At 43.2% G+C, this 281,390-nt stretch overlaps 6 protein-coding genes across 7 annotated transcripts; 1 reads left to right on the top strand and 5 right to left on the bottom strand.

Annotated features, from left to right (window-relative positions):
* Positions 1–105,471: 105,471 nt before the first annotated feature.
* On the top strand, positions 105,472–167,958 carry AGPAT5 (1-acylglycerol-3-phosphate O-acyltransferase 5). Of its 2 annotated transcripts, XM_068532195.1 has the most exons (8): positions 105,472–106,054; positions 123,864–123,933; positions 129,127–129,242; positions 132,438–132,527; positions 142,313–142,403; positions 156,122–156,283; positions 162,901–163,024; positions 165,418–167,958. In XM_068532195.1, exons 1-8 carry the CDS (start codon positions 105,836–105,838, stop codon positions 165,641–165,643), a joined length of 1,098 nt encoding a protein of 365 aa, XP_068388296.1. In that variant the 5' UTR covers positions 105,472–105,835; the 3' UTR covers positions 165,644–167,958. The 2 variants fall into 2 exon arrangements, with proteins under 2 accessions (XP_068388296.1, XP_068388297.1); XM_068532196.1 differs by lacking the exon at positions 132,438–132,527.
* Positions 137,981–139,169, bottom strand: LOC137756086 (protein SEC13 homolog). Its single transcript, XM_068532359.1, is given in 2 exon segments — positions 137,981–139,039; positions 139,071–139,169. Coding segments are annotated over 2 exon segments (1,158 nt in total).
* A 41,937-nt stretch (positions 167,959–209,895) lies between the features above and the next one.
* On the bottom strand, positions 209,896–231,663 carry XKR5 (XK related 5). The gene is made up of 7 exons (XM_068532278.1): positions 231,606–231,663; positions 229,349–229,532; positions 222,526–222,710; positions 221,524–221,733; positions 219,815–219,984; positions 215,094–215,205; positions 209,896–211,025 (listed from the first exon to the last, which is right to left on the bottom strand). Exons 1-7 carry the CDS (start codon positions 231,661–231,663, stop codon positions 209,896–209,898), a joined length of 2,049 nt encoding a protein of 682 aa, XP_068388379.1.
* Positions 231,664–236,422: 4,759 nt separating this feature from the next.
* LOC137756105 (zinc finger protein 705A-like) lies at positions 236,423–240,257 on the bottom strand. The gene is made up of 5 exons (XM_068532366.1): positions 240,246–240,257; positions 239,015–239,141; positions 238,201–238,296; positions 237,591–237,673; positions 236,423–237,133 (listed from the first exon to the last, which is right to left on the bottom strand). The coding sequence occupies exons 1-5, from the start codon at positions 240,255–240,257 to the stop codon at positions 236,423–236,425; spliced, it is 1,029 nt and encodes a 342-aa protein (XP_068388467.1).
* Positions 240,258–247,718: 7,461 nt separating this feature from the next.
* On the bottom strand, positions 247,719–258,450 carry LOC137756104 (putative protein FAM90A26). The gene is made up of 6 exons (XM_068532365.1): positions 258,357–258,450; positions 257,367–257,444; positions 250,196–250,365; positions 249,570–249,769; positions 248,990–249,131; positions 247,719–248,426 (listed from the first exon to the last, which is right to left on the bottom strand). Exons 1-6 carry the CDS (start codon positions 258,448–258,450, stop codon positions 247,719–247,721), a joined length of 1,392 nt encoding a protein of 463 aa, XP_068388466.1.
* Positions 258,451–258,848: 398 nt separating this feature from the next.
* LOC137756103 (zinc finger protein 705A-like) lies at positions 258,849–263,307 on the bottom strand. Its single transcript, XM_068532364.1, has 5 exons — positions 263,296–263,307; positions 261,526–261,652; positions 260,709–260,804; positions 260,102–260,181; positions 258,849–259,643 (listed from the first exon to the last, which is right to left on the bottom strand). The coding sequence occupies exons 1-5, from the start codon at positions 263,305–263,307 to the stop codon at positions 258,849–258,851; spliced, it is 1,110 nt and encodes a 369-aa protein (XP_068388465.1).
* Between the last annotated feature and the right edge of the window lie 18,083 nt (positions 263,308–281,390).

Genomic DNA, 281,390 nt, shown 5'->3' with positions numbered 1-281,390 from the left:
TCAGTAGTGTTTCTGTACACTAACAACAAATTATCTGAAAAAGAAATCAAGAGGGCTTCCCTGGTGGCGCAGTGGTTAAGAATCCACCTGCCAATGCAGGGGACAGGGTTCAAGGCCTGGTCTGGGAAGATCCCACATGCCACGGAGCAACTAAGACCGTGCACCACAACTACTGAGGCTGCGTGCCACAACTACAGAAGCCTACACACCTAGAGCCCGTGCTCCACAACGAGAGAAGCCACCACAATGATAAGCACACGCACCGCAACAAAGAGCAGCGCCCGCTGGCCGCAACTAGAGAAAGCCCGCCCACAGCAATGAAGACTCAACGCAGCCAAAAATAAATAAATTAATTTTTAAAAAAAGAAATCAAGAAAACGATCCCATTTACAATGGCATCAAAACAATAAAATTCTTAGGAATAAACTTAACCAAAAAGTTGAAAGATCTCTACTCTGAAAACTACAAGCCATTGATGTTTAAAAATTAAAGACAAATAAGTGGACAGGTGTCCTGTGTTCCTGGATTGGAAGAATTAGTAATATTAAAATGTCAATATCACCAAAAGCCATCTATATATTCAGTGCAATCCCTATCAAACTTCCAATGTCTTTTTTTTTTTTTTTTTTTACAGAAGTAGAAAAACAATCCTGAAGGCTGTATGAAACCACAAAAGATGCCAAATAACCAAAGCAGTCTTGTTAAAGAACAGCAAAGCAGGAGGCATCACACTTCCCAATTTCAAGCTATACTATAGAACAGTATGGTACTGGTATAAAAACAAATAGATCAATGAAACAGAATCAGGAGCCCAGAAATAAATCGAAGCATATATGGTCAACTGATATTTGACAAAGGAACCAAGAATACTCAATGGAGAAAAGACAGTCTCCAATAAATGGTCCTGGGATAATTGGATATTCACATGTAAAACAATGAAATTTGACCTCTATCTTAACACCACTCAAAAATTAACTCTAAATGGGTTAAAGACTTGAATGTAAGACTTGAAACCACGAAACTCCTAGAAGAAAACATAGGGGAAAAAGAGCTCCTTGATATGAGTCTTGGCAATGATTTCTTGGATATGACACCTAAAGCACAAGCAACGAAATAAAAAATTAACAAGTGGGACTACATCAAACTAAAAAGCTTCTGCACAGGAAAACAATCAACAAAGTGAAAAGACAGTCTATGGAATGGGAAAAGTTGCTTACAAACCATATATTTAAGATAATATCAAAAATATATAATGAATTCATATGACTCAAAGCAAAAAGATGAATAATCCAATTTAAAAATGGGCTGATGATCTGAATATACATTTTTACAAAGACAACATATAACTGACCAACAGGTACAATGAAAAGGTGCTCAACATCACTAGTCATTAGGGAAATGAAAATCAAAACCACAATGAGATATCGCCTCACACCTGTTAGAATGGTTGTCATAAAAAGATAAGAGATAATAGATGTATTGATAGATGAGGATGTGGAGAAAAGAGAACCCTTGTGCATTGTTGGTGGGATTGTAAACTGGTACAACCACTATGGATAACTGCATAGAGGATCCTCAAAAAATTAAAAATAAAATTGCCATATGACCCAGTAATCCCATTTCTGGGTATACATCCAAAGAAAATGAAATCATTATCTCAAAGAGGTATCTCACCCCATGTTCACTGCGAAGATATGGAAACAACCTAAGTGTCCACTGATGAATGAATAAAGAACATGTGATACATATATATATACAATGGAATATTATTCAACTGTGAAAAACTAGGATATCCTTTCATTTGTGACAGTATGGATGGAAATTGAGCATTATGCTTTGTGAAATAAGTCAGACAGAGGAAGATGGATACTGTATGATCTCACTTATATGTGGAATCAGAAAGAAAAAAAAAAAACTCAAAGCAAAAGACCTAGTTTGCGGTTTCTAGAGGTTGGGGGCGGGGGCATGGGAAGATTGGAGGAAGGTGGTCAAAAGGTAGAAACTTCCAGTTATAAGAGAAATAGGACTACAAATATAATGTACAACACGCTGACTACAGCTCACACTGCTGTATGATACATATGAAAGTTAAGAGAGTAAATCACAAGGAAATTTTCTTTTTTGCTTTCTCTCTTTACTGTATCTATATGTGATGATGGATGCTACCTAAACTTATTGCAGTAATCATTTCACAATACATGTAAGTAAACCATTATGCTGTAAATCTTAAATTTACAGTGAGGTATGTCAAGTATATCTCAAAATAACTGGAAAAGATTACAATAAAGAAATGAAATCATCTATTCATCAAAAGATCACTGAGAACGCTGTTAAAATAAGTGACTCTCTGAAAGCTTAATCAAGGAGGAAAAAAGAAAGTAATAAAAATAATACTAGACTTGAAAAGGGAAACACTCACACACACATATACACAACTCTAATTTTTCAAATTTGAAGTATTTTGAAAACGTTTATGAAATTGATAATAAACAACTGATAGAAAACCAGAGAAAGTTGATCTAATATTATATTAGAAATGAGTAGACATAATTCAGCAAAAATAGGCTGACACCAAAAATCAAAAGTATAATAACAGTAGAGAATAGAATATAAGCATGTGCCACGCAAACCTCTGTCTGTAAGAAAAAATAAAAGATAGCCACTGGAGAAGGTGTGGAGCAAAGGGAACCCTCCTCCACTGTTGGTGGGAATGTAAGGTGGTGCAGCCACTGTGGAAAACAGTGTGAAGGTTCCTCAGAAAACTAAAAATAGAATTACCATATGATATAGCAATCCCACTCCTGGGCATATACCTGGACAAAACTATAATTCAGAAAGATGCATGCAACCCTATATTCATAGCAGCACTATTTACAATAGCCAAGACATGGAAGCAGCCTAAATGTCCATCGACAGATGAATGGATAAAGAAGATGTGGTACATATATACAATGGAATAGTACTCAGCCATAAAAATAATGAAATAATGCCATTTACAGCAATGTGGATGCAACTAGAGATTATCATACTAAGGGAAGTACGTCAGAAAGAGAAAGACAAGTACCATATATCACTTATATGTGGAATCTAGAATATGGCACAGATGAACCTATCTACGAAACAGAAACAGAATCACAGACATAGAGAACAGACTTGTGGTTGCCGGAGTGGGGGGAGGAGAGGGAGGGATGGAGTGGGAGTTTGGGATTAGCAGATGCAACTAGTATATATAGGATGGATAAACAACAAGATCCTACTGTAAAGCACAGGGAACTATATCCAATCTCCTGGGATAAACCATCATGGAAAAGAATATTAAAAAAAAGAATGTATATATGTGTAAAACTGAGTCACTTTGCTGTACAGCAGAGATAGGCACAATACTGTAAATATACTTCAATTAAAAAAAAAAGATAGCCAATATAGGTTAATCTCAGACATATATTTTATTTGCCTACAATTTGGGGGTGGGGGGGAAACCTTTTCAGCAAGGAAAGACTGCACAGGTAAGGAGCAAAATAGGACAGTCTCAGTCATCAAACATTTCTTATTAATTGCTGGTGGGAATGCAAACCGGTACAGCCACTTTGAAAGACAATTTGGCCATTTCTTATAAAACTGAATATACTCTTACGACATAAACCAGCAGTTACGCTCCTCAGTGTTGACCCAAAGGAACTGAAAATTATGTCCACATAAAAACCTGCATGCAGATGTTTATAGCAGCTTTATTCATATTTGCCAAAATATGGAAACAACCAAAATGTCCTTCAGTAGGTGAATGACTAAACTACAGTAAATGCAGACAATGGAATATTATTCAGCGCTAAAAAGAAATGAGCTATCAAGCTACATTCTGTATGATCCCAATAGAGTGGACCCTTGCACAACGTGGGTTTGAACTCTGAGGATCCACTTATACACGGAAATTTCCTTTTTTTCGCTAAATACGGATGACAGTACTACACAATCCGCGGTTGCTTGAATCTGCAGATGTGGAACGGCAGACATGGAGAGCTGACTGATGTTATACGTGAATTTTTGACTGCAGGGATGGTCACTGCCCCCAAGCCCCACATCGTCCAAGGGTCAGGTGTATATCACCTTCTAGAAAAAGGCAAAACTATGGAGATAGTAAAAAGATCAGTGATTGCCAAAATATAAAAAAAAATTTTTTAAAGATTAGTGGTTGCCAGGAGTTGGGGAGAGGAAGGGTGAATAAGTGGGGTACAGAGAATTGTTAGAGCAGAGAAAATACTCTATGACACCATGTTGATGAATACATTTCACTAGACATTTGTTTAAACCCACAGAATGTATTGAGTTGGCCAAAAAGTTCGTTCTGGTTTCTCCATAACATCTTATGGAAAAACCTGACCAAACTTTTTGGACAACCCAGTACAACACCAAGAGTGAACCCTAATGTAAACGATGGACTTGTGTGATTATGACCTGTCAATATAGGTTCATCGGTTGTAACAAATGTACCATCTGATGCGGGATGTTGATAACGGGGAGGCTGTGTACTTCAGGGGACACATGGTAAATCTCTGTACCTTTCAGTCTTATGGTGAACCTCAAAGTCCTCTAGAAAGAAAACAAAAACAGTAAATGTTTTACTTCAAGATAGCAATGTAGAAGGACCCCGAACGCATTTCCTGCCACCAGACACATCAAATCTGCTGCTACCTACGGGACAATTTCATGTGAGAGAAACCCCGAAACTACATAAGTGACTCCTACCCACCAGGTGAATGAGAGGGGAAAAACACATCCAATCGGTAGGACAGGCTGAGACACAGTCTCACCATAAACCCCACTCTCTGTGCAGCGGCCCACAGTCAGGAGGAAACTCACAACCCTTCTCCCTGACGAGTGAAAGGTTTGCACCCCACATCCGGAACCGCAGCTTTTAACACCTGCCCCTGAGAGAGAAAACCGCCAAACATCAAGCTTTAAAAGCCAGTGGGGCTTGTGTCCCCAAGACCCCCAAGGCTATAGAGGTCTGAGAAACACTTCTTGAAAGGCTCATACACAAAGACTCAGACCCCGGCGAGCAGAGCAGAGCAGAGGCAGCCGACTGAAAAGCATCCAGTCTTCCTGTGCAAGAGGCCTATTTGCTTTCAGGACGCTTATGGCCTGCAGGGCAGACCTCCAGTTTAACTCACATCCAAGAGTCTGACTGAAATACTCTCCAAAGAGTATTGGGGGCTGGGGGGCACCAACTTCCTGACCCCCCCTGACCTCCCTCTGCCTCACTCCAGGTTGCTGGTACCTTCCAGAATGGAGCGTGTGCACTGCATACTCCCGGTGCCCCAGCCCAGGGGTCGCCCCCTGATCGCCTGCTTCCGGTGGCCAGCAGGGCAACATTCACAGGTCCCCCAGGGCTGTAACAATGGAGAAACCACTCTTAACCGGCTACACCCAGGGTACAACAGAGTGGCAGCTGACTGAAAAATGGAGTCTTTCTGCAAAAGAGGCCTGTTAGCTTATCTTCAAAGCTGGGGCTGGAGGGGTAGGCCTCTAATTAAAATCACATTTTAGAGCAGGCTGTAATCCTCTCTTCAGAGGCCCTGAATGGCAGGCACTACATCTGCGCTCTCCCTCTGCTTTATTCAAGGTCATTGGTACCTCCCAAAAAAGAGTTCTTGCATTCATCTAGCACCCTGGGTTTTATGTCTGGTGCCTCGGTTTTTGTGGCCACCCAGTGAGATGCCCCTTGATCACATGGCTCTGGTAGCCAGTGGGGTTATATTCGCTGGTCCCATAGGACTGTAACAAATGGAGAAATGGTTCTAAACCAACCATCATCCCCAGGGCACAGTGCAGGGACAAGCAGACAGAAACATACTAGGCGTTCTGTGAAAGAGGACTATTAGCTTATCTTTATAGCTGTGGCTTGAGGGCCAGGATCCTAATTAAACACACATCCAGGGCCCTACCATAATTCTCTCCAGAGACCCAGAGAGGCAACAGCTGATTTCTCCTGGAATGGAACTTGTGTGTACATCTGGTGGCCCATTTATTGTGGCTGCTGCCCAGAGGACACATCCCTTGATGGCCTGGATCTGGCTGCCAGTGGGGCTGGCATTCACAAGTTCAACAAGACAGTAGCAAAGAAACAGATCTTATCTGTCACCCCAGGGTTCAGTGCAAAGGGAGCAGATAGAGATGCCCGTATCCCAGTCTTCCCTTTGAAAGAGGTATATATACACATACTTTAAAAGCTGCTTCCTAAGGGTCTGACTTCCAATCACCAAGAATCTTGGTGCTGACTGAGATCCTCCCCTTTGGGATACTGACAGGTCTTAACACACCCTCAACTCCTGGGAGCCACTAATAATAAAGTAGGCTGCTTGAGCAATCACAAAGGTTTGAGTTACAACCAAGAGCTAAGGCAGGGTTGAATGATAAGATTCATCTCCTACAAAAGGATGCTCCTTCAAGAATGAGGGAGGTGGCTGAAAACTTCTCTGAACTGGGGAAGGAAACAGACATCCAGATGCAGGAAGCCTAGAGAGTTCCAAATAAGATGAACCTAAAGAGATGCCCACCAAGACACATTTTAATTAAATAGTCAAAAGTTAAAGACAAAGAGAGAATCTTAAAAGCAACTAAGAGAAAAACAACTTGTTACATACAAGGGAACCCCCATAAGACTATGAGCAGATTTCTCAGCAGAAACTTTGAAGACCAGAAGGAATAGGCATGATATTCAAAGTGCTAAAAGAAAAAATTGCCAACCCAAAATACTCTACCTAGCAAAGTCATTCTTTGGAAACGAAGGAGGGATAAAGAGTTTTCCAGACAAGCAAAAGCGAACAGACTTCATCACCACTAGACTGGGCTTACAAGAAAAGTTAAAGGGGCTTCTTTAAGCTGAAATGAGAGGTGCTAATTACTAACAGGAAAACGTATGAAAATATAAATCTCACTGGTAAAGGTAAAAATGTAGTAAAATTCAGAAGATCCAATGTTGTAAAAGTGGTGGGTTAATGACCTATAAAGCTAGTATGAAGATTAAAGGACAAAAGTAGTAGCTCTATTATAACTACAATTTGTCAAGGGATACACAATATAAAAAGATGCAAATTGTGATATCAAAAACATAAAAAGTGGTGGGGAGGAGTAAAAATGTAGAGCATTAGAATGCTTTCAAACAACTTGATATCAGCTTAAAATATAGTTATAAACATAAGTTATTTTATGTAAGCCTCATGGTAACCAAAAAAACATACAGTAGATATATACATACATACATCCTCAAATCACAAAAGGAGAGAGCAAGAGAAGGATCTACAAAAGACCCATGTGACAATTAACAAGATGGCAGTAAGTACATACCTATCTATAATCATTCTAAATGTAAACAGACTAAATTCTCCAATCAAAAAACGTAGAGTGGCTGAATGAATAAAAAACCAAGACCCATCTTTATACTGCCTACAAGAGACTCATTTTAATTGTAAGGATGGACAAACACACACACACACACAGAAAGTGAAGGGATGGAAAATGATATTCCATGCAAGTGGAAACCAAAGAAATCTGGGGTAGCTGTACTTGTATCAGACAAAATAGATTTGATTTTAAATTTTTATTTATTTATTTATTTATTTATTTATTTTTGGCTGTGTTGGGTCTTCGTTGCTGCACACGGGCTTCCTCTAGTTGCAGAGAGCGGGGGCTACTCTTCACGGCAATGCGCGGGCTTCTCATTCGGTGGCTTCTCTTGTTGCAGAGCATGGGCTCTAGGCTCACGGGCTTCAGTAGTTGTGGCACGTGGGCTCTAGAGCACAGGCTCAGTAGTTGTGGCACACGGGCTTAGTTGCTCCCCAGCACGTGGGACCTTCCTGGACCAGGGATAGAACCCGTGTCCCCTGCATTGGCAGGCAGATTCCTAACCACTGTGCCACCAGGGAAGTCCCCAAAATAGACTTTATAACAAAGACTATCTGTTGTAAAATGAGTATTTATTATATAATGATAAAGTAGCCAATCCAGCAAGAGGATATAACATTGCAAATATTCATGCATCTAATATAGGAGCACCTAAATATACAGAGAAAATATTAACAGACATGAAGGTAAAACTGACAGCAATACAATGATAGTGGTGAACTTTAATACCCCACTTTCATCAATAGATAGATCATCCAGACAGAAAATCATTAAGAAAACTCTGGCCTTAAACATATTAGACCAGATGGACTTAACACACATATATAGAAAAATCCATCCAAAAGCAACAGAAACATATTTTTCTTAAGTGTACCCAGAAAATTCTCCACGGTGGATCACATGTTATGGTAAAAAAGAAGTCTTAAGAAAACCGAAATCATATCAAGCATCTTTTCCAACCTCTAAGGCAGAAACTAGAAATCAATTATAAGAAGAAAACTGGAAAATTCACATATATATGGAGATTAAAAAACTGCTAGTGAGGGTTTTCCTGGTGGCGCAGCGGTTGAGAGTCTGCCTGCCAGTGCAGGGGACACAGGTTCGAGCCCTGGTCTGGGAGGATCCCACATGCTGTGGAGCAACTGGGCCCGTGGGCCACAACTGCAGAGCCTGTGCATCTGGAGCCTGTGCTCCCAACAGGAGAGGCCGCGATAGTGAGAGGCCCACGCACCGCGATGAGGAGTGGCCCCCGCTTGCCGCAACTAGAGAAAGCCCTCGCACAGAAACAAAGACCCAACACAGCCAAAAATAAATAAATAAATAAATAAATAAAAGCACACTTTCTAAATTACAACAGAAGGACTCACATTCAAAAAAAAAAAAACTGCTAGTGAGTAACCAATGGATTAAACAAGAAATCAGAGAGAAATCAAAAAGTAATTCGAGACAAATGAAAATGGAAAAACAACATACCAACACTCATTGTATGCAGCAATAGCAGTTCTAAAAGTTCATAGTAATAAATGCCTACATTAAGAAACAAGAAAGATCTCAAATAAAACAGTTTTTTACCACAAGGAACTAGAAAAAGGAGGACAAACAGCCCAATGTTAGAAGGAAGAAAATAGTATCGATCCGAGCAGAAATAAATGAAATAGAGATGTAAAAGACAATAGAAAGGATCAGTGCAACTAACAGCTGGTTTTCTGTAAAGATTTAAAAAAAATAGACATTTAGCTATACTAAGAAAAAAAAAGAACTCAAATAAATAAAAGCTTAAATGAAAGAGGAGACATCACAACTGACGCCGCAAAATACAAAGGATAAGAGACTACTCTGAACAATTATATGCTAACAGATTAGACAACCTAAAAGAAAAGATAAATTCCTAGAAACATACAGTCTACCAAGACTGAATTAGGAATAAACAGATAACAGTCTGATTACTAGTAAGGAGACTGAATCAATAATTTAAAACCTCCCAACAAACAAAAGTTCAGAACCAGAAGGCTTCACTGGGGGATTCTATCAAATATTTTAAGAATTAATAGCAATCCTTCTCAAAACTCTTTCAAAAATGACAAGAGGAAGGAACAATTCCAAATTCATTTTACAGGCCGGCATTATTCTGATAACAAAAGTAGACAAGGACAATACAAGAAAATTACAGACCAATATCCCTGATGAACACAGATGCAAAAATCCTCAACAAAATAATAGCAAACTGAATTCAACAATACATTTAAAAGATCATATACCATGACCAAGTGGTATTTATTCCAGGGATGCAAGAATTGTTCAACAATCCATAAAATCAATGTGATGCACAACATTAACAAAATAAAGGATAAAAACCATGTGATTATATCAATAGATGTAGAAAAAGCATTTGAAAAATTCAACATTCATTCATATTAAAAATTCTCAACAAAATGGGTATAGAGACAAGTTACCTCAACAAAATAAATGCCATATATGACAAGCCTACAGCTGACATTATATTCAATGGTGAAAAATTGAAAGCATTTTCTCTACAATCAGGAACAACACAATGATGTCCACTCTCACCACTTCAACATGGTATTAGAAATCTTTGCCAGAGCAAATAGGCAAGAAAAGGATATAAAAGGCATCTAAATGGGACAGGAAGCAGTAAAACTGTCACTATTTGCAGATGACATATTATATGGAGAAAACCTTAAAGGCTTCATCAAATAACCATTAGAACTAATAAACAAATTTCAGTAAAGTTGCAGGATATAAAATCAATGTACAAAAATCAGTTGCATTTCTATACACTAATAGTGAACTATCAGAAAGAGAATTTAGGACAACAATCCCATTTACAATTGCATCAAAAAGAATAATATATATATATAATTTAACCAAGTCACAAATAAATGGAAAGATATTCCATGCTCATGTGTTAGGAGAATATTGTTAAAATGTCCATACTACCTGAAAGAAATCTACAGATTCAATACATTCCCAATCAAAATTTCAATGCCATTTACACAGAAGTAAAACAAACAATTCTAAAATTTGTATGAAACCACAAAAGACCGCAAATAGCCAAAGCAATCTTGAGAAAGAACAAAGGTGGAGGCTTCATGCTCCCTGACTTCAACTATATTACAAAGCTATAGTAATCAAAACAGTATGATATTGTCATAAAAACAGACACATATATCTACAGAACAGAGAGCCCAGAAATAAACCTTCATGTACATGGTCAATTAATTTACAACAAAGAAGCCAAGAATATACAATGGGGAAAGGACAGTATTTTCAATAAATGGTGTTGGAAAAACTGGACAGCCACACACAAAAGAATAAAACTGGACCACTACCTTACAACACACAGAAAAATGGATTAAAGACTTGAATGTAAGGCCTGAACCTATAAAGCTCCTAGAAGAAAACATAGGTCGTAGCTCCTTGACATTGGTCTTGGTGATGATTTTTTGGATAAGACACCAAAAGCAAAGGCAAGAAAAACAAACAAACAAAAAGCCCAAGTGAAACTACATCAAACTAAATAATTTCTGCACAGCAAAGGAAACCATCAGCAAAATGAAAAGGCAAAATTCTGAAAAAGAGAAAATATTTGCAAATTATATGTCTGATAATGGGTTAATATCCAAAACCACAAAGAAGTCATATAACTCAACAACAACAAAAAAAAGTTAAAGTTAAAAAAATCTAATTAAAAAATGGGCAGAGCATCTGAATAGACATTTTTCTAAAGAAGACATACAATTAGCCAACTGGTACATGAAAAGGTGCTCAACATCACTAAACAACAGGGAAATGGAAAATCAAAACCACAATGAGATCACCTCACATCTGTTAGAATGGCTATTATAAAAAAGACAAGAGATAACAACTTACTAGAAAGGATGTGGAGAAAGCAGAAGACTTGTGCACTGTTTGTGGGAATGTAAGTTGGTGCAGCCACTATGGAAAAAAGTATGGAGGTTCCTCAAAAAATTTAAAATATAACTATCATATGATCCAGCAATTCTACTTCTTGGTATTTACCTGAAGTAAATAAAAACACTCCCTCAAAAAGATACCTGCAACTCTGTGTTCACTGCAGCATTATTTACAATAATGAAGACGTGGAAACAACCCAAGTATCCATTGATGGATAAAGAAAATGTGATAATGTGATCCACACCCATACCCACACCCACACTGGAATATTATTCAGCCATAAAACAGGAATTCCTGACATTTGTGACAACATAGATCGACTTTTAGTGCCTGATTCTAAGGGAAATAAGTCAGATAGAGAAAGCCAAAAAACTGTATTATCTTGCTTATACATGGATTCTACAATAAACAAACAAATTTAGAGATACAGAACAGTTTGGTGATTGCCAGACGTGGGGGTGGGTAGTGGACAACATGGTTGAAGGTGGTCAAAAGGTACAAATTCCAGCTGTAAAATAACTAAGTACTGGGGATGTAATATACAGCATAGTGACTACAGTTAATGTCAATGTATTGCATACTGGAAAGTTGCTAAGAGAATAAATCTTGAAAGTTCTCATGATAAGAAAAAATTATGTAACTACATGTGGTGATGGATGTTAACTAGAGCTGTAGTGATCATTTCACAATTATACATACATCAAATCAGTATTGCACAGCTGAAACTAATATATCCTATGTCAATTATATCTCAATAAAAAGGAGAAAAATAATAAAGTAAAAACTTTTTCTAGTACCCCTCCCCTTCAAAACAAAAAACTACACAAGGACAATACTCTGAAGGAATATTTTGTTCAATCATATAATACAGTACAAGACATACCCATATACACACATGACGATCAACCCAAGAACTGCAAGATGAATACATTAACAAATTAAAGGAGGAAATAATGTGTGATTGTCTCTAAATAAATAGGAAAAAAATTTAAGTCAACACATAGTAATGATAAAAATTCTTAGTAGCAGTGTTATCTTCTGATAAGGGGTATTTTCTGACACCTATACCAAATACAGTTAATGGTGAAATTAGACATATTCTTTTAAAAGTCAGGAACAAGATAAGGATGCTTATTCTCATCCCTGCTATTCAACACTTACTGGAGGTTCCAGCCAAATGACAAAACAAGAGAAATAAAAAGTCTAATGATGATGAAGAAAAAATCAAAACTGTCCTAACTTGCAAAAGCTAGAGTTATCTAAATAGAAAAGCCAGGACTTCTCAAGCAAATTATTAGAGTTCAGAAACATTTTGGATACAAAAATCAATGTAAAAAATAATGTATTTCTATATACTAGCAACTTTTAAAAAGATAATATGTGAAACAGCACCAAAAAGTATGAGGTACTTTAAAAACATATCTCATAAACTTTGCGTAGAACATTTATTGAGGAAATTATAAAACTTATTGGAATACCTTAAGAAGATCTAAATAAATGAAGATATCATGAGATAGATTAAGGACAGAAAAAGGGATACAATGTATATGTATAGGAAGACAATATTGTAAAGATGTCAATTTCCCCCCAAATAATCTATAAAGTCAATTCTGTTGTATGTGCATATGTATGTGTTCTGACAAGCTGATTCTCAAAGCCCCCAAATAGTAATATTTAAAACTCTCCTGAATAGAAGAATATATGATGAGGCTTGTTCCACCAGATAAGATGACTCAAAATACAGCAACAGTAATTAAGACAGTGTGGTAAACATAGATGTAAGGGCAGATACACAGATCAACAGAAAAGAATAGAGAACCAAGAAATGGACCCACACATGTGTAGAAACTTAGTATATAACAAAGATGGTTTGACAAGTTAGTAGGGACATTATGGAAAATTGTGTTATTCATATGGGGAGAAAGTCTTACTACTTCACACCATACACCAAAAAAAAAAAAATCAATGCCAGGTGGACTGATAGTTCAAAGTCTAAAGCTTTAAGAATAAAATATGAGATAATTCAAAAAAACACATGCACCCCAGTGTTCATTGCAGCACTACTTACAATAGCCAGGTCATAGAAGCAAACTAAATGCCCATTGACAAGACGAATGGATAAAGTAGCCATGGCACATATATACAATGGAATATTACTCAGCCATAAAAAGGAACGAAATTGGGTCATTTGCAGAGACGAGGATGGATCTAGAGACTGTCATACAGAGTGAAGTAAGTCAGAAAGAGAAAAACAAATATCGTATGTTAACGCATATATGTGGAACCTAGAAAAATGGTACAGATGAACCAGTTTGCAGGGCAGAAGTTGAGACACAGATGTAGAGAACAATTGTATGGACACCAAGGGGGGAAAGCGGCGGGGGGGTGGGGATGGTGGTGTGATGAATTGGGCGATTGGGATTGACACGTATACACTAATATGTATAAAATGGATAACTAATAAGAACCTGCTGTATAAAAAATAAAATAAAATTCAAAAAAAAGAATAAAATATGAGAAAAACTTTATGTGGGAAGGATTTCTTAAAACACAAAGACACCACAATCCATAAAGCGAAAACATGAAGTAACTTGTATTATATAAATTTCAATGAATAAATATTAAAAGTTAAGACATCTGTATAAACAATAACACCAAAAACAAAGTTAAAATACCAATCACATAGGCAAAACACCTTATAAACATATTGAATGTGGGAAGGCTTTCCCCCAATGTTCACGTAGGAAAGAACATGAGAGAATTCATAATGCAGAAAAAAACATAGAACATATATAAATACTGGAAGGCCTTTTTCATACTTCAAACCTTATGCAGTATCAGATAATTCTTATTGGAGAACAAAATGCATCTCCTAAGCTTCCCCCCACCCACTTAAAGCCTCAAAGTTTACCTCCTCTGTGATATAATCAGACACTCAAGGTGTAGCAACATCATTTTTCATGGCTCAAAAGCTAATGAGAAGGAGTGAATTCAAAAGGGGGTAAACTCCCCAGCACGAAAAGTAAATTTGAATATACAGATATCCAAGAAGCAGAGGGAATGTGAAACAATTTGTCTATCCTGAACACATTGCTTTAACTGTCCTGTTTGTAGTCAGTGCGATCCTTGGAAGGCCAGGTAGCAAACTCCACTGATACATTTCAACTCTGTCCTCATGATCAACATATTCCTAATGGGATGCCCCTCTCCCCACACGCCTGAGAGAATAAGGGAGGTAGGGAGGTGGGGAGGTGGGGAGGTGGGGAGGTGGGGAGGTGAGGAGGGAGAGAGAAAATATTCACTTCTCTCACCCCTGAGCTTGGTAACAGGGGTGTTTGTTGTAGGGACTGGGGTGTGGGGCATCTAGGGAAAGACTGGCTGGGGAGAAGTGCTAGAGACGGAGGGTCTGGATGACTGGATGGGAAGGCTTAGGGGAAGAGCAAATAGCACAACAAAAGCCCGTCTCCAGGCACACTCCTGATCTGGCCGGAGATACCTCATCTAAACCTGCTCTGAGAATTGAACCATCTTCTGTGCCCTCTCTTTTGGACAAGAGCAATCTGCTACTTACTACAGGGAAATAGCTTGTCAGCCATCTGTTCACTCTGTTAATGAGAAGTGGAGGCCTGGCATCATGGCTTGGCAGCCTCTGTGATCAGGCTGGGGAGGGAGGGTGTCTGGGGAAAGCAGTGTACTAGGCAAAGGGAAGCCTTATGGTATGGAACACGGAGTGCTTTCCTTTACCCAAGTGCAGCCAAGACAAGCACCCAACAACGGAGATCCCTGAGATTAGGGTTAGTTACAGGCCTATTTGTCTGCCAGACTAATTCTTTATGTGGCCTGCCCTGTATCCCACCTGCTCACGATCAAAAGATTCATTCACTCAACAAATGTTTACTAAGCCCCTACTGCGTGCAAGGCTCTGGGGAAAAACAGAGTGAACAAGACAACTACTGTCTCTGCCCTCATAAAGGAAACATTTCTACAGGAAAGGCAGGTTAAAATATGTAAGTTTAAGTGAGTAAGAAAAGGAACAGGAATGGAGATAGAGAACTGTGGAGAGGGGAACTACTTCAGATAGTGCGGTCAGGAAAGGCTTCTAAGATGACAACATTTAAGCTCAGAAATAAAGAAAGAGCTAGCCATTCAAAGAGTGACAGGAAAAGCTTTCTAGACGGAGGAAATAAGACACACAAAGATGCCAAGGTAAGAAGGGGCTGGTTGTATCTGAACAACAAGAGAAGGGGAGTGTATCTGGAGCAAGACAAGTAAGGAAGAGGCTGGTATGTGATGGGGTTGGAGACAAGCAAGGGACAGACTAGGTATGATGTGTAAGTCATGGAAAGAGTGTTCTACTTCATGCTAAAGCTAATGGAAAACCAGTGAGCGTTTTAAACAGAAGAATGATATCCAATTTATCTTTCCTGATGGCTTTTGCAGCTCGTGTAGAGAATGCATTGGAAGGAGACAAGAACAGAACTAGGGACCAGTTAGGAGACTTTGGCAGTAATCCAGACAAGAGGTGACCATGACAGTAAAGATTTTGAGAATGGATTTTTGATATGTTTTTGAGACAGACATAATAGGACTTGCTAAAAGATGGATTCAATGTGGGGGGTGAGGGAAAGAGAAGAATCAAGAGTGACTCCTAGGTTCTTGCTGAGTGACTAGGTAGATGATGCCATTTAATGGCTTTATGAATGAAGAGGTAAAGGAAACAGTTTGGAGCATCGATATGTCAGTTTTTGTTATGTTATACTGCTGTAACAAACAACCCACAAATTTTAACAATGGCTTACAGTGCTTTACTATAATGATTTATCTTAACAGTTTATTTTTTGTTCCCGCTATATATCCAAAACTATAAGACAGGGCTTCCCTAGTGGCGCAGTGGTTAAGAATCCGCCTGCTAAGGCAGGGGACACGGGTTCGAGCCCTGCTCCAGGAAGATCCCACATGCCGCGGAGCAACTAAGCCCGTGCGCCACAACTACTGAGCCTCTGCTCTAGAGCCCACGAGCCACAACTACTGAGCCTGTGCCCCTACAGCCCGTGCTCCACAACAAGAGAAGCCACTGCAATGAGAAGCCCACGCACCGCAACGAAGAGTAGCCCCCGCTCACTGCAACGCAGCCAAAAATAAAATAAATAAATAGATAAATTCATAAAAAAAAATTATTAAAAAAAAAAAAAAACAAACTATAAGACAGATACAGCTCTGCTGTATATGTTTTGCTAGGACCCAGGCTAAAGGAACAGTTCCCATCTGGACAGAGAAACAGCACAAGAAAGCTAGAAATACGTGATAGCTCTTAGAGCTTCTACTCTGATACCCCATTGTTCCCATTTCACCAGCTGAAGCAAGTCTCATGGTGTTCTCTTCCCATACCCATGGGGGTGGACTTCAACGACCTGTGACACGACACTAGCTTAGTCGGAGTCAGCATCAGACTCCACAGGCTTAGGGACTAGTGCTCCACAGGGCTGCCCTTTCTTCAGTCACCAGCCACACATCGGGGGGAGGGGTCCCAGGTCACCTGTGCTTCCCAATCACCTGGCCACAAATATGGGTGGTTCCCACAACTCCATGTTTGATCATTTGCTGGAATGCCTCACAGAATTCAGAAAATTGCTTTACTTACAATTACAGTTCTCTTATAAAGGATACAAATCAGGACCAGCCAAATGAAGAGACACATAGGATGAGGTCTGGGAGGGAACACACAGCTTCGATGCCCTCTTCCCATGAAATCAAGGCATGTGACCCTCCTGACACATTAATGTGTTCATCGACCAGGAACCTTCAACATGCTTCAGTGTGCAGAGTACTTATTGGGGTGTTATTACATAGGCATGATTGATTAAATCACTGGCCACATGACTGAACTCAAAGTCCCAATCTTCTAATCACATGGTTGGTCATTCTGGTGACCAGCCCCCATCCAGAAGTTATCTAGGGGCCCACCATGAGATAGCTCATTAGCATAACAAACATACTCCTATTGTTTCTAAGAGTTTTTAATGCTCTCTGCCAGGAACTAGGGACAAAGACCAGATATGTGTTTTATTATACCACACATGATAAGCCTATGCATGCTATATATGTAAACATATAAGTAACTTGGTAACAGGTGGGGATATCTTATCTTCTTTCAAGGAGAAGAAGTAGATAATTGAAAACAATAATACAAACCATCTATATGAGGGTTCTCCAGAGAAACACAAGCAATAGAATATACATAGATATATGTATTTTTCAGAATGGGGAACACCTTTCTAATTATTCCACCAAGGTATCAACTATAAAAGGACATTTGTTTTCAAAAGTCTGCAGGAAAAAAAAAACAAAAAACAACCAAGATCAAAAGAAAAGCAACTGGGGAAAATATAACTCAAATCACAAATGGTAAATAGTCCTTAATATACACAGAGCTTCTACAAATCAATAAGGAAAGAATAATCAAAGGATTTGGACAGGGCTTCCCTGGTGGCGCAGTGGTTGAGAGTCTGCCTGCCAATGCGGGGGACACAGGTTCGAGCCCTGGTCTGGGAAGATCCCACGTGCCACGGAGCAACTGGGCCCGTGAGCCACAATCACTGAGCCTGCGCGTCTGGAGCTTGTGCTCCGCAACAAGAGAGGCCGCGACAGTGAGAGGCCTGCGCACCGCGATGAAGAGTGGCCCCCGCTTGCCGCAACTGGAGAAAGCCCTCGCACAGAAACGAAGATCCGACACAGCCATAAATAAATAAATTAATTAATTAATTTTAAAAAAAAATTTAAAAAAAAAAAGGATTTGGACAGATAATACATTGGAAAGAAAAATCAAATGGCTCTTTCACTTATGAAAGTATGCTCAACCTCCATCATGATACAAAAAAAAAAATGCAAAGGAGAACCAGGAGTTCCTATTTTCTCTTATCAGATTTATGAAGATCCAAAAGTTTGATAACTCTCTTGATAATACATTAGTGAAGATGTAGAAAATAGGCAATCTATATTTTACTATTGAGAATGTAAATTTTACAACTTTGGTAGAAGGCAATTTTATAACACCTTTATAATTATAAATGTATATACCTTTCACCCAGCAAATCCCATTTCTATTAATTTATCATACAGATAGACTAAAAAAGGACACATTCAGGTTTTGTGGGGCCTGAGGTGTATACACTTCTCAGTGCCATCTCTAGGGAAAAGGAATCAAAATTATAAAAATAAAATGAGGTACACAGAGAGCCCATCACAGCCTCACTTGGGCAGGGAACAAAGCAAGCAGTCCTATTCAGATGTTCTTAGCTAGCAGCACACTTGCCCACCCTTGACCTCACCCCAAAAATACCTTAGATCAGGCCCCCACACCCAAGGACATTACCAGCAGGCATGTCCAGCTCAAACTGAGCTGAATGGTGAAGAACTGCCTCTGTCAAAGCAAATCTGCCAAGTCTGAAAGGGAAAGACCACCTGCTTAACTGTGGAGATACCACTGTAAGAAGTAAAAGATCATTAGAAGTCGGGTAGATATTGACACCATCAAAGGAAACAAAGCTCTAGTAACTGACAAAAGAATGAAGATTTATGAACTCTCAGACAAAGGATTCAGAACAATTTTCTTAAAGAAGTTTAGTGAACCACAGGAACACAAAGACAACTGAACAAAATTGGGAAAATAATGCATGAACAAAATGAGAACTTCACCAAAGAAAGAGAAAACATTCTTAAAAACCAGAAATCCTAGAGCTAAAAAATATACAATAACAGAACTGAAGAATTTAACAGAGAGCTTGAAAAGCAGAATCAACCATGGAGAAGAAAGAATCAGTGGCGTGAAAGATAGGACATTTGAAATTATCCAGAGGAGCAAAAAGGAAGAATGAAAAACAGTGAAGAAAGCCTTTGGAATTTATGGTACACAATGAAAAGAAACAATATTTGTGTTATGGAAATTCTAGAAGAGAAAGTGTCAATAAGAATATTTAAAGCAATAATGGCTGAAAACTTCCCAAACTTGGGGAGAGAAATAGACATCCAGGTCCAAGAGGCCCAAAGGACTCCAAATAGGTTGAACCTGAAAGGGGTACACTGAGAAACATTATAATTAACTTGTGAAAAGTCAAAGACAGAGAAAAACTGAAAAGGCATCAAGAAAAAAGAGAGAAGTTACATAAAAGGAAACCCCATAAGACTATCAGAGAATTTCTCAACAGAAACTTTTAAGGCCAGAAGAGAATGGGATGATGTATTCAAAATGTTCAAAGAAAAAAACCTGTCAACCAAGAGTACTATGCCCAGCAAAGCTTCCCTTTAACAATGAAGGAGAAATAAATATTTTCCTAAGCAAACAAAAGCTGAAGAATTCAACACCATTAGACCTGCTTTACAAAAAATACTAAAGGGGGTTCTTTAAGCAGATGTAAAAGGATGCTAAATAACATAATAAAGAAAGCAGTGTAAACCATTCTGGTAATTGTAAATATATAGTAAAAATTAAATTCTGCTATATGGTAATGGTGGTGCATAACACACTTACAGCTCTAGTTTAAAAGTTAAAAAAATAAAGGAAGTAAAAATAACCACAACTACAATAATCTGTTATTACTTACACAATAAAAATTGTAGTATCAATAACCCAAAATGTGAGGAGAAGGAGAACTAAAAGTATAAACGTAGGAATCTAGAGAAGTTCAGTTGTTATTTGTTTAAAATAGGGTGTTATAATTTTAAGATATTTTATGTAAGCTTCATGGTAACCACAAGGGAAACCCTTGGTAATTACACAAAAGAACATGATAAGCCAAAGTATACCAATACCATAACACACTTTATCACAGAAAAAGACAGCAGAATAAGAAACAAGGAACAATCTATGAAACAACCAGAAAGCAAAATGGCAATAGTTAAGTCCCTACTTATTAATAATTACTTTAAACATAAACAGATAAAATTCTTTTATCAAAAGACAGAAAAGCAAATCCAACAATATCCTGCCTACTCATGTTAGTCTTAAAGACACACATAAACCAAGAGGGAAGGGATGGAAAAAGATTTCAAGCAAATGGTAACCAGAAATAAGCAGGGTAACTATATTTATATCTCGGACAAATAGTATTTAAACTAAAAATGTTAAAAAGAGACAAAGAATGTCATTATGTAATGATAAAGAGGTCAATACATCAAGAAGATGTAGTAATTGTAAATATTTATGCAGCCACCATTGAAGCACCTAAACACATAAAGCAAAACTAACAGAGCTGACAGGAGAAATAAACAGCAATACAATAATTGTTGGAAATTTAGTACCCTACTCTCAACAATGAGTAAGATCATCCAGGCAGAGAATCAATAAGAAAGCAGTGGATATGAACAACATTATAAACCGCATGAACCTGAGAGACATATATACAGAACATTCTATCCAACAACAGCAGAATACACATTCTTCTCAAGTGTGCATGAAACATCTTCTAGGATAGACTATGTGTCAAGTCATAAAACAAGTCTTAGCAAATTCAAGAAGACTGAAATCATATCAAATATCTTTTCTGATAATGGTGTGAAACTAGAAATCAATAATAAGAGAAAAACTGAAAAATTCACAAGCACAGGAAAATTAAACAGCACTCTCCAGAACGACCAATGGATCAAAGAAGAAATTAAATGAGAAATTAAAAAGTATCTTGAGACAGTTGGAAACTTACCAAAACTTATGGGATGCAGTGAAATCAGTTCTCAGAGGGAAGTTCATAGCAATAAACACCTATGTTAAGAAGTAAAAAGATCCCAAATAAACAACCTAACTTTATGCCTTAAGGAACTAGAAAAAGAACAAACTGAGACCAAAGTTAGCAGAACAAAGGAAATAATAAAGATTAGGCCAAAAAAAATAAAATCAAGAATAGGAAAATGATAGAAAAGATTAACCAAAAAGACAAACAAAATTGACAAATTTTAGCTAGACTAACCGAGGGAAAAAGAGAGGATCAAAATCAACAAAATTATAAATTAAAAAAAGACACTACAACTGATACCACAGAAATGCAGAGGATCATAAAAAGGTACTATAAACAACTACATGCCAACAAACTGGACAACCTATAAAAAAAATTGAGAAATTCTTAGAAACATACAAACTACCAAGACTGATTTAGGAAGAAATAGGAAGTCTGAATCTATTACTACAAAGGTGATTGAATCAGTAATCAAACTCTCAATGCAGAAAAGCCCAGGACAGATGGCTTTACTGGTAAAATTTACCAACATTTAAAAAAGAATTAATGCCAATACTTTTCAAACTCTTCCAAAAATCAAAGACAAGAGAACACTCCCAAACTCATTTTACAAGTTCAATATCACCCTGACACCAAAGCCAGAAAAGGATACTACCAGAAAACTACAGGCCAATATCCCTGATGAATATAGATGCAAAAATTCTCAATAAAATACTAGCAAACTGAATTCAGCAGCATATTAAAAGGATCATCCACCATGATCAAATGGGATTTCTGCCTGGGATACAAGCATGGTCCGACAAACACAAATCAATCAGTGTGATACATCACATTAATAGAATTTTAAAAATCATACGGTCATCTTAATAGATGCAGAAAAAGCATTTGAGAAAATTCAACATCTGTCCATGGTAAAAACTCAACTAATTAGGTATAGAAGGAATGTCCCCAACATAATAGTAGCCTATATGATAAGCCCATAGCATATATCATACTCAATGGTAAAAGGTTGGTAAAGTTGAAAGATCAAGAACAAGACAAGAGTGCCCACTCTCACCACTCCTACTCGACATAGTACTGAAAGTCCTTGCCAGAGCAATCAGACAAAAAAGAAATAAAAGCATCACAATCGGAAAGAAAGAAGTAATACTTTCTCTATCTATTGTTGGCATGATTTTATTTGTAGGAAAATTCTAAAGAGACCACCAAAAAACTGTTACATCTAATCAACAAATTCAGTAAAATCACAGGAAACAAAATTAACTACAAAAGTCAATATCATTTCTATACACTAACAAAAATTACCTGAGAAAGAAAGAAAACAATCCCATTTACAAGAGCATAAAAAACAATACTCAGCAATAAACTTTAAAAAGGAGGTAAAAGATCTCTGAAAATTGTGAGACACTGATGAAAGAAATAGAAAAAGTCATGAATAAATGGAAAGATAATGTTGTGTTAGTAAATTGAAAAATTATTAAAATGTCAATACTATCTCATGGTAACAAAACAAAGGAACTACAATGAAAAAACACCGGTTGGCTAAATGGATAAAAAAGAAGACCCATCAATATGCTGCCTATAAGCGATTTACTTCAGATATTAAGGATACACACAGACTGAAAGTAAAGGGATAGAAAAAGACATTTCATGAAGATGGAAATCAAGAGAAAGCTGGAATAGCTATAATTACTTCAGACAAAATAGACTTTAAGACAGACTAATAGGGGACAGAGTTGTTCATTATATAATTATTTAAGTGGCCAATCCAACAAGAGGGTATAACATTTGTGAATATTTTAGCACCCAACATCGGTTCACTGAATTATATAAAGCAAATTTTACAAGACCTAAAGGGAGAAACAGATTGCAGTACAATAGGAGGAGACTTCAATACACCACTTTCATCAATGGACAGATCATTCAGACAGAAAAATCAATGAAAAGCACTGGCCTTAAATGACACATTATTCCAGATGGACTTAACAAACATACACATAGAACATTCCATCCAAAAGCAACACGGTACACATTTTCTCAAATGCACATAGAACACTCTCCAGGATAGAACAAATGTTAGGCCACAAAACAAGTCTTAATAAATTTAAGAACTGATATCATATCAAGCATCTTTTCTGATCACGAGAGTATAAAAGTGAGATCAACTACAAAAAGAAAACTGAAAAATTCACAAATATGTAGAGATTAAATGACATGCTACTCAACAACCACTGGGTCAAAGAAGAAATCAAAAGAGAAATTTTAAAAACCCACTGAGACAAAAGAAAATGAAAAAAATAACAAAATTTTTGGGATGCTACAAAAGCAGTCCTAAGAGGGAAGCTCATAGTGATAAACACCAACATTAAGAAACAAGATCTCAAATAAACAACCACAAGAACTAGAAAAAGAAGAGCAAACTAAGCCCAAAGTTAGAAGGAAGGAAATAAAGATCAGAGCAGAAATGAATGAAATTGAGACAAAAAGACAATAGAAATGGTTAATGAAACTAAAAGCTGGTTATTTGAAAAGATAAACAAAATTGACAAACCTTTACCAAAAATCAACAAGAAAAAGAGAGGGCTCAAATAAAATCATAAATGAAAGAGAACACATTACAAATGATACCACAGAAATAGAAAGATTGTAAAAGACATGCCAGCAAACTGGACAACCCAGATGAATTGGATGAATTTCCAGAAACATACAACCTACCAAGACTGAATCATGAAGAAACAGAAAATCTGAACAGACCTATTACTAGTAAGGAGATTGGACCAGTAATCAACAACCTCCCAACAAATCACTGGACCAGATGTTTTTATTGGACCAGATGTTCTCACTGGTGAATTCCACAAAAAATTTAAAAAGTAATTAATTCTCAAACTCTTCCAAGTAATAGAAAATGAGGGAACACTTCCAAACTCATTTTACAGGATCAGCATTGCTCTGATACCACAAAAAAAAGAAAATTACAGGTCAATATCCCTGATAAACACAGATGCAAAATTCCTCGACAAAATATAACCAAACCAAATTTTAAAAATACATTTAAATATCATACACCATGATCAAGTGGGATTTATTCCAGGGAAGCAAGTATAGTTCAACATCTGCAAATCAATAAGTAATACACCACATTACAAAATGAAGGATAAAATCATATGATCATCTCAATAGATGCAGAAAAAACATTTGACACAATTCAAGATCCATTCATGACAAAAACTCTCAACAAAGTGGGTATAGAGGGAAGGTACCTCTGCAAAATAAAGGCATATATGACAAGCCTATAGCTAACATCATACTCAACAGTGAAAAGCTGAAAGCTCTTCTGCTAAGATCAGGAATGAGAAAGAATACCCAGCCTCATCACTTTTATTCAACATAATAATGGAAGTCCTTGCCCAAGCAATAAGCCCAGAAAAAGAAATAACAGGTATCCAGTTGGAAAGGAAGAAGTAAAATTTTCACTTTTTGCAGATGATATTATATATAGAAAAACCTAAAAACTCCACCAAAAAACTGTTGGAACTAATAAATGACTTCAGTAAAGCTTCAGGATACAAAATTAAGATTCATAAATCTGTTGTGTTTCTATACACTATTAGCAAACTAGCAGAAAGAGAAAATAAGAAAACAATCCCATCTATGGTTGCATCAAAAAAATAAAATACCTAGGAATAAATTTAACCAAGGAGGTGAAAGACCTGTATACTGCAAGCAATGAGACACTGATGAAAGAAACTGAAGACACAAATAAATGAAAAGATATTCCATGCTCACAGATTGGAAGAATATTGTTAAAATGTCCATACTATCCAAAGCAATCTACAGATTCAATGTAATCCCTATCAAAATTTTAATGGTATTTTTCATAGAAATAGAACAAACAATCATAACATTTATACGGAACTGTAAAAGACCCTGAACAGCCAAAGCAATCTTGAGAAAGAAGAACAAAGCTGGAGTCATCACGTTCCCTGATTTCAAACTATATTACAGTGCAATAGTAATCAGAACAATATGGTATTGGCATAAAAACAGACACATAGATCAATGGAACAGAATAGGGAGCCCAGAAATAAGCCCACACCCATATGGTCAATTAATTTATGACAAATGATCCAAGAATGTACAATGGAGAAAGGACAATCTTTTCAATAAATAGTGCTGGGAAAACTGGACAGCAGTTTTCATTAAAGAATGAAACTGGACCACTATCTTACCCCATAAACAAAAATTAACTTAAAATGGATTAAAGATTGTAAGACCTGAAACTATAAAACTCCTGGAAAAAACCATAGGGGCTATGTTCCTTGACATCAGTCTCAGCAATGATTGTTTGCATTTGATGCCAAAAGCAAGTTCAACAAAAGCAAAAATAAACAAGTGAGACTACATCAAAATAAAAGCTCTTCACAGCAAAAGAAACGAAGAACAGGGGCTTCCCTGGTGGCACAGTGGTTAAGAAGCTGCCTGCCAATGAAGGGGACTTGGGTTCGAGCCCTGGTCCAGTAAGATACCACATGCCTCGGAGCAACTAAGCCCGTGCGCCACAACTGCTGAGCCTGCGCTCTAGAGCCCGCGAGCCACAACAACTGAGCCCGCATGCCACAACTACTGAAGCCTGTGTGCCACAACTACTGAGCCCACATGCCTAGAGCCCATGCTCCGCAAGAAGAGACGCCACCGCAATGAGAAGCTTGCGCACCGCAAGGAAGAGTAGCCCCTGCTCACCGCCACTAGAGAAAGCCTGCACACAGCAAGACCCAGCACAGCCTAACATAAATTTATTTTAAAAAAAAGAAACGATGAACAAAATGAATATGCAATGTCCCAAATGGGAGAAAGTATTTACAAATCATTTATCTATTATGGGTTTAATATCTGAAATATATAAGAAACTCATACAATTCAATAGCAAATAAACAGTCCAACTTAAAAATGGGCAGAGAATCAGAATAAACATTTTTCAACAAAAGCATACAGACTACCAAGTCCATGAAAAGATGCATCATTAATCATCAGGGAAATGCAAATCAAAACCTCATACCTGTCAGAATGGTTATTATCAAAAGACAAGAAATAACAAGAGTTGGTGGGAATGTATATTGGTGCAGCCACTATGGAAAACAATATAGAGATTTCTCAAAATATTAAAGGCAGAACTACCATCTGATCCAGGAATTCTACTTCTGGGTATTTATCCAAAGGAAATGAAAACACTAACTTGAAAAGATATATGCATCCCCATGTTTACTGCAGTGTGATATACAAAATTCAAGATGTGGAAGCAACCTTAAGTGTTCATCATTTAAGGGATGGATAAAGAAAATGTGGTATACGTATACAGTGGAGAATTATTCAGCCTTAAAACAGAAGGAAATTCTGCCACATGAGAACATGCATGAACCTGGAGGACATTATGCTGAATGAAATAAGTTAGAGAAAGACAAGTACCATATGATCTTACATGTGGAATGTAAAACAAAACAAAATTAAAAAACTGAATTCAAAGATATAGAGAATATATAAAGCAGAAACTAACACACCATTGTAAAGCAATTATACTCTAATAAAGATGTTAAAAAAAAAAAAAAGATATAGAGAATGGATTGGATTTGTGCTTGCCAGAAATGGGGGCTGGGAGGAGTGAAATGGGTCAAAAAGTATAAACTGACAACTATTAAAAAAAAAAAAAAAAAAGTCCTAGGCATATAATGTACAGCATGGTGACCATAGTTAACAATGCTGTATTACCCATTTGAAAGTTGCTAAGAAAGATCTTAAAATTTCTCATCACAAGAAAAAAACTAATTATTTGTGGTGATGGATATTAATGAGATTTATTGTGGTGATCATTTCACAATATGTACAAATATTGAATCACACTGTACACTTGAAACTAACATGTGATATGTCAATTCTATCTTAATTTTAAAAAATAGCCTGGGCAAGTGGAGGTAGCCAAGGAGCACAGTGGGGTCAGAGGATGGAAAATTACTAAGAGGAAACATCAGTGATAAGGGGGATTCTGAGTAAACCAACCTAACAGGATTCTTGCTGGAAGCAGACCAAGCGGTTAACCTTCACCTGTGAGATGAGGAACCTGACCAGGTATCAAGAGTGGAGGTTCTCATTAAATGGACTTAGCAGGGCTATTGCTGAAGCTGGATTTGACGAAGGCGGGCCTAGGAGAAGGTTCAGGAGATGGACTGAAGTTGAACCAAGCAAAGAAACTTTGTCATTTCCTGTCTGGATACCTCAGAGCCCAGGATGAAGGTCAGTGTGGGAGCAGATGCAGCCGAGTTTGCATTATTCAGGGAGCCACATCTTTCCCAACACACTGTCAAACCTCCAGGTGATAGGAATTCCCAGCACACATTAAGAAACGCTTGGGGGGCTTCCCTGGTGGCGCAGTGGTTGAGAGTCTGCCTGCCAGTGCAGGGGACGCGGGTTCGAGCCCTGGTCTGGGGGGATGCCACATGCCGCGGAGCAACTGGACCCGTGAGCCACAACTAGAGAAAGCCCTCGCACGGAAACGAAGACCCAACACAGCCAAAAGTAATAAATAAATAAATATTAAAAAAAAAAAAAAAAAAGAAACGCTTGGCAAACAGGCCTCACTCCAAACAACTGAAACGATGAAGAGGGTCAACAACGTCTTTGCTTACAACTCTTGCGTGTGTTTAGCAATTAGTTAATTTACTTGACCATACTGTAAGAAGGAAATGTATCTATTTTAAAGTGACCTGTGCATATATAATCAAATTTTATGTTCCCTGTTGTCAATTTTGTTTCATCTTTTACTTTAAAACTATAAAGTCTATTTTCTGTGCCTGGAGAACAGTGTCTACTTTTACCCCTGTCATATTTGTACTGTTAACTGAGACAAAAATTTAAATTATTGAACTGAAGCTAAACAAGCCCATGCAGCTAAACTAGTATTTTGTTTGGTATGCGTTCCCAGTTTAGGCGTTGATGTTTTCCCAAAGCCTTGGGACCTTCCAAATCCTAAGCTCCACCTAGAACTCGGAGACACTGGCCCCCATCATTCCGTTATTAATCTGGTTTCAATTTTTCAATTGCTCGGATTCACAGCTAATCTATGGGAACAAATGGTTTTCCCTCTTTACTATTTCGGAGAGAAGATTTACTGAAAGAGTTTAATATCCCTAACAGCAAGCCAGCTGATGAAATCCCAGCCAAACCTATGGAGAGAGGAATTGTCAGGAGGAGCCCTTCCTGGGGATCGCCCAGCTGTCTGTCCATCCGTCTGTCTGTCAACATGAGCACAGGAATGGGGCACATTAGTAGCTGTTCTATCAGCTCGCAGCCGCCACAGGGGCCCAGACAGAGCAGGAGAGGAAGCGACTGCCAGACCCAAAGCTTGGCATGAAGAGCCAGCTGTCAGCCAGATAATGTGCTCCGCCAGCTACGTGAAACCCAATCACTAAGTTTTGGGGGAATTGGTCAGAGAGAGAAAGACTCTTTGTCCTGAGTGTGTGGAGCTGCTGAGGGCGGAGGGCAGGAGAAGGGCTGTGACTCATGATGCCACAAGGTTTGTTCCCAAAACAGATCTGGGGACATTATGTCAGGGATGGGGCCAAGGGCACCGTAGGAGGTAGAAGGCTCAAGACAGACCTCACTGCAGAGGGGTGACGAAAGACTGTCACCTTGTCTTCGCGGCCACAGAGCCCAGAAAAGATGATGGGGGCAGCCCGCCAAGGAGGTTGGAGACAGAGGAATTTGGTCATTTTCAACTCATTGGAATTTTGCTTTTCTTGAGCAATTCCCACCCCACCCCCCCTTTTGGACTTATTGGATTCAGGGGCCACCTTGTAATAGCCTCTGAGACCAAATTAGACTTGGACGGATAACATATCCAAGTTCCAGGGCTTAAGGGTTCACTTCCTGCACTAAAGGAGTGAAGAAATTGGGGAAAATGACCCCTCTAATCCTCAGTTGTTGTTTTCATTTTTTGGTTTTTTAAAATTTTTGGTTGCGTTGGGTCTTTGTTGCTGCACGCGGGCTTTCTCTAGTTGCGGTGAGTGGGGGCTACTCTTTGTTGTGGTGCGTGGGCTTCTCATTGTGATGGCTTCTCTTGCTGCGGAGCACAGGCTCTAGGCACGTGGGCTTCAGTAGTTGTGGCACGAGGGCTCAGTAGTTGTGGCTCTTGGGCTCCAGAGCACAGGCTCAGTAGTTGTGGCGCACGGGCTTAGTTGCTCCGCAGCATGTGGGATCTTCCCGGACCAGGGCTTGAACCCGTGTCCCCTGCATTGGCAGGTGGATTCTTAACCACTGCGCCACCAGGGAAGTCCGTGATCCTCAGCTTTGATGGACCCACCACCAGAGGCAAAGCGATCATAGTTTTAAGACGTGGGAATCTTTTCCACATTGTTGCTTGGGCAAGAATTCTGTGGCTTCTTGCAGGCTGTGTCCACCTGCTCTTCCCCACGTGGCGGCCACAGTGTTTGCTGTCCTAATTCTACCATTTACCTTCTAGCACACATCTAAGCTTTGCTCACACCCAACACAAAGAGCCCAGATCCACAAGATATTGTTTGAGCATCCATTCCACCGCAGGTACAGATATATACCTGGCTCCGGGGACCAGAATAAGTGACAGAGCAGTTGCCCTCAGAGTTGACAGCCTTGGAGGGAGGGAGTTGGGTCAGAAAGCAAATTGCAGTGCAGTGTGATAAGCTCACCAAAGGCTGGGGAAAGAGACAATGCTGAGAAAGGGGTGATTCATCCTAAACCCTTCTCTTTCCCTCTAGGAAATGCTTCTGGGAGAAACTGACATCTGAGATAGGTTTTTAAAGGAAGCTGAGGTGTCCACCGATGGGAAAACACAGCAAGGAAGAGGTTGTGGAGGTGTCGGGAAGCCTGCTGGGTCACAGGGGCTCTGGAGCTTTGAGTGGGAGGGGAGATGGAGGATGTGCCATAGACAGACGAGCCCGGGCCAGATGTGAGCATCTGCTAGTCGTGAGAGGCTCCTGTAGTTCTCCAGGCAAGAAATGCTGGGGTGCTGGACTAAATGCTTGTGGAGACGCAAAGGAGGAGATGGACTTGAGGGCTATTTAAGAAATGGAATGAACAGAACTTGCAGACTGAGTAGCCATGCAGAGTAAGAAGACACAGCTGAGCAAGGATGAGTCTCCGGGTTCAGGGATACAGTGTTAGAACGATCAGGAAGATCTATAATTTAAGAGGAATCATGTCCGTAAGCTAACGGGACAAAATGTATCGGAGTGCTTTAGCCATGAAGGGAGTATGCCGCCCAGTGGATATAAAGAGGTCCAGTTCTCACTGCTGAAGACATTGGTCAGAAAGATGGGGGTGGGGAGATTAACGCACAACTCTGTTTCAGAACTCTATCTTAAGCTTGTTAGATATTCCAAGAGTAGTTGCCGGGCTTCTAGATCTAGCTATTTGTGCGATCCAAAAAAGTAAAGAAGTGACTTCCATTTTCAGCAAGATAATGAACATTATAATGGACATCTAAAAAGGCAGAATGAAATATAGAGAATTTCCTTTTGAATAATGGATAAACTCACAAACTCTAGGGCTGGAAATAAAGGGGAGAGGCAGGTCATCACTGAAACTGGGAAGACCCTACTGATCTAGAACCGTGTGTGTGTGTGTGTGTGTGTGTGTGTGTGTGTGTGTGTGTGTGTGTGTGTCTGTGTGTGTGTGTGTGTGTCTGTGTGTGTGTGTGTGTCTGTGTAGGGGGGCAAGGGGAAATTGGAATGGAGAGCACACCTGATAAAGTGGGGGCTCAGGAAGGGTTACACTCCTGGAAATGAACTCATCAGGGGCAATCACTTCTTTCCCAAGGCAAACAAGAAGGAGGTTTGTCTTTATCAGCAACATCCTTAGGCATCTGGAAGAAGTAACACATACCTTCCAGGAAGAGTGTTCCTTAACCTGGGCTTCTGATAATACTCACAGATAAAGTGACTGCAAATATGAATGCACAGACACTTGCAAATAAACCATCATGATCGTCTTTAGGAAAAGCAAATAGGACCAGACTGACCAAGACTTCAGAGACTGAATCAGACATAGTTTATAAAATAAGAATGTTTAACATGTTAAAAGAAGTAGGAGGACAAAAAAGAGAAAGGAGCAAGAAATGTCACAAAATGATAAGACAGAGTTGAAAAAGAACCAAACAGAACTTAGCGAAATTTAAAAAAAGATAAACAGTGTTTAAATCGTTTTGAACCTCCACATAAAAATGATGTCCTGGATAGAAAAAACAAACCAAGGTATTCTCATGAACTCCAATACACAAGCATGTGGAGACAAAGCACCCTCAGCCACAAGATCTGTGTGGGTACCAATGTCTATATAGGAGGAAAAAAGGAGGAGGTTATGGGTCAGTGGCTGATGACCTAAGAACAGACAATACCTAAATAGCTAAGTTATTATCAGAACACACAGCAGGGCCAATTTGAGAACAGCACCTGGGTTTTGCCCAATTCAATAGCATGTGAGTACAAGGGGCCTACAGTAAGAAGGGCTGAAGGGTCCTGGAGCAGTCTACACCCTGTGAATTCTCAAAACTGACCCACCTGAGTGCGCTTCTAGGCTAGGGTCCTACACTGAGGAGAAATTGCTGGGGGTGGAACCAAAATTGATTAAGACAGGCACGACAGAGACAAAAGAAAGAGAGGGTCAAGATCAGGGATCCACAGATTCTTCCGTAGAGGACTAGATAGTAAAAATTTTAGGCTTTGAGGACCAGACAGTCTCTGTTACAACTACTCAGCCCTGCAGTTATAGTGCCAAAGTAGCCACACATGATATGAATGGATGTGGCTGTGTCCCAATAAAACTTTATTTACAGACACTGAAATATAAACTTCATATAATGTTCATATGTCCAAAATATCCTTTTGTTTTTGTTTTATTGCCTTTGATGTTTCAACCATTTATAAGTGTAAAAAACACTCTTAACTCACAGGACGTACAAAAATTGGCGGTGGGCAAGATTTACTTTTCCAAGCCCTGGTATCAATCAAAATAGGGTAGAGGAAAAGACACAAGGAAGTTCAGATGCTCCACATCACTAGTCATCATGAAATGCAAATCAAATGTACGATGAGATACCACCTCACACCTGATAGGATGGCCTTTGCCAAAAAGACAAAAGATAAAAAATGTGGCAAAGATGTGCAGAAAAGGGAACCCTTATACACCTTATTGGTGGGAATGTGGAATATAAAATGGTGGAGCCACTACGAAAAACAGTATGGAGGTTCCTCAAAAAATTAAAAATTGACCTACCGTATGATCCAGCTATCCCACTCCTGAGTGTATATATTTGAAGGAGTGGAATCAGTATGTCAAAAAGATACCTGCACCACCATGTTCATTGCAACATTATTCACAATAGCCAAGATATGGAAACAACCTCAGTGTCAGTCAACGAATGAATGGATAAAGAAGATGTAGTATACACATACAATGGAATATTATTCAGCCAGGAGAAAGAAGGAAATCCTACCATTTGTGACAACATGGATGGGCTTGAAGGTATTATGCTAAGTGAAATAAGTCAGAGAAAGAAATACTGTAAGATGTCCACTTATATGTGGAATCTAAAAAATCAAACTTGTAAAAGTAAATAGTAGAATAATGGTTACCAAGAGAGAGGAGCTGGAAGAATTAGGGAGATGTTATGGGTCCAACTTTGCAACAAGTAGATAAATAAATTCCAGAGATCTAAGGCACAGCATAGTGATTACAGTCAACAATACTGTATTATATAATTCAAAGTCATAAAAAACTAGATCTGAATTGTTCTCACCACAAAAAAAGAAATGATAATTATGTGAAATGATAGAGGTGTTAGCTAACACACAGTGATAATTATATTGCGATATATAAGTGTACCAAATCAACACGTGTATATCTTAAATTTACACAATGTTGTATGTCATTTATATCTCAAAAATAAATACATTTAAAAGAAAAAAAGAAGCTCAGAAAGCAAGCCACCTCATTTTTGAAGACTACCAAACAACAGCAGTAGACGGTTCAGTTAGAAAAGCCACCTTAAGCCATGCTTCATCCTAAAAGTTCAAACTAATTTCACAAAGAAATAAGATATAGCCAACAGAAAACTATCAAGGTGAAATCCCATACAAAATTATTATAGGAAAAAAGAGAAGGAGGAGTAATCCTGCACAGACAATAAAAGCATGAACAAAGACATGACCACAAAATAGATCAAGAACTATTATGACTTTAAGAAAATTATGTAAGACATAAAATAACACATAAGTGAGAATTAGAAAAACTCAACAATGAGGCAACAGAATTCAGGAACGATTTAAAAATAAAGGAAATTAATTTCAGAAGCAAAGGCTAAACTAAAAGGAACACAATAATAAATACAAAAAAGAAATGAAGAAATATTTTTTAAAATGTCAGAGAAAGTGACAAATATTAAAGACAGGCAAAGGAGATTGCACAGAGGAGCTCTTGAAGAAAAAACCAAATCAAACAAAAAAATCTGAATTAGTACTAAAAACTACAAAACTACAGTTCAAGAACCTTTCTTGAATTAAAAAAAAAAAAAAAAAAGATCTGAAGCTCTGTATTGAAAAAGTACACAACATACCTGAGAATACTGACCCAAAATGGTAAAACTACAAAAGTTTAAAGAAAAAGGAAAAGATCTGTTGGACAGCCAAAAAAAAAAAAAGAGCATAGTGACTATTAAGAAAAAAGTAGATTATCAAACTTTTTGACAGCACTGCTTTAGGAAAAGAAAATGAAATAACATATTTAAGATACTCAAGAAAGAAATGTATAAGAATTTTATATCCAGCAAACTGACTTAAGTATAAAAGGCACCAACTGTTACCAACATGCCAGAACTCAGAAAATATATTCATGAGTCTTTCCTGAATAATCTATTAGAGATCAAGGTTCAGACAACCAAAATGACTAAAGAGATATTGAATTAAGTACTGGTGAGGTGTACATATATAATACACACATGCACACATACATCACACACACACAAAAATGAAGCTTAAGAGAGAGACAGTATAATATCTACAAGCTCTGACAATGTAGCTATAGTACAACCATTTCAAAAACGGTAGAGGGAGAAAAAAAATGGAGGGAGAATGGGAGAACACATGCCAAAAAAACCAAAATGTAGTGTTTTTAGGAATCATATTGGTGGTAGCATTGGTATTATTATTCTGAGACTTCTGTGTATATAATATGGCATAAAACCAATGAGTTTTTATGGGATATTCTAAGTCTATCATCTTCTGTGTCTTTGAGAACTAGGTTCTCAGGTATGAAAGAAAGAAGATACAGATGTAATTGAGAAGAGACTGAGTAGAACTGGACTCATGGGATATTTTACTTTTAATATATGCATATATTTCTTAGCTCTGTTCACTAAACATCCCTTAGGGACAAAACCGTGGCCTGGAAATATCATTTCACTTTAAGAAATCAAACCTTCTTGGAGAAATGGCTTATTTCATGTCTATAAAAGGAAAAGTGTGAGTGTGGGACATCTTGTCATACAAAACTGCAAGGAAGACGTCCAAGACTGTTAAGGTGATCTCAAAAGGACCTAGAAGCCAACTAGAAGAGGCTCCCACTGGATGAAGTGAGACACTTTGAGTTTTAATAAGAATAATTGCAATGGATTAAAGCCCTTCAAAGATGTTTAAATCCATGGGTTCTTAATGCTCTGAAAAATGACAGGAATGAAAAAGAACAAATTTATTTTCTTGAAAACTGATCTTGAAGCAATCACACATTTATTCTATCACTTCTTTATAAACTGTACCACTTGGTAAACAAAGAATTATGAGGGAAAGTGTATCTTTATAAACGTATTCCAAATAATAAATGAAAAAGTACTGATAGACTTAGAAACTGCCCTTTGCAAACCCCTATGAATGGAAGTAGATGTTAAGCATCAGTATCACTGACTGCTAAGGTCACAAAATAGACAACCAGGCATTATATTCTTCCAACTGGCTTAACGAAGGCATTGAGCCTGAATGATCCAGTCAGTGGTTTCAGCTGCCAGTTATCAGGAAATGCAGAGGACAGAGGAACATGCTGAACTGCACCATAAGTCTGCAACCACCAAAGTCCACATGGTGGGAAACGGTATAGGTCAAATTAATTGGGTTCTTCAAAAGAAACTGGACAAACTGCAAGGGAGTAAAAGGAGGTAAAGGAGGAACATATGGATATTTAAAAGACTTAAAAGAGATGGTGAAAAAAATTAAATGGCCAAGGGTAAGAAAAAAATATTTAAAGGAAGTGTAGTTTTCAAATTAAACACAACTCATGAGAGAATTAGCAAACTGGAAAATACTGTCCAAAGAAATTGCTCAGAATGCCTCACACCTTCTTTATCCACTGATGGGCACAAGTTATTTCCATATCTCGGTTATTGCAAACAATGCTGCAATGAATGTGAGGGTGCATATGTCTTTTCAAATTAGCATTTCCTTTTGGGGGGGATAAATACCCGGAAGTGGGATTGCTGGATCATATGGTAGTTCTATTTTTAATTTTTTGAGGAACCTCCATACTGTCTTCCATAGTGGCAGCACCAATTTACATTCTTATCAACAGCCTCACCAACACTAGTTATTTCTTGTCTTTTTCGAAAACCTACCATTCTGACAGGTGTGAGGTGATATCTCATGGTGGTTTTGATTTGCATTTCCCTGATCATTAGTGATGTTGAGCATCTTTACATGTACCTGTTGGCCATGAGAATGTATCACAGAAGGACATGTAGAGCATATAAAAGAGAAGTTAAGAAAAAATGAGAAACTCCAACATATGTCAATTTCAAGTGTCAGAACAAAATGTTAAAGTGATGAGAGAACAAAGATATTTAAAGAATATTTAACATATTACTTAAAAAAATAATGGCCAATCCGGCCAGGTGTCAGGCTTGAGCCTCTGAAGTGGGAGAGCCGAGTTCAGGACCCTGGTCCACCGGAGACCTCCTGGCCCCTCATAATATCAAGCAGCGAGAGCTCTCCCAGAGATCTCCATCTCAATGCTAAGACCCAGCTCCACTCAACGACCAGCAAGCTCCAGTGCTGGACACCCCATGCCAAACAACTAGCAAGACAGGAACACAACCCCACCCATTAGCAGAGAGGCTGCCTAAAATAATAACTTCACAGACACCCCAAAACACACCACCGGACACGGTCCTGCCCACCAGAAAGACAAGATCCAGCCTCATCCATCAGAACACAGGCACCAGTCCCCTCCACCAGGAAACCTACCCAACCCACTGAACCAACCTTACCCACTGGGGACAGATGCCAAAAACAACGGGAATTATGAACCTGCAGCCTGCAAAAAGGAGACCCCAAACACAGTAAGTTAAGCAAAATGAGAAGAAAAAGAAACACATAGCAGATGAAGGAGCAAGGTTAAAAACCCACCAGACCAAACAAATGAAGAGGAAATAGGCAGTCTACCTGAAAAAGAATTCAGAGAAATGATAGTAAAGATGATCCAGAATCTTGGAAATAGAATGGAGAAAATACAAGAAAAGTTTAACAAGGACCTAGAAGAACTAAAGAGCAAACAAACAGTGAAGAAAAACACAATAAATGAAATTAAAAATTCTCTAGAAGGGGCTTCCCTGGTGGCGCAGTGGTTGAAAATCTTCCTGCCAATGCAGGGGACACGGGTTCGAGCCCTGGTCTGGGAAGATCCCACATGCCGCGGAGCAACTAGGCCCGTGAGCCACAATTACTGAGCCTGCGCGTCTGGAGCCTGTGCTCTGCAACAAGAGAGGCCGCGATAGTGAGAGGCCCGCACACTGCAATGAAGAGCGGCCCCCGCTTGCCGCAACTGGAGAAAGCCCTCGCACAGAAACAAAGACCCAACACAGCCATAAATAAATTTAAAAAAAAAATTCTCTAGAAGGAATCAATAGCAGAACAACTGAGGCAGAAGAACGGATAAGTGACCTGCAAGATAAAATAGTGGAAATAACTACTGCAGAGCAGAATAAAGAAAAAAGAATGAAAAGAATTGAGGACAGTCTCAGAGACCTCTGGGACAACATTAAATGCACCAACATTCCAATTATAGGGGTCCCAAAAGAAGAAGAGAGAAAGAAAGGGACTGAGAAAATATTTGAAGAGATTATAGTTGAAAACTTCCCTAATATGGGAAAGGAAATAGTCAATCAAGTCCAGGAAGCACAGAGTCCCATACAGGATAAATCCAAGGAGAAACACGCCAAGACACATATTAATCAAACTATCATAAGTTAAATACAAAGAAAAAATATTAAAAACAGCAAGTGAAAAACAACAAATAACATACAAGGGAATCCCCATAAGGTTAACAGCTGATCTTCCAGCAGAAACTCTGCAAGCCAGAAGGGAGTGGCAGGACATATTAAAAGTGATGAAAGGGAAAAACCTACAACCAAGATTACTCTACCCATCAAGGATCTCATTCATATTCGATGGAAAAATTAAAACCTTTACAGACAAGGAAAAGCTAAGAGAATTCAACACCACCAAACCAGCTTTACAACAAATGCTAGAGGAACTTCTCTAGGCAGGAAACACAAGAGAAGGAAAAGACCTAGAATAACAAACCCAAAACAATTAAGAAAATGGTAACAGGAACATACATATCAATAATTACCTTAAATGCAAATGCATTAAGTGCTCCCACCAAAAGACACAGACTGTCTGAATAGATACAAAAACAAGACCCGTATATATGCTGCCTACAAGAGACCCACTTCAGATCTAGGGACACGTACAGACTGAAAGTGAGGGGATGGAAAAAGATAATTCCATGCAAATGGAAATCAAAAGAAAGCTGGAGTAGCAATTCTCATATCAGACAGAATAGATTTTGAAATAAAGACTATTACAAGAGACAAAGAAGGACACTACATAACGATCAAGGGAACAATCCAAGAAGAAGATATAACAATTGTGAATATGTATGCACCCAACATAGGAGCACCTCAACATATAGGCAAATGCTAACAGCCATAAAAGGGGACATCGACAGTAACACACGATAGTAGGGGACTTTAACACCCCACTTTCACCAATGGACAGATCATCCAAAATGAAAATAATAAGGAAACACAAGCTTTAAATGACACATTAAACAAGATGGATTTAAATGATATTTATAGGACATTCCATCCAAAAACAACAGTATACAATTTCTTCTCAAGTGCTCATGGAACAATCTCCAGGATAGATCATATCTTGGGTCACAAATCAAGCCCTGGTAAATGTAAGAAAATTGAAATCGTATCAAATATCTTTTCCAACCACAATGCTATGAGACTAGATATCAATATCAATATTATGGGGGAAAAAACTGTAAAAAAATACAAACACATGGAGGCTAAAAAATACGCTACTAAATAACCAAGAGATCACTGAAGAAATCAAAGAGGAAATCAAAAAATACCTAGAAACAAATGACAATGAAAACACGACAACCCAAAACCTATGGAATGCAGCAAAAGCAGTTCTAAGGGGGAAGTTTATAGCAATACAAACCCACCTCAAGAAACAAGAAAAATCTCAAATAAACAACCTAACCTTACACCTAAAGCAATTAGAGAAAGAAAAACCAAAAAAAAAAAAAACCCCCAAAGTTAGCAGAAGAAAAGAAATCATAAAGATCTGATCAGCAATAAACGAAAAAGAAATGAAGGAAACAATTGCAAAGACCAATAAAACAAAAAGCTGGTTCTTTGAGAAGATAAACAAAATTGATAAACCATTAGCCAGACTCATCACGAAAAAAAGAGAAAAGACTCAAATCAATAGAATTAGAAATGAAAAAGGAGAAGTAACAACTGACACTGCAGAAATACAAAGGATCATGAGAGATTATTATAAGTAACTATATGCCAATAAAATGGAAAACCTGGAAGAAATGGACAAATTCTTAGAAAAGCACAACCTTCTGAGACTGAACCAGGAAGAAATAGAAAATATAAACAGACCAATCACAAGCACTGAAATTGAAACTCTGATTAAAAATCTTCCAACAAACAAAAGCCCAGGACCAGATGGCTTCACAGGCGAATTCTATCAAACATTTAGAGAAGAGCTAACACCTATCCTTCTCAAACTCTTCCAAAATATAGCAGAGAGGAACACTCCCAAACTCATTCTACAAGGCCACCATCACCCTGATACCAAAACCAAACAAAGATGTCACAAAAAAGAAAACTACAGGCCAATATCACTGATGAACAAAGATGCAAAAATCCTCAACAAAATACTAGCAAACAGAATCCAAAAGCCCATTAAAAGGATCATACACCATGATCAAGTGGGGTTTATCCCAGGAATGCAAGGCTTCTTCAATATACGCAAATCAATCAATGTGATAAACCATATTAACAAACTGAAGGAGAAAAACCATATGATCATCTCAATAGATGCAGAGAAAGCTTTTGACAAAATTCAACACCCAGTTATGAAAAAAACCCTCCAGAAAGTAGGCATGGAGGGAACTTACCTCTACATAATAAAGGCCATATATGACAAACCCACAGCCAACATCATTCTCAATGGTGAAAAACTGAAACTATTTCCTCTAAGATCAGGAAGAAGACAAGGTTGCCCACTCTCACCACTATTATTCAACATAGTTTTGGAAGTTTTAGCCACAGCAAGCAGAGAAGAAAAAGAAATAAAAGGAATCCAAATTGGAAAAGAAGAAATAAAACGGTCACTGTTTGCAGATGACATGATACTATACATAGAGAATCCTAAAGATGCTACCAGAAAACTACTAGAGCTAATCAATGAATTTGGTAATGCAGCAGAATACAAAATTAATGCACAGAAATCTCTTGCATACCTATATACTAATGATGAAAAATCTGAAAGAGAAATTAAGGAAACACTCCCATTTACCATTGCAACAAAAAGAATACAATACCTAGGAATAAACCTATCTAAGGAGACAAAAGACCTGTATGTAGAAAACTATAAGACACTGATGAAAGAAATTAAAGATGATACAAACAGATGGAGAGATATACCATGTTCTTGGATTGGAAGAATCAACACTGTGAAAATGACTATAGTACCCAAAGCAATCTACAGATTCAGTGCAATCCCTATCAAACTACCAATGGCATTTTTCATAGAACTAGAACAAAAAATTTCACAATTTGTATGGAAACACAAAAGACCCCGAATAGCCAAAGCAATCTTGAGAAAGAAAAATAGAGCTGGAGGAATCAGGCTCCCTGACTTCAGACTATACTACAAAGCTACAGTAATCAAGACAGTATGGTACTGGCACAAAAACAGAAATATAGATCAATGGAACAGGATAGAAAGCCCAGACATAAACCCACGCACCTATGGTCACCTTATCTTTGATAAAGGATGCAAGAATATACAATTGAGAAAAGACAGCCTCTTCAATAAGTGGTGCTGGGAAAACTGGACAGCTACATGTAAAACAATGAAATTAGAACACTTCCTAACACCATACACAAAAATAAACTCAAAATGGATTAAAGACCTAAATGTAAGGCCAGACACTATCAAACTCTTAGAGGAAAACATATGCAGATCACTCTATGACATAAATCACAGCAAGATCCTTTTTGACCCACCTCCTAGAGAAAGGGAAATAAAAACAAAAATAAACAAATGGGACCTAATGAAACTTAAAAGCTTTTGCACAGCAAAGGAAACCTTAAACAAGATGAAAAGACAACCCTCAGAATGGGAGAAAATATTTGCAAACGAAGCTACTGACAAAGGATTAATCTCCAAAATATACAAGCAGCTCATGCAGCTCAATATCAAAAACACAAACAACCCAATCCAAAAATGGACAGAAGACCTAAAGAGACATTTCTCCACAGAAGATATACAGCTTGCCAACAAACATATGAAAGGATGCTCAACATCACTAATCATTAGAGAAATGCAAATCAAAACTATAATGAGGTATCACCTCACGCCAGTTAGAATGGCCATCATCAAAAAGTCTACAAATAATAAATGCTGGAGAGGTGTGGAGGCAAGGGAACCCTCTTGCACTGTTGGTGGGAATGTAAATTGATACAGCCACTATGGAGAACGTATGGAGGTTCCTTAAAAAACTAAAAATAGAACTACCATATGACCCAGCAATCCCACTACTGGGCATATACTCTGAGGAAACCATAATTGAAAAAGAGTCATGTACCACAATGTTCATTGCAGCACTATTTACAATAGCCAGGACGTGGAAGCAACCTAAGTGTCCATGAACAGATGAATGGATAAAGAAGATGTGGCACATATATACAATGGAATATTACTGAGCCATAAAAAGGAACGAAATTGAGTTACTTGTAGTGAGGTGGATGGACCTCGAGTCAGTCATACAGAGTGAACTAAGTCAGAAAGAGAAAAACAAATACCCTATGCTAACACATATATATGGAATCTAAAAAAAAAAAAAAAAAACGGTTCTGAAGAACCTAGGGGCAGGACAGGAATAAAGATGCAGACGTAGAGAATGGACTTGAGGACATGTAGAGAATGGACTTGAGGGGGAAGGGTAAGCTGGGACGAAGTGAGAGAGTGGCATGGAGGTGTAGATACTACCAAATGTAAAATAGACAGCTAGTGGGAAGCAGCCGCATAGCACAGGGAGATCAGCTCGGTGCTTTGTGAGCACCTAGAGGGGTAGGATAGGGAGGGTGGGAGGGAGACGCAAGAGGGAGGGGATATGGGGATATATGTATACGTATAGCTGATTCACTTTGTGATACAGCAGAAACTAACACACCATTGTAAAGCAATTATACTCCAATAAGGATGTTAAAAATATAAATATATAACGGCCAAGAAGTTTCCAGAATTGAGGAAGCACCAAAATATACAAAGCAAAATAAATTCACGCATAGATATCTCTTAGTGATGCTATATACCATCAAAGACAGAGACAAGATTACAAAATCAACCAGATTATCTACCAAAGAATATCAATTAGGCTGACAACAGTTTTTTTTAATAGCAACAATGGAAGCCAGAGGAAGTAGAATATCTTCAATGTGCTAGAAAATCATTATAGATCTAAAGACACTCTCAGAAATTGAGAACATTTACCCCCAAAAAAAACTCAGGGAAGGAACATCCAAAGGGTGTACTTCAGGAAGAACAAGACAATCCCAGGAAGAAAGTCTAAAATGAAAGATTTGGTAAGTAAACAAAACAGTCAACATATGGGTAAACTTAAACACACATTAAGTTAATGACCATAGTAACCTAGTCAGCAAGGTTAAAACTGGAGAAATATGAGAACATTCAAAACATGGTATCCCCATAGCATGTAAGGTGGAAGCAGTAGTCAGTGGAACCAAAGCATCTTCAAATCCTTGTACTACTCAGGAGGATGGTAAAATAGACATTAACTTTGGACTGTTAAGTATGTATAAAACGTTTCAAAGGTGACCACTAAAAGAATAGAAATATGCATCTATCTTCTAGAGATGTGAAGAGAAATAAATGAAATGCAAAAGCAGATGAAAAGCTAAAGCTGACAACTGCTTTGAGCAGAGAGAATTTAGAGTTAGTAAATCAACAAGCCTCAAGATTTTTCATGGGGGCTTAGGATAGTATTAGACTATTCAGAAAAAGCAAGTGGCTGCCTTTTTGATAGGCTAGGGTAAAAAGGAAATGAAAGCAACGATTCCTTATGCTTTCCTACCGGGAACTATAATTTATAACATTTGATACCTCCCCTATTAAAATATTTTAGGTTAATTTTTAAATCTGCACCCAATTTAAAAGCTCCAGCAGGGAAAATGGACTTTAGATGGTTACCTCCTTCTCTCCCTTCAGTCTTCTCAGACGAGCAGCTGTATCTCCCTCCCCCCGATACCAACTGCCCCCTCACTACCTGAGCAGCACCTGTGTAAGGACCTGATGGTGCCCCTGTGCTGGGGAACAGGGGTGCTGGTGTGGCCCAGCTCTGGCATTCACTTCAGATACTGCAGGGAGACTGCTCAGATCTTTTAACAGCCAAAAAAAAAAAAAAAAAGGATACTTTGTGATTGGACTTGAATGGAGATGATGCCAGAAAAGCATCCCTTCTTTCAGCTGGTAGCATGGGGCAACCCTTCAGCTCTCACAATGAAAACTTTCCTCAACCGTTTTCTCTCCATCCAGCCAGTGATTCCTTTGTAACTGTTTTTAAAAGTTAAACCAAATCATCTGTTGTTTTATTCAGTTTTACATTGTAATTTTGGCAGACAATTTGTTTTTTAACTCCTGGACCAGTGGGTTTTACCACAAGGTTCTTATTTCATCAGTTCTAGAGAAAAACCACAAAACATGGTTGTAACTCTTCAAGTCTTACTGACCAGCTGGATGCTATCCTTATTGACAGACAGTACCTCCAGACACCTTCTTGAAGTAAAAGTGACTCAGAAGAAATCACTTGAATTTGCATCTTACTAGTTACAAAACGCCAGCAGTCCCCAAATTACAGTGTGTTATGAGTTTGTGAGTCAGGTGTTTGGAATTCTACAGAAACAGTCTCAGCTGGTACTTGCTTCCTGGTCTTACCGTTATATAACTATTATCCATCGCATCATTGAGATATTGTATATTTACAATAGGAAATAATGCGCGGAGCATTTATTTTTCTTAACCATATTACAATACAGACATAGTTCACAGGACCTGGTCAGCTAACCCAGTCTTCAGCTCTGTCTCCTCCATTCTTTTTTTCTTCTGTTTTTGGCCAGGCAATTTGGATTTTGTCCTCAACTGACCACTGGTCCAAGGAAAGGGTGTGGGAATTGTAGGACCTACTCCAGAAGGGATGAGCACTGTTCATGGCGCAGGGAAGGTCTGTGGTCTCCCCCAGAGGAAGGGGCACTTACCTCTGGAGCTCTCCCCCAGCCTTCAAAAGGAGTGGAGGAGGAAGAGAGCAAGGGGAGCCCCCGTGGCCTGCTGGGCGGTCAGCCAGTGGGCAGACAAAGACTGCCGTAGGGGGCCAGAGCCCTCCCTTCCTGGGGCAGGAAGGAGGAATGTCAGTTCCCACAGGGCAATTCCTAGACCCTCCAAGGACATAAAGATTGGGAGCCCCCAAACACTTGACTCAGCCCCGTCACTCCGGCCCCCTGTCCGGTGTTCAGAGTCCGCTCACAGTATTCAGTGTCAGCGGAAACTCTTCCTATGTCAGGCGGACTCCGGTTTGGGGCACCCCTGGGATGACACCCCTTGTGGGGATTAAGACTTGGCGGGGGGGTGGGGGGGACTAAGAAACAGGCCCCCGAGGCTGTGGGAAGAGGAGAGGGCAGAAGAAACGCGTGTGGGGAGGAATGAGAACTTCTGCAGCCAAGTGAAGAGGAGGAAAGCATTCCAGAGTTGGGGTATTCCTGGTGTTCGGGGGGCCACAGGCAGGCCGTGGACGGGGCGGCCATGGTCCGCCGGGGAGAGGTGTGGGCCTCGGGACCCAGGTAGGATCTCCCCAGGACGGACGCCTTCACAGGGTTTTCAGGCTGGAGTGTGGGTAGCCCAGAGTTCCTTAGCGCCCCCTTCTACATCCTCCCCAGAGGTAAAATGAGGCTCACGCGGCATCTGAATTGTGCCTGGGCCGAGGGTTCCAAGGAGCAGTGCAGCTGTGATGGGGAATGGGTGGGAATGCCAGCGAAATTCTGCCAACTTCCACCGCAGCAAAGACGACGGGACCACCTCAGCCAGGACCTCCCCTCCCACGGCTGGGGGGCTGAGGCCACCAGGGGGCTCCCAGGAGGGTACCGGTGACGCAGGCCTGGGAAGAGAAGCGGGGAGGCTGCTGGTCCGGAGCTTGTGCGAGTCCCCAGGCCTGGGCAACTACGGTCATATGGGAGCCACCAGGCAACTTGGCTTTGAGACCCTCAACTACTCAGTTGCCTCCTCAGAAATGGGCTTTAGGACTTCCGGGGGTGCCCCCGGCGCGGTGGGGAAGCCAGGGAAGGAAAAGGCGTTCCCTGCTCACAGGGAGACCCAGAAAAGTAGTGAGAGGTCTGTTAGCCCTAGACTCACAGAGTTGGGAGGGGATCTGAAGGTCTTAGCTGGGGCCTCTGTGCTACTCTCTGCGTATTTATTTGTGCATGGGGTCCAAGCCTTGAGCGCATCTGTTCAGCTATGTTCATCCCACCTGCCAATGCTCATCAAGTCTAAAATAGTGGTGAGGGGCTCCACATCAGCTCAGAGACATTCGTTGCCTTTTTTTCCGAAGCTCAAATGGATGAAAGGTTATGATGTAAAGCATGTGTGTTTTTCATACACCGTGTCCTTGGTCCTGCATCCTGGCTTCCTAGCAGTGCTCGTCAGAGAGACAGGGAAGCCCTCGGTGCCTGGTGCACCAGAAGGCACCGTACAGATGAAACGGGGAGGAGGGGGATTGAAGACCCAAGGGGAGACTTAGTTCTCCTCTTTCCTCGTCTTCTCCCTCTATGGGAAGAAAGGCAAGCTTTGGATCGAGAAGACTGGAACAATCTAGGGAGGGGAAAATGGGCTGCATGGAGACGGTCGGCTTGCAGCACTTACTGAACCTAGTGATGCCACCTGCAAAGAGGTACCTGATCAAAACTGCAAAATCGGAGGCCTTTTCGGGCCGGCCCCGGTTCCCTTTGTGAGACCCCTCCCGCCGCCACCCCTGGGCAGCTCTGTGAGGACTAAAGTCACCCCCCTACTCTGGTCAGCCTGCCATGGCCAGATTTCTATTCCCTAATCAGATCTTGCATTCCTTGACCATCTCCATCACTCGCCTGAGTAAAGTAATTCACAGCAAGGTTGAAGAGCCAACTGCTTTTTCAGAGATGGAGGACACAGATGAAAGGGACCCACGTCATAGAAGGAATGTCTGTCCTTGTGGGTGAAACCACCTCCTGAGGCCCACTCCTCAGTGGCAGAAGGGAGATTCAAATCCCACCAGTCTGATTCCAAAAGCCACATTCTTTCCAAACAAATTTCCAAAAACCGACTATGTGCGAGAACCCTTTCCTTAGGGATGAAGGGGTCCTTCCTGAACCAGTTACTTCAGGTTCATGGTGCTTTGCCTCCTGTTTCCACTCCTGCCCATGAAATAAACACATGGGATCTGTATTGCGGCCACAGGGGACTCCCAAGCACCCCAGGGAAATCTCCGTAACAGAGGAATTGCTGGAGGAGGGAACATGGGTTGGCTCAAGAAAAGCACAATCGCAGATCACAAGAGTGCCAGCCCTAAGTGGTTGCTTCAGCAAGGCTGGTGTGCGAGTTCCTTCTTGCAGCGCCTACTTGAGATGCCTTATCAGCAGGCACCAGTTAAACCATGGTAACTAATAGCGCTTCTGAAGGAAAAGGGAAAACGGGAGACTTTCAATCAATTCGATACATTCAGTTGTTATCCCGTGAATGTTCTCAAACCAAACTACTAATTTTGAGATGATTTAGAACTAGTCAGATAATGCTACCTCTGCCAGACAAGATAAATTATCCGTCGAGGATTAAAAACAACAAAAACAAATAAGTTTATATGACTGCATACTTCTCATGAAATGGATGAGATTCTCAAACTCACGAGTATAGGCAAAAAAAAAAAAAAAAAAAAAAAATCAGACAAGAAAAGTTAAAATCACGTAAAGAAGTAAAGATCCCATCTACATTGAATTATGTTAATATAGTAAAACTAAGCTGTAGAGATTTGGTGAAGGAAGTTGAGTTTCCAATCTCACGTTCACAATTGTAACTCCACAGCCCGCTAAGAAATATGCCCCATTATTTACTGCTTTCAAAGTTAATAAATCTTCAGCTAACAGTGATATTCAGAGACACGAATGTCATAGTTCTCTGAGTTCCCCGGTTAAAGTGGTTAACCAGAAACCCTTTTTGAGTTCAATCCTTCCTTTTGAAAATCTTTCACGTTTTTTCCTCTGTTTTCTTGTCCTAATAAGTACAGTGTACTCACCAGAGAATCTTTCTTCCAGAACCTCAGAATTATTGTACCATGCTGTGTTTGTGGGAAGTCTAAGAGACTGGGCTCAATTTGTAACCACCCTGGAAAACAGCCTGTTGCTTTTTTGATAAGTGTCTGGTAGGAATTCATTGAGTTGTGAGTAAACTCTTCCAAGTGACACAAGTAGGAAGTAAAGCCAAGGGATCTAGTTGAAGTTTCACTGAGTTCTGTCTCAACGAACAAAGGTCTCCTCCAGTTTCCCAGGCTGAGCAAACACACACACAACACCTATTTGAGATGGAGTTTTCAAAAAGTAGATAGAATCCTTGCATCTGAGGCAGTCATAAACTAGGATAAATATTGATAGTTAAGTCTATCACATAGAGTTGTATTTAAAGTACAGTGAAGATAGGAATTAAGTGGATGCAGGAGGAGGGAGAGTGATAGGGCAGATGGCACTTGAATTAGCCTTGGAATATGTGAATGTGATTTCTGGACAGAGGGAGGATGGTGGAGAGGCCATTCCAGAAGAAGGAAACAGCATTGATAAAGGCATATAGATGGAACTACATGGCGTTTACAGGAAATAGTAATGCATCCATCTACATAGACTAGATTGTAGGGTTCAAGATGCAGAAAAGATGATTATGATGCCAGAAACAGAGACTAGATGGAACGAGTGAGTGACAACTTGGGTGTTTCATGCTAAGCGTGTAATTTAGTAAGCACTGGAAAGTCGCCAGAAGTTTTAAAGCAGCAAAACAATGGTGTGATCAAATTTGTGTTTGGGGCAGGTCATCCTGACAGGAGAGTGTTGGGTGGCTTGGGTGGGGCTGGCCTGGAGGTGAAAACCTGAGAGGTTATTGCTGTGGAAAAATTAGGAGCATCTGAGCTGCGGCAGCGACAGAGAGAACAGAGAGAAAGGGTGAGATTAGTGAGTCGTCTTGAAGGAGGATTGATCGATAGGACCTGTTGATTGCCTGATTTAGATAATCGGGATTCTCAGTGGATAGAGGGATAATTTAGTCCCATAAACTAGGGAGGATACACGGATAAAGAGGCTTAGAGGAAAGAACATGAATTTGAATACTAGGTAAATCTGAGGAGCCTGTAGGATTTCTGGATTAAAACCTCTAAGGACCAGTTGGATGGATCCTTACATGATTGAATCCCCCAAAGAGCATCTTAATATCCATGCAAAGTTTCATGACTAGGCAACCCTCGACAGCACAAATACTTGACATTAAACACATAGTCTGCAAACAGACACTGAAGGACCACAAAACCCATTCACCAAGACCAACCAAGAAGTCTGAAGATGGATGCTGTGCTGTGTTTGTTATTTGGTGCTCAATTTCCCCACCATCCCACGGTGCCATTGGACCTCTAAGTTCGCCCCAGCAGGACCTCATGAAATAACTACCACTCCTGACTCCAAATGATCGCCCAGGGGAGGCTTAAACTTGGGACTCAAACTCAGCAAGGAATCCTTTCTGAGTCTAAGAAAAATATGGTAGACAAGTGATCATGTTCTGTTTAGTGGACATCCTCTCTCTATCCTCTGCTGACCACGTGCAGTTCCCCAAGCGATTCAAGGCCTACGGCTGCATAGCCTCCAACCACATTCCTTTGTATGACACACGCCTGAATACAGGAAGATTCCGTGTGCTGTGCAAACCACCCCTCTGTATGAGCTAAGACTTTGACTCCAACTCTAAGCCAGGTTCCCGCCATCACTACCAATGACATGTAGCTGTACTGGGTTGCTTGTTGACTCCAAACAAACAAACAAAAAACTGCTTTCTTATCTGAGCACACAGAAGAGTTTTGTCACAAATAAGCGCCGTGCATAATCAAATTTCCCATATAAAATTAGGGTAGTTTCATGATTGCTTCGGTGGTATTGTTAAATTACTTTGATCTGAGGTACAGTGTACATCGTGATTCCATCAAAATCTCTGCCAAAGCAGCCAACAGGGTAGAGTACATGAAACATCTATCCAGCATGAACCAAGATTTGTTGGGAGATTAAACAGGAATGAGGCCAAGGGCAGAAGATTGAGAGCTGAATCATTTGTTGTCTTGTCATAATGCTAAGGTAGTGAATTTCAGCTCTGGCTGTGGCTTGGAGTTACCTGAGATTATTTCCCATCCTCACCCCCCAAAAATACTGTGCCTGGGCTCCAGTCCCAGAGATTCAGAAGCAACCCCCCTCCACCACGTGCACTTTTAAATGATTCCTTCTTGCGGTGTCTTTTATTCATGGTACCAGAAAACTGATGACCTTCCAGAAGAAACTGAAAATGACCATGAATGTGCATTCCCTCAGCCGACATGCGATACCCAGAGTGTGTCAGGATTGGAGGGACTGGGGAATAAGGCCTGGATGACACGGGGTGTGCGTGTTTCTGAGAGACACTTGGACTCCTCGGGATTTCCCTGGGCGTTTCTGAAGCTGCGACTGGGATCAAGCCTTGTGAGCGCCCCCGTCCTCCCCCCGTCAAAATAACATTACCCAGTCTACTCAAAGACACTCGTCAGCCTGCAACAGGAGAGGCGGGAGGTACACCCCCAACCCTAGGGGACAGGGGACAAGGGAGCTGCTATAGTAGGTTAGGGGGAGGGTGCGACAGTGCCCAGAGGTTGGCCATCATCAGGAGGGGTCTGTTGGTCCCCAGGTCTCTCTTTCCCGAAAGTTCTGTCACAGTAAATGAAGAATGAGGACCCAGGGACCTTGGCCGGCAACGCTCGTGGCTGGGAACTGTGACCCCCAGGCCATCACCAGTGAGCACAGCCAGGATCCAGGTGGAAAGGGACGCGGCTCTCGGACCTCAGCTCGCAGGACCCCAGACCCCCCCCTCATGGCCCCAGGCCTGCCCCACCACACCCCTCTGACTCCACCCATTGGTCACCTGGACGCCGCCCCACTGTGACCGAGAATCATCGTGACCAGCCCTGCAGAAGGCCAGCCTGCTCGTGCCGACAGGAAGAGGCCGAGTCAAGCAGATGTGAGTGGCCAAGATTCGAGGACAAGGCACATTGTCACAGGCACGGCCCCATCTCCTGAGGATCTGCTCTGCGACGCCTCTGGGTGAGATGCTTTACGTGCATCTCGCATCCAAATACGGAAACGAGACTTAGGTTCAACGCATAGGAAGGTAAGATCCTTGGCCCTTCAGGGGCCCTGCGGCTTCTGGGTGAGATCTCCCATTGGTTCATTAACCCACTTGGACCCTCTTACAGTACTTTGATTTGGGGGTGGGCTTGTAGATTTTCCTGCACAACGGGTGGAAGGTGTAAGTCGGATGATCCACTGGTCCTCGGAGTTTAGTCCAGTCAAGAGGGGGAGAGAATGAAGCCTTTTAGAGGCAGAGCGACTTCAGAGATTATCTGGCCCAAACCTTCGTTTCAAACGAGAGGAAACAGACTTAGAGAGGTGAAATGATTGTACATCATTTCAAGGGTGAGGACCCCAGGGCCCTGACTTGTCCCCCAGTTTCCCTCTGGTGAATGCAGCATATGTGGTTTCCAGGGAAATCAGTCAAGTCCTCAACAGCAGATAATGAGGTCGCTGAGGCTGGGGTCCCAGAGGTGGACACAGAGGAGCCGCAGTGGCCGCAGGAAACAGATAGAAAGGACAGTGGCGCCAGAGGTGGCATAAGGCAGCATGGGGTTAAGCGACAAGTGGACGGCTTAGCAACTACCGCTTTGGGAACTGAAAAGGTGAGATCACGACGTAGGTGGATGAGAAAGAAGTTATTGGGTAAGTTTATCCTCCAGATGAAAAGGCATGGACGCGTCAGGGTCCCAGGGAGGTGTTGACCTTGCGCTTAGGTGATACCAGGATGCGTTGCCTGGGCAACAGGATGGACTTTGATAAAAAGTGGCCACAGGAGATGAAATGCTTCCGTGCATTTTGGAAGCCTGATTTTTCTGTCTAAAGTGGTTGACACGAAAGCATATTGGGTTCTACAAAAGTTCTGCTTACAGGTTTGAATTAGGGATGATTAATAAATTCCCAGCTGGGTTGGATTTCGTGTGAGGCGTATGCAAAGAAAGTTGAGGCAGGAACACGACCTTGTTGTTTACCCACCGCTGTATTAATTCGTTCTAAATAAGCTCTAAGATTTGTATCCACGGCCAAAGGTCACATGATTGAGACGAAGTTTTCCTTTCGGTTGGAAGTTCATTCTTAGCACCCGAACACCTTGGCAAGGCCTCCCCCTCAGGCTCCCGACCACTGCCCTGGGCCACCCTCTCATGAGCTCTGGACATTGCACTGCAATAACCTCCTAACTTGTCTTTTTCCTCCAGAAGAACATATTAGGAAAACCACCATCAAGCTCCTAAGGGTCAAGAGAATATACAGTTCATGTTGTGTATGTGCAGATCCTGTGTCACATATTCGAGGCCAGAGTTTGCTGTTACGGTCTGGTGGAATTTCCAGAAACTGGTATTCCTCAGAGGAGTGTTTCAAGTCTGCTGTTTGAAGCTTGGTAATTTTACCTGGCCTTCTTTTTTATTCAGATTAATCAACCAGTGTTGGGAATTCCTTCATAAGCCCACTCTCCTGCCTCCTTTACATCAGATAAGCCCACATACTACAGACAGAATCCAACTTGCACTAAACTAGAAAACACACGAAAAGCAAGTAAGAATCACTTACTCAGGAAAAACATCGCTCTTTTCGATTTAAACAGGTTTTTTTCTCCTTAGTCAAGATATATTTATTATCATTTCCAGAATTACTCTTGTAAGTATCTGGTTATCGTAACCACAGAAAGACAGCTGATTAGTTTCAACTGCTGGATAAAAGCATGCAGCATTTTCAAGATTTCTGGTTTCACCCTTTTAACCCAAAGAATAACTATAAATAGATGGTAGAGTCTGGGATTTCCACAGCTAAGTGCTGCTATAAATAGTTTTAAACATTTTCCCACTTCATGTTTTCTAAAAGAACATTCTTCGCTTCCTTTCTTGGATAACCTCTGGGAATAAAGTGAAATCACATTCAGAATTTTATTGAGGGAGTTTAACGAAACTCTTAATGAACCTATTAGCAATTCTAGACATTCCTCAGAGATTGAAAGAACTGAAAATAAAATGATTCTACAAATTAATCAAATAGTCCTGAGGACCGTATTTTTAAAATAAGCTTTTAAATCGTCATCTCTTCTCTCTCAATACTGGGAATTTTCTTTGTAAAAACATTAAGCCAAGACCTGGACCCCTTCACTTACAGTTGCGATTTAACTTAAGTGAAATTTATTCTCATTTTCTTGAGAACTTAGCTAGATTGGGAACTGTGGAGGCTACAAAATGAAAAGAATTTCTTTTTCTTGCAACTTTCTTTACACATAAACATCCAGAAAGAAAGATGTGAGTTCACTTCAGCTGTTCAGGCATCCAGACTATTTATCTTCTTGCTTCAAGAATATTCATAAGACACCCTATAGAGAACACACACAGATTTTAAATTCTCTGAAAAATCTCTGCCATTAAACGCTTTCCCATGGTGCATGTCCGTAGCAGTCAGGGCAAAGCCAGAGCAGCACAGAAGTGCCTCTCCTGAGAGGGATGCCTGCATTCTAGCAGCCTCTGCTGGTGGTTATTTTTGACAGTGGAGAAAGCAAAATTAGCCAGTCTCCTAAATGGCAGGAAAATTAACAAAGAAAGGACAGCGATGAACACAGGTAATGTTAGTAAATCTTATGTTCCTGTTTTATATTTTGGTTAAAAAGAAAAGAGGGGGGGGGGGCAGAAATGAGATGCTATAAAATTGTTTTAGAGATTTACAAAAATTAAGACAATTTTTACTTTTAGATTTACAAAAAATATTGAGCAAGAAGTAGAGAGTTCCCATATATCCCCTCACACACCGCCCATTTCCCCCTATTGCTAACATCTTACATTAGTGTTGTACATTTGCTACAAGTGATGAACCCATATGAACATTAACTAAAGGCCATAGTTTATATTACAGTTCACTTTTTGTGTTGTACATTCTATGGGTTTTAACAAACGTATAATGACATGTATCCGTCATTTTAGTATCATACAGAAAAATAGTTTTACTGTCCTAAAAATTCTCTGTGCTCTCTGTATTCATCCCTTCCTCGCTCCAACCCTGGGCAAGTACTGATTTTTTACTCTCTCCGTAGTTTCGCCTTTTCCAGAATGTCATATAGTTGGAATCATACAGTATGTAACCTTTTTCAGATTAGTTTCTTTTACTTTGTAATATGCATTTAAGGTTCTTCTATGTCTCTTTGGGGATTGATAGCTCATTTCTTTTTATAACTGATTAATATTCCATTGCCTGGATGTAGCCTAGTTTATTTATCCTCTTACTAACCGAAGTACATTTTGGTAGCTTCCAAGTTTTGGCAATTATGAAATAAAAACATGCATGTGCAGGTTTTTGTGGGGACATACGTTTTCAGCTCCTTTGGGTAAATATCAAGGAGCATAACTGCTGGATCACATGGTAAGAGTATGTTTAGTGTAGTAAGAAACTGCCCGCTGTCTTCCCAAGTGACTACCATTTTGCATTCCCACCATCAATGAATGAGAGTTCCTGTTACCCCACATTCTCACCAGCATTTGGTGTTGTCAGCGTTCCAGATTTTGGCCACTCTAATAGGTGTGTAGTGGTATCTCCTTGTTTTAACTTGCATTTCTCTGATGACATGTGATGTGCTGCATCTTTTCTTATGCTTATTTGTCATCTGTATATCTTCTTCGGCAAGGTGTCTGTTAAGGTCTTTGGTCCATTTTTTTTAAACTGGGTTATTTGTTTTCTTACTTCTGAGATTTAAGAGTTCTTTGAATATTTTGGATAACAGTTCTTTACCTGATGTGTCTTTTGCAAATATTTTCTCTTAGTCTGTGGCTGGCTGGTCTTCGAATTTTCTTGATATTGTCTTTCACAGAGCAGAAATTTTAAATTTCAATGAAGGGCAGTTTATCAATCATGTCTTTCATGGATCGTGTCTTTGGCGTTCTATCTAAAAAGGCATCACCATACCCAAGGTCATGTAGGTTTCCTCCTGTTATCTTCTAGAAGTTTTCAGCGTTTTACATTTTTACATTTAGGTCTGTGATCCGTATTGAGTTAATTTTTGTGAAAGGTGTAATTTCTGGGTCTGGGTTTATTTTATTGCAAGTGGATGTCCAGTTGTTCCAGCACCATTTTCCCCCAGTTTTATTGGGATTTAATTGACAAATAACACTGTATAAGTTTAAGGTGTTCAATGTAGTGGTTTTATATATGTATCTAATCAGCACCATTTGTTGAAAAGACAATCTTTTCTCCATTGTTTTGTCTTTGCTTGTTTGCAAAGATCAGTTCCCTTCTGTTATAGGTTGAATTGTGTCCCCCCCGCAAAAGATACGTTTAAATACTCACCTTAAATACCTATAAGTGTGATCTTATTTGGAAATAGGGTCTTTGCAGATTATCAAGTTAAGATGAAGTCATTAGGTTGGGTCCTAATTCAATATGGCTGATGTCCTTATGTCTTAGTACATTTGAGCTGCTATAATAAAAACACCATAGACTGGATGGCTTAAACAACAGAAATTTATCACAGATCTGGAGGGTGTGTAGTCCAAGATCAAAATGCTGGCGGATATGGTGCCCGGTCAGAGCCTGCTTCCTGGTTCATAGACAACTGTCTTCTTGCTGTGTCGCACTTGGCAGCAGGGGTCAGCGTGCTGTCTGGGGTCTCGTCTTTAAGGGCGTAATTCCATTCATGAGGGCTCTGCCATCATGATTGAGTCACCTCCCTAAGGCCCCCACCTCCAAATACCATCACGTTGGGCATCAGAATTTCAACATATGAATTTTGGAGGGACACAAATATTCAGTCTGTAGCATCTCACATAAAGGTGAAATTTGAACACAGACAGACATATACAGGGGAAGAAAACATAGACACACACAGGTAAAAGACAGCCACGTGAATGGACAGATTTATCTACAAGCCAAAGAACAAGGGTTGCCAGCAAACAGCAGAAGCTAGAAGAGGCAAGAAAGGATCCTTCCGTAGAATGGTTAAGACTAGCCTCCCGAAGCATGAAGTAACAATTTCTGTTGCTTTAAGCCACAGTTTTTGGTACTTTGTGCGGCAGTGTTAGAAAACTAATACACTGTCTATTCCTAGTTTGCTGGAATCTTTTGCTTCTGTTTTTTAAATCAGAAACTTCACCAATGCTTTTTCTGCATATATTGATATTACTATATGGTTTTTATTTTTTCTGTATGATGAATTACATTGATTTTTAATTTTTTTCCGAATGTTTTTCTTAATCTATTGAGATTACCATTTGGGTTTTCTTTTTTATTCTGTTAGTAGGGTGAGTTATATTGACTTTTGAATGTTGAACTAGTCTTGGGTTCCTAGAATGAACCTCACTTGGTTGTGATATATTATCCTTTTGACATATTGCCAGATTTGATCTGCTAATATTTTTCTGAGAACTTCATGACTCTGTTCCTGAAGGATATTGGTCTCCAGTTTTCTTCTCTTGTTTTCTCCTTGTATGACTTTTTTTTTTTTTTTTTTTTTTTTTTTACCGGCCACACCATGCGTGGCATGTGGGATCCTAGTTCCCCAACCAGGGATCACACCCTCCCTCCCTGCATTGGAAGCGTGGAGTTTTAACCACTGAACCACCAGGGAAGTCCCTCTTTATATGACTTTTGCATCAGAATAATACCTTGTAAGATATGCTGGGAAGTTAGCTTTCCTCTTCTGTATTCTGGAAGAGATTGGTAAAATTCACCAGTAAATCAGGGCATTTAGGCTTGGCGTTCTCCCCAAATGGGGATTTTTTTTTTTTTAAAGCTATATATCCAGTTTAATAAATATAGAACTAACCAGTTTCTACTTCTTCTAGAACAAGATTTGGTAGCTTGTGCCTTTCAAATAATTGGTCTGTTTAATCTAAATTGTTGAATTTATGAGACTAGAGTTCTTCATAGTGTTCCCTTGTCCTTTTAATGTTTATGGAATCAGTACTGGGATCCCATCTTTCATTCCTGTTAGTGGTAATCTGTGTATTCTCTCATGTTTTTCTTGGTCAGCCTAGTTGGTAGTTCATTAATTTTACTGATCTTTTCAAAGAACTAGTTTGGGGTCAAATTTCTCTAATGTCTGTTTTGAATTTCATTTATTGTTATTATTTCTTCCTGCTTTGAGTTTACTTTTTTGTTGTGTTTTTTTTTTTTATAGTCCACAAATATGCCATATTGCATTTCATTTTTATTCCGTTCAAACTTTATAATTACCCTAGAAAATTCCTCTTTGCCCCATTGGCTATTTAGAAGTACACTGTTTAATTTACAAATATTTGGGAATTTTTCAGTTATTGATTTCCAATTTAATTCCATTAGGGTCAGAGAAAACAACTGGAATAATTTCCATTTATGCTTTTAAATTTTTTAAGGTATGTTTTATGGTCCAGAATATGGTTTATCTTGGTAAATGTTTCCTATGCACTTGAAAAGAATATGTATCCTACTGTTTGGGGTGAAGTATTTTATAATTATCAATTTTATCAAAGTGATTGGTAATGTTTTTCTGGTCTTCTACATCCTTATTGATTTTTGGTCTATTTGTTCTATCAGTTACCAAGAGAGAGGTCTTGAGATCTCTAAGTATAATTGCAGACTTATCTCTTTTAAATTCTCTCATATTTAAAAACATTTTTAATTGCTTAATGTGGTAAAAATACATATCATAAAGTTTACCATTTTAACCACTTATAGGTGTACAACTTAGTGGCTTTAAATATGTTCACAATGTTATCCAGCCATCACCACCATCCATTTCCAGAACTCTTTCATCATGGCAAACAGAAACTCTTTACCCGCTAAACACTAACTCCCCAGGTCCCCCTCCCCATAGTCCCTGGTAACCTCTGTTCTACTTTCTGTCTCTAGGAAACTGCTTACTCTGGGTACTTCATATTAATGGAATCATACAATATTTGTCATTTTATGTCTGGTTTATTTCACCTAACATAATGTTTTCAAGGTTTATCTATGTTGTAGCATATATCAAAATTTCATTCCTTTTTAAGAATGAATAATATGCTAGTATATATATATGTGTGTGTGTGTGTGTGTGTGTGTGTGTGTGTGTATATATATATATATATATATGCTACATTAAAAAAAAAAAAGTCTCTTCATATGTTGATGGATGTTTGGGTTGCTTCCACCTTTTGGCTATTGCGAATAATGCTGCTGTGAACATTGGTGTGCAAGTATTTGAGTCCCTGCTTTCAATTATTTTGAATATATACCCAGAAGTAGAATTGCTGGATCATATGGTAATTCTGTTCAACCTTTTGAGGAATCAAACATTTTCCCACAGTGGCTGCACATTTTACATTCTTATTGGCAGATACTTGTTCATTTTTTTCTTTTCTTTAAAAATAGCCATCCTATTGTGTGTGAACTGGTATCTCACTGTGGTTTTGATTTGCATTTTCCTAATGACTTGTGATGTTGAATACCATTTCGTGTGCTTTTTAGCCATTTATATACTTTCTTTGGAGAAATGTCTATTTAAGTATTTTGCCCATTTCTGAATTGTGTTGATTTTTGCTGTTGAATTGCAGGGGTTCTTTATATATTCTAACTTTTTTTTTTTTTTTTTTTTTTTTATCAAATACATGATTTGAAAATATTTTCTCCCACTCTATGTCTACCTTTTCACTTTCCTGATAGTGTCCTTTGATGAATAAAAGCTTTCAATTTTGATAAATTCCAATTAATGTATTTTTTCCTATTGCCAGTAGATTTGGGGAGGGATTTTATTGAACCTGTAGGTAACGTTGGGCAGTTTGTCACGTTAGCAACGTTAAATCTTCCAAGCTATGAACAGGCGCCCTCTCTCCATTTACTTACGTCTTTAATTTCTTGCAGAAAGTTTTGTAGTTTGCAGTGTACAAGTCTTTTGTCTCCTTCGTTAAATTTATCCTTAAACATTTTACTCTTTCTGATCCTATCATAAATGATTTTGTCTCTTAATCTCCTTTTTTGGATTGTCTAGTGCGTAAAAATTAAAACCCATTTTTGTGTGTTCATTTTTTATCCTGCAACTTTGAGTTGTTTATTAGCTCTAGCAGGGTTTTTTGGGTTGTTTTTGTAACCGTGTAATTCTATCAGAATTTGCTCCATATATTTCGATGCCCTGTAGTCGGGGACGTTCGCATTTAAGACCGTTATGTCTTCTTAATGAACTGACCCCTTTTTCATTATGTATTTTGTTTGGGCCACTTCAGCTTTCTTTGGATTAGTGTTCGGATATTACTTTTCCCCTAGTTTTACTTTTAAGCTATCACCATATATAAAGTGGGTCTCTTGTAATAATGGAGTCTTGTTTTTATCTAATATGAAAACCTCTGCCGTTTACCGGATGCATGTAGACTTGTCACATTTAATGTTATTGATGTGTTTGAATTTAGGCTGATCATTTTGTTTTCTGTTCTTCCTGGCTTTTGTCGTTGTTCCTATCCTTCCCCTTTCCTGCACGTTTTGAATGTATTATTTGAATGTATTTATTACTATTCCATTTAAATTTAAATTTATCTTTTTTTTGGAAAAACAAAAAAAAAACTCCTATGGCATACTTTTTTTTCTGGTAGCTCTATTACAACATACATACTTTATAGTCCAGTTACAGTTAATTTCTCTTTTTAAGCAAGACATAGATGCCTCACAAGCGTATCAGTCCCTTTAGCCTCATCCCTTTTATATCACTGTCATATGTATCACAACTACGTACATTGGCAGCCTCACCAAGCAACGTTATAGTGTTTGCTTTCCATCACACACATTTTAAGCAGCTTAAAGAAAAAAATACTTTATCCAGATATTTATAATTTCTCTTGCTATTCCTTCATTCCTTAAGTTTCAAGTTTCCCTTAGCCAGGAGAATTTCCTTTAGCATTTCTTTTAGAGCAGAAGTGCTGGCGCCAAATTCTCCTAGCTTTTTTCATTTGAAAATGTATTTTGTATTTCCAAAGGACATTTTTGGTACATATAGAATTCTGGGTTGATAGCTTTTTTTTTTTTTTTTTTTTCTTTCAGCACTTTAAAGATGTTTGACACTCTTCATGCCACCGGGGTTTCAGATGAGAAATCTTCCATCATGTGTAATTTTTGTCTATATGTAATGTGTTTTTATCTACTGCTTTCATAGTTTTTAATTTTTTCTTCTTCTCTCTCCCTGTGTCTCTCCTCTCTGTCTGTCTCTCCTCCTTTTAGTCTTCTTTTCCCCTTCCTCTTCTCCCTTATCTGCTTTCCACTCTATCCTTCTTCCTTTTGCAGTTTGATTATGATGTGTCTTGGCATGGTTTTCTTCAACTTCTTCCCGATTGAGGTTCACTGAGGTTTATGTTTTCCCTCAAATTTGGTAAGTTAAGCATGCCAATTATTTTCTAAATATCTTTTCTGCACCAATCTTTTTCTTCTCCTTCTGAGACTCCAATGATATAAATGTTAGCTATTATTTCCATATTGTCCCACAGGTCCCTAAGGCTCTGTTAATTTTGTTTTAAATCTTTGTTTGCTGTATACTTCAGATTGGATTATTTCAATTAATTATTTTCTAGTGTGTCTCTTTCTGACGTGTCCATTCTATTGAGCCCATCCAGTAAATTAAAAAAAAAAAATTGTATTACATTGTATTTTTCAGTCCTAAAATATTCATCTTGTTCTTTTTTTTTTTTTTTAACTTTTTTTTGGGTTTATTTTATTTATTTTATTTATTTATTCATGGCTGTGCTGGGTCCTCGTTTCTGGGCGAGGGCTTTCTCTCGTTGCGGCAAGTGGGGGCCACTCTTCATCGTGGCGCGCGGGCCTCTCACTGTCGCGGCCTCTCTTGTTGCGGAGCACAGGCTCCAGACGCGTAGGCTCAGCAGTTGTGGCTCACGGGCCCAGCTGCTCCACGGCATGTGGGAATCTTCCCAGACCAGGGCTCGAACCCGTGTCCCCTGCATTGGCAGGCAGATTCTCAACCACTGCACCACCAGGGAAGCCCCCTCATCTTGTTCTTTTTAAAAATAGTTTTTCTCTCTCTGTTGAGAACTTATTTGTACCTTTTGTTTATCTCAAGCATGGTTATAATAGCCGCTTAAAGACATTGTCCACGGATTCCAACATCTGAGTCATCTCACTGTTGGCATTTGATTGCCTTTTCCCTTGAGAAATGGTCATACTTTCCTTATGTTTTTGTATGAAGTAGTTCTGCCTTATATCTTAGACATTAAGTATTTGTGATACGAGACTTGGGTCCTGTTTGAGCACTTTGTGAATGCTCATTTTGTGTTGTCTGTTTTAGCAGGCCATCAGCCTGGTTAGGTTGAGACTGCAAGTCCTTTCTTTTCGCCTTCAGTGGGCAGTGTTTTCTATCTCGGTTCAGTTTTCCAAGCCTTTCTATTCTTCACTGGGTCTGTTCCGTGCATTCACAGCTCTGGATGAGCATGGGGCTTGTGCAGATTCCTACACAGACTTGGGGGATGACCTTCTCAAACTCACTTCTCTCTTGGATTTCCCTGACAAAGTCTGACTCTCCAGGGCTTCTTTCCCCAGTTCCTCTGACCATAAAGATAGTTTTCCCTTGGGATTTTAGGTGCCTCTGAAAAGTGAGTTAGCTTTATGGCTGAGCCAAGAGAGAAAAAAGGCAAAAAAAAAGAAAAGAAAAGAAAACAGCTTTCCCATCCCCACTGCCCTCTTCAGCTCACAGGGTCCCCCCTTTTCTTAGTTCTCTGGCCAGAAAAAATAGGATTTCTCTTGGAGGTTTTGCTGTCTGGACCTGCTGTGTAGTTCTTCAACTCAGACTGCTCAGGTGAAAGTCAGGAGATAAAAGAAAAAAACTCCTGGACACTCACTGGTACTGGTCACATTTTTCAAATTCTTACTCCCCCCTCAATCTGCCTGCTGTTGTTTACTTTTCAGTCCTCAGGTAGTTGCTATTTGTATCCTTTTTAGAGATGTTAGCTACAATCAACTAGAGAGCTAAGGAGTAACAAACGTTTGTTAAATGAAAAAAGTAAGTCTCATCTATCTCTCTTACTGGGCTCTCAGCTCCAGGAAGCACGGACTGTGTCTCTTTCTCCAATGTGATGTGATGTGCCTGATCCAGTGTGGTACATGGTGAGATCAAAATAGGTTTTGAATTAAATAATATTGGGCAAAGAAGAATGAGGAAGAAAATATTGAAATGATTAAGAAAAAAGAAGTTAACCAAGAATATGTATAGGGTGACTAAATATGAGATAATGATACAAGAATGATGGATCTTTTGCTGAAGACAGGAGATTAATGATAAAAACTCTGTAGACACACCAGGGTTTTGAAAGATATAAGTAGAGGAATTTTGCTGTTGTAATATTAAATAATAAATAAAGCTCTTGGCAGAGAAGGCAAACCTGAAAGTAATATACTGTTCGGTAAACAACAGAAATTGGCATGGATTTCCAAAAAAGAATAAAACAATCATTTAAAAATCTGGGCTTTAGGTTTTGATAAGAGAAACAGTAATAGCGTGAGGTATAGAAAATAAAGGAAGAGAGGAAGCCTACTGTCCAACTCTGAACAATGCCTAATGAAAGGTCTGAAAGCCAGAGACAATGGGAGATGTCCTTTCTAACTGTTCTATGAGGTATCAGTGCTCGTCCAAATGTAGCCTCAGAAAGACACTCAGATGGCAGATAACAAAATGGTCACAGGTCAAGGCAAGTGACCCATACCGAGGGTCATCAGTACAGAAGAAGTAACATTACGTACGTAGGGTGGCTGCTGACATCCCTTGGCAGGTGACAAGGGGAATTATCACGGGGACTCTTCAGTGGAACGGAAGAGTGACTGATGTTTAGCCGCACAGAGCTGTAGGCCGTTCAAATGGTCTCTCTCCAGGGGTAGTGTTTCCTTTACAAAAATGAAAGGGAGCAGGGGGGAAAGGAACATTTCCAAAATACGTATCTTTCAACAGAAAAAGAACAATGTGTTTAAATCCCGTAAATTATTAGAAGAGTACCGATTCAAGAAATGGTATGGTTGAATCTTTTTTTTTTTTTTTTTTATAAATTTATTTATTTTTATTTCTTTATTTTTGGCTGTGTTGGGTCTTCGTTTCTGTGCGAGGGCTTTCTCTAGTTGCGGCAAGTGGGGGCCACTCTTCGTCGCGGTGCGCGGGCCTCTCACTGTCGTGGCCTCTCTTGTTGCAGAGCACACACTCCAGACGCGCAGGCTCAGTAGTTGTGGCTCACGGGCCCAGTTGCCCCACGGCATGTGAGATCTTCCCAGACCAGGGCTCGAACCCGTGTCCCCTGCATTGGCAGGCAGATTCTCAACCACTGCGCCACCAGGGAAGCCCTATGGTTGAATCTTAACAGTCTTATTTCTTTCGGAAATTTTGAAGCTATTTATAGGAAAAAACTTTTAAAAATAATTTAAATGATTTTCAATATTTGTTTTAAAGCATGAAAGGCCTTAAACACTGAATATAACAATATGGTCACCATTTCTAGCCAATGTGGTAATTATTATTGGATTACAGACATACAGGAAAAGAGGTGAGTGGGGGAGGTGAGGAGGGAGAAACGGCACTAGCAACACCAGTGATAAACTGTGAACGATGTCCAGTAACTTATGAGGAAAGCTGGGGAGAAACCTTCCATGCTCTAGTGATCTCTGACGAACGGAACGACCTTTAAATTTATACTTTATTGTTTGCAAGTTAATAATAACTTGTAAACAAGTCTACGTGTGATTTTTGTCCTACTGGATGAACTATAATAAAATTGAAGTTAAGCTGCAGAGAAAGAAATCAGAGTGCTCACTCTAAAGTCCATTTTAGGGACTTCCCTGGTGGCACAGTGGTTAAGAATCGACCTGCCAATGCAGGGGACACGGGCTCGATCTATGGTCCAAGAAGATCCCACATGCCTCGGAGCAACTAAGCCCATGCACCACAACTACTGAGCCTGCGCTCTAGAGCCTGTAAGCCACAGCTACTGAGCCCACGTGCTGCAACTACTGAAGCCTGCAAGCCTAGAGTCTGTGCTCCGCAACAAGAGAAGCCACCGCGATGAGAAGCCCACGCACGTCAAAGAAGAGTAGCTCCCGCTCGCCGCAACTAGAGAAAGCCCGCACACAGCAATGAAGACCTAAAGCAGCCAAAATAAGTAAATAAATAAATAAAAATTTAAAAAAAAAAAAAAGACAAAAGCTCTGATAGGGTGTGTCGCTCTCAAGAAGAAAAAAATAAAGCAAAGTCCATTTTATCTGCTGAGATGAACAGAAGCATATGAAGCCAAATTTAAATCTGCGTGAAGAATATTCTTGATTGAGCATGTACATAAACACATAAGCCAAATGCAAATAAAGTATAAGAGTGGGGAGGAGTGGGAAGCCCAGGTTATGTAGTGTAGCTTAGTCTCAGCATATACTAGCTGTGTGATCTGGGCAGGCTCAGGATTTCTTAGGCTCAATTTCCTCACCATTAAGATAAGAGACACTTCCCTGGTGGTCCAGTGGGTAAGTCTCCATGCTCCCAATGCAGGGGGCCCGGGTTCAACCCCTGGTCGGGGAACTAGATCCCACATGCGTGCCACAGCTAAGACCTGGCACAGCCTAAATAAATAAATAAATAAATAAATATTAAAAAAAAAAAAAAAAAAAAGATAACAGACTAGCTCAACATTTCAGCAGTACTTCCTGGCTCCTCTTATTGTAAATTTTGGATGACTGGGATGTTTCTCCTTCTAACATACAAAATAGGAGGATGCATATTCCTGACATGCAGATGACATTGTTTATACCACTGGCCCTGCAACCTAACTACCATTAGAAACAGAGACAGAGGTCAATTATCCTAAAACAAAACTTGTCATTTTTAGTAGGTACCTCCCAACTTGTAACTGGTTTTTAGGTAATAATAATTATTATTATTAGGTAAAAATAATTATTAGGTAAAAAAAATTATATTAGGTAAAAATAATAAGGCAACTTAATCTGTTATCCACGGATAAGGAACTAGCTCATTCCAGAAAGTATAATAAGTTGCTTTCTTCAAAGCTAAACATTTAAAAATAATTATGAGACTATGTAACTAAAAGCTAATAGAGAAAAATTGGGAAAATTTGGGTAATTAAAAAAGATGCAAAAAAGGGCAGGCAAATGCAATGTGGTACTCTGGATTGGATTGTGGAACAGGAAAAGGACATTACTGGAAAAACTGGTGAAATTCAAATAAAGCAAAAAGAGAAAAACAACCTGTTATATACAAAGAAATCCCCATAATCATATTTTTAAGCAGAAACTCTGCAGAACGGGAAAAAATAGCACAATAGATTCAAAGTGCTGAAAAGAAAAAAAACTCCCAAACCAAGAATACTCTATCCAGCAAAGTTATCATTTAGAATTAAAGGTGAGATAGAGTTTTCTTGACAAAAGTTAAAAGAGTCATCACCACTAAACTGCCCTTACAAGAAATGTGAAAGGGAATTCTTTAGGGGAAAAAGTAATGGCACTAATTAGTAGCAAGAAAACATATGAAAGTATAACTCTCACTGGTAAAGGTAAATATATAGTAAATGTAGTGAATTAATCACCTGTGAAGCAAGTATAAAGATAAAGGCAAAACTTGTAAAGATAACTATAACTACAATAATTAGTTAGGGGATACACAAGATAAAAAGATGTAAAATGTGAATTAGAAACATAAAACGTGGGAGAGGAAGAGTAAAAATGTAGAACTTAAGAGTGCATTCAAACTTGTTATCAGCTAAAAAACAGACTTATAAATATAGGTTATTATATGGAAGCCTGATGGTCATCACAAAGCAAAAACCTATAGTAGATATACAAAAGATAATGGGAAAGGAATATAAGAATACCAATAAAGAAAGTCTTCAAACCACAAAAGAATAGAGCGAGAAAGAAGGAACAGAGTGCAACTACAAAAACACCCAGAAAACAATAAAATAGCAATAAGCATGTACCTATCAATACTTACTTTAAATGTAAATGGACAAAATGCTCCAATCAAAAGAAAGAGTGGTTGAATGGATTAAAAAACAAAACAAACAAACAAATTAAAAAAACAAGACCCATCTGTATGTTGCTAACGAGACTCACTTTCAGATCAGAGCAAAAATAGAGTCTAAAAAACAATAGAAAAGATAGATGAAACTAAGAGCTGGTTCTTTGAAAAGATAATAGACAAACCTTTAAGCCAGACTCATCAAGAAAAAAGAAAAAGCATAAAGGAATGAAATCAGAAATAAAAGAAATTACAACAAGTAACACAGAAATACAGAGGATCATAAGAGATTACTGTGAACAACTACTGTATATGCCAACAAATTAGACAACCTAGAATAAATGGATAAATTCCTATGGTATACAACCTACAAAGATTAAATCATGAAATGAGATAGAAAATCTGAACAGACCAATTACTAATAAGGAGATTGAATCAGTAATCAAAAACTTCCCAACAGTCAAAAGTTCAAAACCAGATGGCTTTAACGGTGAATTCTGCCAAATACTCAAAGAATATCAATCTTTCTCAAACTCTTCCCAAAAAATAGAAGAAGCGGGAACTCTCCCAAACTCATTTTATAGAGCGAGCATTACCCTGATGCCAAAACCAGACAAGGACGACACAAGAAAAGAAAATTACAGGCCAATGACCCTGGTGAACATAGATGTAAAAATCCTGAACTGAATATTACCAAACTGGATTCAACAATACATTAAGATCATACACATTATCAAGTGGGATTTATTCCAGAGTTGCAAGGATGGTGTAATATCCACAAACAAGTCAATGTGATACACCACATTAACAAAATGAAGGGAAAAGAAAAACATATGATCATCTTAATAGATGCAGAAAAAGCGTTTGAAAAAATACAAAGTCAGTTCATGATAAAAATCCTCAGGAAAGTGAATGTAGAGGAAACATACCTTAACATAACAAAATCCATGTATGACAAGCTTAGAGCTAATAGCATACTCAATGGTGAAAAACATTTTACAGCTTTTCCTGTAAGATCAGGAACAAGACAGGAATACCCATTCCCGCCACTTTTATTCAACACTGTATTGGAAGTCCCAGCAACAGCAATTAGGTAAGGAAAAAGTGAAAGAAATCCAAATTGGAAAGGAGAAACTAAACTTCGTTATTTGCAGATGACGTATTATATATAGAAAATCCAAAGACTCCATCAAAAAACTATTAGAACTAAAAAATTCAGTAAAGTTGTGGGTTACAAAATACACAAAAATTTGTTGTTTTTTCCATACACTAATAACGAATATCAGAAATGGAAATTAAGAAAAAAACCCATTTACAGTTGCATCAAAAGAATAAAATACTTAGAAATAAATTTAACCAAGGAGGTGAATGATCTGTATATTGAAAACAAGACATTAAATAAATGGAAGATGACACAGATAAATGGAGACTTCCACGTCCATGGAATGGAAGAATCAATATTGTTAGAATGTCCATACTCCCCAAAGCGATCTACAGATTCAATGCAGTTCCTATCAAAATTCCAATGCCATTTTTGCAGAAATAGAACAATCCTAAAATTTGTATGGAACCATAAAAGACCCTGAATAGCCAAGCAATCTTGAGAAAGAAGAAGAAAATTGGAGCCATCATGCTCCCAAACTATATTACAAGGCTGTAGTAGTTAAAAGAGTAGGTATTGACATAAAACTGACACATAGATCAACAGAGAGCCCAGAAATCAACTCACACATATGTGGTCAATTAATTTATGACAAAGGAGCCAGGAATACACACAGGGAAAGAACAGTCTCTTGAGTAAAATGATGTTGAGAAAACTGGTCAGCCACATGCAAAAGAATGAACTTTAACCACTATCTTACATTAGACACAAAAATGAACTCAAAATTGATAAAAGACTGAATGTAAGACCTAAAACCATAAAACTCCTAGAAGAAAACATGGATGATACGCTCCTTGCCATAGATCTTGGTTACGATTTTTCAAATCTGGCAACAAAAGCAAAAGCAACAAAAGCAAGTAAACAACTGAGACTACATTTTTCAATTTAAAAAGCTTCTGCACAGCAATGAAAACCATTAACAAAGTGAAATGGCAACCTACTTAATGGGATAAAATATTTGCAAATCATATATCTGACTAGGGGCTAAGATACAAAATATATAAAGAACAGATAGAACTTAATAGCAAAAAACAGACAATGATTTAAAAATGAGCAGAGGATCTGAATAGACACTTTTCCAAAGAAGATATAAAGATGGCCAACAGGTACATGAAAAGATGCTCAGTATCACTAATTATCAAGGAAATACAAATCAAAACCACAATGAGATATCATCTCTCACCTATCAGAATGCCCATTATGAAAAAGACAAAAATAACAAGTGTTGGTGAGGGTGTGGAGGAAAGGGAGCCCTTGCGCCCTACTGGTGGGCATGTATATTGGTGCAGCCACTATGGAAAACAGTATGGAAGGGCCTCAAAAAATTAAAATTAAAACTACCATATGATCCAGCCACTTACTTCTGGATATTTATCCAAAGAAAATGAAAATACTAACTCAAAAATATATATGGACCCCCATGTTTATTGCAGCATTATTTACAATAGCCAGATATGGAAACAAAGTGTCCATCAACAGATAGATGGATAAAAGAGATGTGGTATACACACGCACAATGGAATATTGTTCAGCCATAACAAAGAATGAAATCTTGCCATTTGCAACAATATGGACAGACCTCGAGGGCATTATGCTAAGTGATATAGACTCAGAGAAAGGCAAATACAGAAAGAGCTCTCTCACATGTGAAGTCTTAAGATTAAAAAAAAAAAAGCTCATAGATACCGAAAACAGATTGGTAGTTGCTAGAGGTGGGGATGGGAGAAATGTTTTCTTTTTTTTTTTAGTTTAAATAAGTAGAAAAAATAACTTTAAAAAGCTAATCTATAATGTTAGAAGTTAGGATAGTAGTTATTGGGTGCAGGCAGTGAATAAAAGGGGTTGGGTGCTGCGAATTCTGCCTTGTTATCTGGGTATTGATTACATGGAATCGGTTTGTAAAAACTTTCCAGCTGTATGTTTATGATACGTGTACTTTTCTGTATGCATATTATAACTCAATTAAAAAAAACTTTAATGCTGAAAAACTAGCAAGATCTTTTGGGTGGTGCCCCTAGAAAGGGAGTGCTAGCTCCACACTCAGTCCCCCATACCTGGTTTCATGCATTGCTTCCTTATGGGTGCCCCTGAGTTGTATCCTTTGTATTAAGCTTATCCTCTAGCCCAGCTAGAGATACAGTCAGTTCAAGACGTCGCAGTCTAGGCTACCTCCCCTGCCAGGGCAGCACGGATGCTCAGATACAATGACGGGGCCATGAGGGACCCCCTCAGGGCTGGGGGTGTGGAGCCAACGTGAAGCACAGTGACAAAGAAAAATATTCTCTTTCTCAAAAGCACAGTTTAAATGCTCTTTGCTGGCAAAGGCAATACTCTTCCTAGAACCTTCTCCCCAGTTCTGGTGCCACTGCAAAGGGAAGTTAAAGAGCTTCAAAATCACCTAGTAGAGGTTTGATGATCCACATGCTTAATAGAAAAAAAAAGAAAAAGAAAAAGAAGAAGAAGAAGAAGAAGAAGACTGGTTATGGAGTTGGGAGACAAACCTGTCTGCATCTACAGCCTCATGGTGGTGACCGTGAGGCACCACTTTCAGGTACAAACTTGGACCTGAATGGCATCACCCAGTATCCAAGGAAACATTTTTGGTTCAAGATGGCAATGTAGGGGGATTCTGAACCCCACTCCTCCCACAAACACACTGAACCTACAGCTACATATGGAACAATTTTTTCTGTAAAAGAAAACCCCTAAAAAGTAGCTGAGTGATGACTACACATTAAGCAAACGAAAAGAAAACCACAATGAAACTAGTAGGAGAGGGTGACACAGTGTTACCACAAACCCGCCACCAGGCCGGGCCACCCCAGCTGGGAGGGAACGCACAGCCCTGAGCTTCTCCTTGTGGGACAGAGGGTTTCATCCTCCCATCAGGCATTCCAACTTCTAAGACCTGCTCCCGAGAAATAAGCCCCCGAATACCCGGCTTTGAAAACCAAAGGGGCTCCTGTGCCTGGGACCCACAGGCTACAGCCATCTGAGAAACGGCTAATCACACCCAGACTTCATGTGAAAGAGGCTCACTGCCTAGTCTTAAAGCACCGCCCGAGTGGCAGGCTCCCAACTTAACATGTCCCTAGAGGCCTGCAGGGATACTCACCGGGGACAGAGGCTGCTAGCGGCCACCTACCCCTGCCATCTTTTTTTTCCCCCCCAAACCCAGGCCTTCTTCCCGCACCTGATGTTCCCCTCTGCCAAGCTCCAGCATGCTCCTTTTTTTTTTTTTTTTTTTTTTTTTTTTTTTTTTTTTTAGCTCCAGGCCTTTGTTTGTGCTTTCCCCGCACGGCAGCACGCATCAAGCTCCCCCTCTACCTTGCCCGAGGCGTCAGGCATGATCTGCTCCCTCTCCCTGTGCAGCGCTCCAGAGCACAGGTATGTCCCCAGGGGCGGGGGGGAACCGTCACCCACATCCGTGGCCCTGACTTTCATGTCTGGTGCTACAGCTTCTGTGACTGCCACTAAGGAGAAGCGCCTCGACTGCCTGGCTGGGGAGGTCAGGGGGCCTCACGTTCCTGGCACCCAGTGGCCTGCGACAATCAGGGAGACAGTCCTTGGCAGACTGCCCGCCCCCAAGGGCACGGCACAGGCGGCAGACTGAAACACACCCCTCGTCCTTCTGAGAAAGAGGCCTGTTTGTTTGCCTAGGAGCTTTGGCTGGGGGCAGGATTCTGGGGCCTATGGAGTTGCTCTTGGGAAATGGGGCCAGCGATGCAATCTTCATGCTCTCCCTCCGCCTCACTCCAACTTGCCGGATCTCCCTGAAAGGAGCACGATTTTTGTAGCTACCACCAGGGGACACCCTGTACATCACCTGGCCCCTGTGGCCAAGGGGCTCGTGCCTGCAGGTCCCACAGGGCGTAACTGATGGAGAAAGAGTTCTTAAACAGCTACCAGACTCAGGGCACAGCAAGAGGAAACAGACCCAGGAGTTCAATCTTTCTGTGAAAGGGACCAATTAGTTTACCATCGTAGCTGCAGCCTGAGGTGCTGGCTGCTAATTAAACACACATCTAAGGCTGACTGTGACCCTTTCAAGAGACCTCGGGCGGTGGCACTGTCTTCTCACTCTCTCTCTACCATGCTCCAGCGCACCAGTATCTCTCAAAGGGGAGCTGTTACAGGTTTCTGGTGCCCCAGTTTCTGCAGCTGCCCCCCAGGGGATGTCCCTCGAGCGCCTGGTCCTGGCGGCCACGGAGGTTTGCTCCCGGCTCCCGGGAGACTGTAACAGTTGGAGAGACAGTTTTGGGCAGGTGACCACCCTGAGGGCAATGCACAGACCGCAGCAGACTGAAACACACTCCCAAGCTTTCTGTGAAAGAGGCTAATCTGCTTATTCTGGAGCTTCGGACTGAAGGGCAGGCTTTAGCTTTAACACACATGCAGGGCCCTATGAGGAGCTCTCAGGGAACATAGGTTGGTGGACGTCACCTCCGAGCTCTTCCTCTGCTTTGCTACAGCCCACCGCTATGTCCTAGAATGGAGCTTATACGCACCTCTGGAGCCCTGATTTTTGCGACTGCTGCCCAAGGGACACCTCCAGATCACTTAAGTCTGATGACCAACAGCACAAACACTTGCAGTCCCACAGGGCTGTGGATATTTGCCCACTTGAAAAGCTGCTGCCTGTGGGTCTGGCTTCCAATCAGCCTGAATCTAAGTGCTGACTGCGATCTTCCCCTCTGGGACATGGACAGGTCTTCGCACACCCTCAACAAGTGGGAGCTATTACAAATAGAAGAGACCACTTCAGCAATAAATAAGGTTTGAGAGACAACCAAGAGGTAGAACATGGTTGAACAAGAGGGTTCCTCTCCTACGTTGAGGACACTCCTTCAAAACCGGGAGAGGATTAAAAGAGGGCTTCCCTGGTGGCACAGTGGTTGAGAACCTGCCTGCCAATGCAGGGGACACGGGTTCGAGCCCTGGTCTGGGAAGATCCCACATGCCGCGGAGCGACTAGGCCCGTGAGCCACAACTACTGAGCCTGCACGTCTGGAGCCTGTGCTCCGCAACAGGAGAGGCCGCGACAGTGAGAGGCCCACGCACCGCGATGAAGAGTGGCCCCCGCTCGCCACAACTAGAGGAAGCCCTCACAGCAACGAAGACCCAACACAGCCAAAATAAATAAATAAATAAATAGCGTTCCCATTAAAAAAAAAAAACAAAACCAGGAGAGGCGTCGTTCATCTAATGCACAGAAACAAACACAGAGTGTCAAGCAAAGTGAAGAAAGAGAAGAGTGTGTTCCAAACAAAAGAACATAAAACCATGAAGGAAAAAAAAACACATAATGAAATGGAGATAAGTAATTTTCTTGATAAAGAGTTCAATGTCCTGGTCATAAAGGTGCTCAGTAAACTTGGGAGAAGACTGGATGAATAGAGTGAGAACTTCGACAGAGAGAAAATATAAGAATGTACCAAACAGAAGTCACAGAGATGTAAAATACAATAACTGAACTGAAAAAATGCCTTAGAGGGGTTTAACAGCAAACTAGATGAAGCAGAAAAAACAATCAGTCAACTTGAAGACAAGGCAGTGGAGCTCACCCAATCAGAGCAGGAAGAAGAATGAAAAAGAGTGAAGATACAGGACAGCACCAAGCTTACTAACATTCCTATTACAGGGGTCCCAGGAGAAGAAGAGAGGAAAAGGGGCAGAAATCTTTTTTGAAAAAATAATGGCTGAAAACTTGTCTAACCTGGGGAAGGGAATAGACATCCATAACCAGTAAGTCTAGAGAGTGGCAAGGGAGAGGAACCTGAGGAGACCCACACAAAGACACATCGTAATTAAAATGTCACAAGTTAAAGACAAAGAGAGAATATTAAAAGTAGTAAGAGAAGAAAAACTTGTTATGCACAAGGAAGTGCCCATAGGACTGTAAGCAGATTTTTCAACAGAAACTTTGACTATATTCACTCCCTTATGGCCTGCAAAGTGCTGAAAGAAAAAAACTTCCAACCAAGAATAGTCTCTCCAGCAAAGGAATCACACGTAATTGAAGGTGAGATAAAGGGTTTTCCACACAAGCAAAAGTTAAGAGTTGAACATCACTGCATTGGCCTTACAAGAAACGTTAAAGGACTTCTTTAAGCTAAAAAGAAAGGGCATTAAAGAGTAACAAGAAAACACATGAATGTATAAATCTCACTGGTAATTCTAAGTACATAAAGAGGTAGTGGGTTAATCACTTGTAAGGCTAGTCCAAAGATTAAAAGACAAAAGCAGAAAAATAATTTGTTAATGGGGTACACAAGATAAAAACGTAAAACGTGACATCAAAAACAAAATGGGGGGTTATAAGTATAGAAGTATAGAATACATTTAAACGTATGTTGTTATTAACTTAAAATAGGCTCTTATAAATATAAGTTGTTATGCGTAAGCCTCATTATAACCACAAGCAAAAACCTATAGTAGATACACAAAAGATAATAAGTATCAATGCATACCACTAAAGAAGGTCATCAAACCACAAAGGATGAGAGCAAAAGCAAGGAATTACAAAACAGCTAGGAAAGAATCAAAATGCTGATAAAGTACCTATCAATAATTACTTTAAATGTAAATGGAGTAAATTCTTAGAAGAGTAGCTAAATGGTTAAAAAACAAGACCCATCTATATGCTGCCATCAAGAGATTACTTTAGTTTTAAGTGTATACACAGAGAGAGAGAGAGAGAGAGTGAAGGGATGGGGAAAGGTATTTCATGCAAAGAGAGAAACCAAAAAGAGAGCTGAGTAGCTTTACATATATCAGACAAAATAGACATTAAAACAGACAGTAATAAGAGACAAAGAAGAGCACTGCATAATGATAAAGGGATCAACCCAGCAAGGGGATATAACATTTGTAAATATTTAGGCAGTCAACAAAGGAGCACCTAAATATATAAAGCAAATATTAACAGAAATAAGGAGAGAAATAGCAATACAATAATAGTCAGGAACTTTAATATTCCACATACGTTAATGGATAGATTTTCCAGACAGAAAATCAATAAGAAAACACTGGCCTTAAATGCTATGTTAGACCAGACACTTAAACAAAAATATACAGAACATTTCATCCAAAATCAACAGAATACACATTCTTCAAGTGCACATAGAACATTCCCCAGAATAGATCACATGTTCAGCCACAATACAAGTCTTAACAAATTTAAGTAGACTGAAATCATATCAACTATTTTTCTGACCACAACAGTATAAAACTAGAAATTACAATAAGAAAATTGGAAAATTCACAAATATGTGGAGATTACACGTTATAAACAACCAATGGGTCAATGGAGAAACAAAGGAGAAGTTAAAACCTACCTTGAGACAAATGAAAATGGATATAAATCATATTAAAACTGATGGGATGATGCTAAAGCAGTTTTAAGAGGAAGCTTATAGCAGTAAATGCTTATATCTAAAAACAAGAAATCTCAAATAAATAACCTAGCTTTACAACTCAATGATCTAGAAGAAGAATAACAAAGAAAGCCCAAAATTAGAGAAGGGAGGAAATAAAGATAAGAGCATAAATAAATTTTAAAAAGACAATAGAAAAGATCAATGAAACTAAGAACTTATTCTTTGAAAAGATAAACAAAATTGACAAATCTTTAGCAAGATTCACCAAGAGAAGGGACTCAAAATCAGACATGAAAGAGGAAATGTTATAACTAATACCAAAGAAATAGAAAGGATTGTAAGAGGCTACTATGAACCAATATGCCAATAAATTAGACTACCTAGAATAAATGCATAAATTCCTAGAAACATGAAGAATTTACGTGAATTTGGAGAAAATATAAAATTATGAATTATGAAGAATAGAAAATCTGAACAGACCAATTACAAGTTAGGAGATTCAATCAGTAATGAAAAAACTCCCAAAAAACAAAAGTCAAGGCCCAAACGGCTTCACTGGTGAAGTCTAACATTTAAAGAAGAATTAACGCCAATCCTTCTCAGTCTCTTCTGAAATATTTAAGAGGAGGGAATGCTTCCAAACTCATTTTATGAGGCCAGCATTGCCTTGATACCAAAACCAGATGAGACACCACTAGGAAAGAAAATTACAGGCCAATATTCCTGACAAACGTAGACGCAAAAATCAACAAAATATTATCAAACTGAATTAACATTAAAAGGATCATACACAATGATCAAGTGGGATTTCTTCCAGGGATTCAAGATGGTTCAACATCTACAAAAATCAATGTGAGATGCCACATATGACAAAGCCACTGTATCATACTGAACAATGAAAAGCTGAAAGCTTTCCCTCGAAGATCAGGAACAAGTCGGGATGTCCACCCTTACACATAGTTGGAAGTCCTAGCAAGAAAAAATAGGTAAGAAAAGGAAATAAAGTCATTCAGATTGGAAAGAAGGAAAATTGTCACTAATTGCAGGTGACCTGATGTTGTGTATGTAAAACTCTAAAGACTCCACCAAATAACTGTTAGAATAAACAAATTCAGTACAACTGCAGAATACAAAATCAATACACATATGTGTTGCATTTCAATACACTGATAACGAACTATCAGAAAAGAAAACAATTCCATTTATAATTGCATCAAATAAAATGCCTAGGAATAAATTTAACCAAGGCGGTGAAAGACCTGTACACTGATAAATAAGATATTAACGAAAGAAACTGAAGACACGAATCAATGGAAAGATATTTCTTACTCAGGGATTGGAAGAATGTTGTTAGAATATCCATACTACTCAGAACGATAAACAGATATAATGCTATCCCTATCAAAATTACAAAGGCATTTCACAGAAATGAAACAAAAAATTCTAAAATTTGTATAGAACCACAAAAGACCCCAAACAGCCAAAGCAATCTTGAGAAAGGAGAACAAAGACAGAGGAATCACACTTCCTGGTTCCAAACTATATTACAAAGCTAGAGTCATTGTATTGGCATAAAAATAGACACATAGATCAATGGAACAGAATACAGAGTCCAGAAATAAACCCATGCATCTGTGGTCAATTAATTTAAGACAAAGGAGCCAAGAATATACAATGGGGAAAGGACAGCCTGTTCAATAAATAGTAATGGGAAAACTGGACAGCCACATGCAAAAGAATGAAACTCGACAGTAATTTAAACAAACTTTAAACACAAAAATTAACTCAAGGACTTCCCTGGTGGCACAGTGGTTAAGAATCCTCCTGCCAATGCAGGGGACACGGGTTCGAGCCCTGGTCCGGGAAGGTCCCACATGCCGCGGAGCAACTAAGCCCGTGCACCACAACTACTGAGCCTGCGCTCTAGAGCCCGCGAGCCACAACTACTGAAGCCCGTGTGCCACAACTACTGAAGCCCTCACGCCTAGAGCCCATGCTCCACAACAAGAGAAGCCACCAGAATGTAAGCCTGCGCACCGCAATGAAGAGTAGTCCCTGCTCGCTGCAACTAGAGAAGCCCGCGCGCAACAACAAAGATCCAACGCAGCCAAAAATAAATGAATAAATAAATAATAATAAAAAAAAGAAGATTAACTCAAAATGGATTAATGACTTGAATGTAAGACTTGAAACCATAAAACTTGTAGAAGAAAACATAGGGGATAAGTTTCTTGACGTCAGTCTTGCTAATAATTTTTTTTTAATTGACACCAAAAGCAAAGGAAACAAAAGCAAAAATAAACAAGAGGGACCACCTCAAACTAAAAAGCTTCTTCACAGCAAAAGAAGACAAAGAAAACAAACATAAACAAAAAGAATAGGCACTCCAAAGAACTGGAGAAAATATTTTCCAATTATATAGCTAATAAGATTAATATCTAAGGTTAATATCCAAGGTATATTAAGAACTCATACAACTCAATAGCAAATAAACACCCTATTACTATCTATTTTTTAATATATTAAAAAAATGGGCAGAGCCTCATTTTTCTTAAAGATGTACTGACGGCCAAAAAGTAAATGAAAAGATTTTAAACATCATAATCATCAGGGAAATACAAATCAAAACCACCATAAGATATCATCTGACATCTGTTAGAATGTCCATCATCCAAAAGACAGGAGATAACAAGTGTCGACGAGGATGTGGAGAAAGGGGAGCCCTTGTGCGCTGTTAGTGGGAAGGTAAGTTGGTGCAGCCACTGTGGAGAACAGCATGAAAGATCCTCAAAAAATTGAACTACCATATGATCCAGCAACTCTGGGTATTTATCTGAAGAAAACATCACTAACTGGAAAAGATATATGCACCCCGACATTCATTGTAGCGTTATTTATAACAGCAAAGATATGGAAACAATCTAAGTGTCCACTGACGGATGAATGAATAAAAAAAAGTCATATATATATATATACATACATATACACACACACACACACACACACACACACACACAATGGAGTGTTATTCAGCCATAAAAAAGAATGAAATCTTGCCATTTGCAACAATACAGATGGACTTTGAGGGCATTATGCGCTAAGTGAAAAAAATCAGGCAAATACCATATGATCTCACTGACTGTGGGCAAAAACACTGAACTCAGAGAGACAGAAAATAGATTGGTGGTTGCCAGAGGTGGACGTGAGGCTGGGGGTTGGGAGAAATGGGTGAAGGTGGTCAAAAGGTACAAGCTTACAGTTATAAACAAGTCATAGGGATGCAATATACAGCAAGGTGACTATTGTTAATAATAACGTATATCTGAAAGTTGCTGACAGTGGCTCTTTTTTTTTTTTTTTTAAATTTATTTATTTATTTTTGGCTGTGTTGGGTCTTCGTTTCTGTGCAAGAGCTTTCTCTAGTTGTGGCAAGTGGGGGACCACTCTTCATCGCGGTGCGCGGGCCTCTCACTATCGCGGCCTCTCTTGTTGCGGAGCACAGGCTCCAGACGCGCAGACTCAGTAATTGTGGCTCATGGGCCTAGTCACTCCGCGGCATGTGGGATCTTCCCAGACCAGGGCTCGAACCCGTGTCCCCTGCATTAGCAGGCAGATTCTCAACCACTGCGCCACCAGGGAAGCCCTGACAGTGGCTCTTAAAAGTTCTCATCAAAAAAAAAAAAAAAATTGTAACTGTATGGTGACAGGTGTTAACTAGACTTATCGTGGTGATCATTTTGCAATATATACAAATAGCAAATCATTATATTGTACACCTGAAACTAGTGTAAGGTTTTATGACAATTACACCTGAATGAAAAATAAAAGGGTGACTCCAGATTTCCTCTGTGGTGTGTCTCCAGGATGACTCTGGGACCAATGAATCTAGTGCCTTTTATATGTATCCCATCTTTTATTCCCTACTATTGCTTTTTTCAGGTAACCGTTTGTGCACTGGTGACTACGTTTTGTTGTTGTTGTTAAAGATTGTTTTTCCCTTGAAAAAAATGCATTCTTCATTCTAATTACATTCACAGCGTGTGCATATCCTCCCACCTCCAGCCCACACAGGTCTGAAGACATTCTCCACAGGCACGTAAAGTCCTACTTTAAACATTTGTTAGGAAGTCAGAGCAATAAGTAGAATAACAGTCTCTGTGATTGATTTTAAGCAGACTGATTTAATTTTGAGCTTTATTAACCTATAATGAACCCTTTATTAACCTATAATCTAAACCATGAACTTTGCTGATGTCCATCTTATAATTGAGCTCCATTCTCCCCTGCGGGGGGGTAAATGTTTGCTTTATGTTGTGTTTTTCTGGTGATTTTACGGTATGTGGCAGAAAATCAATTTCCACCAGTGTACTTTGGGGCAAAGGTATCTATCTACGTTGGGGGAGGGGAGGGAGACAAGGAATGATCCTTCAGTCGTGCCTTACTTTGAGCCAAGTCCAAATGCAAAAGGTTTTAAAAGGAATGTCAGTCAGATGACTCTCCAGATAGTAAATAATCTATAAATAATGACAAATGGGAGAATGAAAGGAAAAACCTTTCTGTGTAATCTGAGCCATCCACTGCAGAAGAATATATCATGCCTTAATATTAAATATTTTAATTTGTCAGTGAATTCAAAGTATAGAAAACATCTTCTATCCAGAAAGTGATAACTGATTTGTATATGTCACAGGAAACATTGTCACTTAGACTGACAGTCACCCAAGCCCAGGTACAGACCAGGGAATCAGAGAATCTCATTATCTTTGTCCTGATATAACATTAACCCATGGCTGTTAGGCACACATATTTTAAAACAATGCCATTACGTATTAAGTGGTAACTGAAAGTTAAAATTATAGATGCTCATTTTTCTAACTGTGATTTAGAGATACTTGCTGTGTGTGTGTGTGTGTGTGTGTGTGTGTGTGTGTGTGTGTTCTTTTTTGTTGGAATTAATTGAGCCTTTTATCCATGCTATAAAGCCCAATTTATTTCTAGAATCAAGGATTCCAAATAAATGGGAAGTTTTTCTTCTAAAAGAAATAGCAAGGTGGTAGACTAAACATTCCAATTAAAAGGGAATTGTCAGAGGGAATTTTTTTTTTAAAGGCTCAACTATGTACTATTTATAAGAGACATATATACTCTAAATATAAGGACAGGTTGAAATGAAAAGGTAAGAAAATCAGCAAACATGAAGCAAAAGAAAACTGCTGGGTCTTCACGAATATCAGGTAAAGTATCAATATTTCTAGAGCTAGAGAGATGTCCCAGTAATTAGAGGAGTAAGTTCAATGGGAAGATGAAACAGTTTGACTTCAACTAATACTATAGCTTTAAGAGATAGAAAGCAAAAAGTAATAGAATAAAAAAGAAATAGATACATCAGCAACCATAATTGGAGATTTTAAGACACATCTCTTAGTAAATCATGCATTGAGGAAACAAAAGAATCAGTACGGATATAGAATATTTGACCCGATACCCTAGTTAACCTAATCGACGTATACAGAACATGATACCCAACAGCCACAGAAAATACATCATTTTTGCCATTACTTGGAACATTTATCTAAATAGATTACATGTTGCACCACAAAGCAAATCACAACAAATTCAAAAGATCACTATCATACAGAATAATTTACATGACAGTAATTAAGTGGGAAATCAACAAAAGAAAATAGCTAGAAATTTTCTGAATGTATGGAAATTAAGTAATGCGATTCTAAATTATCCTTGGGGATGAGTGACGTCACTAAGATGGCAGAGCAGGAGACCCCCGTCTACCGTCCTCCCACAGCGAACTACAATTAGACGCTCTCCGCAAATGAACATCGCTCGGGGAGAGCTCAGGGATCACTTAAGAAGCTTCATCAATACAGTGGGGCAAAAACCCTGAGAATAACGGCACAAAAAGGGTAAGAAGAACAGTTTCATTAGCCTGCATCATCCCACCCCTCGGGCTGTCACTGCTCAGTGCCACGAGGGAGCTGAGCGGCTGGAAAGACTTCCCCTCTCTGGGAAAGGGAGAGCTGGGTCAGGGACCAGCTTCCCCGCCTTTCAGGGCCCCTCATGAAGGACCTGCTCCAGTGTCGCCACCCAGAGACTGGCATAGCTGAGACGTCTAGAGATGGCTAGGAACAGGGAAGAAGGGCAGGGCTGTCCATTACCAGCCGTGTGGTGTAAGTGATGGAGTCCCCAATGCAATGCTCTGCAGAAAACCCAGTAGCTTTCACCGCGGAGCAGGCCAGGGGCCAGCATAAGTGCAGTGGACCCTCTGCAGAGTCCGCTGCTGGGGGCCTCACAGCAGTGCACATGTGTAGACTCCAGCTGCCTGAGCTGACGCAGCTCGCGCCACGGGGGGCACCCTGGGTGCGAGGATCCAAGCCAGCGGGCAGCCCCGGCCTCTGGCGGAGGGCATGCTTAACAGCAGTCCAGTCCCCTGGGGCTGCCTCACAGCGGTGCCCGCACCCGCGGCTCAGCCCTGTAACCGCACGAGTGCACACCAGCAGCCCAGGCTCCCACAGCTGCTAGGGCGCCCAGACTCAGCCCGCACCACCACCGGCACACGAACAGAGCGAGGCCCTGCAGTCGCCCGTTCGTAAGGAGCCGCCCTGACGCCTGGCACAGATACCCACAGCTAGCCCTGCAGCTGCTCAAGTGAACACCGGCACGGCCGGGGTCCCAGCAGCTGCCTGTGCACCCGAATCCAGCCCCAGTGACGATCCTCTCACTGGCCTACCCTGCCACGTGTGCCCACAGTGAAGTCTTGCGTCTTTGTGCCTGCGTGCAGCAAGCCCCGATCCCCGCCACCAATTCTCACCGTCACGCACACACCTACACCCAGCTCCTCCAGCTGTGTGAGCGCACACTCACAGCCCCGGCCCCTGCAACTGCTTTCGCATCCGCAGCTGGCCCCAGGCCTCGCCGCCGGACCTGGCCCTCACCACAGCCTGTGCGCCAGCAGCCCTTGCCATGACAAGTCACCTGCGACCCGTCCCCACAGCCGAGCACGTGCACGCTGCTGACTCTGGCCACCGGTGCTGCCTGCCCTGAACCCACACCACTGATCTGGAGGCGTCACTGAAAACCCCAATTGAAGGCATGGACCCTGGTGGCCTGAGCCAACGCGACACCATGCCCACCCCCCAACTCAGCGCTGTCGCGTGCCCTCACGCTTGGTGCCCTGCACCGCTAGACACAGGGCCACAGTATGCTAAAGCACGTCCCCACCCGCAGAAGACGGTCTTTCCTTCCTAAACTCAGCCCATAACGTCTGGAAGAGGTGACTGCTTCTTCAAATGCGCAGGTACCCATGGAGGGTTACAGGGCTCATAGGAGTCACGGAAACACACCACCAAAGAAACACAATAAACTACCAGTGACTGACCGCCCCCCCCCCCCGCCCCAAATGGAGTTGCACAAATTGCCTGATAAAGAGTTCAGAACAATTGATCTAATGAAGCTCAGAGAGCTACAGATAACACAGATAAACAATCTGAATTTTAAAAATACAAGACCAAAATAAGTTTGACAAAGCTAGGGAGAAAAACGACACAAATTTTGGAGACGGAGAAGGCTCATATTAGAAGGGTAAGAGGAGCAGCTACATTCGGACCAGGACGCCCCTCCTCCAGGCCGTTGCAGCCCTGCCCTGAGAGGGCATCCCTGGGCCTACAGGTTCCCCAGTGGGAAAAAGAAAGCCCAAGGTGGACACCCAGCGTTGTGACTTGCTTCCCCGGAAGCCCATTCATGCCCCCCTCTCAAGGGGAGTCCTGTGGGGCTCGGTGACTGCAGGTCGGACTGTGGCAGAAGGAGATGGGGCTTTACGGCAACCGGCTCTCAGATCTTGACAGAAGGAGTACCTACTCACTGCGCCCAAGCAGTCGTGCGTCCCAGCAGCTCCGCACATCTACAGAGCCCAAGTGGTGGCTCAGTCTGACCAGGGGACTTGAGTCCTGCCTGGTTTAGGACCCCAAATGGCTAGCCTTGCCAGCCTTGGAGCCTGTTCTGCTGACTTTCCCAGGTAGGGAAACTTAATTCATAGCCCCATCTACTGCGAAGTATACACTCCCTGTCCCACACGACCAGGAAGCCTGGTTGGAGCTCCTGAGAAGCTGCGTAACCCAGCGTACTCAAGCTGAGAGCCCCGCCAGCAGCAAAGCCAGGACGGTGGCCCCGTCTGGCAAGGGAACTCAACGCACACTTCTGCCTGATTTGAGACTTTAAACGATGAGCATTGCCAGCCCTGAAGCACATTCATTGCCACTGCCATCCTGGGGCCTGTTCTGCCGGCCCGCCCCAGGCAGGAAAGCTCATTCATAGCCCAACTTACTGCTTGCTGCCGTCCCCAGACCTGCCTGATGAGGAAACCTAACCAGTGCACCCAGGAAGCTGAGCAGCCCCTCCTTCAGCCCCACTTAAAGTGGCAAATGAGCAGAGAGACCAGCCAGCAGCTCTTGTCTGTCTGCAAAGTCGGTAGCCCCAGCCGGCCAGGCAACTCAGTGTGCAGGTCTGCCGGATCTGAGGCCCCAAACAATGAGCCATGCTGGCCTTGGGGCCCATTCTACCACCCTCCCCCAGACGGTGAGGCTAATTCGTACCCACCCAACTGGGAAGCCTGACCAGAGAATCCAGACAACTGCAGGCCAAATGTTAATACGTGTCGTGTAAAATTATTCAGTCAGAAGAGCAAAAAGGAAAAAAGAGTGAAGAAAGCCTGTGGAACCCTCTGGATACCACACACACACTAGATACATATAGTGCCAGAGTGCTGAACTGCAAGAGCCAAAGTAAACAAATAATTCCTTGATGAAGAAAAGCGTTTGCTACATCAAATGTGAAGGCAAAGGCACATTTCATCAAACATTTTGAAAAATCATGGTATTATGGCATCACAAAAAGAAAATAATTCTACAGCAACTGAACTCAAAGGCACAGAACGTTGAGATCTAACAGATAAAGATTCAAAATAGCTATCATAAAGAAATGCAACAAGCTACAAGAAACGCAGAAATGCAATTCAATGAACTCAAAAATAAATGTACAGAAGGAGTTCTTTACCAAAGACATTAAAACTATAAAAATAAACCAACAAATTCTGGAGCCGAAGAAATCAATGAATGAGAAGAAGAATTCATTAGAGAGCATATGTAATAGGGCAGATCAGATGGAAAAAAGAATAAGAGACTTGGAGGATGTGAATTTAGAAATGATTCAGTTGAAAGAGAAAAGAGAACGAAGGTTTTTTTTTAAAGTGAAGAAACCGTATGAGAGTGATGGGATTCAATCAGAAAAGCAAATCTAAGAATAATTGATGTACCAGAAGGAGAAGAGGGCAGAGAGTTTATTTAAAGAAATAATAGCTGAGAACTTCCCAAACCTGGGGAAGGAACTGGACATTCAAATCCACAAAGCCAGTAGAACACCTTATTATCTCCATGTAAAAAGATCATCCGGACAGTTCCAGTTCAAGATGGTGACGTAAGAGGATTCTGAACTCACTCCCTCTCACAAACACAAAATCTATGGCTACATATTGAACAACTTCCTCTGAAAAAGCCTAACACCTGGCTGAGTGACTCCTACACACTGGACAAATGAGACAGCCCACCCTGAAGCAGGTGAGAGGGGCTGGGACACAATCTCGCCATAAAGCCCCACCTCCAGAACCGAAACCCACGGTCAGGAGGGAACTCAGCAATCCCTGAGGAGTGAAGGGTTTAAACCTCACATCAGCACTCCAACTTTTAAGACCTGCCCCTGAGAGGCAAGCCCCCAAAACATCTAGCTTTCAAAACCAATGGGGCTTGTGTCCCCAACAAGGCTATAGACAACCCGAGAAACAGCTCTTAAAGGGCATACACACCTGGACTCATGTGCCCTAGGGCCCAGCGTGGAAGCGGCTGATCGAGGGGTGGCCCAGACTTTGTGTTGGGGAGACCCATCTGCTTGTCTTGGAGCATCAGCCCAGAGCCGGCTTCTGATCTGACATACCCTTGGGGGCTGCCTGGTGACAGAGGACTCGGGCACCATCTCTGGCTCTCCCTCTGCCTTGCTATAGCTGTGGGTGCCATTGTCTTCTTTCCTGGGGGCACCATCTCTACACTCTTTCTTGGACTTGCTCCAGCCAGTGGGCAACATCTTCACAATCACCCTCCATCATGCACTAGCTGGTGGAGGCCTTTTTTCTTCTTTTCATTTTTATTTCCCAGCAGATGCCATCTTGTTGCTCACCCTCTGCCTTGCTCCACACCCAGTGGGTACCATCTTTGCACTCTTGCTCTGTTGCACTCCAGAGCACCAGTTACTCCCAGAGGGGACCTTTTACATGAATCTGGTGGGCTGGTTTTACGCCTGGTGCCTAGTTTTTGCAGCTGCCACCATGGGACATCTCTATTTTGCCTGGCTCTGATTTGTCAATGGGGCTTACACTCAGGGGTCCCACAGAACCGTAACCAACAGAGAAAGGATTCTTTAAAGGCTACCACTTCTGTGGCATGGCAGGAGTGAAGAGACCCAGGAGCTCAGTCTTTCTGTGAAAGATCATTAGCTTATCATCATAGATGCATTACTTAAATTAATTAAACACACATCTAACTATAATCCTTCCCAGAGACCAGGTGCTATCTTCACACTCTCTCTGCTGTGCTACAGAATACCAATAGCTCCTAAAGAGAAGCATTTACACTGATATGGTGCCCTGGCTTTTACATGTGGTGCCTCAGTCTTTGCAGCTGCTACCCGAGGATGCCCCGGCATCTGTTGGCACTGGTGGCCAGGGAGCCTTGTGATCCTGGGTCCCATGGGACTGTAACAACCTGAAAGATAGTTCTTGGCATGCTACCACCACCAGGGCACTGTATAAAAACAAGACTGAAACACATCCTTGGTCTCTCTTTAAAAGAGGCCTATTTGCTTATCTTGGAGCTTCTGAATATGGGGCAGGCTTCCAGATTAGCACACATCTAGGGGACTGCAGATGTGCTTTCAGGGGATGTAGACCAGTGCATGCCATCTGTGCAGTCTCTCTCACTACAGCTCATTGGTACCCCCAGACCAGAGCCCTGACTTTTGTGACTGCTGCCCAGGGGACACCTCTAGTTCATCCGGCACTGGTGGCCAGAGTTGTGGTCCCATAGTACTGTATATATTGCATATTTAAAGAACTGCTGCCAGAGGGTCTGGCTTACAATCAGCCTGAATCTAGGTCCTGACTGAGATCCTGGGACACTGACAGGTCTTGGCATAACCTCAAATAAAAATAAAATAGAGCGAACCATTAGAAATAAAAGAATGTTGGACACTCCAAAGGTTTGAGAGACAACCAAGTGTGAGGGTAGTGTTGAACGATAAGGTATATATATCATCTATATGAAGCCACTCCTGCAAGACTGGGAAAGGGAGCTGTTTTATCTAATGCACAGAAACAAGAACAGAGAATCAAGAAAAAAATGAAGAAACACAGGGTGCGTTCCAAGCAAAAGAACATAATAAAATCTCACTAAAAAAAAAAAAAAAAACTTAATGAAATGGAGAGAAGTAATTTACCTGATAAAGAGTTGAAAGTAATGGTCACAGAGGTGCTCACCAAACTCAGGAGAAGAATGGATGAACACCGTGAGAACTTCAGCAAAGAGAGAGAAAATATAAGAAAGTACCAAATAGATGTCAAAGAGCTGAAGAACACAATAACTGCACTGAAAAATACACTAGAGGGGTTTAACAGCAAACTACATGAGGCAGAAAAAATGATCAGTGAACTCAAAGAGCAGTGCAACTCAGAGCAGCAAAAAGAAGAATGAAAAAAAGTGAAGATGGCTTAGAGGACTTTTGAGACAACATCAAGTGGATCAACATTAGCATTGCAGGGATCCCACAAGGAGAAGAGAAAGGGCAGAAAACTTATTCGAAAATATAGTTGGTGAAAACTTTCCTAACCTGGAAAAGGAAACATGCATCCAGATCCAGGAAGCCCATGGAATTCAAATAAGATAAACCCAAAGAGACCCACACCAAGACACATTAAAATTAAAATACCAAAGTGAAAGACAAAGAGAGAACCAAGAAAACAACAGCTTGTTATGTACAAGAGAACGCCCCATAGGACTATCAGCAGGTTTTATAAAATAAACTCTGCAGGCCAGAAGGGAGTGACACAGTATGCTCAACCTGCCAAAAGGGAAAAACACAAAGAAAGAATGCTCTGTCTGAAGTTATTCAGAACTGAAGGAGACAGCAAGTTTTCCAGTCAAGCAAAAGCTAAAGGAGTTCACCACCACTAGGACCAGCCTTAGAAGTTAAAGGGACTTCAAGTTGAATGGAAAGGGTGCTAATTAGTAACAGGAAAACATATGAAATTATAAATCTCACTGGTAAAGGTAAGTATAGTAAATGTCAGAATAATCTAATGTAGTAAAGGTGAGAAATTAATGATTTATAAAGCTAGTATGAAGATTAGAAGACAAAAGTAGTAAAAATAACTATAACTACAATAATTTGTTATTGGATAAATAGGATAAAAAGACAAACTGTGACATTAAACAAAAGGGGGGAGCCAAGATATGGAAACCATCTGAAGTGTCCATCAGCAGATGAATGGATAAAGAAGATGTGATATATATATTTATGTATATACAATGGGATATTACTCAGCCATAAAAAGCCATTTGCAACAACATGGCTGGATCTCGATGGTATTATGTTAAGTGAAATAAGTCAGAGAAAGACAAATACTGTATGATTTCACTTACAAGTGGAATCTAGAAAAACAAGTAAACAAACATAACAAAACAGAAACAGACTCATAGATACATAGAACAAACAGGCGGCTGCCAGAGGGGAGATGAATGAAATAAGTGAGGGAGATTAGAGATACAAAATAAACGAGTCGTGGGGGTGTAATAGGATACAGTCAATGATAATGTAATATGTCTGTGTGGTGACAGATGGTAACTAGATTTATTGTGGTGATCATTTTGTAATGTACAGAGATACCAAATCACTGTTGTGCACCAGAAAACAAATCATACAATCATTTTAATAGATGCAGAAAATCATTTGACAAAATTCAACATACGTTTATAATAACACAAGTCTCAACAAGTGGGTATTGAGGGAATGAACCTCGACATAATAAAACCATACATGACAGCCCATAGCTAACACCATACTCAATGGAAAGCTGAAAGCTTTTCCCCTAAGATCAGGAACACAGCAATTATGCTCACCCCTAGCACTCCTGCTCATCATGGTACCGAAAGTCGTACCCAGAGTAATGAGGTAAAAAATAAAGAATAATGAAAGGCATAAGAATTGGAAAGAAATAATTTAAGCTTTCTGTATTTGATAAAATAATTTTATATACATATGCATATATATATTCATATTCCTAAAGTCTCCAAATCAAAAGCAGAATGAGACATCACCTTCGACCTGCTGAATGACTATATTTTTTGTTTTCATTTTTGGCTTCACCACACGGCGTGCAGGATCTCAGTTTCCCAACCAGGAATCCAACCTGCGCCCCCTCAGTGGAAGCGCAGAGTCCTAACCACTGGACCGCCAGGGAACTTCCATGAGTGACTATCTTTAAAAAGGTAAAACATAAGAAACGCTAGTAAGGATGTGGAGAAAAGGGAACCCTCGTGCACTGTTTTGGGGGATGTAAATTGGTACAGCCACTAGGGAAGACAATATGGAGTTTCCTTGAAAAATTAAACATAGGTGGATTCTGGTTCAAGATGGTCACATAGGAGACTCCTGAACTCACTTCCTCCCGGGGACACACTGAATCTACAGCTACAGATGGAAAGAATTTCCTCTGAAAGAAGTCCAGAAATCCCCTGGCACAGTGACATCTATTTGGGAGGAACTCACAACTCCCAGCTCCTCTCTGAAGAGTGAAGGGCTCTGAGAGGGACGGAGTAAAGGGACAAAGTAGGTGATTAAATACTTAATCCCATGAGGGGATCCTAAGTAGAGAGGGAACTCTGGGAGACCCCTGTAAGTTAATGATCACTCAAGAAAGCAGGCCTGCTTAACAACAAAACTAACAACAAAACTGTAAATCACGGCAATGACACCTGCCCCCTGCTGGTTGAGGTCACTCTATGCACACTAAAAATACAAATACAGGGGAAAGGTGACGTTATACTGAGACCTGAGATGACGTACCATATTTTAGTATATGTTACCACCTTTTTGCTTATTTCCATAGCACCATGACAGTCCCGGTTGGGCCATATAGGGTCAAAAACTCCCCCACCCAACGTGCAGAAGGAGTTAATGATGGAAGACTCAAAGAACAAGGAAGAAGGTGGGCTCTTTCCCCTCCCCACTTTTCCTTTGATTATAAAACTGTAGCCCACTAAGTTCTCAGGATGGTAGGTTCCAGTGCCCGCTTGTATCTCTCACAAGCATCCTATACTAATAAATCACTTCTTTTGCCTGTCAATTTGCCTCTCGGTGAATTCTTTCTGCACTGAGACAGAAGAACCTGGGCTTCATTAAGTCCTGAGTTGAGTTCTGCGGTTTCAGACCAGGTGAGTGGTTTTAATTAAAAGACAGTGGTTTTGAGTCCCCTCCTAAGTCAGGGATGGTGGGTTCAAGACCCAATCCGAGGTGCGGCTGGGTTCAAGTCCCATCCAAGGAGGAGTGTGGGTTCAGTCTGAACTCAAAATTTAGCACCCCAGCTTTTAAATTTCCACCCAAGGGACAAGTCCCCAAATACCTAGCTCTGAAGGCCAACGGGGCTTGCATCCACGAGACCCACAATGTATAGGAAACCAATGGGCTCGCAGGACTCAGTGGTGATCCCCCCAAATCTCAGCACAGAGGCCGCAGACTGGCACGTCCATCTCACGGTCTTTCCATGATCTAGGCCTATTTATGTACCTTAAAAGCCGCAGTCTGATGGTCCAGCTTCTATTTAACACACATGTAAGGGCTGACTGGGACCTTCTCTGCAGACCAGCAAGGCTGACGGCACCACCTTGCCACTCTCCTTCTCCTGAATCCAGGTCACCAGTGTCTCCCTGAAAGGAGCTTTTGCACATGTCTGATGCCCTGGCTTTTGCAGCTGCCACCCTGCGGTCACGCCCCCTGGCTGTGGTGGCCAAGAGAGCTTATATTCCCACAGTCCCACAGGACTGTAACAAATGACAAAGCAGTTCTTAACTGGGTATTCCCCAGGGCTCAGTCCAGAGGGAGGAGACGGAAAGGCCCACTTCCCGGTCTTTCCCTTAAAGAGGTCTATCTGCATTCTTTAAAAGCTGCTGCTTGAGGGTCTGGCTTCTCCTTTGGGACACTTACTGTTCTTCGAAAACCCTCAACTACTGGGAGCCAGAAACAAGAAACAAACAACCCCCTCTCCCCTCGTGCCCGCAAACACAAAGAAGAAAGCTTGGTCACTCACACAGGTATGAAGGAATCAAGAGGCAGGGTTGGGAGGAAGGATAAGTTTCATTTCTTACACAAGACCACTCCCTCAAGACTGAGACAGGTGGCTGTTTATCTAACGCACAGAAACTAAAACAGATGGTCGAGAAGGATGAAGAAACGGGACTATGTTCCAAACAAAAAGATAAAACTCCAGCACAGGCCTTAGTGAAACAGATAAGTCATTTACCTGGTAAGCAGTTCAAAATTATTGTCCTCACCGAGGTCAGGAGGGAAAAAAATGCATGAACAAAGTGAGAATTTCAACAAAGAGATAGAAAATACAAGTACCAAACAGAAATCACAGAAGTGAAGCATTCAATAACTGAACTGAAAAATTCCACAGAGGGGTTTAATAGCAGAATAGATGAAGCAAAGGAAGGATCAGCAAACTCCAAGAGAGGGCAGTAGAATTTGTCCAAAGAGCAAAAACAAAAAAAAAAGAAAAACAATGAAGACAGCTTAGTCTTACAGGACTTCAGCAAGGGCACCCACATTTGCATTGCAGGGATACCAGAAGAGAAGAGAGAAAGGGATAGAAAGATTATTCTGAGAAATAATGGCTGAAAACTTCTCTAAACTGGGAAAAGAAACAGACATCTACATCCAGGAATTCTAGAGTTCCAAAGAAGATGAATCCAAAGAGACTCATACTGAGACACATTATAATTAAAATGTCAAAAGTTAAAGACAAGGAGAAAAATCTTAAAAGCAGGAAAACAACTTGTTACATATAAGGGGACCTCCATAAGACCATCAGCAGATTTTTCAGAGGAAACTTTGCAGGCCAGAAGTGAGTAGCATGATGCATTTAAAGTGCTGAAAGAAAAATATTGCCAATCAAGAATACTCCACCTGGCAACACTGTCCTTCAGAAATGGAGAGATAAAGTGTTTTCCAGAACAGCAAAAGTTGAAGGAGTTCATTACCATTAGACCTACCTTACAAGAAATGTTAAATGGATTTTATTTCTTCAAGCTGCAATTAAAGGTGCCAATTACTACGAAAGAATAAATCTCACAGGTAAAGGTAAAGGTATGGTTAAATTCAGAATACTCTAATGTTTTAATGGTAGTGGGTAAATTACTCAAAGTGAGGATAAAAGCTAAAGGACAAAAATGTCTTAAAAATAACTATAAACAACTTGTTAAGGGATACACAATATAATAAGATGTAAATTGTGATATCAAAAAGAAAATGGATTAGAGTAAAAATGTAGAGCTTTTGTATGCATTCAAACTTAGGTTGTTAGCTGAAAATATACTATTATAGATACACGATATTTTATATAAGCCTCATGGTAACCACAAAACAAAAATCCGTAATAGATACACAAAAGCTGAACAGAAAGGAATCTAAGCATACCACTACAGAAAATCATCAAATCACAAAGAGAGCAAGAGAAGAAAGGAACAAAGGAATTATAGAACAGCCAGAAAACAATGAACAAAATGGTATTGTGTATGTCCACCAGAGGGCAAGTATAAGACTGTTCAACTGTATTCATGACAGTTCAAATCTGGACTCAATACAAATGCCCATCCACACAATAGGTAAATAAATTGCAGTCTATGCATATAATAAATCACTACACCGCAATTAAAAAGAAAGAACTACTGATCCATAGAATGAGAATGTCCCCACCAGGAGAGCAATAACATCTGTGTGAAGGGTACTCGCTCTGGCCTCTCTCCATCTAATAGTTCTGAGGATGCAGAGAACGGTTCTCCCCTAGATGTGTGACACCAGCTCTCAGGAACCAAAAGACCTCTGATTTAGCCCAAACTTTTATAAAGTCTCTCACTAAAAAGGTTCTTCTAGCTTCTGAGAGAATTCTAACTTTGAGGACTCAACCTCCTCCAAGGTGCCAGGTGGGAAACAGATGTCAAATCATCCCCCTCCACTGACCTTAATCTTTCACAGTCACCCACTGGGGGCCATGGACTCCAGCTTCCAAACAACATCCTCTTTCTCTCAGTTAGGATTAGCTTTAGCTATAATTCTCATACACACTCACACTCAGCAATGGCCCTAGAAGCTCCAAGATCCCAGCTCTTTCCATCTTACTCCTCTGCCACATGGCCCAAAGTAGCTCTTCAAGCTCCAGCCATCACTTTTTCATTCCACCACCCAGAAGAGATAAGTGGGAGAGAAGGGAAACACCCCTTTTTTTCTAAGGCCATTTCCCAGCGGTCTCACAACAACTATGCTTATGTCTCATTGACCAAAATGTAGTCAACGTGGCCACACTTGGCTACAAGTGGAAGTTAGGAAAGGCAGTCATCTAGCTGCATGGCAATCTTCCCAGATTGACTCTGGATTCTTTCTACAAAGAAGAGAACTGATATCAGGGATCTCTGCTACTACCTCTAACCCAAAAATAATGTTTCCAAGCCTATCAGTAGATGCCAGCAATTGTTACTGCAGCTGCTTGTGTGTGTGTGTGTGTGTGTGTGTGTGTGTTTCCTCTTCTGGGGTGTGGGAGAAGAAAAATGGTTGTCTACCTTATCGATGTGTAAATCACAGTTCAGCTGGCTCAGATGCCTACTTACAGTAACTCCCCTACATACAAACGAGTTCCGTTCTGAGAGGGTGTTCATAAGTCCAATTTGTTTATAAGTCCAACAAAGTTAACCTAGGTACCCAACTAACACAATTGGCTATATAATACGGTACTGTGGTAGGTTTATAATACTTTTCACACAAATAATACATACATAAAAAACAAACAAAAAATAAAGAAAACACTTTTAATCTAACAGCACAGTACCTTGAAAAGTACAGTAGTACAGTACAACAGCTGATATACAGGGGCTAGCACGCACGTTTGCATCTTTGAAAGTTTGCAGCTTGAAGGTTCCTCTGTAGGGGACTTACTGTATACCTGGATTTGGCAAGACCATTAAAGAACCTTCTACTCAGTCACCATCCTGTGCTGTGCATGGTGACCACAAACTGTGTATGTCAAGGGCAATTGTTGCTGTGTTACTTATTACATATTTATTATTGTCATTCTGTAGTGTTAAATGTAAAGATGACTTGTACTTCTCTGTACTCTTGGCTCCAAAAGCTGAGAGCCTACTTCAGGATAAAGCTGTCGTCTCATCACGAAGAGGTCTGCAGGGCACCAACCTCATCTTGCTGTCAGGTACCCACCTCTCCTCAGTGTTCTCATTTTATTACTTGTTCTGTTCTACAGGCATCACTGTAAGTTGCCGCAGAGTTTATTTGTAACAGACCGAAATGCACACACAACAAATGAAAACAAGTTATCACCATATGTCAAGTTTAAATATTTCACTAACAGACAAAATTAGAAAAGTCACGACTGCAGCGTCCCGCCAAAAGCATGAGTCATATCTGAAACGGGGTCCAGGAGAAACAGGTGGCCGGACGTTAGTGTCTGCAGAAGGGTTGCTGCTAGCAGGGCAGCTGGAAGGTGGCCGTAAGTCAGGCCAGCGCTTGGGTGTGGAGCCAGCGACTTACATGGTGCTTGGTACAGCTGCAGAGCAAGCGGGGCCAGACTGCGAAAGGCCTAGGAGCCCGTGAAGAGTGTGATTTTCACCTTAGAAAAGAGGAGTCACTGAAGGCTTTCCAGAGGGGAAAAGTGAGATCAGACTGTTTTAGCGAGGTGGCCCTGGCAGCAACGTGGGAAGGATTTGAAGCAGGGCAGCAGCACAGCGGTCCCGACGAGAGGAGGTCAAGGGCTCAGCAAAGTCCCTGCTACCAGCAGACAGGAGAAGTCAAAAGGCATCTCTTAAAAAAGGAACTGGAATAAAGGAAGCCCGCCAGCCAACTGGATAACATATAGGGTAGGGTGTGCACGGACGAAGCTGAGGGAAGATGGAAGGGTGACGTCAAGTCTTTTAGCAGCAAACTGAGAGGATTCAGGGGAAAGAGTGGGGTGGTGGTGTTGGAGATACTTTCTGCTAAGAACATTTAAAATTCTTGTAGAATTTTTAGGCTCGGATGTCAAGAAAGCAGATTTTTTTTTTTAATTTATTTTTGGTCGCGTTGGGTCTTCGTTGCTGCGTGTGGGCTTTCTCTAGTTGCGGCGAGCGGGGGCTTCTCTTCGTTGCGGTGTGCGGCCTTCTCATAGCGGTGGCTTCTCTCGTTGCGGAGCATGGGCTCTAGGCACGTGGGCTCAGTAGTTGTGGCACAAAGGCTTCAGTAGTTGTGGCTCGCAGGCTGTAGAGCACAGGCTCAGTAGTTGTGGCACACGGGCTTAGTTGCTCCACAGCATGTGGGATCTTCCCGGACCAGGGCTCGAACCCATGTCTCCTGCACTGGCAGGCGGATTCTTAACCACTGGGCTACCAGGGAAGTCCAAGAAAGCAGATTTTTAAAAAAATGTTTGTAGCTCGGGAGAAGTAATCTGTGGATTTGGGGGCCATTAGCAAAGAGTGGATGAGCCAAACCCATAGATGGAAACTCAAGGACGTCTGGGGAGCTAGAGTGGTGGAGTGCGGAGAGGCATTTTCAGTAGGCAAAGGCTGATCACAGGCTTAAAACGGTTGGGTGAAGGACTGAGCATCTGACACAGGGACGATGGTCTGGGCGGAGGCCACAAAGAGGAGGAAGAGATGGCTTCAAAAGCACCTCCTCGGGTAAGAGAAGCACCAATGGGTATTTCGACAAATTGCAATAACTTAGGGTAAGTTCTGTAATAGAGGCACCTTCAAGGGAGTGTTGAAGGTCAAGGGGCGTTTACTACAGTCTGGGGGCTCTTTCAGCAGAAAGAAAACTTGAGCTAGGTCCGGATGGGTAAATTAGAGAGGAAGAACATTCCAGCAGAAACAATGGTGCTTACAAAAATGCTAAGATACCAAACAGCATGGCTGTTTTAAACCATGAAAGGGGTCTGTGGGAACGCAGCTTAGTTTAGAAGGCGGCAAGCAATGGTAAACATTGGCAGAAAGGCAGGTGGGGACCAGACTGGGAAGAGCTTTACAGGTGTCCTTAAGAGCACGTACCCCAAAGAGATGTAAGAAGTCTTAGCAGGATTGTTCCTAAACAACGAACGCAAACCTACTCAGAGTGGATTAGGTAAAAGTGAATTTATCATGAAGAATCAAGGAAATTGCATGAAGCCAGGTGCTGGAAGTCAGATGGAAATCACAGGAGAGACAGTGGGCAGCTTGCCTTCCTTCTCTCCCCTTCTTTCAGGGCACATGAGCTGCGTGCAACCTGCACTCATATCTCTGCACGTTCATTTGTTCTTCTCCCAAAGCATCAACATGTGTGTTTGGGGTTTCCACGGCACCAATTATGACTGCAATTCCTCGTGACTTCTATGCTCTAGTGTTTAGTCTTGTCTGGCTCATAATCTGTACCTGATGGTCTGTGGCTTCATTACCTAGGATCCAACACTGGAGGCCAGAGAGAGGGCTTCCCTTGTACAAACCTGATTTTATAGATCTGTCTCACTTACTCGTGCCTCTGGGGAGCACTGCCAAAGAAGGGGGCATGGAGTAGGAAAGCACCCCCCATGTTTCTACATAGCGGCAGTGTGCTGGGGGTATTCAGTAAATCCTAGAGAAAAAACATGGCACATCTTCCTGGAGTGCAGATTTCCTCTTTAATTCATCAACTTTTTATTAATTATTTCTATAGCCTGATCAATGCCTAGCGAATAAAGTAAAAACACAAGGTCCTACCTCTCCAGGAGCCTACCTTATTACAGCAAGGGGAGACAGATAATACATACTGTGTCACATAGAAATAAATGCAATATAATATCAAGCGGAGTAAGAAAGATTATATTAGGATCAGATTTGGCTGCAAATAACAAAAACCTAAAACAAGCTTAAACAAGTTAAAAGGTTTTTGTTGTTTTGTTTTTTTTGCTTTCAGGAAGTCTGGAGGTAATAAGTCCAATGCTGGTATGATGTTCCATAGTGTCAGGAATTCAAGTTATTTTCATGTGATTGTTGTGCCACGTGTGCCTGTCAACATGGCTGACGCTCCAGCCATTACATCCGATTTTACCCAGTAAGAAAGAAGAGTACACAACGCATCTTATACACCACTTCCTTTTACATTTCATTGGCTAGTCAAACCATCTAGGTGGAAGAAAAGCTGGGAAACAGTCTTTATTTTAGGCAGCCATGTACCTAGGTAAAAATTAGGGATCTACTTATTATAAAATGGGAGGTGGATATTGCGGAAAAACTCACAATGTCTGTTGCAAGGTAAACAAGTAATAACAAAAGGGCACACATGGTTAAGAGACAGTTTCTTTGATGACATTCAACCGAGACTGGCAAAGGGAGGACAAGCATGTCCATATACGGGGAGGAAAATTCCAGGTTCTGGGAAGGCCTGTCCTGCTCGATGCACAGTTAGAACAGCAAGAGGTCAGGATGGCTGACTCTTTAGAATGACCAGAGTAACTCATGGATCAACTGAAACCCGTTCCTTACTGCAGTAAAGAATGTCACCCAGATGGGAGAGGAGAGGGCATTTGTGGGTCTGGGGGGTCTGGGTTTGAGGAGGGCTCAGTGCTGACGGCCACTGCACAGCTGAAGCTGGGAGTCTGAGGCACAGCTGTGGTGCACACAGTGGGGAGGGTCTTCCTGGTGAGGCCTGGGGTCGGGGAAGCATCACAGGCAGGACTTAATTTGGATCTGACTCCGAGACGGGAGTGCAGTTGACCCTTGAACAACACAGGTTTGAACTGCAAGGGTCCACTTGTTCTTGGGCTTTTTTCAATGGTAAACACTACAGTAGTGGAGGAACCACCTTTACGTTATACCCGGATTTTTGATGGTGTGGAGCCCCAGAGCCCCTAGCCCCAAGTGGTTTAAGGTCAACTACCTCGAGCAGAGAATTAACAGAAAGATGGCCTTGGCTGCTGGTTTTGTTCGCTCAGGTTGCTCTAACAAAGCTCCACAGACCGAGGGCTTGAACAACAGAAACTGTCCCTCAGTTCTGGGGGAGAGAAATCCAAAAGCAAGATGTTGGCAGGGTTGGTTCCCCCCGAGGGCTCTGAGGAAGGATCTGCCCCAGGCCTCTCTCCTTGGCTTGGAGACGGCCGTCTCCTGTGTTCCTTCCCATCATCTCCCCTTTGTGTGTCTGTGTCCCAAGTTCCCCTTCTTGCAAGGACGCCAGTCATGCTGGATTAAAGCCCACCCTCAGGACCTCACTTTACCCCACCCACCACTTTTAAGAACTTATCTCCAAATACAGTCACATCCCGAGGTGGGGGGCGGCTAGGACTTCACCACATGGATTTTGAAGGGGACAAAGTTCACCCACAACAGCTTCTGTGCAGAAGATACAGTGACTGGGAAGGGGGAGGCGGTTCGAGGGTGGAAATAGGGAGGCTACGACATTCGCACAGGTGAGACGTGACAGCACCTGGACGAGGTGGAGAGAGGGGGTGGGTTCTGGGTGACTGTGACGGTCAAACTAATAGTTTACTGAGGGATTGGATGTGGGGTGGGGTAGAGCAGAGTCAAGAATGCCTGAGGATTTTAGCCACCGGTAGATTAGAACTGCTGCTTACTGAGCTCCTTCCTTCCTGCCTCAGGACCTTTGCACTTGTCTCCTCAGCCTGAAATGCTCTCATCTTCCTTTTGCTCGCTCTCATCTTCCTTTTGCTCATCATTCCAGCTTTAACTTAAATGTCCCCTCCGTACAGAGGCATTTCCTGACCTTATGATTTAAAGGAGGTACTTCACAACTCTCTCTCACACCTCCCTATTTTAACTCACTGCTTGCCCTTGTAACTGGATCCATCTCTCACTACTGACATTGAGCCAGGGACCTTATCTGCCTATATGACCAGGTCCTAGACCAGGGCCTGGTACATAACAAGCACTCAGTAACTGACTGAATGAGTGAGCAAATGAATGAATGACCCAGTGCCAATGGGTGTAGCTGGTGAGGAGCAGGGAAACAGAATAACCTCTAGGTTTCCAGCCTGGAGGACTGAGTAGATGAGAGATGAAACCCACCTCAACCTGGTTTTAATAGAGGCTTCTTTGTTCGTTAACTAGAAGGCTGAGAGATGGGCTGTTGAATCAGATCAGCTGTGAAACACACCCTAAGGATTTCAAAGCCTTCATGTCCTATTTCTTAGCTCTGCCTTCAGGTTGAAGCCAACTTCCTGGCTGTAGAGTTCCAAGTTTCACCCCAATATTAATTCATCAGCCCAAAGAGAGGAAGGAACATTTCTGGTAATATCTTCGGCAGAATCAACAAGCTTCATTTCCAGAACCCACAATAACCTCCACTTGAGTCTCAGAAGCCCTAAGGGGGTTAGTTCATCCCTAAACACTTTTTTTGTGGAAACAGAAGTAGGGCTACTTTGATTGTCCTAGAGGAGTGGTTCAGGAACCCGTTACCTGTTTTTTACCTTGTTTTTTTAAACCCAGGTTATACTTACTGCTATTTACTATACTGGAAATTAAAGTGAAAAGTTTAAAATATTTAGTAAGTCCTTTTAGAGAACAGTAAAGTCCATTGTATGTTAATATTTATGGAAAAAACTTCGAAACAAAGAATTTAGAAGAGTGGCATTGTTTTACATTTTTTGTTAAATCTCTTTAATGTCTGGCTTAATTGAATACAGCTGGATTCTCTGCATTCAATCTGCTGCCATGATTTTTTGGTTGAGGCATCTGAAGAAAATCCAGCCTCAATCAGATATGTGATTAGAGAAGGGAAAGAGTTTAATAGCCTTCAGACAATGTGAATATTATTTTGTATTATACTAAAACTCAGGAACTGGTAATTTCTTAAAGGTTGTTAGCAATGTGGAATTTGACATATCAAATTTTTGTACCCTGTTACATTAAAATCCATTGGTCTGTCTTGCACTTTGAAATAACCATTTACCCACACATGATTTTTAGAGTCCAAGAACTGATTTATAAAATATTGGTTCACTGAGTTATGCAGATATTCTAAATGTTGACATACAATACTGAAAGCACAATAATTAATATCACCACAGAACTAAAGAAGTCCAATTATTGAGAACATGTCAAGTTCATGAGAGCAAATCTAGGTTTTCCAAAATTCTAATGTTCATTGAAAAGCTCGAGTTTATCATCAGCAATACTATCAGTTGTTTTTCCTTGAAGTGACAGAGCCGGTTTGTTCATTTTTGATAAAATATCTGCCAGAATAACCATAGCTTATCTGTTATTCAAGTAAAATTATGTTCTATGAAAAAACTAGTTGAGCTCACAAATCAGTGTTTTTCCTCTAGAGAACTACTGTACATTAATCAGGGTGCAAACATGCTTCACGCATACTTACCTTTTACTCACACATGTTAAAAGGATGTGTACTCGGGGCTTCCTTGGTGGCACAGTGGTTGAGAATCTGCCTGCTAATGCAGGGGACATGGGTTCGAGCCCTGGTCTGGGAAGATCCCACATGCCGCGGAGCAACTAGGCCCGTGAGCCACAACTACTGAGCCTGCGCGTCTGGAGCCTGTGCTCCGCAACGAGAGGCCGCGATAGTGAGAGGCCCGCGCACCGCGATGAAGAGTGGCCCCCGCTCGCCGCAACTAGAGAAAGCCCTCGCACAGAAACGAAGACCCAACACAGCCAAAAATAAATAAATAAAAAATAAAAATAAAGGAATTCCTTTAAAAAAAAAAAAAAAAAAAGGATGTGTACTCAAGGGTCAGGATTTAATAGATTTATGTTTATCGCTTTGTCAAGGGTATTCTTAAGTGAAATGAGTGGTTTTTCACCGAGAGTCCATGGCAATGAACGCATGGCCACCATGCACTTTGGTATCACTGCCTTGATGCCAAGGTGCCAGCGGGTTTACCCACCAACATTACTCCAAATTCAATGCAAATAATGTTGCAGTGTCATTGTGAATATACTTTTGACTTTGGACCACCTGAAAAGGTCTTCAGGAGCTTCAAGGGTTCAATGTCCAGACTTCAAAATGAAAACAAGAAAACCCACAAGAAACCACTGCCTTACGTGTATCATGGCCTCTCCTGAGGCAGTGGATGGAATCAACTTTCCCCAAAGCACATGAGTTCTGTTGGGGAGCGGTGGATATCTGATCCAAATGGAAATCTTAGGGCTCTCAAGAGGGGAACAGGGCAGGGCATGCACAAACATCCACTGACAGAAGCACGAGAAAATAACTAGAAAGTTATGTTTATTACAACCATAACCTCTAGGTGTTTATTACAACCATAACCTCTAGGTGAGTAAGTCGGATTTGAGACAGCAGTTAAGTGAGAACTTCATTTCATTCAATATTCAAAACAGTGTTTAAATCTTTTAGAACAAGAATGCCTTCTCGTTTTCGTTTTACAGATAAAAATAAATGAAAGCTCCAATGGAGGCTGAACAAATAGAGGCAGTACTGGGCTACATTCTAAGTCGTTAGTGAAGAGAAAGTATTCTTGTTCCCGAGTGTTCCATTCGTTCACACCGAGACAAGCTTCCCTTTGCTTCTACGTTCAGATAGCACCCTTCTGTTCCCACTTAACCGTAGTCAGTTTACAGTACAGCTGATCATGTTACAGCTTTCTTTAATTACATTCCACACCTGAGTTCAGGTAGGATCAATTTGGGTGTTCCAAGGCCCTCAGACACGCTAAGACCTCACAGCATTCAGGGTGAACGTTCGTGGTTATTCAGAGAGACACAAGTTTATTCAATTCTGCTGTCAGATTGCTCCGTGGAGACGCCAAGATCACACGAGACTCAATACTTTGTCTCAGTATCATGCCAAGTAAAATCTCCTCCACGTGAAATTTATAAAACGATTACCCTGCATTTTTTCTAGTATGTTTTTTACTTTTTGAAAAATTTTTTATTTATTTTTGGCTGTGTTGGGCCTTCGTTGCTGTGTGCGTGGGCTTTCTCTAGTTGCAGCGAGCGGGGGCTACTCTTTGTTGCCGTGCGCGGGCTTCTCATTGCGGTGGCTTCTCTTGTTGCGGAGCACGGGCTCTAGGCGCACGGGCTCAGTAGTTGTGGTTTGCAGACTCTAGAGCACAGGCTCAGTAGTTGTGGCACACGGGCTTAGTTGCTCCGCGGCATGTGGGAGCTTCCCGGACCAGGGCTCGAACCCGTGTCTCCTGCATTGGCAGGCGGATTCTTAACCACTGCGCCACGGGGGAAGCCTGTTTTTCACTTTTTAGATGAATTTTTCTGTTTAAACCCTCCCGTCTGGCCTTTATTTGGGTGTAGGTTGTCGAGTTTGTTTATATAACATTTTCCCCAAATGTACAGAGGTACTAGCATTTTTTGACTAATTCATTCTTTTCCCTCAGATTTTAAATGCCACTTTCATGAGACAATACAGAACACACAAACACAGCAGCACCTGTGTCTCTAGACTCTTCCTTTTGCCCCGCTGAGCCGTCCGCTTCCTCACTAGCAAGACACTGTTACTGTATTGTTACACTATGTGTCGGTACCCGCAGGAAAGATCCCTCCCTCCGTGCACCCGCTTCCTATCGTTGCTATCAAAAATCACCACCTACTTAGAAACTTAAATAAAACCAACGTATCTTACGGTTCTGAGGTCAGAAGCTCAAAGCAGGTGTCACTGGAGTCGGCACGGTACCGAGCAGGGCTGTGTCCTCCTGGGGCTCCGGGGACAGTCCGCACCCGCGTCCCTTCCAGGCTCCGGAGCCTGCCTTCCCTCCCCGGCCCCCTTCTCCATCTTGGAAGCCAGCGAGGGCGGCCGAGCCCCGCTCCCAACACACCGCTCTGAGCTCCTAACTGCCCCCTCCCACTTTTAAGGCCCCTCGTGACTACATTGCGCCCACCTGGATGACCCAGGATTAGCTCCGTAAGGTCATGCGATTGGCAATCCTAAATGCATCCGTGCCCTAAAGTCTCCTTTGCCAAGCAAATCAACGTATTCCCGGGTTCCAGAAATCACACGGATGTCTTCGGATGGCCATCACTCCGACTGCCATGCTCAGTCGTCCGCCTCTTCAAAAATTTTTGAGTTGTTTCCCTACATGAATTTTACGATGCGTTTGTCAAGTTCCCACTATATTCTTCTCCTTCGCACCTCCCCCTCTTCACGAAATAAACCTAGTTTTACTGAAAATGTACTAAAGTCATAGGGTGAGGTTGAATATCATGCATCCTGACAACGAATGATAAAAACCAAGTTTACATTTATCATGCTAGAAAGGCAATTACTTTTCTGTAGAGAAAATGCAAAATGGTTTTCACAATCAGAAGAAAGGTATATTTATCACTGATCTGTGATAGTTACATAATAAAAGTTATTTTTCTGAATATTTTATTTTTGTGGTATGTCAGCTTGTAAAAATTTATATACTTAAAAATTATTTCTCTCATTCTAAATAAATATCCATGTTCAAATCCAATTTTGTATTTGTAAACTTGTGTTCTTTTCCTTAAAGTGCTCTCCGCTGCACGGGCTGAGGAAGTTCTATGCCCCATAGAACCTGTTTCCACCCCTCATAGATGAAACCAAATTCCACCGGGTTACTCAAGCCTGAAGCTGGGGACGCATTCTTCACCCTCCCTCCCCCTCCTTATCACCAAGGTCAAGTAACTCCGGTGGATCCCACCTTCTAGTTATCTCCTGCAAAAGTCATCTCTTATTTTTCTCCTTTATTTTTATTTGCCTCTGTAATAAATTAATCCCACTGCTCCACCCCAGACCGCAAGGGTCATGACCTCAGGGCCTTTATCTGTTCTCTCTCTTTACCTCTGACACCCAGCATGAAGTGGGATGTGGAACACTGGATACATATTTGTTGAATCAATATTTCTTTGTAAAAACTTGAAACAATACAGGAAGTCCAGCTGAACTTCATTTAATCTTACTTCCCCTCCGCTGAGAAAACCACTGTCATCAGTTTTTAGACATTTGAATCCAGAAATATATGGTTTCATTTTTTACAGAAATGGGGTAATAGTGCATGTATTATCCAGCAACTTGGTTTTTTCACCTAACGTGCAGATCATTTGGGTACATTTGGGTCTACTTGTTTTTTTTCTAACTGCTGCATAACATTTCATGTGTCATCTTTGTGTATTCATGTAACCACTCTGCTACTGACTGTTCATTTAAGTAGATTTCTTGATTCAGAAGTATCTGTCCATTTGATGTGCCTGAGAAGATTCGTGGAGTACAGACCCGCCTTGCATTTCACAAGCGTCCTGCCCACTTGCTCCCCAGCCCCCAATCTTACCACACTGTTCTGCAGTGAGGTGGGAAAGGTGTAATAACTTTAGGACACCAAAGGATAATTCGCCAATTTCTTTCAATTAAGGTACCATTAAGACAAGCATTTCCAATCAAACTTTACCTTTATTTACAATAATCAGATTTTGTGATATACATTGATTAAATTGTATATTGCTAACAACAGTCATAGCTCAATCCAGAAGAAATTTTAACTCTTGGGACCCTGATGACATAGTCTGATCAATAAAAGACTTGGAAGCATAAAATATATTCCATTAAGATAAAATTATGTGGCAGAAGTGGAATGAAAATGTTTTCAAGGAGACCAAGGATCAATGTAAAATTCTAATTGGTAAAAATCTTTTTTAAATGGAGAATGGTGGTATTAAATCACTACGGTATTTATAACCCATGGGGTCCACTTAAAAGATTTCTGTAATTTTATTTTAACTATTTTTTAATTCTGTAATTAATTTTATTTTAAAATTTCATTTACAACTCATCAGAACTTATTTCTTTTTTAACTAATTAAACTTATGATAAAAATAATTTTAGGGCTTCCCTGGTGGCGCAGTGGTTGAGAATCTGCCTGCCAATGCAGGGGACACGGGTTCGAGCCCTGGTCTGGGAGGATCCCACATGCCGCGGAGCAACTGGGCCCGTGAGCCACAATTACTGAGCCTGCGCATCTGGAGCCTGCGCTCCGCAACAAGAGAGGCCGCGACAGTGAGAGGCCCGCGCACCGCGATGAAGAGTGGCCCCCACTTGCCGCAACTAGAGAAAGCCCTCGCGCGGAAACGAAGACCCAACACAGCCATAAATAAATAAATAAATAAATAAAATTTACAAATAATAATAATAATTTTAGATATTAACTTACAAATGTGAGGGAAATACACAGCATACTTCTAGGGGGGCATCTGGATAAAAAAAGAGAAGAGCGCCTCATTACCATGCTGCACACAGGCCTCTGCAGCCTTGAGAACCTGTGGGCTCTCGGCTTCAGTCCTTCCGACTCGCTGTTCTCACTTGGAAGGCTCTCGTCTTCCTTCCCTTCTCTAGCTCTCACCTAACTCCACCCTCAAACTTCATCTCAAATCTCTCTCTACCTGAGAAGACTTCTATGTGCCCCGACTAAATGAGATCTCCTCGGTATACGTCCCCATGGTATCCCGAATATCCCCCTTTGCGTAAAGCTCACTCCAGACCTAAGTCCCTGCTAAATGCAATCAGTCTTCTCACTGTTATATCCCAGAGCCACTGTATGCAAGCTGGGTTAGACGCGCTCTTTACAAGGAACCGTTTCAGTAGAGAGGTGGAAAAGGAAGTCAGACTGCAAGGGGTTAAAAAATGTACACCGTAAGGAAGCAGAGGCAGAGGGTGTGGGCTGAGTACAGCTTAAGAGAGGGGAAGGCAGAAGGGAGGGTAAATCTGTGACCAGCAGGGACAGAGGAGGCTGAAGAGCACAGGGGGTAACCGAGTGTGTCGGGCTGGGTTTGGATATAAACAGGGGACAAGAGAGGCTCACGTTCTCAGTGTCCCCATGTCAGAACCGGGCACAAAACTTTACAACCGGGTGACTAACAGTAATATGGGGGTAATTCACAGGAAGTAACATACTTACACATATCACAACATTTACTGACTGCATGTGTACAGACTGTAACATTAACACTGAACCAGCTTTATCTCTTCATACATTTTCCTAATTGTAGGGATGTCTGGTCTCAGTTATTTAAAGGAAGCGTAAGCAGCATCGGCTGTGCACAGTATCCGTACCCATGACTTCTTCCCTCCGGAATGAGTCTAGTTCTCACAGGGCATTACTTTCCACAGGAAGAGGGGAAACCGCGTTGAAAATCCTTTTAGTGTTCAATGCTTCCTGTTGGCAATATACCTGTCCAAATAATTGTTCCTTGAGCAATCTCTATTCACCTGGATTTGTCCCTCAAGGTCACCGTTTACCAATCACGTTACATGATGTCAATCATGTAGAGATAGTCAAATCGAGTAGCCACCGTCCTGGCCCTGATTAGAATTTTCCGCTAAAATGCCTTCCTGCATAAAGCTACACCACAGGCTTGCGTTCAGGCAAAAAAAAAAAAGAATTTTTTTTTTTTTTTTCACTTAAAGCATTCGGCAGTCTTCTGAAGTGCAACTATCCCTGGAAAGGATTACACACTAAACCACACTCACTGTAGCCAAAGGGCAGTAGAAGGATTCAGAAGGCCTCAGAGTCTGTTTTTACATCAATAAAACGGCTGCCCTGATTTCCTAGATGTTTGTGAAGGTCATAGAAGTAGGTTAGTACTTTATCCCACATGTGCACTCAAGTACCTTCAAGAACTACTCAAAAACTGACGCTCATCCTAAACTACCAGAAAGAAGTTAAAGAGCCAGGCCTGGGGAAGTGAAGCAGGAGTGAATTTGATAAGGCCTGATAAACTAAAACAGTGTGTCAAGAACCTTGTAAAAAGGCTGTCCGGCTGTGCGTAAACTTGTAGTGATGGGAAGGCAGGGGCCTGACTCGGAAACATGCTGGTGGGCGAGTGAAGGGCAGGAGAGGGGGTCCTGTGCACCCGGCTGGGAGAAGAGGAGGAAGCCGGGAAGGCGGAGGGGGTGAGAGCCACCTTGAAGAGGAAGGTGAGCCCGGCCCGATAACCCAGGGCTAAGGCCCTGACAGCGCTTATCGCGCTGCTGTCACTGCGGGCCTTCCCACAGCAGGCCTGACAAGTCCCTGTTGCCTGCAGGAGTCCTCTTAGCCGCCCGAAGCCACGGTCTGCAGCACCTGCGAGGTACCGCGGGTCACCGGTGCGCCCCACGGAAGGGGACATCTCGGCTTAAGGGCGCATCCCGGGGTCCAGGGGCCCTCAGGTGTGCAAGCAGGAGGTGGGGCGTTCCCTCAAGCCAATCTGCGCCCAGAGCTGGACCGAGGGGCACAAGGCCGCCCGTGCCCCTCCTCGGCCGACACCCACCTTCAACCAGCTCCGCCCGGAAGTCGCCGCTTCCCTGGGCGGGGTTGGGGGGTGGGGGGGTGGCGCGCAAGCTTTGGAGCATGCGCAGTAGCCAGAGCGGACAGTCCACGCGTCCGGGCGGCAGTTGCGTGTCAACTGTCAGCAGCACTCGACCAATCGGGAGACGAGTTCTTGCCGCTGAGCCCCGCCCCCGGAGGGGGACTATGGTAACGGGCGGCCAATCAGGAGTCGTGTTGTTGGCGCGGATCCCCGCCCCCGGCAGGGGCATAGGGTGACGGGCGAGGGTCATGGGGTGTGAGTGAGCCTGAGCTCTCGAGCCCCTGAGGGCCGCGGCTTCCCCTTGCCCCGCGGCTGGGAGCAGCGCGCCGGGCCCCTCACTCGCCAGCCAGCCCACCGTCCAGCGGCGGCGCGGCCCATGCGGCTGGGGGCGGAGGCCGGATCCGGCGCGGGCTGGGCGTCTCAGGGGCGGCCGGCGGCCCGGCTAGGTGAGGGGGCGGCGGCGGGGCCCGGCCCAGCCCGGTGATTGGCCGCCGACTGAGGGCCGCCGGGCGGCCGGCGGCGGCGGGGCGGGGAAGAGCCGGCGGAGCCTTCCGCGTGCGGAGCCGGGAAGATGCTGCTGTCCCTGGTGCTCCACATGTACTCGATGTGCTGCGTGCTGCCGGCCGCCGTGCTCCTGGGCACGGCTCCCACCTACGTGCTGGCCTGGGGGGCCTGGCGGCTGCTCTCCGCCTTCCTGCCCTCGCGCTTCTACCAGGCGGTGGACGACCGGCTCTACTGCATCTATCAGAGCATGGTGCTCTTCTTCTTCGAGAACTACACCGGCGTGCAGGTGAGGCCCCGCCCGCCCTCCGGGCCCGCCCGCCGCACCTGCCGCCCCTCCCTGCGTCTGGGGTCCCGGGGGGTCGCAGGCGCATCTCCCAGCTGCCACCCACCCAGCGTCCGTCCAGCTAGTGTAGGCTCGCTCCGCCCTGGCGGGCAGATCCGGCCCCGGGAACACGTGCCATTACGCCGTCCTCCCACCGTGGGGGCAGTTTCACGTTCTCGCTTAGGGTTTGGCCAGGTGCTTCCTTGCGGGTACTCCAGGATTACTAGGTAGCTGCGGTAGCGCTGCTCTGCGGCCCCAAGTGGGATCCACCGCCCGGCCTCCCCCTCTCTTGCAACTGTCTGTCTTGGTGCTGGGAGAGGTAGGTGCAGATGAACGTTTAAATAGGGCAAGCAGTTGACAGCTTCTGGCGCTTGGTCTAAGAAGATGGTAATGGTGGAACTCAACAGTGCGCTTTTAAAAGTCGGAGACCTTCTCTTGAAACAGATTGATGTTACTGTTTGGGCGAGAAGTACAACTTTGTTTTGCATTCTTCCCCAGTACAAGTGAAAGCTGGGCAAGGAAATTAATCCGTTTGTTACTGTAGAAGCCTTACCGGAGATAAAATTCTTGCCAACTTTGACTAGGCTTATATGTGTGGCTAATCTTTTGTCTGCTTACTTTCTGTTATTTTCTTTCTCTGTAGAGATTGGATTTGTAGATTAAATTTGTAAAACAAACAAAAGTAGAAGGCCCTTTTAACTCCATTTAATGATTTGAAGTCTCTTACACAGAAATAACAGTTGTGTTTTCCTTCTGTTCCCCAATTTGAAAAAAAAAAAAAAAGAGAGAGAGCTTAATTCTTGGTTTTCCTTATATTCAGTTAGTCCTCGTCTTTTCTTTTCTAGGTGGGGGTGGGTTGGAGTGAATGGGATGGCATCATTTTGTCTTCTTGTCTTTTTTTTTTTTTCCCCCTAGAGCAGCTGCTTTCACCCTTTTGTCCACCAGCTACTATTTTGAATTTGTAGTTGCATTGCTGTTGATTCCTGATGACTCTATGAGTTTGCCCCAGTTGGAGGTTTGGGGGAAGAGAACTAGAAGCCAGGGACTGTGTTTAAATCAATATCTATAAGTGTTTCCTAGGAAAGAAAGAAAGATCGCTTTTCCAGATACTGGTTTCCTGATCATTGACTTTTACAATGGGCCACATTTAAAATTTTCACGAATTCAGACCAGTCATTTCCCCACTCTGTTCTTACCTCACCACGTTTGTCTAAATGTATGGTTTTATCATGGTGAGTATTTAATTTCACATCATATGACAACTGGCCTGGGCTAGGATACAGGATCAGAATATACGACAGTCATTTACCTCTTAGAAAAATAATTCTACCTATGGCAGGTTTTAGATTTTTCGTTAAAAGCATGTAATATGTCCCATGCAATGTAACATATACCATTGAAGTTATTTGTGTTTAGGCAAGTTTCTTATTTTTAAAAAATGACTGTAAAATTTCACAGGATTTCTCAAATTGTATATCTTACCTTATATCTGTTCAGTATAGACCTCCAATTTGTTGTTTGAGTTCTCAGCACATGGTTTTTAAAAAGTCTAATCTGATGATGACCAGCGGACACTCAGTTCTAGGATTCCTAACAAACTTCATCAAGGGACCTGCGTGAAATGAAATTTTGAATTATGTTTGAGGACCATCAGACATCCTTTTATAAATACATGAAGCACCAGTATCCAGTGATAATCTTCTAAATGTCAGAATTCATTTTTCTTTGTTTATTAAAAAAATTTTTTTTGTTGCTCTTTCCCGTCCTTCTACTGGAATACACCAAAAACTGATCATTGATATTTGCAGGCCAAAATATCCAGTGATATTTATTTCTAGGCATATGCAACATGCCTCCTCATTAACACCCTCCAAATATTTTAGTCACCATTTTCTTCCTGCTTAAATCAGTACTTTAAAATATATTTTACACTAATGGCTCTGTCTGCTAATCCCCACTTCCCCAAATGCTAACATGATACATTATAACAATCAAAAGTAAAATTTGATATAAAATAAATTTAGTTTTTCAGCTGACCTGCTTCAAGTATAAATTAGTTCAAATAGGGGCTTTCCTGGTGGCGCAGTGGTTGAGAGTCTGCCTGCCGGTGCAGGGAACACGGGTTCGGGCCCTGGTCTGGGAGGATCCCACATGCCGCGGAGCGGCTGGGCCCGTGAGCCACAACTACTGAGCCTGCGCGTCTGGAGCCCGTGCTCCGCAACAAGAGAGGCCGCGACGGTGAGAGGCCCGCGCACCGCGATGAAGAGTGGCCCCCGCTTGCCGCAGCTAGAGAAAGCCCTCGCACAGAAACGAGGGCCCAACACAGCCATAAATAAATAAATAAATAATTTTAAAAAAAATTAGTTCATATAACACTGGGAGAATAACGTTTATATAATGTGTTCAGTTAGAATACCCTTAACTTCTCTAATAATTCATACGTTTACTTGAAAGATTGTTTCAATTTCCTCAGAAACCCTCAAGGCCTTCATGTCTAGAGGCCATTTATAACTAGTTCTTTCTTTTGGTAGCACTGTGTCCTCAAAAATAGTCCTAAACTCTTAATGAGTTAAATTCGTATTCTGTATCTTGTTGTAAAAGCAGCTGAACTATTGTGTTTGAATGAAACATGTTTATTTAGAATCAGAGAAGGGACCTTACAAGTCCAACACCTTTTTTTCAAGTCTGGATTCTTTCTGCATTTCTGCTAAAATGTTGCCCAGATTCTTCTCAAATATCAGTAGATCTAGATAGAATATAAATTGTTGCTTGTATCCTTAATTTTTTTTTCTCTGCTTATTTATCATTCATGTTGAAACCGTTAAAGACCTTCCTACAGTTTAACTGGGAGTAACAGAGCCAGGAAGATCTGGATGTGCTTCTGGGTTTACTTAAGTAGAATGACACGAACCTTTAAGAGGAAATTAAACATTTCTCAATCAAATATGATTCCAGTCTAACACAATTTAAGTCTGGCCAGGGGACAGACTTATAAGAAAATCTTAGAGAAATGTAATTAGAACCTTGTTTTTATACTTTCTATAAATGTAAATCCTGGGCTGTGAGCAAGACAGTTATTTTAGGTTGCATTTGTATAAGATTTTTTAAAAATACCTTATTTTTCTGTTATGAGTCACAGGTGCAATAAAATATTCAAACACTGCAAAAATATTTTGAGAAAGTTAAAAGTTCCCCTTACCTACACACACCTCGCCTAGGCCTGCAACAGTTTGGTGTGTAACTTTGGATTTCTGCCAAGAACTTTTATATAAATGTATGAATTGTGGGAAGACTCCTTCTCCATTAAATTAACTTCTTGGGTGGGTTTTATAGTAGCACTAAATATACCATAACCTATGGGGACACCTCTGTGCCATTGTTACGGAAAGCAAAAGAAAATATGACTCTCTATACCCAGTTTACTTTCCCTCTTTCGTAAATTTGTCTAATTTTGTAGAACTGAAGACACTGAGAGTGGGTTCTTCTTCAATGGAATTATAAGTTAATTTTTCCTTTAATATTGTCTCATGTTTTTTAAACAGAGGTTAGTATTAGTAGTTAGACAATCCAAAACTAAGTAGTAACGTCTCAGAGCCCGCCCTTTATTCATTCATCTGGTATTGGAGTGTGCCCTGAATGCCAGATCCTGTGCTGGACTGTATGGGATGGAATGAAGAAAAACACAGACAAGGTCCTGCCCTCGTGGATCTCACATTCCAGTGGGACACAAAAAATAAGAAGAAAGTTAAAAGGCACTGTACTCTGTGACTTTGTTAACCTAGTGGGTAGAGGTTGGGGGTTTGGGGAAACGTCCCTGAACAAGTGACATATGCGTTGAGCTCTGAAAAGGGCCAGTTTGGGAAGTATTGTAGTAATCTAGCTGAGAGATGATGGTCAGAGTTGTGGAAAGAGTGGGCATGGAGAGAATGGAAAGAATCCCAGAAGTATTTTAAGGTGGCTGATGGAGCTTTGTAATAGGATACGGAGTGGAAAGGAGAGGATGGAGTTAGCAACACACCTAGCATTTAGTGAGCGCTGACCGTGTGCCAGGTACTGTTGTCTTATGTGAGTCATTTCATCCTTACCAGATAGGCGCTGTTTTTCCCACTTTACAGATTAGAGAACTAAGGCACACGGAGTTCACGCTTGCAATGGTCAAGCCAGGATTTAGTCCAACGCAGTCTAGCTTCAGGGTCCGTTTTCCAAAGATGCTTTGCTAGGTGGTGTGGTTATATTTGTTGAGAGGACAGCCCCGCTCTCAAGGTGTGCCTTCTAGGAGAAACACTGGCAAACAGAGTAGAGGATAATACTGCAAGTGGAGTTTTTGTGTTTACTAGCTTTGTGATACAAAGGGAATGTGACTGCTGGTTATTCAAGAAGGCCGTATCAATTGTTATGAACCACTGTGAGCTTCTACTTCAAGCAGGAGTAGCATGGTGTGTTAAGGGAAAAGAGGTTCTCAGCTGAGAACTGAATGAAGATGGGAAGACCCCTAAGCATGGCATTCAAGGCTGTCTGAATTCTGCCCTGGCCGGCTTTTGCATTCATTGGTTTCACTGTCGCCCAGCTACTGCTTCCTCACCAGTCCCTCCCCTAAATTACCAGTGCATTCTCAAGAATGTGCTTTTGGACTGCTCTTCTCTGTATACTTCCTTCCAGCTCGGGCAACTTTTCCTCATCTGTCATGATCTCACCCCATCTCCATGTCAGGATCACTTGTATGTAATATTAACATAGCGTTAGCATATTTTAATGTAGATATTATCCCCTTTACAAGACTGTAGCCCCATGGAGGTGGCAATAAAGGGGAGAGTGACTTGACTTGATTGTTCCCTTTTAACGAAAGGGCAGAGCACTCTGCAGGGAATAGTCATCTGTGTTTCTGTGGAAATGTGGATGAGAATCTCACTTTTAAGGCGTGGGGGCTCTTGGATGGCCCTCTAGTTGACAAGTTTTGATCTAACAGGGTCAACAGGTGGAGTGAGTCAGTTTGCTTTCTTTACTTAATAGACAGGGGAGAAAACATGCACTCTACCCACAGAAGTAAGACTGAGAAAAGGTCAAAGACCTTATAAAAGAGGGGATTCTGGAACAGCTAGCAATGCAGAGAAGCCTTTGTTTACTTGTCAGTAAAAACCTGTACTTTTGGCAATGTTTAAAGATAAGCAATTCTGTAAGGTTTACTTTGTTTCCTCTGCTTCTTTGCATGGAGTAGCAGTGAGAACCCCAAGTAAGCAGGTGTTGCGTGGGGTTTAGAGGGCTGTGTGTGTGTGTGAGTGTAGGTGATAGTCGGAAGCAGAAAGAAGCGAGGCGGGTGGTACCTGGAAAGGGGAGTTACGTTAAGTGCTAACCACATGCGAGGCGCGAGCATTTCCATTGATAAATTAGTCTCTACTCTCAGCACACAATTTAGCAGTTAGAAAGAGGTCAGTTTTTTTTTTTTTTTAAATATTTATTTATTTGGTTGTGCCAGGTCTTAGTTGCGGCAGGTGGGCTCCTTTAGTTGTGGCTCGTGGGCTCCTTTAGTTGCGGCTCACGGGCTCCTTAGTTGTGGCACATGGGCTCCTTAGTTGCGGCATGCATGTGGGATCTAGTTCCCTAGCCAGGGATCGAACTCGGGCCCCCTGCATTGGGAGCGCTGAGTCTTAACCATTGCGCCACCAGGGAAGTACCCTTTTTTTTTTTTTTAAACTGAAGGTATAATGAGATGTGACAAAATGACAAAATGAGCAAAGAGCTGAGGAAATACAGGAGTACTACAACTGGATGCAAGTGGTTGCTTAACTGAGGGGAGGTGTGTGAATATAAGGAAATCATTCTTCCACGTTAGATGCGATGCAATGAATGCCAGCTCTTCGTGTGCTTACATGTTGCTTTGCTCTCATTCTTACTTTGTATTTCTGTAGGAAAGTATTTTACGTCAGTTTTTAATTTTTTCTCGAGTTTCTTATCTCCTTGTGGTTAATGTTCAAAGTGAAAGAATTATATAAGCTTCTAATATATGGGAAGCCTCATTTGACATTTTTTATTTGGAATTTTTGCAGATAATAATTTTGTTGTAGTCAAAAGATTTTTGGATCTTGGGTGAGAAACCTGGGTCTAATTCCTAGTTCTTTGCTATTCTCTGTCAGCTTGAATAAATCAACTTTTCAACTCAGCATTCTCATTCTTAAATGGAATACTTATTGTCATGTTATTTTGTGAAGACTAAATGAGATAATATGTGAAACTGCTGAGCTCAGTGACTGGTACATCATAGATGCTCAGGAAAAACACACCCAGTAAATGAGGACAATACAGAGAGACAGATACGATGAATGTATAAAAGGAGGTTTGTGATTTGTAAGGTTCCATTTAAATGTTGCATAATAATTATTTTTGTGTACTGATTATTAGACAAATGACTATGTTTATATTTTAACATTGTTTCGGAGGGGTGTCATACTTTTCCTATTCAGAGAAAGGTTTCAAATTGGGCAGAAAAAGACCATAGTTTTGTGTGTATTACGGTAGAAGTCTTGTACTTGATCTTGAAATGATATATTTCATTGGCACAGAAATACATTTAAAAATCATTTCAAATAATTATAAACGTCATAGAGTGTAAATTATGTCTGCAGACTTATTTATGCTGCAGTTCTTTATGGCTGCATTTGTACATAATCAGAGACCTTTTTTTAAGGAAGAGAAATTAGATAGGTGTTTCTCCTATCCATTCATCATTTAACACGATTTTGAGTAAACAATCTGACTTTGTTGGATAATAATAATAATAAGAGCAACAGCTAACATTTTGGGGGACAGTTCCTATGATCCAGGAGTTGTGGCAGGTAGCTTACCTGGTCTCGTTTATCTCACCACACCTGTGGTGAGTAGTTACCATTATTACATTCACTCTACAGGTAAGGAAAAATAGGCATGGGGAGGTGAGGTACTTCTGCTGCAGTTCACATAGTTGGTAAGGGGATGGGCTAGTGCTCAGGTCCGAGGCTCAGTTTAAACCCAGTGTTTCTGCCCGGGCCCTTAGTGACTGGTGTGCTGTGCATAGAGGAGATAGAGCTGTCTGTAGCTGGGCCCGCAGATCAAACTGACAAGGCCAGATCCGCAGGAGAAGAGGCACACAGATTTACCGGGCGTTGATACTTTACACGTAGTTTAATATTTTACACGCTAGGGTTTTTACCGGCCCCTCTCAGAAAAGAAGGGCAAAGAGGCAGTTAGAGTCAGCCCAAGGCAGTAACCTGTGGAGGCACAGCTAGGTGCAGGAAAGGTGGGTTTGGGCTCCTAGGGTTGGTAAATTGTGGGAAGGTCCCTAGGAAATGTATGGTAGATAAGGACTGTTAAGTAAGGTTTGCTGACTCATCTCGGTGCTGTCTCTGATCTTCCTGGTCCTCTAGGAAGGAACAGCTTTACGAGTGTTTTTAATGTCACCTTTACAAAGGGAAGTTTAGGCCTCCTTTAGGCGGAAAAGGGGAGGGCAGAGAGCTGCGTGTGCTGCTTCTCAGTTGCCCTCAGCTCAAAATAATCCTCATGTCAAAGTGGCATGTTTTGGGGCGGCATGTTCTGATCCCCTTCTGCAGCATCATCTGTATCTAAGGACAGTGAAAGAAGTTTTTTTAAAAAATGACATTTCAGTGTGCATGTGGAAAGGAAATGAATTTTACTGAGATAAATGAAGATTTTTTTTTTTTTTCTTGAAGAGGAAGAATGCTGTACTTTATGTCCCCATGGCGGTGTTGGTTAGATAGTCCACTGTGTTAGACATGTGATTACTTTAGATTACCACCTCTTTTCAGGATACAAAAGAGGGAGTCTTCAAGTAGTTTATCAAATCATGGGAGCAAATTAAAAACAAGGTGAAGATGAGATCCAGGTGAGAGGACAGTGTCTACATCTAAATCCAAGTCTTCTGAAAGGTGCTTTGTGCAAGATAAACAAGCTTGTTTGACTAAAGCCGAATTGTAACTAGTGTGTCAGTCGCAATGAAGATAATCATTCAAAGAGCATTTTTACTGAATTAATAAAATGAAAGAGAGAACATTGTTATTTTTCTCTAGAGGGACTTTACATGAGTGTTTTAAAAATGGAGGAACCCCAACTTGAACAATTATGATGACTTAAAATTACTTAGAGAATGAGGAAGAACCAAAAAGGCATGTTTTTCACATGCCTTGTTCGAAGGAACAAATTACCTGCCGAAAAGTGATTGTAATTTGAAATACATGTACTAGAAGATTCACAGAATGATGCCTTTAAAAAGTCACTGGTGCATTTAAAGTATTTGTTTATTCCCCACCTCTTTACTGTTGAAAATGAGGTATAGCTTTATCCACTTGTGAAAAATAAACGTGCAGCTTACTGATGCAGTGAACATCTGTTGAAAAGCATCTGAGTGCTGGGCTCTGGGTAGAACAAGGATGAAGTCCTTGCCCTGGAGGAGCCTGTGGGCCTTGAGGGGGATGTGATGTGAGTTGCAAATAAGAATGCACAGCGTGACCGGGTTCGTTGTAATGCAAAAGGGGGAGAGATTAATTCTGGGGTCTGGGTTAGAAGGCAGGAGGGCTTTGTGAGGAGGTGAATAAGCGGAAAAGCTGATCTAAGACGACTGCAGTGAGAGGGCGCAGGTGGCTTTTAGGTAATCATAGTCATTTAATAATTTATTTGTAGGGGCATTTTATAAGTTATTATGAAATTTTTGAATTTGGAAAACACTACAGTTATCTTATTAATTCTATACTTGTTAGTAAGATAGTAGTAACTGTCTTATTAAGTATTTTGAGAATCTGTACCCTTAAATGAAAACTTTTACTTGCCCTCCATGTTAGTAAATTTAAAAGCAAATAACCTTTTCACTTCAATGAACAGAAGAAATTTGATAATTTTAAGTTGGAGTGAAATGCTTTTTCTTTGAAGCCTAGGAAATAAATTAAGTGAAGGGCCTTAAAAACTGCATATATGTGGTACATAAACATTGTAATCATGCATTCCTTTCTTTGGATAATCAACATTTATTTGAAGTACTTAATAATTTGCGTCTATTGCAATAAGATTTGCAGTTCATCATTTCACTTACTTTGCTTTTAGAGCTTTTAAATTTTTAAATATGAAGGGCTATTCTTTGTAACTTTTTATTTCTGTTGAAATCCAAATAAGTGATAATGAAAAATTAAAAAGAAAACAACTTAAGAGGCAATCAATCCAAATATCTCCTTTGAGATCCTAAATTATGTTATGTCAGAGGCTTACCATCTTCTTTTGCATCTTAATTGGAAATAGCTTTTATTTCAGTGAGATGCATACTGAAAAATAAACTTTAAAAGTATGAACTATGTATTTATTGTTTTCCCTTCAATGGCTAGGAATTAAGATTTTGTTCCTTTCACATTTCCCCCATCTGTTTTGCCCACCAGAATTCGTTACTTATCTTACTTTCTCTAGATAACCACTGAAGATCTATTCTTAAACACTGGGCATGTTTAACTTTGTTACTGAGATAAGCTAAATATAGAATATGTCGATTGTTTGGAAGCCATTTAGGGATGGGGAAAATTAGTGAGTCTTACAGGGATTGCAGAGATGGCTCTCCTGCAAAGCTTTTCAGTTCATGTTTGTGTCTATAAACAAAGTGGAAAACTGTGGCATTTTAAGGCCAGCGTGGTATATAGTATATGGACTAAGCCCAAGTAGTGGGGGTCTGGCATCTTAAACTGGTGGTGCCGTTAACTGATCATGGGTCACTGAACAAGGCAACTTGGTTGTTCTGTGCCTGAGCCTGCTAAAGGGTGAAATCAGAGAGCTGGACTAGACAGTGGCCAAACGTTGTTCTGGTGGCAATGTGTGTACTGATTATATTCACTGTTGGGAATTGTTTGTCATGACATTAGATGACTGTGCTTATTTTTGTGGTTTCCTTTTCACCCTCACCATGCTTGTTTTATTTTAAAGTGGGATATATTGGGTTTTATAGGAGATAAAGTTTTCAGCGCTATGTTTTCTGTACGATTGACGCTGTAAATCCTGTGAAACATGCCCATTATTTAAATTTTTTAAAAATAGATCTTTATTGGAATATAATTGCTTCACAGTACTGTGTTAGTTTCTGTTGCACAACAAAGCGAATCAGCCATATGCATACACACGTCCCCATATCCCCTCCCTCTTGAGCCTCCCTCCCATCCTCCCTTTCCCACCCGTCTAGGTCATCGCAAAGCACCAAGCTGACTTCCCTGTGCTATGCTGCTGCTTCCCACCAGCCAACTATTTTACATTCGGTAGTGTATATATGTCGATGCTACTCTCGCTTCCCCCCAGCTTTGCCCTCCCACCCCATGTCCTCAAGTCCATTTTCTATGTCTGCCTCTTTATTCCTGCCCTGCAACTAGGTTCATCAATACCATCTTTTTTTAGATTCCATATATATGTGTTAGCATATGGTATTTGTTTTTCTTTTTCTGACTTACTTCACTCTGTATGATAGATTCTGGGTCCATCCACCTCACTACAAATAACTCAATTTCGTTTCTTTTTATGGCTGAGTAATATTCCGTTGTATATATGTGCCACATCTTCTTTATCCATTCATCTGTCGATGGACACTTAGGTTGGTTCCATGTCCTGGCTATTGTAAATAGTGCTGCAGTGAACATTGTGGTACATGACTTTTTCAATTATGGTTTTCTCAGGGTATATGCCCAGTAGTGGGATTGCTGGGTCATATGGTAGTTGTATTTTTAGTTTTTTAAGGAACCTCCATACTGTTCTCCATAGTGGCTGTATCAATTTACATTCCCACCAACAGTGCAAGAGGGTTCCCTTTTCACCACACCCTTTCCAGCATTTATTGTTTCTAGATTTTTTGACAATGGCCATTCTGACTGGTGTGAGGTGATACCTCATTGTAGTTTTGATTTGCATTTCTCCAGTAATTAGTGATGTTGAGCATCTTTTCACATGCCTCTTGGCCATCTGTATGTCTTCCTTGGTGAAATGTCTATTTAGGTCTTCCGCCCATTTTTTAACTGTATTGTTTGTTTTTTTGATATTGAGCTCCATGAGCTGTTTGTATATTTTGGAGATTAATCCTTTGTTGTTTCGTTTGCAAATGTTTTCTCCTCCCATTCTGAAGGTTGTCTTTTTGTCTTGTTTATGGTTTCCTTTGCTGTGCAAGAGCTTTTAAGTTTAATTAAGTCCCATTTGTTTATTTTTGTTTTTATTTCCTACTCTAGGAGGTGGGTCAAAGAAGATCTTGCTGTGGTTTATGTCACAGAGTGTTTTCCTCTAAAAGTTTTATAGTGTCTGGTCTTACATTTAAGTCTTTAATCCATTTGGGGTTTATGTTTGTGTATGGTGTTAGGTAGTGTTCTAATTTCATTCTTTCACATGTAGCTGTCCAGTTTTCCCAGCACCACTTATTGAAGAGGCTGTCTTTTCTCCACTGTATGTTCTTGCCTCCTTTGTCGTAAATTAGGTGCCCATATGCACGTGGGTTTATCTCTGGCCATTCTATCCTGTACCACTGATCTATATTTCTGTTTTTGTGCTAGTACTGTACTGTCTTGATTGCTGTAGCTTTCTGTTATAGTTTGAAGTTGGGGAGCCTGATTCCTCCAGCTCCCTTTTTCTTTCTCAAAATTGCTTTGGCTATTCGGGGTCTTTTGTGTTTCCATACGAATTGTTAAATTTTTTGTTCTAATTCTGTGAAGAATGCCATTGGTAGTTTGATAGGGATTGCATTGAACCTGTAGATTGCTTTGGGTAGTAGAGTCATTTTCACAATATTGATTCTTCCAATCCAAGAGCATGATAAATTTTTCCATCTGTTTATGTCATCTTTGATTTCTTTCTTCAGTGTTTTATAGTTTTCTGAGTACAAGTCTTTCGCCTCCTTAGGCAGGTTTATTCCTAGGTATTTTATTCTTTTTGTTACAGTGGTAAATGGGAGTGTTTCCTTAATTTCTCCTTCTGATTTTTCGTTGTTGGTGTATAGGAATGCTAGAGATTTCTGTGCATTAATTTTGTATCCTGCAGCCTTACCAAATTCATTGATTAGTTCTAGTAGTTTTCTGGTGGCATCTTTAGGATTTTCTATGTATAGTATCATGTCATAGGCAAACAGTACAGTTTTACTTCTTTTCCAATTTGTATTCCTTTTATTTATTTTTCTCCTCTGATTGCTGTGGCTAGGACTTCCAAAACTATGCTGAATAAGAGTGGTGAGAGTGGACATCCTTGTCTTGTTCCTGATCTTAGTGGAAATGCTTTCAGTTTTTAACCATTGAGTATGATACTTGCTGTGGGTTTGTCATACATGGCCTTTATTATGTTGAGGTAGGTTCCCTCTATGCCCATTTTCTGGAGAGTTTGTTTCACAAATGGGTGTTGAATTTTGTCAGAAGTTTTTTCTGCATGTATTGAGATGATCGTGTGGTTTTTATTCCTTAATTTGTTAGTGTGGTGTATCACATTGATTGATTTGCGTATATTGAAGAATCCTTGCATCCCTGGGATAAATCCCACTTGATCATGGTGTATGAGCCTTACAGTGTGCTGTTGGATTCTGTTTGCTAGTATTTTGTTCAGGATTTTTGCATCTATGTTCATCAGTGATATTGGTCTATAATTTTCTTTTTTTGTGATATCTTTTTCTGGTTTTGGTAGCAGGGTAATGGTGGCTTCATAAAATGAATTTGGGAGTGTTTCTCCCTTTGCAGTTTTTTGGAAGAGTTTGAGAAGGATGGATGTTAGCTCTTCTCTAAATGTTTGATAGAATTCACCTGTGAAGCCATCTGGTCCTGGACTTCTGTTTGTTGGAAGATTTTTAATTACGGTTTCAATTTCATTACTTGTGATAGGTCTGTTTACATTTTCTAATTCTTCCTGGTTCAGTCTTGGAAAGTTGTACCTTTCCAAGAATTTGTCCATTTCTTCGTGGTTGTCCATTTTATTGGCATACAGTTGTTTGTAGTAGTCTCTTATAATCCTTTGTATTTCTGCAGTGTCAGGTGTGATTTCTCTGTTTTCATTTCTAATTTGATTGATTTGCGTCCTCTCCCTTTTTTTCTTGATGAGTCTGGCTTTATCTTCTCAAAGAACCAGCTTTTAGTTTTATTGATCTTTGCTATTGTTTTCTTCATTTCTATTTCATTTATTTCTGCTCTGATCTTTATGATTTCTTTCCTTCTACTGACTTTGGGTTTTCTTTGTTCTTCTTTTTCTAGTTGTTTTAAGTGTAGGGTTAGATTGTTTCTTTGAGACTTTTCTTGTTTCTTGAGGTGAGATTGTATTGCTATGAACTTCCCTCTTAGAACTGCTTTTGCTGTGTCCCATCGGTTTTGGGTTGTCGTGGTTTCGTTGTCATTTGTTTCTATGTATTTTTTAATTTCTTTTTTGATTTCTTCAGTGATCTCTTGGTTATTTAGTAGTGCACTGTTTAGCCTCCATGTATTTTTGTTTTTTACAGTTTTTTTCCTGTAATTGATTTCCAGTCTCATAGCATTGTGGTCAGAAAAGATGCTTGATATGATTTCAATTTTCTTAACTTTTCCAAGGCTTGATTTGTGACCCAGGATGTGATCTATCTTAGAGAATGTTCCATGTGCACTTGAGAAGAAAGTGTATTCTGCAACTTTTGGGTGGAATGTTCTATAAATATCAATTAGATCTATATGGTCTATTGTGTCTTTTAAAGCTTGTGTTTCTTTATTTATTTTCTGTTTGGATGATCTGTCCATTGGTGTAAGTGGGGTGTTAAAGTCCCCTACTATTATTGTGTTACTGTCAATTTCTTCTTTCATGGTTGTTAGCATTTGCCTTATGTATTGAGGTGCTCCTATGTTGGGTGCATAAACATTTATAATTGTTATATCTTCTTCTTGGGTTGATCCTTTGATCATTATATAGTGTCCCTCCTTATCTCTTGTAACAGTCTTTATTTTAAAGTCTGTTTTATCTGATACGACTATTGCTATTCCAGTTTTCTTTTGATATCCATTTGCATGGAATATCTTTTTCCATCCCCTCACTTTCAGTCTGTATGTGTCCCTAGGTCTGAAGTGGGTCTCTTGTACACAGCATATAGATAGGTCTTGTTTTTGTAACCATTCAGCCAGTCTGTGTCTTTTGGTTGGGGCATTTAGTCCATTTACATTCAAGGTTATTATCAATATGTGTGCTCCTGTTACCATTTTCTTAGTTGTTTTGGGTTTGTTTTTGTGAGTCTTTTTCTTCTCTTGTGTTTCCACTTAGAGAAGTTTCTTTAGCATTTCTTGTAAAGCTGGTTTGGTGATGCTGAATTCTCTTAGCTTTTGCTTGTCTGAAAAGCTTTTGACTCCTCCATCGAATCTGAATGAGATCCTTGCTGGGTAGAGTAATCTTGGTTGTAGGTTTTTCTCTTTCATCACTTTAAGTATATCCTGCCACTCCCTTCTGGCCTGCAGAGTTTCCACTGAAAAATCAGCTGATAACCTTATGGGGATTCCTTTGTATGTTATTTTTTGCCTTTCCCTTGCTGCTTTTAATATTTTTTCTTTGAATTTAATTTTTGTTACTTTGATTAATATGTGTCTTGGTGTGTTTTTCCTAGGGTTTATCCTGTATGGGACTCTCTGTGCTTCCTGGACTTGGGTGACTATTTCCTTTCCCACGTTAGGGACGTTTTCAACTATAATGTCTTCAAATATTTTCTCATCCTTTTTCTCTTCTTCTTCTGGGACCCCTATAATCCGAATGTTGGCACATTTAGTGTTGTCCCAGAGGTCTCTGAGATAGTCTTCAATTCTTTTCATTCTTTTTTCTTTCTTCTGCTCCTCGGCAGTTATTTCCACCATTTTGTCTTCCAGCTCACTTATTCGTCTTCTGTTTCAGTTATTCTGTTATTGATTCTTTCTAGTGTATTTTTCATTTCAGTTATTGTGTTCTTCATATCTGTTTGTTTGTTCTTTAGTTTTTCTAGATCTTTGTTAAACATTTCTTGTATTTTCTCAATCCATGCCTCCATTCTGTTTCGGAGATTCTGGATCATCTTTACTATCTTTTCTCATCTTTACTATCATTACAATTCTTTTTCAGGTAGATTGCCTATTTCCTCTTCATTTATTTGGCCTTGTAGGTTTTTACCTTGCTCCTTCATCTGTGACATATTTTTTTGCCATCTCTTTTTTTTTTTTTTTTTTTTAAGGAGTGGGGCTGTGTTCCTGTCTTACTGGTTGTTTGGCCTGAGGTTTCCAACACTGGGGTTTGTAGGCTGTTGGGTAGGGCTGGGTCTTGGTGCTGAGATGAGGACCTCCGTGAGACCTCACTCTGATGAATATTCCCTGGGGTCTGAGGTTCTCTGTTAGTCCAGTGGTTCAGACTCGGAGCTCCCACTGCAGGAGCTTCGGCCCGACAAGGGGCTCGTGAACCAAGATCCTGTAAGGCATCTGAGGCAGCAAAAAAAAACAAAAAACAAAAAAAACAATAGTAAAGTAAAAAATAAAATTAGACTAGGAAACTAACAGATATGTTAGGAAGAATATAAAAATAAAAATATAGATGAATCAACAACCGGAAGGTACATTAGTACCACAATAGTAAAAAAGAGGAGGAGGGAAAAGAAAGAAAGGGGGCGGGGGGAGGCCTTGGCTGTGGAGGGCGGGGCCTAAGCAGGGGCAAGGTTTGGGTGGTGGGTGGGTCAATGCTCAGGACCCACAGGGCTGGAAAAGGCCCTGGGGGCTGTGGGCAGTGGGGCTTAAGCTCAAGGAACAAAGGGGCCCGGGTGTGCCCCCCACCCCTGGTCTCAGAGGGCAGGGGACCTCACCTGGGAGCCCAGCAGGCTTCCTGGGCTCCAGTGGGCAGGGCAAACGCCCTTCTCTCCTCTGCTGCTCCTCCAGTCTGGGAGGGCCCCTTCCGCCTGCCTCTCCTGATCTGCCCAGCCTCCCTCCTATGCCCCCAAGGACCTACGCAGCCTGGAGGGGGCTTTGGAGGGCAGGGGATCGGCCTGGGAGCTCACCCATTATTTAAATGTTTAGTTTATTTTTCAAAATTATAAAATTATACATATTTAAGGTGTTCAATGTGATGTTTTGATATATGTATGCATTATGAAATGATTACCACAATGAAACTAAAAAAAAAATGCCTTTTAATAGCTTGTATGCCATCTGCCTTCAAAGGCTGTAGTCTCTAAATGAAGCTCAGAGCAAGAAAAGGGAAGGAGAGTCTCCTAGTGGTTCAAGTACTGTCTTCAGCCTGGGGACAGGCAGGTCTCCAAAGAGTGGTATTCAGATTGAATCAGTTAAACCACAGCCTTTCATTGTGAATGTCTCATCCACGGAAGTCAAGCCAGAAGTACTCTGTCGTGTAGCTGCAGTACTTTAAACCCAGTGCGTCCCACCCAATGGTCTCAAAGCAGTTCTGGCTCGTTGGTAGGAAAGGGGATTGCTCACAAACCAGGACTCCACTTTTTAACCCTGCATAGATCAAGTTATTGATTTCGCTCTTTTGTTTTGGCACTGATAAGCTTTCTTAATAAAAAATTATTGAGCAGAAATTTAAACTCATGTTACCTGCGTAGCGCTGTATAGTTTTCTGAGGAAGAGATAAGAAATCTCAGTCTGAGTCCCTGGTCTCCAGAACTTCGTCATCTAGCTCCATTTATCTACAGAGGGGTTGGCTTAATGTCTTTTTCTTTGTTCTGTTGTTAAGATGTAAATGAGTAGTGGCGTGATCAGAAGATAATCTCTGTGGCTATCTAAAAAGATAGATCTGTAGCTAATTCATAATCTTGAATAATCTGTGATGATAAGATACAGAAACAAAAACGCCCTGAATAAAAAAATACCACTGTTAGGAGTCATTTCCTTTGAAGTCTTTAAAAATATACTTCCAATTTCTTTAAATAATTTATTATGAAATATTTGAGACATAGAGAACTACAGAAAGACTCATACAAGGAGCACCTGTGTACCCACCACCCAGCTAAAGAAAGGAAACATGACAGCTGGAGTTGAAGCCTACTGTGTACCCCACCCTGTCGTGCAGCTTCCCCTTCCTAGAAGTCACTGATCCTGAGCTCCCTGTGCTCCGTATAGAGATGTAAAGAGTCCTAATCATGGGACCAAGTTTCCCCATTACTTACAGAATAAAGTGCTCATCTTTAGCTTGGTATTCAGAAGACTTTGTACATATTCTGGTTCAGATCTCCCTCCGGTCCGCCTGCACCAGCTCACCGACTCTAGATGCAGCCTGGGTTTGCCGGCACCCTGCCAGGTGCACCCTTACTGGCCTCAGACGCTGCCGCTTCCATTCCTTTGTTCCTCTCTTCATGAACATTCCTTCCTTCACCTTCTCTGCTGAAATCGCACCTGATGAATGCTACTACTGCCTGCAGTTGACAGTTCTTTAAAATAGACTGTATTTTCATAGTATTTGCATTATGTCTCATCACAGTTACTGTATGCACGCCTGTCTCTTCCACTACACTGTAGGCTCTTTGAAGGACGCTGTACCTTATGAACCGTGTTTCAGATGTTGTGAGCAGTCAGTAAAAACTCAGGAGGATACTGATCATTGCTTTACTTTATGACCATTAACCTGCCCTGCGCTCAGCTGCTTTGTAGGCGTGTGCTGTTCATGGTCTCTGAGGCTCCTAAGAGAAGTCTAATAGTTGTTAATCATGGATGGGACTATTCATGACATCGTGTATTTGTCAATTTTTTGACGTTGTCATATTTTGTATGTTACAGTAGTACATGTTTTAAAATAGCAAAGTAATGTTTCTCTTTATTTTATCTTTTAGATATTGCTATATGGAGATTTGCCAAAAAACAAAGAAAATATAATATATTTAGCAAATCATCAAAGCACAGGTTTGTATTTCATTTGCATGAAACAGGTTTCTCTACGCACAGTAGGGAAGTAATTCAAAGCAATGTGATATTTTTAAATGGATTTGTTGTTGTTGGTAAAACATGAATTTTCAATGCAGATATTATATGTGACCTCGTATTTTTGTGATTTTAGTTTTTTGGAAAATCAGACATGTGAAGGCTATGAATTTTCCTTTTCCCTCTGCTGGGTGTATATAAGCTATTTTCTTTCCTTTTTTTCTCTTTCTTTGAATATCTCTTTAAATAGTCTATGTATTCTTCCTTTTTAAGTTTTGTTTTTGGAAGTGGAATTTGTGGATCATACTGTATAAACATTTTATATTTTTGATTGTTAAGCTGCAGAAAGGTTGTACTGATTTGTGAGTATTCATTTCCTTAAACACAGTATTAATTTCTAATGTCTGCAGTGCCTTTTGCATCTTCAAACGTTTGGGTTTAATTATAACTTGCTCTTCTATCAGAGGAATGACAGAGGACTCTGGTCTCCAATACAGCGCAGTATATACTTTAAATTAGCTCAAGGTACTTTAAAAAAAAACTTTTTATATTGAAATAATTGTAGATTCACAAGGATTTACAAAAATAGTATGTAGAGTCCATTGACCCTTTCACCAAGTTTGTCCCAATGACGGCATCTTGTACAGTAACCAAACTAAGAAATTAACAGGGGTTAAGGTACTTTTTAGTTCTCCAAATAATTCAGTCCAAGAAACATCCCACTTCATATTTTTTCAAAGCTGTAACTGCTTTTGATGCACGCTTCCTAAATTCTATTTATTACTTTAAAAAATGTAGTACCCAGAAGTTCAAAGCTAAAAACAAGCTGACGAATGGTAACACCTGATTGGGAAATCAGTAATGCCTGTGGCTGTCCTTTATCTTCCTCCTGTCAGCTGTGTTTCTTCAGGGTTACTTTTATTACTAGGTATACCTTCTGGAAGGTAAAGAAGTTGAGGTGCATCTTTCTCAACTTATCTTGTTACTGATTACACTCAGTTTTCTAGGTCAGGAGCTGATGCTCTGAAGGGGGAATGGGAATTTGATGTATCTGTATTTCCCTGACTTTATTACCAGGACTGCTAAGACTATTTGATTTAATTACCTTTGACTTTAGCAAAGCAACCAGCCCTGTGGTCAGGGTCTACTTCTAACTCTGGCCTATAAAGCAGCCTGACTTCCTCCTTTATTTTGACTGTTTCTCCAGTCACATCGGGCTTTTTACTGCTAACACAGTCTTGCTCTCCCTGTTCTGCTGCTGATGGCATATGTCTACCAGGGTTCCAATATCCAAATAAAAAGGATTTGTGGGTCTAGGGCAGGGAGTGGCTCATGATAGCCCAATTTCCTTTATATTGAGCCCCTGGTTAATTGCATTTAGAGTTTTCTTTCTGTTTAAAGAAATCTCTCTTAAAATTCCTTGTTCAGGTTCCATGCCAACTTTCCTTTTCCCGGTTTCAATGGAAATCGTGTTCTGCTAACAGAGCTTTGGTACTAGCACATACCTGTGGAATAAGTACTCCCTGAACATTCCTGGAGGCGGGAGTAGTAGTAATAAAAATGATAATACAAAAATTATAGCCACTGCTGTCATTTGTCTGCTTACTATGTGTTGGCCTTTATATCCATTACTGCAGACTGAGGACTTCTGGGAAAACATTTGGAAGGACACAGATTTTTCACAATTGTTCTGTGTTTGGACCTGGAAGGGTAAAATGGGAAGCGTGAGCTCCTTAGGCAGCCCACGGCTGCCGTGCAAACGTTACATGTCTCATCACAGAGAACCAGTCTGCATTCCCGTCCTCTCACCTGACCTCTGAGTGCCTGGACTTTTAGTACCGGCCCCATACCAGTCCGTCGTTCGGAGTTGAGAAGGTTACTTTTTGAATGCTTTAAAAAATCCATAATTTGGGAACATAACTAGTGATTTTAAATTACTTTAGAATTATAGGCTTCAGTTAGAATGTGATAGAAGATACGTAGCCTTTTCCCCGAAAAATGGGCACGTAAAACTTTGCCTAGAGTTTGAAGTTCCAGAGGCCCCTAAAGCTTATCCAGGGACATGGCTCGTTGGCCTGTTATGTCTAGGTACCCCTTTTAAAATCCTTTTGAGGTATTAAAAACCACAACCGAGTAATCTGAAAATGTCAGTAGCAGAAAGAACATGTCAAGGACTGCTGTTCAGCTTAGGCTTCCTTGCTCACCCTCTACAAGGCCTGCCAGAGTACAAGAGTCTTTTCTTGGCCTGGCATGCCAAAGAATTGGCATTTTAATTCGTCCCTCTGGTCCCCTGTTTTCACTTGATGTGCCCTTGCTGTCTCTGCATTCTTAGTCTCTGTTAACTTATTTCTCTCCAGAGTCAGCAAGGCTGCAGTGACCACTATTCCTTCCTCTCGGCCTTCTTTAACTCTCTGCTTTGGACACTCTGTACCTTTTTAATCTCATGAAGTGTTCCCTTTTCTTGGTTTAGGTGACATTTGTCTTGACTAACAACATGTATGGTGAGGCCTGGGCTGTGGAGTCAGACCCCGGTTCGTAGGCTATTCTGCAATAGGCTGTGTGACTGTGGGCAAATGACTTAGCCTCTCTGAGCCTTATTGGTCAGGTGTGAGTCATGTCTACTGGTCAAGGCTTTTAGGCAATTTCCATAGGCTAGCTCATAATCTCCCAGAGAGCCCGGCTCATACGAGCAGCGAACAGTAGGGCTGATGATGATGACAGCTCATCCTGAGGGCACGCCGGATCCGTGTCAGGCGAGGGCTCACGTGCAGGGTCTCCTTCAGGCCACACTATGCCCTTCGGAGTTGGGAGCTGTTGTTACCTGATAACACAGATGAAAAAGCTGTCATCTTCTCTTGCTGCCTCTCCTCACTGCCCTCCCCTCCTCTCTTCCCAGTTAATGGGAACAACGGCTTGGGCCGGATCACCATGGAAGAATTCTTACACAGCTGCATTTCTTGATCTCATGCCAGAACACAAAATGTGAATAGTTATTATAAAGGTAATACATTAGCATCTTAGGCGTCAGTAACTCAGCTGTAGTCTAGTGTCTCCTATCTGAAACCTAGTTGAGAATTTAAAAAAGTAAAAAAGATAATTGAGTAGCAAAAATTGATGACACAAAGCTTGTGTCTTTTGACTACTAAATTAGTTCTTAAAACTTTTCCTCTAAATATTTCAGAAGTCTAAGGGTATAGCCAGGACAGTTCGCTACAACATGACATACTTTGTAAATTTTACACTTTCTCTTAAAAGTTATTGGAAGATGTGTCCTAGGCCACCATATAACCTTGTGTGTTTTAATATAAAACTGCATTTTCAAATTCTTCCACATTTTAAAAAATGATTGTTCCAGGAAAAGATACCAAATCTTGTTTTTAGCCTTGTATCCCAAATATGTTCCAGAACATACTGTAGCCTGGAAACCGTACGCTAAGTTCTCAGAATTTATTCTGAGTCTGTTTACTTTTACATTAGGTATAGTTATAACACTAGCTTGATTATTTAGTTTCCAAGACGTGGTTAGAAAGAAATGTGTTTATCAGTGACTGTTTAATTGATCTGAATTACAGGGAAGGGGATAGGGAGAGGGCTTCTATAAGGAGGTACATACTTTAGAGAAAAGTGATAATTGATAGTTCCATAGAGTAGGTGTTGCTAACTGATAGATACCACTGCTGGGGATCATTTACTACAGGGGAAAATCTTTGCATCACTCTATTTAAAGGAGCCATAATAGGAATTATAGATGTAATCATTGTACCTCTTAAATCATCAAGAAAGAGTTAATTATGAAAGATAAAAAAGATTAAAGAGAAAGATTTATAATTATTGACAAAACATTTTTCCAAAAGGATAATTTTTAACGTTTAAATTGGCTAATATACTTCTTTAGGATATTCTGTCCAGTGTGGTGCATTGTCTAAAGAATTTCACACAGCTAAGAGTTAATCTTCCTGTAATCCTGTGGAAAACTGTCCCTTTTGGTTGAAATTTTATTGTAACTCCGTTATTTTCTTGGTTTTTATTTCCTACCGGGTTTTTATTTAAAACAAAAAAATGTTTCCTCTCGAATTTGCTCCTTTTGTTTTCATTTCCCTGGCCCTGAATACACTTGTGATCCTATGACTGAATCCTTTCACAGATTCTTATTAATTTTTTTTCAAGTGTCCCATCTTCCAATTCATCTGTAGATACTAGAAAAGTCTCCCTCACATTTCATTTTTATCATTTTCATTCTTATGAAGAAATAGGGTAGTTTGCAGCCATTTATTTTGAAATCCAGATCTCTCTGGTCCTCCAGACCCGTTACCATTTGCTGCCTTAACTTCATTTTATTTCCTCTTGATCTCTTTAAATCATCTCTTCTGTTTGCCATCTTCTGTACCGTTTGCTGGTCTCCGGTTCTTTGCTTTGGCAGGAAGGCTAGTCCCAAGGAAGGGCTACTTCTGTTCGGAATTTGCTCTGCTTGAAAGATCAATTAACAACCTATTTCCTCCTATAGGTTTTTTGAGTTTTTTCTTGGCACCTCACTCGTGCCTTCTTATTTTTGTTTTTTTGAACTTTTAGTCACAACATATCTATGGAATTAGAGTTATTAGCAGCCTGGCTACGTGTCCTTTGATTATGTAAAGAACACATATGTGCCCAGCATAGTTGTAAGCTTTGGGAGATCTTTGTTTTGAATTCCATTATAACCTAGTATTGTGTCCTGAAAGTCATTGGTCAAGATAAAATGTCCTCGCCTCTTGTTGAACATATTGGTATATACAGAATATTTACTTGCACACGACAGTTTCATTTAGCCATTTTTTTGCTTATAGTTTCATGTTTTCTAGACGTCAAGAATGAGAGAAGCCTATTTTATTTTGTTCATGCTGCTTTTGGATTACTCTGATGGTTTGTGACTTTTGCATTTTATCCCTGAGACGAGAAGCTTTTCAAGACCGTAAAAACAAAAAAACAAAAACCAACAAAAACAAATCTAAAAAACTCCACAGAATTTATATTTTGCAAATGTCTGGGGTTGTTTTAAAGTAATTTAAAAATTCTAACCCTAATATTTTCAAAGCATATCCTCATACGGTCTTGTGAAGAGGCATTTTGTGTTTCTGTGGAGGGGATGCTGGAGTTCACCCAGGGTCACTTATGCACTAATTGATTCTGTCTTTGCAGTTGACTGGATTGTTGCTGATATTTTGGCCATCAGGCAGAACGCTCTCGGACACGTGCGCTATGTGCTGAAAGATGGGCTCAAATGGCTTCCATTGTATGGGTGTTACTTTTTTCAGGTAACTTTCCCATGCTTCTTTCTTTATATATATGTAGCTTATGAAAATTTTAGATTTTAAAATTTAACATACATTTAATATGAATGCATGAGGTTTTTCGGTTTATTTTTATGGGTTTAATAGTTTAAATTAATATGATTTTGTCTGACATTTTTAATGGTGTGTATTTATATATATATATATATATATATATATATATATATATATATATATATATATATATATATATATCTGATTTCCCAGATTGTTAGATTAAATAGAAAAAAATGCAAATGTACAAAAACCAAACAAATAGAAAAATTTAAAGACCTAGAACTTGATGGACACTTACTTTAAGAACCTAAAAAGTAATTATCTGTAGGATATAAAAAAACAGTGAGCTATATATGCAAAGTGCCTAGCATGAGTGTCAGGTACATAATAAATATTCAATATATGTTATTTTATGCAAATCCTTTAAAATTACATAATAACCATCAGGTCATGGAACTATATAACAGGCTCTTTGATATTCAGAAGGGGATTACTAGCATTTTTCTATGCCTTTTCTGAATAAATTATTTGATATGTAATTTTCTAAATATTAAGAATGAAATTTGTATGGAAGACAGACTTGTTAATAAGACTCTAATAATCGATTAAAGAAGAAAAGCTAAAGTTACGGTGAGCTCTGAAAATATATGAATCTGAAAGTCATCCACTGGACACAAGACAGTGGTGCCACCAATCCGTGCTGCCCCAAGTCCCGTGATCAGTGTCCCTGTGGTGTTGGAGGTTAGTGTACTTACCGCCCGTCTCCTTTCCTCTTTTCCTGAGTCTTTTAAAGGAAAATAAAATTCATATATATTTTGACGAAAAGTATTTTAAACTGCTGGGTGCATGTATAAACGGGAATAGATTAATAAGTAGTGGACTTTATGCCACGAAGTAAAATTTTCTTTTAAAAGGATTTGTTTTTTACAGTTTGTATGAAACAGAAATAATGCTATTCAAAAATAGTTATTTACAAGCAAAATACGAGGAAACAGACTCTCCAGTTTTATATTTCTTATAATTATTGTATTTATAAAATATTAAGTATTTTATATGTGTAGAAAAATGCATATTAACATATAGACATTCAGAAAACTAAATATTTCCAAACTGCCAGCTTGTGAACATTATAAGGTGTAGATTAACTGTAGAATTCAGAACAGAGATCTCTTTGCTCCCTCATCCCAACCAAAAGCAGGTGTTTTGGGAACCTTACTGTTGGGTTAAATTAAAAAATAAATAAATAAAAAGGGCAGTAGCAAGCTTTTGCTCATTTAAGCCCTGTGAGTATACCTAGAGGTATGTATGACAGCTGTGATTGACCTCCACTCAGTACTCTCTTTCCTCCACTCTGCTTTCGTTTCTGGCTATCTTTATTATAGCACTTATCAATTCTCTTTATATCACCCATGTATACATATTTTGCTTCCTCACTAATCAGGGAGTTCCTAAGGAAAGATACCTGGTCTTCACTTCTGTAGCTTCCATATACCTGGGAAAGAACTCAGATGTTTTGTAATTAAAATAGACTTTAAGGGACTTCCCTGGTGGTGCAGTGGTTGGGAATCCGCCTGCCAGTGTAGGGGACATGGGTTCGATCTCTGGTCTGGGAAGATCCCACATGCCATGGAGCAACTAAGCCCATGTGACACAACTACTGAGCCCGCGTGCCACAGCTACTGAAGCCTGTGCGCCTAGAGCCCGTGCTCCGCAACAAGAGAAGCCACCGCAGTGAGAAGCCCGCACACCGCAACGAAGAGTAGCCCCCGCTCACCGCAACTAGAGAAAGCCCGCGTGCAGCAATGAAGACCCAACACAGCCAAAAATAAATAAATAAATTTATATATTAAAAAAAAGAACAAAAGATGCTCCTAGTTCTCTAAAAAAAAAAAAAAAATAGACTTTAATAAGCAAATTAAATGACTGGGAGGAAATAGTATGTGAAGAATAGACATCACGTCATTGAAAGCTTGGGGAAGTTTCACACTGCAATATGTGCATTCTTTGGCTTTAATTCTAAAGAGTTAGTGAAGAATGAATTCTGTAGAGCACTTTGAGTTTCTTCTCTGTACTCAGGCAAGCCAGTTCATATGTGGAAGGAACGGAACCATGACCAGAATCTAAGACCACCCTTCCTCTCCTCTTTATCCTGTCCCCTCCTTGCTTCTCTTTATTTCCTTTTACTCATATTCTTGAATAAGACAAAGTCAAATTCATCCAGTCGGTTAATTTTACAGATGCGTTCAAATTAGTATAAAGGAGTACAAAAAAATAGCTGACCTGATGCAAAGTTTCAATGAAGTGCACTTATGAGGTTTAATTAAGGCTACCTTAATTTTTATGAAGGTGCCTGTATTAGCCTGCTAGGGCTCTCATAATAAAGTATCACACTGTGTGGCTTAAACAACAGGAATTTATTTGCTCACAGTTCTGGAGGCTGGAAGTCCAAGATCAAGGTGTCAGCGGGCTTGGTTTCTCCTGAGGCCTCTTTCTTTGGCTTGTAGACAGCTGCCTTCTCCCTGTGTCTCTCCTTTGCATGCACTTGTCTGTGTCCTAATCTCTCCTTATAAGGCGCCATTCCTGTTGGATCAGGGCCCACTCTTATGACCTCATTTAGTTTCCTAAAAGCCCCATCTCCAAATACAGTCACATTGGGGGTTAGGGCTTCAACATAAGAATCTGGCGGGGAGACCAGAATTCAGTCAATGACAGTACGACATAAATAATGTAGCAGGGTCAGTTTCTAAAATTTCAGAAGATAGTGTTTGTTGAAAGGAGAATTTTTAGTTACTCCATAATAAGTCAGTGGAGAAATTGAGAGCTAAGATCCATCTGATTGAATGTTTGATTTTAAAAGATGTATTTTTAAGAAAGAAAGCATTTTTAACTGCCAACAGAACTAAATATTCATGTATTTTCCAGTAAAATGTCGCACACAGTTTTATTTGAATTGTATTGAAAGCGTAGGAGAATTTTCAGCTAGTGTTCTCTAGATGCTAACATATGAATGTATTAAATATAATTTAATTCCTAAAATGTAATTTTATTCTTCACTCTTTGGGAATAAAGTTAACCCTTTTGATGACTGGCCATTGGATATTTTAATGGTAAATACTTTTTTCCCCTCTTTTTTTTCCTTTTTTTTCTTTTTTTATGTGGCAGCATGGAGGGATCTATGTAAAGAGAAGTGCCAAATTCAATGAAAAGGAAATGAGAAAAAAGCTGCAGAGCTACATCAATGCAGGAACTCCAGTAAGATTGCACTCATTTTCATTATTTTTCTTATCAACTCTCATTTTTTAATTTAAACATTAGCGTTTAAGAATTGTTTTGAAAATATAGTATCCCGGGTGTAATAAATAATTCGGAGTTTTTGAGGCAACAAAAACCCTCTAAATATAGGTAAGCAGTTATTTTTGGCCACCAGAAAGATTGCGGCAGGCAATTCGATCCTTTGCTGGTAGTTGTCAGTATTGACCTTAAAAAGGAGTAACAAGAACATTTGTTGTCTTCAGTCTATAAATAGAAAACAGAACTGCGCTTGTAACCTTACGCTTCAGCCACTTCAGAGCTCCTCTAACGCCGCTTCTTCAGAGTCACATGGAGTTTTAGAACAGCTGTTTTCTGTCAGTATAAATTTGGATTTCTTGTATCTGTTGAGTTATTTGAAAAGTCAGAAAAAGTATGAATATCTACAAATGAAGAATCATTGAGTGTAAATATTATTTACAAAACCTTGCTCGTCCCAGAAGAAATCTCAATATTCTCTTTGAAGAATGCTGATTGCTGCCCTATGGCTTTCCCCCGGCCCTCTCCGAGGACAGAGCAACATGATTGCAGTGACTCCCTGAGCTTTATTCCCCAGTGCATGGCATGGTTTTCTGTCCTGGTGCTCAGAAACTTAGCTCACAGTTACCAGTTCTCTTCTTTTCTTCTTTCATTCCCTCTCTCCTCCTCCTCCCCGCCCAGTTGCCCTCTCTCTCCACCTTCCGCTTCTTCTCTTCTTGCTCACGGTGCCTTCTTTCCTTGTGTGCTTGGTGATCTTTGTCTGCTCTTGACTGTATCTGGAAAATTATTTGCAGAAATCAGCTCAAGCGTAAGATGAAAGTGCCTCCCCCCCAGAGAACATTGGCATTTGCTTCAGCTGGGCCCCTTGAGGCTCCTCTCGTCTGGGCCCACCCAAACCAAATTCTGAGCTTGAGGCCAACTGGACCACCCAGGCGACGCAACCAAGGTGGCAAGTCCACGTGAGGCCTGGATTGCCTGCTTTACTTTTACACCAGGAGTGAAGCCTTCGGTGCTCTCTCCACTTCGGGGTCGCTCTCACTGTTTGCAGCAGAAGGTCTGTGGCCTTCCGTTTCAATTCCCCTCACCTTTTTAATCTCTTAGCACGAAAGTTCTTTTCTGGCTTACTTCTGCTTTACTGTGTTTGCTTTAATTTTGGTCTTACCATCTTGTCAGCTCTTGGATACTTTTAAGATGATGTTATCTCCAGCTTTTTAAGTTGTTTTCAGTAGGAAAGTCAGTTCAGATAACCTAATCTTGGGCTACCGGAGAACTTTTCTGTTTTTCTAGTGTTTTGATGTTCATGCAGTGGTGCTGAATGGCAGGCTCGTGAGGCAGTGCTGTGAGCCGCTGTCACTTCAGGCCACTATAGGTCTGAGGCCGGTTTCTTAGCATCTGGATGAATGTCCATTTTTTAAGATCAAAGGCTATGAAACAGATACATAATCTCAGACTCTTCATTATGCTCTTTTGTTTCTGAAAGTTAATCACATAATTGACAGGGTGGAATATATTTATCAAGTCAACTTCCATATGGCTTAATTTTCCTCACAGAAATCTATGGTTAATCATTAAATCAGCTCTTATTGTTCACTACTAGTATTATTTGAGAGACTGCAGAATTTTGTTTCCAAAAATATGTCTGAAATATAAATTACTAAGAAATACATCTTCTCCATAAATATTGCTGAGACAATATTTTTACAAGGTACTTATCAGTTGGTGGTGCAAATGAAACATTTATGATAAAAATAACTACTTCATCTATAGAAGTCACTTAGTCAGCATTGGAGCCATGCGGTTTACAGCACAAATATGGAATCTTGTGCTTTGTTTCTTCCCAAATTTAACTCAAGTTCCTTTTCGAATGTGAGGCAACCTAGTGCATAAGATATTGGCTTTGAAATCAGATTTGAGTTTGAATTCCAGATCTGCCATTTAAACTTTGTTACTTTGTACATCACTTAACTTCTCTAAACTTTAGTTTCCTTGTATGGTAAATTTGTTAATAATTACTTAGTTTGGTAGATAGGATTAAATAACATGTTTGAAAATTATGCTTATTGTATTTTCCTATTGCTGCTGTAACAAAGTACCACAAACTTACCGGCTTAAAATAACACAAATATTGGATATAACAGCGAAAGCACAGGTAACAGCAAGATAAACAAATGGGACTACATCAAACTAAAACGTTTCTGCACAGCAAAGGAAATAATCAACAAAATGAAAAAGCAGCCTATGGAATGGGAGAGAATACTTGCAAACCACATATTCTATCCAATAAGGTGTTAATTCCCAAAATATTTGAGGAACTCATGCAACTCACTAGCAAAAAAACAAATAACTCAATTGAAAATGGGCAAGGGACTTGAAAAGACATTTCTCCAGAGAAGACATACAAATGGCCGACAGCTGCATGAAAGGTGCTCAGCGTCACGTATCATCAGGAAAATGCCAGTCACAACCACAGTGAGTTATCACCTCACACCTGTTAGGATGGCTATTATCAAAAAGTCAGAAGATGAAAGTGTTTGTAAGGATATAGAAAAGTTAGCCAATGTTGGTGGGAATATAAGAATTCCATAGTGGTACAGCCATTATGGAAAACAGAATGGAGGTACCTCAAAAGATTAAAAAAAGAACTACCATATGATCCAGCAATTCCACCCCTGGGTATATATCCAAAAAAATAAAATTACTATCTTGAGGAGACATCTGCATTCCCATGTTCATTCACAGCAGCCAAGATATGGAAACAACCTAAGTGTCCGTTGACAGATGAATAGATAAAGAAAATGTGGTGTACACAGACACACACACACACACAAAATGGAATTTCTTCAGCCTTAATAAAGAAGGAAATCCTGTCCTTTGCAACAACATGGATGAACCTCAAGGGCATTATGCTAAGTGAAATAAGCTTGACACAGAAAGACAAACACTGCATGGTCTCACTTACATGTGGAATCTAAAAAAGCTGAACTCACAGAACCAGAGGGTAGAATGGTAGTTCCCAGGGCTGGGAGTCGGGGGAAATGGGGAGATATTGGTCAAAGGGTACAAACCTTCAGTTACAAGATGAATAAATTCTGGAGATGTAACGTACAGTATGGTGACTATACTTAGTAGTAACATATTACGTACTTGAAATTTGCTAAAAGAGTAGATTTTAAGTGTTCCTACCATAAAAAAATATGGTAACTATGTGAGGTGATGGACATATAAATTAATTTGATTGTGGTAATCGTTTCACAGTGTGCATGTATAGTAAGACATCATGTTGTACACCTTAAATATATACAATTTTTATTTGTCAGTCATACCTCAATAAAGCCAGAAAAAAATAATAACACTAATTTATTATCTAAATCATTCTGGAGGCCGGCAGTTCAAAATGGGTCTCACTGGACTAAAATCAAGGTGTCAGTGCACTGAGGTCCTTAGGGAGATTCTGAGGGAGAATCCATTTTCTTGCCTTTTCCAGTTTCTGGAGATTGCCTGCCTTCCTAGCTCACGACTTCTTTCTGTCTGCAAAGCCAGCAGTGGCCGGTCTGGTCTCTTTCATGCTGGCCATGTCTTTGGTTCTGACTCTTCTGCCTCCCTCTTTCCTGGTCTTGTAATCACGTGATTGCATTGCCCCCCCCCCCCCCGACGTTCTACGATCAGCCCTTACCCTGAGGTCCAGTGGCTAGTAGTCTTAAATCCCCCTTTGCCATAACCTGCCCTATTCACAGGTTCTGAGCATTAGGAGCTGGACATTTGGGGGAGGGGCCATTATTCTGCCTGCCACACTCGTGTGCATCTGTGTGATTTTATCACTGTTTTCTGATCATACATAGAGCACTTCCATAATTAAATAATACACTCTTTGAGGAAAGAGATAGATACTTTGTATCCTCCACATTTTTGTATTCTTTCCTCTGTAAATGTACAATGGAATTTTTAATGGGTTGAATGTTTCTGATTATAAATGTAGAAAACTTTGTAAAGAAGTTATGCTGTGCTAGACTGGTTTAATTTGGGAGACAGAAGGCAGAGAAGAACCATCTTATTTATATTCTGTGCATCAGTAGGAAATAGCTTTTTATTTAAAGAGAAAGCAAGTAATTAAATGATGTCTAGCTAATCAAAACTTATTACGTTCTGAGATGTTATTTCTGTATAAATGTGCCTGCTTTGGAACTCTTTAGTAAACTAGTAGAATTTTTAAAAACCAGAGGGGAAGGAAACAGTATGTTTTAAGAGCCTGCCACACAGGGCTTGATATTTTCACATATTTCCTTTAATCCTCACAGCAACCCTGAGCCTTCATTTGGGAGTGAGAAACTGAGATTCACTTAAAAAGTAAATTAACTTTTCCAAAGCATGGAGAAAAGGCTGCTTTTAGTAGAAAATCATTGGTTCCATAGTTGGTTACAATTTGAATATATTTTAAACTCTTAAATAGCTCTTTTCTTTTCGAATAGACTGTTAATGTGAAATAGCCTGCTAATTTTCCATTAGAGGCTAAAGTACGTGTGTTTAAAGTGGTATATCACATCTTGAATATAGAGTTTTCTTATGTGGAAGGGCATCACTAAAGAAAAACAGACTCTCTGGTTCCTTCCAAACGAAAATTTAGCAGAATAAAAGAGTTATATGAACAGTAGCAAAAATCTTGTACATAATTTGATTGGTTTGTGACAGTTTGTCAGTTTTTTCCTGTCCTCCTCATGGCTTCCCTGTCCTTGAGCAGGGATTTCACTTATATTTTCCCTAATTGAGAAGCAGGTCCAGAAATGTCAGACCCTGTGGTCATCCTTCTCTTGCCCTACCTAGTGCTCTGCTTTTAGTCCCTCCACTTCCTCTGCTGCCACCCTCTCTGTTTCCAGGGGAACTAAAGAAGGAAGCAGGCTTTTGGTCAGCAGTTTGAAAGCCGTAGCAAGGAGGTTATCAGATGAGAACACCTCTCCGTTGTGCTGGGCTCTCATTCCTGAGAGAAGCAGAACTGCTTTGTCTCATGGCTTTTGGAGGTAGTTATTGCGAAGGCAACACACAAAGCTGGTGGCAGGGAAGGCCAGTCCCCTAGGTCAGGGTGATGAGCTGCTCAGGTCGTGTTCTTCTTCCCACCAGATGCACCATCGCAGATTTCTAAAGCAGATCTGTTTTCACTGTAACAGCAAATTGCAACGTTATTTTGCACCAGGCACTGTACTGAGTAGATTATATGACTTCCCACCTTTTTTTTTTTTTAAGAAGCAATATGAGTTTAATTACTCTGGAAACAATCACCCCCCAAATGATGCCTGAACCTAAAAGGTACATAAAAATGACCAAAAATATCTTAAAATAATAGAGCTGAAGGTTAATTGTCATTTTTCCCTCAGAGCAAGTGTGTGTTCAGCTGGACAGTAAATTACAAACTATATTAAACCACGTTAAGGCAGATGATAAATCTGGTTGCATTTGTTAACGACTCCCGGGAAAGTGATCTCGTGGGAGTTGGGTTTTCTTCCTCCCAGCTGTTGGGTCTGGTGGCCCGGGAAGGGGCAGTCCTGGAGGCAGCAGGTGGAGACCGGGCCCTGCCTGTCTTGCCACTGCTCGTTCTGCTGACCCTCAGTGACGGAAGTGGACACCAGACCCTGGCCCTTGTCGACATCACTGACGCACACCCACTGCCCGTCGACCGACTCCTTCCACAGGGTCACCTTATTGTCTCCACCTGAGGCGGCCAGGATGTTGGCTGTGATGGACCAGCTCACATGCCATACGACATCATTGAACTTGTGCAGCAGTTTGGGGGACCACGCATTGCCCGAGGCACCGTCACAGGTCCAGATGAACACTGGACCATCCTGGGAGCAGCTGGCGATGGTGCTGGCGGGCAGGCCGATGGAGAGGCCCGGGCCGCGTCTCAAAGCCAGTCACTGCGCTTCCAACTTCTGCCCTTCCTCCCGCTGGCCGTCCTCCTCCTCCTCCCACAGTTTGATGAGGTTGTCACAGCCAGCTAATGCAAACTTCTCGGTGTAGTTGGGCTTCTGCCCAGATGGCTGGTCTGTGAGGCTTCCAGGTCCGACAGCAGGGGCCCAGCTGACGGCATTGCAGCCAATAGTGTGAGCACTGTTGGTCTTCCTCACTTCCCACTGGCCCAACCTGGTGTAAGTCAGCAGAGAAATGGCCCCATCCCAGCTCCCACAGGCTAGGATCAGGCCATAGTCACGGGGGGCCCAGCACACGGAGTTTACTGTGTGCTCATGCGTCTTCTCCCAGGTGCCATTTTCCTCTTTCCAGATAATGACTTTCCGGTCGTAGGAGCAGGATGCCAGGACATTGCCGTACGTCGGGTGGGCCCAGGCCACTGGCCACACAGGACCCTCGTGACCCCTGAGGTCAGCGATGAGGGTCTGCCCTCCGTTGAGCACGTCGCAGATCTTGACGGACCTGTCTGCTGAGCAGCTTGCCGGGCGGGTGCCGCCGTAGTCCACCTGGGCGTCATGCTGCAAAGGGAGGGCTGCTCGGGAAGCCAGCAGGAATCCTGTCCTCATGGGAAGTGTCCACAGTGGTAACTACTGACGCCGTGGTCACGGCAGCTCCAGGCCTTGGACATGGCAGGTCCCGGCGGCGCATCGACTTATCACCTTCTATCGTTGTAATATCCCAGTGAGGCGTAGGTACCACTGTCACTTCATTTTATAGATGAGGAAACTTACGGTGCAGAGAGGAGGAGGTCATCCAGGGTCTCGGGGCCTATAAGAGGAGAGTCCGGGATTGAAGTCAGTTATTCATACTGCTTTGTGCTTTCTCTAGTGACAGTCTTTGTAAATACAGTTTCCTATAGAAGACCACCTACTTTGTGGCGTAATGGCCATAAAATAACTTTATTTATTGTTTAGCCAGTGACCTTAATAATTTAATAATAATTAATTGTGTGACTGTCATATTTTACCTTTTTAATGTAACTTTTATTCTGTGTAATGATCAGTTTCTTTTAAAGTTTGGAACCCATTCACTGACTTGTGGAAGACAGTAATGGGCTTTGGCCTGTTTATTTGTTTATTGAGATGTGATTCACAGACTGTAACATTCACCATCCTATAGCATATAATTCAGTGGTTTTCCATGTGTTCGCCAAGTTGTGCGGCCATCAGCATTATGTAATTCCAGAACATCTTCATCACCCCCAGAAGGAACCCTGGCCTCCCAGCAGTCACTCCCTGCTTGCTCCTCTTCCCATCCTGCGCCTAGGAAATCTGTAAAATTCGTGCGGTCTAATTTTGTTTCATGCTATTCTTCCACTTCCACATATAGTTACATTGGCTTTTTCTTAGTCCCGCAGTGCCCCAGCTCTTCCCCACCTGAGAGTCTGCACACAGTGCGTCTTCTATCTGGCGGCTCCCTCTCTCTTTTTTACTGAAGTACTGTTGGTGAGGTGTGACTGATGTGCAGTAGGCTGCAGACGGTTACTGTGTAGAATTTGATGAGTTTTGGTGTCTGTGTACAAACCATTGCCACAATCAAGATACTGCACATATCCACAAGCTCCAAAAGTGTCCTTGTGCCTCTTTGTGCCTGTTCCGTCTCAAGGCAGTCACTGAGTTGCTTTCTGTCACTATGGATTAGTTGGTACTTTTTAGAATTTTATATAAATGGAATCATACAGTTTGTACTCTTTGGGAGTGAGTTTGGCTTCTTCCACTTAGCATAATCATTTTGAGATTCCTCCAATCAAACTGGTGAGGGTGGGCGTCCTTGCCTTGTTCCTCGTCTGCTGGGGAAAGCACCTGTTCTTTTATCATTCTTTAGACCTTAAACCCATCATCCATTCTGGTTTCCCTCGTGTCATTTTCTTTCATAACACTTTGTTCTTTTTCTTCGTAGTCACATAGTATGTAATTATATATTTTTATTTGTTTAGTGTACTTTTTTGTCACTTGTCTCCAAAGACCATATTGTTTTGTTACTCTGTATATAGCACCTCGCACATAATAGGTGTACAAGAAATATTTCTTGAATGAACCCTGAATGAATAGTTCTTTCTTACTTTCTTGCTAACCATCAGTGTTTTTTAAGTAAAACATCTGAGAGACAGAAAATAATACCACATGAGTTATTAACCATTCCAATCATGAATTGTTTTATTTAGAAATGATTGAGTGAAAAGCTCATAACCTTCAGTAATTGCTTTTATGGCTTTGAATACAAACTTACTAATTTAAGATGTTTTCTCGTGAGAATGAATTTGTGGTTTTTGGAACTAATTTTAGTATTTTTCTTCTGGTTTTTCCTTCTGGCTCCTGGAACATAATAAGGAATTCTTAATTTAAAAAGTTTTTTTACCCAGTTTTCTACATTTTTTGACCACTCTGAAAAGATAACCAAACACAACCTATTAATTTCTAAGTTAGGCAAAGATAGTAGGTTCTAAAAATTATATATATGGATGGATAAAAAGCTTCTGCATTTGCATGGAAGCTGAAAACGCAAAATTGCAGAGCCATCATTATACCAGCTTTTCAGGTGAAACTTTGGAAGAGAATGATCATATGTTTATCTAATGAAAAAATTCAGATTTTCACATAGGTTCATTTAGATCTGTGTGAAAATCATAGATCATTCAGATAAAAGAACACTTCTGTGCTGGACATCTAGGTAGATGGCCTTACCTGGGATCTGGTAAGGATGGATAAAATGAGCATACTTTTCTCTCATGAGCTCCTTAAGTTTAGACTAATTGATGACTTAGTAAACATCCAGCTTGATTTATAACTTCATTTATAATTACATTGTTTTAATTAATGAGGCCACTTGTAAATTGAGTCATTTAAAATGCATTAAGGGAGTTCTATAAAATAAGAATACTGTGTGAATCTTTTGAAATACGAACAGCTATTACCTTTTATATTGTGGAAATTTATATATTTATGTATGGTTTCCCTCAAATGAGATGTACTTAGGGACCCTGATGTCTAAAATTTACACGTTTTCTTTTTATTTATTTATTTATTTAATTTATTTTGGCTGCTCTGGGTCTTCGTTGCCACGTGTGGGCTTTTCTCTAGTTGCGGCGAGCGGGGGCTACTCTTTGTTGCGGTGCGCAGGCTTCTCATTGCGGTGGCTTCTCTTGTTGCAGAGCACGGGCTCTAGGCGCGTGGGCTTCAGTAGTTGTAGCGCACGGGCTCAGTAGTTGTGGCTCGTGGGCTTTAGAGTGCAGGCTCAGTAGTTGTTGCTCGTGGGCTCTAGAGCGCAGGCTCAGTAGTTGTGGCGCACGGGCTTAGTTGCTCCGCAGCACATGGGATCTTCCCGGACCAGGGCTTGAACCCATGTCCCGTGCATTGGCAGGCGGATTCTTAACCACTGCGCCACCAGGGAAGCCCTAAAATGTACACCTTTTCAAAAGTCATTTTGCAGAATCTTAGGGGGAAAAAAACCTCTTTCATTGATGAATTGAGGCTTTGTATGAGTCATTTATGGCCAGTTTTTAAATTAGTGAATATTTGCATGTAATTAGAAATGTTGGATTCTTAATGACTGACCTACAAATGAATGTAGGACTGCATTTCACATATAGTCTATGTTATATTAAGACTTAACTGAATTTGTGCATTTTGGTTGTTCTGCTTGAAATGAAGGTCATAGGTAATTGAATATACTTTTTTTTTTCCCCACCATGGGAAATACTCTTAGGATTAATAGGGTTAGCATTGATAAGTTAGCAGCAACAATAAAAACACTCACATAAAACAAACCAAATTTTCTTTATGGCTTCACAGATGTATCTTGTGATTTTTCCAGAGGGAACAAGGTATAATCCAGAACTAACAAAAGTCATTTCAGCTAGTCAAACATTTGCTGCTCAAGAAGGTAAGTAAAAAATTACCTATATTTGAAAATAAAATTTTTAAAGATAATGACCTTTTAAATTTTTGTTCCTAGAGAAGATATTTATGTTTTACAACAGATGAAATGAATGAATGTTTTTATTCCGTGAATGAATGTCTGTATTATTTCTTAGGAAATGAAGTTTCTTCTCATTAATTCATATGTATGTTATTACATATGTCTGAGAGATTAAATTCAAGTGCTTCCCACAGTACATATTTTGGTACTGTGGATTTAGGCACAGTCTATCTGGGCACATGATTACTTAGATGGAACCTTCTTCTGCAGTATGGGTTCTGTGTGGCGGACAGAGTTTCTGTTTTGTAGGTTGGCAGACCTAGATCAGAATCCGAATTCTGACATTTATTAGCGGTATGGCTGCAGCTGCCTGATGTTACTGAGCGTCAGTTTGCTCATCTCTTAAAAAAGATCTGTGGATTCTGCATCGATGGATTCAATCAACCACAGATGGAAAATATTTTTAAAAAATTTGTTTCAGGGAGTTCCAAAAAGCAAAACTTGAAATTGCCATGCTGGCAACTATTTACATAGCATTTACATTGCCCTTACAACTATTTACATGGCATTTGTGTTGTATAGTTATTATAAGAAATCTAGAGTTGATTTAAAGCATACGGGAGGATATGCGTAGGTTATATGCAAATACTAGGCCATTTTATATAAGGGACTTGAGCATCTGTGGATTTTGGTATTCAAGGGGTAGAGTTGGGATTGGGGGTAGTCTTAGAAGCAATCCCCTGTGGGTACCAAGGGGTATGCCTAAGTCTGTGTAAGAATTAAAGTAGAAGATATGTGAAGTTCCTACTGGAGAATATTACACACAGTTAGTTCACAGTACTTAAAAGCTCTTAATGTCCCCAATAATGAGAATGTTCTTAACATCCATATTTTAGAAAATTGGATAACTGATACACCAATAAGCTATACAATTTAACCACATTGGCTGTGTTCTCAAAGGTGTCTCTAAAGATTGACTGTAGATTAGCATGTGATCTGCCTACTTTGATCAGCAGCGCTACCTGAGCAGATGCCTTGTTGCGGCGCTCTGCCAGGGCCTCTGAGGTTACGAGAGCCTGCTGCAAGGGTGGTACTGTTCTGTGTCTGCTCTGACCCATGTGGTAGTGAGCATTCGAAATGTGGCTGGTGCCTCAGAGGAAATGCATGTTTAATTCTAGCTGGTTTGAGTCAACGCATCATGATCTGAGACGGAATTCTCCCCCTGGACTTCCATCTGGCTAGTCTCCATTTTCCTCCTACCCTTCTGGTGCTTCCCGCTTCGTCTCCTTTCTAGCCGCCTCTTCTGCTTCATTCTTTCCTGTTTCATATGTTATTTCTGGTGTCTGACTTCGGTCTTTTTCATTTATTTCACTTTCTATGTTTTTCATGGTGGCCTTCATCTAAATCCAGAGCTGTCGCCACCATTTATTTCACTGCTGATGACTCACAAAAAGCTTTCTCCCATCCACACCTCTCTGCCTGACTCAAAACCTGTATTCACAGTTGCCCAGCAGAGAGCTTCACCTGACTGACTCAAAGGCATGTCCCAAACTTGGTGTGTCAAATACAGTATTTACCTTTCCACTCATACGCTATATCAGCTGGGCCTCTCTCTTCAGGGTTCCTTCAGCTTTTCTTTACAATATACAAATATCCCTCTTGAACTAGTATTTAGTCTTAGATGAACATTACCACTAGCTTTGGGCTGCATTCCCAAGCATATATTAATTCATATAACCTTAGACAGGTTACTTTATTTCTTTTGGTCTATTGCCGTATTTGTAAATCAGGAATCATAATATCTCCTTCATAGGGCTCTTGTGAGATTCAGTGATATAATGTTTATAGAAAGCCTGGTATGTAGTATGTATTTACTAAGTCATTACTGCTAACTTACAAAGTGGAGGAGAGGTACCACCACAGGTAAATCTATTAATAATGACAAAAACTGATAGCCGATCCTGAGGGATAAAACAGAAGGGCTAATAAAATTGGACATAAGAACTCAAATCATTACCATTTGGAGCTATTATGTAAAAGGCAAGCAAGGCTTATGTCTTGTAACCACATTCCTTTAAGAAATATTTATTACAAAGCAGGTATGAGTCCTTATCCAAAAGTGGATAGATAAGAACACACGTATATGATGTACAAAGAGATAAGATGTGAGAAGTACAGATAACGCTCTGTGGGAGTTGAAGGAAAAGAGAACTAGTGACAGGCAGGGTGTCTGGGTGACTGCCAAGAGGAGGTGACGTTGGAAATGTAGAATTAGGGCCGACACGTATGGGGAAGGGAGGGAATTTTAGGTTTAAGAAATAACAATAGCAAAGACATGGAGTTACGAGCAAAGAATTTGATGTCTTCAAGCAAAAGATGAGTGAAGGAGAGCTGTGTGAGTTCAGTGCGTCAAGTTGGCGTGAGTATCAGTCACGGAAGGCGGCGAATTTTAGGCTTAGTGGTCTGGACGTCACTGCAGAGTTGAATGGAAGTCATTGAACAGTATTCTTTTTAATTAGTTCATTATGTTTTATTTAAGAAGTCACAGTCTTAATTCCATTTTTCTAAAAGCATGTCCTATAACTGAGCCCACAAGATATTTGGGGGAAAAAAAGGGTTTCATGTCCAAAGGGGTTTAGAGAGTGCTGCACTTTATATCCTTTCCTTAGGGAGTTATGGTTCACATTCGTGTATTAGTCTCAGGAAAGTACTATTGTAAAAATGTCTTATTTTGTTTAAGGAACTGTTTTCTAGATTTGTATAAGAAAACGGTGATCTAAAATGGTGACACAAAATTTGGGGTTTTCATGAAGTAAATTTTTAGGGTTTCAGAAAATTGCGGCTCTCCTGAATTATTCCTTCTCTAATGATTCTAGATTGCTGAGCCCTGACTTTAACAAAATATATATTTTACTCTTTGAAGCTTAAAATAGTTTATAGATGAATTAGTTTGAGACTCTTCATAAAAACTTGAGTTATGAAGGCCATAAACTATATAAATTTTCAGTTACACTTGTGTGTCACCTCTTATATCCACTTTAATTCGGTTTAGGAATTACAATTTTATGTTAGATGAGATGAAAGGGAAACAATAAACTTAATATTGGGGAATTTTTTTCCTGTTACTTTTCATGTGTCTTGTAAAATCTGGTGCATTTTGTTGTCATTAAATAATCAACTACATCTTGGAACACGTGTTTTTAATGAGTTGAACAGAGAGCTGAACTCTGGAGAAGTTGACCCAGAGTGCTTTAAGTCCTCACAGACTGTGCTGATTTCATTTTTGATTTCTAATATGTAACACATTCTGCTAAGGTGGTACAACTAGCTATAATGTCTTCTAGGAGTTTATAATTTAATAGGAGAGATAAAACATGATTGTATTTGTTATCTGTTGAGGTGTAACATATTATTCCATACCTTAATGGCTTAAAATGACAAACATTTATTATCTCACGGTCTCTGTGGGTCAGATGTGTTTAGCTGGTGGCTTCGTGCTCAGGGTCGGTCTGAGGCTGCAGTCAAGGTGTCCGCCGGGGCCGTGGTCACATCCTGGCTCCCCTGGGGAGGAACTGCCCCCGCGCTCATCACACGGCTGTCCACGGGCCTCGGGTCCTCTGTGGCTGTTGGCTGCAGAGTCCGCTTCTTGACACTTGAGCCTCTTCACAGAGCTCCTCACAACCAGGACGGCTTGCTCCCCTGGAGCGATGGATCAGGGAGGGGCGGGGACAGGAAGAGGGAGAGGTAGTGACCGTGCGAGCCTAGGGGAGGGTGAGCGAGACAAGCAGGGTCTTCTCAGAACCTAACCTCAGAAGTGCCACCCCGTCGCTCTTGCTATGTTCTCTTCGTTAGAACAGTTCACCAGGTCCAGCCCACACCCCAGGGGAGACTGTACAGGGGTGTGACTACAAGGAGGGCGTGTTAGAGGCTGCCGACCTCAGTGATGCCCAAGTAGGAGTTTTACGTAAGTAGTGGCATCACGCTAGACTGTGATGAGACGCGGATGAGCAGAGTAGCCTCGAGGTTAGCTCAGTTCCAGGTGCGGGTTCGGCAAGGCTTCCTGGGAGCGGAAGCACTGGGCGCTGTGAAGGGTCTCGCTGGAAGAGGCGTTGGTCGTGGGGAGGCTGCCTTTCAGTAGGAAAGGGTGGGCGAGCCCAGGAGCGCTGCGAGCTCTCTGCTGTCTCAAGCACAGTCAGTGTGTGGGGCGTGGGGCAGGGTGAGAGCCTGGGGGGCTTCCCGCTACTGGCAGGACGGCCTGAGCACGGCTCAGCAGGAGCAGTTGAGGTCTTCACAGTAGCGATCAGATGTCCAGAAACTAGTACGCCGTTTTCAACACCTTTGCCTCTTACAACCCTTCTGTAGTGTGTGATGGACGAATTCATTAACTTTAAATATATTAAGCAAGTCAGAATTAGCCCTGGACGTTTTACTGTATCTTGTCACTGGTCAGATCACTAGTTATTGTTGAGGTATAATAAGTTTGCATGATGGAATGAGTATAATCCTAGGTTATTGTCTGGGTGAAGAATAGCATAGAATTATTGTGTGTTTTGGCTTTGAAGGACTAATGATTTCTTTTGTACAATTCACGTGTGTGTGTGTGTGTGTGTGTGTGTGTGTGTGTGTGTGTATTCCTATTTAAATATTGGTGTACTTTTTTCAGTTGGGTAAGACAAATGGTTATTTGCAAATAGATTTATTTACTGTGTTACGTTTATTCAGATTTGTCGTTTCAGTCCAGGTTTTAGGGCCTGTGTTAGTCGCCTCAGGCTGCTGTAACAAGCCACCATAGACTGAGTGGCTTAAACAGCAGACATTTATTTTCTCCCAGTTCTGGAGGCTGGATGTCCAAGATCAAGGTGCCGGGAGGGTTGGTTTCTCTTGAGGCCTCTCTTCCTGGCTTGTAGGCAGCCACCTTCTTGCTGTGTCCTCACATGACCTTTCCTCTGTGTGCTCGCTCACAGAGCGAGGTCTCAGGCATCTCTTCCTCTTTTTATAAGGACATCAGCCCTGTTGGACTAGAGCCCCACCTTTATAACCTCTGAATTACCTCCCTAAAGATCCTTTGGGGTTAGGGCTTCAGAATGAATTAGTGGGGCAGGGGTGGGGTGGGGACAGGGACAGACACGTCAGTCCATAACAGGGCCTTAAATTATTTTTCTGTATGTAATTACATTTAATACTAATATTTCTTAATTTATCATTTTAAAAACAATGTAAGATGACTGCCTTAAAGAATACATTATATAAATATTATTACCTTATAAATTTAATAGCTTATATATAGCTACTAAAAGTTACCTATTTTTTAAAATCCACACTAATTTTGTAATGCTAAAACAAGTTCTTTTAAGTAATTCTTAAAATAGCATAATAATGATACATACTGTAGCTTTTTAAATCTAATAGTACCCTAGTCACCAATAACTGACCATTATTGGTCTGTCATTTTTCTATGAGTTGTAGATCTTTCTCAAAGTTACCAAAAGGGGAAAAAAATGAATAATTTGTCTCATGGATATAATTTTTAACTGCTAGGTATTCTTTCTTTAAATTCTATAACAGGGAAAACTTGCTCTCTATTAGAAATAGATTTTCTTGTAACTATAAAGGTAATTATTTCCCACCACACATAAAGGAAATTGATTTGTGAACAGTATAGGTAGAAAAAGTGTTTCCTGTTTTCTTTCCTCTTAGGTCACAACTAAATGACATTGCTTGAAAATAAAAACAAATGAACTTGTTTTTCCAGCTGTTAAGCTAATTTTTCTTCAGGAAAATTGAAACTTAGTAGGACTTGTTAGTCTGTGATATGTTTTGCTTCAAAACATTATTAATTTTGCTCCTAAAGTACACCTTGATTTGAATCTGACTTAATAAACAAATAGAAAAACAAACCAAAACGAACCTTTTTAATTTAGATTTTTAAAATTTGATACTTGTTTACATGTTTAAGCCATTATACCATATACCATTGACAGGGGTGATGGCTGGTTTAAGAGGGAGGAGTGGTGGGTGTGGGTGTGTCTGTTTGTCTGTCTTATAAACCCTAAATATTTCAAGCCCCTGGATAACACTATTTCCTAGAAGTATATGTTGCTTCAAAAAAATATTAGCCACAAAATATGTTCATTTATTATTAGAGTTGTTATTTCAGGTATGTCTGTGTTAGAGCGTCATGAATTCTTAATATTGTCCGCTTCAAAGGTTGTCAGATTAATGATCTCTAAATTCCATTCTTACTTGAAACTAAATGTTAGTCATTCCTTTAAAAAAGACTTACTCATATTTCCAAATAAATTAGTCGAGATTTTGTTTAACTACAGCCTCTCCAGGACAAAAATTAAGATTTCGAGAAGTCTGAAATATCGGTAGAGTCTTCAAGAAACTACTAAGCAACGTATATGTTGAAGGCTGCTCAATTCTGGGAATTGAGCAATTCCCTCAATTTCCTACATTTAGGGAAAAGAGAATTGTTTTTTCAGAAATGCTAACATAGAACTTGTCATTTCAGAAAACTATGGTAAAACATTTAGTAAGGAAAGCTTCAACATAATATGTAAATATAATAGAATTATATGATATAATAGTATTATAGAAATGTAAATAAAATAGTATAAATATAATAGTACTATACAGTAGAATAGTACTAAATAAATATAAAGAAAATAACATGGCAGGTAAAAATGATCTTTTTGTGTTTCTAAATTGTTTATTTTGTTAAGTAACCAATTAGATTATTTTAATTTCAATCCAACAACCTATCACACAGTGACCTCTTCCTCTTCTGACTTCCCGAGGAAGTTCATTTTCGGCCCGTTGTTGAGCAGTTATTGCTGTTTTGTGTCGTCATGCGTCTGTTAATCTTTGCAGCGATTTGTGGAATGCTCTTGTTCCTAGAAAGGCCACAAAGTAAATCTCATGGATCTCAATTACTATTGAGTCAGAGATCATAGATGGTTCGGGATATACAAACAGAAAAGAATTATATTGGAAAACCACACTCGAACCTTATATTCCCAGTCTGGAATGTTTTGTTCTTGTGTGCTAGTCGTTTTTGAAAAAGAGCAGGAATGAAAGAAGGGAGTTGAGAAGGCTTTCGAATTATAGTGATAGTCACCATCCTGCTTTACCGTCTAAATCGCAGCTGTCGTTATTTCACTTCTCGATCCTTTGGCCTCTTGCTTCCTTTTTCTGTAGCATGGCTCCCGCTGGCACCCGCTCAGGTCGCAGTCTCAGGGGAACGGCGGCAGCGGGGAGCAGTGCTTGTAGATCTGGGAAGAACTCGGGGTCGGGGGGAGACCAGGTCACCTGTCACAACATTCCTGTGGGGCTTTGGACATCGCAAACGTTCAGGGATTTTGAGAGCTTTGGTTTGCCTCTTTGAGGTCATTTCCATACCATTTACTTAAAAATTTTTACCAGAATAAATATTGCTGTTTACTCCTCCTGCCTTTTCACAGTCCTTTCAGCTGCCCTTTTGCGAATTCTTGATCCACTCAAGCCTGGTCCGAACTCTCAGTCAGCAGTTCTCAAATTGTCCGGAAACTGGCGTGAAATCCAGAGTCTCAGGATCCACCCCAGACCCACTGCCTCAGAAGCTCTGGGGCTGAGGCTCAGCCTTGCAGATGACCCTGAGACATCCCAAAGTTTTAGAACCACTGGTCCAAGTAAGATGAGTTTTGTGCTCAACAGGCTAGTTGGGTCAGATTCTGGTGGTTTAACCAGAACATGTGGATCTAATATTTATTGGTAAACTTTCATTTTATACTTGTTTCATTAAGAAAAAGAAAAAAATAATAGCAGTTACTTACCCATTATAGGGAACAGACATGGGGAATAGGGAAGGGGCTTTCCATCTGGGTCCTGTAAACATTCAGGTACTGCTTTCCTAATTTAAACCTTTCTCAGTTATGGTGAGGTGTTTCATGTGAACTCATTTTCCTTAGAAGCGTTTTAGATATTTTGCTAGGAAAATTGGCTTCCAGTGGTTGCTAGGAAATTTGGCATCTTATGTATCTTAATCTTCCCCCTGCAGCTATTAAAGTGAGCTCATAGTGGTTTTTACCACAGCAGCCAGCAGGATGATAGACATAAACTTTTAGAACTCTAGTAGTAGAAGACAGAAATTTTAGTGACACACCTATAATGGCAAAACAGATACCTAGAATTTTCATGTTATTGAGCAAGTTATATTATTGATCAAGATCTTTGTAGTTTTAAAACTCTTTAGGATTTGTGGAATTCAGCTTTCATCCTTTGAATAACACTGCCTATTGTATAGGTTTAAGGGTCCTTTCAAAACATAAAAGGAAAAGGATTTTTTTTGGTAGACTTCACTCAGTAAAAGTTATTATTATATCTGGAACATCATATAAACAAATTTAAATGGCAAGCTAATAATATTTGTAATATATGGCATATTAATAAAGTTAGTATAGAAACAGATCTTGCTAATTAGTAAGAAAAAGACAAATGAAAAAATGGGGAAAAGGACATGAATAGGAAATTTAAGAGATATGAATGATCCACATCAGTGAACAAATGTCCTTCCTCCCTAATAATCAAAGTAATACAAATTAAATGAGCATTGTGAAACCAGCTTTTGAAGGCCAACCTGGCAGACATTAAAAAAGAAAGTTACTGCCCAGTATTGGCCCAGGTTTGGTGGAAAAGACACACTTATCCTTCTACTGGGCGCTAAGATGACGTATTTGTTTCCCGTGGTGCTGTAACGAATTGCCACAGACTTGGTGTCTTAAAACAATACAGATGTGTCCTCTTACAGTTCAGGAGGCTGGGAGTCTGAAATGGGTCTCATGGGCTGAAATCAGTGTGGGCATAACTGTAGTTCTATTCGTAGGCTCTCAGTGAAAGTCCGTTTGCTTGTACAGGATCCGGTGATGGTTTAATGCTCTGTGTTTATAGTCTTGAAATTGCACTGGGTCCTGCAGATTATGTAGCTGGCTCTGCCTCTGCCTCTTCCTTGCTGTTCCTTCCTCTGAACCTTTTTCTTTTTTGGCTTAATTCTGACCTGTCTTTCCTTGGCCCTGCTGTAACTCTCAAGGCCTTCGGGAGCTCTCCGGTGCCTCCTGGCCCTGCACTCTGCTCCCCTGCCTTGTATTCCCATCCCCTGGCCTTCCGACAGTTCTTAGCGGTCAGTAACCCGGCTTTTTCTACCTTCTCAGCAACTGGGAACGTGATAAAAATCCATGCTGATTGCCGTCTGCAACCAATCCACACCGTCAAATCTCAGCTGAGCCAATCACGCTGTGTTTGGCGATTCTTTATTTTTCTCTTTTTGACTATCTGTTCTATTTTTCAGATTTCCCCCCTCACATCTCAGGGTTTCTCTGCCTTGAAGAAGTTATGTTTCTCTGACAAGATTGTATCATGCAGTCATATTTATCTCTGTTTCAAAATCTTAATGTTGCTGCTTCAGCAGTTTCCTTTTGCTCACATTACCGCCACACCGTTCCCCCAGCTCACAAGCACAGCGTGTTTCTCACATGGATGGATCGTGTGTGTGTGTGTGTGTGTGAGCGTGTGCACATATACCCCACCTAAGGCTTTGCTGTTGTCTCTCTCCTTTTCTTTGGCGCTAAAGAAGTGTGGGCCCCATGCATGCTCACATTTACTCCATCCAGCCTCCAGAAGCTAATCCCAGTGAGCTCTGACTTAACAAAGTGTCACGTCACTTTGGTCACTTGTCGTATTTGTTAATGTGCACGTAATATACAAAGTCATTATTTATGATCGCCTTTTCATCTCTCCCTTTAGTATTCTCGGTCTCTGCCGTTACTTCAATTGTCATGTCTATTCAGATGATTCCCAAATGTTCACTTCTGCCATTTTATAGACCATATTTTCAACTACTTCTAGAGGGTTCTCTCCAACTTCAGCTTCAGCACCCCAACTTGACTCAGGTTTTCCTTGTTTAGCTGCCTCCTGCTCCGCCACTTGTGCTCTTTCTGCATGATGGGTATCCGCACACACGCTGACACACGCACACCCTCCCCCGGCTCTTCCTCCTGCCCATCTCTTCCTATTGATGGCACAGCCTGGTCCATGTTTTCTAGGGCAGAAGCCTGGTTACTTTTTACTCCTTTTTTTTTTAAACTGCCACATTTAATTTTTGCTGAATCGATGTATATTTGGTTTTTAGAACATCACTTGACTACGTTTTCTCTTTTCAGTTGCACTACTTCAGTCCTAATTCAGGACCTCATTGCCTATGGCCTGATGTCCTAAACTATTTCTGAAACCTAAACTGTTTTTCTTAGCACCTAGATAGTATTTCTCCTTTGGCCTAAAATCCAGGGAGTCCCACAGACCAACCTAAGTACATCCGCCCACCGTTCCAAAGCCTTCAGCAGTGTTGCCCAGTGTACTTTTCAGTCTTAACTCCTTACTGGCTCTGGACATGTGCTCCACAGACCTTCCAGATCCTGCCTCTCTTCCCTCCTTCATCCGCTGGGCTTTCCCCCACTTTGTACCCTACTAGCCTCCATCCTGGCCTCACTCCAACGTGCTGTTTTTCCTGAAGCCTTTACCAGTAACTTAGAGTGACAGTATCTTTAAGTGTGAGTAGTATTTTTATATTCTGAGGATATTTTTAATCTCTTTGAAGACATTCTACCATGTACTATAGCTATTTATTTTATTGTCTCATTAACCTCTAACCTACATGTTTATAGTTTTAGAGTAGTATCTTGTTAATAATTACTGAATAAGAAAGTACTGAACAAGACATTATAAAGTCTTGTGAGCTGTGTGACTTTGAGCAAATGATTTTATCTCTCTGAACCTTGGTTACTTAATTTGTGGGAGTAAAGTGAGATGATAATACATATGTGTGTGTGTGTGTGTCTGTATATATATATATTATATATCTATAAAATGTAGAATCTCCTGCATGGATCGATAAAGATTTTCTGTCCAATGAGTATCATTTATTTATGTTTCCAATATATAATACTAACAACAAAATTTCAGTTATACCAAGCATCACTATAATGGCCCTCAGGGAGAAGCTTGGTCAAAAGGTAAGGTAGAGTATCGTTAGTACCAACTAGAAGTTCAGGAGATCTGGAGATGGAAACAAGGCACAGCAGATACTAAAATAGACTAGATATTGACCGGAAAGAATTAATTTAATTAGCTACCATTTTCCTGTTTAGGGCTCAGGGGTTTTCTTTTCCATAGAGGCAGAGGCAGATCTCAGTATGGTGGGCCCAAGCTCGAGCAGTTAATTATAAATGCCTGTTATTTGGCTCTCTCCATATTGAAATTCTAATTGGTATCTATAGTGTTATTATGAAATTGGTTTTATTTTTTTATTTTTTATTTTTTATTTATTTATTTATTTATTTTTGGCCGCGTTGGGTCTTCGTTGCTATGCGTGGGTTTTCTCTAGCTGCGGCGAGTGGGGGCTCCTCTTCTTTGTGGTGCGCGGGCTTCTCACCGCGGTGGCTTCTCTTGCTGCGGAGCGTGGGCTTCAGTAGTTGTGGCACGTGGGCTCAGTAGTTGTGGCTCGCGGGCTGTAGAGCGCAGGCTCAGTAGTTGTGGCGCACGGGCTTAGTTGCTCTGCGGCATGTGGGATCTTCCCGGACCAGGGCTTGAACCCGTGTCCCCTGCATTGCCAGGCGGATTCTTAACCACTGGGCCACCAGGGAAGTCCCTATGAAATTGGTTTTATAATAATGACCCAAGGTTTGCAGATAGTGGAGCGGCCCCTAGTACATTCCTTAGTGAGAAGACTTTGCCTTCACTTTGTCTACATAATAGTGATAGGTATTTCTTATTCATCTGCCACAAAGTTGATTTTTCCAAACCTTCACTATAACTCATTTTTAGGGAAGTATTACTTTTCTGTCTTCTTATCTTCTTACTGACTTAACTTAGATTCTAATAATTGTTCTTACTGAATACCACAGAGTGATTCTGTAGAACTATGGACGTAATAAAACTGGGTGAGTTCCAATAGCAAAGAAGGAAGTATTAACTAATTTAATTGACAAACCAGTGTTTCCCAGCCTGGTATACTATTCAGATTTTTGTTATAAGTTTGTGAATAAATTAAACTGTTTCTGCCCTAGGGACTCAAGTCAGACATGTGGTTGTGGGAATCTTTGTCTTTCCCACACCACTCTGCATTTTAAAAATTCTTCTGCAGGAAGATCCCAACATACTATAGCTGTTCTTTCTTATGCAGCTAATTTTCCCTGGAGAGAAGCCATAGAAAATCCAAATCAAGTTTTTTTCTAGTCTATTTTCATGTCACTTCTTCAGAGAGCTACACTCTTCTGTTAAATTGTCAATAAATATTCTAATCCAGGAAAAGGGGGACAGTAGGAAATAGGAAGGGGAAAGGAACAAATTCTTAGCACTAGCAGGTACACTAATGAATGTGTGATTAATTGTTCTACATAAATTGCAATATTTTCTCACTTAAAGAAGCTTTTAGAAGTATAGGTGTGGTATAACTGATTCACTTTGCTGTACCCCTGAAACTAATACAACATTGTGAATCAACTATACTCCAATAAAAATTTTTAAAAATAGAAGTATATGTGTGCGGTATATATATAAATAATATACTCAAGAGAATTGAAATCGTATGTTCATACCAAGACTTGTTCATGTGCAGCATTCGTATGCAGTTTATATGAATGTTCATAGCTGCATTGTTCACAATAGCCAGAGGGTGAAGACAACCCACACGTCTGTCAGCTTAGTCAGTGGATTTACAAAATGTGGCATATCCATACAATGGAACGTTATTCAGCCATAAAAAGTAATGGAGTACTGACACAAACGTCCACATGCTGTGATTTCATTTGCGTGAAATGTCCGTAATCGGGAAATCCACGGAGACTGAAAGTAGATTTGTGGTAGTGGGGTGGGTGTGTGCCGAGGAGGGTAGTGTGCGGTGTCTGCCGGGGCTGAAAGGTGTCTTTGGAGTCGGGGAAATGGTCTGGGATTTGATAGTGGCGAGGGTTGTATAGCTCTTTGAATAAACTAAAAACCATTGAATTGTATACTTTACAATGGTGAATTTTAGGGTATGTGGATTAGAGTTCAGATTTTTAAAACAGTTTACCGAGGAACTAGATTCTTCGATTACCCTAAAAGTATCAGGCCAGTATTTCATGTTATATAGACCACATCAGTTCTTAGTTCAAATATTGTACACAGTGGGGGTCATTTAGGTAATCGCACTGCATCCCTATTTGAGTAGAAATAGAACTGAAAGAATCAGGGACTTGGAGTCAGAAATTAGGGAATTGTTCCTGAATCTTGAGTAACCATGGGCAAGGTGCTACCACCTTTATTCTTTTGCCAGAAATGAGGATCATATGTTTACTCTTGTCAGAGATTTCCAAATCAAAGGGTTTCTGAGAGACCATAAGCTTCTTGAGGGCAGGTTTTCCAACAGCTTCCCACCGGGTCTTATACATGTAGATGTTTAATAAATGTGTATTAAATGAATGTTGATTTAAATTGAGAAAGTCATGTGAGAGTGCTGTCTAAACTTTCTTAATGTCCTATAGGTATGAGATTTAACCGAAAGTATATACTGGTCTATTAGTGGAAATTTAAAAACAATTTAGATGTTATATTCTATTTCCAAGGTGTTTTGTAACTAATGTATGGCCACACTGAATCAACTTCTTTTCTAGGCCTTCCAGTATTGAAACATGTGCTGACACCAAGAATAAAGGCAACTCATGTTGCTTTTGATTCTATGAAGAATTACTTGGATGCAATTTATGATGTCACAGTGGCCTTTGAGGGGACCGTGGACGATAAAGGGCAGCGGAAGGAAGCGCCGTCCATGGCTGGTGAGTTGGTTTTGAGCGAGTTATATGTTTACCCAGGTAGAGTTTATTTTTTTAAAAAGGTAGGTGTATTCTACTACATTACATTGATATGGTTTCCAAGTATATATACTTGTATTTCTCACATATTTTTTATTAATCTGTAACAGTTGAAATTTCATTAGTCCTGCTAAGTTTGGTGCTTCTTGGCTGTCCTGTTAGTCCTTGAACTTGCCCAATATCGTTAACTCAGCCTCCTTGCGCCCAAGGTTTACACAAAGAAATGGAAAAGTTACATAAATCTAAGGAAGGAGTGAGGCAGGAGAGCGCTGGCCTAGCCACACTGAGGTGTGCACTGGTGCTCAGTTTCCATCTTTGTACGTGTTTTCCATATAATATTGGTGAAATCTAGTATCACTGACAGTTACGTGTGACTTTTTCTTTTTTTCAGCCACGTGCTAGGTGTTAGGGACCTTTGAGCTATTGTTTATGTCAGAATAACTAGAAAAAACCAGAATTTTAAGCGAGCAGCATGTTGTAGTTAGACAAACCCACAGACGCTCGTGATCACTGGCGACGTTTGCACGTGGCGTGGGCACAGAAAGCGTGCGGAGCTGCCGTCCCCTCCTCAGGGTGTCAGTTGCCGGGGCCTCATGCTTTGCCATGGCAGCCGCCGGCCGTGGGACTAGCTCGCTTGTCAGGGTGCTTCTCTCCGTAGCAGCTCTTGAAGGCGGCCGTTCAGAACGTGTTCAGGGCCACAGAGGGTAGCTCCCAGAGGTTGGGAGAGAGGACAGAGGGCTGAGGCAGGAGGGGACTAAAAGGTGGTACAATTGACGGTGGCGGGAGGAGCTCAGACCTGGGGCAGCTGCACCTAAGGCAAGACCGACCGACTGCTCTCGTGACCGCCTTCAACTCCGAGTAAAGCAGGAAGCTCACGCTTTTTAAATTTTATTTTAAGTGTAATTCTTTGGCATGTATTATACATCATACAGTTTAAAAATCAAAAGTACATAAAGTATACAGTTGAAACGGCCTGTTTCCACCCCGTCCCCTTCCACCTGGTCTCCCCCTTCCCCTCCGCAGGGGTAACCACTTTTCTTCCTTACTTGTGTATCGTGTGTACAAGTTTACTGTCCATCCCTCTTACAGAAAAGGCAACATATAGTACTTTTTTATCTTTTTTAACCATGGAAGGAGTCATTCACCCATTCTACATTTCAGGACAGTGCATTTAGTTATTCAGCAGTATTGCCATACGTTTATCAAACGTTGTTCAAAAAGTAAGATTAAACACATTTTTATTGTTTATGAAAACCAGATCTAATTCCCATAATAACCTTTTAAAAATGCTGCTTTATCATGTCACCGTCCAGTCCTAGGAACTCGTGGGCTGGGCCGCGCCCACGGGATCAGTGCTGATGTCCCGGGACTCAGCATCCTGGTCCCCAAGCTCCTCCTCCACGTCGTTTCCTCCTACTCTGTGCTGCTCGCTGGGTGGGACCGGTTTCCTCACGGTTACTGAAACCCTCCTGCACCTGCATGCGGGTTCTGACCGAGGGCCGTGTGTAGGCCAGGCCACCTTCCCCTCCGTTGCTCTCATCCAAGTCTGCAACCTTGTCCCCGTGAAGGCTTCCCTCGCTCCTCTGCTTGCTGGCTCACAAAGCTTCCTCTTGCTTTCCACTCCCGTGGCACGAAGTGCACCTAAGGTTAGCACTTGGCATGTGGTTACTCTGTCCCCTCCCAGGTAGATCAGAAGTGCCTTTGGAGGCAAACCATTTTAGGCTGCGTCTCCCGGGCTCCAGACCCAGCGCCTCCTCCCGTTGCTCCACTTGTTCTGCACCGTAGCCGATGGGGCTTTGTGCATTCATGACGAGTGTCTCTGTTTTTGAAAAGGCTGGCTTTCCTGGCTGTCACACTCAGAAGCCATGTGGAAAACAAAATGTGTCATTTCAATAAATTAAGAGTAAATGTTTCCGCAAGGAACGCTACAGCAGAGTAAAACCAAAAGACAAGTGGAGGGTCGCAGAGAAAAAGGCTGATTTCCTTAATGTACAAAGTGTTCCTATAAATTGATATGATCAGTAACTCAGTAGAAAAATGGGTAAAGGGTAAGAACAGACAGTTCACAGAAAAAAATTGTTCAGCCTCATTCATAATAAGAAAAATTCAAATTAAAACGTACAGTGAGATACCATTTTTTTACTATCAGACTGGCAAAAATCCCCATTAACAAGTTAGATAACAGGCCCTGTGGGTGAGATTAAAGTATCTCAGAGACTTTCATACTTTGCTGATAGGCGTGCAATACAGTACAACCTCTGTAGAAGTTGTCCAGACAATGTCTACCAAATTTACAAAAGCATTTACATTCCCACTGCTGAGACATTATTCTACAAATACACCTGTGCACGTAAGAGATGACATCTGTTGTGTGTTGATTTTGAGTTGAGACCTGTAGCTTGAAAAACTCTCATTATTACATGAATTGATTGATACGCTGCTCTACTTAGTCTAGTATAAATTAAGATTCACTTTAAACTTAAATTATGATGTAAGTCGGGTTAGGTATAAAATTCCATAACTTGGAATATTGTAGGTACCTTGTGGCTGAATTTAATAAGTATTAAATGTTATCTCCATACACAGTGGGCTGTTATTTAATATTCATATTATATAGCCCAATTAAAAAATTTTTTCCCATAAAGTTGCTAGATTGTTCATAGATATGCCATAGACCAGTGTTTCTCAAAGCCCTGTAGGAGGACCGCGGTTCCATCAGAGTTACCTGGGTGGCCTCAGCTGCACTGCAGACTGCCAACGGGCTCGCCGCAGCGGGGTGAAGCTGCGTGCTGGTGACCCTGCAGGGTTTCTCGCGGTGGCCAGCGTCTAGTAGCGTGGGTCTCATGAGGCCTCGTGTCGGAGAGGGCGGTGGCAGGTAGTGAACCGTGAACCGTATCCTTCCCATTTCGTGGTCTGTTTCATTAGAATGTGGGTATGGCTCAGAGCCATCTGGGCGTCCTCTTGTGGTTCATCTGGTCTTTTCAGCAGAGTCTGAGCGCTTTCATGGACAGCGTCCATTGGGCAGAGGTGAGGCAGGGCAGTTTGATTGTAATTGATTTATAAATCCTGTTTTTAAAATGGGTGGTATACCAGAAGAAATTGTGAGCTAAAGGACAACAATTGATCTTCTGTTTAAGCGTTTTATATGGTTCTAGGTAACTTTTGTGTCTTAATATTTTCTTATACGAAAAGAAAACATATTCGGAGGGAAAATTACGGGTAACTCTGAAGAAGGGAAAAAACTCTACAAACTCACCTGTCCAGATGCAGCCCCAGATAACAGTTCAGATGTTTCCCTCAGAGTCTTCTTTTCTATAATGTCTGTATGTTGGCGTGTGTATGTGCCTTTATGTATTTTTTTAAATGAGCTTTTATATATGTATATATATCTTCATATCCTGCTTTTTTTTTCCCCCTTAATAGTGTGTCATGAACATCTTTACATGTCAGTATATACACTTACGTAATTTTTTTATAAGGCTACGTAGTGTTCATTGGTGTGAATATACAACAATGTATCTATCCAGTTTGTGTTGGATTTAGGTCATATTGTTTTTTTGTTTTTGTTTTCAGAGGGAAGGGGGCAGGTTGTAAGGCGGACAGCAAGCTGTATGGGCACCACCCGAGGGCCTGGTGTGCAGAGGCACACAGCTCAGCCTGCAGACGTCCTGGGCCCCGCTGTCTGGGCTCTGCCTTTCTCGCCAGGCTCCCCAGGCACAGAGCACTCGGGACTCCGTCTCTCCAGAGACTAGACCTGTGACATGTGTGGATACTTGGAAGACTTTCTGTTTGGCCCTAGCGCATCAATATACTCTAGGGACCTGCTGGAAAAGCTACAGTTAGAAAACAATTACACCTTAATTTCTCCAGAGACTAGACCTTGTGACATGTGTGGATACTTGGAAGACTTTCTGTTTGGCCCTAGCGCATCAATATACTCTAGGGACCTGCTGGAAAAGCTACAGTTAGAAAACAATTACACCTTAATTTCTCCAGAGACTAGACCTTGTGACATGTGTGGATACTTGGAAGACTTTCTGTTTGGCCCTAGCGCATCAATATACTCTAGGGACCTGCTGGAAAAGCTACAGTTAGAAAACAATTACACCTTAATTTCTCCAGAGACTAGACCTTGTGACATGTGTGGATACTTGGAAGACTTTCTGTTTGGCCCTAGCGCATCAATATACTCTAGGGACCTGCTGGAAAAGCTATAGTTAGAAAACAATTGCACCTTAATTTGAGTACTTTTCCCTACGTTCCCTAAATATCATGGATAATTTTTGCTCATGCCCTATGAAATATGCCCCAACTAAAAGGGTTTTTACTAATATAGACACAAAAGCTTTACTGACTATTGAGGAAAGTATTTGTTACTCATTTCTTATCTTTGGTGGGAGAACCTCCTGGATGCGCTGAGAGTTGATCTGGTGCTTGTATGGTCTGTGTCTGGATGCCTGACCACAGGGACCGGGCCAACCTGTTTCCACTACTGACGACGCTGGGCCTCGGTTCGTTCATCCCCACGAGGAGGCAACAGTCCTTGCCTACAGAGGTGCACGAAGGCACAAAAGCGTGGTGTAAATACCACAGTACCGTGTACATTTTAGGTGGGAAAACCTAAAAGCACCCATGCGAACTTCAGGGCCCTTTTCTCACGCCAGCATCTTACTAGAGGCCTTGCTGACACGTCCCAAGCACTTGACTTCGCAAGCATTCGTTTCTGACACTGGAAGTGCAGTCGGTTTCGTTTCCTTGCAGACTCTGTACGTCTGTGCACGGGACTTGGAATATCAAGGATAAACGCAGTGTCAGTTGGATGACCACTTAATTAGCAGAAGTGTTGAGGGGCAGGCGTAGGTAATTAAGTGAAGGTAGGAAAGTTGGTGTCGGCATCTGCGTTTTTATGTATCAGAAATAGAAATAAGAGGGTGAGGTGAGAAGTCACGTGCAGCCAACAGATTCTGGTCAGTCACCTGCAGCACACGCGTGTGCAGGGTCCTGTCCTGCGTGCTCCCAACACCCTCATGTTGCAAAGGGGAATCAGAGGAGGTGGCTTTCCATGGTCGGCTACGTCTTGTTTCCCTTCGTAGTAACGTAGCTCATGACACCCTCTCAGGCAGGGGCTGCTGCTGTCACCTCCCTCGTACGGACGTGGAAACAGGCACGGAGAGGCTGAGAGATATGCGCAGGGCTGGTGAGGGATCAGAACCCAGGCCGCCTGGCTCACTGGCGGTGCCCTTTGCCCATGCCCAGTTCTGCTCCTGAAAGCACTTCTTAAGCCGGTCTTTGATTTAAAGGGAAATGGAACTTGCGGAAAATTAAGAGAAAAATATTGAAAAAGTAAAATCTTCCCTGTGGCAGTGTTTTTGCACATTTATCATCAAAGCCAATTCACTCCTAAAAGTGTAGAAAAAATGAGAGAATTTTTGATGACCTGAATGCAGCATGTTACTCAGAGCAGTTGTAGCGAGCACTTAGCAGAAAGAGGTGTGTGTGGTCCAGAGGCGGAACCTTCTTTAAGGGTTAGCTTGAAGTCTTCCTCAAGCTCTGCAGCACACTAGTGACCGCTTCTCAGAACGCGTCTTTGGACACATTTCGGCTTGAGATAAAAGGCCTCGGCCTCCTACTTGCGTACCCACCCAGGGAACATAGCCTTCTCTTAAATCTCGTAGCAATATTTCCTTGTTCTCCAGGAATTTAAGTATGTTAATATGCTCATGTCTCCACAGAAAGCCACCTGCAGAAAAGGGTATTTCCGGACTCAAAGTTCTGTCTTATCTTGGAATAAATCCTGACCTTATCCCTTGTGCCACGTGGGCTGAAAAAAGGACCGTCTGCTTTTTTCAAATTAGCATGTTTTGGGAGCTGTAGTTATTGAAGGGCTCATAGCTATTCCACGGAAAGAAATTTGGTTCCCGAACCGAGTAGAATATGTTAAAATACAGCAAGGATCAGGAAAGCGGGGAGTACCAGTGAGTAGAAACCACTGGCAAGTCACAGAGGGGCGGGGAGGACTGTGGAGTCGTGGAGGGAGGGCCCGGGCCGGCTCGGCGCTAGGACTGAGGGGCTCAGTGCGCCTGTGCACCCGGTGCTGCCAGCAACACCCCTCCGTGTCCTGCGGGGCTCATGGCCCGGTGGGGGCGGCAGGGGCGTGTGGCGAGCACTAGACTTGGGGCCGGAGGCGGTGGCCCCGCGAAGGGGGTCGCTGGGTCTGATGGTGCTGGGTATCCGGGGACCCCTTCAGAGGGGGGTCCGTGCTTCTAGTAGAGGCCGGCCTCCTGACCCTGGGCTGCCTGTCGAATCTATTACAGGTGGTTGTATGAAAAGTCACATTTGGTTGATTTAACTCGTGACCTAGGTAACTGTGGAAGACTTGGAAATCATACGACTTCAACTTGAAACCCAAAACCACCAGTTTATAATCTTTGTTTTCTTCTTCTTTTCTTTTTTTTTTTTTGGCTAAAGAAAGAATCTGTTCTTCTTCATTATTTTTAAACTTTTTTAAAGCTCATTTTCATCGTTTTATGTAACTGTGAATTCTAAAATAATAAAAGTGAAATATTTTTGTGTCTTGTTAGAATTTCTCTGCAAAGAATGTCCAAAAATTCATATTCACATCGATCGTATAGACAAAAAAGATGTCCCAGAAGAACAAGTATACATGAAAAGATGGCTTCATGAACGTTTTGAAATAAAAGATAAGTGAGTAACGACAGTTCTAGCCCTTCAGAGACAGTGGCTCAACACAGTCACTATAGTAAACAGCGTGAGACGAATGTAAACAGTTGTATTATCTTAAGAATGCCTTTTATAAACTCAAGTCAGATCTCATTCCGTGCCTCCTCTGTCCGTGTTTTAAACTTGACTGTTAAAGTCACTGTGAACGATCTTGTTATGGGGGCTGTCCTTTGTTATTTACTGCATTTCAGTAATTCGTGTATAAAGATATAAAATTTTTTAAAGAAGAGAGAGACACACAGAAAGCTTTGCACTGTTGAGATACCCCAGGCCCGCCCTCCCGGGTCCAGGGGAGTGTGTGCGCGCTGAGGACAGGCCGTCAGGCCGGCGGTGCGGAGAGAATCGGGCTGTGGGTGGAGGACGGTGTCTCACGAGTACGTGGAACTGACCCCGGTGTATTTGCTGGAAGAAGAAGGGGCAGTTGACATTTTCACGAGGAAAGTGTTCTTTTGCTATTAGCATCTTGGGGCCTAAACCGTTTCTGGGGTTGGCCTTGTGTTTCTCCCACCAATAACATGACTTGGGAGCTAGTGCGGTGTTGGCCCCTGGCTGAGAGTTGCTGTGAGTAAGTTCCAGGCGGGCCTCTGGATGCCTCTGGGGCAGGCGGAGCTCGAGGTCAGGTGAGGGTGAGCCTGTTAGTCTCCCTGCGATTCACACAAATTTCTAAAGGTGGAAATTTTAGAATTTTCTTCTCTTTTCAGGAAGATAAAAACTGGGTCTTAGGTTTAGATGTAATACTTAGAAACTGAATTTCCGTGGATGAAAATTTCAGGATATATTATTTATTTACTATTCGTTTTGTTTTCAGTGGAAATTTTATCCTTTTTGTTTTTTGAAAGATGTGTTTTAAACATCTATACTTTTTTTCCTCTTTCTGAAAAAAATGGATCTATGAGTTATAGGATGCACCATTTAAATTTATTAGGACCACATTGAAAAGTATGGTTTTTTTAAAGGCTTTAGCAAATACTTCCAGGGCTTCCCTGGTGGCACAGTGGTTAAGAATCCGCCTGCCAATGCAGGGGACGCGGGTTCGAGCCCTGGTCTGGGAAGATCCCACGTGCCGCGGAGCAGCTAAGCCCATGCGCCACGACTACTGAGCCTGCGCTCTAGAGCCCGCGCGCCACAACTACTGAGCCCGCGTGCCACAGCTACCGAAGCCCGCGCGCATAGAGCCCGTGCTCCCCAACAAGAGAAGCCACCGCAATGAGAAGCCCGCGCACCGCAACGAAGAGTAGCCCCCGCTCGCTGCAACTAGAGAAAGCCCATGCGCAGCTACAAAGACCCAATGCAGCCGCAAGAAAAAAATACTTCCAAAATTCTGTTTATGTTCAGAAATTGTACCTGTGTTTTAGTCCCTAAAATGCTTCTTCTCAGGAAACTGCCACTGTTTCTCCTCTCCTTGTTGTATGGCAGTAAAACACTTCCTAATTAACCCTCCTAGATTAACAAGTGAAAGCTATTAAAAGTGTATTATGTTGAAAATGAAACTATATGAAGTTTATAAACACATTTCTGTATTTCATTGACTCTCAATTGTGCATGACAATGTGTTAAACCAATTATTCAGCACCACGCACTTTGGATATGGAAGAAATTTTAAAAGTAAGATTTATGTGTTTTGACATGAAAATCTGTTATCAGAAAAAAACCCTGAATAATATGATTAATATCCTATGTATTTTGTGTTATAGGTGTTTATATGTATATTTAGAATGAGTCTGGACGTTTTAAAACAGTGATTTTCTCTAGGGAATGTGAGTTGTAAGGCAACAGAAAGACTTTTCCCTTTTTGTACTTTGTGTTTCAGATTTTTATGTTGAGTATATTCTGCTATTATAACTTTACATTTTTAAAATAAGGAAACTGCATTAACTATGCTATTTTTCCTTCTTTTACTGCTTTTGTAATTCCATGCGAATAGGGGCTTTGGGGGGTAACTCTCCATTTATAAGAACTGCTGATCTTTTCTCTGACTTCTGGTAGAACAGGACCTGCGAGGAGGAGGAGTGTTTGGAGGGGTAAAGATTGGGAAAGGCAGAGAAAAAGCCCACGTGTGTGTCAGGTCCCTGTAAAGTTTTACAGATCTAAAGTTTAAAAAACAAAAACATCCCCATAAAATTACTTGAAACCATCTGTTTATAAATATTACATAAATTCATATACATTAATCATAGAGCATATTAAAGATATTTTTAATGTCTAGGAACTCCAATTAAACCAACTCTCTGGGTGTTTCCTATAAGGACCTATAACTTCTCCAGCATATAATAGGCAGCCAATAAATATTTGTTGAATTAAAATATTGAAATGGCTAAACCTGAAAGTTAACACTTTTTTTTTCATTCTGGCTATAGATTGCTTATAGAATTCTATGATTCACTGGATCCAGAAAGAAGAAACAAATTTCCCGGAGAAAGTGTTAATTCTAAACTAAGTCTCAAGAAGACCTTACCATCATTCTTGATCTTAAGTGGTTTGACTGCTGGTATGCTTATGACCGAGGCTGGAAGGAAACTATATGTAAAAACGTGGATTTATGGAACCTTAATTGGCTGCTTGTGGGTTAGTATTAAAGCGTAAACGCGTAGCTGTCTCCAGGCGGTGGGATGTGCTACGTTGTTTATTACTGGCGGCTGCACATTACACCCGATTGTTCCTGAATTTAATGAGAAGCGTAAATAAAGCCTTGTTGATTGAACATTGGATGAAATAGAATTTCTGACTAAAGCCAATGTGCAGTTGGTCTTGGGCAAACATACATGGTTTTACAACTTTAGTCCAGAAGCTGCTGGAAAGGGAAAAGATAAACAGAGTTTATGTTATAGTTGGCATTTCCTATGAACTAATGTCAACTTCAGAAGACTGTTAGGATTATATATTTTGTTACTGTTTTGTAATTCCGATAGCTGCATTCATGAACATTAATTTGCAGTATATTTCACTGTATTTGTTATCTTCAATTTTTTACAACTTGACTGGTCCAAACTCTTATCACTGAAATATTTAGTATCTTGCAGCTTTGTAATATTTTGCCTTGTGTTTAATTTCTCCAAGTCGATGAAAGAAATTGTAGTTAAGTATGGAGAAGGACACGAGGAGAGGCTGAGGAATGCTGGTGAGGGGAGCTCTGGTTAGCGTGGACTTCTATTGTATTGTGTTGTTAGCTGATTTCACTTTATATTGGCAAAGTGAGTAGCATCTCTGATATTTACTGAAATAGCTTCATTTGCACACCCTGTACTCTATACAAAAGAATAATGTATAAAAAATACGAGAATTAAGTTTAAGTTAAAATTGTGATCCTGATTCATTGTAGCAGAACTTTAAATTGCTCAGCTTTTTGAAGATTTAAGCTAAGCTCCTAGCACTTCATGACATTTGTGCCATAAGTACTTGAAAACCTTAAGATTTCCTGTTATTTTTTATATCGAAATAATCAGTGTGAACCTTTGTTGGACCTGAGTCCATAGATATTGGAGATGGTGGGAGCTCTCAAACACCTGACTAGGTTTATTAGCATGTGCCTTTAGCCTGTTACTCTTGGGTTTAGCAAAATATTTAATCCCCAAATCATTTTTTTTATGTCATCATGGTCGGTTTCCACTGTCTTCGAGTTCTTTTCCTTTGGATCACCGGCAGGGCTACTGCTCTGGGCTGGCACAGGGGCTCACGGGAAAGCACTGTGTCGCCAGCCAGCGTTTGTCCTGATGCAGAGTTGAACCATTTAAGCTCTCGTGAGCCAGCCCACCATCCACAGCAAAGGCATTTTGTATTCGTCTTAGGTCAAGAAATCACCTTCCTCAAGCCAGTGAAGTACAGACTTAATCCATCAGGGCGGAGTAAATTTGTTTCGTTCCCATTGGTATTAATGGGGCCACACAATTCATCTGTATCACCTGAAAAGAAGAGCTTTGTTTCAGGAACCAAATCACATAATTTTCAGTCATGGAACAATTAATCCCCTAGAAGAGGACCTTTTTTAAAGTGTGATCTGCTCTACTTTTAATGTTACAATTCAAGCTTGATTGCCTACTGGTCATTTAAGATACCAGTTCTGCTTCTGAGTAATGGATTTTTATCACCATTTAAATCATGATAAACAAAATGGAAACACAAATTAAGGGAAATTTGGTCTGATTTTCCAGAACCAGAGTAAGCCATTTCAAGTAACCCCTCTGAAGAGTTGGGTGGTATGAATTGGTTTGTGTATGTTAGTGTGTGTATATGTATTGATACACACATTCCCACAGGATACACTTGGCCTCATTATGAATGGGGGTGCAGGTAAAACGTCTGTTCTCATGCCAAATTGCAATTTTCTCTTACCCTGTGAAGTGCAATTTAGATCAATCCCATGTCTTCGTTAAATACTCTTTTTAACAGTCCTAAACTTAGAAACTATTTCTAATTAGATCACAATAAATGTAAGTTGTGTAACTTACTTTGAATGTCATGGATATGTTCTCAATTTAAATTTTAAGAAGCAATACCATTGGAATCATGTTGATTATAACTGATTTGGAGAAGGCCAAGTGAACTGCATAAGATCACTTGAACAGCATGTTTCTTGTAACTATCCTTATATTCTTCTCACAAAAGGTCTATAAAGTATTTGTTTAAAATTTTTTTGTATCAAAATATTTGGAAAATTAGAAGCTTCTTTTTAACATGTATTGATATGATTTGAATTATGAAATCAAGAGCCCTATATACCTGTAAATCTTTTCACATAATATCATTTAAGCTTTTGTTTGTGTTACTGTTGATTTACAGCTTAGTTAGTACTTGGTTTATCTTTAAAAGAATGCAATCAATGTGCATGCTTTTATGTTTTTCGCAGAAGGGTGTGTTTGGATGAAAGTAAAAGAAAAAATAAAACCTTTCAGTGTCTCTAATGTCTGTGCTATTTTGTGACCCAAAAATTCATCAGCAGTCTCTTATTCCATAAAATAGGCTTCATGGCTGGCCTTGTGTTCTGAATATATAAAACTATAATAATTTTTCTTAAGTATTGGGCAAGTTTTTTTTAATACATTAAAATCTTCAAAATTGTGAAGCAGTATATTAATTTGGTTAACTCATCCATATACTTTGTAAGATGTATGGCAAATATTAATTGCTTAACAATTCTGTAATAATTAGGATACCTCACTGAAACATGTCAGATGCCTAAAATTAGCCAGGTTGGTGAGTCGAGTGTGAATCTGACTAATCCTTACATCACACGTACCAGTGATTTCTTTCATATGTATCATTTCTGTGTGATTTTTTTTTTCACTTAGAGTGGTACAGTTCTCCTTTTTATCCAGATTATGTAAACTTTATCGTTTCCTTAGTAATATTATGTGGTTTATACTTAACGTTCACTGAATAGGTCCATGTCAATAAAATGATCTGAATAAATTGACCATTAAAACAAAGAAATAATATATGAAATTTGCCCATCAAGTGTAGGCACAAAGTAACTGCCAGATATACGTCAGACTCCCATTTGAGAAGATAGATAGAGAAATGTCTGTCATGGGATTTCGTGTGTACAATTGCAAATTTATATAGTAAAGTTAAACTGTAACCCTAATCATATTTGTTCTTGAAGTGTCAGATGAGGAAGAGGTTTCCTTGGCCCCTATTCCAGATGTCATCTTTGCTTATAAGTAGGTTTTCTTTTTTGGGTAGGGGCGTGTTTTTATTATGAATTACACATATTTTTAGATTAAAGATTGGCTAACTTGGAATATTATGTTACCATTTAGTATAACTGGCATTATAAACACACTAACTTAACCTAACACCTAAGCATTAGAATGAAAATCGATACTTGGCCAAACTGATATTTGGAAATATTCAGATATTTAATGTTATATAGGTAAAATCTGCATTGACGGAATCTAAAACTTTTCATTCAGATATTTTGGAGTGCCATGTTTGCAGTCACTAATTTATGTCAGTTTAGAGTAGTTATGATTTGACATTATCCCTGAGATTTCATTGACACCTTTTCCAATTTGTGGATGATAAAGTAAGTCCATTACTTCTACCAACTGGGGGGTCATTTTTGACCTCATTCATGCCTGAGGTCAAAGAGACAGATTCCTGGTTTTTATCCTGAGGAGAAAGAAAAAAAAAAAAAAAAGCTGTTTTTCAGAAGGCCACTCTAAATAGAAAGCTCAGTACCTTCTACTGTGTGGGAGAAAATCTGATGTGGGCGGCAAACTCTCAATAAATGTTTACTGATGGGGACGAGACAGGTCAGTCAGTCATCCAAATTAGTGACAATTCATGATCTTATATGTGACTATGTAAGAAAGACATGTTCTACAATTTTATTTTTATAAGTCTTTACATCTGAAAAAAAAAGAGGAAGAAGATGCTATTGATGTTCTCCGTGTGTCCAGCAGGAGAGAATATTTACTAACAGTCTTGTCTCCTTATGGTATGTTCAGAATAAATTCTGACTTATATTCTTGCACTTATTGGTGTTTCCTTATTTCAACAAAAAGGAAAATATAAATCTCAAAAGTTATTCGGTGATACATGGGATGGTAAAGGATATATTTGGTTACAGTTACTTCATATATATGTGATATGTAGGTATGTTTTATTGACAACTGTAGCGATAGAATATATTGTTTTAAAAGCCCATTTTGCTTTTATACTTGCCAAGACTTGTTGAGTGCTTACTATGTGTTGGGCACTGTGCTTACCCACAGGCATGATCTCCTCTAATCCTCATAATAGATCCCGTGCAGTGGGGATCTGTTGGCCTTTGAGAGTAACAAGTCTGTAGGCGGACTGCCAGGTTTTGGGTCCTGGTTTTACCACTTGATATCTGACCTTGGGCAAGTTGAAGTTTAAAGTTTCTGTGACCCAATTTTTTTCATCTGTAAAACAGCGATACTAATCGTGTTTACCTCAAAGAGTTGCTGAGGACTCAGTAAGTCAGTGCATCTGAAGCACGGTATGTAGTGCATGGAATGTAGCCGGTGCTAAGTAAGTCTTGTTCTTGGAAGACTCCTCTGCTCCCAGTTTTACAGATGAGGAAATTGAGGCTCAGAGTTTGAATAAAATAATACAAAGTCACGTAACTAATACTTCAGGCAGAAAAAAGTACTCCCATTCTTTTCTGCTTAAAGAAGATGTAATACAGTATTTCAAGCTACTTAAGTGCCTTTAAAGGTGGATGATCTTAACTCTGATCATAGTTGTTTAAACATTACAGGTTTTGTTTTAAATCTGGATCAGATAATCCAGAGATCACAAAAGGAAAGAGTCTCCGTATTTTCACAGGAAGCCTCATGGTCTCTCCAGACTGACTCCACGTCGGTCCTGAGGGCCGAGGAGGTGCCCGTCAGGTTGGGAGCACAGCATCCTTCCCACGTTGGTACAGGTGAGGTGTAACAGCCGGTTCAGAGGGCTTTCCTTACAGTGGCACACAGGGGCGTAACGTTTGAAATTATCCCACCTAAGGCCCCTTACTAAGGGAAGTCACAAACTGTACAATCATCTGTGCTTTATCACTACACGTTTATAATCTTAGAAAAATTACCTTCCCTGTTCGAGCCCTCCTTTATCTATAAAATGAAGAGAATACTTACCTACCTCACAGAGTTTAGTAAGAGTCAAATGAGATACTAGTTGTAAAAATGCATTCTTACAGAGACTTCCCTGGCAGTTCAGTGGTTAAGACTCTGTGCTTCCACTACAGGGAGCCCGGGTTCAATCCCTGGTCAGGGAACTAAGATCCCGCATGCTGCACGGCGTGGCCAAAAAAAATACATTCTTACATAAAGTTCATGAGTGAGGGATTATTATAATTCTTCCTAAATTATTTCAGCTTTACTTTATCATGTGTGAATAAATAATTATTTTCTGATGCATATAGGAATATTTATCATTAAACATTTTTGAGCCATTCAGGATCGTATTTATGTTGTGTTCTGTCCATGCATCCTTGAGTTACTTCCCATCTGCGTCACAGGACAATTAGCCGGTTTTTATTTGTTCACGACTGTCTTCATTCTTTTCTCTCTCTTGCACCCATCTTTTATGAGGTCTTTGGAAGTTCGTTTCAGGGAAGGTGGCAGAGAAAGTTGTGTTTTTCCCACTCACCACCCCATCCCAGTGTCTTATCACTGCTCAGAATGGGAAATACCAGTAAGCGCATTTGGAGATCATTTCTTGCTGTATAATGGAAACCAGGATGAAGAAAGAAAGAACCCAACTTAGAAGGAAGAGCACTTTCAAATTGAGGACCCGCTGAAGAGAACTAGAAGTAAAGGAGCATTTCCCTGTCGAGCTGCTGTGTATGGGGTGTGAGGAGCTGACGGAGAACCTTCTGGAACCCTGGAAGGTGTCTGAAAAATATCTACGGGACTTTGTCCTGTGCCTGCTTTGGCTGATTTGATTTTATCCTTGGTGGTGGTGGTGGTGGTTACAGTTTGACCTTCCAGCTGAAAGGCGATCTCAAGAGCTAGCAGTACAGTTAACTGTCACTTAAAGATGTCGGGGGTGTGATTGTTGTTCCCCAGATTTTCTACAGCTGCAGCCAGCATTGCACATTCACCTCACAAAAAATCACGGAGCACCTGCGAGGGCTGAGCTGACACAGCTGTTTCCAAAGGAGCCTACGTAGGGTGCAAGGGGAGATGGTGAAGAATCCAGCAAAGCCAAAGACATCTTAGGAAGTAGGTGATACTGGGCATGGCCACCCTGCCACGTCCCTCGTCGGGTTTTCGCAGAGCACGATGACGCCCCGAGGACCTGCGTGGATGACAGCTGTTGGTGACGCCATCCATTGCTGGCATGTTCTTCCGAGAGGCAACTCACCTGGAACCAGGAAGAGTGAAAGCAGTTGCTGCTCTGACCTCGGGGATCTTGAGGATGCTGGCACCTCGGGGGGGGGGGGGGTCACAGCACCCAACACTGTCAGTTACACACTTCGCGTCTCTTCAGAGAGTGGCTTTGTGTAGCTCTTTAGCATCCATTCTGTCTCTTAATGCTTTTTGTTTGGGGGGAGATTTGGGGAGGAGGGGGGCGTAGTGAGTGGAGAGGCGGGCGTAAGAGCATGGATTCCGGAGCCAGGCCACTGGGGTTCGAATCCTCCTGTTTCTCACCAGCTGGGCGACCTTGGTCCGCTTCCTAGTCTCTGTGCCTCCGTTTCCTTAATTATAAAATGGCAATGATGAGAATGGTCCCTACCGCATAGGGTGGTTGTGAGCATTAATGAATAATTAATGATGAATGAAGTTCCTGGATGATAAAGTACGCCTGTCACGTTCTAAGCGCTCGATGTTAGCTGTTGTTATTACTAGTGTTCTGAAAATTCAGAGCCACGAGGATGGCAGGCACCCTTCTGCCCAGGAATCCCAGTATGAAATTGGTAGCTAAACTACGTACAAGTCTGGTGTACCTGTGCCTTTTATTGTAAACTACCTCGAATACTTTGTCCATATATATGTCCATAACTGGCTCTGCCTTATACTAGAACTAATCGCATTCTTGTTTCAGGTTTTTGGTGTGTTGGTCTAATTTGGCATGTGACAGACACAAACTTCACATTGTGAAATGAAATAAAGGATATTGAAAAGGTCAACCCAAAAATGTATCCCTCTCTTCTTGTGCACTAATGTCTTTATTTTTTTTTTTTTTAATATTTATTTATTTATTTTTGGCTGTGTTGGGTCTTCGTCGCTGCGCGCAGGCTTTCTCTAGTTGCGGCGAGCGGGGGCCACTCCTTGCTGCAGTGCACGGGCCTCTCATGGCGGTGGCCTCTCTTGTTGCAGAGCACAGGCTCCAGTCGCACGGGCCTAAGTAGTTGCGGCCCGTGGGCTCAGTAGTTGTGGCCCACGGGCTTTGCCGCTTCACGGCATCTGGGATCTTCCCGGACCAGGGCTGGAACCCGTGTCCCCTGCATTGGCAGGCGGACTCCTAACCACTGTGCCACCAGAGAAGTCCTTTTTTTTTTTTTTTTTGGTCTCTGTATTCCTTCCCCATTCTCTTTCTAGAAGTTGAGATAAATAAAGGATTTCAGATCAGAAATAAATCCAATACAGAGCATCCCTCCATGTGTCCTTTTCTCGGGTACCTCCTGGCTCTGAGGTTGTCTTTGACATGCTCTTCTTCCTGCACTCACTCTGGTTACCTGCTGGTCCTCTAACTTTATCAATTGTGGCACTTTTTTCCTGATATATTTTATTACTGACTGCCGGCCTCACTGTAACATGCGTATGTGTCTGGCGTTGGTTTCTATTGGACAGACTGGTCTACAAGATGACAGAGGCCGGGGCTTGTGGGTCCTGAGACCCCACCCCAGTTCCCAGCACGTTAGGTACCCAGCAAGGTTTGCTAAACTCACTCAATAGGTACACATCCGAGGCTCGACAGTTTACAGTTAATCATCGTGACATCAGATTGAATATCAACTGAAGGTTTTTTAAAGCAATTGTGTCTTAATTTTATAGTCTGAAGTCAACAAATTCTTTTCTAAAAGTAAATGGTATAACCAACATTCACTAAGTGATAGGGAAGTTACTATTTGGAAGGATCATCCAGGAATTGACGTTCAAGACAGTAAAGCACAACCAAGAAACAATCTGAGGCAAATAGGACAATATTGAAATGTGTTCATTCTGGATTGGGCCTAGAGTGGATGCTACATCAAACCATTTTCTGTGTGGGGAGAGGGGGATTTTTTTTTTTTTATCTTTAAGTTTTTCCAAATTAAAAAATGTTAAATTTTATCAATACTAGGCACATAGGTTCTTTTGTTTAGCAATATTATCTGAACATGATTCCATATGGTATCATGATGACTAGTTAAATGTCAACACTTTTTCATCATTACCAATCAGTAAAGTCTTAAAATCTGCAGTAATTGAAAAATCCTCTATCTGGTGTATCTAAATGAATGTAATCAGTTAATGTTATGTGGTACGGTGTTTCCAAATAGTTATTGGAAATAGGTGTGTGCTGTTGCGTCGGCTTCTAATGAAGAGCTAAAGTCTTGTCACTTCTGTCTGCTCCTTTCATTCTTCCCAGAGGGAATTACTTGGGATGAATTGTGTTGAAAGGCAGTGTGTTTATAATGGCCTCAGAAGACACATTAAAAATGCTGACAGCAAAAGAATGAGACTTTTTAAGAAGGTTGCAGTTAATTTCCAGAAGTGTATAGGAAACAAGATAATTCCCCCTGAGTTCTTCTTCTTCTTCTAACAAGAAGAACAATCTTGTAATCTCGTGAATAATGTCCCACTGTAGGTTAAGGCTAATAGTTACAATATAAGATCAGTTTCTAAATAGCTCAAGGCAGTGATAACAATAGAGAAGCTTGAGTTGGAAAAACCAAGGAGAGAGAGAGTCAAGCACCCTGGCTCACTTTACAGAAATGACTGTGACGACCAAGGAAGCCTGGGGACTGGACTCAGATCTCACAGGCAGAGGGGCGAGTGGCGATGCCAACCAGAGCCAGTCTGAACTGTAATCATCCATGTTGGTGGAACTTTATTAGCAGTAGAGTATGTTCAAAAGAATATATAGGGTGTAGAAACCTGAGTTCATATTAATGAGATGTATGTGTGTATATACGTGCACATGTATAAAAATATATGATTTACAATTAATGATAAGGATTCTCAGGCAATACTGAATTACCTCTCTTCACATCTTTAATGTTGAATCCAGAATCTTGGGGACCTTCTCTGAAGAGTCCTTTCACGCTTTTTGAGCTGGTGACCTCCTATTCTATTCAATGGCATAATAAACTCTTTAACCAACCTCTGCCCTGAAGCCTCCTAGTTAATTTGGAGACGGCTGACTTTTTTTTACATCTTTATTGGAGTATAATTGCTTTACAATGTTGTGTTAGTTTCTGCTGTACAACAAAGCAAATCAGCCATATGCATACACATGTCCCCATATCCCCTCCCTCTTGCGTCTCCCTCCCACCCTCCCTATCCCACCCCTCTAGGTGGTCACAAAGCACCGAGCTGATCTCCCTGTGCTATGCGGTTGCTTCTCACTAGCTATCTATTTTACACATGGTAGTGTATATATGTCCATGCCACTCTCTCACTTCGTCGCAGAGACGGCTGACTTTGATACATGACTTCTCCTTGTGTTCTCTAATATCCATCCATGCCCTGTTACTGTCTCCCTTACCTCGTAGAAATCTTTCTTTACTAAAAACATACTACATTTATCTGTATAGTCATGCCATGTGTATCTGTCTTCGCTAAACTAGGGCAAAAATGTTTAATCAATAAAGGGTTTCACAGCTGACAAAATTCGGAAATTATCAGCCATACCCATGTTCAAATAAAAGCTCCATTCATAATAATTAGAATAGCTCCGTTATTATTTACTATCTGATAGACAACGTGCTAACTGCTTTTCTTACATTCTACTTAAATTCTCACAATAACCTTGGGAAGTAGATAGGGGTCCCTAAAATGTCCTATTCATAAGAATGAGTATTTATTACCTTTGAAAAATCTCATCCAGAAGCAGAGCTGGGTCCTAAGAGATGTGTGACATTTGCTCTTATGTCCATAGAGGATGAAACAGGTCTGCAGAGACAAGGCCAGCTGGAAAAACATCTCCCCTGCCTCTGGGAGGGCAGGGGTTTACAGGGTAAAAGAAGTCACCAATAATTTCTTTTGAAACCGTAAACATGTAAGAAAAGAAATGGACTAGTTCATAGACAGTATTGCACGATACCTTAGATTTTCAGGATACAAGTTACTTTGAAGCCTACTTCCAGATACCCTGAGGGTAGTGGTGGGTTCCTCTAGGTTCATGGACTTTGGGGTAAAAGGCGGGCATCGAGTCAAGTGGATACAGGGTGAGCGGGAACCCCGCCCTCGGGCCATTGTATTCCGGCCCCTCCTCCATGACTGTTCGACCCCCGCCTTGGTGGCCACTTGCCGGCAGGAGCCTCGGGGGAGGCGTTTGCCTCGTCCTCATTCACGCCGACGCCGGGGCAGGAATGGCGGCGGCCCCGTGCCTTGGTCGGATGTGTTTGCAGCCCCCCGGGCGACACCTGGGCTCCTGTTAGGTTAGGGGTGATCTCCTGCGGCCAGTGGGTAGACTCGGCCGACAAGGCTTCGGGGACCCCGCGGGGCCGCCTCCGAGCCGGGCAGACGGAGTGGAGGGGCCTCTCAGGTGAGGAGCCGGAGGCCACGTGGGTGAGACCCTTCCCCGGCTCACCTCCTCCGGGCGCCCTGCCTGTCCTGCGCCACGTGCGCCACGGGGACGGGGACGAGGGCAAGAGGCCTCAGCCTGGCCTGGGTGAGTGGGGGGTGCCGCGATCGGGTCTCCCCGGATGCCGCCGCGGCCGAGGGACAGCCATTCCGGGGCAGTGGTCCCCCTGGACCCAGGTGGCAGGGTGAGGGGCACAGCGAGGGCGTCCCGGCACGAGCCCCCGCTGTGGCCCTGCTCAGGCCTGGGCCGGGGGGACACTCGGGCTCCGTCTGCCGGCCCCGGGCTGCCCTGGCCGGCAGCCGCTCAGCCCGAGGGTCCTGGACGCCAGGGTGGCAGCAGGGCCGGCCCGCGGTGGAGGGCGGTGGAGGGCGGCGCCGGCGTGCGGCGGGTGAGGTCCTGTGCTCCCGGCGGGAGGACTCCGCTCCCAGGCGCAGTGTCGCCCGAGGCCACCCCAAGAGCGCCGGGGAACGTTCGGGCGCGGAGCCCAAAGCCTGGCCCTTCCCGTGCTCGGCCCTCGGTCCCCTGCTTTGCGCCGAGCGACTAGAGGGGTGGCCGGGCCCGGGCGGCGGGAACACCCCGGGGCGCCTCGCTCCGCAGGGAGCTGGCAGGACCCCCGGGACCCTGGCCTCCGTCTCCAGGCGGCGTTTCCAGGCCGATCTGGGCCTTCGTGTTAACCCTGGGGAGAGAGCAAGGGGGTAGACGGTGCATTCTGCTGAATTCTCCGCGTCCCCCCGAGGGGGGACCTCAGGCAAGACTCCTGCCAATTTGCGGCTGAGCAGGTGTTAGGCAGGTTCCTGAATAACAGGAGGGACAGGGTGATGGCCGCTCACCAGACGTCAGTCCCACCTGAAGGGACAGTGACGCCTCTGGAGAACGGGCTGGCGGCCGTCGGCCGCGACAGCTGGGCAGTGAGGGTCACACTCGGTCCTCCCGGTTCCCGCTGGGCCACCTCTGGCCCACGGGTGCCATCACCACACAGCCCGGGGGTGACACGTGACCAGCCCTGGAAATGACCCGAGACCTGTGAGGTGTCAGCTGTTTCTCATTTCCAGTGGGTACTTAGGCCTGGCAGAGCAGACGGGTCTTGAGCTAACCTCGAGGAATTACAGCAAAAACCACTCGCGTCTGTCGTATCTCGAGTGCCAACCGCACGTCTGGTGTTTGACATGTTTCACCCTCACCGTTTTATAAAGCAGGCATCACTGTTCCCACTTTACAGATGAGAAATCTAAGTCTCAGAGGCTGTAGAACTGGTCATAGATGAGAAGCCCTAGGAGGCAGAGAGATGGAGAGGGAAGGTTGTTTCCGGCAAGAAGAGCACGTGAGGTCGGGCCCAGGCCTGCCGGTGGGACAGCATGTGTAGCGGTGACACCACATGGGGCTGCGGGGACGGAGAGGGTGTACGGCTCAGGCCTGGGACACAGCGGCGCCATGCTGGGGGCTTAACGTGCACTATCCCACTCATTCCTTACAAAACCCCAATGACACAGAAGTTTGTCCTGTTTTCACAGCTGAGGCAAGTGAAGCTCACACAGATTAAACAACTTGTGCAGAGTTCCTGAAAGAGTCAGGGGCTGAGCCAGGTCCAAATCGGTGTGTCTGACCCCAACACCAGGGCTTTCCCCACCCCCGAAGCCTCTGATGAATCTCCACTGTGAGGCCTCCAGAACCATCAGCAGCTGGAAATGAGGAGAAGCAGCTCTGGTGCCCCTGGCCTTTGCTCGGCTTGGCCCGGCACCCGTGGCTCTGGGCTGTTTCCTTTGTCCATGGGAAAGTCGGTGGCTTGAAATCATTCGCAAGGTCACTTTCATCTAGAAAAGTCATCCCAGCCAATGCCTAATTGAGAAGCTCTTTGGCTGTGGGCTGCACTCTGCCCATAGAGCGAGCCTGGGCAGGTGACCTCGGTCATAGCCCACGTGCTATTGTGGAGCAGTTTTGTTGTTTTGGTTTTTGGTTTTATTTATTTATTTTGGCTGCGTTGGGTCTTCGTTGCTGCGCACGGGCTTTCTCTAGTTGCGGCGAGTGGGGGCTGCTCTTCGTTGCGCTGCATGGGCTTCTCACTGCGGTGACTTCTCTTGTTGTGGAGCACAGGCTCTAGGTGTGCGGGCTTCAGTAGTTGCAGCACGTGGGCTCAGTAGTTGTGGCTCGCGGGCTCTAGAGCGCAGGCTCGGTAGTTGTGGCGCACGGGCCTAATTGCTCCGCGGCATGTGGGATCCTCCCAGACCAGGGCTCGAACCCGTGTCCCCTGCATTGGCAGGCGGATTCTTAATCACTGAGCCACCAGGGAAGTCCCTGTAGAGCAGTTCTGATTGTCCTCCTCCCCTTTCTCCAGGATGGACCTGCCCGGCAGGACTGAAATCAACCTTGACGAGGGTCTGATTCTTCCTGATGTCAGACATCCTGCTTTCTTATTGTCCTTCCTGTTTACAAAGCATCTCCCTTCAGGGGAGCTGTGGCTTGGACCACCATGACCTCATTGTACCAACTCAACCAGAAACGCAGAGAGGACAGGCTGTGACGTGCACATTCTCCTTCAGGGTTTCTCAGCTTTTCTGTGCTTTGGTTCGCTTTCTTCGGACAAGCTCCTGCTGTGCGTAGGGGTGTGTGTTGGGGGGCGGGGGGAGGTTTGCATGTACAGAGAGGAAAGCAAGTGAGGACAATGAGGTGACCCCAGGGCCGAAGAATCGACTTGGGTGGAGGTGAGTAGATCCACATGCACTCCCGCTGGGCATCTGCCTGCCGGGTGGTGCCATGCCGTGTGGGTGCTCGAGGTGAAACCTGGGGAGAAGCAGCTGTTTGGACACTGGCTAGGCATTTCCCCAAGAAGGGGCGTCTGCAGAGGCCCAGAGGCGCTCCTGACTCTCCCCTCCCGTGGGCTCGACCCTGCCCAAATTCCCAGCCCCACCCAGCTCTCAAAACGCCTGGGGTGTCTAGTCTGTGCAAATCCACTGTTGACCTGTCAGCCCTCTTTTCTGGGGCCTATCGGCATCCAGTGGAAGCAAAGCGACCTGCAGGGTGAGTGAGCGAATATGTGTCAGTCCCCTCTGCCATCACAGATGTGCCGGCTGTCCGTGTGTCTGTGCTTGATTGTGGAATCATGGGGGTTGTTATGGGCTGAACTGTGTCCCCCCGGATTTGTATGTTTAAGCCTAACCCCCAGGACCTCAGAATGTGACTGTAGTTGGAGATAAGGTCTTAAAAGCGGTGATTACGGTAGAGTGAAGTCATTAGGGAGGAGCCCTAATCCCAGAGGACTGACGTTCTTATAAGAAGAGGGATGCGTGTGCACAGAGGAGAGGCCAGGGGAAGACACAGCCAGGAGACAGCCGTCTGGAAGCCGAGGACTCAGGAGAAACCATCCCTGCCAACACCTTGATCTTGGACGTGCAGGCTCCAGAGCTGTGAGGAAGTACATTTCTGTTGTTTAAGTCATCCAGACTGTGGTACTTTGTTATGGCAGCCGAGCAAACAAACACAGAGATCAACAAGACATCATCGCTGGGCTCAGAGACTCCCTGTCCAGCAGAAGACACTGACACCTAAGAAACACCTGGTCCATCAGAAATGCAATGGGCTCCCCTCTGCCGCTCCACTCCCAGCTCCACTGCTGCTGGGGTGGGAATACTCTCTCAGGTGGGTCAAGAATACACAGAAACTGTCTAGACAGAAGTGAACTGAGATGCCCTTGAGGCTTTTACGTCTCCCTTCCATCCTAAAATTGCTGAGATCTATAAACTTCTTATTGTTGACATTCTAAAAGCAACTCAACAACTCTCAGTCTTGAGATCTCTTAAGGTCCATTATAGGGGAACCGTCACTCTGGAGATTCTCCAAGGACTGACTTCTGTGCTGGTCTCTGAGGGACACCCACAGGAGCTGAGGCAAATGCTTTTTGGAGGAGTGATTTATTGGATGGATTTGTTCATTGTTTCACTCTTTGAACAATTGAGAGAGATTGATACTACTTACACCCTTGGATGGGATCCCCTGTCCCCTGGTCTGTAATGTCCTTGGCAGACTCCTACACGTCTCTCAAAACCCAACTCGGGGGTTTGTCTCCCCCAAGTTGAGCTGACTAGTCCCTTCTTAAAACTATCCCTCCTTGTTAAACCTGATGACCAGGTCGCTCTGGACTGAATGTTTGTGTCCCCCCAAAATTCATATGTTAAACCCCTACCCCCCGAAATGTGATGGTATTTGGAGGTGGGGCCTTTGGGAGGTAATTAGGTTAGAGGAGGTCAAGAGAGTGGGCTCTCAAAACGGAATTAGTGCCTTTAAAGGAAGAGACCGGAGCAGGCGCTCTCTCTACCATGTGAGGATACAGCGAGAAGGCGGCCGTCTGTGAAGCAGGAAGCAGGCCCTCACCAGACACCTGATCTCAGACTTCCATCCTCCAGAACCGAGAGAAACAAACGTGCGTTGTTTAGGCTCCCCCAAGTCTGCATTTTGTTACAGCAGCCCAGGCTGGCTGAGATGGTCTACGGGGACCCCTGGGGGGAAGCAGTTTTCCTCTCCGCATGGGACACAGGCCAGGCGTTGGAAGGATTTCCATTAACACGAAGTGAATTAATGAGTCCCCAGGACTAGGGATCCCGCCCGCGAGCCTGGAGCAACCTAGGAGGTGACGTTATATAAACTTAGGGCCTCATTGTTTGTGTTCATTTTGCTTCCGAGGCAGAAGCAAACAAACTGGTGATGTTTTAGGAGGCGAGGAAAAGCCTCGATCCCCTCCGTGATAAGCAGACCGCTCTCAAGGGTGATCAAGGTGAACTTCGGGGAAGCTGGGAATGTTGCTTCTTCAGACCTCTGCCCAGGCCTTCCTGTTCCTCCTGGGAGGGCAGCAGCCCGCGGGCGCTGACGGCGCCGGATGCAGGAGTCACAGCTGCCCGGGCCAGTTCCCCTGCCGCCTGCCGCCCCCTAGGGCCCCACTCAAAAAGTCACGGCCCGGAAAGGCAGTTTCCACAGGACGGGCCACAAAGGTGGCAGCTTTCTGCTCATCAGGGGATGAACCTGCCCGAGGTGCTAAGGGATTCACAACCAGCCTGGTGAACACAGGGGGCCGGAGCCTGTCCCCTGGACGCAGAGGCACCGACAGCTCGGGTTTCCTGCGGGGGGTGGAGCGGCCAGAAGGACCAGGCTGATGGGAAAACAAAACCAACCGCCTGCTTCCCACCGGAGCCCCGGGAGAACCCGACTGCGGTGGAGACAGGGAGTCAGGGAGGCCCGTGGGCGGCCCCGCGCCTTCCTGGCGGTGGGGGGCCCCCGTTTCATGTAAGATTTTCACCTTTGGGGGCCTGAGACGATGCTTCCCATGGAGAGCATCCCAGCCTCTGTGACCCAGGAATTATTTTGGCTCCATACTCTTTCCCAGACGGGCTTCCAGATGCAGCACATTTGCCTTTGGCTCTTTTTTCCTGGATGCTTTCGAAATTCTCTCCTGGATTTCACCCCCCTGCCCGTTTCTCTCCTCTAACCTGCTTTCCCCGCCAGGGTGGGAGCTGGCCCGCAGCTCCCGGCGGGCGAGGGGCAGAGCCCGGGGTGGGGCGCCATCTAGTGGCGAGCGGAGAGACGACTGTTCGGCCCCTCGAGGCGGCAGCTCTGCCTGAATCCAAGTCGTTAAGTAAATACGAAGATGCAGAGAACAAAACAACAGCAGTGACAACAAGAGGCCATCCTGTGAACACGGAGCGACCCTGTAGCTGCCCCAGGTCTTGGGTTCTCTCCTGGGCCCTCGCTTGCCCCAAGGGTGACTTGGTCCTTTTGCCGTCTCCCTCCTGCCTCCCAGTTGCTGGGAGGACAGAACTGACCTTCTGGCAGGACAGCTTCCCAGCCCTTAGCAGTCACCCCTGCCTCGCGGTGTGGGGAGAGATGGGGTGGGTCCCGGGAGGTCTGGTCCTTAAGCTCCCAGGCCCATCCTCCAGAGATGGGGTCCGCAGGTCTGGGAGGAGCCCAGAAATTCACTCTGTTCACCACCTGTTGGGCGATTCTGACACAGGGGGCCTTTGGATGTAGGAATGCGGCCTGTGGAGGAGGGGAAATGGTTCATATGATAAACGCCGAGGACAGAAGGTCCCTTGTGTACTGTTGACCTCATACTTTGGGCCGGAACCTCCCACGTTCACAGTCTCGCACACCAGTAACGCGGGGCCCGCTCTTCAGTTAGGATACAACCCTGCCTCTGGGTGGCTGGGGGCTTCCTTCTCCCAGGAGGACACCTGCTATTGCTGGTAAGTGGTGGAGGCCCGGCCAACACGTGCTGGGGAGACTGGTTTTCCCTCTGTGCAGAATACCTATAAGTAGAGATGTCTGCTTTCTCTTTGGACACCAGAGGAAAGATATTCACTGCAAGCATAGAGCAAGGGGACAGTTTCCAAGAGCTGCAGAGAGGGGAATCACAGAGAGCCTGGCCTCAGAGGCCTGCGGTGCTCGGGGATTTCAGAGGCCAGGAGACACAGAGGAAACACCCCTCGGTAATTCCCCTTCCACAGACTAGTGGAAAATCGTGCCCCTAAATGCACACGGCAAGGTCTGAAGAAGGTCTTGGGAAGAAATGCATTGTGGAATGTTATTAAAATGCTTAGGGCCCCATGTCTAATCTGCAACAGCTCCTAATTCTTGGGGTTACTATTGAAATGCTTTCCTTTCCAGACTGAACGAAGCTGGCATAGACAGGAGGGTCATGGAGTGCGGGCTTTTGCTCCCATGTCTGGTGTCCGGTGGTCATATAAGCCTGGGCCCCCTGCCCTTACTGAGTGGCTCCAGGGAAGAGTCTCTCTGAGGCCTGGTTTCCTCATTTGCAACTGCAGAAGGTAACAGTTCCTTCCCTGTTGGATTGTTGAGAGAATCAGATGAAACGGTGCATCAGGGCTGGCATATAAGTGCTTGATAAATGTTTGCAATTATGACCTGAAGACAGTATAACATTCAAAGAAGTTCATGGAAATCAATGTAAATTTTAAGCTGGTGTGTTTTTCGGTGACTGGGAAGCTATCATCTTTAGGCTAAAGAAAAGAACCGTGTTGTTTTGCTTTTTTGGCTTGGTTTTTCATGAAAAAAAAGTAGAGAAAGCTCTCCCCAAACTTAAATGAGCCAATGAACTGAAGGAAATTTACAACTGCAGGAGCCATTAAATTTCAAGGCCTCCCTGGGGGCCGGGGAGAAGCCATTGCTCCATTGCCCCAGCTCATGGAATCATTCGAGAATGCCCTTCCCGGGACTGGACATTTCCTAGTTCATTTCCCTGGAGTCCGACCGCCAGAAGGCACTGACCCCGTTGCAAACACGGAAGTCCACCTGATAAAACGAGAGTTTTCCCCAAGCCGCAGTCATCTGCCTCAAGTTGGGAAGTGTCCTTAACGTTATTGCTACGGGGGCTGCTGCCCAGGGTATGAACAGGAATGGCCTTCGCACAGGCCGCTCGTTGAAAGAGGGCTGGATTCAGAGAATCCAGTCTTAAATCCTAACGGTTACTTACAAACCGTATGATCTTGAGAAATTCTTCTTTTTCAGCTCCTGGGTATTCATCGGTAAAGGAGGTGATTAAACTATCTAACAGAATAAAACCGAGGAAAGTGGCATTTTGTTATACAATGCTCGATGCATAGATATTAGTTGAATATGAGTATGTGGTAGGGGAAGGGTTGACGTGTTGGTGAGGGTCAATTAAGAGAGTCATGGAAACCGTAAGAGCAAAAGCTTGTAGAACATTCGTAACTAGATGTCAAAGGCATATAGTCATTTATCCAGTAAGACAGGTCAGCACCAGGCAACATGGTCCGTATGGGCTCAGGAGAAGTAAGTCTGTTTCCTGGAGACGTCCGGAAAAGTCTCTGAAACATTAGACGTATGTTATACATGAAAAATATGTAAGTCCTAATTGTATTTCACGTACATAATGATAAACGCACGTGCAGCAGGAGGGTGAAGTGAAGACACACAGGAGACACACACAATCCTCCACGTGAAGCCAGAGGATTAGAGACTGGCGCCCACAAGCCAAGGAACGCCAGAGCTCACCAGCGAACCCCCAGGAGGGGTTTCAGAGGGGGCGTGGCCCTGCTGACACCTTGAGTTTGGATGTCCAGCCTCCAGAGCAGAGAGACACTACATTTCTCTTGTTTAAGCCCCCAGTCTGTGGTTCTCGGTTATGGGAGCCCTAGGAAATGCATACAGGTTTGGGGTGGGAGGTTTAACTGATTTAATGAGGAATTTTAATTCAGAATAAAATTAGGTGGAGAAGTTGAGATTCTCTTACGTCTGATCAACCATTCTTATGCGTAGCAAAGTTGTTGGACCAAAGAAAAACCTACTGCCAAACGCAGTTAACCCTACTTTCAGGTGACGTTTCCAAACACAGATAAACGTGCAAGCTGGCTGGGCAGACCAATATCTATGAAGGGACAGGATTCGAACATACATAGTTTTCTAGATGAAGTAAAACTAATAAATTAGAAAATTATTGTTTGCTTTCAAAATACTAGCCAGCCCACAAAAGATATAAAGGATGCCTTTAAATATAAGTTTGCTAAAGAATCAAGATTACCTTGTTACAAATAGTATTTTATCTATATACAATATTTGAGTTGCATGTCTAGTATATTTTTTTAACATCTTTATTGGAGTATAATTGCTTTACAATGGTGTTAGTTTCTGCTGTATGACAAAGTGAATCAGCTATACATATACATATATCCCCATATCTCCTCCCTCTTACGTCTCCCTCCCACCCTCCCTATCCCACCCCTCTAGGTGGTCACGAAGCACCGAGCTGATCTCCCTGTGCTATGTGGCTGCTTCCCACTAGCTATCGATTTTACACTAGCTATCGAATTAATTATAAATAAATAAATAAATAAAATTGTTACAATTGCGCTCATTAAATCCTCACCAAAAAATTGTAAAAAAAAAAAAAAAAAAACTCATTTCTTTAGCGCTCCCTGCAAGTGGTATAGGTTATCTCATTCAATTATCTTAGTAGTTGTTACTCTTTCCCCCATCGTTTTTATTTTATTACTTTATTGTTAAATAACTTTATTGACATGTCATTTACATATAAAAATTGTGTATATTTAAGGTGTACAACTTGATGTTTTGACATATGTATGAATTTTGAAAACATTCAAAATTGGCTAAATAATTTATCCATCACCTCTGCATAGTTACCGTGTGTGTGTGTGTGTGTGTGTGTGTGTGCGTGCGTGTGTGTGCGTGTGTGGTGAGATGACGTAAGAGCTATCCTAACCATTGTCACCATGCCAGAGCATCTCAAGAGCTCCTTCCTCCTGCATAACTGAAACTTTATACCCTTCGGCCAGCACCTCATTTCCCCCTCCCTCCATTGTTTTAAGTAAATGACATCAGAGAAGCTGTGAGAGATTAAAGACCTTGCACAGAATCACAATGTTACTAACTCTTGGAGCTGCCAAAGCCCTTTGCATTTTAGTGTAAAGGGAGGGTAACAGGTGAAGCAATTTCCCAGTTTCTACCCCAACTCACATCCAACCATATACCTAAAAGCATTTGTCCAGAGAGGGTAGTAGAAAGGACTCAGAAACCAGTGCTGCACAGACCTCAGGCAGTGGTGTGCCGAGCTGGCTAGCATCTAGTGTATACCCTTAATAAAGCTTCCAGTGTCCCCCTCTTTGCTCCGTTTCCCGGGGCGGGGAGGAATGGCTCTGTAGGGAGGAAGGGGGTTGGGAGGGGAGGGACCACAGGGCATACACACGCCCGGAGGAGGCGTGGTACCCAGAGCCAGGTAGAGGGTGGTGTGCGGTGAGCTGGGGCTGGTACCACTTTGAACTTTGCACGGCCTCCCGCCTGTGGTACCTGCTCTGGGAACGTGAGGAGGCCTTCCCCAAAGACCAGTAGCCATGTACCTTTCTTTCCTTACTTACTTTAAAGAAATTATGGTAAGACGTACATAACATAAAATTCACTCTTTTAACCATTTCTAAGGGTACAGTCCGGTGGCATCGGTTATATTCACACTGTTGTGCGACCATCACCACCACCATCCCTCTCCAGAGCTTTTTCACCTTCCCGAACAGAAGCTCTGTCCCCATGAAACGCGAACTCCCCTCCCCCTCCCCCAGCCCCCAGCCCCCGCCACTCTGCCTCCCGTCCCTGTGCATCGGATTCCTCTAGGGGCCTCTCATAAGCGGAATCATGCAGTATTTGTCCTTTTGTATCTGGTGTATTTCATTTAGCTTAATGCCCTCGAGGTTCACCCGTGCTGTAGCGTGGCTGAGAATCTTCTTCCTTTTTAAGCCTCATTAATATTGCAGTGTATGGACAGACCATATTCGTTCATCTGCCCATCGTTTGGTGGGCACTTGAGTTGTTTCCACCTCTTGGCTGTTGCGTATCTTTAAGACCTCACTCACCCCAGGACCAAGTGCTCTAGGGTGTGTCATCCTTTTCACAAATCATCACGTATAGTTACTAGTCAACTTGCCATTTATAAACAATGCTTTTTCCTTAGAAATGACTTTAGCGCGTGAAACTAGAAACAGAGGAAAAGCAAGAGAATGATAAACCCAGCATTTGTGAGTGAAGTCCTGTCTTGGGGGGGCAGTGGGATGGGTGTTCGTGGGTGGTGATGACCTAGTTCTCGGGTGAAGCACTGGCCTTACCACGATCACTATTAGGTACACACCCTTGTTTTCTCTATCAAACACAAAAGCAGTAATATAGGAAAAATTTCTCCAGCCTAGTAATTTTCCACATTGGCTCTGAGGTGAGATGTAAATGGTACAAATTACTGGCGGACTTGGCTGAAGTTCACCTAGTTTTGCTGCGGGAAGGGACCACCCCGAGCTCAGTGGCAGGTGGCAGGGAGGTCTGTGGGGTCTCTTCCCTCCCAGCTGTCTCTCCCCTGGGGACCGTTGAGCCTCCAGGACCCCTGTGGCCAGGTTCAGGTTCAGCCGTAGGCTGGGGTCCTCCGGAGGGTCAGCTCCAGTCTCTGTTGGCTCCAGAGGGTGGCCTCTGGGGTCACCAGTGCCCACCTCGTGAGCGCCCGCATGGCCCCGGCATCCCTCAGTCCCATCCCTCTCACCCCGTGTTCTTGGCCTCAGGAGAGAAGCGGGACCGCCACAGCCCTGGGCAGTGCTGGGACGAGCACGTGGTCTCCAGCCCTGTCTTCCCCTGCAGCCCATGTGCCGGCCAGTGGGCAGGTGTGATGCTGGCAGGAAGTTTTCTCCTTGAGGACACCCCTTACTCCTGCTTCCAGCTCCTTGTACAGCGATGCCTTCTACTCACTACATCTTTCCCATATCCGTGGGCTGTCAGCACCTGCCCTGCCCTCTCAGTCCCAGCGTAGTGAAATTCTGCAGATCTAGTCACTCCGTCTTCCTTCAAAAATCAGTCCCTCCTTAGATTGGGATTGACACATACACACTACTATATATAAAATAGATAACTAATAAGGACCTGCTGTAGAGCACAGGGAACTCTACTCAATACTCTGTAATGACCTCTATGGGAAAAGAGTCTAAAAAAGAGGGGATATATGTATATGTATAACTGATTCACTTTGCTGTATACCTGAAACTAACACAACATTGTAAATCAACTCTACTCCAATAAATTTAAAAAAATAAAAGTTCAAAAAAAATCAGTCCCTCGTTGTTGGTTATGTAGCACAGGGAACTCTGCTCAATATTCTGTAATAACCTAAATGGCAAAAGAATCTGAAAAAGAATAGATACATGTATATGTATAACTGAATCACTTTGCTATACACCTGAAACTAGCACAACATTGTTAATCACCTCTGTCCCAATATAAAATAGAAGTTTTTAAAAAAAATCAGTCCCTCCTCTTCAGTCACCGTTGGGCTGTGCTTTGGACTATCTCCGCCACGCACACTCACACACACACACACACACACTAACATGTACACACACAGACACACTCCCAGTCACTCTCACACCCCACGGGGCATGCACTATCCATTATCTCACTTCTTCACACACTCTTCTCTCCCTGTTTCAGAGTCAACACAGGTCCCTCACCAGCCGAGAAAACTGTGATTTGCCAATCCCACTAGAATTCTTCTCGTCAAACAGATTTTTAAAACCACAATTCAGTCTGATGCCTTAACTCCTTTATTCTCACAGATGCTGTCATCATTAGGATGAAATAGTTATTCTTTTTTTTTTTTTTTTTTTTTAATTTACTTATTTATTTATTTATTTTTGGCTGTGTTGGGTCTTCGTTTCTGTGCGAGGGCTTTCTCTAGTTGTGGTGAGCGGGGGCCACTCTTCATCGCGGTGCGCGGGCCTCTCACTATCGTGGCCTCTCTTGTTGGACGCACAGGCTCCAGACGCGCAGGCTCAGCAGTTGTGGCTCACGGGCCCAGTTGCTCCGCGGCATGTGGGATCTTCCCAGACCAGGGCTCGAACCCGTGTCCGCTGCATTGGCAGGCAGACTCTCAACCACTGCACCACCAGGGAAGCCCGAAATAGTTATTCTTAGTGACTAAGTGGTGATGCCCAGGGTCATAAGAGGTTATCGGACAGCTTATCATTAGCCTGGGAAAAGACTACAATTCAAAATACAAGGTGCGGTTTGTGCTGAATACCTATGGCTGTTGCATCATCGTAAAGTCAAAAACTTTTAAGTAGAGTTGGGGACCATCTGTGTACATATCTATAGATAGAAAGATAGATAAGTTTTTTTCTCCATTCATCCACTGACGGACCCTTAGGTTGTTTCCATGTCTTGAATGTTGCAATGAACTTGGGGGTGCATGTATCTTTTCAAGGTAGTGTTTTCCTTTCCTTGGGATAAATACCCAGAAGTGGGATTGCTGGTACATATGGTGTTGTATTTAGTTTTTTGAGGGAACTCCATACCGTTCTCCATAGTGACTGCACCAATTTACATTCCCACCAACAGCGTACAAGGTTCGCTTTTCTCCACAACCTCACCAATGCTTGTTATCCCTTGTCTCTTTGATGATGGCCATTCTGACAGGTGTGAGGTGATATCATTGTGTATTTGATTTGCATTTCCCTGATGATTAGTGATGTTGAGCACCTTTTTTATACCTGTTGGATATCTGTATGTCTTCATTGGAAAAATGTCTATTCAGGTCCTCTGCCCATTTTAAAAATCAGATTGTCTGGTTTTTTTGCTATTGAGTTGTATGAGTTCCCTCTCAAACATTTTAAGGGTACAGTTCAGTGGCATTAAATACATTCACGTTGTTCTACATCAATTATCACTATCCATCTCCAGCCTTTCTTCTCCTTTTAAATACACTTTATATTTTAGAGCAGCTTTAGATTCACAGCGAAATTGAGGGGAAGGTACAGGGGGTTTCCATACACCCCCTGCCCCTGGGCTCAGCGAGTTCCGAGTGGTTGCTTCCTCACTTCTCCTGCCGTAAAGTTTTTTTTTTTTTTTAACATCTTTATTGGAGTATAATTGCTTTACAATGGTGTGTTAGTTTCTGCTTTATAACAAAGTGAATCAGCTATACATATACATATATCTCCATATGTCCTCCCTCTTGCGTCTCCCTCCCACCCTCCCTATCCCACCCCTCTAGGTGGTCACAAAGCACCAAGCTGATCTCCCTGTGCTATGCAGCTGCTTCCCACTAGCTATCTATTTTACATTTGGTAGTGTATGAATGTCCATGCCACTCTCTCACTTCGTCCCAGCTTACCCTTCCCCCTCCCCGTGTCCTCAAGTCCATTCTCTATGTCTGCGTCTTTATTCCTGTCCTGCCCCTGGGTTCATCAGAACCATTTGTTTCTTTTATTCCATATGTATGTGTTAGCATATGGTATTTGTTTTTCTCTTTCTGACTTACTTCACTCTATGACAGACTCTAGGTCCATCCACCTCACTACAAATAACTCAATTTCGTTCCTTTTTATGGCTGAGTAATATTCCATTGTATATATGTGTCACATCTTCTTTATCCATTCATCTGTCAATGGACACTTAGGTTGCTTCCATGTCCTGGCTATTGTAAATAGTGCTGCAATGAACATTGTGGTAGATGACTCTTTTTGAATGATGGTTTTCTCAGGGTATATGCCCAGTAGTGGGATTGCTGGGTCATGTGGTAGTTCTATTTTTAGTTTTTTAAGGAACATCTATACACTTCTCCATAGTGGCTGTATCAATTTACATTACCACCAGCAGTGCAACAGGATTCCCTTTTCTCCACACCCTCTCCAGCATTTCTTGTTTGTAGATTTTTTGGTGATGGCCATTCTGACCAGTGTGAGGTATCTCATTGTAGTTTTGATTTGCATTTCTCTAATGATTAGTGATGTTGAACATCCTTTCATGTGTTTGTTGGCCATCTGTATATCTTTTTTGGAGAAATATCTCTTTAGGTCTTCTGCCCATTTTTGGATTGGGTTGTTTGTTTTTTTGATATTGAGCTGCATGAGCTGCTTGTATATTTTGGAGATTAATCCTTTGTCAGTTGCTTCATTTGCAAATATTTTCTCCCATTCTGAGGGTTGTCTTTTCGTTTTGTTTATGGTTTCCTTTGCTGTGCAAAAGCTTTTAAGTTTCATTAGGTCCCATTTGTTTATTTTTGTTTTTATTTCCCTTTCTCTAGGAGGTGGGTCAAAAAGGATCTTGCTGTGATTTATGTCATGGAGTGTTCTGCCTATGTTTTCCTCTAAGAGTTTTATAGCGTCTGGCCTTACATTTAGGTCTTTAATACACTTTGAGTTTATTTTTGTGTATGGTGTTAGGAAGTGTTCTAATTTCATTCTTTTACATGTAGCGGTTCAGTTTTCCCAGCACCACTTATTGAAGAGGCTGTCTTTTCACCATTGTATACTCTTACCTCCTTTATCAAATATAAGGTGACCATATGTGCATGGGTTTATCTCTGGGATTTTTATCCTGTTCCATTGATCTATATTTCTGTTTTTGTGCCAGTACCATACTGTCTTGATTACTGTAGCTTTGTTGTATACTCTGAAGTCAGGGAGCCTGATTCCTCCAGCTCTGTTTTTCTTTCTCAAGATTGCTTTGGCTATTTGGGGTCTTTTGTGTTTCCATACAAATTGTGAAATTTTTTGTTCTAGTTCTGTGAAAAATGCCATTGGTAGTTTGATAGGGATTGCATTGAATCTGTAGCTTGCTTTGGGTAGTATAGTCATTTTCACAATGTTGATTCTTCCAATCCAAAAACATGGTATATCTCTCCATCTGTTTGTATCATCTTTAATTTCTTTCATCAGTGTCTTATAGTTTTCTGCATACAGGTCTTTTGCCTCCTTAGGTAGGTTTATTCCTAGGTATTGTATTCTTTTTGTTGCAGTGGTAAATGGGAGTGTTTCCTTAATTTCTCTTTCAGATTTTTTATCATAAGTGTATAGGAATGCAAGAGATTTCTGTGCATTAATTTTGTATCCTGCTACTCTACCAAATTCACTGATTAGCTCTAGTAGTTTTCTGGTAGCATCTTTAGGATTCTCTATGTATAGTATCATGACATCTGCAAACAGTGACTGTTTTATTTCTTTTCCGATTTGGATTCCTTTTATTTCTTTTTCTTCTCTGATTGCTGTAGCAAAACCTTCCAAAACTATGTTAAATAATAGTGGTGAGAGTGGGCAACCTTGTCTTGTTCCTGATCTTAGAGGAAATGGTTTCAGTTTTTCACCATTGAGAATGGTGTTGGCTGTGGGTTTGTCATATATGGCCTTTATTATGTTGAGGTAGTTTCCCTCTATGCCTACTTTAGGATTCTGCAGTATACCTGGATCAATCAATGTGATACACCATATTAACAAATTGAAGGATAAAAACCATACGATAATCTCAGTAGATGCAGAAAAAGGTTTTGACAAAATTCAACACCCATTTATGATAAAAACTGCTGTAAGGTTTTAATGCAGGCAACATGATGGCCCCTCCAGCGGATGCCATTCTTCCTAGAAGCTGCCATGGTCCCAGCTCATGCAGGGCTGTGCTCCAGCAGACACCCAGACCCCCACCAGCAGGAATTTTTGGTTAGGTTTTGTGAGGGAAATTCAAAGGCCTGTCTGTGTGGTTCTCTGGCAAAGATCCCAGGCCCCAGGGAGGCCTTTTAAACTGGGGGCCTGGCGGGAAATGAAGCACTGAAAGCAATTACCTACTGGCAGAGAGTGAGACCAGTTGATTAGAGAACCAAACATACAAATCCATTTACACCTGGTCTTGATGCTGACCAGGTGGGGCTGCAGCAGTCAGGGCCGTTGGGGCGGGCATCACTGTGGAAGCTGTGTTTTGCAGCAAGCGTCTGGCTGGGGTGAAGGACAAGCTAAAACCCAGCCAGACAGGGCAGACTTTTCCTGCCGTGTAGGATGGGGCGACAGGAGCTGGTGGCGGTGAGGGCGGGGGACATGGAACCGAGTTAAGGGCTGACAATCCAGAGAGACGAAGAAACTAACATCGGGGAGGTTTACTGCTACAGTATTTCAATTTAGTTTCTCTCTTTCTTCCTTTTTTTGGTAATTAGTATGTATTGCGAGCCTCACATGCCAAACACCATGGTAGGCCCGTTCCCTGTGTGACCTCAGAACGGCTTACAACCTCCCTGCAAAACAGGCGCTAGCGTTCAGCCCACTTCCTGGAGGAGCAGACTGAGGCAGGAGGCAGGAACCCTGGCCGAGGTCACGGCAGGCCTGCTAGACGCAGAGCCAAGCACTGCGCTTTGCATTTGCCTGCCCCTGTGGAGGTCCAGGTCGTGCTGCTCAATGATGCACTTATTTTCCACCCTGAGTTTATAGATGTTGTGTACATTTTCAGATAAAAATAGACTCTTTCTGGGAGATGGCCAAAGCATGATGAGAAAGTATCTTGAAAATTGCCAAGTGTTACAAAGAAGGTATTTTAAACAACCTCATTATACATTTCTGCACAAAGTGTTATTGTTTCTATTATTAGGGTGCAGTGGACAAGTCCTAGAATTCTTCTTTCTTTTTTTTTTCAGCAGGACTGTCTTGGGGGTATGTGGGGAGGGAAAGAAAAAAAAAAAAACATTTCCCTGACTAGCTCTCTAAACAGAGGATGTCTAAGTCTTATGCAGCAGGTATGGTGGTACTGCATCCAGCATATCTTCTACGGGACAAACGTACGGTGGTGCTTTAACTCAGGACTTGAGACAGATGCGAAAAGAATTTTGTTGAGGATGTAAATCTGCCCTCTGGAAAGAGAACTATATTCTGTTTAAAGGAAATTATGAAAATATTCACATTTAACAAACTGATCGTTGGATAGTAAATTATTTTAAAATGTCTTTTGCCTCAACCCTTTTCCCCACTGTCCAAGGAACACGAGCTCTGTCTGTTTACACTGTCTTCATCATTATTGCAGAAACGCAATGAGATGGGAGAGACTCCCCACTTCAAGAGCAGAGCCTGGAGAAGTAAATGCAGAGAACTGGTTCCCTGTGTTGAATCACAGGAGGAGAGGAGCACTGGCGTCAGGATGAAGTGTAGGGCTGGAAGGGCTGGCTAAGGGGGAGCTTGGGGGTAGGGAAGAGTTAAGTGTCCAGACGGCAGCATCCGTGGACCAGTGGGGAAGGGGTGGGCAGGGGAGGGGACCAGCCCAAGCAGGAGCCTTCGGAGAGGCAGGGAGAGAACCAGGTGAGCTGTGGAGTGGGAAGTCTGCTGGGCTGAAATGTGCGAGGTACCGGGATGGGGAGCTGAGTGGGAGTGGAGAGCACTCTGAACGGAAAAGGGGAGGTCGGGGTCCTGATCCTGAGTCAACCTTAACTCCTGCGACTCTGGGCCGGTAATGTCACCTCTGTTGTCTTTCAGCCTTGAAAGGAGAGGGTCAGGTTCGATGGTCCCTGAGACGTCTTCGAGACCAAATGCATTCTCTGTGTCAACTGGAGGCCATGCATCGGGTTAGGTTAGGGTTAGGGTTGGGGTTGGGGTTGGGTTAGGTTTAGGGTTGGGGTTGGGGTTGGGGTTGGGGTTGGGTTGGGGTTGGGGTTGGGGTTGGGGTTGGGTTGGGGTTGGGGTTGGGGTTGGGTTGGGGTTGGGTTGGGGTTGGGGTTGGGGTTGGGTTGGGGTTGGGGTTGGGGTTGGGTTAGGGTTGGGGTTGGGTTAGGTTTAGGGTTGGGGTTGGGGTTGGGGTTGGGGTTGGGTTGGGGTTGGGGTTGGGGTTGGGGTTGGGTTGGGGTTGGGTTGGGGTTGGGTTTGGGTTTGGGTTGGGGTTGGGTTAGGGTTGGGGTTGGGGTTGGGGTTGGGGTTGGGGTTGGGTTTGGGGTTGGGGTTGGGGTTGGGTTAGGGTTAGGGTTGGGGTTGGGGTTGGGGTTGGGGTTGGGGTTGGGGTTGGGTTGGGGTTGGGGTTGGGGTTGGGTTGGGGTTGGGGTTGGGGTTGGGGTTGGGGTTGTGGTTGGGTTAGGTTTAGGGTTGGGGTTGGGGTTGGGGTTGGGTTGGGGTTGGGGTTGGGGTTGGGTTGGGGTTGGGTTGGGGTTGGGTTGGGGTTGGGTTTGGGTTGGGGTTGGGGTTGGGTTAGGGTTGGGGTTGGGGTTGGGGTTGGGGTTGGGGTTGGGGTTGGGTTGGGGTTGGGGTTGGGTTAGGGTTAGGGTTGGGGTTGGGGTTGGGGTTGGGGTTGGGTTTGGGGTTGGGGTTGGGTTGGGGTTGGGGTTGGGGTTGGGGTTGGGGTTGGGGTTGGTGTTGGGTTAGGGTTGGGGTTGGGGTTGGGGTTGGGGTTGGGGTTGGGTTAGGGTTAGGGTTGGGGTTGTGTTAGGGTTAGGTTTGGGGTTGGGGTTACGGTTAGGGTTAAGGTTAGCCTCAGGGAGAGCCCAAGAACGGGGGCAGCCTCAGGGGCTGAGCTGGACTTGAGAGACACAGCAGGGAAGGGAGAGAGGGTGGTCTGAGGAGGCGGCAGGGCTGGGGAAGCGTTAGAAGCAATATTTCTTTGTGTGGACACTCAGGTGTGTTTCGAGTCTTATCAGAAGCATCTAGAGAGAGAGGTGGTGAGGATAACTCGTGGAGGGAGGTCGGGGGAAGCAGGACAGGAGATAGAAGAGAGGGTGCGTGAAACTCCCCATCCTTTTCCAGGGGAAAACATGGGAAGTTAAGAGGGCTCCCCTCGATGGGGTCCATCTTCCCAGCTCGGTTAGATTGAAGCACAGAGGAAGGTGTCAGTGTCAGTGCCGGGGGTGACATCGCAGGGCAGAAGGGGAGGTGGATCCAGCATCTCCAAAGAAGAAGCACAAAGAGCCCCTCTCAGAGTGAAGAGGGGGGATTTATAGTGAAGCTGGTTGCCTGCTTTGTGGGTTTTCTCCCAGAGCCTAGATAACAGCTATCAGTGTTGGAGGGTGAGTGAAAGTTGCCATCAAATCTCTCAAACTTCTGGGCCACGGTCTGGCCTGTGGGGACCAGGGGGAGGTGGGGAGGGGCTCGGGTCCCTCAGCAGCTGCACACGCATCCTCTGGAGAGGGGAGCCCAGGGGGCTCTACAGCTGCTGATGAGGGCCTTCTCTCCTCCGGCTCTGGAGATCCTCCTCACTCCAGACTCACCGTGCCGAAGAGGACCAGCTCCTTGCTCCTTCACTGCACAGACAAAGACATCGAAAAGTCATCTATTCAATAAATGCATGTTGAGTACTTAAGGTATTAGAACCAGCCAGGGTCCTAAGGCCTGGGGTGCAGTGCGGGGCGAGGCCACCCCAGGCCCACGTCTGATGGGAGAGATCAGAGGCCACGGGCATCACTTGTGCAGGGAAACAGCTCACAGGAAGGAGAACCTCCAGCGGACCTTCTTCACTGCCCGCGCCCCCCGGCCCTGCACTGAGAGCTTGTTACCGTCCCTTGTGGGGCAGGGACGGAGTCCAGGAGGCCAGCGGGTTCTCCCTCGCTCGTCGGCTGGGCTCTGGCCAGGCTCTGCTCTCACTCCAGACGAAGCTGTTTTCCGTCGGGTGGGGCTCCCGAGTGTCCAGGTGCGGCGGCTTTGACCTGCATCCTGCTTTCAGCCCAGCCTTGTAGGTGAGGCGGACAGGCAGGTGGTGGTCACCGCTGTTGGAACAGACACGCCACCGAGGGTGTCAACACCTTCCCTTGAAGAAAGGGGACCATTGCTCAGCCCCAGTGCCTTTGCTTCGGGCGGTGAGCCTTTCCAAATGTTGGGGAACTCTCTGGAGGAGGAAAGAAAGGAAGACACCAGGCACCCTCATCACCATAACCCCTGACAGGGCAGTTGGTTAAAAGCAGGAGACAGTGGACAGGGGGTCACCTTCCCGCCCAGACTGGAGCAGGGCCTTGGGGACCGGCCGCAGCGAGAGCACCAGTGGGAACCGGTTTGGAATCTCAACTGTGATGCCCGAGACCCCTTTGTCTGGGCAGGAGCTGCGCCATCCAAGCTGGGAGCGGGGACATGGGGTAGGCTGGAGCCCCGGCCAGGGCCACTTGGACTTATCATGTTTTCCTCTAACCCCGCTGTGGTCCCCACCCCCCGAGGCCTCTAATCTGGAGGCTGTGCTCTCTGGAGCAGCTCCCAGGAGACCGAGCTTTCTCCCAGGGCTGGAAGACCTTCCTCTGTGTGTGATGCTGGAAACATCCCAGCTGAGGCGGGAGGAGTCCCCCCCAGGGCCTGTTTGTCCTTCCTTGCAGACCCGTGGAGAGTGTGGTCCCTCGATACCTGCCACCCGGGCCCTCAGGCCTCTGAGGAAGGAGGGAGGAGAGACCATCTGCAGTGCTGGCTGAGAACAAAGTGTTTCCTGTGCACTTTGCTGGGCATGTTCTGTGAGACTGGTTTGTATTCAGTGGGTATTTTCCTTGGCTCGTCTCCAAAACACAGCTTGCCTGGAGGTGGAAGAAACCAATTTGTTAACAATTCTCAGAAAAAAAGAGGCCAGGGCGGATAGCGGAGGAATCCAGAGGCAAAATCCCAGGGCAAAGACCACAGCCAGACGAGTGAGAGGCCCTGGTCCAGGCCCGGCTTTTGCCTCCTATCCAGCCATGGGCCCTCATGCCCTGCAAGGCCTCCTCCACCAGGAAGGCTTCCTGCCGGTCTCCATCTTGTGACCAACACTCTTTGCCCTGCAGGATGCGTCCTCCACAGCAATGAGCCGGATTGCTCATTTTGATTTGCTTTTATGCTTGTTAAGATGGTGCAACCCTGCTTCAAGGTGCCTGCTCTCAGGCCGCTGGGGTCAGCGTTCCCTGAGTCCAGGGCATCTTTGATCATTTGTTTTGTTTTTCTTAATAGTCTTTATTTTTTGAGAGCAGTTTTAAGTTCACAGCAAAATTGAGTGTAAGGTGCAGAGATTCCGCATAGATCCCCTGACCCCTCTACACACAGCCTTTCTCACCAATCACATCCTGAACCAGGTGCTACACTTGTTTCAATCAATGAACCTCCGCTGACAGATAGATCATCATCACCCAGAGTCCGTAGTTTACATTAGGCTTCACTCTCGGGGTTGTACATCCTATAGGTTTGGACAAATAGGTAACGATGCGTATCCACCACCATAGCATCCTACAGAGTATTTTCATTACCCTAAAAACCCTCTATGTTTCACCCCTTCATCCTTTCCAACCCCCAACCTGTGAGGACCACTGATCTTTACCATCTCTATAGTTTGGCCTTTTCCAGAATGTCATAGAGGTGGAATCATACAGTATGAACCCTTTTCAGATTGGCTTCTTTCATTTTGTCCTATGCATTTAAGGTTCCCCATGCCTTTTCGTGGCTTGACAGCTCATTTCTTTTTATCACTAAATAATATCCCATTGTCTGGATGGACCACGGTTTATTTATCCATTCACATACTGAGAGACATCTTGGTTGCTTCCAAGTTTTGGCAACTATGAATAAAGCTGATAGAAACGTCTATGTGCAGATTGTTGTGTGGACCTAAGTTTTCAACTCCTTTGGGTAGATACCAAGGAGTGTGATTGCTGGATCACGCGGTAAGAGTGTGTTTAATTTGTAAGAAAGTGCCAAAGTGGCCGCACCATGTTGCACTCCCACCAGCAATGAACGAGAGTTCCAGCTGCTTTGCATCCCCGTCAGCGTTTGGTGATGTCAGTGTCTGCATCTGGCCATCCTCACAGGCGTGCAGGGTGTCTCGCTGCTGTTTTAACTTGCACTTCCCATATGATGTGCAAAGCACCTTCTTTCATGTGCTTATTTGCCATCAGAGCATCGTTTCTCCCACACAATGACAGCATCGTACTGGGCAGTCATTGGGATCTGAGCACTGGCCTTGGTCTCACGTTCCTTCTTCCTGAAAGTAGGAAGAGAGCTTACTGAGGGCAGAGTCTACGTCTCCTAGGTCGGAGCTTGATCCCGAAGAGTCTGGGCACCTCAGGGCGAGTAAGAGCATGTCTGCTTGTGTGGTCACGGAGAAGCTACTTCACCCACCTGAGCCTGGGAGAAGCTTAGGACCTTCTTTTTTTCCCTTTTTTTTTTGTTGCGTTGGGTCTTCGTTGCTGCGCGTGGGCTTTCTCTAGTTGCAGTGAGCGGGGGCTACTCTTCGTTGCGGTGCGCGGGCTTCTCATTGCGGTGGCTTCTCCTGTTGCGGAGCACGGGCTCTAGGTGCACGGGCTCAGTAGTTGTGGCTTGCAGGTTCTAGAACGCAGGCTCAGTAGTTGTGGCGCACGGGCTTAGTTGCTCTGCGGCATGTGGGATCTTCCCAGGCCAGGGCTCGAACCCGTGACACCTGCATTGGCAGGCGGATTCTTAACCACTGTGCCACCAGGGAAACCCCTAGGACCTTCTTTAGAGGGTTGTTTCCAGTGGTAAACCTGCTGATGTATATAGCATAGCTCAGAGCCTGGCACATGGGCGACCCTAGGAAAGATTAGTGGACGGTGATGAGGATTGTTCAGTTTGCATTTTGGAGGAATGACCAGATTCCATTAGTCCAAATAATAGCTGAGCTGGGACCAGGCAGCTGAAATCATTTCCCAGGAAATCTGAAGCCAGCAACCAGGGCGCCTTCTTGTGTTGTTTCATTATGAATATTTTGTTCTAAAATGGGTGCCTAGGAGTTTGGGGGTGATGAGTAGATAGAAAAGGTTAAGACAAAGCAACTATGCCATGGCCACAGCTCAGTAAACTCCAACTCCTGAAGCACATATTTGGATGGAAAAACACAGTTATGACTTGAGAATTAAATCTGGAGATTAAGAGAAATTACCTATTGGGGCCTTCACCCAGGAGTCAAGCTCAGATATCAGCAAAGGGGCTAATAGAAGGGGTTAATAGCTGGTTAATAGAAGACTAGTTCCCGCATCCCTTGCTCACTTTCTCGACTCCAGCCAAGGCCAATCCTGGCCTGGCGTCTTTCCTCACACCATCAACACACAATTAATGAAATGCTGGAACAGGCCCAGACAAAAACTTGTTTAGAACACTTCCTCCCCACTTCACCAGTACAAACATCTATTCTGGGTTTGGGCTATTTTCCAAGTTAGGTTACATGATAATAAACAAGTTTTTTTTTTTTTTTTTTTTTTTGGTGAGTGAAACTTTAACTGGGCACTTTGCAAAACACAATTTAAAAAATTATTTGGAGAAACTATTAAGTGGAAAAGTTCAAGACGTAAAGAATTGCATGCAGTTATAAAAATGTTTTTCTCTAAGCTCTGTTTATTCCTTGGCATTTGGAAAGACCTGCTTGGACATATTTCTGACCAGGAATATGTGTTTCCCATAGATGTTGGGACTTTCTTATATAGGCTATCAATAATTACCTATCTTATTTTAAGGATAAAAATGGGAATTGAAAAGTTCAAGAAATCGACAAGCTGGCTTAAAGTTGCTGAAAAGTTCAGAATTCATGACTGAAATTTACAAAGTAAATCAACACACTGCAAAGAAGTAAATTAACCCAGAATGACAAAATGAAAGGATGGTTCCCATGTAACCTCATAAATTTCCTGCTTGATGCATTTCAAGTCTCTGATTTCTAATAAAATTCTCATGAGAACATAGTATCGCTCCATAAAAACTCCTGAACTCTCCCCATGAGAACGGGCTGGTTTATAAGGGCACATGGGTTCAAGCCTGTGGTTTATTTATTAAAAATTTCTCAGTAAATATATCATGGTCCACTGGAGAGCACACCACGGTTATGGGGCGGCCGTGTGTCATTTCTGCTGTCCCCAAGTACGAAGAAAAACAAGAAGAAGCACGTCAAAAACTCTGAACCCTGAAAAAAGTGTAATCTTTCTTTTCCCCCTAAAGAAAGTTCTATGTGAGCTACTCCTGGCCTTTATCTTTGGCCCAAAAGACCTTGGAGGAGTTTCACCTTTGCCTTATGAGAGTCTGAATGGTCGACAGTGAGCCCGTAAGGTACAGGGTGGAGTCTTGGTGTCCTTTGCCCACCATGGGGCTTCCCTCCTGGGTCACCTCTCCTGGGGCTTCCCTCCGGGCGCATCCCTCCAGGGCACCCCTCCTGGGAGCACACGCCAGACAAAGTCTGCCAAGCGGGTATTGCACATTTCTAGGGATTTCAAACGTCTCAGAGAAAAGATGTAGTTTTAAATGTAGGCAAGAAAATAATGAGTTCATGGCTTACTCAGCTCTCCCCACATGCTTACCACCTGGGAAAGTAATCTTCAATAACCTTGTGTTTTTCATCTGTGCCAAATACTTGGCCAGAAGCTTTATGGGTCTTACCCCACTCGATTCTACACACGATCCTTTAACACGGGCTGTTACTATCACCCTTGTTTCAGAGCGAGGGAAACTTCACACAGACAGGTTAAGTTGCAGGGATCACACGCTCTCTGGGATGGAGCAGGGACCAGAACCCAGCTAGGCTGACTGCAACGCTGACTGCTAACCACCAGACTGGACTTGGAGGGGATGCCCACCAAGGAGATGGCATGACTCCTGGGAGACTTTCCAGGTTATATCCTACTCGCCCCAAGATCCTCTTCAAACAAACTGGCAGGTTTTCAGATCTAACATTTGCAAAGCATCTGTAATCGGTTAAAATTTTTGCTGACCTATCCACGGGTAGGCTGCGTCTGACGCTCACAGCCAGCAAAGGAGACAAGCCCTCCGCCTTTTTTGGGACCCTCTTCGCCTGACTCCAGTACTCGAGCACTGGACCTCGTGTTTCCAGCACTTGGTGGAGGGCCTGGCACATACAGGTACTTGATGAAACGTTTGGAGAGATAAAAATAGGTTCTGCTTCATGGCTGAGAGGAGAGAATAATTAAGAATTTCTAAAAAGTAGACTTCGAGAGATGGATTGGGAGGTTGGGGTCAGCAGATGTAAGCTTTTATATATGGAACGGATAAACAACAAGGTCCTACTGTAGAGCACAGGGCACTATATTCAATATCCTACGATGAACCATCATGGAAAAGAATGTAGAGAAAGAATGTCTATGTATGTATAACTGAATCACTTTGCTGTGCAGTAGAAATTAATGCAAGATTGTAAATCAACTTTTGTAGATAAAAAATATTAAAACTGAAAAAGACAGACTTCTTTTAAAGAGCAGTTTTAGAGTCACAACAAAATTAAGAAGGTATAGAGAGTTCCTATTTAACTCCGGCCCCCGCCCAGGTACAGCCCCCCCTGTTATCAACATCCACACCAGATGGTACGTTTGTTACAACTGATGAAACTACATGGGTGCATCATAATCAGCCAAAGTCTACAGTTTCCATTAGGGTTCACTCTTGGTCTTGTACATTCTGTGGGTTTGGACAAATGTATAGTGATGTGTATCAATCATTATGACGTCATGCAGAGTAGTTTCACTGCCCTAAAAACCCCCTGTGATCCACCGATTCATCCTTCCCTCTGCCCCCATCCCTTGGCAACCAATGATCTCCATAGGTTTACTGTCTCCATAGTTTTGCCTTTTCGAGAATGTCAAGTAGTTGGAATCACACGGTATGTACCCTTTTCAGGTTGGCTTCTTTCACTTAGTCGTACGCATTTAAGGTTCCTCCACGTCTTTTCATGGCCTGATAGCTCATTTCTTTTTAGTGCTGAATAGTATTCCATGGCCTGAGAAAAGCATACTTTTCACTGCATAGAAATGAAAAGCCCTTTCTAGGTCCATGGGATTTAGCCTGAACCTGGGAGCTGGGGACACCACAGAACCAATGGCCCATCACAGAACTCACTGTCGCTGAAGAGACACAGAAATGACTTTTTTTTCCTTAATGACCGTAGCAATGGGAACCTGACTCATGGGTCCCCATAATAAAAAAATCACCCCTTTGGCCCTGTTATATGAAATGCGGGTGAGGAACTGTGTACGTCTGTCTATCCCACGAATGAACTCCATGAATAAGTCATTTCATAAGTGCTGACTTCTAAGTTAAGGGCACCTGCTATTGACAATGGACATTTATTGTATTCCTTCTATGGGAAATGGCTCTGCCCTTAACATTTAATTATCTCAATAAACCCTCAAGCCTACAACTTACAAGGGTAGGGCCTCAGCCGGCTGGGAAATGCAAAGGTCCTGCATAGCCTTTCAGAGCTGCTGATACCGTCCACGCGGGACGTTTGTGTGCCTGACTGAAAGCAACGGATTAAAAAAGCAACCAACTAAACTTATACTTAAGGGATGAAAGATGGAGCATTAAACAGAACAGGGTCTCCAGGCCAGGATGCGGGCTGATGGAGGGGCAAGGGCGCCACCTACTGAGCCCACGCTGCCCGGCAGGTGCGGGGAGCCAGCCTGCAGCTGCAATTAACAAGTCGTCTGTCCGCTGCCCCCTCTACCCAGCGTTGAGGATCGTGTGAGATTACAAGAGCGTTCACTCTTAAAACAGAACATGGATATACAGTATGCTTAAATCCATAACATACACCTATTGAAACAGCCCGGCACAGCACGTGTTCATTGCAAAAGTCAGTAAGATCTATGGCCGCTTAATGCATTAACATGTCATGGGATGTTGATCTCTGCATAGAACGGGCTTTTTGCAGCTTAGAATTATGGCTAAGCCTTGTCATGAATTAAGTGAGAGAAGAAGGCAGTTGGCCATTTATTTCCAACCCAAGTCAAAACTAAGCCAAATTAAGCTTTTTAGCTGATAGTTATTTAAAACAAATGACCCAAATCCTGAAAGTTTTTATAACCTTACAAAATGCAACTTGGACCTTTGTCCACCTAACTCCGTTACTCAGATTAATCACATTGCTTCCTGACTGCTGGGAAAAAAAATATTGACCTCCAAATTCTTCAGACGTTTGAGAAAGGAAGGTGGGGTCTGAATATCTAAGGAAAACTTTACCATTCACTTTGCAATGGCTGTGATTTAAAGCAAACACAGGATTGGCAGCCAGAATCAATCTCTTTCCCTCCAATATTCCTAGAAGTTCTGGGGTTATAAGAGGGGAAGGCTGGGACCTAACATTTTGGGAATTCCTGTTTTGTTTGTTAGTCGTTTCCTAAGGGCCATTTTATCATTGGTCCTGACGATAACCCTATGAGCCTACAAGGCCTGAGAAGGGTCTCGACCCCCGCCCAGCAGGACTCTGTGGAGGAAATTTTTGCCCCTTGTGCCTTGCAAGGTCACAAAACCGTGGCAAGATGCCCCAAGATGAGTTTATGGCTTTGGAGCAAGTACTGCAAAACTTTTTAGTAAAAACAAGCTTAAGTCTCCATCAGGATCCAGGATGCATTGGCTCTGGGGTAACTCAGTATCCCAGGGGTGGTGGTGTCTCCCTCCTTCCACGGTCTGAGGGACAGAGGACCTCCACCCACACAGGGTGACTCAGGCTCCACTCTCTCTGGAGGGTGGCTGGGACACTCGGCTTGGGAAATGGGACGAGCAAACAGAAGGACCCTGTCCCTTGGGTAAGAGAGTTCATCTCCCATTGGTTTTGAGGCCATACACAAGAACTCTGTAAGTTAGCCAGACCAACAGACAGTATCCCCGATTCACAGAAGAGGAACCTGAGCCTCAGAACGATGAATTGACTTCCGTACAGTCAGAGAGTTAGCTGGAAAGAGAGCCGGAAGAGGACCCAGCTCTCATGCCCCCCACCATCTCCCCAGCTCAATGCTTCCCTCAAAGGCACAGTTGGCCAAAGCTCGTCTCTTCAGCGACTGACCAAACTTCAGGTATAAGAAAAAAAAAAAAAGCAAATCTCTGTTCTCTTATCGAATGCTCCATCTTTTAAAGTGAATTAAAGACAAAATGTTAACTTGAAATCCAGAATTTTCAGATCTGGATGACATCCTCAGTTGACACTGGTTGGTTATTTTCTTGTTGGTCTCTGTTCTCCTAGTTTCAGCTTAAAGGACACACTAAGAACAAAAATCCATATGGTTTATTCTGTTCCTCTCTCTCCCTTCCCCCACTCCCAGCCAATTTGTAAACAAATCAGAAAAATCCCCAATGGGCTGGAAACCTGCCCACGGTTTGCTCCAGCTAGAATGAATTGCGTTCCACCAAGATTTAGACCCCATTTATAATGGAAACCCTGATGGGCAGTGTTGTAATTCTAGTCTTGCCATAATGAAGTGGTCAAAGTCATGGATTTTTCCATAGTATTTTTCCACTGGAGATTTCCTTCCTGAGAGATGTTAAATTAAAATCTGGATTATAGCTTTGACTTCAGAGCAGGACCTCTCCTGGCATTGGTAGAGATTAAAGTTGACCATTATATTGGCTTTGGTAGTCATGATTAGCAAGGGGGACAGTAGTCAAATTGATTTTTGCAAGATTGATGGGGGTGTGGGTTAGGGGTTTGGTGCTGGAGGACCTTATTTCGGGAAACTTGCATTGTCGCCCAAATTTTTAACCAGGGAATGTTTGCTCTGCTCTCTGAGTGGCTACATAAAATAGAAAAAGTGATTAGGGTGAACAGGCATCAGGGTGACCAGCCGTCCTCATCAGCGTGGGACTCCCGGGTTTTAGCCCTAAAATCTCAGATCTCAGGAAATCCCCAGTCTTAGGGAGACAAGGATGGTTGGTCATCTTAAAAAGTATGGAAAATTGAATCAAACTCTGGAGGACAGAAAAATTAACAGTCTATTTTATTTTTTAACTTTTTTATTTTTTAGCCGTGCCGTGCAGCATGTGGGATCTTAGTTCTCCAACCAAGGAATGAAACCTCACCCCCTGCAGTGGAAGGGTGGAGTTTTAACCACTGGACAGCCAGGGAAATCCCTATAGTCTATTTTAAAGAGAAAAACCAGACTGAGTTTTAAAGTAAAATCCTTTCTTGGTGCTTAAAAATACTTAACCACCTAGAGGGGTGGAATAGGGAGGATGGGAGGGAGATGCAAGAGGGAGGGGATATGGGGATATATGTATACGTATAGCTGATTCACTTTGTTATACAGCAGAAACTAACACACCATTGTAAAGCAATTATACTCCAATAAAGATATTTTAAAAAAACAAAAATATAAACCATAAAAAAAAATGCTTAAGTGTCATCAGCCTTTAGCTTGAGAACTGATTCAGGGCAGGTCTCAGAAGGAATGTAGAAATCTCACCCTTGGCATAGCAGAATATAAACTGCTGCTCTGCCTAGCAACTTCTTACGCTAGTGTATCCTCGGGTCTCTGGAGGCGTGAACAGAACAAGGCAGTTCTTGGTGTGCAGGCCTTCCCAGGAGCTGCTGCCAGGGCCCCTCTCCTCCAAGCCTGTCCTGCAGGCCCTCGACTGCTTGGCAAACACCCTTCTCTCTGCTGGAAGACGAAAAGGATGCAGGAGAGAAGGAGCGCAGGGGCCAAGATGTGAGCTGGGGTGACAGTGCCCTGCCCCAGAGGGTGGCTTTCTAGGTCTTCTCTTAGGTCACTCTGATGGCCATCAGAGTGGAAACCTCCGACTTTTAGGAACTGGTAGGCTGACTGCAATAGGAAGAAAGGAAGGAGTATGGAATCAAAACTCAGGCAAAAATGGCCAACACAAAACCCCCAAACATTAGACACTTCTGCACAGGGGTGAGAGGAAATGTGCGTCAAAGCTCTTTTTGGACTTGTAAAAACAGATGTCTCAGGGCACGAATATTAAATCCATCTTTGGAGTTATAAATGCCGAGACTTCTATGAATAGAAGCTGTTTCTGGATTTATAATTTCAGAGCCTTTGGTAGGTGTGTGTTAACTCTTTCTGCTGTTACAGATTCTGTAGCTGTGAGGTCCAGGATCGTGAGATGGAGAAACAGGACAGGAGTGTAGGGAGGATTTTGACCTGCTGGGGAGACAGCTACTCAGCCCTCGCCCCACAGAACTTGGGCTTCGCCGTGTGGCCTGTTGAGGCCCTGCCCCTCTGGGAGCTCCTGGCTGGTGTGTCCACTGCCCCTCAACCCCAGGATGTGGAGCACACGTGACCTTGACCTGCAGCCTGAAGAGGGGACCCATAGATGACCCACAGACCTGAGTGAAAGATAAGTGCTTGCTGTTTTATGCCACTGAGATGTTATGCTGTCTGCTTTGCATCTAAAGCTGACGAATACACCTGCTTTTAAAGAAGGTGTTGCCTCATTACATCACGTCTGATTCTCTTCCCCTTGGACCAGCCCATGTGTGTCAGGTCTTCAAAGTTGTCTGCATTCTAGGGTCTCTTCTAATGTCAGAGGCGGCAGGAGATGTAAAGCTTCCATTCTTATTTTTCTGTTTCTGTTTTTTTTTATTGAGGTATAATTGATATATAATATTATATTAGTTTCAGGTGTACAACATAATGATTCGCTATTTGTACATATTGCAAGATGATCACAATGATACCACCCATCACCGTACACAGTTCCACATTTTTCTCTTCCTTTTTCTACTTATTAACAGAAGAACTTGCAATGAACTTTGTCACTGTGCCTGCAAAGGCCATAGAAAGATATTAACCAGCAGTCCAGAATCTAAGTAAACTAGGCATATAAAAATACATTGTTTTATTTTCCTTTTGCATGAGGAGTGAGGAAAACAGCGAAAAGCAGATGCACATTTAAAATGGCCACGTCACAGCTCGGGGGTGCTGGGTTTAGAGGCAGGTGCTCTACAGCTTGTGAAAGAAGCTGAGGGCACTGCTGTGGGGAATCGGGCGGTTATGGTCGGTCCCCGCCACCAAGGCTGGCCTCCCTCGCTGCCGGGCTAGGGGCGCCCACTTTTAGAGACTGCACGGAGAGTCTGAGTCCTCTGCCTGCCCGGCGGGTCCGGCCCTGGCAGTGCCAGTGGAGAGTGGGGACGGGCCCTTCGTCCCTTTGGCCTCCTCCTGCCCGGTCAGTGCAGGTTGGCATTGGTCCTCATCCACAGCACAGCAGACCCAGGAGCCCACTGCAGCTACAGGTCCCCCCTGGATCTGGTGGCAGCCCCCCTCTCTTGCCCTGAGGGGCAGCAACAGCAAGCTGGGGCACTCTGCAACCCCTCCTTGGTTCCTGGAACTCCACCCACAATGCTGCCAACAGCCCCCTTGTCAGACTGTCAATCCCCCTGTGAGCGGGACACAGAGGCACTCAGGTTCTGAGACTGCAGAGACCCCTGCTAAAAAGGCAGGCATGTGCAACTGTTTTACAAAGACCCACTCCCCAAATGGTTATTAAGATGTTTTGCTTATGAGAGGTAAAATCCCTAGTCATTCAGAAAAATCTAGGATTGCAATTCCACTTACGCGTGTTTACTGAGTGTTTTTGCTGTGGGTGTCCGTCAGCCAGGCCTCACCAGGCAAACAGCTGAAGAAAATAGGCTGCCGCAAGGAGTGAAAAATCATCATAGAAACATTCATGGAGACCAACCCTAATTTCCTGCAGGTTCTGGCTAGCCGGCTTTCCCTCTTTTGTGTCAATGGCTGGAAAGGGACATGCGGACAGTCTGTAGCACTGAAGGATACTAGGAGTCCTTTTGTTGCTTCCTACGTAGCTTCATGGGAGAAGAAGGGAGTGAGGTAGCCGTAAAAAAAAATTAAGAAAAGCAGGTGTGACAGCAAATATAAGATAAATGCCCTTAGAGTAAGTACCATGGGGGCAGCAGACACTTTTGAAGTTCCGGGTGAAGGCCACTTACTGAAGCAGTAACATCAATAGGATAGATCTAACATAATGACACTTAGCCTAACAAACAGCTATTCAGCTACTACTAATATTCTGAGGGAGAAAAGAGCAGCCTCTGACATCTGGGAACTCATCTGATGCTCCCAGCCAGGCCACGCGTTCTGTTGGACACAGAGGCTCTCGCAGAATATCAGCCTCAGAAGAGGCCACGTGGAAACGGTGATAGAGATAAAAGCAAGGTCACCTCGCATCCCACACCCCCTTCTACCCAAAGGGGCAATGGCTGCTGTTACCAAATAGGGCTTCCTTCTCACTCTGGTCCGCCCTCTCTGCAGGTGAGAATGATTGTGATGCCCAGTCACAAAATTGCACCCAATCCAGAGCGAGCCCCGGCTTCCGGAGGTCCTCTCCAAATTCACCCCCCACTGTCCCCATCCTCGGTCCTTCCTCACAGCCTCGTCCTGAGACGCCCCGTGGGTGCATTCTCCCTCGCTGTGATGTCATAAACCCAACTGGTTCAAGTTCAGTGGGTTCCCGGTGGTCACTGGCACTGCCATCTCCAAATGTCACACTTGTGCTCCGAGGGTCCCGGCCATGGAGATTCAGATGAGGAGGAGTAATGTAAATGCTCCATCCAATAACCATTTTCTCAAGGTTGCAGTGAGCATGCAGTTCCTGGTGAGCCTTTGGCGTGGAGGGGAAAGGCCAGACGTCCTGGTCAGACAAGGCTCTTCTCCTGCCCTGGTCAGAGCCACCGAGGCTGTTCTCCACGTCCTCCTGACAGATTCTCTCCTTGACCAAACCCTGCTCAGGCTCCCTTGAACTTTTCAACCAAGTCTACTTCCACATTCCTCCCTGCATTGTCCAATTTTAGCAGGAATCCTGTTAAGTCAATTTTAACCAGAAACCCTCACCCTCAATCTCTGATCACCTTCCATATCTGATCAGGTTCCTCACCCCTTCCCACCCTGTAGGTGATGTCTGACCTCCCTGGCCTGCCTTCAGCAAGAATCTGTTAGGTCAGTTAAGCCAGAATCCCCCTTTACCCCGATGCTTCCTCTTAGTAATTTCCATCCACTGAGTTCCACCTGCTCCTTGGCTATAAACCCCCACTTGTCCACAATGAGTTCAGAGTTGTGCTGGTTTTATACTGAGGTCTCTTTCCCTATTGCAATAGCTCCTGAATAAAATCTGTTTTCGCCACTTTAACTCTGTCCAGCTCTGGTTTTTCTCTGACTCTCCTTCCACTGGGCAGAGGCCTGAGATGTCCTGAAGTTTACCAAGGAATTTCATAAAATAATGCAGTTAAAATACATTAAAAAGAACTTGATTAAAAACCAGTGTCAGGACCTAGCTGTGTCATGAAAACCCAGAACAAAGTAGGACTCTGGGTTTTACCTTTGAGCTTCCTAGGAACCACAGTGGGGGACAAAAAAGGATCATAGAGTTTGTAAATGGAAGCAGTCAATTTTGATTGGAAGCCTTATCTCTACCACCTTCTACACTGTGTTAGAGAATGACTCCTATGTATATGTGTGGCATGTGGTGTTTGCAGGGGATCTTATCTAATCTAATCTGGTTCTCTCATTCTCTAGCTGTGTGGACAGAGGTCCAGAGGGGATGTGATGTATGCAAGGGTGTAGGTGTCAGAAGTGGGATTCCTCCTACCCCGACACCGATGACCAGCTTGATCCGCTGGCCTGTTGCTTTATCCCACAGTGACTGTGGTCAGATGAAGAAGCTTGTCTCGGTCTTCAGCCTTTCCCTCCAGCTGCTGTCCCTGTGGGTGGACTCAGACTTGGGGGTGGACGTGAGGCAGGGCTCAACAGCGGGCCTTGGGCTCACCTTCGGCCATGACGTCTGCGTGCCAGCAGTGGCAGGATGGTCCCGGTCCCTCGTGGACTCCTGCTGCTCCCCATCCCCTGAGCCACCCAGGGCTCTGCCACTAGGATGGAAGCTTCTACCTGGGCCAGTGCCTAAGATCGGGCTGATGTTGGCCATGGTGGCGGGAAAGGGCTTGGTGGCTGGCAGAGGTGAGGCAGGCCGGGCAGGGCTGCCCTCCCCCAATCTCCTCCCAGAGAGGGACATCGTCAGAGTTGCCCTCCCACCTTCTTGGTGTGAGGACATGGCCCCTTCAGTGGTGGCACTGAAGTAGAGTGTGGAGCTCTCCTGCCCTTCCCCTCCACCCAGCCACCCACCTGCACCCCTCCCCTGCACCCCAGAAGCAGCCTCGTCTCCTTCCTTTGGGCTGCCCTCCTGCTGCATAGCTGACGGCTTCTGGGCAGGAGTTTTGTCATGATTATCGCTGGCAAAAGAGATGTAATTTGAAGTTTCGTCAGCCTCTGCTCTGGGGACCACTCGAAGCTCAGAGCCTTCCTCTGAGGTTAGGGAGTTGTGGGGTGACGATGGGGGCTCTTGCTGGGAGGATGGGGGCTTCCTCTCCTGGTTGCAGTGTTGGCTCAACCCCCATGGAGGGGAACAAAAGAAGCCAGGATTGTCTTCTCCAAAGAGTGCGTTGATCTTCGACACATTTCCCGTTTTCAGGGCAAGCTTCACCAACAGCCAGTGGTGATGGCGGAGGAAAGAGGCCTCCCCAGCCATCTGGATTTCCATCCCAGCCTCTGGGGGACCCCACTGTGGGCTGGGGGGCTTCCCCAGGCTTGTTAGCCCATCACTTTCCTCTTGGCAGGTCCCCAGGCTCTCCGGCCCCTCCCCAGCTGGACCCGAGGCCCGGGGAGGAGAGTCTCCCTCTGCTTTATCACCCCCTGCAATGCCACAGGACTTCCTTACAAAGCCCTGCCAGATGTCTGTGGATTTAGGATGTAGCAGGCTGTAATAAATGACCAGCGAGACACTGCCTGAAAAAGAAGAAGAAAAAGAGCACACGGTTATCTTCTTTGAAGTCCTGTGTCCTCGCTGTGGTTTGCAGAGTTCCAGGTTCTGGAATTTTGAGTGGAGTAATGTAATTTGGGATCCAAAACAGGACTCGTTGCAGCACCAGAACTGGATATTTGGGGGGAGTTTAAGTCTTCTCCAGCTCCCATAAGCTGCAAATGTGTCTACACTAGAAAATCTAAGAACAAAGTTTAAGTCCTGTGGATTCTATGACTTCTTCCTTGAGGGATGTTCCAGCTGAGTCCTCTAGATGTGTGTGTGTATGCGTGGGAGAGAGACAGAGAGAGGTTTGGTAGAAATGATCATTTTACTTTCAGAAAACTGGGTCAGATACTCAGAATTCAACCATCTACTCACCGGTTGATGGATTCCAAAGCGAGGGGAGGGGGAGGTAAGGAATTATTTCAAAAACAAGACCCAAGCAGAGGTTAAACATACGCATCAAAAACCTCGTATCAAGGAATTTCCATGAACAGCAACAATACTTCCTTTGTGCATAAACATCTTAATCACATTGTTGTCAGGTTCATTTATTTTGATCAGAAGTGTTGGCTAGGGCAATAATTCATTTAACAGAGCTTTCCAGTAATCCTCCCACGTTATTTCCAGCTTCCTGTTGTACTGGACCAAGCGCCTGGTTTCAGGGCGCTCGTTATAAACAGCATGAAACCTGACATAGGCGGAGGAGGAGGGGGGAGAGCATCGGAGGGGCCAGGAAATTGCAGCAAGGATGGAGCTAGAAGGAACCTAACAGACGTCCCCTTGCATCCTCTCAGAGTATCTTTGGGGGAATGGAGACAGAATTCCTATGGGATGTGACCGCGTGTTGTTTCTGCAGGGGGCACGGCTCCGGCCGTCTCTATACATCGTTCCAAGTTCTCACAGTCAGCGTGAGGGAGGTACTGTCACTCTCCTTCTACAGTGAGCCACCCGAGGCCAAGAAATGGGAGCTGACCCCCTTCCCCTCCATCCTGCAAGTCCCAGGTACACATGTGTTCAGCGAAGGTAGACTTTCCTTGAGGCTGCGTGTTTCACTGGGTTCTTGGTTGCAGCCCCAGGCTGGCATGCAGTAGGTACTCAATAAATGCTTATCAAGGGAGCTCAAGATGGCAGCCAGAGCTGCTGCTTTAAAGCCTGTGCTCCGCTGACTATAATTCATGCCCCAGGTTCCCACTGAGGACTCCCTCCAGCACCACAGGGGAATCAGGAGTTCAGGCTGCCCCAGGAAGCCGGGGAGAAGGACCAGCAAGCCTGGCTCTGTCTGAGCCCCTCAGGCCTTCTGAGCCCTGGGTGCTGAGCCTTGGACCTGGCTCCCGGCTCCCTGGGCCCTGGGTCAACACCCAGAGAATGAAAACATCTTCTCCTTGGAGCAACACTGGGTGGGTACCCAGCATGGCAGCTCCCAGGAGCCCCACACATGTTAGGAATGGTGTCAGACATCTCTTTTCCAACTAGAGCGTAAAGCAGATTGCGCGGGGGGGGGGTACATTTTTACTTCCGACCCCGCTGTGCTCACAGGACTCAGTGAGAACTGGAAAATCCGAATGAGTGGTTGGGTTGCCCAGCTTCACCGTCCCTTCATCCCAAGTGTCATGGTGCCCACGCCCCCAGGAAGAATTGCTTGAGCAGCAGTGCCATGTGAGAGAGCCCAGCCGCTTCTTGCCTGGGCACCCTGGGCACTTACCGGCACCCTAGCGCCTGGCATATATATTATTATTTTAAAAAGGACCAACCAGCTGTCCTACAACAGGCAAATGGTTGGGACACTGAGCTTCTTCCAAACCACGGACCAGTCCTCAGCAACAAAGGAAGGGATATTGATACACACGAGGGCCCAGAAGAATTGCCAGGGAATGGTGCTCAGTAAACCAAACCAATGCCCAAAGCCACACACTGTACAATTCCAGTTGCCTAACATCGTTGCAGTGACCAAATTATAGAAACGGAGAACAGGTTAGTGGTCGCCGGGGGTTACAGAGGAGGTGGAGATAAGAGGAAGTGGATATGGTTTTGAAAGAGTAACAGAAGGGTCCTTATGGCCTCGGAAAAGTTCTCTCTGCATCTTGAATGTGTCACGTCAACATCTGGGTTCTGATGTTCTGCTTGTAGTTTTGCGGGAAGCCACCACTGGGGGGACAGGGGAGGGATGCAGGGATCTCTGCGTTCTTTCTTTCCCCTCTCTCCCTCCCTGCTACCCTTCCTTTCTTCCTTCTTTCCTTCCTTCCTTCTATTCTTTACTCTCTCTTTCAAACTCTCTCTTTCATGCACAATTTTGAAAAATTTCCCTGTTCTTTACCATAATACCTTCCATCCATCCTCCTAGATCTGACTCTCAAGTTATCTTCTCGGTGAATTATTTTCATGCATCTCCAGTCACATTAGCCGTCCTTGCGTCATTTCTCACTTTACCCTCTTTAAAATGTTTTTTAAAAAACATTTATTGATGTGGAGATCTCTGTATTATTTCTGAAAACTTCGATTATCTCAAAGGTAAAAGTTTAATTTGAAAAAGAAGGACTGACTTGGCCACCGGAATCTCTAACGAGCCTTGGTTCCTGACAACGGAGGGGTAGAGCTTAAAGGTCACCGCTGGTTCGTGGCCCTCGAATACTTGTTTTATGGCCACGTTTATGAATCCGCTCCGTCCCTGGAAGAGTCTCTTCATGTCTCCAAACGCTGGAAGCTCCGGGGCGTTTCCTCTCCCTGGTCAGTGCTAAAAGGACCCTACTCCCCGCCACCCATCCTCCTGCGTCAGGGGCCAGGGCTGCCCGGCGGTGCCTCGACTCCCACGCGCTCCCCCCGGGACGTGGGTGGCCAGAGGCAAGGCCTTGGGGCGCGCGCGGGAGCTCAACCCCGAGTTGTTGCAAACAGCGGGAGGAGCCTCTGCCCTGGACCGTGTTTCAGAAGCGCAAGGACCCGCGTGGAACATTCGGGTGCTGTCCTGGAAGCTCTGGCAAAGGCCGCAGAATGAGGGCGCCGCCATCGCCGGGCCAGCGCGTGCTGGGGGAGGAGTGCGGGGAGGAGGCCGGCCGCAGGGCTGCGACTTTTTTTTTTTTTTTTTTAATTGAACCCAGTGTTTATATTTAATTAATTTATTTATTTTTATTTATGGCTGTGTTGGGTCTTCGTTTCTGTGCGAGGGCTTTCTCTAGTTGTGGCAAGCGGGGGCCACTCTTCATCGCGGTACGCGGGCCTCTCACTATCGTGGCCTCTCTTGTTGCGGAGCACAGGCTCCAGACGCGCGGGCTCAGTAGTTGTGGCTCACGGGCTGTAGAGCGCAGGCTCAGTAGTTGTGGCTCATGGGCCTAGTCGCTCCGCGGCATGTGGGATCTTCCCAGACCAGGGCTCGAACCCGTGTCCCCTGCATTGGCAGGCAGATTCTCAACCACTGCGCCACCAGGGAAGCCCTGGGCTGCGACTTCTGTTATTTTCCAAGTGCAGGAGAGGAGCTCACACCCGATCTGCCAAGCCGGGGCAGCACGGTGGGCACAGCGCGGACCTTGGAGCCTTTCCCTCATCACGAGACATAACTGATCATCTTAAACCACCAGGCCCTGTGGCTCTGCCACTCCCAGACCGCCTGACCTCGCGGCATCGCTTAGCCTCCCCTGTGCCTCACCCCAGGCTGGGGGGACCTCAGCCCCTGTCCTAGGGCTCTTGTCGAGATGCCACACATGTGTGGAGTCAGGAAGGTCACTGCTCTGCCCCCTCCGCACCCAGTGCCTCGATGCTGGGAAAAGAGCGGGAGCTTACGTCCTTGACCCCTGCCAGCGCGCCAGAGAGGGTCCCACCCCCGAGGCAGCCCCTGCCTCACCAGCAGTTCCTCTGAGCACAGCCAAGCAAGGCAGACGGAGGCTGATCCGGTTTCTCGTGCCCCATGAGAGCGGCCTTGCCACCCGCAGGGCAGGGAGCTACCCTGGTCTCCATCCAGCTGTTTCTGAGCCCCGTTTCCTACCCTTGGAGGGAGCTTACTGTAAAGAAGCAAGTTGGGGTAGGGCGGGAGGGGCTAGGAAGGAGATGCGGGGTCTTACCGATCAGAAATCCAGACAAGGCTCCGGCTACAGCCCACAGGCTGGTCCACGACGCTCCCTGGAGAAAATCCGTGGCCAGCAGCACGAGGATGGTGTTCTCAAGCAGCATAACCTAGGGCACCAGAAGGAGAGTCAGCATGCTTGGCCGGGTGCAGGCGGCCTCGGGACGCTCCCGTCCCGCGATCTGCTGCAGCTCCCTTCAGGGTTGGGGGCTCTGTCCTTGTGCCCCCGGAGGCTCCCACTGCTGACCGGGCCCTCCTGGAAGCAGGGTCAGGGTCGAGTGAGCCTCTCTAGCAACGGGGGATTCTCCCTGTTCTCAGTGCAGCTCTTTAAAATGTCTGCAGAATCATAAACGCACAGGAAATGTAAGGGCACAGCTCACAAGGCTGGGGGGGTTCCCTTTGGTGAGTCAGGTGGGGCTGACACAGACATTTATTTCCTACTTTATATGTTCCATATTCTCATGTTAACTGTATGCGCCTGTTAGCTTTACCATGCAATAATTAAAAGTATCTGCAGGGCTCACAGTGACACTGAATTCCAGTTAAGTCAGAGTCAACACACTTTCGTTAACAACTTCAGAATTTTTTTTTCAAATATTTACCTCTTTAAAGGTAAATCTGGCCCCTGACCACCAGGTGGCAGCAGGGGAGGTACTCCTGCTGGCTGAACAGGGAGCCTTCCTCCCTGGCCTGAAATAAGAGCAGCTCTTACAGAAGGCTCTCGGTACCTCCCGTCCAGGCGGGCTTATTGGCTAAGGTTTCCAAAGCTAATAATTTTAAACATAAATATAAATTAATATAAAAATATTTTAATATAAAATATATCAATATAATACAAAATATATTTCTTAAAATCAGTAAATAAACGGGATGTAATTCAAAGATGATGTATTTAAAGACTGTGTAGGAGACATTTTTAAAAAACCCTGAATTGCAATACTATTTTTTTTTCTTTTTTTTTTTTATAAATTGATTAGCATAATGACCTGGCACTTGGTAAGTAAGTACTTTTTTTTTTTAAATTTATTTTTGGCTGTGTTGGGTCTTCGTTTCTGTGCGAGGGCTTTCTCTAGTTGTGGCAAGCGGGGGCCACTCTTCATCGCGGTGCACGGGCCTCTCACTATCGCGGCCTCTCCTGTTGCAGAGCACAGGCTCCAGACACGCAGGCTCAGTAATTGTGGCTCACGGGCCTAGTTGCTCCGCGGCATGTGGGATCTTCCCAGACCAGGGCTCGAACCCGTGTCCCCTGCATTGGCAGGCAGATTCTCAACCACTGTGCCACCAGGGAAGCCCCTGCAATTATGCTAAAAGTCTTCCAAGGTTTGCCATAGCCATTTACTGGCATCATTTTAACTCTAGAAAGGTCAAATAAGGAGAGAATAAAAAATGATATTAGGGGCTGCTTAAAAATCCTAAGAATATCCACCTCCCCGTGCCTTAGGCTCTGGGCAGCTGTGCTTCAAGGGTCCAGCAGGTGTTATTTTGGTTCTAAATGGCGCTGCCCAGCAGCCCAGCCTGCAAAACTTGGAGATGCTCTCTCTCTACTCCTTAAATCAACCGCATCTCATCAGCTGTCTGGCCCTCTTGACATATACAAACTCTTAGGTTTGTATATGTCAAAACAAAACAAAACAAAAAAACTGGTAGTGCAGACTGAAAAAAAAAAAAATCCATCCCCTTTTTCCTGTCCTTACTGCCCTTTCACAGTTCTGAACTTGCTACTTCCTGTCAGCGTTCTACTGCAATCTCTCCTCCCCATCATTGTCGGGGTGACCCGTTTCACCTGCAGATCAGACCTTGGCATCCTCCCTAACACACCTGGAAACAGCCCCACCTCCACCCAGGGCCGAGTGTCCACTCCTTGACAACGCGGCGGTCCTCTTGACAGTGTGTCCTGACTCTCTGGTCCAGGGTCATCTTCCTACAGGCTGCCCCCTAAAGGGCTGTGACTGCTGGTGTTACGTGTCTACTCGGCTGGGTTAAGAGATGCTCAGATACCGGTAACGCGTTACTTCTGGGTGTGTCTGTGACGGTGTTTCGGGAAGAGATTAGCATCTGAATCGGTAGTCTGAGTAAAGATCACCTTCACCCATGCAGGTGGGCTCCGTCCAATCTGTTGAAGGTCCGAATAGAACAAAAAAAAGGAAGAGAGAATTCTCTTTCTCTTCTTGAGCGGAGACATCCATCTTCTCCTGTCCTTGGACACCAAGCTCCTGGTTCTTGGTCTTCTGGACCTGGACTAAATTACCACGGGCTTCCCTGGTTCTCCAGCTTGCGGATGGCAGACCGTGGGACTTCACAGCTTCCATAATTGCATGAGCGAATTCCTATAATAAATCTGCTCTTACGCATCCATACATATCCCATTGGTTCTGTTTGTCTGGAGAACGCTGACAAACGCAATGACTTTCCACTGACAAAGACCATCTTCTTGACCAAACGACTCAGACAGGCTCCCCTAAGCCCTCTTCTGGACGAGGCCTCAGCCTTGGCCTATAAAAACTGCAGACTCGTAGCGGAAATGATTTTGCCCACCTCTGCACATTAAGAGACCCGAACCAACACTACCATAGTTTCTAACAGCTCAAGCCTGCATCCCTAGCATGATGACCCCTGCCTAAGAAAGCTCAGTGCTGCCAGGAGAATTTACTGTTCATTCCAGCCCAAATCTGGTGATAGGCAGATAGGCCCTGAACTTCCTCTTGGGGGGGCGTTACCTTAGAAAGTCTGCGATTATAAACCCTTTCTCTGTCCCTTTGAAATGTACATCTTTTACCACCCAGAGCCGTCTTCTCCAGGACCTGAGAACCATCTCTCTGAAATACACACATCCCAGGAGACGACTGTCCCAGCCTGTGAGCTCCTTGCCCTAAGGTGTGTGAATACTGCCTCCTGTCGTGAGGAAACGGGAAGTGTGTTTCTCGCCCCGAAAGCGCCAACTAACACCCCAGATGGTGAGGTCACATTGACCACACCCCTTCACTCCTCGACTCTGCTCGAGCCCACGCTGTCCCATGCCATTCTCCCTTTAAAATATGCAGTCGCCGCTGCACAAATTGAGGTAGGGGTCAGTCCACCCCTTTCCTTGTTGCAACTGACTTAATAGAATCTGTTTTCATCGCTGTCAACTGGCGTCCGGGTGTGTTTAGCTCGGTACCGTCCACACTGGCTTTCCTACGGCCTCCCCCGCACCCCGTGGCCTTCATTGTGCTTCTGTATCTTTGCTCCTCCATGCTCGAAACTTCCGTAGTGTCTAAGTTCTGTCTTTTCCTATTCAATCACTCTGAACTCAGTGGTCCGGTGACTAAGACAGCTGCAAAGAATTAAGCATTTGTTTCCCTTCCTTATGTAACAGCCCCTAGAACTCCTGGGACAAGGGTGTGAACGTGACAAAAACAAACAAAGAAAAGCAGCAAATGTGAAACGTCTCCTTACGTAGTCCTGCTTCCCAGGGCGCCCATGGGCATCGGCACGTGAACACGCTGCTCTGGCAAACGGACGACGGAAAAGTGACCCTCAGCTTTATTCACGGTGCATGGGGGCGGGGCCCTGCCACACACTCAGCCCTCACCCCCCGCAGAGAGATGGGCCTTGTTACTCCCGGTTTCCAGATGTGGAAACTGAGGCTTGGCGGGGCTCTGTGACTCATTCAGCATCACAGGTCCTCTTTGGTCTGTGGGCCCCGTGGCCTATGGGGTTACCAAGCTCTACGGCGCTCTCCTAAAACCAGGGGGTGACCACGCCGCCCACCTGCTGCCGGACAGGAGCTGCACCTCCGGGCTCTTCTCTTTGTTCCCACCTCCATCCTGGAGCGCCTGCACCCCTGAAAGTCTCTTCAACTTTTTGTATTAGTAACAGCCACTATTTGTTGGTTATTTCAGCCCAAGTTGTTTATTATTTAATCTTCCCAGGGACCCTGAAAAGCAGGTAGGTCTTACATCATTGTCACAGGGACACCGAGAGGTGGGTGGCTATGTCCTGATGTGCTGATGAAAAAATAGGTCCAGAGAGTTTAAATTCTTGGCCATGTCATTTGGTGACAGTTAATGGCAGAGCCAGGGTCCCACGTAAGCCCGTCTGATTCCAAAGCGTGTGCTCCGAAGCCCTGGCTGGTCCTCTCTCCTTTGCCATTTGCAATGCAGTTCAACTTCCCCCTTCTCATCAAGAGTGTCCCTGGTCATCCCAGTGGGAAGTGACACTCCTGTGAGATTCAGACGCTGCTTTCTCTGCCGGCATTTGTCCACATTCTGCCTCTTTTTAAAAATTGTTTGGGTAGAAGCTTATCTCCTCCATGGGACCAGAAGCAGCCTGCAGACAGGCATTACGTCATCTTTGTGTTTTTCACACTATCTAGGACCACAGCTGTAACTCAGTGATTGAGCTGATTAACAAGGGCATCGCGTATATGACACAGAATAGAACTGTGATTATATTTATCAGATGGGCTGACGTAGAGAGTGGCTGAAAAACATCGCCAAAGGCACCACAATCCTTGCCACGGTAACTACGTGGAAACGACTGGACGTCAGGTTACTATTTTCAGAGCCCATCTTCTCTGTTCAAGACTATACTTCCTTTTAGAATTTTTCCTAAAATTAAGCTATTCCTTCTTAACAGATACGTGTGCACAAGTGCACACATGCACACACACGCATGCACGCACACGTTCTACGTATACAGTAAAAGCTGGGATTAAACAAAACCGTCATCACCACTTGCCGTGTAGAACGTGGCCATCCGGCTTCGGGAAGGGCTGTCCCAGACGTTGAGGTAGCAGAGGATGTACGTGGCACCCATGAGCAGGTTGAACAGCCTCCAGTGGCAGGTGCTGTCCACGATGTCACTCTGCTGAGCCACGAGCCAGAATGTCATCACCAGCCAGTGGGCACCTGCAGAGAGCAGCCTCGGAAGTCAGGGTCCTCGGGGTGGGGGGGCGCTGAGGGAGGAGACAGGGAGCGGGTAGGGCAGGAACTCGGAAACCAGGGCCTGTAGCCCTCCTCTCTGTTCTGACTGCATCTGACCCGGCACCCAAGAAAACAAATGAAAACCCAGAAGAGATTCAAGGGGCACAGAAAACCCACACTTTCTATTTTTGCAAGTATTATCTCACTTGATCCTCATAAAGGGTAGCTGACCTAATTTGGGGATAAGCAAACAAAAACTAGCTTCAGTAACACTCACCAAATATCGCGCACTTAGGCCTTTTTAGTTCCAGAAAGTGTTTAAAGAGCCAGTGACAAAACTGATTGCTCACTGTTTTTTAATCCCTGCTCGAAGGGCTTAAAAACCTCCACATCCAAAGGAAAGATCTGTACGCAATCCAGCTATAATATTGGTTCCTATAGTTTAGGAGGAATAACGTCATACTGGAGTTTGAACTGAAATTTTTTTAAAAAACGAATTAAAAACAGCTAATGTCTCTTTAGGAACACAATTTCTTTCAAAGATTTCTGCTTTCTGCCAATAAATGTATCCATGCTTGTTCTAGGCTCAAGTCTAAATATCTTTCAGTGCTTCGTGTTCCTTCTTGTAGAGGGTGTTCCCTCATGACCGGAAGAGGTTCCTCTCTGGGCAGGGACACACAGTCCCCCAGCAGGCATCCTGCATTGTCAGGCAAACTCCCTGCCATCACTGGTCAAATCAGGTGCGGCTAGACTGAGGGCTGAGGGGGGCTTTGGATTCAGTGGAGATGTCCTGTTTGAAACAGAGAAGGTGCCTAAAACTCAGCATTTGAGTAACAGGTAGGGCTTTTGGAGGCTAGGAGCCACAGCACAGTATGTACTGCACATTTCTGTATCGCGTCAGGGCACGTGGGACCCTGTGCCTCCCTCCTGTTTATGTGTCAGTTTTACTAGGGATTTTCAGCCCATGATACAGAATGTGGAGCCCTCAGCAGCTAAGGCTGTGCTCTGGAGTTGGCTGGTCCTTTGAGGGCTGGGCTGTCTGAGCTGTGGGCGCGTTTCTCCAGAGAGACCCTCCATGCGTTCCTCCTCTCCGTGGACACTCATGGGCTGAGTCATTCTTGAACTTGGGCTGGCCGAGACCGCTTCGCCAGGCAGAATACAGCAGAAGCCACGCTGATCCAGTTCCGGGCCAGTTGTAAGAGGACTGGCGGTTTCCACCCCCTTTCTCTTGGGATGCTCAGCTGACATGTCCGATTCCAGAGGACTTTGCCGAAGAGAAAGGGTGGAGGAGCCCTGGGTGCCAGACGTCTGTACAGCCAGCCCAGGGGAGCCTCCCTGTGAATCCAGACACCTGCTAACCTACTGCGACGGTGTGAGGACGCCCTGGCCCAGGCAAGAACCCCCAGCGGGGCCCAGTCAGCCCGCAGAACCGGGGCTGTTGATCATGAATGGTGCTTTTAAGGCATTAAGTTTGGGGTGGTGTGTCATGCAGCAACAGATAGTCGGAACGTATGCTCAACTCACCTGCAACAACCAGAACCCAGACGCGGTAAACTTGGAAGAACAGAACCAGACTCAGAACGCGGGCTCCCACCATGCCCATCCTCCAGAGCAGCTGGCAGCCGAGGGCCGTCCACGGCATGGAGAGGTGACCCGGCTTCATGGAACCCATGACACGAGCATAGCACACCAGGGCCCAGGACAGCATAGACCAGGAGCACAGAGCACTCATCCCTGGAAGCCAAGCGGACAGGACAACCTAGTGTTTACAGGACGTCTAACCTCCTAACAAAACCTGACTTCTCAGAGGGCATTGTCACCTCCGTGCAAACACGCACGTCCTTCTCCGCTCTGAAGAAGTGAGGACGTGCAGGAGAGCCTTGCTCGGCTGAACACGTGGATGCTCGTCCCCTCAGGTGGGCTGGGCTCTCCGTGTGTCCACCCTTTAAGAAAAGCATTCAGTCACTGCTCCTCAAGCACCTCCGGTTTGTGACGAAGCAGATCCTAACGGCTCTGAACGTGGCATTTCATCCCAAGTACACTTTGCCATTCAAACCATATACAGGAGGTTTAATCAGAGAAATAAGACCAGGACATCAAATGGTTCCAGGCCCGTAGGAGACAGCCCGCACCCTGGGGTGAGAGGCAGCAGAAGATGCACGTTTGCTGCGGCCTGAGTTGCTCTGTTTCCATGGCTCTCGAGGTGTGTTGCTCAGGCTGCAGACTTAGTCCCGTGAGAAACAGACACACTGATTTCACAAGCGGCAGCGCGTGGCACCTTCCCAAGGTGCTTTCAGGCTCATCTGACTCTCTGCAATTTCTGTCCCATGGACTGAGCCCCACGAGGGAAGCCGACCCCCGGGAACTCATCGCCCCAAACAAAAGCCAGTATTAACCATTCCCTTGGGCTGCCCTAATTCTCCCAAACAGGAAATCTTAGGTTGCCGGGTTTTGCTAAATAAGGCGTTTCCTTCTGTCCCCCTTGAGAAGTCGGACGGTCTGAGGTCAGTGGTAGGAGACACTCACCCGGCACGATACCAGTGAAGTCCGAGGCGAGAAAGACGTATGTTTGAAGCAGCAGGTGGGGCCCGACCTGCAGCAGGGCTTCCAGGAGGCGCAGGGCCGACAGGTCGGCCTCCTGCATCCGCAGCTGGCCCCAGGGGGAGGCCTCCCCTTCCCTCCGGAGAACAGGGGCCACGGCGTCCCAGTGCCTGAGGAAGAGGAGAGCCCGGGACTCAGAACCACACCGTGATAGCTTACGCAGGAACCCCCTTCTCTGGCTTATCGTGTAGAGGCCGATAGCTTTCCAGGGGTTAACCGATCGCATCTACACCCCAAGTGCCTGAGCTCTGACCCCAGAGTGAAGGTGGCACATCTGACCCAAGTGCTGCAGCAGGTGACCTTGCCCAGCAAGGCCCGGCCCGCAGAACACACTCTGCCCACACGTGGAAGGGGTGGTAGGTCGTGGAAGGGGTGGTAGGCCGGGAGCCTGGACCACACAGGTTTGCTGCGGACTCTCTCTGAGCCCTGCAAAGTTTGGAGCTAACCCTGAGCTACCTCCCCGGCCCCAGGGCCTCTCGGGATGGGAATTAATCCGCTTCCGCCGGACAGCAGGAAGGGCAGGGCGCCATCGTGGGGTGTGCAAGGGCGGGCCGCCCTGGCTGCAGGGACACACATCCAGGAAAAGGAGTCAGTGCAACAGAAGAAAAAGGAGGAAACGTGCCTGTTTCATTCTGCTTCCCTCAAAACCCACCCTAGAAACCTTTCTGATGCTTCCATCTTATGAAAGCCGTCTGGAGGTGCCATAGGTCGCTGTCCCATGCCCCCAGGAGGGTCGTGCACGTATAAAAACGACACCGTTCCCCAGGCACGTGTGGGCTCTGGGGACTTCAGGTTTTCACAGTGGTTTCCCACTCACGCGCCCAGAAGCAGGAACACCATGATCCCTACACCTGCCTGCAGCAGGGGCAGGCGTGCCTGCCAAGTCCATGTGCAATTGCGAACTTCTGTCCTGTCCAAGTTCAGAAAAACTGGGAATCATTTTAATTTACCGACTCCTGAAAGAGAGCTGGGTGCGCCTTTCAAGTTACCCCGAACGCCCCCTCCCTCTGATCTCCGGCCAACATTTCTACGGCCAGAGCAGAAGGGGGTCCTCTTTGAAATGGCTTTGTTCAGGGTACAGAGGGCCCAGGAAAGACACTTAAGAAAGACAGCTTTCCTCTTTCATGATTTGGATCCTGGAGTGAACTGATTTCTTACTGAGTCTTTGAAGCCGTGATCTCTGACCCAAATATAATGTTAAGAAAAAGCATATGGGGCTTCCCTGGTGGTGCAGTGGTTAAGAATCCGCCTGCCAATGCAGGGGACACGGGTTCGAGCCCTGGCCCAGGAGGATCCCACATGCCGCGGAGCAGCTAAGCCCATGCGTCACAACTACTGAGCCTGAGCTCTAGAGCCCGCGAGCCACAACTACTGAAGCCCACGTGCTACAACTACTGAAGCCTGTGCTCTGCAACAAGAGAAGCCACGGCAATGAGAAGCCTGTGCACCGTGACGAAGAGTAGCCCCCCTCGCCGCAACTAGAGAAAGCCTGCGCACAGCAACGAAGACCCAACGCAGCCAAAAATAAATAAATTTATTAAAAACAAAAAGCATATGAAGCTGAATATGGTAGCTTCCCTTTCAGTCCTGAATCCTCCACTGTGGGGACGTGCCAATCTCCCTTCCTACCCTCCCAGCCGCCTCCATTCATTCCACGGGCATCCTTACTGGGCTGATCCCACCTGCTGGAGACTGCAAAGGGTGCAAACGAAATTGAAGAGCTTCTCCAGAAGCCCAAGATTCCGTTGTGGAAAGAAAGCCATACACATGCGAAGAGTTTTAAGCAGGAAGAAAGACGTGTGAAAATGAGAGGGGCGGAAGGGGTCCCGGGGAGAGAGGAAAACATGTTCAGCGAAAGGAGGCACGGGCATACTCAGGACAGGGACAAAGTCTGAGGGAGCACGGTGGCGTCGGGGGGGCCGGGAGGAGGGCCACTGAAACGGCGGTCCGCCCTGGGGCTGGACAGCGGAGGTCTCTTCTGGCCCAGCTGAGGAGTTGGGTGTCCCTTCTGGACCAGTGGGAAATGGAGAACCAGTGCGAATGCAATTCACCTGGTTTTCTGGATCGCGCTTCTGGAACCTGCTTCGGGGGGAGGGACTCAGGCTGAGATCACTGGTTAGGGGGGTTCGGGGGGCCCAGGTGAAAGCGCGGGTACGGGGTGGGCAGTGCGGGGAGGAAGGCGGAGGTGGGAGTGGATGGTCTCCTTCCAGGTCCTCGCCAGCTCCTGCCCGGATTTCTGGCCGCCTGCCTGGCCCCTGGACTCCCCCTTCTCAGTTCCTTTCCTGTGCTGTCTCTAAGGGCCTTGCCTGACCAGGTTATTCCTTTACTTAAACCTTTCCAGTGGCTCTCAAACCCCTTACCTGGCGGACAAGTTCCTTCACGGTCCAGCCCACTCTGTCTCCGTCCACACTGCTCGTGTCCAGAAAATCCTCACCCTGCACTCACAGCACAGCAGACTTCTAGTTCTCCAAAACCACCACTGGCAGCGCTTCTTTCTGCATCAGCTTTGCTGTTTCCTGGGTCACAAGTGCCTCCCCCTCCCACGTGCATCAGAGTCCGCCTCATCCTTCAGCCCTCACACGACGGCTCCTGTGTCCGGACGGCGGTTCCAAACGTGAGCGGCATCAGTCACCAGGTGGGCTGTTTAAAGACAGCTTGCCCGGCCCCAGGCCTAGAATTTCTGATTAAACAGACGCGTTTGGAGAATTATGAGAAGATTGCCGCGATGCCATGTGGGTCCTGGTGAAGCTCGAGAATTTGCATTTTTAACGAGTTTCGGGTGATGAAGACGTCGCTGGTCCAGGGATGCACTGTGGCAAACCCTGGGGCTCCCAGCATCCTGAGAACATCTCCCTCTTCTTCTAATTCACTGTTCCAGCTTTGTTCCCAATTTGGCCTCAGACTGTGTCTTAATCACGTGTCTCCAGCCCCTTTGGTCACACAAGGTTAGTAAACATGAACGAGTAAATACCAAGCATATTGAGCTGTGTTGATGATGGTCTAAGATTTCTAGTTGCACTAAGAACAACATACACTAAAAATTGACGTTTGTTAACACGTTTAATTAAACTGACTTGGTCTTTGGAATGATGTTTCCCCGCAAGCTCCACTGAACAGCTTAAATAAAAAACCAAACTTATCCGCTTCACCCGGAATAGTCTATCGTAGCCCCACAAGGTGAAGAATTAGTGACACCTCTCTCCATCTTAACACTTTATGGTGACGTGAAAGCTGAGACAGTGAACAGTTGAGGTTTCCGCTAGGCCTGTACATTTTTTTCAACTTTTAAAAATTGCGGTAAAATGCACGTAACATAAAATGTACCATCTTTACTGTTTTATGAGTACAGTTCAGTGATGTTAATAATTTAAATTTCATAATTTAATAGATTATTGACAATTTGCAATAATTCATAATGGTGTGCAACCACCACCACCATCGTCCTCTGTAACTCTTTTCATCTTGTAAAACTGAAACTCTGTCCCCATTAAACAATAAGTCCCTGTTCCCTCCTCCCCCGGCCCCTGGCACCCCCCATCCTACTTTCTGTCTCTATGAACTTGACTCTATGAACTTGACTACTCTAGGTGCCGCATGTAAGTGGAATTATATATTTGTCTTATTGCATGGCTTACTGCATCATGTCCTCCAGATTCATCCACGTTGTAGCATATTACAGAATTTCATTCTTTTTTTCCATTGTATGTACAGACCACATTTTGCTTATCCATTCATCTGTTAATAGACACTTGGGTTGCTTCATGTTTTGGCTACTGTGAGTAATGCTGCTAGGAACATGGGTGTACAAAGATCTCTTCCGGATCCTGCTTTCAACTTGTTTGGATATATACCCAGAAGTGGAATTGCTGGATTATATGGTACTTCCATGTTTAATTTTTTTGAGGAACTACCATTCTGTTTTCCACAGTGGCTGCACCATTTTACATTTCCACCGACAGTGTGCAAGGGTTCCAATTTCTCCACATCCTTGCCAACACTTGTTTCCTGGGGGATTTTTTTGTTTTTTAAAAAATTTATTTATTTTTGGCTGTGTTGGGTCTTCGTTGCTGTGCGCGAGCTTTCTCTAGTTGCGGCGAGTGGGGGCTGCTCTTCCTTGCGGTGTGCGGGTTTCTCATTGCGGTGGCTTCTCTTGTTGCGGAGCACGGGCTCTAGGCGTGCGGGCTTCAGTAGTTGTGGCACGTGGGCTCTAGAGCGCAGGCTCAGTAGTTGTGGCGCATGGGCTTAGTTGCACCACAGCATGTGGGATCTTCCCGGACCAGGGCTCGAACCCCTGTCCCCTGCATTGGCAGGCGGATTCTTAACCACTGCGCCACCAGGGAAGCCCTACTTTTATATTTTAAGTCCTTGCATTTTTTACAAGCCACTTCATGAGGTTTGCGTTTAATTGGTTTTTTTGTTGTTAGTAGATTCTTCTGCATTATGTTATGATCCCTTTTTAAATGCTATTTGTATAGGATTGTGCAAACAGAATTGTTTTGGCTCCTCCTACAGGTGCTTTAGCTGAACTGCAGTTTTCTGAGCGGCTTCTTGGCAATCAGTCTTGCAAAATTCCGTGTGGATGTGCTGAAAGACACTCCATTACCCAGTGTCTTCTTTGTGAAAGCCCAATAAGCTGGTTGCAGGATAAGGAATAGATTTCTTGTTTTCTACTTTAACTTTCAAAGTTTTCTTCTAAGGAAGTAGATTTCCATTTGTTTGGTTTATTTTCTATCACAGAAACATTGCAAACCATGTAGCTTCTTATGCTTGTTGCAAAACTGAGAGACAAATTTGTGGTTCACCGTGAGCAAGAGTAATTGTGCCTTTTTTTTTTTTAACATCTTTATTGGAGTAATTGTGCATTCTGGCATTATCTTCTTTCCCAACATTCCCTTCCGTTTCCTGACTTTTCTCACTTCTTTTCTTTTTTCTTGCCCTTTTAAATTACACATATATATTTTTAGTCACCTTTTTTTTTTTTTTTTTTTTTTTGGCCACACTGAGCAGCATATGGGATCTTAGTTCCCTGACCAGGGATCGAACCTGCGACCCTTGCAGTGGGAGCGCAGTCTTAAACACTGCACTGCCAGGGAAGTCCCATTAACTTCTTTTTTTAAATAAGAAGAGATATAGATGACTAGTTGTTTTTCCTAATTTCTAATTTTCCTGTCTCTCTTCATTTACCCATTTTAGTTTTTTTAAAAAATATATGTAGTATTCATGGCATCATCTGAGAAACTTGGGGAAGATGAGCGGGGGTCAGTGTTGGACACCAGCATGGAAGTGGATACATGCGACCTGACACTGCCCCATCTCTGAAGAAGGCACTGGATCAAATGGGACCAAGGGTCCCCACGGAGCCCCAGAAGACAGATTTATCTGACAGTTATTCAGGAGGCTTCTCTCAAGTGACTGGCCCTGACTTCAATCTTCTTTTGAGCTATGACATGTTTGCTTAGGGGAGAGTTGATTCATTTTTTTTCAATAGGTGCTCTGTCCTTGAGGTCGCACACTTGATGACTATAACGTACCACGTGGTCCCTGGAAGGACCTGAGCCCTTAATGGTTTTCGTACCAAGTTGGGCACAGAGAAGGGTCAGCACGTGTGGGTAGCGCCCGGTACAGGCTCCGATCCTCCCTGAGTCCAACGGGAAAGCCACCTCTGCTCTCTCCCCACTGGTCAGAGTCCTATCGTGTCAGAGGAACCACATGGCTTGAACACGAAGGCTCAGCTTTAGGCAAAATTGCTGTAGCTGAAAATGCTTCTGGTGCCTTTAGAGATGTAGGGTTCCAGCTCCAAGGGGCCCAGAGAAATTCGGGTGGTTGGGCGATGTCTTTATCAGAAGTACCCTCTGCCTCCAAGCTGAGATTCATTCCCTCCTCAGACGCAGCTGGGAAATCAGAAGACTCACTTCAGCGCCTCCAAAGAAAGCCTTGGGCATGGCTTGAAGGCATAAACCACGCAAAACAGCCAGCAGCACAGCCCGAGGTCTGGGACTTGTGACTCCTGGACAGCCTTCCTATCCTCAGCGTCTACAAGTTCATGTGCTCTTCAGCCGGAGGGCTTCACCCATCTGATCTCCCAAGTTTCTCCCTTTTAAAATTCCTGGCAACTCTATGGGATTATGAGGCAGCTGAGAGCTGAAATGTGCCCCAGTGTAAGCTCACTGCCGCATCTGCCCTGACCCTCCAGGAATCCAGGTATCCCAGGGAAAATAACACCTTACCGGCACTGGTGGACCAAAGGCGAGCCAGCTGAGCGCTGGGCCTGTCCAGGATGGCTTTTTATGGAAAAATTTGGCCCTGGCACCCAAATGGCTTCTTCTTGCAATAAAAGCTTAATGCAAATGTTACCAGGCCGACCCCACTGCTGAGTCTGCTTAAATCTGTGTCACTCTCCTGGAGTGAGGGAGTAGGTGTTTACACGGACCGGCCCTAACTGAGTCACTTTCCATGGCTCTAAAGGCAAGACCAACTGAATTAAACAAGAGCACATAGGATTTGGCTCAAGTCAAGAAAAAGCTTTTGAAGGGTCACGGCTCCTTCTGGTAGGAGCCCCTTGAGGATGCTCAAGGAAGTTCAGGCTGGGCGAGGTGACCAATATCAGAGCAGATGTTCAAAGAGGTGGCTTTGAACATTCTCCCAAGCCTGCACTCTTGTGACCCTAAGGATGGAATACGTATGCGCAGAAGAACCCTCCTATCGCACGTGTGAAATCACGCTTCAGGGCTGAAAGGGGCTGCCTTACCGCTTCCACACGCCCAGCTGGAGGAGGTGTAGCACCACCAACGAGCAGTGACTTTGATGTCCATCTTCTCGGAACCAAAGGTAGCTCAGGCCCTGGACCAAGAAGCCAGGCAGTAGCACAGAGAGGGCCAGCCACCCCCAGAGGAGCCGGCCTGTGGTGAAGTAGTAAACCACGGTGCAGAGGCCTGGGGACCAGAGGAAGGACCAGAGCGTTAGTGGAAGGCAGGAGGGAGCCTGGGCAACCAGGCAACACTGTGTCCCTACAGCCAGCAGTGCTGCCTGCTACACCTAGCCTGGAGTGGGCAGAGCCCGCGGGCAGTCTAGACCGGAATGAGGTTGAACGAAAGCGCCAGAGCTTCCCAAAGGATCCCAAAGGCCCAGACACCATGGCTGTATAAAGGGACTGTTGGATCGCATAGGACAGCATGCAAAAAAAAACACCTGGCACTTAGTATGTGCTCAAAAATGTAAAACCTTCTCTCTGGGGACAGCTTCATTTATTTTATTTTTGAGGGTTGTAGGATACGGTCAGGGAATGGAAAGAGCTTGATAAATCTAGGTTAGGATCTGCCCTCCCTGATGAGTGACAATAGAGGTGGGTGCTTACCTCTGTCCAGTACTAGTAGGTGCTCGGGGCTCACAGTAATTGTTTTACAGGACTATTGCTTGCATTTCCCAGTGTTAGAGTTTAACATGGATTTATGGGCACGTAAAGCTGTGAACTGCAGCAGTAAGAGAGCACTGCCCCAGGTACAGACGGGAACCCTGCAGGTTCCCAGAGAAGCCAGGGCTTGGGCAGCCATTCCTTGGTGCCCAGGCTCTGTCCCTTGCTCTAATCACCTGGCACACAAGGCAAACCAGGAGCCCCAGGCACAAAAAGCCTCTGGGGGAGTCACGCCCTGCCCAGTCTGAGGAACGCTGAGGCCCAGGCGTTCCTAGCTGGGAGGGAAGGAGGAGCCCACGTCCGCGGGGCCACCTGGGGTGGGTGCCGAGACCCGGGGTCCTGTCTCATCTTAGCCCTGCTCGGTGGCGGCGCTGGACCCCGGAGCTTTGGAGCCGGTCTCAACCTGGGACCTCCTCTGGGCGCCTCTGAAACCTCATGGCGGGGACGACCCCGGGGGACCTTCGCGGACCGCGGTTCTAACAAGGGACCCGCCGACACGGCGCGGGGGCAACTCCCTCCCAGGATAAAGTGCAGAGCCAGCGCCCGCCGGGGTCCCCAAGTGCCTGCGAGCTGGGGAGTGGCGAGGAACGCTGGGGGGTCTGGATGCTGAAGCCCCATTAATTCCACTTCCCCCAACCCCTCCCCATCTGCGGGGGCCCCGTGAGGAAGAAGCGGCTGCAGGGAGCCGGGCGGCAGCGGGCGGAGGCCTCCGCTCCGGCACCGAAGGAGTTACAAGTTCAAACTGGAAAGGCGCTGAGCCGCGCCGCCGTCTCGCCCCGCCTCGGCCGGCGGACCGCGCTCCCCACGCGCCCAGGGCGCCCCGCGCCGGCCGCCTCCGGCCCGGCTGTAGACGGTCCTCCCTCCAGAGCTCCGCGGAAGCCGAGCCCAGGCCCACCACAACCTGGCCCCGAGCGGCTTCCCCCGCCGCCCAGACCCCCAGGCCGGCCGGGTAGTGGGGAGAGCAGGGCGCCCCCAGGCCCGGGTGCAGCGCCTCGGGCACCTGCAGCACTTCGCCGCGTCCTGGAGGCCTTTCTGGAGGGAAGGTGGGGGGGGGCACATGTGCCGAGACTCCTGCAGGGGATCACGCACCCGCTGGAGGGGGGTGGAGAGGCTCGTGCATCCGCCGCGGAGGGACCTCAGATGCCGGGGGACCATGCATGCGGGGGCGGAGGGGAGAGAATTGTGCATCCGCCGCGGAGGGACCTCAGATACACCGGGACCATGCATGCAAGGGGGAGGGAGGAGTATCGTGCATCCGCCGCAGAGGGACCTCAGATGCAGGGGACCATGCATGCAAGGGGTAGGGGGGAGTATCGTGCATCCGCCGCGGAGGGGCCTCAGATGAAGGGGGACCATGCATGCGGGGGCGGAGGGGGCGCGGCATTCATCCTCGGGGGCAATCACGCATCCCCGGGAGGGTCGTGCATTCGCGGGGATCTACTAGGGACCGGGCGGGTGGGGTGCCACCGTGCGTGCACTGGCGCGCAGTGCTGGGCGCAGGCGGGGACAGGCCGCCGCCGTGGCCGGGGTGGCGTGTGGGTCCCCGGGCGTCAGGGTGGCTCGGAGGGGTGACCGTGGCCTGCCCCGCACTCACGCGCGCTCTGCTCGGCCGCCAGCAGCAGGGCGGAGAGGCCCAGGACCCCCGCGTGCATCCTCCGCGCCCGCCGCGCCGCTGGCCTGCCTCCCGGGCCCCCGCCCCTTCCCCTCCGGCCGCCCCGAGTCGGGGAGGGTTCCGGCCGGAGACCCGGCTGCAGGATGCATTTCGGCTGAGCCTTTAGGCGCGGAGTGTCTCATCCTGGGTTTTCCCGAGTAACTAGACGGGTCGGAGGGAGGCAGGGAGGGGGGCAGACTTGAGTTGTCGGCTTCCTAAGCGGGGAAAGTACCGATTACACCCGGCCTCTAGATGTGCGCAGAAGCGGTTCCTCTGCCGTCCCCCAACCTTATAACGGGCCCTGGAAAAGTATGTGTGAACCTTAGGACCGCAGGTCGGTGGTCAGCAGGAAGTTAAACTGGCCACCGCCTCCGGAGCCGCTGAAAGGCAGTCTGGTCAACCAGTAGGCAGAGAGCACATGTAGGTCTATGGAAGGAGTTGAGTTAGAACCGTTAATTAGTCTTTTCAAAATCTTAGAGGGCATGTAAACTGGTATCTTCTCCTGTATCTCACTCTCAACTCCATCCCGATCTCTGGCCTCACAAAAGGTTTTTTTTCCACATGGGCTTGAAGGTTAATCAAGATTCCCATGCGCAAGAAATAAAACTGCCCACTGGAAAACCTTCTTCCAGGACATACATCTATCTATCTATCTATCTATCTATCTGTCTATCTATCTATCTATCTATCCATCTATCTATCTAACTATGGTGTAAAGGAGAAGTGGTATTTAGTCATGGTGATGCTGAGATGAAGTTGGGGTCTTTAACTTTTAAAGCAGGCAATTATCCGAACTATTCCTCCTTTTTATTTGGGGGAGTTTTCCACCTCCATCAAGGATTTGCCACGTCCAAACAATCTTGCTGCGCTGATCCCACTGGTTTAATGAGATGGAGTACCCCCTCTTTCCCTACAAAAGCCCTGCAATAGAAAGAGCCACAGTTGAAGAACTTACATCTTGAAGGAAAAATATAGAGTTGGGTGACCCTATAAATCAAGTGAAGCTACAAAACTCATGATTATTTTCCATTTACCAAATAAAACCTCAGAGTCAGACACCTTTGTCTCTTCCCTGCATTTTCGATGTGATTCTTACAAAATGCTTTATTGCATTGAAGGTAATGTTTGTTTATCCTAAGAGGCTTCCTTCCCTCCCTTCCCCACGACTAATTTTCCACTCACTTTTCAATGCATTTCTGGTTTTCTGGTCAGAACTTTGAATTCTGATCTTCTATGTCTCTCCCATTTCAGAGTCTCAGTTCTGTGATACAGATGATCAAACCCCCTGTAAACCTTTTGAGTCTCTTCCCTCTAAATCAATACAAGGGAGCAGGTTTAAGGTCTGGGTTTCCATACCTTCGGCTTCATACCTCATTGTTAAGAGGCCCACTCCCTCTGGTGTACTACGGCCTCCATTTTTATTGACTTCCAGTCTCCAGATGCTCTTTTCCTGGTTGTCCTGCAAAGGGAGTATGTCATAACGTGGACACACTGGGAGAAGGACCCTCCTCCACTAGTAAAGGAATAGAAAATTGAAGTCACGTACAGAAATTGCGATTGAGAGTAAAGGTGGAATCGTTGTGGTATTCCATACTTTGCTCAAAGTTTCAAGTTTTAGAAAAAAATGTTTCCTGAATTCCTAGGTATTTTTGAAGAATAAACATGTATCCCATTTTCATATGTTAAAAAAGAACCCAGTGATTTAAAGTTTAGGAGGCAGGTCTTTCTCCTGGGACAGCAGCAGTTTGAATAGGAGCTACAGTCAATGTCTTCTGCCTCGAAGCTACGGGAGGGTTTTTGGAAGGAAAGGTAGAAAATAGAAAACTTCATGGAGAAAGGGGTTTATACTGTCCCAGGAGAATAGCCTCAGCTCAGAAAATAGTGGTTCCCACTCTACATCACAACCATGGGATGAAAGAGATCGTGATGCAGTGTGAGGGGGTAAGGGGGAGGATTCTGCAGAAATCTTGGAAACTAGAGGATCATGTATGACTAAAGTGTAAGCACCTGACCCCATATCTAAGCCTTTTGAGTTAGATTGAAACAAATCACCACAGATTCCTTCCACCTTCTCGGGCCCACGGCTCTGCTGTGTGACCTTGCCGCTTCTCTCATTAAGGGCTGGACCTTCTTCTTCATCCCCGGAATTTGGCCAGCCTGCAATTTGCTCTGAGCAACAGAATGTGGGAGAAGTTATGTGGTAGGTGTTCTAAGCCGAGCCCAGTGGCCCTGCAACTGCTTCTCTGTCTCTGTCTCTCTCTCTCTGGGAGTTTCTCTCTTTGTTTCTCTGACTCTCACTCTCACTTTGTCTCCGTGGGCCTGTCACTCTCAGCACCCGAGCCTGTGAAGAAGCCTGGGTCAGCCCGACCAAGAGAGCCCTGAGTTCCCCCCAGGGACTAAGCTTCAGAGAGGTTTCTTCCTGACTCCAGGCCCCTCCACCACTCAGACAAGCTGCCAAGGTGCCCCCCAAACACACCTCCTTGTTAGATGCTGCCCTCCTGTGGTCACCATTGTAGGGGAACAGCTCTGAAATCCCTTGTCTAGCTAGGAATGCCCAGCACAGGCACATGCGTAGGTCAGTGTAGATAAATCCCAGTGGGACGTGCACTCCTCTGGGAAGGGAGAGTGCACATCACCATTCCCGGGGGTCCCAGCACCTGCACAGGCCTCACCCCCAGCAGCACCGGGCCCTTCTCTCCTGGAGACACATTGGGGCAGAAGAGGGCATTCCTGGCTAAGCCACCACATAGGTCTCAGATAAGGTGGTTGCCCATAATTACAGCTAAATTCGAATACATTTTGTTGGTAAAACACGTTTTTTCTTAGGCCGACAATAGAATTGTTTGCTCATCCTCTTCACACAGGATGTGTTTTTCCACCCTGACTGTCCCCCAGAATCCCTTGTGGAGAATTTCAAAAGTAATGATGGCTCAATATCACCCTCATATGTGTTCCTGTAAGGGGACTCAGGCCTGTGGTTTGGGAATCGTGCTACTTTGTGCTACAAGAACACAAGTCATCCCAGTGGATATCCTGGAAGAATTTCCCTCGAGATTTAGGTTCAATATTGATGTGTGTCAAAGGATAACACTCCAAGTCCTGCACAAAGTGGGGAGATCCGCTTTGTGAGAACATTCATTTTTTCTTGGCGAAAAGTATATTGCACTAATTATTTTAAAAACTGGAATGTGTTATCGCTGATAGTTTCATTCCTGGAGATTTATTCCATGAGCTTATGCAGGGGTATGTGTACCTCTTTAGTGAGACTGCTGGGTGCATAATTCAGGAATCAGCTGAATAAGATAGTACGATTATGGAAGGAACACTTCTTCCACTTAGCTCAATTCAGAGGTTTTGGGACAAAATAACAAGAGATTTCTGAGGTCTGGGAGGGCAGAGATGCCTGTCTCTTTAGGCCCCGGTGGTTTCCATCTGCAGAAATATGTTGAGGGGCCTCAAAAAGTGTAGGACTAGATGTCTTTGAGACTTTCCCATAACCTTGCCTGACCAGGGTCATGACATTCTGGGAAACATGACCAGTGGAGCTGAAGATCAGAGCTGTGTCACCACCAGGGCCTGAAAGGGTTGATGGGGTTAGGGGGACGTTGGAATGAGTGGAGCTGAGTTGTGTGGAAAGAGCTGTGGAGAAAGAGGACACTCAGAGAGTGGGGCTGAGTCTCTGCCCACTTTCCAAGGGTGCAGACCTGAATCCCTGTGTTTACAGGGGCACAAAGAAAACCAGACACCAATACTTAGCTCCTTTAGCCACAGACTTTATTGTTTGAATATTTGCAACTATTATTCTATACACAAATTTTAATTTCTTCCAAACTCTACATTCTATATTGCTAGATCACTTCAGTCTCCATTTTATGCCACATTTTCATGAAGAGGTATTTCCGCAAATCACAATTTGCCTGAATGTGTGTTAAAGGATTCTTTTAGAGGCTCCCCCTCCCACTCAGAGGGTCAGTTTTTTCTGATATGAAATCTAGCTGTAGCTCCACTTTGATTTTTAGGATTGCTACATCCTCAGTGTGAGAATTTAATGTTGACTAACAAATAAGTGATCACTGAAGACTTCCCTTCCTTCACGACACTGAGGGTGTGTTGTACAGTCTGAGCACACGTGTTCCAGAGAGGTTGCTCTATGAAGAAAGAATTTCTCATGACTTTACATTGATTCACTTCTCCAGGATGAATTATTTATAAGTATGCTTTGGTGTTGCTCAACATACTTGGGTATTTCTCGAGAGTTTACATCTTTGTTCTTGTTTTAGTGTTTATTTTTTTCACTGAGTCTCTCGTTCACATCAAGCCTGGTGATCAGCTGAATGTTTGTTAACAGTGATTACAGTCTTAGTGGTTCTCTACCTGGAGTTGGCTCGTGTTGAACAATAATTATCAAAGAAGAACTAGGGGTTGGTTATCCTCTGCTCAAGTCCTCTAGGGTCTTTAGAGTTGGGAGCTGTTGCTAAAAACACCCATATTGTATTTACAGAGTGAGTTCTGCTAAGTTACCTGAGGTCAGGCCAATGACTAAAGGCTTTGCCACAGAGACAGGGCACATATGGATCCACGTCCACAGGAGATGCCTTTCGGGACTGAGGAGTGTGATGCCTGAAGGAGCGTCCATATTGATTACAGACAGAGTTTCTTTAGTGGGTGTGAACCTTGGTGTGGTTAAATGCTAAAGCTATGCTGGTGTTCCATCCACATTCCTCACATGTATGATGCCATGTCATCTCAGGTCAGGACGTCTACTGAGGGCCCTCCTGACTTTCTCTCCAGTGCTGAGTTGCCTCATGTCGTCTAAGGGAAGAGCCTCGACTGAAGCATTTCCCACACCGCTGACATTCATAGGGCCTCTCTCCAGTGTGGGTTCTCTCATGTTCTCTCAGTTTAGCATGTTCACTGAAGGCCTTCCCACACAGAAGGCATACATGTGGTTTCTCTCCAGTGTGGATTCTCACGTGCGAACTAAGCCCTGAACTGTGACTGAAGGCCTTCCCACACTCAGGACATATGTGTGGTTTCTCTCCAGTGTGGATTTTCTTGTGCGAACTGAGGCCAGAGCTTTGAAGAAAGGCTTTCCCACACTGATGACATTCATAACACTTCTCTCCTGTGTGAGTTTTCTCATGTTGTTTCAAGGAGGAACTTTGATTGAAAACTTTCCCACACAGATGACATTTATATGGTTTCTCTCCGGTGTGAATCCTCTTGTGTCTGCTGAGTGTAGAGCATCTACTAAAGACTTTCCCACATAGAGGACATTCATACGATTTAGCTCTAGCGTGAATGTGATCCTGTCCATCAAGGGATGACCCTTGACTAAGTGATTTTCCACACTGTTTGCTGACAGTACTTTTCCTTCTTAAGGGAATTGGTGAATGTTGACGTGAAGATCTAGTAGTAAATTCATCACTCAAATCAGTCCATCCAACAGGATCCCCTTGTGTGTGAGAAACCTGCTTTGGGAAAGAGATAAGAGGCTGTTCCTGGTTCACCCACGTCTATGCAGACACTCATTCCTCTACATTTACACCCTAGAGGATCAGTCAGTTATAGTCTCCTGTGAAAATGTTTCCTGTGTCAGTTGCATACACATGTTGTGTTACTCCCCTGCAGGCACAAACATTCTCTTTTATAGTTTCCCAACCCAGATATCAGATTAATTTTGAAGACTTCAGTTTGTTCTAAAGACTAGGAGGTGAGCAATGTTTGTGCAACTGACTTTCTCTTAGGTCTCATGTTGTGGTTTTGAGCTCATATTAATTTTTTAACTGATTTCAGCCTATCCAAAAATATTCCCAGAAAGAGCTCAATCTCAACTTAATTGCATACAGGCAATTGTGCTCAATTACCAATTTATCTCACTGCCAGGTCTTTCATTTGGATGACTGGTGTTCCACCCATGAAACTTACCATTGACATGGTGAGAGATATGTGCTTCCTGTAGACCTGTTGCATGAATATCATTTCTTGTTGTCTAAGCAGACTTTCACTGCCTAAAGAAATGGAAAAAATATAGATTTTAGAATGAAATTAGGGAAATAAAAATGTAAACAAACACCAAGGTCCATGTGAGTATCTTTCAAAAGTTGGCACTCTGATGGAGAGACCGTGTAAAATAAAGAAATACTCAAGGTAGTAGAAATACTTTAAAAGTCATTGTCTACTAGATAAAAACAGGATTAAAACACAAAAATGTAATGTGGTGGAGAGACATTGGGTCAGCAAATGATGGAGAACACATTAAATGGGAGGATCAGGACAAGAATCACTATGTGAAAGTTTAACTGCAGTAAGTCCACAAGCACCCTTTTCCCTAAGGAACAGAAAATGGCAGGAAGTAATACGAATTTTCATTGCTAGATGCAAAGAATGATAACAACATGAAGAATTTCAGCCCAATGTCTTCACCTCCAGTTTAGAATATATCGCTCACTTCATAAAACTTTCATTTGGTGTTTCCAAGGACTTAACACACTGACTGAAACTTTCTTGCAGTGAAGCACAGGCCCCTGATTCTTACCTGGACTCTGGCCTTGGAGGCATCCTGTTGCTTCACTCCACAGCTCTTTTCCTTGTTCGAGCTGGGAAATCACATCTGATTTGCTGATCTGATACCCTGTTTGATTTGAAAAAGAAAAAAAATGTTGGATTTTGAGTCTGGGCTAATTACCCTTTGCTGTGCTCAAGTCCAGGGTAAGGGAAAGAGGAAAATAAAGAGATAACTGAAGGTCAGTGCAAGCAACAACATCTTCAACAGACAAAACAGTGAAGGTCCTTCAGCAGACCAGGAGGAAATCCAGAGCAGCAGCAAACACAGTGAGGCCCTCTAGCGGCTGATGCCTGTGCACAAGTTCAAGGAGAGATTACAGAATTCTCAGTGTTTTCCAAGTGGGAAAGATTAAAAGACTCTACAGTGGGCTAAATATTACTTTCAAAAGAACCAGTAAGGATACGCTTTACAGGAATCATCAAAATTACGTCATATACACTACTCTGGTCTCAAGCCTTCATGGAATGACTAGAACAGAAAAATCATTTTTAAAATACTTGATCCATTTACTTATGCATTAAAATATCCATTGAATCCCCAGTTCTGTTCTGAGTGTAAACACTGAGTAACAACAAAGGTATGAAATGTGGCCAAGATTACCTTCCAGTGTGGTAATGAAAAGTGCCATGAAAAGAAACGTCTTCCTCTTAAGTAGTTATGAGGACTATCAAAGTATCAGAAAGGACTTGGAGTGGGACACAGGGAAGCTGATCTAAATGCCTGTTCAGTGAGTGAATGAATGGATTGGATACAGGTGCACGTACATCCGTGTTGACAGACTCACCTACAGAGACCAGATGACTGATGTTCTCCAGCATCACATTTCTGAACAGGTTTCTCTGGGATGTGTCCAGCAGGGCCCACTCTTCCTGGGTGAAGTTGATCGCTACATCTTCAAACGTCACTGATTCCTAAAACATCAGGGATATTCTGGTTTAGACGGAGCAGTCCCTACCACTGTCCAGAGTGGGCGGGTTGAGATGAGGAGGTGATGGGGTCTGGGTGGATAAAGGATCATGCTCTGTGTGGGGTTCTCCTCGGTTCTCTGCCAGCGCTGAGCTGGTGCCTGCCTTTCAGGTACATTCACTGACACCTACACACTCTGACGTCATGAAGCTTTATTTTACAGAAATATCACTTGAAGTGTGTTATAATACGACATGGACATTTTTTAATAACCTGGGAATTAGGACTTCCAGACAGGTGATTATAAAATATTCACTTGCAAATTCATAACTCAATTTCTGTTCCCTAATAATTTCAAGGAACTCTACAGATTCATGACAAGACAAACAATAACCATGATGGGCTACTTTGAAAATATGACTTTTGTCTTAAGTTATTTCCCTAGGGGAACCTTTCATTCCCCAAATATGAACTGCTTTAATAACTTGTTATGAGCTTTAAAACATCCAATGTATTTTTCTATTAAGTGGTTCCTGTCTAGCAAACCTACAAGAAATACATTATTCTATCAATTAAGACCCATGAAGGAATGCCTAGCATTCCTCAGAGGTGAGCAAGATTCATACAGAACTCGGTACCAGGAGGTGTTTCCTCTTAACGCTACAGGACCTCAGACTCTGAGGTCAGATGGTTCAGAAGCATAAGCCGGGGACTCGGGTGGCTGGAGTGAAGGACAGACCTAGCCTGACCATCGCTGTGGCGTGAGGACTTCCACTCTCAACATTTTCAGGGACCTTGACCTTAGTTATCACTGTTTCTCTTGTAATCTAATCTCATCTCCACGCTGAGGGATGAAAGAAGCCTAGTGAATGGTTTTGTTTTCTCCAATTTTTCAAAAATCTATAAGAGAACCTAATTTTATTCTACCTACTGTACTGTTTCTCCTTTCTGTGCAGCACAGTTAAGAAAATACTCCTCCCTACACATTCCTCCCAGTTATCGAATATGAATAAAAGCTTAATTACTAAGAGGTGGAATGTGTGAATGAGGGAACGATTGCTAATGGCACTCGGGGTGTAGCTTCAGGAGAAGGAGGCGTCGCTACTCACCAGAGGCTCCATTGTCAACAACTCAGCCGCCAGGAGTCTTTCTCCGGATTTCACTCACAGCCAATCCAAGCACTGAGCAGGCAAATCTGAGGATGGAGAAGAAACCGTGAGACTCCAGTCTTGTGCACAACTTCCAGAAGAAGCCATGAGACTCCAGTCCTGTGCACAACTTCCAGACCCACCTGAATTGGAGCCCCCCACCTCCACCTGGGTGTGACCCCAGCCCAGCAAACGGAAACCAGTGGTGCATCCTAAGAACACGGTGCGGCCTCTCCTCTCCCAGATCCCATGTAAGAAGCTAGAGCTGTGGTTGCTAATACAGAAAGTCAAAGTTCAGAGAGTTTGCAAATAAGAATGTGCTAAGCACTGATTTTGTGTGTTCAGCAGCCTAGGGCATTCAGAAGCATTCAATGTCCTCCTTGATTCAAACCCTCGGGAGCCCTGACTCATGCCAGAGTAGAGTTTGGTTTCCTCCTGTAGGAAACCCTGGAAATCCCCAGATCATTCTCTTCCCTTATGCACCCACAGTGGTTCTCCAACACCCCGGGCAGCCCTCTGGAACCTCATTGCCTTCCAGCTCTCCCTCAACCCTGACTTTTAGTTCTGTCCCCCATCTACATGGATATTAATCAGCCAAGGACCTATTTCAGGATGCAGTTAAACCAAGGACTTATTCCACTTGGAGGGACCGTGGCACCCAGCCTGCCAGCCTAGTCCTTAACATCCGCTGCTCCAGAAGGTAGCAGGAGCACACGAGTCACAGTGTTACTGTCATGGACTGTCTCAACCCTCTAAGTCAAGGATGCTCAGAAATATGGAACGGCTAAGGTTTAGCAGGAAATTGGTTTATTTACCAATGACATGCAGAGGTTCCAAAAACTTTAATATATGACAGAGTTACACATCTAGAAGAAGGATCAACTGTCATTTAATTTTGTTCAATCTGTGTCCTGTGTTCAAATTCCTTTAGTGTAACAAAGATCACCTAGATTCTACCTGTAATATGACCGCTAACATTAACAATCAGAAGAAGCTCCCTGTTATTTGTGTCTTCATTTTTATCGCTCAGTTTTGGGGGAAACCTCTCCGTATGATGCACAATCGATCCCCTCATTACATCCTGTCTATCTTGAAACAGAAATATTTTCTAAAGGTATTTGCTCTCAAGTTCCTTCTCTCCTGAACTCCCTCCACAATCAAAGTGAAAGTGCAGTGATCATTTTCTATCAGAAATAAAGAGAAGCCTTGGGTTAATGCCAGCATCTTCTTACTGTGGATAGGAATCAAGTATCCAGGACAATTCACAAAGCCCAAAACACACTCAAGAAAAAGTTTAGTGTTTGGATTATCCAGAGCACCTGGGAAAATCCAAGGTGGGAGGGACTACCTAGGAAAACCAATCAAGAGTTGGCCATGGATTACCTTTGGTTTTGCCTTCAAGGCAAATTTGAAGATGAAATGAAACGTCTTTTTTTACATTTAGAATTTTTCTTCTATTGATAATAAGAATACGTAAATCCCTATGATATCCAGGGAAACCCCAGGCATATGCAAAAGAGCAGCCTTACAAGTAGAAAGAAGATGGAACCTAGTCCACCCTACCTATGTCCAGATTACAAGTCAGAGGAATCAAAGGGGGTTAATATATATTAATTTGGGGGAAGAATTAAAATAAATATCTCAAGAGATTTATTTTACCTTGAGATAATTATTTCAACATAAAAATCTATCTCAAGACACGTAAGAAATGAAGAAAATCACTTGATGAAACCCATAAAAGAAAATTAATTCAGAGAGGCAGAAAATGAAGTATTTAGAAACAAATTAGTAAAAACATCAGATGTAGATCAACAGCCAATAGAACTTTCCAAGACGAAGAACATGCTTTACATATGCAATGTATGATACAGAAACTGCCACAAACATGTGGTGACAGAACACTTGAAATCTGGCTGGCACTACCAAGGATGTGAAGTTTAGCTATTTAATTTCATTAATTTAAATGTTCTAGCCACATGCAGCTGGTCGTCACTGTACTGGGAGAGCACAAGTCTACAATCTTAGGTTAGGCAGATAAAATAACTAAATAGATTCAAGACAACAGTGTTGGAGCTGAAAAAAGGGACATGCACACTCAAGAGTAGGAAATGATGGTGGCAAAGTAAATGTTGACACAATATGATTCAGAAACCATAAGAGGCTGCTCTGATAGGGCAAAAGTGTAAAGACAGACAGGACTTACAACATTTTCATGGAATGAAGCCAAGGCACATCTCACAGTTTGGAGGACTCACCAAAACCCCAAATTGGAGGAGCTGGTGAAGCCAAATGGATTCTGAGGCAAGTACCAGAGCAAGCAGCCAATTTCTCTTCCTCCAAAGCCCCAAACTGTCCAGCTTCTTCTTCTCTGGACAAATGCATCCCTTTGCCTGTCTGACTTTCCTTTATACCTGGATAACAGCTTATAACCCAATCTGGGCTGCATTCCGGGATCCACCCTCTCAGAAGGTTACTGACCCTAATAGGGTTTCAGTCTGTGAGCCACACCCGGTTCACTTTGATTGGATTTTCCAGACTAATAGGAAATTGTAACCCTCACACAGTGTTGGAGAGCAAAGATGTAAGATCATTGTCCAGGGATAGTGAGAAGATCCATTCATTCCCTTCTTCATCTGTAAATACTGTTGAGTGCATTCTCTATACTGGGAACCATTCTGTGTCTTCAGAATAACAGGGTATCAGACACATGGGGATTCTGTGGAAATGAAGCTGGGATTCCCTGGGAGAAATCTGGAATTAAAAATAAAATGCAAGATGAGGAACTATGAAAAAGTGAAATATAAATAATGAGGTGACAAAATAAGATATATTGCTGGGAGGCAGAACATGACTCTTAAAGCACTGGCCACGTAGTACTTTCAAGAACATGTTAAGAATCTATTAACTATGCAAAGAAAATGGGAAGACAATTTTATGCTTTATTTCTTGGTTAGTGGGGAAATCCATACAAATGTTCCTACATAGTAAACTATTGTAGATAATTTTTCTTCCATGTCATTCACAATTGATTTATACATTTGAGTGGCAATCTTACGGGTGTGGAGATGGCTGTTTAAGTTTAAAATTCCTGGTTCCCAAACGGAAAAAATTAAACCAGGGGACATGGTGAGTATTTCATTGTATCTGAGGACATTTTGCTTGTACCTCATACAATGCCTGGCAATCCTATTATCTCGTGCATTTCAATTCCATCTCCCATACACATTAAAGAATATTTCACCTGAAGCTAGTATATTAAGGTAAATCAAATATACTTCACTTTTTTATTTTTATAAAAAAAAGAGTATTTCAAACCTCTCCATTACCCCTCTATCTCCAAGGACTCATCCTTTTCTCTTATGTCCCTCAGATTATATATAACCTATTTCCCAAATGAAATAGATATTTTTGGATGTAGGTACTTTCCACCATACGATTTAAAGAACTCTGTACTGTCATCCATTACTCATGCCATCTCCTGTATAAAAGGAAAGAAATAAAGATGTTTAAAAAAAATAAACTAATAGTAAATACATTTTTAAAAAAAGGAAAGGAATTGCCTTTCCTCTCAGCTCAGGAATTTATTTCTAGATTTGTGCTCTTTCCTATTCTTTCCTGCCACGTCAGAATGTATGTTATAATTTAAATCAAATACACTTTATTTTATTTTCATTTAAGTTTTAAAGTATAGTTGATGTACAATATTATATTCGTTTCAGGTATACAACATAGTGATACAGTATTTTTTATAGATTATACTCCACTTAAAGTTATTATAAAATATAATTTGGATTCCCTGTGTTGTACCATATATCCTTGTAGCTTATTTACTTATTTTATACATGGCAGTTTGTATCAATACCTTTTTTTAAAAAAATTTATTTATTTTTGGCTGCATTGGGTCTTTGTTGCTGTGCGCGGGCTTCCTCTAGTTGTGGCGAGCAGGAGCTACTCTTCGTTGCAGTGCGTGGACTTCTCATTGCAGTGGCTTCTCTTGTGGCGGAACACGGGCTCTAGGATGTGGGCTTCAGTTGTTGGGGCAAGAGGGCTCAGTAGTTGTGGTTTGCAGGCTCGAGAGCACAGGCTCAGTAGTTGTGGTGCACGGGCCTAGTTGCTCCGCGGCATGTGGGATCTTCCCGGACCAGGGCTCAAACCCGTGTCCCCTGCATTGGCAGGCGGATTCTTAACCACTGTGCCACCAGGGAAGCCCCTGTATCAATACCTCTTAATCCCCAACCCCTATCTTGCCCCTCCCACTTCCCCTTCCCCAATGGTAACCAGTAGTTGTATTCTATATCTGTGAGTCTGTTTCTGTTCTGGGTTTTTTTTAGATTATACATATAAGTGTTATCATACAGTATTTGTCTTTCTCTGTCTGACTTATCTCACTAAACATAATACCCTCCAGGTCCATCCACGTTGTTGCAAATGGCAAGATTTCATTCATTCTTATGGCTGAGTAGTTGCATTATGCATATGTATCACATATGGATATGTGTGGATAAAGATCCACATACGGATATGTGTGGATAAAAATGGATAAAGATCCATTCACCTCTGGATGGACACTATGGTTGCTTCCATATCTTGGCTCCTATAATAATACTTCTGTGAATACGGGACGTGCATGTATCTTTTGCAATTAGCGTTTTCCTTTTCTTGAGATATATACCCAGGAGTGGAATTATCTTTTTTTCCTTGAGACAGTTGACAGATGATTTTTCGTCTGAAAATATTACATAGTTTAACGCGTTTTCCCTTTCTTTTTCTGAATATTTTCTGTCAAGTATGTATAATGAACTTTGTGCTCCCGCCCAAATTCACATGTTGAAGCTCAAACATTTAGTGCATCAGAATGTGACTTTACACGGAGAGCTAGCAGTTAGAGCTGTGATTACCTTAATCGGTGGCCTTATGGTGAGGCCCTAATTCAACCTGACCTGTGCCCTTAGAAGTAGGAGAAGAGACCAGGGGTCTGAGCAAGAGGAAAGGCCATGTGAGGACAGCAAGTCAGCTCCTGTCAGCTCGACATGGACGGAGGCCTTGGGGAGAAACAAACCCATCTACACCTGGATCTGGGAAATTCTGGCTCCAGGACTGTGCTACTTCCAGCAGTTAGAAACCTTTTTTAGATGGAAACTAATGGGAAACTCCTTCTCGGCCTGCAAGGAATGCACTGTTTCACACTAAAGATTTCAGAACGTATTTTCCATGTCTTTTGTCCATTCCCTCAGGAGGCAGAGACTCCACACAGGGCTTAGCTCCGGGGACCTCACGGGGCCAGGAAGTGGTCGGTGAGGCTGGAGGGCTTAGGAATTCCTTGAAAAGAACACGTGCTACTGTATATATCTAATATCTATACAGTATCACCTGTATACATTCTTTCTCATTCTCTATTTGTCATGTGTTCTATTTCACACATCTTGAGATGAGTTATAAATTCAAATACCTTTTTAAAGATGTGGATGGCATCTCATACTTTTTCACTTTTTCTACATATATTGTCATTTCACATTTTTCATTATCTTTCTTCCCTGGGCTATTTGAAAGATTGTTTTTATTTTTGAAAGTAGGAGATTATTGAACCCGTTTTTGCTTACTCTGAGTATTTTGGGTCGAGTGTGTATAATGAGCTGTGTGCCGTCACCTGGGTAGGTGGAAGGTACGCCATCTTCTCAAAACTGACAACACGTGTTTCGATTGAGCCCCAGATCAATGCTGTCTCACTAAACCCATCCTGTGTCCTGAAACCCTGTCCCCTGTATTCGCAGGTCCAAGAATACGGAGCCCATCCCTCACAGTTCCAACCCCAGATGGCTACTGTGGCAGGCTCCTCTTCTTTAATCCTGTGATACTCAGAGGATTCCATAACATAGAACATTTGTCAGGGCCTATTCACACCCTTTGAAATGCCAGAAGTAAGGATCAATGGTGTTTTGTTTTGTGAGAATCTGTAAGAAAGTACTGGCACAGGATTGAGGTCATGAGATAAGAGAGTATAAGGAATAGGGTCAGACCCAGGTCACAAAGAGAAAGGTCATTTCAGAAGTTCCAGCAGGTCTGGGCATGGCCCCGGGTGTGCCAGCTCTGTTTTCCCCGTATTTTAACAACCTTGTGCCTTCAACCAGCAGCTCGCTGCCCTTGAGGTACAGGCTTCTACGGAATGAAGATGCTCTCCCCAAACAGTTGTTCTGTGTGGAGGTAGGAACGTGGTTTGCTCTTCCCGGGAAGCCCTCCCTACACAGCTCGGTGCATTTTCTTGGACCTGCTCAGGTCTCTTCCTGTTAGAGAACAGAGGCAGCATGTGACGTAGGTGATTTCACTGCCACCACCTCCAGTGGTTCTCAAACCAGATGATATAATCATCTCCAGAGCAGCTACAATCCCAATGCCCAGGCCTCAAAACAGACAACATAAACTCGTACCTTTTGAAGTAGGATTCAGGCTTATGCACCTATTAAGATTCACCAACTGAGTCCAATGTGGCCCAGTGTGAGAATAAGGCAGCCTACACGTTATCACATCGTCCATGCAGGGGATTGACACGGTGCATTGTTAATGTGCAAATGTTGACCCGTGGACCTGGGAGGGCCGGAGATTCTGTATTTTTAATAAGCCTTAGGTCCTCCCAAGCTCCCCTTTCCCCTCAGTTACGAAATCCATCTTAATTTTTCTTTTTTTGTTGTTGTTCTTTGGCCGCACGGCATGTGGGATCTTACTTCCCTGACCAGGGTTCGAACCCACGCCCCCTGCATTGGAAACAGGGAGTCTTAACCACTGGCCTACCAGGGAAGTCTCCACAAAATCTATCTTGAGTAAAAATAAATGTTAAGATGATCTACAAGGCTTAGAGATAAAAACCACGTACAACATGTCTTATACAGTAGAACTTTATTAAAATTGAAAGAAAATTTGAAAACAAAAAGCTTTATAGTAACATTCAATGAAACATAAGAAGCAGAGCCGTGGGAGTGTCCCCACCATGATTTACAGTGAAAGACTCCACAGAGTCCACGAGTCTCATCTCAGGACAGGACACTGCTGACCTTCTGCAAAGCACAGAGTTGGGCCCTTTAGCCAGGTTCCAAAAGTTCAGACGTTTGCACCAAATGCAGATTACTACCATAGCTTCCTATTTACACAATAGTTAAAAGTTACTCCTAGAATTTGCCTCAATTACTTAAAATAGATTCAGACTGACAAACAACTTGCCATTCCAGTGTGATAAGTACCATCTGACGGATGACTCTAGTTCCATCAGGAGAAAGTGCAGTGCGTGCACGTGTGTGTCCCTGGGGCTTGTCTGGGTTTCCACCATCTTTTCGCCCAGCAGGGGTGGGGAATCGCTGCTTCTCCAGGAACAGCTGCTCCCTGTGACTCCCCCTCCTCAGGTGCACAGTCACCTCCAGGGCACCTGGGGCTGGAGGACAAGTCTTAGTTGCCATAGGCGTGTCCCTCCCAGTCGCTGTCTTCAGAGGAAGAAGACACCTGAAGGTCATCGTAGAGGACACTCCGGGGGCCAGGGGCCCAGTGCCCCTCTGGCTTCTTGCCAGTGGGAGGGTTCTGAGCAGGAGGGGCTGACTGCTCAGGACGAGGCAAGGAGGGAGGCGCCATGTACCTGCAGCTCCACCAGCCTTCGTCTACTCTCACGAAGAGCATCCTGAGAGGCTGGCCTGGAACGTGGCTGTTGGGTGGAGGATGGTCTCTGGTGCAGGCTTGGACACTATTGGGGCGAGATCTATCCAGTGGAGGTTGGAGGGCAAGGCTTTGCCCCTGGGCAGGTGTCTTCCTGCTGACTTGGGGGGTCACTGTGGGTCCATGTCCAGTTGTACTGGGTGGAGGAGGGAGATTCTGGAAAGCCCCCAGATCTGCTGTCAGAGTGCTCTTCTGGGGAGTCTGGATGGGGCTGAGTCTGGGTTTCTTTGGGGGGTTCAGACATGTCTGGGTGGGGATCTGGGCAGATCTCTTGCCTGGGGCCTTGATGCTGCTTTTGGAGTCTTGGACCAAACTTCTGCTGATGAGAGACACTGCAGGGTGGGTGGATTTCCCATCATCTTTCCTGACAGGTGACCTACTTGGGAGATCTGGATCCTGGAGGGGTTTCCTCTTGGATGCCTGGATGAGCGTGGGCATATTTGGATGCTGTAGGAGAAGACCAAACAGAAAGGCCAGACATGAGAATCTTCTCTCCATCCAGGAAAAATTAAAATTAACCAAAAACCATCTCATAGGAATTAATTTTATGTGATGAGATACTCAACCTCAGTGGTGCTCATGAAAAAGAAAGTTACAATATCACCTTGAGACATTTATACATCAAATAGGCACATAGAAAGAGTTTAACAATGTCTCCTGTTAAGTAAGTGGAAACAAGCTTTTTGTATACCCCTTTCCGAGGATTGCACACAACTCGGTGTTTTGCAGGCACTTTGGTGGCAAAATAAGTTCTGATGGCCAGTTTTGGAGGATGAACCACAATTTACAGATTCGTGTTCTGACTTAAAGGATTCTGCTTATGGAATGCTGCTGATAAAATCACTTCCATTTACCAAACAGCATATTCTTGCCAGCCATGCAAGTAAGAATGCAAAATCAAAGAAACCAAGGAAAATGGCATCTGAAAAGAACCCTAAATGATCACATTGGTTGGAAAAGAACGTGACCCGCTCCCTCCCACAGAAGGGGACTGAGGCCAATTGGGTTACCCCAGAAGGAGAAAGCGCGGGAACCAGGAGACTGACCCTCAGGTAGTGGCAGGACTCTGTCCCCTCCTTCCAGTACCGCTGCTGCCACCCTTGGGGTTTCCTGGGAAATCTCTGAAGCAGCTTCCTCTGATGCTCTTCTTTCCTGCAAAACAAACCACGTTAAGGGGCAGAAACCCTATTTCCTTGTCACAATTGGGACCAACGGTGCTGTGGCCCAGCCCCTTTCCAAGCCCGGGAGTGACACCGGACCTGAATCCCTGTGCTTTGTGCAGACACCTACCCCACTCATATCCTTCCCCCAACTCCAGGGTTCCCTCCTGGGTTTCCCAGGAAGTCCTATCTATTTGTCCCTATGGCTTTGGGGCCTGTCAGGTGCAAAATTGCATGTGTTCTCCACACCCCTCAGTGACTTGAAGGCATATTATGAGCTCCTGAGTGTGGACCCCTCAGGACATGGCTCCTGTTTCCCCATTTTCCCTGTCATGTCTAGAGATGGCTCAGCACCCAGTGTAGAGAAGGAGAGGAACCATCTCCAGCGATTTCAGCCCGAATCTTGGGTACCACCCACCCCACTGCTCACCTTTGCCTTTCACTCTTCTCTCTCTCAGCCGTATTAGGGGTCCCAGGGGTCTGCAGGTCCTGCAGCTTCCGTGGTTCCAGGTTCTCCTTGTCGAGTTTGGAGCCCAAGGGCTGGGGGGCCAGGGCCCCATGCCAGCGCTTCATGGGGCACCTTAGGCTACTCGCTTTGTGCCCAAAGGCTCCGCAGTCCCTACACTTCACCTGTGGGTGGGGGAGAACAAGGTCAGTGAGTCAGCAGAACTCACAGGCGCATGTCCTAAGTGAACACAAGGACAGATTGAGAGGGATGAACACTGGTTCTGGAGAAAGGACAGAAGCACACGGCCCCTTAGGTGCCAGGATATTTATGATACTGTGGTGCTTCCTAAAGCCTTTGCCAAGGAGCATCAAAGGAGGAAGGGCTGGTGCTCCAAGTGTGCACAGCAAGACCCCGATTGAAGGATTTGGATAAAAGCAGGCCAGACATCACACTAAGGAGGGGTCAGGTGGCCCCTATCTCTGAACGGCCTGGTCTCCCTGGGGATGAGGTCCCAAGGCAGCTGTCTTTGGATGGGGCTGGACAAGGGAGTTATGGACCCAGGTATTCCAGGCCCAAACCCTGTTTCCAGAGTCCATGCCTCCACTTACCCTGGGGTCTTCGTCCTTTGGCAGGGGAGCCACCTGCCTCCCTGCGCCCGGGTTTTTCTTCCTCACTTGCTGGGCTTGAGAGAGTTTGCAGGGACCCAGCTGTCTGTAACGACCGGCCATGTTCCCCGCCTCCTCGGTGCTTCTCGCCAATCTTAATTTTTGGATTTCCTCTGTAAAAAGAAAGAGAAAACTGTCATATTCATACAAGTCACCGCTGCCCCCTCTACACAAATGGGGTCATGAAACCTCACGACCACTAAGGAAATCCAGGTTTCTGATACTTTGACTTCTCTGCCCAGACATTTCTCCGTTCTCTCCAGAGACCTACCCACAGATGAGGGCCCTGACTTGGTTAGAAGTTTTAGGCAGACTGTGAATTTGGATTTGCATCCTTGAGACTGAAGTTAGAGACTTTGGTTACATGTATCACAGTCTAATAGATAAGAGTGAGAAAGATTTCCCCACACGTACAGAAATACTTATGCTATGGAAAGGCCACATTTAATATTGACGCCCAGGCATTTGAAAATCAAACATAAGTTTGATAACTCCTTGAGAATTGGGCTCTCGCATCTGACATCAGAGAAGGCAATTCTCAAATACAAATTCACGTAACACAATAATTTTCTCCTCTGCTAGCTTAGACGGGGCACAACGCAGGGTCTGAACTGTTTTCTAAATCCTTCACCCTCAGTGTCTCACTTTTACTTAGTTAATAAAATGTGAAATACATGTTTCAACTGAGGATGAATGAATAATTTTTTAGGCTTTCAATGCCTACAGACAATCCCACCAAGTTTTCATAACTGCTCATCCAGTGCCCCACATCAATCAGAATGCTAGGATGCTAAATTCCTTAGAATTTGAATCTTCACGTAATAAGAGCATTCAGAAGGATATATTTTTTCAGCCTCTGTTCTCAAAACTGCTACTGAAGTTAAATGATCTAGATCATTATCTGGTACCATACTTAAAACTCAACTCAAAATTGATGAAAGATTTGAAGATAAGACCTGAAATTGTAAAACTCCTAGAAGAAAACAAAAGATATATGCTCCTTGACATAGTTCCCAATCAATGGAAAAAGGGATAAGGAAACAATAGTGTGGATACTTGATGGAAATCTATTCAGCCGTAAAAAAAAGTTGAAATCTCGTTATTTTCCAGAACATGGATAGAACTTATTGTTATGATGCTAAAGAAGAAAGCCAGAGGCTGAAGGTGAATACCAAAGGACTTCACTCATGCATAGGCTAGTAAGAACAAACAGAAAGGAAATAAACCAACAAATTGGTGAACAAACCAAATGACAAAAACAAACATATAGATTCACAGAACAGAGTAGTGGATACCAGGGAGGAAACGTCAGGGGCCAAGGCACAATGGTAAAGGTGGTCAAATGTGTAGTGACAGTGGGAGAGGAAAATTTTGGTGGTGAGCCTGTGTTAAGGTTTACAAAATTTGAAATGTAATACTGTACAAACGAAACATCTAATATTGACACCCACTGTTAACCCAATTTAAAAAATAAAATTATAAAAATAAAGACAGCTTGGGACTTCCCTGGTGACGTAGTGGTTAAGAATCCACCTGCCAGTGCAGGGGACATGGGTTTGAGCCCTGGTCAGGGAAGATCCCACATGCTGCGGAGCAAGTAAGCCTATGAGCCACAACTACTGAGCCTGCGCTCTACAGCCCACGAGCCACAACTACTGAAGCCCGTGAGCCTAGAGCTGGTGCTCCGCAACAAGAGAAGCCACCGCAATGAGAAGCCCGCGCACTGCAACGAAGAGTATCCCCCACTCACCGCAGCTAGAGAAAAGCCCGCACACAGGAACAAAGACCCAACACAGCCAAAAATAAATTAAAAAAAAAAAAAAAAAAAGACACCTTACCCTATTGCCAGGCCAAATCACTACATATCTTCACTATGGACTTCTTGTCCTGAGGGATATGCTGAACACAAATTTAAAGCAAACGATCCTGAAGTCCAGCTGTGCTCCTCCTCTCTGTCAGGAGAGTATCAGGGAGGTGGGTGGAGGAATGCTGCTTTGAAGGGGGCTGAGGACGGGTCAAGGGGGACCTTCCTTTCCTAGCTGACCTGATACTCCTCCAAGGTCGCATGACCTTGTTAAGCGTTGCTTAACCAACCAGCGTCATCTGTCACCTTTGGTCTAACCACGTCTGAAGACATGTTAAGAGAAAGAAATAATTCGTGACTTCACTCACGTGTGGAACACAAAAAACTAACAAACAAAAAGAAAATAAGTAAAAACAACTTTCAGGAAGAAAAAAATTGACACGATAACAAATACAAAGATACACAGACCTGAGTAGTGGAAATCAGAGGAGAAGCCACGGGCAGAGGCAAAATGGACAAAATGGGGCAGCTAGATGGTGACAGAGGAAAAAACTGCAGTTTTGGTGCTGAGAAGGTGTATGGTACACAGAAACTGAAATGCGTTGCTGTGCACATAAAACTTACTAACATTATAATGGAATGATACCTAAGTTAAAAAATTTTTTTAATTAAATTAAAAAGAAATTAAAGAATCGATACTCAACTGCCTAAAGCCACATCACTACGTAATTTTATTCTTGTCCTGTTTCCTTGAGGGACTAGCTGAACACCAAATGTAAATCACACAACATGAAACTCGGCTGGATACCTCTTCTCTGTCAGTAGATGCTCAGAATGGTGGGTTCTGGACACTCTCCACCTGAGGAGATGCAGCTTTGTGGGTGGCTGAGGAAGGAATTTCCCTTTCCTGCTGACTTTATACTACTCTAAGGTCACGTGACCTTGATGAGGTTTGTTTTTTTTTAAACCAATCAACATTATGTATCACCTGGTATGTATCAGTGTCTTGAAGACACATTTAGAAAAGAGAAATATCTTATGAATTCACTTATATGTGGAACACTAAACACAAATACAAAAAGCAAATAAGTATAAAAAGATTAAAGAGGAAAACAAATGACACAAAAACAAACACATATTCACAGAACAGAGCAGTGGATATCAGAGGAAAGGTTCAGGGGGGTGGCCAATGAGTAAAATGGGTCCACAGGATGGTAACAAAAAAATCTTAAGTTTTTGGTGCTAAGCAATTTAGTGGTATACTGGGGTTGAAATATATTTTTGTGCACATAAGACTTATCTAACATTTTGACTGAATGATACCCTACAAAAATAATTAAATTAAAAGATTAAAGCATCTGCACCCCATTGCTTAAACCACATCAGTACATATTTTGTCTACTGTCGGATTTCTCTGACAGACAAGCTGAACACCAAATTTAAATCAAACAACCTGAATCTCAGCTGTGTACCTCTTATCTGTCAGTAGATGCTCAGAATGGTGGGTGCTGGATACTCTGTGCACCTTTGAAGGGGGCTGAGGACAGGTCAGTGGGGGAATTTCACTTTCACTCTGCCTTTGAGTCCGCTTCCAGGTCACATGACCTTGATGAGGTTTTTCTTAACCAATCAAGGTTACGTATCACCTTTACTCTAATAATGTCTTGAAGACACATTTAGAAAAGACAGATACCTTATGACTTCACTCATATGTGGAACACTGTATACAAAGAAAAAGCAAATAAGTAAAAAAAATTAAAGAAGAAAGTAAATGACACAAAAACAAACACATATATTCACACAACAGAGTAGTGGATATCAGAGGGTAGCAGCAGGGGGATGGCCAATGAGTAAAATGGGTCCAAAGGATGGCAAAAGAAAAAACCTAAGTTTTTGGTGCTGATCAGTTTTATGGCATACTGGAGTTGAAATATATTTTTATACATATAAAACATGTAATGTCATAACCCAATGATACCATAGAAAAATAAATAATTACATTAAAAATTAAATTATCCATGACTTATTGCATAAAGCCACGTCTATACATATTTTGTCTAGAGTCCTGTTTCTCTAGGGGATATGCTGAACACCAAATAAAATCAAACAACCTGAAATCCAGCCTGGTACAGGAGTTGAAATATATTGTCATACACATAAAACTTATCTAATATTATAACCAAAAAATACCTCATTAAAAAAGTCTACTGAACAATAAATTGAAAAGAAATTAAAGCATCCATATCCTTTGCCCATAGCCACATCATTATTTTTACCACTGCCCTGTTACCTGAGGAACAAGATGAACACCAAATATACAGCAAATCAACCTAAAATCCAGCTGGGTACTTCCTGTTGGTAGATCATCAGAAATAAGTGTGCTGGACAAACTCCACTGGACATAGTGTGGGTTCCAAGGTGCCTGAGGAAGGGTCCATGGGAGAAGGGTCCTTTCCTTGCTTACTGTTATACTACTCCAGGTCACGTGACCCTGTTAAGACATTTGTAGCCAAGGAAGGATATCAATCCCCTTTTTTCTTACCCTGTCTCTAAGGAAGGTTTATACATTGTGATTTATTGTTATCATGCATTTTAAAACTAGAGGGACACCTGTACATACTTTTAAGAATAATTTTGATCTGAAAGAAAATTAAACATTTTTGCATATGCTTATTTTGTCTATGAATCACAATTTTTACTGTGGTAAAACATGCATGACAGAAAATTTACTATTTAATCACAATGAGGTGTCAAGTCCTGTGGCATCAAGTACGCTCATGTTATCCTGCAGCCATCAACACCATCCATGTCCTGATAAAAAATAGACAGGAAAAAGAAAGGTAACATTTCCCCACATGGAACAAATAATTATGCGATGAGAAAGCTGCATTTAATATTGTGGTACATGCATTTGAAAATCAAAGGAAACTATGCTTACTTCTTGAAAATTCGACTTTCCCATCGGACATCAGAGCAGGCCATTTTCAAGTACAAATTCACTTAGGAGAAACATTTTCTCCTCTATTAAACTAGAAGCTTCACAGCTGAGCTTTAAATCTTTTCAGTGTTTCTTTTTTATCTAATTTCTGTTAATGGAAGACAAAGAGGTTTCAGCTAATAATGAACAGATCCATTATTTAGGCTTTCAATGCCTATAGAAAATCCCACCTTGTTTTGAAAACTGCTGCTTCAGTTCCCCACATAGATCAGAATGCTGATTTACATGCCCTCTGAATTTTCATCTTCTTGTAATAAATGGTGTGAAGAACGATGTATTGTATCAGTTTCTGTTTTCAGAATTACCCTTAAAAATAAAGAATCAAGGGCTTCCCTGGTGGTGCAGTGGTTGAGAGTCTGCCTGCCAATGCAGGGGACACGGGTTCGAGCCCTGGTCTGGGAAGATCCCACATGCCGCGGAGCGACTAAGCCTGTGAGCCACAATTGCTGAGCCTGCGCGTCTGGAGCCTGTGCTCCGCAATGGGAGAGGCCACGATAGTGAGAGGCCTGCGCACCGCGATGAAGAGTGGCCCCCACTTGCCGCAACTGGAGAAAGCCCTCACACAGAAACGAAGACCCAACCCAGCCATAAATAAATAAATAAATAAATAAATAAATAATTAAAAAAAAAAAAAAAAGTGAATCTCCAGTAAGAACCTTTCTAAATAAATAAATAAATAAAGAATCAAGGTCACGAACTCATGCCATACACAAACCTGAACTCAAAACGCATGAAATACTTGAATATAAGACCTGAAACTGTAAAAATGCTAGAAGACAATAGCGACAGTACACTCCTTGAGATAGGTGGTCATCAATGGAAAAACAGATAAAGAAGAGGTAGTAGCTATTTAATGGAACACTATTCAGTCATAAAACACATGAAATTTGCCATTTTCCACAACATGGTGGGACCTGGAGGGTATCATGCTAACAACGTAAGACAGGCAGAAAAGACAAACACGTTATGGCTTTACCCATGTGTGGAATACAAAAAAATTACAAGAAAAAATAAAGAAAGAAAAGCATTAATGATGAAACCAAAGGGCACCAAAACAAACACATAGGTGCACAAGACAGAATACTGGAAACCAGAGGGGAAGTGGCAGGTGGAAGGCCCAATTTGTAAAATGTCACAAGATGGTAAAAGACAGAAACTAAGTTTTTGGTCCTGAGCAGGTGCATGGTATACAGGAGTTGAAATATATTGTTGTAAACATAAAACTTATCTAATATTATAACTGAATGATACCTCAGTAAAAAAAAAAAAAAAAGAAAGAAATGTAAATTAAAAAAAATTAAACAATCTTTACCCCATTGCCGAGAGCCATATCACTACATATTTTGACCACTGTCCTATTTCTCTGGCGGATTAACTGAACACCAAATTTACTTCAAACCAACCTGAAATCCAGCTGTGCTCCTCCTATCTGTCAGTAGAATCTCAGAAAAGTGGGTGCTGGACAAACCCCACTGGACGAGATGCAGCTTCCAAGGTGGCTGAGGAAGAGTCCATGGGGAAAGTTTTCTTTCCGAGCTGACTTTTATGCTGCTCCAAGCTCACAGGACCTTGTTAAGCCTTTCGTACCCAAGGAAAGAAATCTGTCACAACAGATAGACAATAGAATTGGTTGCTCATCCTCCTCACACAAGATTGTTTTCCACCCTGACTGTTCCCCAGAATCCCTTGTGGAGATTTGAAAAGTAATGATGGGTCAGTATCATCCTTGTATGTGCTCCTGCAAGTGAACTCAGGCCTGTGGTTTGGGAATCGTGCTACTTTGTGCTACAAGAACACAAGTCATCCCAGTGGATATCCTGGAAGAATTTCCCTTGAGATTTATGTTCAACATTGGTTTGTGTTGAAGGATAAATTCAAAGTCCTGCAGACAAAGTGGGGAGATCTGCTTTGTGAGAACATTCATTTTTTTCTTGGGGAAAAGTACATTGCACTAATTATTTTAAAAACTGGCTTGCATGATGGCTGATCATTTTAGGCACTTTATATTCCTGGAGGTTTATTCCATGAGCTTATGCGGGGGTAACAAGGCTGGGTTCATCTTTAGTGAGCCTGCTGGGTGCATAATTCAGGAATCAGCTGAATAAGATAGAGAGTACGATCCTGGAAGGAACTCTTCGTCCACTTAGCTCAATTCAGAGGTTTTGGGACAAAATAACAAAAGAGATTTCGGAAGTCTGGGAGGGCAGAGATGCCTGTCTCTTCAGCCCCAGGTGGTTTCCATCTGCAGAAATATGTTGAGGGGCCTCAAAAAGTGTAGGACTAGATAGATGTCTTTGAGACTTCCTCATGACCTTGCCTGACCAGGTTGGTGACATTCTGGGAAACCTGGCCAGTGGAGCTGAAGATCAGAGCTGTGTCACCACCAGGGCCTGAAAGGGTAGACGGGGTTGAGGGACGTTGAAATGAGTGGAGCTGAGTCGTGTGGAAAGAGCTGTTGAGAAAGGGGACACTCAGAGAGTAGGGCTGAGTCTCTGCCCACTTCCCAGGAGTACAGACCTGAATCCTTGTGTTTACAGGGGCACAAAGAAAACCAGACACCAACATTTGGCTCCTTTAGCCACAGACTTTATTGTTTGAATATTTGCAACTATTATTCTATACACAAATTTTAATTTCTTCCAAACTCTACATTCTATATTGCTAGATCACTTCAGTCTCCATTTTATGCCACATTTTCATGAAGAGGTATTTCCGCAAATCACAATTTGCCTGAATGTGTGTTAAAGGATTCTTTTAGAGGCTCCCCCTCCCACTCAGAGGGTCAGTTTTTTCTGATATGAAATCTAGCTGTAGCTCCACTTTGATTTTTAGGATTGCTACATCCTCAGTGCAAGAATTTAATGCTGACTGAGAAATAAGTGATCACTGAAGACTTCCCTTCCTTCACGACACTGAGGGTGTGTTGTACAGTCTGAGCACACGTGTTCCAGAGAGGTTGCTCTATGAAGAAAGAATTTCTCACGACTTTACATTGATTCACTTCTCCAGGATGAATTATTTATAAGTATGCTTTGGTGTTGCTCAACATACTTGGGTATTTCTCGAGAGTTTACATCTTTGTTCTTGTTTTAGTGTTTATTTTTTGGAGGAGTTTCTCGTTCACATCAAGCCTGGTGATCAGCTGAATGTTTGTTAACAGTGATTACAGTCTTAGTGGTTCTCCACCTGGAGTTGGCTCATGTTGAACAATAATTATCAAAAAAGAACTAGGGGCTGGTTATCCTCTGCTCAAGTCTCTAGGGCAGGGGTCCCCAACACCTGGTCCACGGCCTGTCAGGTACCCGGCCGCACAGCAGGAGGTGAGTGGCAGGAGAGCGAGCCAAGCTTCATCTGCTGCCCCCCATCACTCGCATTACTGCTTGAACCATCCCCCATACCACCCCACACCCCCCTGCCCGTGGAAAAATTGTCTTCCACGAAACCAGTCCCTGGTGCCAAAAATGTTGGGGACCACTGCTCTAGGGTCTTTAGAGTGGGGAGCTGTTGCTGAAAACACCCATATTGTATTTATAGAGTGAGTTCTGCTAAATTACTTAAAATTAGGCCAATGATTAAAGGCTTTGCCACAGAGACAGGGCACGTATGGATCCACATCCACAGGTGATGCCTGTCTGGACTGAGGAGTGTGATGCCTGAACGAGTGTCCATATTGATGACAGACAGAGTTTCTTTAGTGGATGTGAACCTTGGTGTGGTTAAATGCTAAAGCTATGGCTGGTGTTCCATCCACATTCCTCACATGTATGATGCCATGTCATCTCAGGTCAGAACGTCTACTGAGGGCCCTCCTGACTTTCTCTCCAGTGCTGGGTTCCCTCATGTCGTCTCAGGGAAGAGCCACGACTGAAGCATTTCCCACACCACTGACATTCATAGGGCCTCTCTCCTGTGTGGGTTCTCTCATGGTGTCTCAGGTTTGCATGCTGACTGAAAGCATTCCCACATCGCTGACATTCATAGGGTTTCTCTCCTGTGTGGGTCCTTTTGTGCCGAGTCAGTTCAGAAATTTGATTGAAGGCCTTCCCACACAGAAGACATACGTGTGGTTTCTCTCCAGTGTGGGATTTCTTGTGCGTGCGAAGTCCAGAACTTTGACTAAAGGTTTTCCCACACAGATGACATTCATAGGGCTTCTCTCTGGGATGGATTTTCTCATGTTTTCTAAGGTAAGAGATTTGACTGAAAGTTTTCTTACATAGGCAGCATTTATATGGCTTCTCTCCTGTGTGAGTTTTCTCATGTCGTTTCACGTGGGAACTTTGACTGAAGACTTTCCCACACACATGACATTTATATGGTTTCTCTCCAGTGTGAATCATCTTGTGTTGTCTGAGCCTAAAGCAAGTACTAAAGGCTTTCCCACATAGAGGACATTCATACGATTTAGCTCTAGCATGAATGTGATCCTGTCCGTCAAGGAATGACCCTTGACTAAGTGATTTTCCACGCTGTTTGCTGACATTACTTTTCCTTCTTAAGGGACTTGGTGAATGTTGAGGTGAAGATCTAGGAGTAAATTCATCACTCAACTCAGTCCATCCAACAGGATCCCCTTGTGTGTGAGAAACCTGCTTTGGGAAGGAGATATGAGGCTGTCACTGGTTCGCCCACGTCTATGCAGACACTCATTCCTCTACATTTACACCCTAGAGCATCAGTCAGTTACAGTCTCCTGTTAAAGTGTTTCCAGTGTCAGTTGCATACACATGTTGTGTTACTCCCTTGCAGGCACAAACTGTTCTCTTTTATAGTTTCCCAACCCAGATATCAGATTAATTTTGAAGACTTCAGTCTGCTGTAAAGACTATGAGATGAGCAGTTTGTGCAACTGCCTTTTTTTCTTAGGTCTCATGTTGTCGTTTTGAGCTCATATTAATTTCTTAACTGATTTCAGCCTATCCAAAAATATTCCCAGAAAGAGGTCAATCTCCACTTAATTACATACAAGCAATTGTGCTCAATTGCCAACTTATCTCACTGCCAGGTCCTTCATTTGGATGACTGTTGTTCTACCCATGAAACTTACCATTGGCATGGTGGCAGATATGTGCTTCCTGTAGACACTTTGCGTGAATATCATTTCTTGTCTAAGTGGACTTTCACCGTCTAAAGAAATGGAAAAAATATAGATTTTAGAATGGCATTAGGGAAATAGAAATGTAAACAAACACCAAGGTCCATGTGAGTATCTTTCAAAAGTTGGCACTTAGTTGGAGAAACAACGTATAATAAAGAAATACTCAAGGTAGTAGAAATACTTTAAAAGTCATTGTCTATTAGAAAAAAACAGGATTAAAATATAAAAATGTAATGCGGTGGAGAGACATTGGGTCAGCAAATGATGGAAAACACATTAAATGGGACAATCAGGACAAGAATCACTATGTGAAAGTTTAACTGCAGTAAGTGCACAAGCACCCTTTTCCTTAAAGAATAGAAAATGGCAGGAAGTAATATGAATTTTCATTGCTAGATGCAAAGAATGGTAACAACATAAAGAATTTCAGCCCAATGTCTTCACCTCCAGTTTAGAATATATCGCTCACTTCATAAAACTTTCATTTGGTGTTTCCAAGGACTTAACACACTGACTGAAACTTTCTTGCAGTGAAGCACAGGCCCCTGATTCTTACCTGGGCTCTGGCCTTGAAGGCATCTTGTTGCTTCACTCCACAGCTCTTTTCCTTGTTCGAGCTGGGAAATCACATCTGATTTGCTGATCTGATACCCTGTTTGATTTGAAAAAGAAAAAAAAGTGTTGGATTTTGAGTCTGGTCTAATTATCCTTTGCTGTGCTCAAGTCCAGGGTAAGGGAAAGAGGAAAATAAAGAGATAACTGAAGGTCAGTGCAAGCAACAACATCTTCAACAGACAAAACAGTGAAGGTCCTTCAGCAGACCAGGAGGAAATCCAGAGCAGCAGCAAACACAGTGAGGCCCTCTAGCGGCTGATGCCTGTGCACAAGTTCAAAGAGAGATTACAGAATCCTCAGTGTTTTCCAAATGGGAAAGATTAAAAGACTCTACAGTCGGCTGAATATTACTTTCAAACAGGAGCCAGTAAGGATATACCTTACAGGAATCATCAAAATTATGTCATATACACGACTCTGGTCTCAAGCCTTCATGGAATGACTAGAACAGAAGAATCATTTTTAAAATATTTGATCCATTTACTTATGCATTAAAATATCCATTGAATCCCCAGTTCTGTTCTGAGTGTAAACACTGAGTAGCAACAGAGATATGAAATGTGGCCAAGATTACCTTCCAGTGTAGTAATGAAAAGTGCCATGAAAAGAAACGTCTTCTTTTTAAGTAGTTATGAGGACTATCAAAGAATCAGGAAGGACTTGGAGTGGGACACAGGGAAGCTGATCTAAATGCTTGTTCAGTGAGTGAATGAATGGAGTGAACACACGTGCACCTACATCCGTGTTGACAGACTCACCTATGGAGACCAGGTGGGTGATATTTTCCAGCATCACGTTTCTGAACAGGGTTTTCTGGGATGTGTCCAGCAGGGCCCACTCTTCCTGGGTGAAGTTGATCGCTACATCTTCAAACGTCACTGATTCCTAAAACATCAGGGATGTTCTGGTTTAGACAGAGCAGTCCCTACCACTGTCCAGAGTGGGAGGGTTGAGATGAGGAAGTGATGGGGTCTGGGTGGATAAAGGATCACACTCTGTGTGGGGTTCTCCTCGGTTCTCTGCCAGCGCTGAGCTGGTGTTTGCCTTTCAGGTACATTCACTGACACCTACACACTCTGACGTCATGAGGCTTTATTTTACAGAAATATCACTTGAAGTGTGTTATAATATGAAATGGACATTTTTCAATAACGTGGAAATTAGGACTTCCAGACAGGTGATTATAAAATATTCACTTGCAAATTCATAACTCAATTTCTGTTCCCTAATAATTTCAAGGAACTCTACAGATTCATGACAAGACAAACAATAACCATGATGGGCTACTTTGAAAACATGACTTTTGTTTTAAGTTATTTCCCTAGAGGAACATTTCATTTCCCAAATATGAACTGCTTTAATAACTTGTTATGAGCTTTAAAACATCCAATGTATTTTTCTATTAAGTGGTTCCTGTCTAGCAAACCTACAAGAAACACATTATTCTATCAATTAAGACCCATGAAGGAATGCCTAGCATTCCTCAGAGGTGAGCAAGATTCATACAGAACTTGGTACCAGGAGGTGTTTCCTCTTAACGCTACAGGACACAGGTGTTCATAACAAACTCTGAGGTCAGATGCTTCAGCAGCTGAGGCTGGAGTGAAGGACAGACCTAGCCTGACCACCGCTATGACAGGAGGACTCCCACTATCTACATTCTCAGGGACCTAGACCTTAGTTATCACAGTTTCTCTTGTAATCTAATCTTGTCTCCATGCTGAGGGATGAAAGAAGCCTAGTTATTGGCTTTGTTTTCTCCAGTTTTTAAAAAATCTATAAAAGAACATAATTTTATTCTACCTACTCTAGTCTTTCTCCTTTCTTTTTAGAACAATTAAGAAAATGCTCCTCCCTACATATTCCTTCTAGTTATCAAATATGAATAAAAGGTTAATTACTAACAGGTATATAAAATGTGTGACTTGGGGAAAGAATGCTAATGATAGTTTGGTGAGTTTTTCAGAAATCTTCAGTAGTGCGTATATACTGAATAACTGTGAGAGGTTTCAAGTGGAGAAAAAGTAAAATGATTCCCCTTTAGTTCTAAACCTGTGTTCTGCTCTTGTCGACACTGAACAGCCTCACACCAGGTGGTGTAACACTGGATTCGTTACATCACAGGCTGTAACCTCTGAGTCTCCAGGGACTGGAATGTCTGCTCCTTCCTCAGCTCTGCTACCTGCCATCACCAACTCCTAAGCCCAGCACATCCAAAAATGGTCAACAAGTTAATCTTTGTTTGCCAATCAGGACAAGGGTTGAACAAGTTAAAAGAAGTTTTCTTATCTCTTCTGTAAATACATATGATTAGTGCCGGCTCTCATAAGTTTAATTAAAGAATGAGATCAGTTTCTGATTAGTCCTGACCCACGATAACTGTCCCAGAGTCCTAGAGCAAAGTAATTTGAGTTCAGATGACTGAATACTGCCTGACTACACTTAGAACATACACGCCAGTTTGAAAAACTCATCCATCTAATGGCACTCGGGGTGTAGCTTCAGGAGAAGGAGGCGTTGTTACTCACCAGAGGCTCCATCGTCAACAACTCAGTCGCCAGGAGTCTTTCTTGGGATTTCACTCACAGCCAATCTAAGCACTGAGCAGGCAAATCTGAGGATGGAGAAAAAGCCATGAGACTCCAGTCCTGTGCAGAACTTCCAGACCCACCTGAAATGGAGTCCCAAACTGTCACCTGGGCGTGACCCCCAGCCCCTCAAGCCAAAATAATTGATGCACTCTAAGAATCTTCTCTGCAGGGTAACATGTTAGAAGGCTACAGACGTGGATGCTAATAAAGAAGGTCAAACTACAGACCTCTTATAAATAAGCCATGATAAGCCTTGAGTTTTGTGTGTTCAGCAGCCTAGGGCATCCAGAATGATTCAATGTCCTCCTTGATTCAAACTCTTGGGAATCGTGACTCATGCCACGTGTAGACTGTGGTTTCCTCCTGTAGGGAAACACTCTGCAACTCCTCAGATCATTCTCTTGCTTCATGCACCCACAGATAAACTACATATTATGACCAAGTAACTCATTTACCCAGGACAATTCACTATGCCTAAGGGACCCCCAGGAAATACTGTGTCGGATTTGGATTAGCCAGAGAGCATGGGAGTGTTCAAGGAGGGAAGGAAGATCTAGGAAAACTAATTCAGACTTGGCCGTGGATTATGTTTGGTTTTGACGTCAAGGCAAATTCAGAGGGAAATGGACTGTTATTTTTTACTCTCAGGTTATTTACCCTATAGATAGATAGTAATATGTAAGTCCCTATCTGGTATCCAGGAAATCCCCAGGCATGTGCAACAGGGCATCCCTATAAGCAGAAAGAACCAATATACCTAGGAATCCCTGTGCAACTCCATCTCTCAAGTAATAAGAATCAATGGTTAATATTTATTAATTTTTTAAAATAATTAAAACAAATACCTCAAGAGATTTATTTTATCTTGAGATACTTATTTTAAAATATCTATCTCAAGACATGTAATAAATAAAATGTAATAAGTAAACAAATGAAGGAAATCGCTTGATGAAACCCATAAAAGGAAATTAATCCAGAAAGGCAGGAAATGAAGTATTTACAACAACAAAAAATAACACATAAGATACAGATCAACGTGCCAATAGAACGTTGCAAGGTGAATGAAGTGCTCTGTATCTGCATTGTACAATACAGTAACTGCCACACGTGTGTGGTTATGGAATACTTGAAATTTAAGGAACACTACAGAGGTAGTGAAATAGAGCTATTTAATTTTATTAATTTAAATTTTATAGCCACATGTGGCTGGTAGTGACTGTATTGTTGGGACCAAAAAACAACAAAAAAAGACACAAATAGTCAAATCTAGAATTATGAGAGTGATAAAATAAATCTTGGCACAATAAAATTTAAAGACCATAAGAAGCTGCTTTGATAGGACAAAAGTCTAAAGACAGATTCGACTTAGACAATTTTAAGGGAATGAAGCCACCTCACAACTCACTGTTTGGAGAATTTACCAGAACCCAAAATCAGAGGAGCTAGTGAAGCTGAAATAGATTCAGAGGCAAGTTCCACTGCAAGCAGCCAATCCCTCTTCCTCCACCATCCCGAACTGCTCCTGTTCTGTTTCTTCTTCTCGGGACAAATGCCTCCTCTGTTTGACTTTCCTTTTACTGGAATCCTAATCTGGCTACATTCCAGGGACACACCCTAACTAGACCCTAATAGGGCTTCACACTGTGAGCCACACACCCTGTTCAATTGGATTGGATTTTCCAGACTGATATAAAATTATAACCCTCACACACAGTTGGAGAGCAAAGATGAAAGGACATTGTAAAAGGATATTAGGAAAATCCATTTATCCTTTTTCATCCATAAATACTTTTTATTGTTTTTTTAATTTTATTTATTTATTTATTTATTTATTTATTTATTGCTGTGTTGGGTCTTCGTTCCTGTGTGAGGGTTTTCTCTAGTTGCGGCGAGTGGGGGCCACTCTTCATTGCGGTGCGCGGGCCTCTCACTATCGCTGCCCCTCTTGTTGCAGAGCACAGGCTCCAGACGTGCAGGCTCAGTAATTGTGGCTCACGGGCCTAGTCGCTCTGCGGCATGTGGGATCTTCCCAGACCAGGGCTCGAACCCGTGTCCCCTGCATTGGCAGGCAGATTCTCAACCACTGTGCCACCAGGGAAGCCCCGTCCATAAATACTTTTGAGTGCATTCTATGTATGGGGAAACATTCTGTGTCTTGGAAATAAAGCAGGACATCAGACATAACGGAATTCTATGTACGTGAAGTTGGAGTTCCCTGGAGGAAGCATGTACTTACAAATAAAATGAAAGATGAGAAAATATGAAAAACTGAAATGTAAATAATGAGGTGACAATATAAGTTATATTACTGGGATGGAGAACTTGACTCTTAAAGCACTGGCTATGTAGAACTTTCAAGAACATGTTAATAATTTATTAATTGTCCAAAGAAAATGGGAAGACAATTTTATACTTTATTTCTTGGTTAATGGAGAAATCAATAAAAAATGTCCCTACATAGTAAAATATAGTAAATAATTTTACTTCCAGGTCATTCACAGTTGATTTATACATTTTGTAACAGGGAAGAACAAAATCTGACTCCGTGTTGGATCTGTTTCTTTTACTTTAACCGTTGCTCTCCATTGCTTTTGTTACTATCTGTCTGTAGCTATAAGCATACATAATGGCCTGCCTCTGGGAACCCTGTCCCTCTGCCTGAATGATAAACTAAAGTGCCTTTGTTCAGCTCACAGGGAGACATTCTGACCCTGCCCACCTGTGAATGGCTGCAAGAAAGAAGAAAGTAACACACCCCCTTCCCAGGCTGGCCAAACCAGGTGTTTTGCAAGACTTATGGCCCTTCTTACTTTACTTCCTCACCTCCTCCCCCTCTGTGTTCTATAAAAGAAACTAACATCCAGACCCTGATAAGATGGTACTCTAGGACACTAGTCTGCCACCTTCTTGGATGCTGGGCTTTCCGAATAAAGTCTCTATTCCTTTCCTCAACACCTCATCTCCAATTTATTGGCCTGTCATGTGGCGAGCAGAGCAAGCTTGGACTCAGTAACAAATTTGGCTTAGCCAGCCAAGAGCCTTGCCGATCATGGCTAGCCGGCCCCAGTCAGGAATTTTGAGACAAGGCCCTAGCAGCTTCTGGGACTATTTCTCCTGAGGATCTTCCCTTCAAAATTCCCTGAAGTGGCACCGGCTACCCCAGCACTTGGCAGTTGGAGCAAGGAATCAACAAACTTCTGCGAGACTCGCTCTTTGTAGGGTATGTAGCTCTGGTGCTACTGTGAACAAATTCCCCCCTCAATTTGTTTTGCATTTGGTTGGGCTACCCTGTTGGAGAGGGGAATTGTTCTTGGACTCTACCTGATTCGGGAACCTGTTCATTTGCCTGCATCGATGTTGGAATTTGTTTGCGTCTTTTGTGTTTTGGTGTTATCAAACATAAAAAATGGGAAATATTCCATCTATCCAAAAGGAGAGCCCTTTGGGGCGTATATTAGGTAAATGGGCAAAACATAGCCGTGAGCCTATGACTAAGAAAGAGGTGATATACTATTGTAATAGGGTGTGGACCCAATATATGTTAGGATCAGAGGAGCGATGGCTCCTGAATGGCTCACTCAATTACTATACAATCTCGCAATTAGAAGTGTTTTGCAAAAGAGCAGGGGAAAGAGATGAGATTCCATATGTAGAAGCATTTATGCTTTTGCATCAGGAGGAAAGGAGTCAGAGGGCTGCCCCCTTATGGTGCAGCGGTCGAAAGGAAACCCAAGGGCAGACCTAGACAAAAGAGCTTTAACAAAATTCAGGAGATAAAACAAAAACCAAATGAGGATCCATCGGAGTTTCTAGAAAAGATTTACCAAGCTTACAGGCACTACACAGATGCAGACCCTGAGAACGTAAGGATGGACTTTCATCAGGCAAAGCGCCCCACATATAAGAAAATTACAGAAGTTAGATGGTGTACGTGGAATGAACCCTTCTCAATTACTAGATGTTGCTTTTAAAGTATTCAACAATAGGGAATGGCGACAGAAGCGAGAAGATGTAAAATGGAAGGCAGCTTTTCTGGCAGCAGCATTGAATTCCTGAAAGGCGAGTAACCTAAAGGAAGGTAAGCAACCATTGGGGAAGGAAAAATGTGCTTACTTCGAGGAGGAAGGGCATTGGAAAAAAGATTACCCTAGACTAAAGAATAAGAAGGAGAATAATAAAAAGGAGACAGGAGCCTCTCATATGGTAGAAAGAGAGGAACACTCTGATAATGAATGAGGAAGCCCGGGGACTCCCTTGGACTTGAGGCATCCGATTCTAATTTCCCCACTGGAAGCCCGGGTAACTTTGACAAGTGGGGAACAAGTTGATTGACTTTCTAGTAGACACGGGTGCCACATACTCTGTGGTAAATACTAAGGTTGCACAGAAAACATCTCAGTCTATCCTGTTCATGGGAGTTTCTGGAGAAGTACAAAACTGTTCATTCTTACAACCTCTAGAATGCCAACTAAGGGACCTCACCCTGAAACATAGCTTCTTATATATGCCAGAGTGTCCAATCCCCCTTTTGGGATGAGATTTCCTTTGCAAAAGGGATGCTGGGACACCTAATCTAAAACAATATACTGAGACAAGAGGCCCAAAAGGGAATTCAGCCAATTCTGGAAAAGTTTTCAAAAGCAGGACTGATTAAACCTGGCAGGTCCCCATATAACACCCCTATCCTCCCAGTCAAAAGGCCAAACTCAGCAGAGTATTGCTTTGTCCAAGATTTGAGGGCTATTAATGAAGTAGTCCAAGACTTACACCCCTTGGTGCCTAATCCATACACTCTGCTCACAACTATTCTGGGAGAATGCGGCTGGTTCTCAGTCCTAGACTTAAGAGATGCTTTTTTCTGCATTCTTATTGCAGCAGAATCAGAGCAGCTAAAAGTAAAACATGCCAACATAGGTAAGTGGGTGTGTCAGTCCTTCAATATCACTGAGGTAGCCACCCAATTCTTTGAAAAAAAGAAAATAACTGTCCTTGTTTTACAAATCTAGTCTTTACAGGACCAGAGGTGTAGCTTCAAAAATAATCCAAAGCCCACCAATCCTTTTACCACTCCCCAAACCTTCCTTACTTATCTTACAAAGTCATCCTAGGAGAAACTTGCCTGTATCTTTGAGATGCAAATGTCCTATCTGGTCTTGTTAGGAACCCTTATCTCTGCCATCCTTTTAAAAGAGGGCAACGTATAAATAGAAATCCTAAGTGTCTTTTCTGTAAATATTAGTAAAAAGATTTAGCCCTCTAGACAAGCGAGCTTGATTTGTTCCATCTGCCAGAAACCCAATTTTAATCCAATCTCTTTTGTAAACTGATGGGTTTTACGTTGCTGTACCTGACTCAGGGCTGAAATTTTGAAATGAGAACTATGAGGTCTGTTTGTGTGTTTGTATGTGTTGTCTATGTGTGTTGTAGATGTATGGTATTACCAAAATTAATTCGTAAAAGAGCTCTACTTATTTGACTAAAAAAGAAAAACAAAACTAAGTGCTTATATACTCAGGAATACAAAACTGGCCAGGATGAATTTGGGGCTCACGTAACCTAGAAAATATTCAGCATCAAACTGATATCTGGTATTGAAGGTGGCTTAAGCTTGTTGATCTAATAAATATAGACCTGTCTTTGGAGTTGTCATTATTGAGTATAATACTTTCACTGCACCTAGTGTTCCCGGTGAATTTCAGGTTCTTTCTTTGTCGTGAAAGAATTTGGAGATGAAGTGATAGGTAAGAATCAGATTTATTTAGAGAGAAACACACTACACAGAGTGTGGGCCACCGAAGGCAAGAGACTTCGAAATATGGCATGGTTAGTTTTTTTGTTGTTGTTTTTTTTTGTTTTGTTTTGTTTTTTTTAATTTATTTTATTTTTGGCTGCGTTGGGATCCTCCCGGACCAGGGTTCGAACCTATGTTCCCTGCATTGGCAGGCGGATTCTTAACCACAGCACCACCAGGGAAGCCCCACAATAAAAGATTTTAAAGGCAAATACATAACAGATCACTTAAAAGGTAAAGAACTTAAAACCTGTTACCAAAGGCAGTTTAACATTTTAAGAAAACTTGTCCTTTTAACAGAGAGAAAGGCCAAATTCAGGTTTTGCACCAGCTTACTTTTAAAATTCATTTACTCAGTTAAATTTATTCTAAACCTAGTCAATCCGGACCATGCACAAAACTCTTTTCTCAGGGTTCACTTTCCACAAAACTTCCATCACTTTCTGTACCCACCACTTTATTTTTTTCCATCCAAAACCATCCAGACTTACTTTCTTTTCCCTTAATAAAATGCAATTCCATTCCTCATACCTTCTTTACTAAAAACACACACCTTACTTTCCTTAAAAGTTTTTTCACATCGAGTTACTTTTCTCGTTGACAAATTTGTAACAGATAGAATGAGGTCTTATTTCACCTCTAGTAAACCTAGGTACAACAGAAATATTATACATAACATTGATGACTCAAAAGACATGTCTATATTAATTACACCAACAAGCTTAAGCCATCTTCAATGCCAGATATTAATTTAGTATTGAATATTTTCCAGATGACATAAACCTGAAATTCATTCTGGCCAGATCATATTTCTGAGTATTTATATAAACTATAAGCACTTAATTTACTTTAAGCCAATTAAATAGAGCTCTTTTATGAATTAATTTTGGCAATACCATGCACCTACAACACACATAGATGTATACAAACACACAAACAGAGACTTCATAGATCCCATTTCAAAATTTCAGCCCTGTCAGGTACAACGTCAAACCCATCAGTTACAGGGGGTTGGATTCAAACTGGGCTTCTGGCAGATGGAACAAATCAACGTCACCTGTCTAGATGGCTAAACCCTTTTTACTAATGTTTACAGAAGACACTTAGGATTTTTAAGTGTCCTTTATCCTTCACAAGTCAAGTTCTAAATTGCTTTACCCTCTTTGAAGTTTGCATTTTATTTTATTTTATTTAAAAAATTTTTTTGGTTGCGTTGCGTCTTTGTTGCTGCTTGAGGGCTTTCTCTAGTTGCGGCGAGCGGGGGCTACTCTTCGTTGCGGTGCGCGGGCTTCTCATTGCAGTGGCTTCTCTTGTTGCGGAGCACGGGCTCTAGGCACGTGGGCTTCAGTAGTTGCAGAACACAGTCTCAGTAGTTGTGGCGCATGGGCTTAGCTGCTCCACGGCGTGTGGGATCTTCCCGGAACAGGGATCGAACCCGTGTCCCCTGCATTGGCAGGCAGATTCTTCACCACTGTGCTACCAGGAAAGTCTGAAATTGCATTTTAAAAGGATGATGGAGATAAGGGTTCCTGGAGAAGATCAGGAGGGCTGGAGTATTACAGGGAGATTGGCATGGCACCAAAAGCCTGTATTTAATGAATTTTGAGATTAGGGGTTGAAGGCCTTGTTGAGCCTCTGGTTTTATAGGGTATTGGCACCTGGAAGGGAAGTTACTAGTTTCCTTTAAGGTGATTCTTATAGGAGTGACAAACTTTGCCTTCTCTGGGATTCCCTGATCCCAGACCTGCGGATCTATAAGCTTTTTAATTTGGGGGGGAATATTTTGGGTTGGTCTGTCCATGTCTTGTGTAATACATAGTCCAGCCAAAAACATTCCTTGGCTTTGGTTTTCAGAGAGTAAGAGATGACCACAGGCTGAGAGAAAATCCCTTCCCAATAATGAGCTGGGGCATTCAGGCATGACAAGAAACTTGGGAGTTACAAGACTTTTTCCCCAGGTGCAAGTTAGAGGGGTTTTAGTTTTGGCTTTCCTTCGACCCCAACAGTAGAGCAGATTACAGGGGCAAGGGGCCCAGCGTGAGAAGTCAGGACAGAGTAAGTGGGTCCTGTGTCCACTAGAAATTGGACAAGCTTACCTGCCATGTCAATGGTCACCCGCAGTTCCTCCTGTGTGATGATGACTGTCTTCTCAGGAGCCTTGGGAGGTCCCAGGTCCTGTCAATCAGCCACTGCCAAGACTGGCATGGAGGAATTTCCTTGCTCCCTTTGGAGCTGGGGGCAGTCCCTCTTCCAGTGGCCCATCTGCTTGCAGAGTGGGCATGGCGTCTGGGGTTTAGGCTGGGACCTGTTTCCTGAGCATTCCTTGTTCCGGTGTTTGGGACTCCCACAGCTGAACAGCTCCCTTCCCTGGCGGAGGTCTTCCGGGAGTACTTTTGGGGTGACCAGGAGGTGGGTTAGGTCTTGTCACGACAGCTGCCCAAAGCCTGGCTTGCCGTCGTTCCTTCCTTAAGTCACACTGTTCCTTCTTTTCCTCCTCAGCCTGGTCTCTATTGTTAAAGACACTGAAAGCTTGTCAATAAGGTTAAGAGGGGTTTGGGGCCCCATGGCAAGCTTCAGAAGATTCCGACGGATGTCGGGGGCTGATTGGCTGATGAAGTGGGTTGCACATACAATGTGTCCCTCGAAAGTATTTGGGTCTTCTGTCTGGGGCCTCTTTTCTTCCAGGGGTGCCACTAGAGAGGGCTTTTGTGTAGCCCGAATGGGTCCCAACCGGCAAGGTTCCCTAACATAGGACTTGCATAGCTCTGGGTTTTCTCTCAGGGCCATAAAAGCCTGTACATAAGGAACTTCTGTCCATTTCCCCTGTCTTTCGCAAAAGATGTCTAACTGTAGGATGGCATTATAGTTGAAGCTCCCGTTTTCTGGCCAGGCCTCATCGTCCTGAAGTTTATACATTCCAAAAGAAAATGAGCTTTTTCATTTTAAAGAATCGAGAAAACACTTGTCCCAGTGACTCAAATTGCACCCGAGGGGCGAGTCCCTGGGGATGGTGGAGGCGTTCCCCGTCGTTCCCTCGGGGAGCGAGTGCTCCTGCACCAGAGAGGGGAACTAGGGTTAGGTGGTGCCATGGGGGCTCTGAAAGACAGGACTGGTCCCAGGCACCCCTGTCCAGCTCGTCCTGCTGACTTCATCCACAATGGGGGCCAGCTACCCCCCCATGTGGCAGTCCTGTTGGCCGCAGCGTCCTGGGGCCCGTGTCCCATCCTGGCATCTGCAGTACCCGGGATGAGTGCCCTTCCTGAGGTTTCTCTATAGATTCTACAATTAATCCCTGTGTTCTGGGATACATTCCCCCTGGACATCCTCGTGGTTCTAAGACCTATTTAACCAAGTCCCAGGCTTTTTCTCTAAAAAGGTGGTAAGTTTCAGAGAGCAGACACTGGCCATTAAGGGAGATGGTTTCTTTTTTCTTTTTTTTTTATTTATTTGTTTCTGAGATATACATTTTAAAGTAATAAGGCAGATGGTTTCTGAAAAAGAAAACAACCCTGTCTTTTCCCTTCCCTTTTGTGGGCGGCACCCCTGGGGCCTCGGTGCCACGCTCCCCCCCACCCCCCCCACCCCCCGCCTTCCCACACGTGCTCTGGCCAGCGGGCACTGGGGCTGGGCGCAGGGGCGGATCTGCAGCTGAGGCGGAGGCCTCGTGACTGTCGTTGGGGGGACAGCGGCCCCGAGACCCTGAAAGGACACTCCCAATCACTCGACCCGGGGAGGCAAGCATGGCAAAGGCGGGTCAGTGCCCGGGCACGTACCCCCGGGGCGGGGCCGGGTGCAAGACCCACCCAGCTTGAGCCGCCTGCCCCGCCCTAACAGGGCGGGGTGACGTCAGGGTGGACCCTGGAGGGGGCGGGCCAAACGGCAGGAGGCTGGCGGTGAAGGGACGGTCCCACTGCCCTAAGTCCCAACCAGGCGGCGCGGGACCCTCCCCCTCCTGACACCCCGGGGGCCGCCCACCGTGGACGGAGCGCCCTAAAGGGACGGCAGCTGCAGTAACCAGGGGCACGAACTCTAAGTAAGGCTGTAGCCCATCTTTTTACACAACTGGGCCTGTGAATAGTTAATTAAATGGTACATAAGGCAAACCCAGAGGGCAAAGATTCTATGGTTAGGGTCCTTAGCTGTCTGTGCCAGCTTTCCCTGGCATGCCCCGCGCATATGTAACAGTAAGAAGTGGAAGACCGGGCTTCCCTGGTGGTGCAGTGGTTGAGGATCTGCCTGCCAATGCAGGGGACACGGGTTCGAGCCCTGGTCTGGGAAGATCCCACATGCCGCAGAGCAGCTGGGCCCGTGAGCCACAACTACTGAGCCTGCGCGTCTGGAGCCCGTGCTCCGCAACAAGAGAGGCCGCGACAGTGAGAGGACCGCGCACCGCGACGAAGAGTGGCCCCCGCTCGCCGCAACTAGAGAAAGCCCTCGCGCAGAAACGAAGACCCAACACAGCCAAAAATAAAAATAATAAAATAAATAAATTTATAAAAAAAGAAGTGGAAGACCTAGCGGCAAGGTTGGAAAATGCCTGGCAGATTTTTCCCCCCCGTTTCCAGCAAAGTCACGAGATAAGAGTGGCAAGTAAGAGTGACGAAGGGATGCAGAGTTGAGACAAGGATAGTTAGGCAGACGTGGACCAATAAACCTATGCGGGTAGCCTCGGGGAGGGGGCGATGTTATGCTCGTCCTGAGCCCACATTTTTTCTGCAGTAGGTCTGAAAATGAGACAGACTATAAGAAAGAGAGGGAGAGAGAGATGGAGATGGCTGGAAGTAAGGCCGCGCTTCTCAGGCCCAAGAGAGGCCAGAGGCTAAGTCCAAAAAGGCAACAGAGCGTAAGAAAGCAAAAGAGAGAGGGTGGGAGGGTAATGGTGAGTAGAGCCCCTCAAGCTCAAGAGAGGCGAGAGGCTGAGGCTTATCGTATTCTTCTGACTCGCTTCGCCAATAGTTCAAGGTGAAGTTAAGGTTCTCTCTTCTTCGCGAAAGAATTCGGAGACGAAGTGATAGGTAAGAATCAGATTTATTTACAGAGAAACACGCTCTACATCCAGACAGACCGTGGGCCATCTCGGAAGGCAAGAGACTTCGAAACATGGTGCGGTTAGTTTTTATGGGCTGGTCATTTCATAGGCTAATGAGTGGGAGGATTATTCCAACTATTTGGGGGAAGGGGCGGGGATTCCCAGGAATTGGGCCACCGCCCACTTTTTGACCTTTTATGGTTGGCCTCAAAACTGCCATGGCGCTGTGGTGGGTGTGTCATTTAGCTAAAGTATTACAATGAGCGCAAAATGAGGCTCAAGGTCTACTGGAAGTCGAATCTTCCGCCATCCTGGACCCAGTTGGTTCTAACCAGTCTTTGTCATGTAATATGGCTGTGTCATTCTTTTAAAGGTTGTGCCCTACCGCCTTCCCTCCTGTTTCACTAGGTTTAATAGAAGTTAAATGAAATCTTGTTATATCTGTTGCAAATTTGTCAGCAAGAAAGATAACTTGGTATGATGAAATTTTTATGAGTGAATCAAATGCAAACAAGATAAGAGCTTTTAGGTAAACTCCATAGGAATAATTACATTCTGAAAATTATCTAAAATAGTCTCTCCAGATTTTGGTAACTATTACTTGGCTCTTGGTTTTTACTAGAAATTAAGGTTTTTAAGAGTTGGGGGTTCTAATTTAAGTAAGTAATTAAAGCTACTAAAAATAATAAAACATTTCACTATACAGTAGGAAAGTGGGATATGTGTTTTGAGTAAAAAGGAGTTTTACGCATGGTCAGGCTGAGATTAGATTAAATTTAATTGGGTAAATGGATTTTGTTATTAAAAGTAGACTGGTGCCGGACCAGACTTGGTTCCTCTCTGCTAAGAGAACAAGTTTACTTAGAATGCTGCTTTTGATAACAGATTGTGTGAACTATCTTGCCTTTAACTGATCTGTATTTGTTCTTAAATATTCTATCTGACCAAATGTTTAAAAAAAAAAAAACTTCTTGATATTTTTGATGAACTTCCTATCAAATTCTAATTAAAGTTCTTTTGATTTCAGCTAGCTTTGGGATGCTTCAGAGGGCCCCTGAGAGCCTTCCCTAATGCGTAGGTTTCGCCTGCGGTGGAGATTTGGTTGGGATTTTTCCTTTTGAACTAGCCTTAATCATTCATTCAGCTTCATTTCCGATGGGGCATTGGTTGGGGTTCTCCCCTTTTGGACTAACCGGGCATTGTTTGGGAGTCTTCCCTTTTTGGGGCTAGGGAATTGTGACCCTGAGAGACCGATTTGATAATGGGACTTGTGTGTGACGACACCAGGGTCTCCTTCCCTATTGCATTGGTTTCGCCTGCAGCAGAGCGCTGGTTGGGATTTTCTTCCTTTCTTGGGGCTAGGGAACTGTGACCCCGAGGCACCTCAGAAAAGAATATATACACACACACACACACACATATATATTAAACTGACTAGAATTGGTTGGTATGCTACATTACACAGAAAGCATTGTCAAATGTGTGTTAAGCCTCCTCAGATTATATGGTATGAATAAATGTTATTAATATAGACATTCTAGAAATTATATAAAATTTCTGAAATTTGTATATGTCCTGGTATAATATTATAATTTTGGTTGTTATCTTAACATGTTGTATGTCACAGCAACTTGGATAAGCTTCTTTGCCAAGAAGAATTGTAGTCAGATCTTTAGCCTTGCCTTTTAAAGACCTTTATCATTCATAGGCAACTAAGGTGATGCTTTGCAAAACTGCCATCTTCAAGAAGACTCATAAAAAGGAACTTTTTTTTTTTTTAACAAATATAAGTTTCTGATAGCCTTTAGATGATACCACTGGACTGGGTAAAAAACGACAAAACTAATGGAAAACCTGATTACTTCATCCAGATCTACAGGAATTAATTACAGGGGACTGAATGAACTGATGAATATGATGTCAACTTAAAAAAATGCACAACGTGAGAGTTGCAAGTTAAGTTTTATTTGGAGGAAAATGAGGACTGCAGCCCGGGAGACAGCATTTCAGATGGCTCTGAGAAACTGCGCCAAAGAGGCAGGGGGGAAGGTCAGTATATATGTGATTTTGGTGAAGGGGGAGTACATGCAATCGAGCCCATATTTTTTGCAGAAGGTTTCTGCTAGTCACGAGGAACAGTCATCACCCTGAAGGATTTTAGTGCTTTTCAGATATGAGGAGATACAAGGATTGGGCTCATAAAATCGGCTCCTCAAAATATCTCACTATCTGAAGACCTGTTCTGCCAGTTTTTCCCAGAGCACAGAGTGCCTTATTTCAGCTCCCCACCCTGAACTCCTTTCAAGGGGTGTTGAAAGTCAGCAGCACATGATTTACTCCTTGTAGAGGTAGATGGCAAGTGCCAATGGTGAGTGCCAATTGTAGATGACAATGATTTATAACTATGACTTTGGGAAATACACTAGCCTTAATCCTTGTTTTCCAGAAAAACCTTTTCTCTTAGACTATGACCTACAATAAGTTGATGAAGTATATACCTTTGTAAACAAAGGTGAAACATTTATCTTTTTCTCTGTTCCTGATCCGCCAGAAGTTGGCTTCTCCAGCCGGCTCTCCTGTGGACTTGATGGCTTATTGTAACTGGATTACAACCAGTTATACTAAACATTGTTTTAATTTGTTCTTTGTTTCCAAACTGTTTATGCTTTGTGTCTCCCTGCTGCACTATGACTTCTTTGTCAGTGTTACTAGCTGCATTACTTATATCCTGTCTATTTTTATAAAATTGTTCTCTCTTACAGTACCCAGTGTATAACCAGGTCTCCAACAAAATTGATGATGGCTAAACATCTTGAGGAAATAGATCACATTTATGACTCTCATAGAATAATTGTAATAGTGTGATTCTACGTATGGGAAGAAGCAATAGGGAAAACATTTCCTGGTTCATAATAGACTAGTAAGACAGAGAATCCAGAAAATCTTTTTTATTTATTTAATTTTTTTTTTTTTGGCTATGTTGGGTCTTCGTTTCTGTGCGAGGGCTTTCTCTAGTTGCGACAAGCGGGGGCCACTCTTCATTGCGGTGCGCGGGTCTCTCACTATCGTGGCCTCTCTTGTTGCGGAGCACAGGCTCCAGACGCGCAGGCTCAGTAGTTGTGGCTCACGGGCCCAGTTGCTCCGCGGCATGTGGGATCTTCCCAGACCAGGGCTCGAACCCGTGTCCCCTGCATTAGCAGGCAGATTCTCAACCACTGCGCCACCAGGGAAGCCCCCAGAAAATCTTTAATTATCAACAGGGCCTAATCTGGAAATTAGCACCTGGAGTGGCATATCAACAAGAATTTTCGCCTGATCTGGGCTGAGCCTCCCAGCTCTGTGGGACAAGATTTGGTCATGAAATGTCTCCCAAATATTGGTCTAATTCTGGACCAAAGGGAGGATCTGAGGAATGGAATATTTCCTGCCATATCAGTGAAGAAAGGATGTCACAAGCAGCAATTGCAGCCCTCTAACCTGAGCTGGTAAGCCCTGAGGGAACTCCAGAAGGAAACAAAGAATACCTGCCATCTGGCCACCATCAGACTGCAGCCTCTCCCCTATGGTGAGCCTTGAGGAAACTCAGGATGTGAAAACATAGAATACTGGCCCCAGATAGGTGAGCTGCATATCAAAGGAATGATTTCAGCGAGCCCAGACTCCTGCATCTTCCCATACATAGAAAAGCACTAAATTCCTTAACTTGAGATGGCAATTTCCTTACAGCTGGAGAAGGGTGGGTCAATCTACATCTTTCTATAGCTATAAGCATACATATTGACCTGCATCGGGGAACCCTGCCCATCTGCCTGAATGTTAAACTAAACTGCCTTTGTTCAACTCACACGGAGACATTCTGACCCTGCCCACCTGTGAATGGCTGCAAGAAAGAGGAAATTAATACATTCCCTCCCGAGCCTGGCCAAACCAGGAGATGTTTTGCAAGACTTATGGCCTTCTTACTTTACTTCCTCACCTCCTCCCCCCTCTGTTCTATAAAAGAAACTAGCATCCAGACCCCGATAAGATGGTACTCTAGGACACTAGTCCGCCATCTTCCCAGACGCCCGGCTTTCCTGATAAAGTTGCTATTCTTTGCCTCAGCACCTCGTCTCTGATTTATTGGCCTGTCATGCGGCAAGCAGAGAGAGCTTGGACTCGGTAACTATTTGAGTGGAAACCTTACGGTTGTGCAGATGGCTCCTTAAGCTTAAAATTCCTGGTTCCCAAGAGGAAATAATTAAACTGGGGGGCACAATAAGTATTTCATTGTATCTGAGGACATTTCAGTTATTTCTCAGAAAAATGCCTGGCAATCCTATGATTGAATTGCTTGTCAATTCTGTCTCCCATTCACATTAAAGAGTATTTCAAACTTTCCCCATTGCTATTCATTCTCCATGGACTCACATTTTTTTTTTCACATTTATCAGGTTGTATATAAACTCTTTCACAAAGGAAATAGATATTTTTGTATTTGTTTCTCAATATGAAAGTAATTTATTCATAGTAGAAATCCATAGAAACCTATAAAGAATGAAATTTTACATTTAAAAATCACCCATATCACAAAGACTCAGAGGCAAAGAATATACAAATCAATTTTCACTGCAAAGTAAAGGAGCTGTTACAGTGGAGGATTACTGGACTGAATGTCAATATTATGACATAGTATGAGTGTGTTTCATGTTTGGTAATTGCAATCATTGTTGCTTTTGCTGTGGTCATCCATGTACAATGCCTGGTGTCAGTCTATTTATCTCTTGTAAAAATAAAATATAGTGTGTGTGTGTGAAAAAAAAAAAATCACCCATAATCCTACTACCCAGCAATGATAACTGTTAACATTTTAGTCTAGGGAAATAGATAATTCTGGATGTATATACATTCTACCACTAGATTTAGAGTATTCCTGTACTGTCCTTCATTATGCCATCTCCCTCATAACAGGAAAGAAATTGCCTTTAATCTCAACTTGGTAATTTATTTCTACATTTGTATTCAGTTCCTATTATCTCCTGCCACATCATGAATTTTATGTTATAATTTAAAACGTATACACTTTATTTTAAACTACTCCCTCTCTCGGGACTATCCTCTTAGCATTTAAATACATTATGGTATCATCCAACCTGAAATTTGAATTGAAAAAAATAAAACACTTTGAGCCCCTTTTATTTCCAATTGCTGCCCTCTCGTTTCTTTTTAAATCAAGTTGAGGGTAGAGTCCATTAATTAACATTTCTCCTCATCCCACACCTACGTTATCTTTTTGTGCCCATTAATTCATGCACATTATTCTTGCCGGTAAAGCTAACATCTAATAAAAAAAGACAAATCTCATGAGAGGTCATCAGTCTTTATGTTATTTCCATCCTCAGCAGAATTTGCTTCCTTCTGTCGTGAGCCCTGTTTTCCTTGGAATCGTACCACTTTTGTCACAGTTTGGGATACCACAGGGCAAAGGAGATGGAGTTCCGTGTGCTGGATAGTTATTAGGGAGTGATTTCAAGATGAACATGTTTGGAAACAATGAGGAGGCAGAAATGGACGCAGATGGGAAGCCCAGCTGCACCTCAGCCTGACAGCAAGGGTCAGCCCAGCACACAGGTGGTTACTGTGCTGACACGGCCCTTCATATTTGTCCCAAATTGGACCCAAGTGCGCAGGGCTGTGCCTCCCCTACCTCTCGTCATCACTGCCTGTCAGCCTCTCTGGGGAGGCGGTCACCCTGAGGCAGGCGGCTCTTTGCAGCTGAGTCCCACCCCCTGCATGTGCTGCAGTTAAGGTCCTCTGGGGAGCCCGAGGGTGGATCCCACAGTCCTCATCGCCCTGCAGATCAGAGAGTTATGAGGATGATGTCCTACAAGGACTCTGGCCAGAGTGGGCAGGTCTAGATGTCTGAGTCCTGTGAGCCTGGCCAGCGTGGATGGCAGGAATGCAGCCGCATCTGAGGGGTGACAGTACCCGGAGCTAAATGTCTGTACTAAGCGGTACTTCTGTGCCAGGAGTGGATCAGGACCCTCCCTCCAGGATACAGGAAACCTGTCCTCTCCCATCTCTTTAGATTTATTATTATCATTAATATAATAATTATATTTCCCTCACCATCATCATCATCATCATCGTTTTTGTTATCCATCATTATATCCATTATTACCTTTCTTATTATGAATTATTTTTGTGGTTGTTGATACACGTCGAAGAGACACCCTGTATCGGGAAGCGTTTCCTGCTGTACCACATGATACTTTTTCTTCCGAGGAGCGTCCTGAAATATTCCGAGTCGGCCTCCAGAAGCAGGACCGGCACTTGATACCATGGGAGCCTCCAGGAGTGTATACCTTCCAGGCTTTTGCCTCTGTTAAAGTTTAATAAATACATTAAAACATTTTTTAAACAGCAAAAACAAAAAAACATCCAGCTCTCCCAGTCTTTGCAGACACTGTTGTAGGACAATCCTTACTAGTTGGCTAGTTTTTTTTTTTTTTTTTAAACTTACCATTTTTGGGCTTCCCTGGTGGCGCAGTGGTTGAGAATCTGCCTGCCGATGCGGGGGACGCGGGTTCGAGCGTTGGTCTGGGAGGATCCCACATGCCGCGGAGCAACTAGGCCCGTGAGCCGCAACTACTGAGCCTGCGCGTCTGGAGCCCGTGCTCCGCAACGAGAGAGGCCGCGACAGTGAGAGGCCCGCGCACCACGATGAACAGTGGCCCCCGCCCGCCGCAACTGGAGAAAGCCCTCGCACAGAAACGAAGACCCAACACAGCCAAAAATAAATAAATTAATTAATTAATTAAACAAAAAAACTAGCTGCTTATCCTCAAGCAACCGCTCTCTTAAAAAAAAAAAACTTACCATTTTTAAAAAAAATTTTTTATAATTTTATTTATTTATTTATTTATGGCTGCGTTGGGTCTTCGTTTCTGTGCGAGGGTTTTCTCTAGTTGCGGCAAGCGGGGGCCACTCTTCATCGCGGTGCGCGGGCCTCTCAGTGTCGCGGCCTCTCTTGTTGCGGAGCACGGGCTCCAGACGCGCAGGCTCAGCAGTTGTGGCTCACGGGCCCAGTCGCTGCGTGGCATGTGGGATCTTTCCAGACCAGGGCTCGAACCCGTGTCCCCTGCATCGGCAGGCAGACTCTCAACCACTGCGCCACCAGGGAAGCCCAAGTTGGCTAGTTTTACTCTGAGCCATGAGATCATTCAGAGGTGA

This window comes from Eschrichtius robustus, chromosome 21 (assembly GCF_028021215.1).
Source record: "Eschrichtius robustus isolate mEscRob2 chromosome 21, mEscRob2.pri, whole genome shotgun sequence".
In the NCBI taxonomy this organism is placed as follows: domain Eukaryota; kingdom Metazoa; phylum Chordata; class Mammalia; order Artiodactyla; family Eschrichtiidae; genus Eschrichtius; species Eschrichtius robustus.
Note: the sequence above shows the minus strand (reverse complement) of the source record. Positions and strands in the feature narration are given on the sequence as shown.

Bases quoted from the DNA above. Each gene is read 5' to 3' on its own strand.
- AGPAT5 (XM_068532195.1), top strand. From the start codon at position 105,836: ATGCTGCTGTCCCTGGTGCTCCACATGTACTCGATGTGCTGCGTGCTG. The intron at 106,055-123,863 runs GTGAGGCCCCGC...TTTATCTTTTAG, and splicing joins AGAACTACACCGGCGTGCAG to ATATTGCTATATGGAGATTT. The intron at 156,284-162,900 runs GTGAGTTGGTTT...GTGTCTTGTTAG, and splicing joins GGAAGCGCCGTCCATGGCTG to AATTTCTCTGCAAAGAATGT.
- LOC137756104 (XM_068532365.1), bottom strand. From the start codon at position 258,450: ATGGGGGATGGTTCAAGCAGTAATGCGAGTGATGGGGGGCAGCAGATG. The intron at 250,366-257,366 runs GTCATGAGGAAG...TTCTTTTTACAG, and splicing joins CACCAACCTGGTCAGGCAAG to AGGAAATCCAAAAATTAAGA. The intron at 249,770-250,195 runs GTAAGTGGAGGC...CCCCACCCACAG, and splicing joins CAAAGGACGAAGACCCCAGG to GTGAAGTGTAGGGACTGCGG.
- LOC137756103 (XM_068532364.1), bottom strand. The intron at 260,182-260,708 runs GTAAGAATCAGG...CCATTTCTTTAG, and splicing joins CCTTCAAGGCCAGAGCCCAG to ACGGTGAAAGTCCACTTAGA. The intron at 259,644-260,101 runs GTAAGTTTCATG...TTCCCAAAGCAG, and splicing joins TATCTGCCACCATGCCAATG to GTTTCTCACACACAAGGGGA.
- LOC137756105 (XM_068532366.1), bottom strand. The intron at 238,297-239,014 runs GTGAGTCTGTCA...CAAATCAAACAG, and splicing joins CAGTCATCTGGTCTCTGTAG to GGTATCAGATCAGCAAATCA. The intron at 237,134-237,590 runs GTAAGTTTCATG...TTCCCAAAGCAG, and splicing joins TATCTCTCACCATGTCAATG to GTTTCTCACACACAAGGGGA.
- XKR5 (XM_068532278.1), bottom strand. From the start codon at position 231,663: ATGCACGCGGGGGTCCTGGGCCTCTCCGCCCTGCTGCTGGCGGCCGAG. The intron at 221,734-222,525 runs GTGAGTGTCTCC...CTTGGCTTCCAG, and splicing joins CTTCACTGGTATCGTGCCGG to GGATGAGTGCTCTGTGCTCC. The intron at 219,985-221,523 runs GTGAGTTGAGCA...TGCTCTCTGCAG, and splicing joins CTGGGTTCTGGTTGTTGCAG to GTGCCCACTGGCTGGTGATG.